A 280,142-nucleotide genomic window follows, 5' to 3' on the forward strand; every position below is an offset into this window, starting at 1 on the left:
AGATGTGCCCATGTCTCTGGAATTGGTGCTACAGATAGTGTTCAAGCCAGCTCTAGCTGATGGAAGAACACAAACCCTGACCCTGGAACTAGCACTGGAGCTGAAGCTGGAGCTGGCTATATCTCAGGAGTTGACGTGGGTGTTGGAGCTGGGATCGGCTCTAGCTGTGGAGTTGGCTTGAACTCTGGTGCTAGAGCTGTTGGTAGAGCTGATGTTGGAGCTGGCTCTGGTTATAGAGCCAATGCTGGCTCTAGTTCTGTAGCTGATAATAGAACTGGCTCCAGCAGTGGATCGGGTGCTGAAGCTGGTGCTGAAATTGGCTCTGACTCTGGAGCTGGCTTCAGAGATCATTCAAGCTCTTGAGGTGGTGCTGAAGCTGATGATGGAGATAGCCTTAGCATTTGACCTTTGCTGGAGTTGGCTCTAGATCTTGAGCTGGCACTGGAGATTTCTCTAGCTTTGGAGCTGGTGCTTCAGGTAGTTCTGGCACTGACACTATCTCCACAGATGGCTCTAACTGTAGAGTTGCATGTAGGTTTATTGTGTTGCCAGAGCTGGTGCTGGAGCAGGCTTTAGTTCAGTTCCTATCATTATCTGTTACTCTGGAATTTGTGTTGTGTCTGATTCAAACTCTAGAGCTGGTGCTAGAGCTGGTGCTGGAGCTGCCAAATAAGTTGATGACAGAGCTGCCTCTGTCTCTGCAGTTGGCGATAGAGCTGGTGTTGAAGCTGGTTCTAGCCCTGAAGCTGGTGCTAGAGCTAGTTCTGGAGCTGGTGTAGTTCTAGGGCTGATGTCGGAACTAGTTCTAGCTCTAGAGTTGATACTAGATCTAGTGATAGAGCTGGCTCTAATTCTGCAACTGGCACTGGCTCTAAATCTGGAAGTGGCACTGGAGCTGCCAGCTCTGGAACTGTTGCAAGATCTGGAACTGAAGTTAGCCCTAGCTCTTGGCTGGTACTACATCTAGCTCTTGGGCTTGTGTCAGATATGCATCTCATTCCAGATTTGGTATAGACTGGTGCGAGGTCTGGCACTGAAGGTGGTGTTAGCTTGGAGTTGGAGGTCGACCTGGCACTGGAGCTGGCACTAGCTCTGGAGCTGGCACTGGTGCTGCAAGAGGCAAAAGTTCACCAACATGACTGCCTTTCCATGTGCCTTTCCAAAGATAGAAAACACTCCACTCCCTTGCAGAGAAGCCTCAACCCAAGAACCCCACTGCAGGAAGTCTTCCAAGACTGCAGACTGTGTATGTATATCGAACAAATTTCTTTTCTTCTCTTTCTTATCTTCTTGTCATATAAAATAACATATAAAATAAGATGTGTCAATAATAGTTAACTTCACATTGTACTATTTAAATTACAGTATGTATATCAAGGAAAAGAGTGAACATCACCCAAGAACTTTGCATCCTCCTTGGGAGAGTATTCGTATGTTCTGAGTTGTACACAGGATAGCTGTACCATGTTAGGAAGAATAATGACTTTCTTCTGTCTTTATTTGGAGATTAAATACAGCTAAAGGAGATGTGAGTGGGCGCCAAGTTGAGGGAGCATGGGCTGTGATGGTTAGTCTTACATGTGAACCTGACCAGGCCATAGTATGCAGTTATTTAATCAAACTGGATATTTAATCACATGTTGCTGTGAAGGTATTTTGTAAATGTGGTTAACACATACAATTAGTTGACTTTAAGTAAAGGAGATTACTGTCAACCATGTGGGTGGGCCTCATGAGTCGAAGGCCTTAAGAGCAAAAACTGAGTTTTCCCAAAGAAGAAAATCCGCCTCAAGACTACAGCATCTAGACACCTGCCTGAGTTTCTAGTCTGCAAGCCTGGCCTACAGATTTGGAACTTGCCAGCCCACAAGATCATACGAGCAATATATTAAAATCAATCTTTCTCTGCACATACAAATACACACATCTGTGTGTGTGTATGTGCATGCGCACGCACGCGCAGGTGTATGTATCCTATTGGTTGCTTTCTGGAGAATCCCGATGAACACAATGCTAATACCTTTGTTCTTTCCATTTTCACTTTAGAATCACTGTTATTTAAGGGCCTTAGGAACTCAGTGCCATAGATAGTTTGCAGATGAAGTGTCCGTCCAATCTAGACCTCATACTGCATGTTGGGCTCTGCCGGCACTGCCCAGGAATTCTGAGAAAAGCCTAGCTGACACTTTCCTGGCTGCAGACACACAAATGACCCCAAAGGCCTCTTACCTGTAACAGCCCGAGATGTGGAACAGAATGCTCACCCTCGTGAGGCCGGCTGACAACATGGTCAGCACCCAGACTCCTGGAAGAGAAAAGCAATACACGAGGCCTCAGAAAATTAACCAGAAACAGTATTTCCAGAATGTGGACTTCCACACCAGGAAGGTCTGTACAGAGTATGTCATATTTCCTTTAACACTTTTCTTGGGTAAGTCAAATTTTTGCCTATTTATTGTTACCTTTTAGCACACACACTTGATATATGCTCTTTCCTGCACAATCCTCTCCCTTAATGCTAAATGTTTTCACTCTACAGTCAGTAAAGGGAAGGGAATATGATGGCATGTGCATGTCAGAGGGAGCCACCACCCTTGGAAATCATCATTAATATGTGAATTTCTGTCATTACTTGTTTGGAGTGGGGCCCACCCCCAGTTACACAGCAGCCAGGGCAAGGGTAACTGGGATCAAGAGGTCTAGACTATTCATTCAACGATCTTTCAGCAAGTATTTAATATCCGGATTCTATTTGCTTGCAGAGAGGTTCTGTGTGTTTGTGTGAGGGAGAAAGACAGAGGAAGAGGGAAAGGAAGATGATTCTACGGTTTAAAAGCAGCTGTAAAAGCTGATTCCCACTAAGTGCAGAAAAATCATTTGGCAAAATCTAACACCATTTCATGAAACTCAAGAAAGTAGAACCAGAAGAGAACTCCCTGAGCCTGGTAAAGGGCATTTGTGAACAATCCACAGCTCACATATGTCATACTTAATGGAGAAATACTGGAAGCTCTGCAATGGCCACTCTTGCCAATTCTATTCTACATTTTACTGGAGATTTTAGCCATGTCACTTAGGCAAGAAAATGAAATAAAAGGCATCTAGATTAGAGGATATGAAGTAAAACTATCTCTATTTGCAAATGACACGACCATGTATACAGGAAATCACAGAGAATACGTGGAAAAGCTATTGGAATTGAGAAACAAGATTAGCAAGGTTGCAGGATACAAGATAAATAAAAAAAAAAAATCAGTTGCATGCGAATATAAATTGGTGCAGCCACTATGGAAAGAAGTATGGAGGTTCCTCAAAAAATTAAAAATAGAACCAGCATATGATCCACCAACTCGACTTCTGAGTATTTACCCAAATGGAAACAAAAACACTAACACAAAAAGATACCTGCACCTCCCTGTTCATTGCAGCATTATTGACAACAGCAAAGACGTGGAAGCAACCTAAGTGTCCATTGATGGATGGATGGGGAAAGAAGATTTGGTATATATATATATAAAATGGAATATTATTCAGCCATAAAAAGAAGGAAATCCTGCCATTTGCAACAACATAGATGGACCTTGAGGACACTATGCTAAGTGAAATAAGTCAGACAGAAAAAGACAAAGACCATATGATCTCATTTAAATATGGAATCTAAAATTTAAAAAAATCTGAGCTCACAGATATAGAGAACAAATTGATGGTTGGGGAGGTGGAGGTTGGGCAAATGAATGAAGGGGGTCAAAAGGTACAAACTTCCAGTTATAAAATAAATAAGTCCCAAGAATGTAATGTACAGCATGCTGACTACAGTTAGCAATACCATATTGTATATTTGAGAGATGCTAAGAGAGTAGATTTTAAAAGTTCTTACGCAAGAAAAAAATTTTGTAACTATGTGAGGTGATGCATGTTAACTAGACTTATTGTGGTGATCTTTGGCAACATATACATATATAGAATCATTATGTTATACACCTTAAACTAATATAATATTATACACCAATTTAAAAATCAATTTTATTTCTATATACTAGCAATGAAAAATCTGACAATGAAAAATAAGTTAATTCACAATAGCATCCAAAACAATAAAATAATTAGGAATAAAGTTAGCATAAGAAGTACACGATTTGTACATGAAAGCTACAAAACATTATTGAAAGCAATTAATGAAGATCAAAATAAATGGAAAGACATCCCATATTCAGGGATCAGAAGACATTATACTATTAAGATGGCAACACTCCACAAATAGAACTACAGATTCAATGCAATCCCAAGCAAAATCCCAGCTGCCTTCTTTTGCAGAAACTGACAAGCCAATGCTAAAATTCATATGGAAATGCAAGGGAGCCAGAAGAGCCAAAACAATCTGAATTCAAAACTAAATTTCAAAACTTATTACTGATTATTACTTACTACCTGATTTCAAAACTTATTACAAAGCTACAATAATGAAGACAGTGTGGTACTGTTACAAAAAATAGACATACAGATCAATGGAATAGAATTGAGAGTCCAGAAACAAACCTACACATTTACAGTCAATTGATTTTTGATGAGTGACAAGACAATTCAATGGGGAAAGAATAGTGTTGTCAACAAATGGTATTGAGATGACTGGATATTCACATGCAAAGAAAGAAGTTGGACTCCTTCCTCACAGCACTTACAAAAATGAACTCAAAATAGATCCAACAGCTAAATATGAGATAAAACTATTAAACTCTTAAAATAAAATATATAGGAATGAAACTTTTGACTTTGAGTTGGGCAATGGTTTCATAAATAAATTGGACTTCATCTTCATCAACATTAAAAATATGTGCGTATCAAAAAACAGTACTAAGAAAGTGAGAAGAACATCTGCTGAACGGGACAAAATACCAGCTCTTCATATATATAATAAGAGACTTGCATGTAGAATGAATATTGAATGTTTACAACTCAATAATAAGGAAACTAATAACCCACTTCAAAAAATTGGACATTTTTTAATGAGCAGACATTTCTCCAAATAAGATATACAAGTGGCCAATAAACACATGAAAAATGCTCAACATCATTATTTAGGAAGAAAATGCAATCAAAACCACAATCAATGAGATATCACTTCCCATCCACTAGGATAATCGTAATTAAAAGGATAGATATTAAGATGTGTTGGCAAGGATACGGAGAAATTAGAATGCTCATACATTGCTGGCAGAAATAAAAAACGGAAAATAGTCTGGCAATTCTTCAAAATTTAGACATAGAGTTTTCATATGATCTAGCAATTCCACTCCAGGTGTGTACCCAATAGAAATGAAAACATGAAAGCTTGTACATGAATGATCATAGCATCATTATTCATAATACCCAAAGGTGGAAACAACTCAAATATCCTTCAACTGATGAATGGATAAATAAAATATGGTATTTCTATACAATAGAAAATTATTTGGCATAAAACGGAATGAATTACTGATACACTACAAACAAGGATGAACCTTGAAAACATGATATATTAAAGGAGTTGTCACAAAAGAACACATATTGTATTATTCTGTGTATATGAAAGGTCCAAAATAGGCAAATAGAGAGAGATAAAAAGTAGATGAGTGGTTGTTTAGGGCTGTGGAGATAGGGCGAGTGGCGAGGGACTGCTAATGGGTCCACGGTTTCATTCTGAGGCGATGAAAATGTTCTACTATTGTGGTGATGGTTGCACAACTCTGTGAATATACTACAAACCATTGAACTGTATACTTTAAATGGGTGGATTACATGGCATGAGAGCCATATCACAATAAATCTGTTTTAAAAAATAAAAAGGACGGCAATTTGTTTCCTTTCAACTTTGAGATGTGTCTTTGTCCCAGGAGAAGCAGGACTAGGCACTTGCTATAGCCCCAAGCCCCAACCAACCCGAAGGATATAGGTCACAACCCCACAAATCGCACCCCAACAAAACCCACCCCCAGCGAAATGGGGGAAGACGACCTCGGAAGGAAAGGATGGGGGATGCCAGCCACAGGAAGAGGGGGTGCAGAGTTGCTCCAGCCAGCAGCATGGGCGTGAGCAACCCTAACCTTAATCTTCACACTGATGAAATTTTACCTTGAATTTACGCCTTGATCTTCCCAAGGTGAAGCACGTGCAGCTTAGAGTGTCTCTCTTGGCAGGAGGGTAGCTGGCAGAGGACAGAGTGGAAGGTTTATCTTTTGATTTTCAAAGCAGCTATTCCATGTGCGAAATACATCAAAGGGGAGAAAACATGAGTGTACACGGGGATATCTTCACCACAATTCAATCGGACCAAGACACTGAGATTTGCTTAGAAAACTTGCCCAGAACAGGGCAGGATTTTAAAAAACAGGACTTGGAATTAGTGAGCATTATTGAGAGTGACTCATTGGGTACGATATTCAGGGACTCATCAGGTTGAACACAAATCCTCCTGAAAGACCAATGAAAAGTGTTCAAGGTCAACGATGAACTCTGGTGATACAGAAGGAGCAGGACCTGCGCAGGGAGCACGGAAAGGGGAACTTTTCATGACACACAGGTGTGAAAGAGTTTCACTCAAATCATTCATCTTAGAGTTGGGTCCCTCTAGTTTTTATATTTACTAGCTTATGACTCTTCAGGGAAAAAACTATTTGCATCACCTGTTTCATGGCTTCAGGAACATTTTTAAGTTAAAGCTATCAGCTGTCAGAACTGCAAGAATTTCTGGAGACCATTTAGGTCCACCATCCTAGCCCCATTTTACAGATGAAGTAACTGAGGCCCAGACAGGGAGCCTGACTGGTCCAAGCACACACTGGAAGTTTCTCTGACATCTGGTCCAGGGCTCTTTCTCATCGGGGAACCGTGAAAAACTCTCCTCCCTATACCAAAAATGGGCTGATCATTAGAATAAGACACTTTCAAAGAAAGCTGCCTTTTATACTATGCAGTGACCCTCAAACAAAATTTGAAGGATATCAATAACTTTTTATATCACTTTAAAGAAAAGCCAAGGTTTGCTGTTTTCTTTTTCCCAAAGGGTAAAATATAGGATCATTTTAGTTCTTTCCCCATCACAGAAACAAAATAGGCTACCAGACATGAGAAAACTCTAGGGCAAGTTGCCATTTTCAGGTCATTCCCACATAGATTTGAACAAAATGATTTAAGTCCTGACCCCTTCATCCTTATAGTCAACCCAGAATAAATGCATCAACTCACCCTACATGAGGCATAAATGAGCCAAAACACTTCTGTCTCCTTGGCCAGGCAGCATCAACCTTCACTACAGCTGTGCTCCTGTGAAGACAGCGGGCGGGCACAGTGGTGCTGAGATGGTGCTGCCTTTGGAGACAGGGATGGGCTCCCTCACCTGCAGGCTGACTGGGGTCAGGGTTCCGCCTCTTTCACGGAAGGAGCTCGTCCCTCCATACAAGAACAAGAACAAGCAGACCTCCGCAACAAAGGACTGGGACGCAGAGCAAAGGGTTCTCCTTCCCCTGAGTCCAGCCCAGAGGGAGAACGAAAGGCGCGTCTCTCTCGGGCTCATAGGCCAGTCTCTCCTGGCTCTGGAACCTCTTCTGAAACTGCCTCTGGGCACTGGCTGCACCGAGATGCAGGGGCTGGGAGTTCTGGGGAGACGGGAATCTCCCACACTCTGTTTTCCACCCCACAGCGCGCACCACCAGGCCGCACACCTCAGGATACAGGGATTCTTCCAACGCCCAGCCAACGTCGGGGTCACGGAGCAGTTGGCGAGGACAGGGCCCTTGCGACCAGCCCAGCCGTAGCTGTTGGGGTTGCGCATGCGCGCGGCGCGGCGGATCACACGCACGCGCTGTCCGCGGTCCTCGTGTGCGTAACCGGCCGCGGACCCAAGGCCCGGCCGCCCCGCGCCTCCACCCGCGTACGCCCGTTGGAGGGAGACTCGTGCACCCCCGAGAGCGTCCTTGCCAGACTCACGTCTGGGGGAGAGCCCAGGCCTCATCCTGCCTGAGCTAGGATCATGCAGTTCCAGACCAGCCTCTCAGGGGACAGGTGGCAAACTGAAGCCGGGAGAGACAGGAACCTGCCCCGGGGCCCACAACATGGGCAGAGTCCAGAGAAGAAATAAAGGCTCTTCCTGTTTGGATCCCGGCTTAAGTGTTTTCATTCACTCATTCATTCACCCACTCATTCATTCATTCCTCCATTCACTCATTCCTTCACTCATTCAATTTTTCACTCACTCATTAATTCACTCATTTGCTCATACCTTCACTCACTCACCTATTCAATCACTTACTCATTCCTTCACTCATTCACTGATTCACTCATTCCTTCCCTCATTCACTCACTCATTAATTCATCACTCTTTCATTCACTTACTAGTTTATTCAACGTTCAGACAATAGCCTCTGGTCTCTGCTCTGTGCCCAACGCTGTGACTTCACTGGTGAGCACTGCAGGACATGGTCGCTGCCCACTTGGGGCTCACGTCCATTGTGTGGTGTGAAAGAGGGTGGTCCCTGGGGTTAGCAGGGGCAATGAGCACCAGGAATCCACTTCTGAAAATAGAGACCAGTCATGCAAAGAAAACAATGGAGAAAACCCATGCTTGGCACTTCATCTGGAAAAATAAAATAATTAAAAGGTATGAAAAATAAATATATCCTATATTTAACAAAATGTGGGTTATAATTATAAGTAAGGGCTGATTCCTAGAACCAACAAGGCATAAATCCAGAGTGGACTGGGTATTTGTGACACAATTTTTCTGACCAATAATAGCACTTCAGCAAACACCTTGCAGGGCCTCACAATTTTCCTAAGGCCTCTTTGATCCTCCAACACTTGAATCTTTCTCCTTGCAAGCCTCTCTCCTGTCCCCCTTATTGTCTAATTTCTCTTCTTTGACTGTTCAGGGCCGACCTGCGCCAGGGCCACACTTGTCAGTGACTTTCCATGTTGTTTGGACAGGCTGCCCGCATTCCTCCCTCAGCCCTGTGAACTCCTGTTTCTTTGGCAAGGTTGGCATTTTCACTTGGCAATCGCTTGGCATCTTTCTCTGCAGTGGTTTGCATCTTCACGTACTGTGTCTCCTCTGATGACTCCATGAAGGCAAACTTTTGTCCCCATCTTACCGGTGAGTAAGCTCAAGTCCAGAAGATTGGATGACCTGCTTAAAGTCACAGCCAGTATGGAGCCTCAGCAGAGTTTGCGTCCCCAGAGCAGACGAGGACTTTGGGACAAGTCTAACAGTAAGAGTCTGCGGTGTTTTTGCCCAGGGCAGCTCAGTGAGATGCCTGTATGAAGGGGGAGCAAGTCTGAAGGGGGTGGCTTCACTGTCAGAGGCTTCCTACTTGACTTCTGCACAAGTGGGAAAACTCTAGCCCCCAAGCATTTCTGAAAACAGTAGCCATCTTGGTGGCAAGCTGACGTGGAAGGTCAACTACGCAGCTGCCTGAGATGGATCAAGCAACAGAGCAGCGAACTAGCCAGAAACATGAGAGGAAGCCCCATGTAAGGAGACAAACATAGCGGTCTTGATGGGCTCCCACAAATCTCTGGGAGACTAGAAGGTTGTGTGCATGTGCAGGCCTGTGCCCACTCAGGAAAGACTAGGCAGGGTGGGGATTGCAGGGAGGCTTAGAGACCTGCCACCAGCCCACGCCCTGTCCCCAGGGGTTGCTGCCTCCCAGGAGGTCCCAGCTGAATGAGGGGGCAATGCCCAGCGCTGTGTGAGGTCTATGTCCACTCTCGGGCTCCCAAAGAGTGAGGCCTTCCACCTGGAAACTTCTCTTCAGGTCTTCTACAGAGGGTTAACTGGGGTGCTCTCAGAGCAGAGAAGACGGTGAGCAGTGAGGAGAGGCTCCTGAGGACTTGGCCCTCCTGGGGAAGGAAGAGAATGAACTGGAAGAGTAGAGTGGGACCCTGCTTGCTCTGGACTCAGTCCATTTCGGTGTACTTCTCTCCCCTGGATAAGAAAGGAACCCAAGAAACCCGAAAGGGCACACCTGGGCCCCGATGAGCAACACTCCCAGGGAGGAGGATCTGAGCTCAACCCAGGTAGGAAGTGAGCCTTTCACGCCCAGGACACTCGAGTCAAGGTCAGCGTGCCCCTGCAGGGATGATCTCACTGCCTGTTCTACACGTCCCTGTGGACCACTAAGTGCTTAGGGACTGGCTTCTGACCAGCAGACCCAGCACAAGTGCCAGCACATCCCTTCCCAGATTCCATCACTGAGGCTGTCGGTCCCTCTTACTCGCTCTCTTGTGTTCCCTCCTCTTCTCTCTCCCCTTGTTTCTCTCTCTCTCAGTCTATCTTACCCCTGGACCTGTGGACCACGCATGGATATCCTGAGCTCCCCCACGTAGAGGCCCACACGAGACAGAACCGAGGGAGTGCCCTGATCAACAGATAGAAAGGAGCTCTGGATGTGGAGAGAAGGGAACTCTCATACACTGCTGGTGGGAATGCAAACTGGTGCAGCCACTATGGAAAACAGTATGGAGATTTCTCAAAAAATCAAGGATAGAACTACCGTATGATCCAGCTATTCCACTGTTGGGTATTTATCCAAAGAACTTGAAAACACCAATTTGCAAAGGTACATGCACCCCTGTGTTCATTGCAGCGTTATTCACAATAGCCAAGACTTGGAAGCAACCTAAGTGCCCGTCAAGGGACGAATGGATAAAGAAGATGTGGTATATATACACAATGGAATACTACTCAGCCATAAGAAACCATGAAATCCAACTATTTGTGACAACATGGATGGACATTGAGGGTATAATGCAAAGTGAAATAAGTCAGAGGGAGAAGGTCAAATACCGTATGATTTCCTCCATTAAGTAGTAGATAATAACAACAATAAACAAACACATAGAGACAGAGATTGGATTGGTGGTTACCAGAGGGGAAGGGGGGAGGGAGGAGGGTGAAAGGGATAATTCGGTACATGTGTGTGGTGATGGGTTGTAATTAGTATTTTGGTGGTGAACATGATGTAATCTATGCAGAAATAGAAGTACAATGATGTACACCTGAAATTTTTACAATGTTATAAACCAATGTTACTGCAATAAACAAAAAATTAAAAAAAAAAAAAAAAAGAAAGGAGCTCTGCTCTCAGGCAAGCTGATCCTGACCACACCCACTGGAGTGACCTTGACAGCACACCTCACCCTGGTGCAGCCTCAGTCGAGGCCACAGCCCCAACCTGGAAGATGCCATGAGCAGAGGCTCCAGCTCAGTCGTGCAGGATTCCTGGTCCACAGAGATGGTGAGATATCAAATATTTGTAGTTTAAAGGTGCAGGGCCGGGAGAAATGCTGTCAGAGAGGAGCAGATACCTCACACTATCTCCAGGCCCCGTGTCTAGCCTTCCCCCTCCCTCCTCTGTCCTCCAGGCTCTCTGCAGCCACAGTGCCCACCTTTCTAACCTCCTCTGGCCCAACTCACTTCTGCCTGCTTGTCTCCGCACCAGCAGTGCCCTCTCCCTGGTACGCTGACTACAGAGCTGGCTCCTCCTGTCATTCTCATCACAGCAAATATCACCTCAGTGAGGCCTTTCAGACCCTCCTGCCCAGTGAGACCCCAGCCCCCCCTGCAGGACACTCTTTATTTTCATTCCAGTTCATGCTCTTCTCTTTCACGTCTCTGATTTTGTGCTTTTGTCCATTTCCCTCCAGACTGAGCTTCTGGTGGGCAGGGGCCATTGGGTAGATATCAGCACCACCCTTGGGCCCACTAGGGCTCCTGGCCCTAGGTGAGGGCTTGGCACATAGCTGCTGAATGAATAAATAGGGGGATCTTTGATCCCTCCTTCCCGATTTTGACCTGCTCAGATGGCGGAGATCAACACTAGTAATAGGAGGTGCAAGTGGATTCTGAGGCAGTGGGATGGTCAGCATGACTTCCACACGACTCCTCCTTTCTCCAGTTGCTCCAGCAAAGCTCAGCGGGCACCACTGACACAGGAGGCTGCCACCTGATGGCCAGCACAGGAACTGCTGGCCGTACCAGCCGCAACACCAGACAGGCATATATTGTCTCTGGAGAAATGCCTATCCAAATGCATTGCCCATTTTTAATTGGGCTATTGGTATTTTTATCGTTGAGAGGTAAGAGTATATGATATATTCTCAATAGTAGACCCTTATCAGATATGTAAAGATTTGCAAATATATTCTCCCCTTTTGTGAGTTGTCTTTTCACTTTCTTGATAGCGTCTTTCGATGCAGTCAAGTTTTACTTTTGATGAAGTTTAATTGATCTATTTTCTCTTTGGTTTCTTATACTTTGGGTGCCATATGTAAGAAACCATTGCCTAATCCAAGGCCGTGTTTTCTTCTAAGAGTTTTATAGTTTTAGGTCTTACATTTACATCTTTGATTGAAAGAAGACGTAACATTTTTGCATATGGTGTGAGGTAGGGGTTCACCTTTACTCCTTCACATGTGGATATCCAGTTGTCCCAGAACTGTTTCTTGAAAAGATTATTCTCTCCTCATTGTCTTGGCATCATAACTAATTCTAGAATCTGTGGTTGCTGGGGGTGGTTTGACTTACAATTCCTTGGAATTTTTCTTTATATGCAAGCTGTTTTTTCTGGCCTTGTGGACTTTCACCCACTGTATATGTAGACTGGTCATTAGTGAAACAATCATTTCACATATTTTAACTAGTTTTTTCTTTGTTTGTGGTGGGTATGTAAGTCCACACCCTGTTACACCCTCGTGGCTGGGTAGACCACATTGCACCATTGTTCTGGCCTGGGTTATTGCAATATCCTTCTTTTTTTTTTCCTCTGCCTCTATATTTGTCCCCCCCCCCCCGCCGCAATGTATCCTCAATGCAACAATTGGAGTGACCCTTTAAAACCAGAAGTCATACCCTGACATTGTAAAATCTCTCCAGGGGCTCTCCATTTCTCTCAGGGTGAAAGTGGAAGTCCTTATGATGGACTATAAGCCCAACACAGCTGGTCCCAGCCTCTCTCTGACATCATCTTTGCCGAGTCTTCCCCTGTATCATTTGCTCCAGTCCCTCTGGCCTCCATTATCCTCCTGGGACATGCCAGGCACTCACCCATCTGAAGACTTGTGCTGTGTGTTCCTTCCACTTGGAATCCTCTTCCACCTGATGATTTCATGCCTCATTTTCTTCACTATCTTTAATTCTGTGTTCAAATGTCATCTTGGTGATGCTGTATCGACCACGTCATTTAAAATACAAATTGTCCCCTTGTCCTGACACTCCCTATCCAACTTGTTCCACTTTGATTTTTCCCCTTAGCACTTACCACCTTATAAAATAATATATAATCATGTGAATCAGTGTTCAATCAGGACACAGAAATGAATCAATAGATTGAGTAGGGGTAGTTTATATAATGAACAATTAACTATAAATGTTTAAAGAGAACTATAGAGAATAGCCTAGAATTACAGTAGAGTAGCTAAGAAAGAAATAAATTTGGGAGAGGACCCCCTTGCCAAGGCTGCCTTCAGGCCTTGTTGGAGAAGGAATGATTGCAGCTCAGGGATGATGGAGAAGACTGTCATGTTTCCCAGGGCCAGTACAGGTCCCTGGTCAGGGCAGAGGTCAGCAGGTAGGGAACAGCACGCTGAGACTGGCAAACAAGAAAGCCCTGTCTTCTCCCAGCGGCTGGTGGGTTGAGGCTGGGATGCCTACTGGATTCACTGGGATTCAACTTGTAGGGGTGACACTGAATGTCCCTACTAAGCCATCCAAGGGGATCCACTGAATCCACTGTGGATTACCCACTGTGGGTGAGTCCCTATGGACATCCTTGAATTGTGCCACTACTGCTTGTACTGCAGGAAATAGAAAAAGAAAAAACTGGAAGCACCCTGAAGTTAGGAAGGAAGGCCCTTTGTCCTAAACTTTCTCTAAGTAAGCTTAACCCCTGCCAGGTGCAAAAGAGAAATGCCTACTGAGTCCAGCTCCATTATTGCAGAACAGAAAATGAAAAGCTACACACTGATGCTGTTATACAGAGGCAATCCATTGATAACTGGCACCATAATTCACTTATTATTTTGTTTACTTTATGGTTTCCATGCTTTTACTTCCAACTTGCCTCTATTGTTGTATTTGAAGTAAGATTTTGAAGATAGCATATGGTTGTATCAAGGTTTCTAATCTACTCTGCCAATTCCTGTCTTCTAAGTTGTATATTTAGTCAATTTGTATTTGATATAATTATTAATATGTTAGGGCTTGTGTGCATTCCTAGGGCTGCTGTAACAAAGTGCCACAAACAAGGTGACTAAAACACAGATATTCATTCTCCCACAGTTCTAGAAGCAGAAGACTGAGATCAAGTGAGATGGGGAAGGCAGAATACCCAATAAAGCATATGTTAATGAGAAGGTCACCATCAGGGCAACTGAGACTCAGTCTTCCTGAAGACCATCCATTAAATAGGGTGGAACCATCTCAGAGTGTCCCGTGGAGAACAAAGAGCCTAGGACATTTATCCCATCAGTTACCATCTCCACTAACTTGATATGTAAATTCATCTGCACATCTGGTTTCACCACGTGTGTCAGGGGAAGCAGAGAAGAACAGAGGCTGCAGGCACTGAGGTAGGATGCTGTGAACCTGTCAGTGTGCAGGAACTGCAGCTGCAGTTTGGCTGAGGGGGTGGGTCATCAGCTCTGTCAACCACAGCCCACCCCTTGCATTGCATTGATGCATTCATATTCCAAATCAAAGCCGTTCTGGCAAATTCTGGAACTGAGGTTTCAGGGTGGTAGCTGACCACAATCTCTAGCATAATGAAATTAAACAGTTAGTGGAACAAGCTACAGTCCCCAATTTCCAGCCGGGCTTGGGGCCTTAATTGATATTCATCTTGCCTCCTCTCCTACGCCTTCTACATGCCCCTCAGTCCCAGCCAGCATGCCTTCTGGTCCTGGTGTTTGTTTGGTGGTGCCATAAAGACCATCTTGTCCCCAAATGCCAAGGAAAGCCCAGACTTTGTCCCTTTTAGTGAGGCACTTGGGAAGTAGCAGCATTGAAAGCCAAATACTGTATGATTTCACACATATGTGGAAGATAAATAACACCACCAAACAAACCTATAGATATAGAGAATAGATGGGTGGCTACCAGAGAAGTGGGGTGTGGGGGGAGGATAAAAGGGGTAAAAGGGCACATTTGTACAGTGACGGGGGTGAAGCTTTGGATGGTGAACATGATGTAGTTTATAAAGTAGTCAAAATATAATGATGTACACCGGAAATTTATATAATGAATAAAGAAAAAAAAAGATTCTCCACATCATATGTCATCAGGATAATGCAAATCAAAACATCAATGAGATACCACTACACACTTATTATAATAGCCAAAATCTGGAACACAGAACGTCAAATGCTGGTGAGGATGTGAATCGACAGGAACTCTCATGCATTGCAGGTGGGAATGCAAAATGGTACAGCCATTTTGGAAGACACCTTGGTGGTTTCTTACAAAAGTGAAAACTCATATGTATGATCCAGCAATTGTGTTCCTTGGTATTTATCCAAAGGAGTTGACAACTTACGTTAACACAAAAACCTGCACACAGATGTTTATAGAAGCTTTATTCATAATTGCCAACACTCAGAAGCAACCAAGATGTCATTCAGGAGGTGAATGGATTAAAAAAACTATGGAATATACAGACAATGGGAATATTTTGCAGCACTAAACTGTGGTATATACAGACAATAGAGTATTTTTCAGCACTAAAAAGAAATGAGCCATAAAGCATGGAGGAATCTCAAATGCATATTACTAAGTGAAAGAAGCTTATCTGAAAAGGCTGCATACCACATGATTCCAATTCTATGACATTCTGGAAAAGGCAAAACTATGGAGACAGTAAAAAGATTAGTGGTTGCCAAGGCCTTAGAGGGGCAGGAAGAGGGATGAATATGTGTAGTACAAGATTTTTAGGGCATTAAAAATACTGTGTATGATACCTCAATGATGGTTACATCTCATACCTTTGTGGAAACTCTTGGAAAGAATACCCCGAAGAGAGAACTCTAAGGTAAACTATGAACTTGGGGTGATTATGATGTGTTAATATAGGTTTATCAATAATGACAAATTTACCACTCTGGTGGGAAATGTTGAAAATGGGAAGGGGGGCTATGCACATGTCGGGGAGGGAACATATGAGTAATTTTTATACTTTCCTCTCAATTTTGCTATGAACTTCAAACCGCTCTAAACAAAGTCTTAATTTTTAAAAAGTGTACAATTCAGTAGTTTTTAATATGTTCACAAGGTTGTGCAATCATCAACACTATCTTATTTCAGAATTGTTTCACTATCCTGAACAGGTTCCTCACACTCGTTAGCAGTCATTCCTCATAACTCCCTCCCCCAGCCCCTGGCATTCATTATTCTCCTTTCTGTCTCTGTGGATTTGCCTATAATGGACATTTTCTATAAATAGAATCATACAATATGTGGTATTTTGTGTCTGGCTTCTTTCACTTTGCATGTTTTCAACGTTCATCCATGTTGTAGCATGTATTAATACTTCATACCATTTTATGGCTGAACAATATTCCATTGCATGGATATACCACTTTTGTGGACTCATTCATCAATAAACTGCCAAACTATTTTCCTGAGCAACTGCACCCTTTCATATTCCCAACAGCAAGCAGTGAATGAGTGACGGTTCCAATTTCTCTATACCCTTACCAAAACTTGGTACTGTCTGACTTTTTCATTATAGTCATGCTGGTGTGTGTGAAGCGATATCTCATTGGGTTTTGATTTGCCTTACCCTAATGACTGATGATCTGAAGCATCTTTTCATGTACTTATAGGACATTTGTGTATCTCCTTTGGATAAATGCCTATCCAAATGTATTGCCCAATTTAATTGGGCTATTTGTATTTTTACAGTTGAGTTGTAAGAGTATTTTATACATTCTCAATAGTAGACCCTTATCAGATATGTAAAGATTTGCAAATATGTTCTCCCCTTCTGTGGGTTGTATTTTCACTTCCTTGATCATGAACAAAAGTTTTACTTTTGATGAAGTTTAATTGATCTATTTCCTCTTTGGTTGCTTGTACTTTGGGTGTCATATGTAAGAAACTATTGCCTAATCCAAAGCCATGTAGATCTAGTCCTGTTTTCTCCTAAGAGGTTGATAGTTTCAGGCCTTACATTTACTTCTTTGATCCATTTGACTTAATTTTTGTATATGGTGTGAGGTGGAGATTTAACTTCATTATTCCACAGGTGGATATCCAGTTGTCCCAGTACTACTTGTTGAAAAGACTGTTCCTTCACCATTGCCTTGGCATCTCAACTAATTCTAGAATCTGTGTTTGTTGGGTGTGGTTTGACTTAGAGTTCCTTGGAATTGTTCTTCATCCCAAGAGTGTTTTTTTCTGGGCTTGTGGACTTTCATCCACTGCATATGTAGACTGATCATTAGTGAAACAATCATTTCACAAATTTTGAACAGTTTTCTCTTTGTTTGCTGTGAGTATGTAAGTCTGTACCTTGTTACTCTCCAATGGCTAGATAAATGTCATTGCACTATCATTCTGCCTGGATTATTGCAGTATTTTTCTAACTTGTTTCTCTGCCTCTATATTTGCCCCCCAAAATCTATCCTCAACACTGGATATGACCCTTTAAAACCATAAGTCACACCCTGACTTTGTAAAATCTCTCCAGGGGATCTCCATTTCTCTCAGAGTAAAAGTCAAAGTCCTCATGATGGCCTATAAGCTGAAAACAATCGATCCCACCCTCTATCTGACCTCCTCTTTGGCCAGTCTTCCCCTGTATCATTTGCTCCAGTCCCTCTGCCCTCCATTATGTTCCTGGTACATGCCAGACATTCTCCCACCTGAAGACTTTCAATGTATGTTCCTTCCACCTGGAATCCTTTTCTGTCTGATGATTTCATGGCTAATTTCTTTATTATCTTTAATTCTGTTCTCAAAGTCATCTTGGTGAGGCTGTCTTAACCATGCCATTTATAATAGAAACTATCCCATTATCCCAACACTCCCTATCCAACTTGTTTCAATTTGATTTTTCTCCTTAGCACTTATCATCTTTTAAAAAATATATAATTATTTGAATCAGTGTTCAACGAGGACACAGAAACCATACAATAGATTGAGCAGGAATAGTTTATATAATGAACAATTAACTATAAAAGTGTAAAGGGAACTATAAAGAATAGCCAAAAATTAGATTAGAATAGCTAAGGAAGAAACAAATTTGGGAGGGGACCCCTTCACAAGGGTAGGTTCAGACCTTGTTGGAGTAGGTGTGGTTGCAGCCCAGGGATGGCGGAGAAGTTTCCCAGGTTGCTCAGGGCCAAAGCTGGTCCCCGATCAGGGCAGAAGTTAGCAAATAGGGAAAAGCAGGCTGAGACTGGCAAGTAGGAAAGCTCTGTTCCCTCTCAGCGGCAGGTGGGCTGAGGCTGGGACAACTACAGGATTCACTGGGATTCTACTTGTGGAGGTGCCACTGAGTCTCCCTAGGAAGCCATCCAGGGGGATCCACTGAGTCCACTGGGGGTCATTGCCTATAGACATTCCCAACATATGCCACTGCTAGTTGTACAGCAGGAGACAGAAAAAGAAAAAAATGGAAGCACCCTGGAACCAGGAAGGAAGCCCCTTTGTCCTAAACCTTCTCTAACAAAGCTTAACTCATGCCAGGTGCAAAAGAGAAATGCCTACTGGGTGCAGTTCCATTATTGCAGAACGATGAAGGGCAATACGTTGATGTTGTGTTACAGAGGCAATCCATTGATAACTGGCACCATAATTCACTTATTTATTTTGTTTATTTTATGTTTTCCATGGTTTTACTTCCAGCTTGCCTCTATTGTTGTATTTGAAGTAAGATTTTGAAGACAGCATATTGTTGTATCATGGTTTCTAATCCACTCTGCCAATCTGTTTCTGATTTGTATATTTAATCCATTTAAGTCTGATATAATTATTAGAAAACCCTAAAGAATCCACCAAAAAACTTTTAGAGATAATAAATGAATATGGCAGAGTTGCAGGTTACAAAATCAACATACAAAAATCAGTTGTGTTTCTATACACTAACAAGGAAGTAGCAGAAAGAGAAATTAAGAATACAATCCCATTTACAATTGCAACAAAAAGAATAAAATACCTGGGAATAAACCTAACCAAAGAGGTGAAAGATCTTTACACTGAAAACTATAAAACATTGTTGAAAGAAGTTGAAGAAGACAAAAAGAAATGGAAAGATATTCCATACACTTGGATTGGAAGAATTAACATAGTTAAAATGTCCATAATTCCTAAAGCAGTCTATAGATTCATTGCAATCCCTATCAAAGTCCCAAGAACATTTTTCACAGAAATAGAACAAATAATCCTAAAATTTATATGGAATAACAAAAGACCCGGAATAGCCAAAGGAATCTTGAGAAAAAAGAATGAAGTTGGAAGTATCACACTCCCTGATTTCAAAATATACTACAAAGCTATAGTAACCAAAACAGCATGGTCCAGGCACAAAAACAGACACACAGATCAACGCAACAGAATCGATAGCCCAGAAATAAACCCACACATCTAAGGACAGCTAATTTTTGACAAGGGAGCCAAGAACATACTATGGAGGAAGGAAAGTCTCTTCAACAAACGGTGTTGGGAAAACTGGACAGCTACTTGCAAAAGAATGAAAGTAGACCATTATCTTACCCCATACACAAAAATTAACTCAAAATGGATTAAAGACGAAGGTAAGACCTGAAACCATGAAACTTCTAGAAGAAAACATAGGCAGTGCGCTCTTCAACATCAGTCTCAGCAATATATTTTCAGCACCACATCTGACCAGGCAAGGGAAACAATAGAAAAAATAAGCAAATGGGACTACATCAAACTAAAAAGCTTCTGCACAGCAAAGGAAGCCATCAACAAAATGAAAAGATAACCTAACTATTGGGAGAAGATATTTGCAAACCATATATCTGATAAGGAGTTAATCTCCAAAATATATAAAGAACTCATACATCTCAACCTCAAAAAAACTAATAACCCAATTAAAAAATGGGCAAAAGATCTGAACAGGCATTTCTCCAAGGAAGATATACAGATGGCCAACAGGCACATGGAAAGATGTTCAATATCATTAACTGTCAGGGAAATGCAAATCAAAACTACAATGAGATATCACCTCATGCCCATCAGAATGGCTATAATTAACAAGACAGGAAACAACAATTGTTGGAGAGGATGCGGAGATAAGGGAACTCTCATACACTGCTGGTGGGAGTGCAAACTGGTGCAGCCACTATGGAAAACAGTATGGAGATTCCTCAAAAAATTAAGGATAGAACTACCATACGATCCAGCTATTCCACTGCTGGGTATTTATCCAAAGAACGTGAAAACACCAATGTGTAAAGATACATGCACCCCTGTGTTCATTGCAGCGTTATTCACAATAGCCAAGACTTGGAAGCAACCTAAGTGCCCATCAAGGGACGAATGGATAAAGAAGATGTGGTATATATACACAATGGAATACTACTCAGCCATAAGAAACGATGAAATCCAGCCATTTGTGACAACGTGGATGGACATTGAGGGTATTATACAAAGTGAAATAAGTCAGCGGAAGAAGGTCAAATACCGTATGATCTCACTCATTAAGTAGTAGATAATAACAACAACAAACAAACACATAGAGACAGAGATTGGATTGGTGATCACCAGAGGGGAAGGGGGGAGGGATGAGGGCGAAAGGGATAATTCAGCACATGTGTGTGGTGATGGATTGTAATTAGTATTTGGGTGGTGAACATCAGAACATGATGCAATCCATGCAGAGATAGAAGTATAATGATGTACACCTGAAATTTATACAATGTTATAAATCAATGTTACCGCAATAAACAAAAAATAAAAAAATAAAAAATAAAAAAAAACCCTAAATAAACGATGTAATGGAAAAGCAAAAAAAAAAAGGAAATGGTAATTATGTGACAGGAAGAAAGTTTGGTAGCTAATGCTATGTTGATAATCATTTTGCAGTTTATATATGTATCATATCAACACAGTGTACACTTTCAACTTACATAATTATGTCAATTATATCTCAATAAATCTGGAAAAAAAGATAGAATAAACTGTATCTGTTTCCTCCTAAAATTGAGAACAAAGTTGTGATGCCCCTTTCATCGCTTTTACTCAACATTGTACTAGAAATCCTAGTCAATTAAAGAATGCAATGAAATAAAATAAAATACGTAAAATTTGGAAAAGAAGTAAACTGTTTTGATTCAGAGATTATATGATCACATACCTAGGAAATCCAAATAAATCTACAAAAAAGCTATTACAACTTATTAGTGAATTTAACAAGTTTTGGAAAGGTTACACAATACAAGATCAATGTACAAAAATTATTGTAATGTGTATTACTAGCAATGATCAAGTGGAAACTGAAATTTTTAAAAAATATAATTTACATTATATCAAATAAATAAATAATCCAGCAAATAAAAAGACCAAGGAAAACCAAAGTATACTTATAAGTCCTTAGTAGCTCTGACTTATTAAAACTTTCTGTGCTACATAAATCTGGAAACTCTGTTTTACATAAAAATGGATCTGAAAGAGAAAGAACAATTTTATTTTTATAGTTAAAAGCTACATGGGAAACAAACACTATTTTATAAAACAATTATGTAAAGAGCAAATGTATATCTTGTACTACTATATCATAACTTGTTCTTTACCTTTGCAAAAGGAATTAAAAAAAACCACCCATTTAGGGTGAATTCTTCTGATCTCTAAAAGAAACTATGGACTGTCACATTATTACCTAAAAATTCTGTTCTCAAATGCCACAGAGTGATAATTTTTACAATATTAATGTTATTGTTTTTTATATATATAACAACATTGGTGACTCCAACTTTAATAACATAGGATTATGGTGTAAGAATGAGAAGATCAATTTTCTTAGCAGTAAAATTCACCAGCGTATTTAAAATAAGTGATAAGTTACATTGTTTATCTTCTGAAGTCAATGATCTAGATTAAACTATCCATGCATGTAATATAGCTAATATACTATTATTGTGTTCATTTATTCAATGAACAATTGTCACTATGGGGTAGGCACTGTTCTAGGCCTAGGAATGGATACACAAGTGAACAAATCAAAGATCCTGGTCCTTTTAGAGTTTTCATCAAAAGTTCATATTGTAAACGTCTTTCTTCCCCCAAATAATAAAATCTGTGAGGTGATTTAATAATATATATAAAAATTATTGTGAATGTACCTCCCTTTCCCCGTATTTTTCAAATAAACGTTTTCAAAAAGTAAAGGTATTATGAGCAGAGATTGTATTTTCACCAATATTTTGAGGCTAAATTATAATATCCTGGTATCCTGAAAAAATGCTGCCTTTGAAATGAATGCAGTGATAAAATTACAACAGAAGAAAACATTTTTTTAAGGAGCATGAGAAAAACTCCATGCACTATGCCACATGTAGTTGGACTAAACATATAAAGATCCTCAAATGTAGCATTTGTGTGTGTGTGTGTGAGGAAGATTAGCCTTGAGCTAACATCTGTTGCCAATCCTCCTCTTTTTTGCTGAGGAAGATTGGCCCTGGGCTAACAACAGTGCCCATCTTCCTCTACTTTATATGTGGGACACCTGCCACAGCATGGCTTGATAAGCAGTGCGTAGCTCTATGCCCGGGATCCTAACCTGTGAACTCTGGGCCGCCGAAGCAGAGTGCGTGAACTTAACCACTAAGCCACCAGGCCGGCCCCCAAATGTAGCATTTTAATAGAGTGAGTCATGGTGAAGGTCAGCCACACAAATAGGTGAACTGACATTAGAAACACAGAAAATTCAGGATATATAGTCAGAAGGAAATTTTTGAAATGACAAAAAAATCCACCTTATTTTCTAAGACTTTCATAACTTTAGTTTTAACATATACCCAAAATAGGCATAATATTATCATCCAAATGTTCCTCATGGTTTCCCACTGTTCTCTGGTTCTCTCTAACTTCTGAAGGTTTTATTCTAATATTAGTTTTACAAAGTCTAACATCAAAGCACAGGAGTTCTAATTAAAAAATCAGTCTTTTATTGTAATAAAAACTATCAAGGATCATTATCAGTAGAATTTGGAAAGGAAAATGAGCCTAAGGATTAGGTTTTTATAACATAACATTTTACACCTATGAGTCCCCAAGAAATCTACTTCTATTTAGACACGAAAAAAAATCATACTTGTGCACTGGAGCCACCGGCAGGGCTATGATAGAAGAATTCCCATAGCTAACCAACACTTTTTACACTGTGCTACATATTTTTTGACTTTTTTTCACTTTAGTAAATATTTATTGATTGCCAAATCTGTGCTGGTCTTTGTTCTAAACACTGAAGATACAGCACCCAACAACATGGTCAAGGTACCTACTCTCAAGGAGCTCACACTCTAGTTGGGGAAAATATACAATAAGCAAACAAATTTTAAAAATTAGTAAAACATCAATCAGAGTTAAGTTCTGTGAAGACAATCTCACAGGAAGATAGGATTGAGAGTGATAGGGCACTACAACATAAAGAATGATAAGAGAGGACTATTTCTTACGATCTTTGTCTTTCTTTATATTGGTGCACACCTGAGTCTGTAATGTTTCAGAGGCAGCTTTCATTTTATAAAAATCTATTATTTCCTCTTCCAATTGTCTTCTCTCCTCCTCAAGTTTCATTGTCTCCTCTTGTTGGACTCTTTTAAGATGCTCAAACTTGTCCTGTAGCTGTGAAACAAATGTGAAGTTGTGACTCAAAGCACACTATGGTGGCACATCCCCAGGATCACGCTTGTCTTTTTTTCTGATTATCAAACATACCCTAATTATCAGAGTAGAGCTTGATCTTAATAACAGTCTCAAAAAATTGTTTTTAAATTAAAAATTCAGATATGAAACTTCTTTCTTGATTTTAATTTTAAATATGTCCTCACTGAAATAAATATAATAAAACCTACAGCTATGAATAACACTCAATTTTTACTTTTTTTAATGAGGTGTATTTTCTCACTCTACATTTCCCCACACAAATCTCTTCAAATAAAATTTGATAGATCCATGCTCACTGAAAATGCATACATTAAAATATAGCAGGGATTATGAAACATTTCTTGAGATTTTAATTGATAAAGACTTTTTGAAAGAAAGGCTGATAATTTCCTTGTTAAGTGAAATTAGCATAATGATAGAAAGAAATGAAAAACTTTAAGGACCTCATTCAGTTACATTTTATTTACTTGTGGGGTTTTATTTAATCTGCTTGACTTAAACCAGGTTAGCCATATGAAGGAATGATATGACCTTGGATTCCATTAGAGATAGGCCTGAATCTTTGATGTGAATTTATTCAACAACATAAAGATTGCTTGTATGCATCAGAGGAGGTATGATTTTTAAAGCTATGGCTTGTATGGCATAAAACTATGAAGGACAGGCTTATTTGCAGTTTAACTTTTTGAAGGGGCTTCCACTGCCACAATATTAAGCATCTGGCTTATATGCCTGTGAAGAACACAAGCACAGTGTTAATACCAGTGGTTCTCAACCCTAGATGTCCATTAGAATTACTCAGTGAGCTTGTAAATCTCCAAGTGCTCAGGCTGCACACAGATCAATCACATCACACTAACACTGAAACCCAGGCATCAGTGCTTGTAAAAATTCCCCAAGTGATTTCAGTGTGCAGCAAATGTTGAGATCCATGATTGTAAATAAAGATTACTTTTCCCTCTGCTGGAGTCAGATATGTCTTGGAATTACATTTCCTGCCCTGAGAAGCAAATGAGCATCTAGATACAATGGCAAGAATGATTGGAAAGGCTGGGGTTGTGGGAGTGTGGTGTCTATAAATGATGGCAAAAATCAATGAGAAAATGTTTTACTTACAGATGGGAGGGTGAGGGTAGAAATCAGAGAAAGATAAACTTCATCTTAACATGTAAACATTTCAAAAATTAACCATTTTGGTGAGAAACGAATTTTTTTCCCACAACAGGTACAAGGCAAGGATGTCCCCTCTTACCACTCCTTTTCAATATTGTACTAGAAGTCTGCTAATTTAATAAGGCAAGAGAAGGAAATAAAAGGTATACAGATTGGGAAGGAAGACATAAAACTATCTTTATTCACAGATAACATGATCATCTATATTGAAAACCCAAAAGAATTGACAAAAAACTACTAGAATTAACTAGAGATTATAGCAAGTTTGCAGGATACAAGTTTAATATACAAAAGCTAATTGTTTTCCTATATACCAGAAATGAACAAGTGGAACCTAAAATGAATAACACAATGCCAACTACATTAGCACCCCCAAAAACGAAATACTTAGGTATAAATCTAACAAAATATATACAAGATCCATACGAGAAAAACTACAAAACCCTAAAGAAAAAAATTGGAGAAGAACTAAACAAAAGGAGAGATATTCCATGATCATGGATAGAAAGACTCAACATTGTCAAGACGTCAATTCTTCCTGACCTTATCTAGAGATTCAGTGCCATCCCAATCAAAATGCCAGCAAGTTATTTTATAGATATCAAAAAATTTATTCTAAAGTTTATATGGCAAAACAGAAGACTCAGAAGAGTGAACACAATATTGAAGGAGAAAAACAAAGTTGGAGGACTGATGCTATCCAACTTTAAGATTGACTATAGTAATCTGACTAAAGCTACAGTAATCAAAACAGTATGATATTGGTGAAAGAATAGAAAAAAATATGAATGCAACAAAATAGAGAGCCTAGAAATAGATGAACATATAGTCCATTGATCTTTGGCAAAGGATCAAAGGCAACATAATGGAGGGAAGATAGTCTTTTCAAAAAGTGGTGCTGGAACAACTGCACATCCACGTGCAAAAAAATGAATCTAGACATAGACCTTACACTCTTCACAAAAATTAGCTAAATTGGATCATAGACTGAAAAGTAAAATAAAAAACTATAAAACTCCTAGAAGATAACATAGGAGAAAACCTAGATGACCTTGGGTATGGTGACATCTTTTTTATGGTGATGTCTTTAGATATAACACTGAAGACACAGTTCATGGAGGAAATAATTGATAAGCTGGGCTTTATTAAAATTAAAAACTTTTGCTCTGCTAAAGAAAAAGTCAAGAAAATTAGAAGACGAGTCACAACTGGGAGAAAATATTTACAGATCTGACATTGGAATGTTATCCAAAATATGCAAAGAACTCTTAAAATTTGGTAATAAGAAAAAAAAAACCAACCTGAGTAAAAAATGGACCAAATACCTTAACAGACACCTCACCAAAGAAGATATACAGATGGCAAATAAGTATATAAAACTCTGCTCCATGTCATATGTCATCAGGGAAATGCAAATTAAAACAACAATGAGATGCCACTACACATCTTTTGGAATGGCCAAAATCCAGAACACTGACAATACCAAATGCTGGTGAGGATGCAGAGCAACAGGAACTCACATACATTGCTGGTAGGAATGCAATATAGTACAGACACTTTGGTGTTTTCTTACAAAACTAAAAATGCTCCTACCATGTGATCTAGCAACTGTGCTCCTTGGTAATTACCCAGAGGAGTTGGAACTTATGTCCACACAAAAATATGCACATGGATGTCGCTTTCATTGCCGAAACTTGGAAGCAGCCAAGGTGTCCTTCAGTAAATGAATGGATAAATAAACTGTAGTACATTCAGAGAATGGAATAATATTCAGTGTTAAAAAGAAATGAACTATCAAGCCATGAAAAGACATGGAGGGATCTTAAATACATGTTACTAAGTGAAAGAAGTCAATCTGAAAAGGCTACATACTGTATGACTGTAACTATGACATTCCAGAAAAGGCAAAACTTTGGAAATAATAAAAAGATCTGTGGTTGCCAGGAATTGGGAAGAAGGGGTAAATAGGCAGAGTACAGAGAATTATTAGGCCAGCGAAACGTTCAATATGATATACTAATGGATATATGTCACTACACATTTGTTCAAACCTATAGAATGTACACCAAGAGTGTACACCAAGGTAAACTATGGACTTTGGGTGATTATGATGTGTCAATATAGGTTCATTCTTGGTAAAAAAAAATGTGCCATTCTGGTGAGTCTTATAGATAATGGCGTAAGCTATGCATGCATAGGAGCAGGAAGTATACGGGAAATCTCGGTTACTTCCTCTCAATTTTGTTAGGAACATAAAATTGTTCTAACTATATAATTTTTAAATTTGTTAAATGGTATATTTTAAATATGTGCAGTTATTTCAATTAGCTTTCAATAATGCTGTTTTTTATTTATTTTTTTTTTTTTAAAGATTTATTTATTTATTTTCACCCCAAAGCCCCAGTAGACAGTTGTATGCCATAGTTGCACATCCTTCTAGTTGCTGCATGTGGGACACGGCCTCAGCGTGGCCGGAGAAGCGGTGCGTCGGTGTGCGCCCGGGATCCGAACCCGGGCCGCCAGCATCAGAGAGCACGCACTTAACCGCCAAGCCACAGGGCCGGCCCGTATAATGCTGTTTTTAAAAAATATTAAATTGAGACTTTCTCATAAGTAAGAGGATTCAGCAGTATGTTATTAATGTGATTTATGATATTTACATATTAAAAGAGAAAATTATCATCTTAGTAGATATAAAATGTCGGTTTATACTGAGAATAGGATAAAAAATATCTTAATATGGGAAAAACATCCACCAGACTACATCATACTTTATGGTGAAATATTAAAAATATTTCTAATAAGTCAGCAAAAAACCCCAGCCTGGGCTCTATTCTCCTTGAAGTCACAACCTATGCAATAGAATAAGAAAAATAAATAAGCAATATAAATATTGGTTACAAAAACATAGAAGTGTCACTAATTTGTGAATAATATGATTATGTAAATAAATAACAAAATAATTGAAAACTGTTAGGACTAATAAAAATAAAAAACTTTCCTGCTCTCTTGAAATAATCAATTTCAATATAAAAAAGAAAAGCCTGTTCCGTTTGTAATAGCAAGGATAACTTTAAAGATGCTAAGAATAACCTTAACAAAATATGAGAAAGACCTATATACATTCTAAATAATTTTTCTGAGGAACATGAAAGTGTATCCTAAATAAATAGAGATGAATATAGTATCCCTGTGGTAAGTCACAATATTGGTAAAGATGTTATTCTATGGAAATTAGCCTATCAAGTCAGTGCAATCTCAATCAAAATCCAACAGGATCTTTTAAGGAACTTGATAATAGACCTAAAATCTGAAAAACATAATATGCAAGGATAGCCAAGAAAATTTGGCAACACTGGAAGATGAGAGGAGAGACTTGCCTTAATAGGTAGCAAAACAAACTTGTAAAGCTGTGATAATTAAAATTCAGTTGCACTAAAACAGAATAAAAAATATATATCCATGAAACAGAAAAGAGGGTCCAGAAATAAACCACCTATAGAAATTTAATGCTATACTATGATATGTAGCATTTCAAATCCACTAGAGAGGATGGACTACTCAAACGATACTTGTATGATTGGCTACCAATCTGTAAGAAAAAATACAAAACTAAATCCCAAATGTAAAAAACAAATCTATAAAAATATTAGAAGAAAACATAAGAATATACATTTTTACCCTTCAAGTAAGTAAAGCCTTCTTAGGCAATAGAAAAAATGCAAAGGTTATAAATGACAAGACTAGTACATTTTGACCATATCGAGGTATAAAATTTCTATTGAACAAAGGACATTGTAAATAAAGCTGAAAGACAGGAGACATTAAGAGAAATATTGCAAATATTTATAAAACGAGCACTCTCTACAATATATAAAGAATTATAGATTAATAGGAGAAAGACTAATGGAAACACTATAAACAGACTGGCGATTCTCTGAAAAAATACAAGCAATAGATTAAAATATAAAAAGATACCAAACTCTCTAACAGTGTGGGATACATACAAACTTAACAGTTTTTAAGTATTTGAAAATTTTAAAGATGTAAGTTTGAATTTTGGCTAATCCATCTGCTAGGTGTGATTAGAAAGTTTACTTTAACCTCTGTGATCCTCCACTTTCCTTGTCAGTTAATCAGAATTATTGTTTACTTATCACATTTTAAATAATTAAGTTGTTCCTTTTCAGAACACGCCAGATGGCCTGTTTCCCTGTCACTTTGTTCTGTATCGATGCCTTTAGAATCTTGGTTGTTTTATTTCTACCAGAAATTCATTCACTTCTTTTCACAGGCATTATTAAACCCTGTTATGAAACTCTGCTACTCCCAACTTTGCACAAGCAATTTTAGGCTGTGGTTGGTTCTCCCTGAGAGGACATATGATTGAGGAATGGGAGAAAAACTGATCTCCAGAGAGCAAAATTAAAGCAGATGTACAGAAATAAGTATCATAACTAAGGGGAATGAGGTAGGGGAGAAATGGAAAATTTAAATGGTTGATTTGGTTTCTGGTCACTTCCTACTCTGGGTTGAAGTCCTCAAGAGATCCAGCTATGTTTTCTGATCTTGGATGCCATGACATACCCTTGAATACTTCCAAAATACCTTCCTTTATACCTAAGCTAAAGAAATTTCTATTACTTATTGTTCAGTTGTCCCTGACTGAGACATCTGGTTCACAGCACCTAGTCATTATATTTTTTCTATGGAAAAGGACGTTTATGTTCCAATTTACCTGCTAAAACTAAATGTTCTTAAGTTGAAACCAGATGCACTTGAGAGAAAGATATTTATGATTGCAAATATATTCCTTTGTCAAAAATGTATTGTGGCAAATAATCAAAACTATATTGGTAGCCTCTTTTTCCATTTCTTTGGAAACAGATTGGAATGAAATAAAAAAGGCAGCCACATAAGTCACCAACTAAAAGTTCTGTAATTACTCAAGGCTTGCACTAGTCAATATTTACCTGCTTATTTATAAAAGTGAAGAAAATTTTCCAATGCAGTGGTAGCGTTAGAAATTCCACGACTCTTTACAGAAGTCAATAGCTTAAACTTGTTATAAATTAAACTTTATGCATAAAAACTCAAATTATAAATAAAATAAAGGTTAAAAAGTTAAAAAAAATTATTTTAAGGGTTATTTAAAAAAAATTCTCCAAATTCTTTATAAAAAATAAAATTACAGATTTTTTTAAAGGTTGTATTCAAAGCCTATATGGTAAATAGCTATTTTTTGAAGAATACCATCAACTAAACCCTTGAGATTAAAATCCTCAGATCAATAGGACATCTAAAAATGAATACAGATTATATTAAACTAGCAGTACTTGCCTCTTTTTCAGCTTCTTTGAATGTTGTTTCTTTCTCCTTTACTCGCTGCATAAACTTCTGTTTCAACTCTTCTTCTTCCCTCTGACATTGATCAGAGAACTCCTGTCTTTTGGCTTCATAGATTTCTTGAAAACTAAAAAGTAATTTTTATTACTGTCATATTACAATTTTAATATAAATAAACATGTAAAAATGTATATTGTACGTTACGTCCCATATAAAGACATTTTCCAATATTCTTTCTATGTCATTAGATGTAAAAAAGTGAGGTACAATATTAAGTATGAGTATATAGAAAATATATAAAAAGAATACTAGAATTTTGAAACACTTACATTAGTGGTTTCTCATCGCCACCACTTATCACGTCTTCACATCTTTTGACAATAAAATTTGGGGAAACTTCTAAATTGTAAAGTTCTCAAAATACTTAAAATAAAGCCAGGCATCTTTCAAAACATGATTTATTTAAGACAGCCAGTTCAATGTTGGTTGTCTTCCAAGTACCATAACTGATATAACTGGATTATACTACACTGTCATACTTTTGCAGCACAAATCCTATTCCTTTCCAATATAGCTAAATACACCCACCCTAAAACTATTTTCAGCTGACTTCCATGTCTTCTCTTTCCTCAATCCAATCCTCCATCCAGTCCTCACTATCTTTTGCCATCCTTCTCAATATCCTTTGCCGTCATTTGTCAATCTTTGCTAATATTTGCAAACCTCCTTCCTGAGCTTCTGTTTCATATAAAACACAAAAATAGAAACAATGTTTTTCTTTTGGATACACATTTCAGCATATACACACATTTCAGCATATAAATGAGCCCTTGCATTATGTTGCTCCTACTAACTCTCTCCATCTAAGTCTGAAGATGATTAAAAAACATAAAATTCAGGATGGCCCAGGATGTGAAAAGTAGTGATTCTCATTTCCAAATTATTGTATCTCGTTGTAGGGGATTTCTAAATCACACATTACCGTTTTCTAGCAAGATCTCCACTCACCTAACTGGCTGGTTGTCTGGGCCCACATCGGTAAAGCCCATTTTCTGCAGTTTGCAGCACCTATAATGTTCATAGTGCCAAGTGTGGGTTTGTTCTTTCAGGTCTTCCATATTTGTATTAAGAAGAATATCCCGGAGCTTAACAAAGTCGGAGTGATTTTCATTTTCCACTAGGCAAAAAAATAATAAAGCCACAACACTCATTATCAACCCCTGGCGCTCAATAAGTATTCTTGAATGCATGCATGCATAAAAAACACATTTAAAATAACAGCTAAGAGATCATTCTGGTTAATAGTTATAATTTTTTTTAATCATGGGACTATGGTTGTACATACCAATTATAGGCACAATGTATTTATAGACCAGGAAATTTGCTTTAAATTTATTAGCCAAAGAATAAATATGAAACAGTGAAATAACATTATATTATATTAATATGTGGTGTAGGTTTTCATTAATAATTATCGTAAAATAATTATTATTATTTCATTTTATATTTAATACTATGTTAAATACATTTAATAATATATTATTTCATTAACAAATAATTTTAAAATTAGCATTTTACAAACTACTCTCAAGGTATTTCACAGAGTGTTAGTAGAGAATGTAATAGTTTTACTAAAGTAAATAATTTCATTAAACTAAATCCTGCTAACATGAAGGCCTTAACAATTGTGCATGCTTTTATTATCAAATTTTATTTATACACCATGAGACTTAAATAGTCAATATTCAAAATCAATCAATAAATTCACATGGCTCTCTCCTATGTTTGTCATATCCAGAAAACTGAGCACAATATATTGTTTATTGTGTAAGATACTGTAACCAAATTTTAATATTCATTAAAATATGTTTTTAATTTGGTTCATAAATTTAAGAATTTCTAATATATCAGTTAAAAAAACAACTTTTAGAAACTAGTATGGGTAGAGATAATCCAATTCCCAATAATTAGTATCACAAGTATATGAACCAGACGATAAATGACTGCCTACTACAATATTCCAACTGATTAGGATACTAGATAATTAATTTAAGTGTCTAGGTATAATTTATCCAAAGGTAAATTATATTTCTTTATTTTAAAAATAGTTTACCATCCCTTTTCCTAGGGACTATTTAAAAATGCTTTATAAATTAGGTAGTAGTTAATTTATGTAACATATTTTAAACACTAGTATTTATGCTTCAGTGTTGTTCAAAGTTCTTTTGTTCAAAGCACTTTCCAACATTCTGAATGTGATGGTGTATGTATACAGAAATAATATGCATACGGTAGATTAGGGTAAATGAAGAAGTTCTGCTCAGCCTCTGTGGATTTTTGCCTAAAGCACCATCCAGCAAATTCCTATGAGAATGAATCATAGTCAAAGTAAGCATTAACTTAAGTGCAACAGAATATGTGCTTCTTATTAGTAACTGTTAATTTAATGTTTGGTGAGAGTTACCAATATTGGCTCAAGTTAAAATGATATTTTGAGACTACGAGACTATATATATATAAAATTATTCCAGAGCAAGCCTGCTCACTTTCATCATATTTACCTTGTAAAACTCCCCAAGGGTACTGACGGCCTCTGACCATCCTTTTTCCAACTTTCACTTCATCCGTACTCCCTACTACAGCAAAAGGTAAGTGTCCCTAGAAAGTAAGAATAATTTTAATCATGTTCCCTTAAACGAATATGGCTTACTTTGTTGCTCTTCTGTTATGAAAATAACAGAGACAAAAATATCATAATAAATTTATTCAAGCAAAGGATATACCCTGCCTCAGATTTTATGACTTGGCAATAAATGGATTTATGCAACCATCTGTGTCAGGCCATGCACACAATTAAAAATTATCTACTGAGTAGAGCCAAAGCAAAGCATTCTGCTGTAGGGAATACAAAGAAAAAAGATTTTTAGTAGACATGTTTTTCTCATGTTCTCTTTACCCTAAAACACAAAGATAATGTCAAAGAAATGATATGCAAGTAACTTTTAACTCCAATATAAAAGTTAAAAGACAAAAGTATTGAGAATAATTATAACTATAGTAACTATAGTTACTATAGTACTAATAAATAGTACTACAAATGTCAATAAATTCTAAATATAATTAAAATTTCACTCTGGGTGGTGAGAGTCAGGGGCAGTCTGAAAAATGGAGTGCAACCCAAGAAAGACTTGGGAAGATGATAAGCAAAGTAGGAAGGGCAATCATAGGTAAGGATAAGGTTTTAAACAGGATACAGAAGCAGAAATATGCAAGATAGATTCATTATTTGTCAGAAGTTATATAGATTTTCTATCTGAATAGAAGCATTAATATACAGGAAATATCTGGGGTAAATATTATGTTAAATATTTAATAATTAACAGTATTTAGTCTATTAACTGGTTTTTATAAAAAATTATTCTATACGAGTTCCTAAAAGTACAGTTAGATAGGAGGGGCCAAAATCTTTAAGACAATATCTAAAGAAAATATAACACAGAAGAATAAATAAAAATTTTACATTAGTCAGCTTTTCAATTCAGACGTCTATTTAGTTTTTGATATCATAAATGGGATATGAAAAATAAGAAAAGAGAAATGAAAGAAATGGAATTAATATTTATCGATTGTGTGTTACATTCTAGACCCTATGTGTCAGGCACTTCACAAAGATTCTGGCATTTATACCTCAAAAGAGGTATCAGTGATCCCATAGTGTAGATAAGTTAACAGCCTCAGAGAGGATAGGAATTGTACAGGATCTTATGGTTTTAAGTAGAGAAGCTAGGATTGAAATCTAAGTCTATCTAACTACCAAGTTTATCTTTCAAAGCATAATATGATATTTTAGATATTTATTAGCATGAAGGAATTTATTAGCAGAAAAGAAATTTATAAAGAATTTAGTCATCCAGTGTTGCCTCATACCACAATAAGAGAAAGACAGTAAAGCATTTCTCGTTCGGTTCCCATCTATTTGTCCCTGAGACTAAGTTTCTGGCAGGTGCAGTTGAGAGAAAAGTCTCCCTTTTACCTCTCAAGCCCCATTTGTGTAATAGAGTCTCTACCTTGGGTACAGCACATGGAGAAGACTGGGGCCTTGATCATCCTTGCCCCCACATGTGAGGCAGTGGCTCCATTCCTGGTGGTGGAAGAACCTCAAGCTGCTGCCTCTCCCCACTGAGCACTCAGTTATTAGAGTGGGCTGACACTCAGAAAAAAACCTTTCCAATGTCCCCAGCTCCAATTCCAAAGCCCTACCTCAGAGATGTTTCCTGGAGGGAGAAGCAGGCCATAAGACAGAGAGCATCTAATATCTTCCCAGAAGAGCTAACTTAATTTGCAACAGAGGGTAGAGAAAAAGAAGACTAAGGGCACTCTGAAAAACAGTGGAGCAGACCTCTGGTTTCTTTCTGGCATGCAAAGAGCTTGGAAGTTATCATTCCTGTCCAAACACTAAGAAAAAGGCTGAACAAAATGAAATCAACTAGAAATCAATAGCAGAAGGAAAAATAGAAAAACTACAAATATGTGGAAACTAAATAACATAGTCTTTTTTTGTGTGTGTGAGGAAGATCAGCCCTGAGCTAACATCCATGCTAATCCTCCTCTTTTTGCTGAGGAAGACCAGCTCTGAGCTAACATCTATTGCCAATCCTCCTCCTTTTTTTCCCCCAAAGCCCCAGTAGATAGTTGTATGTCATAGCTGCACAACCTTCTAGTTGCTGTATGTGGGACGCAGCCTCAGCATGGCCAGAGAAGTGGTGCGTTGGTGCGCACCAGGGATACGAACCCGGGCCGCCAGTAGCGGAGCACACACACTTAACCACTAAGCCATGGGGCCAGCCCCAATAATGTAGTCTTAAACAACCAATGGGTGAAAGAAAAAAAACACAAAATAAATTAGAAAATATACTCAGACAAACAAAAAGGAAAACACAACATACCAAAACTTATGAGATACAGTCAAAGCACTATTAAGAGAGAAGTGTATAGCTTTAAATGCATTAAAAAGAAAAAAGATCTCAAATCAACAACCTAAGTTTACGACTCAAGAAACTAGAAAAACAACAAACAAAACCTAAAACTAGCACAAGGAATGAAGTAATAAACATTAGAACAGAGATATAGAAAATAGAAAAAATCAACAAAAGTTCGTTTTTGAAAAGATCAATGAAATTGACTAGTCCTTAGCAAGATTAAGAAAAAAAGAAAAAGAATGAAGACTCAAACAAAATCTGTAATGAAAAGAGGGACATTAAAACTGATGTCACAGGAAAAAAATGATTATAATACAAAGTGGATAATCTACAAGACATGGACAAATTCCTAGAAACACATAACCTACCAAGATGAGATCATGAAGAAATACAAAAAGTGAACAGACCTAAAATAAGTAGGAAGATTGAATCAGTAATCAAAACCTATCAGAAAAGAAAAGCTCAGGACCAGATGGCTTTACTAAAGAATTCTATCACACATTTACAGAAGAATTAACTCCACTGTCTACAATTCTCCTGAAACTCTTGCTAAAATACTGAAGAGGAAGAAACACTTCCAAACTTCCAAATGCTTGCCTGAGGCAAGCATTGACTTAATTCCAAAGCCAGACAAAGTCACTAAAAGGAAAGAAAGCTACAGACTAAAATCTCTGATGGATATTGATGCAAAAATCATAAACAAAATACTGGCACTCTGAATTCAATGGTATATTAAGGTATTATACACAATTATATCAAACACTATTGTGTATGCCATAATTGTGTATAATACAATAGGATTAATTCCTGGAATGCAAGAATGGTTCATCATATGAAAATCAATTAATGTAATACACCACATTGACAAAATGAAGGACAGAAACCACATGCATAAAAACATTTGACAAAATTCAACACTCTTATAACAAGAAAACTCAACAAACCAGGAATAGATGGAAATTACTTCAACATAACAAAGTTCATTTATGAAAAACCCACAACATCAAACTCAACAGCGCAAAGCTGAAAGTTTTCTCTCTAATATCCAGAACAAGACAGGGATGCCCACTCTCACCTCTCCTACTCAACCTAGTACTGGAAGTGCTAGCCAGAGAAATTAGGCAAAAAAATGAAAAAATAAAAATACAAGGCATACAAATCAGAAATAAACAAGTAAAGCTATCTCTGTTCTCAGATGACATGATCTTTTTAAATATATTTTTAATTGAGATATAATTGACACATAACATTATATTAGTTTCAGGTGTACAACATGACTTGATATTTGAATATATTGTGAAATAATCACCATTATTCTTCACATTAGTCTTCACAATATGGTGAAATAAGTCGAGTTAACATCCATCACCACACATAGTTACAATTTTTTTCTTGTGATGAGATCTTTTAAGATCTTCTCTCTTAGCAACTTTCAAATACACAATACAGTATTATTAACTATAGTCACCATGCTGTACATCACATCCCTAGGACTTACTTATTTTATAACTAGAAGTTTGTACTGTTTGACCACTTTCACCTATTTTGCCCACTCCCACCTCACCTCTGGCGACCACCAATCTATTCTCTGTACCTAAGAGTTCAGGGGTTTTTTGTTTGTTTGTCTTTTGGATCCCACATATAAGTGAGATCATATGTCGTTTGTCTTTCTCTGGTCTGACTTATTACATTTAGTATAATGCCCTCAAGGCCCATCAGTGTTGTCACAAATGGCAAGCTTTTATTCTTTTTGTGGATGAATAATATTCCATTATGTGTATATGTATATATATGCCACGTTTTCTTTATCCATTTACCCATCGTTGGACACTTAGATTGCTTCCATGTCTTGGCTACTGTAAAAAAAAAAGCTGCAGTGAAAGGTAGGTGCAGATATCTTTAGGAATTAATGTTTTCATTTTCTTCTGGTAAATACCCAGACGTGGAATGGCTAGATTATATGGCAGTTCTAGTTTTAATTTTTTGAGAAAACTTCATAATGTTTTCCATAGTGGCAAAAAGAATTTCCATTTCCACCAACAGTGCACAAGGTTCCCTTTTCACCACATTCTCACCGACACTTGTTATTTCTTGTCTTTTTGATAACAGCCATTCTAACAGGTATGAGGTGATAGCTCATGGTGGTTTGATGTGTATTTCCATGATGATTGGTGATGTTGAGCACCTTTTCATGTACCTGTTGTCTTCTTTGGAAAAATGTCTATTCAGGTACTTTTCCCATTATTTAATTGGATTATTTTCTTTCTATTGAGTTGTATGAGTTCTTTCTATATTTTGGGTATTAACTCTTGATCAGATATATCATTTGCAAATATTTTCTCCCATTCAGTAGGTTGCCTTATCATTTTGTTGATGGTTTGCTTTACTGTGCAGAACCTCTTCAGTTTGATGTAGTCCCACTTGTTTATCTGTGCTTTTGATGTCAAATCCAAAAGATCATCATGAAGATGAATGTCAAAGAACTTACTACTTATGTTTTCTTCCAGGAGTTTTATGGTTTCAGGTCTTATGTTCAAATCTTTAATCCATTTTGTGTTAATTTTTGTGTATGGTGTAAGATAGTGGTCCAATTTTAGTCTTCTGCATGTGGCTGTCCAGTTTTTCCAACACCATTTATTGAAGAGACTGTCCTTGCCCCATTGTATATTCTTGGCTCCTTTGTGTTGAGTTAATTGAGCATATATGCATGGATTTATTTCTGGGCTCTGTATGCTGTTCCATTTATCCCCATGTCTTTTTTTATGCCAATACTATATTGTTTTGATTACTATAACTTTGTAATGAGTTTGAACTCAGGAAGCATGATACCTTCAACTTTGTTCTTCTTTCTCAAGATTGCTTTGGCTATTCAAATTCTTTGTGGTTCCATATAAATTTTAGGATTGTTTGTTCTGTTACTGTTAAAACTGCCATAGGAATTTTTATAGGGTTAGCATTGAATCTGTAGATTGCTTTGGGTAGTATGGACATTTTAATACTATTAAGTCTTCCAATCCACGAGCACAGAATATCTTCCCATTTATTTGTGGGTTCTTCACTTTCTTTTATCAATGTCTTACAGTTTTTGGTGTGCAAGTCTTTCAACTACTTGGTTAAATTTATTCCTAAGTATTTTGTTATCTTAGATACAATTGCACATGGGATTGTTTCATTAATTTCTCTTTCTGATAGTTCATTATTAGTGTATAAGAACACAACTGATTTTTATATATTTATTTTTGTCCTGCAACTTTACTGAATTTGTTTTTTGGTTCTAACAGCATTTTGGTGGAGTCTTTAGGGTTTTCTATATATAAGATCATGTAACCTACAAATATTGACAGTTATACTTCTTCCTCTCTGAGTTGGATGTCTTTTATTTCCTTTTCTTGCATACTCGCTCTGGCTAGAACTTCTCTATACTATGTTGAATAAAAGGGGTAAGAGTGGGCATCCTTTTCTTCATCCTTATATGGAGGAAAAGCTTTCAGTTTTTCAACATTGAGTATGATGTTAGCTGTGGGCTTGTAATACATCGCCTTTATTATGTTGAGGTACATTCCCTTCATACCCATTTTGTTTTTGTGAGGAAGATCAGCCCTGAGCTAACATCCATGCTAATCCTCCTCTTTTTGCTGAGGAAGACCGGCTCTGAGCTAACATCTTTTGCCAATCCTACTCCTTTTTTTTCCCCCAAAGCCCCAGTAGATAGTTGTATGTCATAGTTTCACATCCTTCTAGTTGCTGTATGTGGGACCCAGCCTCAGCATGGCTGGAGAAGCTGTGCGTTGGTGTGCACCCGGGATCCGATCCTGGGCCGCCAGTAGTGGAGGGCACGCACTTAACTGCTAAGCCATGGGGCTGGCCCCCTCCATATCCATTTTACTGAGAGTTTTTATCATGAATAAATGTTGAACTTTTTCAAGTGCTTTTTCTGCATCTATTGAGATGATCATATGATTTTTATCCTTCATTTTGTTAATGTGGTGTGACATAGTCTTACATGTAGAAAACCTTAAATATTCCACAAAAAACTAATAAAACTAATAAATTAATTCAATAAAGTTGCAGAATACAAAATCCAAACTTAAAAATCAGTTGCATTTCTATACACTAATATGAACAATACAGAAAGGAAATTAAGAAAACAGTTCCATTTACAAGAGCATCAAAAAGAATAAAATACTTAGAAATGAACTTAACCAAAGAGGTGAAAGACTTGTACACTGAAAACAACAAACTGTTGCTAAAAGAGATTAAAGGATAAACACATGGAAAGGCATCCCATGTTCATGGATTGGAAGACTTAATATTGTTAAGATGTCCACACTGTCCAAAGTGATCTACAGATTCAATACAATCCCTATATAAATCCCAAATGGCATGTTTTGTCTTAACATAAAAAGTCAATCAAAAATTCATATGGAATCTTAACTGACTGAATAGCCAAAAAAATCTTGAAAAGGAAAAACAAGGTTGAAGTTTCATGCTTCCTGAATTCAAAACATATTACAAAGCAACAGTAATCAAAACAGATTGCTACTGGCATAAGGACAGACATATAGACCAATGGAATCATATAGAGAGCCCAGAATTAATCCTCATGTATTTGATCAAAAGAGCTTTGATAAAAGTGACAAAACAAATGCACTGGAAAAGGACAATCTCTTCAACATATGGTGCTGGGAAACTGATTTTCAACAGGCAAAAGAATAGAGTTGGCCTTATCTTACAACATATAAAAATTAACACAAAGTTAATTAAAGACCTAAATATAAGATCAAAAACTATAAAACTACTAGAAGAAAACATAGGAGATGGATTTGGCATCAACTTCTTGGATAAGGTGTGAAAAGCACAGGCAACAAAAGCAAAAAAGACAAATGGGACTACATCAAAGTTGAAAACTCTGTGCATCAAAGTACGTAATCAACAGAGTAAAAAAGTCAATCTATGTAATGGGCGATAATATTTTCAAACCAAATCAAACAAGGGGTTAATATCTATAATATATAAATAATCCCTACAACTCAACAAAAATTAGTAAACATATTCTTAAATGGGCAAAGAACTTAGACATTTCTCCAAAGATGAATACAAATGGTCAGTGAGCATATGAAAATTTTTTCAACATCACTAACAATTATAGAAATGCAAATCAAAACCCCAATGAGATATCCCTTCACATCCATTTAGATGGCTTCTATTAAAAAAAAAGACTATAACAAGTGTTGACAAAAATGTAGAAAAATTGAAGTCATTATGCATTGTTGGTGAGACTGTAAAATGATGCAACCGTTATAAAAATCAGCATGGTTGTTCCTCTAAAAATTAAAAATAGAATTATCATATGATCCAATAATCCTCATTCTGGGAATATATCTGAAAGAATTAAAAGCAGGGTCTCAGAGAGATATTTGCAAGTCATGTTAATTGCAGCATTATTCACAATAGCCAAGAGGTGGCTATTTGTAAATAGCCAAATGTCCATCAATGAATGGATAAACAAAATGTGGTATATACATACAATGGAATATTTTTTACTCTTAAAAAGGAAAGAAATTCTGTCAAATGCTGCAACATGGATGGACCTTGCGAACATTATGCTAAGTAAAATAAGCCAGTCACAGAAGACAAATAATATATGATTCCACTTATATGAGATGTCTAAAATAGTCAAATTCAGAAAACAGAAAGCAGGATGGTGATTGCCAGGGCCTGAGGCAAGAGGTAAATGAAGAATTGTTGGTAACGGATATGCGATATTAAAATGTCATGGAAATCTCATTGAACAACAATGAGATTGCACTTAACAGTAAAAAAAATTAAAAGAATAGAAATCATACCAAATACGCTCTCAGACCATAGTAGAATTAAGGTAGAAATCAATAACAAAGAAATAGCTGCAAAACTTGAAGATAAAGAAGATACTTTTATTTTATTTATGTTATTATTTATTTATTTTTTTATTTTTATTTTATTGCGGTCACATTGGTTTATAACATTGTATAAATTTCAGGTGTACATCATTATACTTCTATTTCTGCACAGATTACATCATGTTCACCACTCAAACGCTAAGTACAATCCATCACCACACACATGTGCCTAATCATCCCTTTTGCCCTCCTTCCACCCTCCTTCCTCTCTGGTAAACACCAATCCAATCTCTGTCTCTCTGTGTTAAGTAGATATTTTTAAATAACCCACGGATCAAGAGAAATTTTAAAGTATTTTGATCCAAATGAAAATAAAAATAAAAGTTAAGAAAATTTGTGTAGTGCAGTGAAACCAGCACTTACAGAGAAATTTATAATATTCAATGAATACATTAGAAAAGAAGAAAGACATAAATTAATAATCTAAACTTCTACTAGAAAAGAAGAAAAAAGGACAAATTACTTCAAAAGCAAGCTGAAGAAAATAAATAAAAATTAGAGCAGAAGTCAATGAAGTTGAAACAGGAAATCAATAGAGAAAATCAGCAAAACCAAAAGCTAGTTCTTTGAAAATATCAAAAAAAAATATATAAACCTCTACCTAGGTTAACCAAGAAAAAAAGAAAAGACACAAATTACTAATATCAGAAACAAAAATGGGGCCATCACTACTGATCCCATGTACATTAAAATGAAAATAATGGAATACATTGAACAATTTTATACCCACATATTTGATAACCTAGGTGAAACGAATCAATTCTTACAAATGTACACAAAGAGAAATAATCTGAATATGCCTTTATCTCTCAAAGAATTTGACTCAATGATTAATAAATTTCCAAAATTAGAAGCACCAGACAAAGACATGTTCACTAGTGAATTTTACTGTTCATTTAAAGAATAAATTATACTATTTTCTAAAATCTTTTCCAGTAAATAGAAGCAAAGAGAATACTTCCTCATTCTATGCGGCCAGCATTATCTTAATACCAAAACAAAACAAAGACATTAAAAGAAAGGGAAACTACAGACCAATAACCCTGATGAAAATAAATGCAAAAATCTTCAACAAAATATCAGTAGATTGAATCCAACAGTGTATAAAATGAATTATACTCCATGACCAGCTGGGATTTGTTCCACTTGGATTGGATCAACATTTAAAAATCAATTAATATATCCATTATATCAACAGATTAATATAGAAAAACATATAATCATATCAATAAATGCATTTGACAAAAAGCATTTGAAAAAATCCAAGAGCCATGCATGATAAAAACTTTCAGCCAACTAGGCATAGCAGGGAAATTTCTTAACTTGATAAAGAACATCTGAAAAAAGCTACAGCCATTATCACACTTAATGGTGAAAAACTAGATGCGTTTCCACTTAAATTTCTGGAACTAATAAGCAATAACGACAAGGTTGCAGGCTACAAGGTTAATATACAAAAGTCAATTGCTTTCTCATATACTAGCAGTAAACAATTGGAATTTGAAATTAAAAATACAATATCACTATATTCCAAAATTTATTTCAAAAGGCAAAGGCAAAAAAAAAAAAAAAAAAAAAGGCAAAGGACCCAGAACCGTCAACACAATGTTGAAGAAGCAAAAAGTTGGAGGACTGATGCTACTTGACATCAGGACTTGCTACAAAGATACAGTAATTGAGACAGTGTGGTAACAGCAAAAGAATAGACAAGTAGATAATGGAACAGAATAAAGAGCCCAGAAATTTTCCCACACAAATATAGTGAACTGATTTTTAATAAAGAAGCAAAGGCAATTCAATAGAGAAAAGATAGTCTTTTCAACAAGTGCGCTGGAAGAACTGGACATCCACATGCAAAAAAAGAATCTATAAACAGACATTATATATCTCACAAAAATTAATTCAAATTAGATCATAGATCTATGGAATGTAGAACAAAAAAATGAATACTAATGTATGCTAGGTACTTTAGTTAATAATGTATAAATATTGACACATCAATTGTAACAAATGTACCACACTAATGCATGATGTTAATAATAGGGACAATCTCGGGGGGATGTGTCTTAAGAAGGTATATGGGAATGCTCTGTACTTTCTGCTCAATTTTTCTGTAAACCTTAAACTACTCAAAAAATAAAGTCTTTTAAATAATTTTTTAAAGGACAGAAAAGGTTGCACTGAAAGGCACTTGTGAGGTGAGATTTTAATAAAGGTTAAACTGTTTGACAGCTACTTTGCAGAGAAGAACTAAGTAATAAGACAGCTGGGAGAGACTCTCCTGGGCTTAGAACAAATATCAAATACTCATCTCAGAAACTATCCCTTAAAGGAACCACAATTTGGAGTGACATGAACAAGATGGTGAAATAGGAGTTCTGTGCCATAATCTCCCCACAGAAGCATAAATTTTGACAACCACTCAGGGACAAGAGTGCTTTTGTAGGAATCCAGGTGTCCAGTGGAGAAGTTCCAACACAGCATTGGAGCTGTGAATACATACTGAATAAATACTTAGAAGAAGGTAGGAACAATTTCACTTTACTCACATTGCCTCTTGCCTATGGTGGCCCAGGGCAGGACCAAGTGACCCATGGGGCCCATGGTTTCTCTCATGGGGAAAGCAAGAGTGTAACGAGTGAGTGCCCAACTTCCTAAGCCATGTGGGTACTATCCAAAAGGACCACTTGCGTCTGGCCCCTCTCAGAACACTGAGGTGAGTATCATGGCTGAGTGATTGGGGGAAGCTGAGAGTGAGAAGAAAAGAATAGGAATGACTGTGTAAAGGGCATGGAACTCAATATAAGGCCATGGATCCTCCTAGCCACTTTGTGGAATTCCATCAGGAGGCTGGCCCATGAGTCATTTGGGATACCTTGCCTGTGGACCCCATCAACTGGCCCATGGGCATGCCAGCACTCAAGATACCTCAGTCACAAGGCCAGTTACCAGGAGTGCCCCCGCAGAGAGCAAGTGCAAGACTTTGCAGACAGCTCATGAGCATGCACAGAAAGCTGACTCAACTCAGCAGGATTGGGAGAAGGCACAGAAATGTGAGATTTCAGGGCACCACCCTAGGGAAACAAACAGGAGGCTCTCAGAACATGACTGGCGTGGTGGGAGTAAAAGAAGGTATACAATCTTAAGAACTCCCCCCAGAGGGAACAAGAGATGTGGAGCATGAACATCCATAAAAAAATATATGAGAAAGCCTCAGAAATCCTAGCTTAGATGACTGGCAAAGGTGTTTATATCCAGAAGGCAGTTAGTAAAGACTAGAGGAGGTGTCCCCTTAAAATGAAAAGAAAAAAAAAAAAAACCAGGACTTTAAGGAACAAGAAAAATCAAAGACATATGACACCACCAAAGGAACAGAATAACTTTTGAGTAACCAATCTCAAAGAAATGAAGATCTATAAAGTGCAGGACAAAGAATTCAAAGTAATTGTCTTAATGGAGTTCAGCAAGCTGCAAATGGACAAAGATATACAACTCTATGAAATCTGGAAACAATACATGAACAAAAAGAGACTTTCAACAAAGAGATGGAAATCATAAAAATAATCAAACAGAAAATTGGAACTGATGAATAAAATAAAATAAAATAATGCAATAAGAGCATTAATATCAGAGTTGATGAAGCAGAAGAATCAGTGAACTGGAAGACAAGTCATTTGAAATTATCCCATTGGAGAAGAAAAAGAAAAAAAGAACAAAAAGAAATGAAGGAAGAATATGGGATATATAGCACATCATAAGAAAATCCATATATGCATTATGGAAGTCACAGAAGAAGGGGAGAAAGAAAAACGAACAGAAATATTATTAAAGAAATAATGGCTGAAAATTTCCCAAATCTAAGGAAAGATTTGGACATCGAGGCACATAAAACTTAACAACTCCAAACAGATTGAACCCAAAAAGAGACTACACCAAGGCAGCACTTTATAATAACATCCTTCAAAAATCAAAGAAAAAGAATTTTGAAAGCAGCAAGAGAAATCAAATTGTCACATACAAGGACACCCCAATAAGGGTATCAGAAAATTTCTCAGCAGAAACTTTGTAGGCCAGAACAGAGTGGATGATATATTCAAAGTGCTGAAGGGAAAAAAAGCCAACTAAGAATACTTTAACCATGTTCACCACCCAAATACTAATTACAACCCATCACCACACACATGTGCCGAATTATCCCTTTCGCCATCCTCCCTCCCCACTTCCCCGCTGTAATCTATGCAGAAATAGAAGTATAATGATGTACACCTGAAATTTATACAATGTTATAAACCAATGTTACTGCAATAAACAAAAAATTTAAAAAAAAAAAGAATACTTTAACCAGAAAAGCTATCCTTCAGAAATGAAGGAGAGATAAAGACTTCTCCAGACAAACAAGAGCAGAGGATTTTATCACTACTAGACCTGTCTTACATAAAATGATAAAGGGAGTTCTTCAAGCTGAGACAAAAGGATGTTAATTAATAAAATGAAAATATATAAAGGATAAATTTCACTGGAAAATGTAAGTATCAAATTCAGATAGGAACATAAGTCAAATTCAGATAATCTAGTAATGTAAATAGTCAAATGTAAATCCCTTTAAACTCTAGTATACAAGTTAAAAGAACACAAGTAAAAAAACCTATAACTACAATAATTTGTTAATGGATACACAATATAAAATGATGTAAACTGTGACATCAAAAACAAAATGTTCGTGAGCAGTAAAAATGTAGAGTTTTGCATGATATAAGAGTTAAGTTGTTATCAGCTTAAAACAGACTGTTATAACAATAAGATGTTTTATGTAACCCTTATGACAACTACAAAAAACTATAGGATATACAAAAAAGATAAAGAAAAAGGAATCAAAGCATATTTCTATAGAAAATCATCAAATCAAAACAGAAACAAAAAGAGAGGAAGAAAGAAACAAAAGATCCACAAAACCCAAAAAGCAATTAACAAAATGGCAATAGAAGCCCTTACCTAGCAAAAAATACTTTAAATGTAAATTATTAGATTCTCTAACCAAAAGATATAGAGTGGTTGAATGGATTAAAAAAAAAAAAGACCCATTGAAATGCTGCCTACAAGTACCCTCTTCAGCCTGAAGGACACACATAAGCTCAAAGTGAGGAAAATTGTTCCATGTAAATGGAAACCAAAAGACAGCAAAGGTGGAATACTTATATCAGACAAACTATACTTTAATTCAAAATATACAATAAGGACTAAGAAGGTCATTATATAATTACAAAAGGGGTCAATTCATCAAAAGGGTATTACAATTGTAAATCATCACAGCACCTAAATATATAAAGCAAATATTAATAGATCTAAAGGGAGAAATAGACAGCAACACAATAATAGTAGGGGACTTCAATACTACACTTTCAACAAGGAATAAATCATCTACACAGAAAATCAATGAGAAACAGTGGACGTGAACTACAATTTAGACAAAATGGACCTAACAAATATATACAGAACATTCCATCCAACAGCAGTGAAATAGGCAGGAAGTTAGATATGAGCTGGGAGCAAGGTCACTCCACCAGGTGCAGCTTCCTCATTACTGGGCAGCAGCTCTTCGGATGTGCAACACTCCCCCTGACCACAAGGTCACTCCACCAGGTGCAGCGTCCTCATTACCAGGCAGTGGCTCTTCAGACGTGCAATGCTCCCCCCGACCCTGACCGAGAGTAGCCCCAAGCCTCATTTGCATTGTAGTTTTGATCCCCTCCTGTAGGGATCACCACCATGACAGTTCCAGAGATGCCTATGTAAGGGAAAATTCTCCCCCTCCCGACATGGAGGTGGAGACAATGCCCCAATTGACATACGTTCCAATACGCTCACCTGCCCCTGAGACCCGACATTCCAAAGCCACTGACCACCACAACTTCAGTGCAGTTGCTCCCCTCCAGCCTTCCTGCCCCTCCATTTGGGGGTATACTTTCACTTTGCTAATAAATCCTCCTCTGTTAAAACTTCTTCTGTGTCCACTCTCAAATTCCTTTGTGTCTGTGGATCGAGAACCTGGGACCTCACCACACCCATCTGACTGGTGCTGGTGACAGCAGTAGCTTAGAAATTCTTCTCAAGCACCAAGCAGCATTCTCCAGTGAGCTGATACGTTAGGTCACAAACAAGTCTTAAAATTTTTAAGAAGATTGAAATCATATCAAATATCTTTTCTAACCACATTGGTATAAAACTAAAAATTAATAATAGGAAGAAAATTGAAATCTTCACAAATGTGTGGAAATTAAAGAACACACTCTTGAACAACCAATGGTCAAAGAATAAATCAGAAGGGAAATCAAAAAATATCTGGAAACATCAAAATATATGTGATACAGGAAAAGTAGTTCTAAGAGGGAAGTATATAGCAATAAATGTCTACATTAAGAAAAAAGTTTCTGATTAATGATGTCAGTATAGGAGGCTCCTGAACTCACCTCCTGCCACAGACATATAGAATCTACAGCTACATATGGAAAACTTTCCTGTGAAAGAATTACAGAGACCAGCTGAGCAACTCTTGCGCATGAAGTAAATGAGAAAAAAACCCACAGTGAAAGAGAGGCTGAGACACAATCTCACCAAAAACCCACTTCCCGTGTGGCAACACAAAGCCATGAGGAAATTCACAACTCACAGATTCTCCCTGATGAGTAAAGGATTTGGATCCCACATCTGGCATGTCAACTTTTAAGACATCTATCTGAGAGACAGGTCTCAAAAAATCTAGCTCTAAAAGGCAATGGAGCTTGCTTCCAAGAGACTCACAAGGCTATAGAAAAATAAGAAACAGTTCTTACAGAGTTCATGAGGACTCACTATCACTATAGCCCTGGCTATCCCCCCAGGGCCCAGCACAGAGGCAGTAGACGACTGAATCCAGTCTTTCCGTGAAGGAGACCTATTTGCTTATCTTAAAAGCTGTGGTGTGAGGGGCAGACTTCTAATTGAGCACACACCTAGGGTCTGACTTCAGTACTCCCCAGAGATGAGGGAGACTGGTGGGTACCATCTTTGTGTTCTCCCTATATCTTCTTTCAGTTCACTGGTATTCCCTGGTAAGAAGCTTGTACATAGGTCTGGCATCTTGGCTTTTGTGGATGCTTCCCAGGGGACACATACCTTGATCACCTGACTGTGGTGGTCAGTGGAGCATTTGCAGTTTCCATAGGACTGTAACAAACAGAGAAACAGTTCTTAATAAGCTGTCTCCCAAGGGCCCAGCACAGAGGCAGAAGACTGAAAGAAGTCTTTCTAAGAAATAAGACTGTTTTCTTATCTTAAAATTTGTGGCCTGACAAGAGGCTTCTAATTTAACACACATCTAGGAGCTGATTGCATTACTCTCCAGAGACCGGGGAGGCTGGCCGGTGCCATCTTCATGTTCTCTTTCTGCCTCACTAGAGGAGGCCGTTATCTCACAAAAAGGAGCTTGTGCTCACATCTAGCACCCTGGCTTTTATGGTTGACACCCAGTGGGTGCACCCATTGATTGTTTGGTTCTGGTAGCCAGAATGGATTACATTTGAGGGTTCCACAGGACTTTAACAAACAGAGAAAAAGTTCTTAGCCAGCTATCCTGCCAGGGCACAGTGCAGAAGCAGCAGACTGAAATGCCTGGTCTTTCTGGGAAAGAGGCCTATATGAAGATCAGGCTTCTAATTTAATACTAGGGGCTGAATTCAATACTCTCCAGAGGAAAGGGGGGCCAGCAAACTCCGTCTTCATGCTTTCCACATGCCATACCACAGGTCATCAGTGTCACCGTAAAAGGAGCTTCTGTGCACATGTAGTGCCCTGATTTTGTGGCTGCCACCCACAGAACACATCCATTAGCCTGGATCTGATGGCCAGGAGGACTTGTGTAAACAAGTTAGACAAGATGGTAGAAAAAAAGAAACATTTTTTTAACTGGCTATCCCCCAGGGCTCAATGTGGAGAAAACAGAAAGAAATATTCATCTTCTAGTCTTTCCCTGAAAAAGATTTATTTACATACTTTAAAAACTGCTGACTGAAGTCCCACTTTCCAATCAGCCTGCATCCAAGTGCTGACTGAGATATTCTCCTTTGGAACAATGACAGGTCTTAGCACACCCTCAACAAATGAGAACCAATAAGAACAAAAAAGCCAATTGGACAATCACAAAGATTTGAGAGAAAACCAAGAGCTAGGGCAAGGTTGAATCATATGATTAATCTCCTACCCAAGTCCACCCCAACAAGACTGGGAGTAGTGGCTGTTTTATCTAGTGCACAGAAATCAACATGGAGAGTAAAGGAAAATAAAGAATCAGAGGAATATGTTCCAAGCAAAAGAACTAGATAAAACCCTAGAAAAAAACCTTTAATGAAATGGAAATAAGTGATTTATCTGGTACAGATTTCAAAGTAATGGTCATAAAGATGCTTACTGAGATCAAAGTAAAAATGGATGAACAGTTGATAATTTCAACGAAGAGAGAAAAAGTACCAAACAGAAATCACGGAGCAGAAGAATACAATAACAACACTAAATAATCAATATAGGGTTCAACAGCAGACTAGATCAAATGGAGAAAAGGTGCAGTGAACTAAAAGACAGGGTAGTGGAATTCACCCAATCACAGAAGCAAAATAAAAAAGAATGAAAAAGAGTGAAGATAGCTTAAGAAACTTATGAAACAACATCAAGTTGACCAATATTTACATTATAAGGGTCCCAGACAGAGAAGAAGAGAGAAAGGGACAGAAAGATTTTTTGAAGAAATAGTGGCTGAAAACTTCCCTAATCTGAGGAAGGAAACAAACATCCAGATCCAGGAAGCCCAGAGAGTTACAAATAAGTGGAATCCAAAGAGATCCACATCAAAACATATTAAAATTAAATTGCCAAAAGTTAAAGACAATGAGAGAATTTTAAAAGCAGCAAGAAAAAACAACTTGTTTATTCAATGGATCCCCATAAGACCATCACTGGATTTTTCTGCAGCGACTTTACAGGCTAGAAGGGAGTGACACAATATATTCAAAGTGGTGAAAGAAATAAAACTGCCAACCAATAATACTCCACCAAGCAAAGTTGTCCTTCAGAATTGGATGAAAGATAGAGTTTTACAAACAAGCAAAACCTGAAGGAGTTCATCATCACCAGACCAGCCTTACAAGAGATGTTAAAGAGAATTCTATAAGCTGAAACCAAAGGGAGAAATAGATACAATAATAGTTGGGGACTTTAATATTCCACTTTCACCAATGGATGTATCATCCAGACAAAAAAATATCACTACAGAAACATTGGACTAAAGTGACACATTAGGCCAGATGGACATAATACATATTTATGTACATTCATCCAAAAGAAGCAGAATACACATGCTTCTCTAGTGCACATGAAGTATTCTCCAGAATAGATTATATATGGTCCACAAAGCATCTTTATAAATTTAAGAAGATTGAAACTGTATCCAGCATCTTTTCCAACCACAATGTTATGAAACTATAAATTAATTACAAGAAGAAAATGGAAAATTCAGAAATATGTAAGAAATTAAAAACATGGTACTGAACAACTTATGGGTCAGAAAGAAATAAAAAAATATCTTGAGACAAATAGAAATGAAAACACAACATACCAAAACTTATGAAATACAACATAAGCAGTTCTAAAAGGAAAGTTCATAGCGATAAACACCTACATCAAGAAACAAGAGAGATTTCACATAAACAACTTAAATTTAGCCTCAATAAAAAAAATAACAAATGAAGTTCAGGGTCAATAGAAGGAAGAAAATAACAAAGATCAGAGCAGTAATAAATGAAATAGAAACAATAGAAAAGATCAATGAAACTAAGAACTACATTTTTGAAGAGATAAACAAAATAGACAAAGCTTTAAGTAGACTTACCAAGAAAAAAGATGATGACTCAATAAATAAAATTAGAAATAAAAAGTAGATGTTACAAATACCACAGAAATACAAAGGATCATAAGTGACTACTATGAATAATTAAGCTCCAACAAATTGGACAACCTAGAAGAAATAGGCAAATTCCTAGAAACATACAATCTGCCAAGAGTGAATAATGAAGAAATAAAAAATCTGAACAGACCAATTACTTGAGAAGAGATTGAATTGGTCACCAAGAACCTGCCAACAAACAAAAGTCCAAGATCACATGGCTTCCCAGGTGAATTCTACACATTTATGGAAGAATTAATACCAATCCTTCTCAAAGTCTTCCAAAAAATAGAATAGGACATTATACTTCCAAACTCATTTTATTTTATTTATTTATTTATTTTTATTTTTTGGTGAGGAAGACTGGCCCTAAGCTAACACTTGTTGCCAATTTTCCTTTTTTTTGCTTGAGGAAGATTGTCCCTGAGCTAACATCCATGCCAATCTTCCTCTATTTTGTATGCAGGCTGACACCACAGCATGGCTTGATGAGTGGTGTGTAGGTCCACACCCAGGATCTGAACCCATGAACCCCAGGCTGCTGAAGCAGAGCACACAAACTTAATCACTATGCCACCAGGCTGGCCCCCAAACTCATTTTAGAAAGCCATCACTACCTAATACCAAAACCAGTCAAGGACACTATAATAAAAGAATATTACAGACCAATATTTCTAGTGAACATAGTGGCAAAAATCCTCAACAAAGTATTAGCAAACCAAATTCAATAATACGTTAAAGGAATCAAACACCATGATCAAGTGGGATTTATTCCATGGATATAATGATGGTTTAACATTCACAAATCAATGTGATATGCCGCATTAACAAAATGAAGGAAAAAAAATCATATGATCATCTCAATAGATGCAGAAAAACATTTGACAAAATTCAACATTCATTTATGATAACTCTCAACAAAGTGGGTATAGATGAAATGTACCTCAACATAATAAATGTCATATGTGACAATCCCACAGTTAATGTCATACCCAATGATGAAAAGTTGAAACATTTTCATCTAAGATCAGGAACAAGGATGCCCACTCTCACCACTTGCATCAACATAGTATTGGAAGTCCCAGACAGAGAAATTAGGCAACAAAAGGCATACAAATTGGAAAGGAAGAAGTAAAACTGTCTCTCTTTGCAGATGACACGATTTTATGTACAGAAAACCCTAAACTCCACCAAAACACTGTTATAACTAATAAATGAATTCAGTGAAGTTGCAGGATAAAAAGAAAATATAAAAAATTTAGTTGTATTTCTATACATTAATAACAAGCTATCAGAAAGAGAAATTAAGAAGATAAACCCATTTAAAATTGCAACAAAAAGGATAAAATTTTAGGAATAAATTTAATCAAGGTGGTGAAAGATAAGTACCTTGAAAATTATAAGACTTTGCTAAAAGGAAACTGAAGAACACACAAACAAATGGAAAGATGTTCCATGTTCATGAATTGGAAGTCTTAAGGCTAAAATGTCCATACTAACCAAGGCAATCTACAGATTCAATGCAATCCCCTTCAAGTTTCCAATAACATTTTTTACAGAAATAGAGCAAAAAATCTTAAAATTTGTATGGCTCCTCAAAAGACCCCCAAAGCCCAAACAATTTTGAGAAAGAACAAAGCTGGAGGTATCACATTTCTGATTTCAAACTATATTACAAATCTGTACTAACCAAAACAGTATGAAATTGGCATAAAAAGAGACACATAGATCAATGGAATAGAATATAGAGCCCAGACGTATACCCATTCATATATATTCAATTAATTTAACACAAAGGAGCCAAGAATATACAATGCAGAAAGGATAGTCTCTTCAATAAATTGTGTTGGGAAAAATAGCTACATGTGAAGAATTAAACTGGATCACTATTTTACATCATCCACAAAAATCAACTCAAAATGGATTAAATATTTGAGCATAAGACCTAAAACCGTAAGACTCCTCAAAAAAACAGGGATTAAGCTCCTTGACATCAGTGTACCAAGGTTTTTTTGGATTTAACACCAAAAACAAAGGGACATAAGAAGAAAAAAGCAACAAATGGCACTACATCAAACTAAAAAGCTTCTGTACAGCAAAGGAGACTATCAACAAAATGAAAAGAAAACCTACAGAATGGAATAAAATATTCACAAATCATATTTCTGATAAGAAGTTAATATCCAAAATGTATAAAAAACTCAATAGCGAAAAACCAAATAATCTCATTTTAAAATGGGCAGAGGAACTGAACAGACATTTTTCCAATGAAAACATACAAACGGACAACAGGTACACAAAAACGTGCTCAACATCACTATTAATAAGGGAAATTCAAATGAAAACTATAATGAGATTTCACCACAGACCTGTTAGAATGGCAATTATCAAAGAGATAACAAGTGCTGGTGCAGTGCAGAATAAAGGGACTCTTTGTGCGTTGTTGGGGAAATGTAAATTGGTACAGCCACCTGGAAAACACTATGGGTGTTACTCAAAAAATTAAAAATAGAACTACCATATGATACAGTAATTCCTCTTCTAGGTATTTATCTGAAGAAAATGAAATCACTATATTGCAGCATCCCACGTTTATTGCAGTATTATTTACAATATTTACAATATTGTAAATTTACATTATTTACAATAGCCAAGCCATGGAAACAACTTAAGTGTTCATCAACAGAGGAATGGATAGAGAAAATGTGGTATTTATAAACAAATGAATAATATTCAGACATATAAAAGACAGAAATCCCATTATTTGCAATGACATGGATGGATCCTGGGGGCATTATGCTAAATGAAATAGGTAAGACAAAGAAAGACAATTACTGCATGATCTCACTTATATGTAGAATCTAAAAAAAAAAAAGTCAAACTCATAGAAAGAGATCAGATTGGTGGTAGCCGGAGGCTGAGGGTGAGGGATGAACAAGATGGGTGAAGGTGGTCAAAATGTACAAACTTCCAGTTATAAGATAAATAAGTCCTGGAGATGTAATGTACAGTATGGTGACTATACTTAACAGTACTAAATTGTATATTGGTATTTTCTAAGAAAGTAGATCTCATCACAAGAAATAAAATATGTGACTATGTGTGGTGATGGATGTTAAATAAAGTTACTATGGTAATCGTTTTGCAATATATACATATATCAAATCATTATGTGATACACGTAAAACTAATACAATGTTATATGTCAATTATATACCAATTAAAGAAGAAAAGAAAAATCTCGATAAACAACTTAACTTTATACATCTAGAAACTAGAAACACATTAAGAACTAGAAATAGAATAATCAACTAAACCGAAAGGTAGCAGAATGAAGGAAAAAACAAAGATCATAGCAGAAATAAGTGATGTGGAGACTGTAAAAAATTAGAAAAGATCAAGGAAACTAAGCCATAGTTTTTGAAATGGTAAAGAAAATTAACAAACTTTTGCCTAGAAAAAAAAAGAAGACTCAAATAAATAAAACTATAAATGAAAGAGGAGACATTACAATTGATACCCCAGGAATAGTAATGCTCCATAAGAGATTACTATCACCATTTATACACCAATTGAATAACCTAAATGAAATGGATAAAAACCTAAAAACATACAACCTATCAAGACTGAATCACGAAGAAAGGGAAAATCTGAAAGCACCAAAACTGGGTAAGGAGATTGGATCAGTAGTCAAAAACCTCCCAACAAAGAAATGTTTAAGACAAGATTACCTCACTAGTGAATTCTACCAAACATTTAAAGGTTTAATACCAATCCTTCTAAAACTCTTCAAAAAATTGTAGAGGAAGGAGCACTTCCAAATTCATTATACATTTCCCTGATACAAAAGCCAGAAAAGGACACTATGGGAAAAAATTACAGGTCAAGATCCCAGATGAACATAGATGCAAAAATCCTTAAGAATACCAACAAATTGAATTCAACAGTTCATTAAAAGGTTTATACAATATGATCAATTAGGATTTATTTGCAAGAAAGATGCAAGAATGGTTCACTATTTGCAAATCAATCATTGTGATATACAACATTAACAAAATGAAGGATAAAATTGTATGATTAATATAATTATCATTGTAATTATATATGATTACATATGTAATTGATTATCATATATAATATAATCAAATATATGATTATAATTATATATCTTACTACAATTAATCTGATTATAGTTAGTAAGGTACTGTGTACCTGAAATTTGCCTAGAGAGTAGATATCAAGTGTTCTCAACAAAAAAAGGCAACTCTGTGAGGTGATAAATATACTAATTAGCTTGATTGTGGTAATCATTTCACTATACATACTGATATGAAAACATCATGTAATACACCTAAAATATTTACAATTTTTATTTGTCAATCAAATATTAATAAAGCTGCTTACAAAAGAAACAACTGCTAAGGACAGAGCTTTCACTGAGAAGGGATGGCAGTCTTGCCTGGGAAGCTTTGTCCTGTCAGCAGGGTTAGTGTCCGCACAGAAAGCTCACTAAAAGACAGAAATTAAGCAAATAGTTAAAGAAGCCTATGTAGGCAGAACAAAGAGAAGATTAACACAGCCAGTGAATCTGAAGCCCAGCCCTTGATATGGGCTGAATAATTTCCCCCTCAAAATTCACATGTTGAAGCCCTAAACCCCAATATCTCAGAATATAACTATATTTGGAAATAGGATCTCTACAGAGGTGATTAAGTTAAAAATGAGGACATTAGTCTGGGCCCTAACACAATGTGACTGGTGTCCTTATAAGAAGAGGTAATTTGGACACATAGAGATGTCAGTGGTACTTGTGCACAGAGGAAAAACCATGTGAGGACACAGCAAGAGAGGGGCCAGATGAAAGGAAAGAGGCCTCAGAAGAAACCAAATCTGCCAACTCCAAGAGTTTGAGACAATAAATTTCTCTTGATTAAGCAAAAAAAAAGGAGCCATAATTTGATTTGATCAATTTTAGAGCAATTTATATCATAGAGCAACATTGAAAACAATTTAGCAATCAGTTGGCAATTAGTTGAGTTTACCATCTGAGTACAATCAAGAGAAGAGATGAAAAGAGCCATACCAAAACCAATGTCATTCCAGAGTGACTGCTGCCATTACCAAAAGCTGTGCCTCTCTAAAGAGCAACATCAGAGGCTTAACACTGTAGGAGAAAAAGTAGATTTCACTAAAATAATTTGGCTGTACAAATAACAATAACAAGCCCTATGCCAAAAGCGAGGACTACTACTCAGTGTTGATACAATATATACATAAAATGTTTCATTTCCAACAAAATATTATGAAGAGTGCAAAGAAACAGGAAAATACGACTTGTATATCAGAAAAAAAGCAGGTAACGGAAACTGTCTGTGAGACTGACCAGAAGTCAGATTTATCAGAAATAATGATTTCAAAATAACCATCATAACCATGTTCTTAGAACTAAAGAAAATCTAGATTAAAGAAGTAAAGGAGAGAGTGATGTCAACATCATGACAGAGTGAGTTGTTCCCTTTGTCTCTCCCCTCTAAGTTACAAAGGATATTCATTAACCAAGAGAGGATTCCCTACACAGCACAACCGGACACCTGAGATCCACGTAGTCATACATCTGAAGATGGGTGGACTGCATCCTCAGGAAGCAGTGGAACTAGGTGATTGGAACCCTCCCCCTTCCTGGTGGCAGCAATTCAGGTCATGCATCCTCACACAGCAGCTGGCATAACTGTAAGTTGAGGCAGGGGCAGCCCGGCCCATGTGTGAGTGCTTTAGGAGTGGTAGCCTGGCCTGCACAGGAGCACCCACCTTGCTGCAGTGACCCCACCCATGGGAATGCTCCCCACTGAGTGGCAGTGGCTCAGCCCCTACAATGGTGCCCTTCCTACCTAATGCAGCAGCTCAGCCAGTCTCCTGCTGAGCACAGAGGCTTTGCCTGCATGTGCATGACCCACTGAAGCACAGAAGCCCAGCCTGCATGTGTGTGACCTACCCAAGGAGAAGAGACCCTGCCTGCATGTGCACAACCAGCCCACTGAGTGCAGAGACCCCATCCACATAAGTGCAACCAGCCAAGCAGCTGCAGCCAGCCTTTGCAAATGCAGAGTGGCCCTACCAGAACAACTACCAGAAGTCGGGGCAGGATTAGAAAACACGGCTCCTTGTGGCAGTGTCCCACATACAAAATAGAGGAAGATTGGCACAGATGTTAGCTTAGGGACAATCTTCCTCAAGCAAAAAGAGGAAGATTGACAACAGATGTTAGCTCAGGGCCAATCTTCCTCACACACAAAAAAAGGAAAGCAAGAAAATACATCTCCTTCCTCCCCCAGCAGTGGAAGGTGGAATCTATGACCTGATACTACCACAAATGTGCTGGCAGAGGATCATTTCATCAAACAACATGAAGAGCTACAGTAACACTTCAGAGTAGAAGGAAAATGAGAAGTCTCCAGAAAGCAATCCTGAAGTCACAGAAGTTTACAATCTAAATGATGGAGAATTAAAACTAATTGTCATAGAGAAACTCAATGAATTACAAGAAAACTCAGAGATAGTTCAATGAGCTCAGAAATAAAATTAATGACCAGAAAGAATACTTCACCGAAGAGATTAAAGCCCTTAAAAAAAAAAGTACAGAAATTCTGGATATGAAGATCACAATTAATGAGATAAAAAATAATCTAGAAAACATAAAAAATAGAGCTGACCTGATGGAAGACAGAATTAGTGACTTAGAAGATAGAAATATAGAAATGTTTCCAGTGGAGGAGGAGAAAGAACTAAGATTTTAAAAAATGAAGAAATTTTTTCCAACTCAAATAGGAAAATTAACATAAGGATTATAGGTATTCCAGAGAGAGAAAGGAGCAGAGAGTTTATTCAAAGAAATAATAGCCGAGAACTTCCCAAACCTGGGGAAGGAACTGGACTTACAAGTACATAAAGCAAATAGAATTCCTAATTACATAAATGCAAAAAGACCTTCTCCAAAAGCCATATAATAATAAAAGTGGAAAAGTCAATGGCAAAGAAAAAATATTAAGGGCTGCAAGGCAGAAGAAAATAACATACAAAGGAACTCCCATCAGGCTTTCAGCAGATTTCTCAGCAGAAACCTCATAGGCTAGGAAAGAATGGAATGATATATTCAAAACACTGAAAGACAAAACTTTTCAGCCAAAACTACTTTATCCAGCAAAGCTATCCTTCACATATGATGGAGAAATACAAGTTTTCCCAGATAAACAAAAGATGAGGGAGTTCATCTCCACTAGACTTGCCTTACAAGACATGATGAAGGAAGCCCTCACACCAGAAAAAAAAGGGCAAAGGTTTACAAAGCTTTGAGCAAGGAGTCTGTCTATTTAAGACAAACAAAATCAGAAAATTGGAGTTCTCTATCAGAAGAGGTTAGCAAACACATAAGCATACCATATAAGATAAAAGGAAGGAAAGCATAAAAAACAACTATAAACACTTGAACTGTCAAAAACTCATGACACAAAAAAGAATAATTTGTGACAACAATAACTCAGAAGGGGAAGAGGAAAAAGATGGAACCTGCTTAGGCTAATGGAAACAAGAGGTTATCAGAAATTGGACTATCTCATCCATGAGATCTTTTCTACAAACCTCATGGTAACCACTAAAAAAATCAGAGCAGAGCCATAATTCATAAGTATAGAGAAAACTGAGAAAATCATCATAGGAAACCACCAAACAGAAATGGCAGACAGAAATAAAAGGCAAAAGAAACCATGGAAATATAGAACAACTGGAAAACAAGACATAAAATGGAGTATTAAGCACTTATATATCAATAATCTCTCTAAATGTAAATGGATCAAATTCTTCAATCAAAAAACACAGAGTGGCTGGATGGCTTAAAAAACAAGACCCAACAATATGCTGCCTCCAGGAAACACATCTCAGGTCTAAAGACAAACATAGGCTCAGTGTGCAGGGATGGAGGGTGATACTCCAAGCAAATGGCAAGCAAAACAAAGCAGGTGTTCCCATACTTATATCAGACAAAGCAGACTCCAAGATAAAAGAGACAATGAGACACTAAGAGGGGCAGTATATAATGATGAAAAGGACATTCCACAAAGAGGACATTACAGTTATGAATATATATGCACCTAACACAGGAGCACCAAAGTATATAAAACAACTATTAACAGACCTAAAGGGAGAAATTGACAGCAACACAATAATAGTAGGGGACCTCAATAACCCATTTCCATCAATGGATACATGATCATACAGAAAATCAACAAGGAAACAGTGGACTTAAATGAAACACTGGTCCAGATGGACTTACTAGATATATATAGAACATTCCATCCAAAAATAGCAGAATAGGGCCGGCCCTGTGGCTTGGTGGTTAAGTGCGCGTGCTGCGATGCTGGTGGCCCCGGTTCGGATCCCGGGTGCGCATCGAGGCACCACTTCTCCGTTCATCCTGGGGCCGAGTCCCGCATACAGCAACTAGAAGGATGTGCAGCTACAACATACAACTATCCACTGGGGCTTTGGGGGGAAAAAAATAAAATAAATAAAATCTTTAAAAAAAAAAAAATAGCAGAATACACATTCTTCCCAAGTGCATGTGGAACATTCTCAAAGATAGACCTTATGCTGGGAAACAAGGCAAGCCTCAGTAAATTTAAGAAAATTGAAATCATTTTGAGAATCTTTTCCAACCACAATGCTATGAAACTAGAAATCAGCGACAAGAAAAAAGCTGGGAAATTCACAAATATGGGGAGACTACACAACATGCTACTGAACAACCATTGGCTCAATGAAGAAATCAAAGGAGAAATTAAAAAATACCTGGAGACAAATGAAAATGAAAACACAACATACCAACTCATGGGATGTAGCAAAACCATAGCAATGCAGGCCTACCTCAACAAACAAGAAAAATCTCAAATAAGTAATCTTAAACTACACCTAACAGAACTAGAAAAAGAAGAGCAAAGTGTCAAATCAGCAGAAGAAGGGAAATAATAAAAATAAGACCAGAAATAAATGAGATAGAGACTGAAAAAAAAAAAAAAGAAAGAAAGAAAGGATCAATGAAACAAAGAGCTGGTTCTTTGAAAAGAAAAAGAAAATTGACAACCCTTAGCCCAACTAACTAAGAAAAAAAGAGAGAAGGCTCAAGTAAATAAAATTAGAAATGAAAGATGAGAAATTACAATGAATACTTCAGAAATACAAAGGATTATAGGATAATGCTGTGAAAAACTATATGCACACAAATTGGATAACCTAGAAAAAATAGATAAATTCTTAGACTTATAAAACTTCCCAAAACTGAATCAAGAAGAAATAGAGAATCTGAATAGACCAATCACAAGTAAAAAGATTTAAAAAGTAATAAAAGAATTTCTAAAAAACAAAATTCCAGGACCAGATGGCTTTTCTGTAGAATTCTATCAAACATTCTACCAAAGAAGATTTAATACTTATCCTTCTCAAACTATTCCAAAAAATTGAAGAAGACAGAACACTTCCTAACTCATTCTGGGAGACCAACATTACCCTGATAACAAAACCAGACAAGAACAACACAAAGAAGGAAAATTACAAGTGAATGTTGCTGATAAACATAGATGCAAATATCCTCAACAAAATATTGGTAAATAGAATACAACAATACATCAAAAGGACCATACACCATGATCAAATGGGATTTATACCATGGATGCAGGGGTGGTTCAACATCTGCAAATCAATCAATGGGATATACCACACTAACAAAATGAGGAATAAAAATCACATGATGATCTCAATAGATCAGGGAAAGGATTCAACAAGATACCAAAGCCATTTATGATAAAAACTCTCAACAAAACGGGGATAGAAGGAAAATACGTCAACATAATAAAGGCCACATATGACAAATCCCCAGCCAACGTTGCATTCCATGGTGAAAAGCTGAAAGCTATTCTACTGAGAACAGGAACAAGACAAGGCTGCCTACTCTCACCACTCCTACTCAACATAGTACTGGAGGTTAGGCCAGAGGAATTAGGCAAGAAAAAATATAAAAGGAATCCAAATTGAAAAAGAAGAAGTGAAACTCTCATTGTTTCTGGGTGACATGATTCTACATATAGAAACCCTAAAGAATCCATCGGAAAGGTATTAGAAATAATCAACAACTACAGCACAGTTTCAGGGTAAAAAATCAACTTATAAAAATCAGATACATTTCTATACACTAATAACGAACTAGAAGAAAGAGAAGTCAAGAATACAATCTTATTTACAATTGCAAAGGAAAAATAAAATATCTAGGAATAAATTTAACCAAGGAGGTAAAAAACCTATACACTGACAACCATAAGACATTATTGAAAGAAATCGAAGAAGACATAAAGAAATGGAAAGATACTCCATGCTCATGGGTTGGAAGAATAAACATAATTAATATGTCCATATTACCTAAAGCAGTCTACAGATTCAATGCAATCCCAATCAGAATCCCAATGACATTCTTCACAGAAATAGAACAAAGAATCTTAAAATTTATATGGAACAACAAAAGACCCCGAATAGCCAAAGCAATCCTGAGAAAAAAGAACAAAGCTGGAGGCATCAAAATCCTTGACTTCAAAATATACTACAAAGCTATAGTAGTCAAAACAGCATGATACTGGCACAAAAATAGACACACAGATCAATGGAACAGAATTGAAAGCCCAGAAATAAAACCACACATCCATGGACAGCTATTTTTCGACAAAGGAGCCAAGAACATACAATGGGGAAAGGAAAGTCTCTTCAATAGATGGTATTGGGAAAACTGGACAGCCACATGCAAAAGATTGAAAGTAGACCATTATCTTACCCCATACACAAAAACTAACTCAAAATGGATTAAAGGCTTGAGTGTAAGACCTGAAACCATAAAACTCCTAGAAGAAAATATAGGCAATACACTCGTTCACATTGGTCTTAGCAGCGTCTTTCAAATATCATGTCTACTCAGGTAAGGGAAACAAAAGAAAAAGCTAGCAAATGGGATGACATCAAAGTAACAAGCTTCTGCAAGGAAAAGAAAACCATGAACAAAACGAAAAGACAACCCACCAACTGGGAGAAAATATTTGCAAATCATATATCCAACAAGGGTTAATTTCCAAAATATATAAAGAATTCATACAACTCAACACCAAAAAACAAACAACCTGATCAAAAAATGGGTAGAATATATGAACAGACACTTTTCCAAAGAAGATACACAGATGGCCAACAGGCACATGAAAAGATGTTCAACATCACTAATTATTAAGGGAAATGCAAATCAAAACTACAATGAGATATCACCTTACACCCATCGGAATGGCTATAATTAACGAGACAAAAGATAATAACAAATGTTGGAGAGGATGTGGAAAAATGTGACCCTCATATACTGCTGGTGGGAATGCAAACTGGTGCAACCACTTTGGAAGACAGTATGGAGCTTTCTTAAAAAGTTAAAAATAGAAATACCATACAATCCAGCTATCCCAATACTGAGTATTTATCCAAAGAACATGAAATCAGCAAGATAAAGAGATTTATGCACCCCTATGTTCATTGCAGCACTATTCACAATAGCCAGACCTGGAAGCAATCCCAGTGCCCATCAACTGATAAATGGATAAAGAAGATGTGGTATATATATATATATATATATATATATATATATATATATATATATATATACAAGGAATACTACTGAGCCATAAAAAAAGACAAATTGTCCCATTTGCACCAACATGGATGGACCTTGAGGGTATTATGTTAAGCAAAATAAACCAGACAGAGAAAGACAAACACTGTATGATTTCATTCATATGTGGAAGATAAACACATGGATAAGGAGAACAGATTAGTGGTCATCAGAGAGGAAGTGTTGTGGGGTGTGCAAAATGGGTAAGGGGCACATATATAGGGTAATGGATAAAAACTAGACTATTGGTGATGAGCATGATGGCATCTATACAGAAACTGATATATAATAATGTACACCTGAAATTACACAATGTTGTAAACCAATATGACCTCAATAAAATTTTAAAAAAAAGTAAAGGAGAGTGACTTCAGCAAGATTGTGGAAGAGAAATACACATCCCCCCACAGAAACATTGATTTGGCAACCATCCACAGAAAAAATTTGCTTTGTGCGAACCTCAGGATGCAGGTGGTGTTTGCAACATCCTGGTGGAGGCCAAGAATGAAGAAAGATACTTTGAGGAAACTGGCCTGGCTCCCAGCAGCAGGTCTGCTTACTATAAACCTGGCTGCAGACTTGGAAGCAACCATATCTCTCTGTGAAATTAGCTCCAGCCCTGTTCATCTGCAGTGTTGCCATAGGCAGTAAACATGCCAACCTGTGACCTTGGTAACAGGCCGACCCAACTAAAGATCCTACTGAACCAAGAAACAACCCATGACCCAGCTCCAACCCCTCTCAACCATGGTCCTAAAGGCAATCCCATCTGTCCAGGGACCTGGGAGGAGCCATGTCCACTCATGTCTATGGGAGTAGCCCTGTGGACAACTGACTGTGGACCTGGAAGCAATCCCATCACCTGGCTCCAATCTCACTCAACTATGGTTCCATAGGCAGTACTGTCTGCTGGAGGACTTAGAAGAAGTCATGCCCACTACACCCCCAGTAACTGGCCCACTGACTACAACCCAACTGTGGACAAGGAAGGGGCCTCATAACTCAGCTCCAGCCCTGTTCATCTGTGGTACCAGAAGCAGTCATGTCAGTTAGGGGACCCAGCAGGAGAAAGACTCTATCTGCCAAAACCAGTCTGTGAAGACTGAAAGTAGTGATTGTTCTTTCAAATCCAGAGACACCAATGCAAGGCTACAAGGATCTCAAAGAATAAGGCAAATGTGACACCACCCATGGAAAGTAATAAAGCTCTAGTAACCAGCCCTATCAAAATAGAGATCCTTTTGCTTGGCAAAGAATTTAAAATAACTTTCTTAAAGAAGCTGAATGAGGCACAAGAAAACACAGATACACAGTTAAACAAAATCAGGAAAACAATATGTGAACAAAATGAGAAGTTCAATAAAGAATAGAAACCATATATAACATACAAACAGAAATCCTGGACAGGAGAAATATGACTGAACTGAAAATTAAAATAGAGCTTTTTAACAGCAGATTTAGTCAAGCAGAAGAATCAGTAAAGTCAAAGACATTTTGAAATCATTCAGTTAGAAGAACAAAAGCAAAAAGGATAAAAAGTGAAGAAAAAGTCTTCAAGATTATTTGACACCATCATGCAATCAATATACACATTATGGGAGTCCCAGAAGGAGGAGAGAGAGAGAAAGAGGCAGAAAACTTATTTAAAGAAATAATGGCAGAAAGCTTCCCAAATCTAGGGCAAAAAATGGACATTTAGATTCATGAAGCCTGAAATCATAAAAATAGAATCTAAGGGGGCCGGCCCCGTGGCTTAGAAGTTAAGTGTGTGTGCTCCGCTACTGGCGGCCCCAGTTCGGATCCCAGGCATGCACTGACGCACCGCTTCTTTGGCCATGCTGAGGCCGCGTCCCACATACAGCAACTAGAAGGATGTGCAACTATGACATACAACTATCTACTGGGGCTTTGGGGGAAAAAAGGAGGAGGATTGGCAATAGATGTTAGCTCAGAGCTGGTCTTCCTCTGCAAAAAGAGGAGGATTGGCATGGATGTTAGCTCAGGGCTGATCTTCCTCACACACACACACACAAAAATAGAACCTAAGGAGTTCTGTAAGAAGATACATTTTAATTAAATTGTCAAAGAAAAAAATTTTGTGGGAGTTTTGGGAGGTATGATTTTGTCTTTTTTTACTCTGTATTTTTTAAATTTTTCTATCTTTTTGAAGTATAATTAACAACGACAAATTGTATATATTTAAAATGTACAATATGATATTTGGATATGTGTATGCATTGTGAAATAATTGTCATAATCAAGCTAATTAACATATCCAACACATCATATAGTTACCATTTCTCTTTTTTTGTGATAAGAACACTTAAAGTCAACCCTCCTAACAAATTTTAAGTGTAAAATACAGTACTATTAACTATATTCAAATTGCTGTACAATACATCTCCAGAACTTTTTCATCTGGTATAATTAAAACTTCGTAATCCCTGATCAACATCAGAAAGAATTTTGAAAGCAGCAAGAGAAAAACAACTTGTCACATAAAGGGGATCCCTCTTAAGATTCAGTAGATTTCTCAGCAGAAACTTGCTGGCCAGAACAGTGGGATGATATATTCAAGTGTTGGGAAAAAAAAAAACCTCCAACCAAGATTACATTTCCTGGAAAAACTGTACTTTAAGAATGAAGGTGAGATAAAGACTTTTTCAGACAAAGAGAAACTGAGAGTTTGTTATCACTACATTTACCTTACTAAAAGTGCTATTGGAGTTCTTCAAGTTGAAACAAAAAGATGATAAATAACTTTGGAAGCACATGAAAGTAGAAATCTCACCACTAAGGGTAAATATAAAAACAAACAAAATTTTACAATGGTGGCACATAAATCACTTTTAACATTTGTATATAAATTAAGAGACAAAAGTAGTAAGAATAACTTTAACCACAGAAATTTGTTAATGCAAATACAATATAGAAGTAAAATCTGACATCAGTTACATAAAATGGAGGGATGTACATTGCAGATTTACTGTATGTGATTGAGGTTAGGTTGTTATCAGCATAAAACAGACTACTATAAATATAAAATGTTCAATGTAATCCCCCATTGTAATGACAACCTTTAAAAGTACAGTAGATAAATAAAAGATAAACAAAAAATAATCAAAGTACACCATCATAAAAGTCAAGCCACAAATAAAGACAAGAGAAGAGAAAGGAACAAGAGAACTACAAAATAGACGGAAAATTTTTAAAAATTGCAAGAGTAAGAAGAATAAGTTATTACCTATGAATAAATTAAGTGTAAAATAACTAAACTCTCAAATCAAAAGACATAGAGAGGCTGAGTAGATAAAAAATAAGACCCAACTAATGGTTGACTACCAGAAACTAAATTTAGATTTAAGGACACACACAGGCTGAAAGTGTAAGGTGGAGGAAGATATTCAATGCAAATAGTAACCAAAGAAAGCAGAAGGGGCTATACATTTATCAGACAAAATACATGTTAAGTCAAAACTGTCATGAGAAAAAGAAGGTTGATATATAATAATAAAAGTGTCAAATCAACACAAATATATGTTATAAATATATTTATCACCAACATCAAAGCACCCAAATATAAAAAGCAATCATTGATAGGCCTGAAGGGAGAAATAGACAAAAATGGAATCGTCAATATCCCACTTTCAAAAATGGCTAGAACACTCAGACATAAAATCAATAAGAAAACAGCAGAACAGAACAGATAATGCTATAGACCAAATGGGCATAAAAGATATATACAGTACATTCCCCCCAACAGCATCATATTACCCATTCTTCTCAAGTGTACATGGAACATTCTCCAGTATAAATTATATATTAGGTCACAAAATAGATCATAACAAATTTAAGAAGATTCAAATCATTACAAGTATCTTTTCTGATCTAAATGGAATGAAACTAGAAATCAATAATAGAAATAGGAAAATTTACAAATACACAGAAATCAAACAACACACTCTTAAAGAATTATTTGGTCAAAGAAGAAATCAAAGAGAAAATTAAAATATATCTTGAGACAAGGAACACAAAAACATAACATATCAAAACTTATTGATGCAACAAAAACAGTACCTAACAGAGAAGTTTATAACAATAAATTCCTACGTTAAAAAAGAAGAAAAATCTCAAACAAGCTAACTTTACAATTCAAGGAACTAGGGGGGAAAATCCCAAACTAAAATTAGCAGATGAAGTAAAAATGATGATAGCAGAAATAAATTGTAGAGAATAGAAAAACAACTTTATAAACCTAGAGGTTTTTTTTTGGAAAAGATAATCAAATTCAACAAAACCTTAGATAAAGTTATGAGGAAAAAACAGAGAAGACTCAAGTAAATAAAATCAGAAATTTAAGAGAATACACTACAACGGGTCACACACACATTAAAAGCACCATAATGGACAATTATGAACAATTATACTCCAACAAATTGGATAACCTAGAATAAAAGGAGAAATTCCTAGAAACATACAACCTACCAAAATTGAATCAAGAAGAAATAGAAAGCTTGAGAAGACTAATAATAAAAAAGGAGATTGAAGAAGTAATTTTGTAAAATTTCCAACACAAAATAGCCCAGGACCACATGGCGTCACAAATAAATTCTACCAAACATTTAAAGAAGAACTAATACCAATCTTTCCTAAACTTTTCCAAAAAAATAGAAGGAACCATTCCAAACTCAGCCTATAAAGCCAGCATCACCCTGATACCAAAGCCAGACAAGAACATACAAGAAAAGAAAATTACAAGCCAATAACCCTGATGAACATAGATGCAAAAGTCTTCAACAAAATATTAACCAACCAAATACAACAGCACATTAAAAGAATCATATGCCATGACCAATTAGTATTTATCCCTGGGATGCAATGATATTTCAATGTACAGAAATCAATCAAAGTGATATACCACATTAACAGAATAAAAGATAAAAGCCATGTGATCATCTTAATAGATGCAGAAAAAGTATTTGACAAAATTCAATACCCTTGGGCCGGCCCCGTGGCTTGGTGGTTAAGTGAGCGCGCTCCACTGCTGGCGACCTGGGTTCGGATCCCGGGCGCGCACCGACGCACTGCTTCTCCGGCCATGCTGAGGCCGCGTCCCACATACAGCAACTAGAAGGATGTGCAGCTATGACACACAACTATCTACTGGGGCTTTGGGGAAAAAATAATAAATAAAATCTTTAAAAAAAAAAAATTCAATACCCTTTCATATAAAACTCTTAACAAATTAGATATAGAAGAAAATTACCAAGAGTAATAATAGTCATTTATGAAAAGCCTACAACTAACATCACACTCAATGATTAAAAGCTAAAAGATTTCCCTCTAAGATCCAGAACAAGGCAAACATGTCCACTTTCATCTGTCCTATTCAACAAAATACTGGAAGTCCTAGCCAGAATTTGGCAAGAGAAAGAGAAGAAAGTCATGAAAATAAGAAAGGAAGAAATAAAACTATCTCTGTTTACAGGTGACATGACATTTTATGTAGAAAAGCTTAAAGACTCCACAGAAAACTAAATAAGGAAATAGAGTAGAGTCACAGGATACAAAATTGACATACAAAAACTAGTTGCATTTCTATACACTCACAATGACCTAGCTGAAAAGGTAATTAAGGAAGCAATCCCATTTACAATTGCACCAAAAAAAATAAAATACTTAGGAATAAACATAACCAAGAAAATGAAAGACATAGAAGGAAACTAGAAAACATTGAGGAGAAAAAATTTTAAAGACACAAACAAATAGAAGCACACCCCATGTTCATAGATTAGAATAATTAATATTATTAAAATGTCTATGCCTCCCAAAGTTTTCTATGGATTTGATGCAATCCCTATCAAAATTCCAAAGGCATTTTTCACAGAGATATAAAAAAGTCCTAAAATTTATTAGGAACCACAAAAGACACTGCATACCCAAAGCAATATTGAGAAAGAAAAAAGTCAGAGGTATCACATTTCCTGAATTAAAAATCTATTACAAAGTTAAAGTAATCAAAACAGTATGGTATTGGCATAAAAACAGAAATAGACCAATGATACAGAATAGAGAACCCAGAAATGACTGTACATGTACAGTCAGCTAATCTTCAGCAGAGTGTCAAGAATACACAATGGGAAAAAGATAGACACTTCAATAAATGGTGTTGGGTAAGTTGGATATCCACATATGAAACAATGAATTTGGACTCTTATATCACACCATATACAAAAAGCAACTCAAAATGCATTAAAGACAAATGTAAAAACTGAAATAAAATTCTTAGAAGAAAACAGAAAAAGATGCTTGGCATTGGACTGGGGAATTATTTCTTGGATACGACACCAAAGACATAGGCAACCAAAGCAAAAATAGACAACTGGGATTACACCAAACTAAAAAGCTTTTGTATAGCAAAGGAAACAATCAACAAACTGTAAAAGCAGCCTACATATTGGGAATAAATATTTGTAGACTACATATTTGATAGAGGATTAATATCCAAAATATGTAAGGAATTCCCACAACTCAATAACAAGAAAACAAATAACCTGAAATTAAAATGGGCTAAGGATCTGAATAGACATCTCTCCAAAGATGACATACAAATGGCCAACAGGTACATGAAAAGGTGCTCAACATTACTAACCACCAGGGAAATGCAAATCAAAACCATAATGAGATATCACCTTACATGTGTTAAGATGGCTATTATCAAAAAAACAAAGAACAATAATTGGTAGCAAATCTGTGGAGAAAAGAAAGCTTTTGTGTACTGTTGATTAGAATGTAAATTGGTGCAGCCACTATGGAAAACAGTCTGAAGTTTCCTCAAAAATCAAAAATAGAATTACCATTTGATCCAGCAATCCCACTTCTGGGTATTCAAGGGAATTGATTTCTAGAACTCAAAGACATATCTGCACTCCTGTGTCCATTGCAGCATTATTCACAATAGCCAAGGTATGGAAACAACCTAAATGTCCATCTATGGATGAATGGATAAAGAGAATATGGTATACACATACAATGTAATACTATTCAGTCTTTAAAAAAGAATAAAATCCTGCCATTAGTGACATCATAGGTGGACCCAGAGGACATTATGCTAAGTGAAATAAGCCAGACACAGAAAGACAAATACTACATGATCACACTTATATGTGGAATCTAAAATCATCATACACATAGAAGCAGAGAGTTGAATGGTGGTTATCATAGGCTGGAGGGAGGGTGAAATGGGGGGATGTGGATCAAAAGAACTATAACAAAGTTTCAGTTTTGCAAAATAAATAGTTCTGGATATCTACTGTACAACATAGTTCTTATGATTAATAATATTGTATTGTATAGTTAAAAATTCAATTAGCAACTAGATCATATATTAAGTGCTCTTACCACATAGGAAAAAAACAAGGATAGTAGGAAAAAAACTTTTGGAGATGTTGGATAAGTTTATGTTATTCATAATTTTGATGGTTTCACAGATATACATGTATCTCCAAACACCTCAAGTTGTAAACACTAAATATCTACAGCTTTTTATATGTCGAAAAAAGAAAGGAAAAGTTGAATGAATAATATAATGAATACATGTATACCATACACCTAGAGATAAAAAAGTAAAGTATGATTACAATGTTGTATATAACAGAAAATATTAATAAAGACATAAAAAAGAACCAAATTGGAGATTTGAATTTGAAAAGTACAATAACTGAAAACAAAAAGTTTGGTAGAGTGTCTCCAAAGTTGATTCGAGCTGGCAGAGGAAAGAAAAAGTAAGCACAATGATAGATAAATAGAGATTATGCAAGTTAAAGGAAAGAAAAAAGAATGAAGAAAATTGAAGAGAGACGTAGAGAAATATAAGGCACCATTAAGTACACCAACATGTGTGTAATGGGAATACCAGAAGGAGAAGAGAGGAAAAAAAGCAGAAAAAATACTCTAAGAAATAAATGCTGAAAACTTCAAAATTTTTGAGAAACAATAAACTACATATCCAAGAATCTCAACAGAGACTGAATAAGATTAATGCGAAGAGATTCACAAGCAGGCACATCATAGTAAAAATGCAGACTCTCAACAAGAGAAAAAAACTCATTTCTTACTAGGGAACCCCAATAAGATTAACATCTGACGTTTCAGCAGAAAGATGGAGGCCAGAAAGCAGTGGGATAACATATTCAAAGTACTCAAGAAAAAAAAAAAGTCAGCCAAAAATTCTCTCCAGAAAAGCAATCTTTCAAATTGAAGATAAAATAAAGATTTTCCCAGATCTAAAAAAAAAACCCTGAAATTATTACTAGCAGATCTGCCTTACAAGAAATACTAAAGTGTTCTTCAGGCTGAAAATATGTAACTTCTTTAGGTAACTTGAATCCACATAAAAAAACAAAGAACAATGGTAAATGTAATTATGAAATTATTATAAGACAGTTCAAATGTATGTATTTCTCTTTTCTTAACTGATTAAAAAAACTAATCATATCAAATAATGTGCATATAAAATATTTTTGTGCCTGTAACATATAGAAATGTAATGTATGTAATAGATTTTCTAAAATGACACAAAGGAGGTGGGCAGGAGAGTTAAGAAAATGAATACAGATGGTTAAGTAATAACTATAACAACGTATTTTGGGGTTTTAACATTAATATAATATGTATAACAATAATACCATGAAAAGGAAGAAAAAGGAATAGAGCTATATAAGAATAAATTTTTAAGAAGAGGATTGGCAGATGTTAGCTCAGGGCCGATCTTCCTCACACACACACAAAAAAAGAATAAATTTTTATATATCACTGGAATGAAGCTACTAGAAATCTGAAGTTGATTCTGATAAGTTAGAATGTATATGATAAACTCTGAGAAATCACTAAAAATAAACTCACAAAATATAATTTAAAAATCATTAATTAAAAGACTAATTCATAAAACACTCATTTAGTGGGAAAAAAACAGTAAAAGGAGAATAAATGAAAAAAATACACGAGACATAGGGAAAACAAAAAGTAAAATGGCAAACATAAATCTAAATAAATAATAACATTATGTGTGAATGGATTAAAGAATCTAATCAAAAGACAGAGATTGTTAAATGATCCAGCTGTATCCTATCCATAGGAGACACACTTTAGATTCAAAGATATATATAGTTTGAAATTAAAAGGATGGAAAAAGATACATTATGCAAAGACACAGCAACTACAAAAAAGCTAGAGTGATTATACTAACATCAGATAAAAAAGACTTTAACACAAAAAATGTTGTTAGAGATAATGAGGAACATTTTATAATAACATGGGTCAATCAATCAGAAAGCTATAAAAATTATAAACATGATATGAACCTAATAACTGAGCACCAATATACATAAAGCAAAAACAGCAATGAAGAGAGACACTATTTAAAATAGCCAAGACATAGAAACAAGCTAAATTTCCATCAATGGGTGAATGGATAAAGAAGCTGTGGTGTATATATATACATATATACATACACACACACACACACACACACACACAAGCACAATGGAATATTATTCAGCCATAAAAAAACCTAGGAAAACCTGCCATTTACGACAAGATGCATGGACCTTGAAGGCATAATGCTATGTGAAATAAATCAGACAGAGAAAGACAAATACTATATGATCTCACTTACATGCAAAATCTAATTTTTTAATAAAACCCATCAAACACAAAGAAAAAGAGATCATATTTGTGGTTATCAGAAGTGATGGATGAGGGGAGATGGAATTGGAGGAAGGCGGTCAAAGGTCAAACTTCCAGTTATAAGACAAATAAGTACAAGGAATGTAATGTACAACATGATGACTATAGCTAACACTGGTGTATAATACATAGGAAGGTTGTTAAGAGAGTGGATCCTAAGAGTTCTCATCACAAGGAGAATGTTTTTCTTTTCTTTTTCTTGTATTTATATGAGATGACAGATGTTAACTAAACCTATTGTGGTAATCATCTCGCTATATATTTAAATCAAACCATCATTCTGTACACCTTAAATTTAAACAGTGATGTATGTCACATTTCTCAATAAAACCGGAAAAAAAGAAATGAAGGGAGAAATAGATAATTCTACAATAATATTTGCAGGCTTCAATACCCCATTATAAAAAAATTAATAGAATAAAGAGAAGATCAACAAGAAAAGAGACTTGGACAACACCATAAACTAACTAGACAACAAGTGCTTATAACACTCTACCCAAAAATAGAATACACATTCTTCTTCTTGCTTGGGTTTAAGACTCTGAGGTGAAAGAACATTGCCATACATAGGATAGTTTTCTAAATATTCAGTTGTGGGGCAAGACATGCCAGAATTTTTATAAATCCTTGTGGTTCTTCGTGGACAAGGATGTAGCCTTTGCAAACATAAATAAACTGAAAGATCATTTTCACCTTCAGAAAAAGAAAAAAGAATATACTTTTCAAGTGCATATGAAACATCCTCTGGGGTGGGGGGAAATGGTAAGCCATAAAACTAAATTCAATAAATATAAAAGAATACAAAATATACAAAATATGGCCTTCAATCGTAGTGAAATGAAAATGTAAATCAATAGCAGTGGAAAATTTGGGAAACTCAAAAATATGCAGAAAATAAACCACCACAGTCTTAAATAACCAGAGTCGAAATCAAAATCAAAAGGCAAATCAGAAGATATTCTGAGACAAATGAAAATGAAGACACAACATATCAAAATTTAAGTGATGCAGTCAAAACAATGCTTAGAATGAAATTTATAGAAATAAATACCTATAAAGAAAAAAGAAAGTTCTCAAATCAATAACCTAACCATCCATCTTAAGACACTGAAAAAAGAAGAGCAAACTAAACCTAAAGCAAACAGAAGGATGGAAATAATAAAGATTAGAGAATATTAATGAAATAGAGAACAAAAAAATCAAAGAAACCAAAATCTGGTTCTTCAAAAAAACAAACAAAATTGACAAACCTTTAGCTAGATCAACTAAGGTAAAAAGAGGAGATTCAAATCACTAGAATCAGAAATGAAAGGAACATTACTACCAACCTTACAGAAATAAAAATTATTATAAAGGAATACTATAAACCACTGTACACCAACAAAGATGAAATGGACTTATAGACATTTCTCCAAAGAGGATATACAAATGGCCAATATGTATATGAAAAGATGCTCAATATCACTAATCCTTGAGGAAATACAAATCAAAACCAGAATGAGATACCACCTCACATCTATTAAGAGAAGCTAATATAAAAAAAAAACCCAGAAAATATGTATTGATGAGGATGTGGAGAAAATGGAATCTTTGCACACTGTTAGTGGGAATGTAAAATAGTGCAGCCACTAAGGAAAACAGTTATGGCAATTCCTCAAAAAATCAAACATAGAATTACCATACAATCCAGTAATTCCACTTCTTGGCATATACCCAAAGGAACTGAAAAAAGAAACTCAAAGAAATATTTGTACAGACTAAAAGAATAAGTATTGTATGATTCCATTTATAGGAAGTAACTTGAGTAGTCAAATTTATAAGACAGAAAGTACAACGGTGGTTGCCAGAGGCCGAGGGGAGGGGTAATGAGGAGTTATTGTTTATTAGATACAGAGTTTCAGTTTTGCAAGATGAAAAGTGTTCTGTGGACGGATGGTGGTGATGGTAGCTGCTTTGAGAGGTTCGGTGGATTCAATCGGAAACATAAAAAGAAACTTTCCAACCCAGACAAATGGACTGAATGTATATTTTATTATATAGAGGAGCATAAAGGTGCTAGTCCACACACAGATCCAAATAGGTCAAATAACAAGAGGGAAATGACACAAATCAATTGGAAAGGGAAACACCAGATCCACCGAGATAGAAGCAGATCCGAATAGGTCAAATAATAAGAGGGAAAACCATCAGGTCAATCGGAAAGGGAAACGCCAGATCGACTGAAGGGAAATGATACAAATCAACCGGAAAGAGAGACACCAGGTCGACTGAGAGAGAAACATCATATCGGTTACTCACAACATCCACGCCCTTGCGCCCGGGAGAGTCCCTTCAATTGACACAGCTAGGTGGGAGTCCGATTGTCAGAGGTCCTGGGCAAGGCGTCCCCTCCACAGGTGAGACTCTCACCAGCCCTCAGTTTCCAGCAGTTTATACAGCATCAGTAATCTCCAGAGTAAGCATTTGCAGAGCTTGCAGAGTAAGTATTTGGTGTTCTCATGCACAAATGGTTATCAGTTGTGTATGTGCATTGAGCCCCTTGGCTATTGTCCCGGCCCGGCACAGATGGCCAGTCCGTCCCTGGCTACAATGCCCAAAGAGTCTTGTAATCTTACAAATTGCAACCGTCTCTGTAGGAGAAAGGCCAGTTCCCACCACATAGAAAGCTGCTTTATATTTCTTTGTGTGCTGGTGGCTGTAGGTTCATGGAATGGCCAAACATGGCTGTACTTATGTCAAGACAGTAGCATAACAATGTAAATGTATAATGCCAATCAACTGTGCACTTTAAAATGTTTAAGATGGTAAATTTCATGTTATGTGTATTTTATTACCGGTAAAAAAAAAAACTCAGAAGAAAACATATAAGTGAACCTTTATTACCTTGGATTTGGCAAAATATTCTTAGATACGACACCAAAAGCACAAGCAACAACAACAAAAATAGATAAATTGGACCTCATCAAAATTTAAAAATTTGTGTTTCAAAGGACACCAAAAAGGAAGTGAAAAGATGGCCAGCAGATTGGGAGAAAATACTTGCAAATCATATATCTCATAAGGAACCTGTATCCAAAATATAGAAAGAACTCTTACAACTCAATAATAAAAAGACAAAGCTTAATTTAAAAATGGGCAAAGGATATGAATAAATTTTTCTTCTGAAAAGATATACTAATATCCACAAGCACATGAAAAGACTAAACATTATATGATTCCATTCATATATGTTCAGAACAGAGAAACCTACAGAGAAATTTGATTAGCGGTTGTCTAGGATTGGTAGAGAGGAGGGCTGACAGGTAGTGGGGGAGAAGAGCTAAAGGGTATCTGTTTTCTTTTTGAGATTATAAAAATGTTCTAAACTTGATTTTAGTGATGGGCACACACATCTGTAAATAGACCAAAAATTATTGAATTGTATACTTTAATGGGTGAATCATATGGTATGTGAACTATATCTTAATAAAGCCGTTGAAAAAAAGAATTGATTCTCAGCAAACATTTTTCAAAATCAAGAAAACAAAACATTTTTCCACACTGGGTTTTGGAAAAAATACCTTATTATACTCTTTTTATCAGATATAAGTGACAATGTATTACTAATATTGTTACTTATAAACTATATTTTAACTCACATGTAAAATAGAATTGATATTCAATAGTTCAAAGCTTACATTCATTGAGGAGTTCACTTGAGCAGTAGTTTCATCATCTGTTGGAAACTGGTATATCTGGATGCCATTACTAACCAATTCACTCATTATCTTACACTTAAATTTCTGTAAGTCATTTTTTGAAATTGTATCTGCCTTGGCAATCAGTGGTATAATGTTCACCTATTAAGAATGAAGCAAAGAAAATCTCATCAATGACTATTTTTTATTAATCCTGGAATTTTTACAGTCAAAACCTCACAATCTCTGACAACAAATGTTTGTAGCTAGATAATCACTGGCTATCATGCCTTCCTTCCTTATAAATTTTTTTCCCAAAATTATCAGTATTTTTGAAGATTAATCTTTTATTAGAATTTAAGTTCTGAAGTCTTAATTTTCTTCCTGTTAGTAAACTTTCCTATACTTCCAACAAATCTGGAATTAGTAAAATGTAAGTAGTAGGATGAAGTAGTCTATTTACTTCATTATCAATTTGATTTCTTATTAAATTGAGTGCTAAAAATTCAGTAGAATTCATCAAAATTGTAGAACAGATTAACTTTGTCCTTCTACCTATAATTTATTTGATCACCTTCTCCATAAATCCATCTTAATCAATGTCCCGTTTTCACAAATCGTTGTTCTACCTCGATGCCTTTGAAGATAGATTTGCTTGTGTTTTCCAAAGATCACCTAAAAATAATATATTTTTCTTACCATACTTAAAGGTTGAATGTGTGTATGTGTGCATAGCATCTTGCTAACAAATATGTTCATTCGTAATTTGTAAAAAGGAATTATTGTATATTTGAGGTTGAAATTTTATTCATAAACTTTTCTTCATAGTTCTACAATATGATCATTCCTGTCTCCATGCACTTACATCTCAATAATTAAACTTTGTATAAAATAACAATATGCAAAATTCTAAAACATATTTTATTACTGTTAAAATAAGATATCTTATTAAATCATTGCTACATGATATCAAGTTCTGTGATATAGTAGGGATGCATAAAAAAGCAATTTAGGTACATTGCTTTTGCTTTAGATTCCTCAAAGAATATTTTTAAAAAATCCTTGTGCAAAACTAGGGCCTCCGTATTATAACACAGATGTTCAAAATTTTGTCTAATTTTGAAATCTTAAATAATAGCTTCCACAGTAAAAATCAGACACTGCTAAGGTAGATTCAAGACTAACATAAATGTCTTGGGTTTTATTGGTGGGAAAGCTAGGAAAAGATATCCTCCAGTAAATCATTAACACATAAGAAATGGAAACTTTCCATGTCAATAATTCCTCAGGTGATCAGATTTAAGGAACAAAAGTCACTTATTGCAAGGAGAGCTCAGCAAACTGGAAGAGAAGACAACAGACACGTGCACTACCTTGCCCACTCCTTTATTGTAATGGCCTTTGGGAAAAAACCCAATTTCCTGTATCTGGAAATGGCTTGATGATTACGGATGCCCATAATTAAAAATAAAACTGTGTGTCCCTGACTACTGAATATACTACTAATCAAGAAATTGAGACAGCTCAATTTTAACTACAAATCTACTTTCAACTTCTTGGTAATATGTGAGATTAAGTACAAAGCTACTTTTCAGTTTGAACAATACATAACAAATTCAGGCCTTCTTTGATAAACAGGACCTAATTTTAGAAATTTTCCTCTCTTCTGCTGAATAAAGTTGAAGGTAGCATGTTTTATAAGGGCTGAGTGCAGGAAAGAATCTCACGACATAACAGTTTCTTTCATGTGTACATTAATCCTCTGTTGAAAATATGTATATTGCATTCTGAAACCTCTCTGATAGAACCAGTAGCCAGGATCATGAAAGCTTCACATTTCACACCATCCCTGGTATCAGATAAATGTTAATGGGATTATTTTATAGTACTATACAGTAAATTTAGTTTCAAAAATATGGGCAAATGACCATGATCTAAAGTATCATTTAATCACCAAAAAACCCCCTAAATTTTTATTTTAATGTTTTTTTACCTGCATCTCATTTTCCTAACTGATGCATTTTCTAATTAAATTTCTCTGGAAAGCAAGCTAAGTTTGAAATTTATCAAATGCTCTTATGGGCTAAATGTGTCTCCATGTCCCATGCATATGTTGAAGCCCTAACGCCCAGTATCTCAGACTGTGACTACATTGGGGGATAGACCCTTTAAAGAGGTGATTAAATTAAAATAAGACCATTAGGAATCCAATCTGACTGGTGTCCTTATAAGAAGGGGAAACTTGAACACAAAAAACTATCAGATGTGTGCATAGTGGAAAGATCATGTGAGGACACACTGAGAAGGTGGCCATTTGCCACCAAAGGAGAGAGGTTTCAGAGGAAACAAAACTTGGTGACACCTTGATGTTGGACTTCTAGCCTCAAGAACTGTGAGAAAATAAACTTCTGTTGTTTATACCACTAAGTTTGTAGTACTTTGTAATGGTATCCCTAGAAAGCTAATACAAATGTTTTAAAGATTAACAGAAAAAAATTATGATCACTACACATAATACAAAATAACAAGTTCTTGTATGCAAAAGCTTTTGAGATACATACTATCTCAAAATAAATATCAAATCTTGATAGGCTGATGGATTTACCAAACACACCTTACTGTCAATGTTCTTCATGGTTAATAGATCAAGGGACTTCAGAGAATGTCCTGTAGGTGAAATGAAGTAAAGGCACACATGTATACGAGAATCATGGTAGTCATTGAAGGAACGTTTAATTTTCAATTCTTCTTGAAGATAGGCCTCAAATTGAGCATCTATGTAGTCAACTATTGGTTGGTAGCTGAAAAAAGAAATTATTTAAACATTTAGCATAACAGATTAATAACATCTGAAGTCTGCATTTTCATCATTTAATAAATAGTTAATATGTGTACTTAATGTATGAGTACACATATTAATAAATTAATATGTGCCTATATATATTGCCAAAATGATAAAAAAAATGCATTGCATGTCCTTACATAGATAACAATTACAAACCAATAAAAAGGCCCATGCTTTACACTGTTTATAGAAATGGCAGAATGATCTATCAATTCGATGCAATCCCAAACAGAAACCAAATTTTTTAGTTGTATATATATTTAGAAGTGCAAAGGACCAAGAATGCTCAAGACATACTGAAGAAAAACAAGAAGATATATTCTTCAGGTATCAGATCTTATTATAAAACTAAAATAATTAATAAGGTATAGCATCAGCACAAGGATAGATAGACTAAAGCACAAGACAATATTTGGATGTGGTAGAACTGTTCTATAGCACAACTGAGATGGATATACAACTCTATGCATTCTTAAAAACCCATAGAAATATACACTATAAAAAATGAGTCTTATTGTATGTAAAATTTAAAAAGAGTGGCATTAGCATCATGGCAGTGAATACATCCCTCCTTTTTGTCTCTCTTATTAAAACTAAAAATTATATCCATCCACAAATAAAAGTACCTCTGTGGGAGTTGTGGAATGGAGCACAATATGTCAGGGGACCACGAATAGTCTTGCCCAACTGTGCCTCTAGTAATAGGCAGACAGATCTTTGCACAGGCTGTGGAACCAGCAGGAGCCAGCAAACCTGCCCCAACCCCTCTTGCATGCAGTTGGGGAAAAACTGGAGAGTGCTGACTTGGGCATGCACCCACAGAGGAGAGAAACTTGTAGAAGTTCAGCAATCCAGACAGCACATTCCAGCACTCCACTGGAGCAAAAATAAAACCAAATTTGGATGCATTGGAAAGAGTAAGAGAAACTTTGCCAACGTCTAACCTACACCAAGGAAACACAGCATGGGGCTGAAATAACAAGTGGTGACCTCTCCCACAGGGGAAAGGGAGAGCTATGAATGAGTACCTAGCTACCCCAGTTGTGCAGGATGCTGCTAGAAAAATAGGTTATTCTCCAGAAGCACCCAGAATACTGATGCAGGAACTCCCTGACAAGGGGGAGGGAGAAGGTTGTGAAAGAGGCAGATAAGAATATCAAAAGACATTAAAGGGACATGGTCTCTGCTTCAGCAGGAAGCCTGCCCATGAGCCTCTGGGAGAACCTCACCTGATGATCCCCCCACTGGGCCCACAGCACTCTCAATGCCCTGAGTGCTAAACTGTCACCTCCTCCAACTCTGCAGCTGGTTCTGTGTGCACAGTACTCAGTGTGGTGGCAAGAGCAAGATCTGGTAAATATAACGTGCTCAGAAAAATAAGACTAAGCTCTATGAGCAAGGAAGAAACCACTTTCTGTAAAATTTGAGCTGTATCACCACTTTCTGAAAAAAAAGAGAATTTTCCAGCAGTCAGCCAGGTGAGTTTAAGATGAGTTGAAAATTCTTAAAAGCTTAAGAATTTTGCCACAAGAGGGAGCAAGAAGTATGGAGCTGGGGTATCCATACAAGGTCAGAGAAATTCGCAGATATAACTGGACCAATGAACAGTTTATCTCACCTAAATGCAACTAGTAAAGATTTGAGGAGGTGTCTGCTACTTCAAATGTGAAAGCAGCAAAGCAAAACTCCTAGGAACATGAAGAATCAAGAAAACATTTCATCACTGAAAGATAACAATAACCTTCCAATAACTGAATCAAAGACACAGAATTTTGTAGTCTATATGATAAAGACTTCAAAACAGTTGTTTTAATGAAACTCAGTGATATATAAGGAAATACAGAAAGACAATTCAACAAAATCAGGAAAACAATACACGAGCAAAATGAGAAATCTAACAAGGAAATAGAAATCATAAAAAAGATCCAAACAGAAATTCTGGAGCTGAAGAATTCAATTAATGAAATGGAAAAATGCAATAGCGAGCATCTACAGCAGAGTAGACCAAATGGAGGATAGAATCAGTGAGCTAGAGAATAGAAAATTTGAAATAACCTAAACAGAACAAAGAAAAAAGAATAAAAGAGAGTGAAGAAAGTCTATGTGATCTATGAGACTCCATAAAACATACAAATATTAGCATAATTGGAGTTCCAGAAGGAGAAGAGAGGTTGAAGTGGGCAAAGAGTTTATTTAAAGAAATAATAGTTGAGAACTTCCCAAATCTGCAGGAAGACTTGGACATCCAAATTCACAAACCTAATAGATCATCATATATCTCAATGAAAAAGATCTTCTTGAAGACACACTATAATGAGACTGTGAAAAATGAAAGACAAAGAGAGAATGCTAAAAGCAGAAAGAGAGAAAAAAAAAAAAAAAAGACTGTGACCTGGAACCCCCATTAGGCTATCAGCAGATTTCTCATCAGAAACCCTACAAGCCAGGAGAGAGTGGAATGACATATTCAAAGTGTTCAAAGATAAAAACTGCCAGCCAAGAATTCTCTATTTGGCAAAATTATTCTTCAGAGATGAAAGAGAAATAAAGACTTTCCCAAACAAACAAACAAAAAAGCCGAGGAAGTTCATCAGCACTAGACCTTCTTTGCAAGAAAAGCTAAAAGAAGTTCAGGCAGAAATGAAAAGACACTAATTAGAACATAAAAATCTAGAAAAATATACAACACACTGGTAAAGGTAAATATACAGTAAGATTTAGAAAAATCTAATTCTGTGACAGTGTGTTAACTACTTAACTATAGTATAAAAGTTAAGGACAAAAATATTAATAATAACTATAGGTAGTATAATTTGTTAACAAATACACAATATAAAGAGAGGTAAATTGTGACGTCAAAGATATAAAAGGGAGGAGTAAAAGATGGGAGCTTTTTTATGCCATGGAAGTGAAGTACCTATCAGATATAATGGACTCTTTTATCTATAAGATGTTTTATGTAAGCCTTATGATACCAAAAAGCAAAAACCTGAACTAGGTTTACAAAAGATAAAGAAAGGGGAATCAGAATATACCAGCCTGGAAAGATACACAGAAACAGAGAAAAAAATAAATAACAGAACTACAAAACAGTCAGAACACAATTAATAAGATGGCATTAGTAAGTCCTTACATATTAATAATTACTTTAAATATAAATGGATTGAACTAACCAATCAAAGACACAGAGAGGCTGGATGGACCAAAAAAAAGAGAGACCCAAGTATATGCTGCCTATAAAAGACTCATTCAGCATTAAGGACACACATAGGCTTAAAGTAAAGGAATGAAAAAAAGATATACCATGCCAGTAGAAGTGAAAATAAAGCAGAGATGGCTATGTTTATGCCAGACAAAATAGACTTTAAGCCAGATGAGTAACAAGAGACAAAGAAGGTCATTATATAATGATAAATGGGCCAATTCATCAAGAGGATATAACAATCATAAATATAAGCACACTCACCATTGAAGTACCTAAATATATTAACCAAATGGTAACACGTCTGGAGGAGAAACAGACAACAATACCACAATAGTAAGAGACTTCAATACCCCACTTCAGCAATGGATAGATTATCCAGAGAGAAAATCAACAAGGAAATATTGAACTTTAACCATACTTTAGATTAAATGGACCTAACAGACAGCCAACAGCAGCAGAATACACATTCTTCTCAAGTGCACACAAAACATTGTCCAGGATAGATCATGTGATAGGCCACAAAACAAATCTTAGCAAATTTTTAAAAATTGAAATCATACCTAGTATCTCCTCTGACAATAGTATGAAACTAGAAATCAACAACAAGAGTAAAGCTAGAAAATTTACAAACACCTGGTAAATAAACAACACACTCCTGAACAATCATTGGGTCAAAGAAGAAATCAAAATGGAAAACAACAAAATATATCAAATTAATGAAAATGGGAACACAAAAAGCCAAAACCTACGAGATGCCACAAAAATTTCTTAGAGGAAATTTTATAGTAAAAAGTCATCTATTGGAGATTTGCATCCAGGGCAAGAAGTGCAAGAATGGATGCTGCTGCTGGGCACCTGAGAACTGCAAATTGCACTGTGCCCTGAAGGGTTTGGAGGCAAGTGCATGTCACACACAGAAAGAACTGAGGAGAGTGACGTCAGCATCATGGCAGAGTGAGCTCTTCCCTTAGTCTCTCCCCTCTGAGATACAACAAAAAGTACTTTCATAAGCCAACAGAAGACATTCACACAACACAATAGACATGTGAGAGATCCATGCAGCCATACGTTTGAAGGCGGAGGTGCTGGACCCCCCGGGGGGCAGTGGAAGGAGCTAAGGGTAACTCCTCTCCCTCTCCAAACAGCAGCGATCTAGGGTGTGGGACAATGCACAGTGGCTGGCACGTGACTGAGAGGAGACGGGGGAAAGGGCAGCCCTCTACAGGAATGCCTTCGCTCCTGGAGTTGCCTCCAAGCCCATGGAAATGCTCCACACTGAGGAGGCTAAGCAATCACAGGGGCATCTTCACCAAGTTGAGCAGCCCAGGAGGGCAGACAGTGAGTGCAGAGTGGGAGCACCGCCGGGATCACATCTGTGAAAGAAAGTGCCTCTACCCCCTCCCACCCGATGCACCAGCTCCACTGGGAGACCAGAGCAGGGGACCCCCACCAGAGCACCTGCCTACGTGTGTAAAGCAATGATGGCCATCAGGCAAACCATAGATTGGCCCTGATAGGCACAGCTTCCAAAGGACAGGCACAGCTGCCGGAGATTGCGATGGGCTCAGAATACACAGCTCCTGCCTCCCCCCCCAGTGGCGGCATTGGAAACTGCAACCAAATACTACCACTGCGTGATGGCCCAAGTTCACCCCATCAAATAGCATGTAGAGGTATACTAACACTCCAGACCAGAAGGAAAATGACAATCACCCAGGAATCAATCCTGAAGTCACAGAAATTTACAATCTAAATGACAGAGAATTCAAAATAGCTATAATAAAGAAACTCAAAAAGTTACAAGAAAACTCATAAAGACAGTTCAATGAAATCAGACATAAGATAGAGAGAATTCTTCACAAAAGAGATGGAAACTATTAAAAAATATTAAAAAATATCTTTATGCTTAATTTTACATCTCAAAGAACTAGAAATAAAAGAACAAACTAAGTCCAAATTTAGTAAAAGGAAAGAGATAACAATGATCAGAAAGAAAATAAATAAAATAGAGACTAGAAAAACATAGCAAGTATCAACAGAACTAAGTGCTGGTTTCTTGGAGAAGATAAAAAATTTGACAAAATTTTAGCAAGACTAAGAAAAAAGAGAATACTCAAACAAATAAAATCAGAAATGAAAGAGGATACATTGCAACTGATACTAACAGAAATATATAGGATCATAAGAAACTAATATGAACAATAATATGCCAACAAATTGGATAACATGGAAGAAATGGATAAATTCCTGTGAACATCCAACCTAACAAGACTGAATGATGAGGAAATAGGAAATCTGAACAGAACAATAACAAGTATGGAGATTTAATCAGTAATCAAAAACTTCCCAACACAAAAAAGCCCAGGACCAGGTGGCTTCACTGGCGAATTCTAACAAACATTTAAAAAAGAATTAATGCCAATCTTTACAAACTCTCAAAAAATCGAAGAGAAGGGAACACTCCCAAACTCATTTTATGAGGCCAGCATTACCCTAATACCAAAGCCATTGAAAGACAGTACAAAAAAAGTAAACAACAGAACAATATCCCTGATAAATATAGATGCAAAATTTCTCTACAAAATACTAACATATCTTCTCAATGATTAATTAAAAGGATCATACACCATGACCAAGTGGGTTTATCATTGGGATTCAAGGATGGTTCAACACACACAAATCAATAAATGTGATACACCACAATGAAACATAAAAATTATATTATTATCTCAATAGATGCAGAAAAAAGCATTTGGCAAAATACAAAATCCTTCCATGATAAAACCCTCAACAAATTGGGTATAGAGAGAACACATCTGAACATAATGAAAGTCACATATGAGAAACTCACAGCTAACATTATACTCGATGGTGAAAGGTTGAAAGCTTTTCCTCTAAGATCAGGAGCAAGATAAGGGTGCCCACTGTCCACACTCATTCAACATAGTACTGGAAGTCCTAGCTTGAGCAATCAGGCAAAACAAAGAAGTAAAAGCCATCAAAATTGTAAAGGAAAAATTAAAATATTATTTTTTGCAGATGATATGATAGTATATGTAAAAATCTTAAATACTCAAACAAAAGACTGTTGGAACTAATCAATGAATTCAGCAAAATCACAGGATATAAATCAATATACAAAGATCAGTGGCATTTCTATATACTAACAACAAAAATCTGAAAATGAAGTCGAGAAAACCATCCCATTCACAATAGTATCAAAAAGAATAAAACACTTCGAGTAAATTTAACCAAGAAAGTGAAAGATCTGTACAATGAAACCTACAGACTTTGATGAAAAAAATTTGTCACAGAAAAATGGAAGGGTATCTTATGTCATGGATCGTTAGAACTAATACTGTTAAAATGGTGGGCAGGCCCAGTGGCATAGTGATTAAGTTTGGCACACTCCACTTTGGCAGCCCAGGTTCAGAGGTTCAGATCCCAGGCATAGACCCGCACCTCTCATCAAGGCATGCTGTGGTGGTGACCCACATGCAAAATAGAGGAAAGATTGGCACAGATGTTAGCTCAGGGCCAATCTTCCTCACCAAAAAAAAAAAAAAAAAGTACGTACTACCCAAAGCCATCTAGAGATTCAATGTGATTGCTATCAAAATTTTTATGACATTTTTCTCACAGAAATATAAAAACTAATTCTAAAATTTGTATGGAGGGGCCAGCCCCATGGCTTAGCGGTTAAGTGCGTGTGCTCCGCTACTGGCGGCCCGGGTTCAGATCCCGGGCACACACTGACACACCGCTTCTCCGGCATGCTGAGGCGGCGTCCCACATACAGCAACTAGAAGGATGTGCAACTATGACATACAACTATCTACTGGGGCTTTGGGGAAAAATGGAGGAGGATTGGCAATAGATATTAGCTCAAAGCCAGTCTTCCTCAGCAAAAAGAGGAGGATTGGCATGGATGTTAGCTCAGGGCTGATCTTCCTCACAAAAAAAATTAAAAATTAAAAATAAATAAATAAATAAAATTTGTATGGAACCACAAAAAGCCCTAAATAGCCAAAGCAATCCTGAGGAAGAAGAACAAAGCTAGAGGCATCACACTTCCTGAATTGAAACTATACTACAAAACTACAGTAATCAAACTAGTATGGTATTGGCATAAAAATAGACACATAGGTCATGGAACAGAATAGAAAGCCCAGAAATAAACCTTTGCATATATGATCAAGTAACATTTGACAAGAGGTCCAAGAACACTCAATGGGGAAAAGATTGTCTCTTCGATAAATGGTGTCAGGAAAACTGAATAACCACATGCAGAAAAATGAAATTGGTCCCCTATTTTTCACCACTTACAAAAATGAACTCTAAATAGATTAAAGACTTAAACATAAGATCTGATACCATAAAACTCCTAGAAGAAAACATAGGGAAGAAGCTCTTGACATTGGTCTTGGCAATGAGTTTTTTGGTATTGACACCAAAAGCAAAGGCAGAAAAACAAAAATCAACAAGTGGGACTACATCAAAACAAAAAGCTTCTGCACAGCAAAAGAAAAAATCAACTAAATGTAAAGGTAACCTACGAAATTGAAGTAAATATTTGCAAACCATATATCAAATAAGAAGTTGGGGCCGGCCCCGTGGCTTAGCAGTTAAGTGCGCGCACTCTGCTACTGGCAGCCCGGAGTTCGGATCCCGGGCATGCACCGACTCACTGCTTGTCCGGCCATGCTGAGGCGGTGTCCCACATATAGTGACTAGCAGGATGTGCAACTACAACATACAACTATCTAATGGGGCTTTGGGGAGAAAAAGGGGAAAAAAAAGGAGGAGGATTGGCAATAGATGTTAGCTCAGGGCTGGTCTTCCTCAGCAAAAAGAGGAGGATTGGCGTGGATGTTAGCTCAGGGCTGATATTCCTCACAAACAAGCAAAACAAAGAAGTTAATATCTCAAATATATAAAGAACTTATACAATTCAATAAGAAAAATCAAACGATCCAAATAATGGGCAGTGGAACTGAATAAACGTTTTTCCAAAGAGACATTCCAATGGACAATAGGTACCTGAAGAGACACTCAACATCATTAATCATCAGGGAAATGCAAATCAAAACTACAATAAGATATCACCTTACACCTGTTAGAATGGCTACCATCAAGAAGACGAGATATGTGTTGGCGAGGCTGTGGAGAAAAGGGAACTCTTGTGCACTCTTGGTGGGAATGTAAAGTGGTTCAGCCACTGTGGAAAACACTATGGGTGTTACTCAAAAAATTAAAAACAGAACTACCATATGATCTAGCAATCCCTCTTCTAGGTATATATCCAAAAGTAATGAAAACAAGATATCAAAATGTTATCTTCACTCCCATGTTCATTGCAGCATCATTCACAATAGCCAAGATATGGAAACACCCCAAGTGTTCATCAATGGATGAATGAATAAAGAAGATGTATTGTATATATATATATATATATATATATATATATATATATACAATAAAATATTATTCAATCCTGAGAAAGAAGGAAGTCCTGCCTTTTACAACAACATGTATGGACCTTGAGGGCATTATGCTTAGTGAGACAAGCCAAGCAGTGAAAGACAGACACTATATAATCTCACTTATATGGGGAAAAAAATAAAGCCAAACTTGTAAAAATAGAGAGTAGAATGATTGTTACTATGAGCTAGGGGGTGGGGAATTTGGGGAGATGTTAAAGGGTAAAAACCTGCAGTTAAAAGATGAATAAGTTCTGCAGATATAATGCACAGCATAGTCATTATAGTCAATAATAGTGCATTATATACCTCAAAATTGCAAAGAAACTATATCTTAATAATCCCATCACAAAAAAGAAATAATAATTATGTGACCTAACAGAGATGTTAGCTAAAGCTACAGTGGTAATCTTACTGCAATATATAAATAATCAAATCAATATGTTGTACACTTTAACCTTATACACTGTTCTATGTCTCAATAAAAAAGTAAAGTAAAATTTAAGAATAACATAAATAAGAAAGAAAGAAGAGTAAGAAAGTTTTTGTGGCATTTTTATTTGCCTTTGCCCCACCACCTCCCTGGCACGGAGGTAGTCTTGGTGTTAAATGGTCAACAGCACAGTTTACACTTTCCTCTCTCAAACTTGGGGGAGCAGAGTAGCCCTTATTTGCAGATTATTGAGCACCTATGTTCTAACCAGTGTGGGGACTATCTGAAAGACTAATCAGAAAAGAAAGTAGAGATATTACTACTGATGACACAGAGATAAAAAGGATTATTAGAGAATACAATGAACAATAGTATACCAACAAATTGGATAACCTATATAAAATGGATAGATTTCTAGAAACATATAACTGATCAAAACTGATTCATGAAGAAATAGAAAATCTGAATATACCTATAACTGGTATGGAGATTAAATATGTAATCAAAAACCTCCAAACAAAAAAATTCCAGGCCTAGATGGTCTCACTGGTGAATTTTACCAAACATTTAAAGAATAATTTAGAACAAATTTCCAAAAATTGAAGAAAAAGGAATATGACCTGACTCATACTATGAAGCCAGCATTAATTTGACACTAGAGCCAGACTAAAACACTACAAGAAAAGAAAAATACATCTCAGTATCTATCATGAATATGGATGCAAAAATTACCTACAAAATATTAACAAAGCAAATTCAGCAGTACAGTAAGAGGATCATCACCAAAACCAAGTGGAATTTATTCCCAAAATGCAAGGATGGTTCAACATACAAATATCAATCAATGTAATATATCACATTAATAGAATAAGGGATAAAAACAGATGATCATCTCAATTGACACAGAAAACTATTTAACATAATTCAATATCCTTTCATGATGAAAGAAAACACTCAATAAACTAGGAATAAAAGTAAACTCCCTCAATATAATAAAGACCATATATGAAAAACCCACAGCTAACAATATACTCGATGGCAAAGGCTGAAAGCCTTTCCCTTAAGATGAGGAACAAGTCAAGGATGCCTACTTGTGGCACTTCTACTCAACATAGTATTGGAAGACCTAGTGAAAGCAATTAGGAAGAAAAAGAAACAAAAGAAATTCAAATTTTTAAGGAAAAAGTGAAATTATTTCTGTTCGAGATGACATAAAAACAATCTCATTTACAATAGCATCAAAAAGAATAAAATACCTAGGAATAAACTTAACCAAGGAGGCGAAAGACTTGTACATTAAAAACTACAAAACAATGATGAAAGAAACTAAAGAAGACACAAATAAATGGAAAGACATATGTTCATGGATTGGAAGATTTAATATTGCTATAATGTCCATACTACCCAAAGCAATCCACAGATTCAATGCTCTCCCTATCAAACTCCCAGTGACTTTTTTTATAGAAGTAGAAAAAACAATCCTAAAACTCACGTGGAAACACAAAATACCTGAATAGCCAAAGCACTCTTCAGAAAGAATAAAGCTGGAGGCATCACACTTCCTGATTTCAAAATATATTACAAAGCTTTAGTAATTAAAACAGTGTGGTCCTAGAATAAAGACAAATACATAGACCAATGAAACAGAATAGATTTCCCAGAAATAAATCCATGCATATGCAGTCAACTGATGTTTGAAAAGGGTGCCAAAAATACACAATAGGGGGAATGATGGCAGCAAGATGGCAGAATAGGAAGTTCAAACCCTCGTTCCCCCACAGAAACACAGATTTAACAAAAATATAACAAAATACACTTATGAGAAGTCCAGAATCCAGTTAAGAAGTTGCAGTACTCCAGACAAACACAAGATAAAGATCAACCACACAGAACAGGAAGTAACAGCAATTTTACTTTACCTGTGTCAGCCCTTCCCCCAAGCCATCATAGCTCAGCGGTGAGAGACACCATAACTTCTTCCTGGGGGTGAGAGAAAATGGGGGAATTGTCCAACATCTCCAGTATTTCAGTGAACTCCTCAAGGGGCTGGCTTCTCTCTCATCTCACATAGATAGACAGAATTGGCATTGTCCAGATGTCTGGAGTAGCTAAGGGGACAGGCACCTTCCTCTGGCCAACAATGCTCTGTGAGGCTTGAAGAAGGTGCAGAACTGAGGCCTCTCTCTCAGGAGAGAGGAAGAAGTGGAGTAAGCCTCCTACATCCCTGGCCTCTCAATGCATTCACCAAAAGGCTGGTTTCTGCCCCACATCACAGCACTGAAAAAACTGGCATAGTCCAGATGCCTGGGGAAGTTGCAGGCAGCACAACTCTGCAAGGTTGGGAAAAGGTGCATAACTGAGGCTTCTCCCCAAGATGGGAGAGGAAAGAGTGGAGCATGCTGTCAATATCTTGTCTTTAAGCACACTGCCCAAGAGGCCCATTTCTCTCTCACCTCACAGGAATCACTGATGGAACAAACATGGTCATATACCAGAGAAAGCAAGAGATTAAGGACTTCCCCCAGCACCCCCCAAAAAAGACTGGACTCCTGGGGCAGCTAGAAATAAAGATCTAGAATCTCTGGCCAAGCTGACTGGCAAATGTCTTTCACGGTCAAACCAGTTCATGAAGACTGGGTGAGGGGACTGTTTCTTCAAATGTGTAGACACCAATGCAGAGCTAAAAGGAACATGGAAAATCGGGAAAACATGACACGACTAAAAGAACAAAATAAATCTCCATTAACTGACCCCAAAGAAATGGAGATCTATGAATTGCTTAACAAAGAATTCAAAATAATCATCTTAAAGAAACACAGTGAAATACAAGAGAACACAGATAACTAAAAAAAATCAGGAAAATGATATGTGAACAAAATGAGAATTTGAACAGAGGTAGAAATGATAAAGAAGAAGGAAATAGAAATCATGGAGGTGAAAAATATAATAACTGAACTAAAAAATCACTAGAGGAATTCAACAGTTACTTGATGAAGCAGAAGAAAAATTAGCAAACTCAGAGACAGGTCATTTGAAATTATCCAGTCAGAGGAGCAAAAAGAAAAAAGAATAAAAAACGGTGAAGAAAGCATTGGGGGATTATGGCACTCTACCTAGCAAAACAATATACATATCAAGAGAGTCCTAGAAGAAGAAGAGAGAGGGAAATGGGCAGTAAGTTTATTTAAAAAAATAATGGCTGAAAACTTCCCCTATCCGGGGAGGAAAGTGGCTAGCAGATTCATAAAACTTGAAAGACCTCAAAATAAGATGAAGCCTAAGAAGTCTACACCAAGACACAATATATTCAAATTGTCCAAAATCAATGACAAAGAGTAAAATTTGAAAGCAGCAAGAGAAAAGCAACTCATCACACATAAGGAAGCTCCTGCCAGACTATCAACTAATTTCTCAGCATAAAAATTGCAGGCCAGAAGGGAGTGGGATGATATAGTCAAGCGATGAAAGGAAAAACCTGCCAACAAACAATACTATATGCAACAACACTACCCTTCAGAAACGAAGGAAAAATAAAGACTTTCTCAGACAAATAAAGACTAAGGAAGTCCATAACCACTAGATCTGCCTTAAAAGAAATGCTAAAAGGGATTCTTCAAGTTGAAAGCAAAGGACACTAAATAGTAACACAAAAGCACAGGAGAGTATAAAGCTCACAGGGAAAGATAAATATATAGACAAATAGAGACTACTGTAACACTGGAATAGAGGTATGGAAATCAACTTTACCTCTAGCATAAAAGTTAAAAGAAAAAGGTATTACAAATATGTATAAATACAAAAATCTGCTAATGGAAACAATATAAAAATATGTAAAGTTTGACATCAAAAACATAAAATGGAGAGAGAGGTAAAAGTGTAAAGTTTTTGCATGTGATTGAAGTTAAATTTTTATAGGCTTAAAATAGAGTGTTATAACTATAAGACGTTTTATGTAAGCCTCATGGTAGCCACAAAGAAAATACCTACAGAAGATACACAAAAGAAAAAGAGAAAGGAATCAAAATATATCACTACAAAAAGTCAACAAAATACAAAGAAATTAAAAAACAGAGAGGAAAAGAGGAACAAAAGAACTACAAGATAGAAAACATTTAACAAAATAACAATAGTAAGTCATTCTCTATCAATAATTATTTATATGTATTACATATTACATAGTATATACTATATATAATAATTACTTAAAGAGATTAAACTCTCCAATCAAAAGACATAAAGTGGCTGAATGGATAAAAAAGCAAAATCCAACTACATGCTGTCTACAATAGATGCACTTTAGAATCAAGACACTAATAGGCTGGAAAGGAAAGGATGAAAAACGATATTCCTTGAAAACGGTAACAACAAGGAAGTAAGGGTGGCTATACTTCTATTTGTCAAAATAGAAATTAAGTCAAAAATTGTCAGAAGAGACAAAAACAGTATTTTATAAGGATGAAAGGATCAAACCATTAGGAAAATATAACAATTATAAATATATATGCACCCAACATTAGAGTACCTAAATATAAAAAGCAAACATTCACAGAACTAAAGAGAATAATACACAGTGACACAATAGCTGTAAGAGACTTCAATATCCCACTTTCAACAGTTGATAGAACACCCAGACAGAAAATCAATAAGGAAACAGCAAAATTGAGCAACACAATAGAAGAAATGCACCTAATAGATATATGCAGAACATTGTACTCAACAGCAACAGAATACACATTCTTCTCAACAGCACACGTAACATTCTCCAGGATAGATCATATGTGAGCCCACAAACAAGTCTCAACAAATTTAAGAAGACCGAAATTATACCAAGTATCATTTGTGACTGCAATAAAATGAAACTAGAAATCAATAACAGAAGGAAAATTAGAAAAGTCACAAATGTAGAGAAATTTAAAAACACACTCATGAACAAACATTGGGTCAAAGAAACAGTCAAAACAGAAATTAGAAAATATCTTGACACAAACAAAAATATTACAACATACCAAAACTTCTGGGAACAGCAAAAGTGGTAATCAGAGGTAATTTTATAGTGATAAATGCCTACATTTAAAAACAAGAAATATCTCAATTTAATATCCTAACTTTAAACCTCAAGGAACTAGAAAAAGAAGAGCAAACTAAACCAAAATTTAGAGAAGGAAAGAAATAATTAAGATTAGAGCAGACATAGAGAATAAAAAACAGTAGAAAATATCAAAAAAACTAAGTTTTTTTTAAAAGATAAACAAAATTGGCAAACCCTTAGCTAGATGAAGAAAAAAAGAGAGATTACTCAAATATATAAAATTATAAATGAAGGAGGGAAAATGAAAACTGATGGCACAAAAATAAAAAGGACCATGAAAGACTATTGTATGCCAACAAATTAGATAATCTATAAGAAAGAAAGAAATCCCTACAAACATACAACCTACCAAGACTGACTCATGAAAAACTAGAAAACCCGAGTACACAAATAATAAATAAGGAGATTGAGTTAGTAATAAAAAATTTACCAACAAAGAAAAGCCCAGGACCAGACGTCTTCAGTATTCAATTCTAACAAACATTTAGAAAGGAATTAACACCAATACTTCTCAAACTTACAAAAAATTTAAGAAAAGGGAACTTTTCCAAAATCATTTTGAGTGGCTAGAATTATTCTGAAAACAAAGTGATACAAAGACACCACACACACACACACACACACACACACACAAAACTACAGGCCAGTATCCCTGATGAACACAGATGCAAAAATCTTCAACAAAATAGTGGCAAATTGGATTCCAGTACATCAAAAGGATCATACACCACACTAGGTGAGATTTAGCCCCCAGAATGCAAGGATGATTCAACATAAGCAAATCAATTAATGTGTACATCACATTAACAGATCAAAGGATAAAATCATATGACCATCTCAATAGATGCAGAAAAAGTGTTTCACAAAATTCAACAGCCTTTCATGATAAACTCTCAAAACTAGGTATAGAAGGAATTTATATCAACACAATTTAGTTCATATATGAAAAGTCCATAGCTAATATCTAAATTGCTGGATTTATGGGCATTGAATTGTTTGTAGTACTCTTCTTATTTTAATATTTGTAAGAGTAGTAATGATGTTTCCTCTTTTATTCTTGATATTGGTGATGTTTGCCTTCTCATTTCTTTCGCTTGTTCCATGTGGATAGAGGTTTTCAATTTTAATGGTTTTTTTCAAAGAACAAGATTTGGGTTTTATTGATTTTCTGACATTTCTTCAATTTTCATCAATTTCTACTCTACTATAATCTTTCTTTTCTTTTTCTTTATTTAGGGTTAGTTTGTTCTTATTTGTCTAGTTTCTTAACATGAAAACTTACATTACTGATTTAGATTGGTTTTTTTTCCCCTAATATGAGGATATCATGCTATAAATTTCCCTCTAAACAACACTTTTTCAGCATCTATAGATTTTTTAATTGTGATAAGAATACTTTACATGAGATCTACCCTCATAACAAATTTTTAAATGTTCAATAAAGTACTGTTAAATATAGGCACTATGTTGTACAGAAGACCTCTAACATTTATTCATCTTGCATTACTGAAACTTTATAACCATTGAACAGCAACTCCTCATTTCTCCTTCCCTGCAACTACTGGCAACTGACATTTTACTGTCTGCTTCCATGAGATTGACTAGAGGTTGTGATCAAAAAATGAAAATGCCCTTAAAAAATAAATAAATAAAAATTTTTTAAAAATGAAAATACCCAAGGCCTATGAGGAGCACGTCATAACTTGAATAGAAAGGTGTTTACATAGGATGCTTGTTTCAGAATTATCTATCAACTTGTCTATAAATGTTTCATGCATTTTTCTATTATACATGATATATGTTAAAGAAACTTACTCTGTATTATTTTAAAAGTATTTCAATTACTACAAAAATTCAATAAATGCATAGGACAAGGTCTGAGAGGACGCTTACTAAACTCATAATAGTGGTTATTTTGCAAAAAGAAATGGCGCAAAGTGCTTAAGTTTGGCTAAATGGGTTTTCATTTCATCTGGATTATTTAAACTTTTTACAGAAATATACTCATTTATGACTTGGATAATTGATAGAAAAAAGCAATACAAGTAAATAAATGAGAAAAATCAATTTAAAAAATATTTAAGAAACAACCCTATTATATAAAAGAGGTGTAGTGGGTTGAATGGTGATCCCCAAAAGTATATGTCTGCATTCTAATCCCTGGAACCAGTAAATTTGATCTTATTTGAAAAAAAACTTTGTAGATATAATTAAGAAACTCAATATGAGTTCATCCTGGATTATTTGGATACACCTTAAATCCAACCGTAAATATTCTTACAGGAGACCCATGGAGAGCAGAGGAGAAGGCGATATAAAGATGGAGGCAGAGATTGGCGTGATATAGCCAGAGGGAATGCCAACAGCCAATAGAAGTTGGAAAAAGCAAAGGATTCATCCCTAGAGCCTCCTGATGGAGCGTGGCCCTGCCAACACCTTGGTTTTGGATTTCTGGCCTCCAGAATTGTAAAAGAATAAGTTTCTGTTGTTTTAAGCCACTCAGTTTATGGTAATTTGTTATGGCAGACTCAGGAAATTAATATAAGAGGCACCGTCTATTGTGAATCTTATTCCACAATACAATGAAAGGCATACAATATATTAAGTATATTGACCCTAAGCTTAATCTTATATTTAAAAATATACTTTCAGAAGTATTGACTATTAGTAGTATGGTAATATTTATTTTCTAAATATTAAGAATTATTTAAAGCAATGTATCTTATGCCTTTGCTTCAGCCCCTTTTCTACTGTCTGTTCTTTTCATAAGTTTCACACAAATCATTTTCATATTTAAGTTAGAACTTGAGTATTTGTTTAAAAGACTTCTTTAACCAGTGGTGTGCTGGTAAATGTTTAAAATATGGCTCTCTGGAAGGAAAAATAGACGGATTTGTAGAATATGCTGATTTCTGTGGTGTGAATACTCCCACCTTGGCTGATTTCAAGCTACCCAAACGATGTCCTTGAATGTAGAATTGAGAAGTGATGAGTACAATCTGCTCTCTCAAGCTTGTATGAATAAGCTTTAGCACACCACTGCATCTAACTAACATAAATGACACAAAAAAGTCAACATATGAAAAATATTTTCACTCTAAAGCTAACTTTAACATATAATAATGTTAACATTATCTTTATCATATAATAAGAGTAACATATAATAATGAATATGCATCCATTTCAAAAAGGAGTAAGAATCTAAAGCTATTGCTATGTCACAATTTATTTCCCTCTTATACAGGAAGTTTAAATCTGATACAGGAACTTAAAAAATCCTCATAATATCAGAGAAGAAATAAGAAAAAAACTAAAACTAATAGAAACTACATCAACAAATTTTTGCTATCATTGGTTAATTCAAAAATCTTTTAAGGAAACCAGACAACTGAATATAAAAATATCAATTTAATAATAAGAAGGAAACATTACTTAATTAGGAAAGTTTAAAATCTGGGAGGAAAGATTTCAATTTCCTTAGAAGAATATTACAATTTAGTCCATGGAGAAAGAAGGTAAATTCCTTGAAATAAAAAAAAATCTTTTAAATTAAAATAAGAAAACACTAACCTGGCTTCTTTGTTTATTTGATCACCATATCCCACTGTTTTCACAACAGTTAATTTCAATTGAACATTGCTTTCCTGAAGTTCAAGTGTCTGAATTTTAAGTCCAACATTTGAGTAAAAATGTGAGGATTTTTTGTCTTTCAAATTAGTATTAAACAATGTGTCAATCAGAGTTGATTTTCCAATTCCAGTTTCCCCTGTAATAAACAAAGATACATCATCTAGGGACATAAGATGGCTGAGAATCCCTAGAGTGGTTTAAAGGGTCCCAAAAACTTCAAAGACGGGGATGTCCTTGGAGGTATACATGCTACTCCTGAATCCCTCAGTCATTAACATAATATAGAAAGGAAATATACACAAAGGTATATCAGATTTTGAAGAGCACTGAAACATTTAAAGAAAAAAAGTATAAGTAATATAGCTAAGAAGATGAAAACTAATACAAATATAAATACCTGGTCTTGAATTAACAGCACCAGTGTTATGCTGCTTAAGATAAGTTGAAATGATCGTTTGGGAAAACTAAGAAATAATTCAGATGAGGCATTTGGCACTTACCCACACAGAGAATATTAAAAGAGAATCCTTGTTGAATAGATCTATTCACTAACTGATGAGGCAAACATTCAAAACCAAAATGACCAAGCATAGTTAAGCAACGAATATTATCTTCTCTTTGCTTAAAGAAAAAACAAATAAAAAGATTTTAATTAGAATAGGAAATTATATCATTTGAAAATATAATAATATGTCAAAGAAATTAGAATTGACTATCATTTGATTACCATATCTCAGACAAGATGCAAATAAAGTAAATTTGTAAGAAAATAAGTCTTTGTCCAGACACATAGATTTTGCTATCATGTTTATACATAATCAATCTATCTCTGATCACACTCGGAGACTATTTCTAAATTTAAAAATAGGAAATTAAAAAAAATACTACAGGAAAGTCTAGTGTATTACTCTAAAATAATAAATTATTTTTCCAGGGGCCAGCCCTGTGGCTTAGCAGTTAAGTGCACACTCTCTGCTGCTGGCGGCCTGGGTTCAGATCCTAGGCGTGCACTGATGCACCACTTATCAGGGCATACTGTGGCAGCGTCCCACACAAAGTGGAGGAAGATAGACACAGATGTTATCCCAGGACCAGTCTTCCTCAGCAAAAAGAGGAGGATTGGCATGGATGTTAGCTCAGGGCCAATCTTCTTCACCAAAAAAAAAAAAAATTATTTTTCCATAAGAAAAAGGAAAAAATTAACATGCTTTCATTCTGCTTCAATGTGTTAATATATTTAGGAAGCCCAATATATGTTAATATATATAAGGAAACAAAAATTAATTTGAAATTTTTAAGAAAGTAACTAAAAACTTTGACTTCGAATTTGTCATAGACCCTTTGAGAACTTGTGCTATATCAAATTGTTAAAGGAATCCACTGCTAACAACACCAACCCAGAAATCCATCAATATTGTACATAAAGTGACCAATTAATTGTTTTTAAAAGGTGGAAAAAATAATTCAAAGAAAGCTTAACAATCTATATTAATCTCACTCCTGGAAATCTCTCCAAAACAACTAGAAAATTTTACAAATGCTTTATGCAGAAGTGTTCACAACAGCTCTCTATTTAACAACCAAATGTTTGACTCCCTGAGACAGGAGAATATCCAAATAAATTACAATATATTCATTCATACACATGCATTCTTAAGTTATTAAACATATTTATGGAGAATGTTTCAACAAATGGAAAATATTAAGTAAAAAAAGTAAGATACGGAATTGTATGTATATTTCTAGCTTATGGTGATATCAGATTTACTTATAGCATTTTATTTCTCCCCACCTAAACAATTAGAAACAACTGTTTGAAGGCACTGGAAGGGAAAGGAAAGCAGGCAGATACAGGAAGAAATCAAATTCTGGAAATAAGCGTAGCATAATAAGTGAAACCACATTTATTCACATATTCTCTTGAAGCTACTCCCCAGTAAATAAGGTGCTTGGGAAGTAGAGCACCAAGAGAGAATAATAATCTTGGGCTGGGAAGTCTAAGGTCAGAGATTGGGGCTGCCATCATGACAGAATATTGAGAAAGAAATCCTGGAAAAACAAGTCACAGAGGGGAAAGATTCAAATCTGCAAACTTTAGAATACTTGGCTGAGCCTAACTCTGCATGTGCAGGCATGATTACAAAGAGTTCAGTAGCAATTGAGAGAACAGTTGGTGTTCTGAAAGTGCTGAGCTGGTATTTCAGCAGTGGTCCTGGGAAGTCCTAAGAAGACAAAGTTTAGAGTTCAAGTTTATCCCAAGTTAGACAAGTTTCATAAACACTTTAGACTTTTTATTTAAACTCTTAAAAGACCTTGCTATAAGATTAAGGACTATGTTCTAAGTCAAAGGTTAGTCCCAGGTCAAAGAGAGTAACTAAAATAAACCCACTTTTACAAAGCATAGTACCACGACTCGACAGAGTCCAAATGATTTGTTATTAATATAACTGTCTGCTAAAAAAAATTTCAATACTCCTTAGAGAAATATAATAAAGAATCCAGATTTTCTACAATATACCATCCATAATGCTCAATGCATAATCAAAATTACAAGATATGAAGAAGCAGAAAAAAATGTGCCCCACAGCTGAGGAAGAACATAATCAATAGAAAGACCCACACAATGAGGACATTGGAATTGGCAGACAAATAATATAAAATAACAATCATGAATATGTTTAAGAATCTAATGAGAATGATGTATATAATAAATGAAGTGATGGATAATTTCAGAATAGATATGAAAATTCTAGAAACAAATGGAACTCATAGAATGGAAAAAATACAACATCTGAATTAAAATAATTCTTTGAATGAAGCAATTCCACTTCCAGCATCACAAATTAAGCATCTAATGGACCCAAACTTCTCATTTTCAATAACTGGAAACTGCACAAAATAAATACACAATGATCTGAGAAATTTGAGAGAGACAAAGGTGGGCAGATAGGGGAGCCAAGACTTGGAAGAAGAAATGGCATTATGAGTTTTCGTCTTGACAACTTTTAGCCTGAGTAAAGGCTAAAGTCGGTGCCACACATGACATCAAACATTCTAATAAAAATCCTCTAGCCTCTTTTGCATAAAGAACCAAAGGACAGGGTTCAAGAGAACCACAGCTACTGGAGAATGAGGGTAGAATCCCAGAAAGGAGCTAAGCAAAGAGAAGGGTCTCAAATTCTATGTATGTACTCTGTGCAAGCTTCTCGCTGAATCCTGAAGCAAAATGTGTGAGAACAATTACAAACAGCTCAGTTATATGTAAAAGAACTTAACTGAGATTTGAGCTACCACGTAAGAGATATATTTTCAGTTTGAGGCCATACAAGTTCATTGCCTGCTAAAACAGAAGCATCAACACTCTGGGAGAACATTACAAAATCCTAAAACCACAGTGTAATATTCATATATCCAGGATACATTCTAAAACGTCCTGAATCTCAGGACCTTCAATAGAAAATAACACCAAAATGACCTGGGTGTGAGATTTGCTGAGAGGTGTTTCAAAGCAACTGTTATAAGTGTGCTTAAGGACTTAAAGTATGCATGCGATGAATAAAGAGACAAAAATCTCAACAGAGAAATAAAAACTATAAATTAAGATAAAAGCAGAAATCAAAGAATTAGAAAGTAAACACGTATTTGAGAAAATTAAATAAGCCAAAATTAGCTGCTTTGAAAGATTGAGAAAATTGATAAACACTTAGCTAGACTAATAAAAAAACATAAAACACAAATTGCCCCTATCAGAAATGAAAGAAGGAATAGCACTACAGACCACACAGATATTAAAATAATAGTCAAACTCATAGAAGCAGAGAGGAGAATTTCAATTGACAGGGGCTAGATGGTGGGGGGAAATGCAGAGATGTTGGTCAAAGGGTACAAAGTCTCATTTAAGCAAAATAAATAAGCTCTGAAGATCTAATGGTGAATATAGTTAACAGCACTGCATTATATACTTTAAATTTTCTGAGAGTGTCTTAAGTGTTCTTACCACATACACACAAAATGGTAACTATGTGAGGTGATAGATATGTGAATTAGCTTGATTGTGCTAATTATTCCACAATGCTTACATATATCAAAACATAGTTGAACAGGTATACATAACTTTTATTTGTCAATTATACCTCAATAAAGCTAAATAAATAATAAATAATAATAATAATAATATAATACCGTAAACACCTTTTTGCCAACAAATTTGAAAATAGATAAATTCTTTAGAAAAAACATATTATAAAAATGACACAATGGGAAATAGAAAATCTGTATTGCCACATATCTATTAAAGAAAAATTGTAATCAAAAACCTTCCCACAGAGAAATCTCCAGGCTTAGCTGATTTCACTGTTGAATTCTGTCAAGGATTTAATGAAAAATTCACATAAACTTCACAAAATAGAAGAGGAAGACATTTTTTCCAACTCATGTTATGAGTAGAAATAATGTCAATATAAACACCTGAAAAAGACATTGCAAAAAAAGAAAATTTAACATCAATATCTTCCATGAGCATAATTGAAAATCTTTTTAAAATATTACCAAATAGAATCTACTAGTATATAAAAATCATAATAGATCTTGAGCAATTGGCATTTATTCTAGAAAGGCAAGGTTAGTTCAACACCCAAAAATCAATAAATGAATTTCACCATATTAATAGGATAAAAAAAGCACCATCTGACTGACGCAAGAGATGAACAAAAAGTACATTTGAGAAATTCAATACCTGTTTATGACTTTTAAAAAACCTATCAGTAAAGTAAGAATTAAAGAGAACTTCCTCAACCTAATAAATAAAATACTACCAAAAGAACTTAAATCTGACATTATAATTAATGGTAAACATCTGAATATTCCCCCCAAGACTGAAAACAAGGCAGAGATGCCAGCTTTGCCACTTCCACACAACATTGTACCAGAAGTCCTTACCAGTCAATAAGGGGGAAAAAGGGCATAAATATTAAAAAGAAATCTTTATTATATATTGTAAAAAGGTAGAAACTATGCAAGAATCTACTGAGCATCTACCAGAACTATTAAGAGAATGTATCAAGATTACAAGATACAAAGTCAGTATACAAAAATCAATTGTATCCTCCAATTTCTGCTCAGAGATGTAGAGAGCTGGAAAAAAGCATACATAAAATAATAAAATAATGGACTAACAGCAAGATCACAACTTTTCTTCAACTCATTCTGGGGCTGAAGTGACAGAACAACCAACTGTCCCAGAATCCAAGGAGAGACACAAGCCTACAGAGAAAGACAAGATGTAAATATTGACTAGCCTAGGCAAGACATAGACGTCAATAAGAGTTCATCTAAGGCAAGTGTCCAATTGCTACAGTGTGATTTGTCAAACAGTAAAAACCTCTAGGGGCCACAAATATTCAATAAATCTGCACCTTGCACGCTTTTTCTTCTCAAACACAAGTGGACATTCAGTGAAAGATCGGTAGAGCTCTGAAAAATCTCTCTCAAGGCACAGAACTGGAAGAAGGCAGAGCAGACATGCAGGAGGGGCAAGAAACTTCATTCAGACCATTTTCTCCTTTCTCCTCTATAGAAAAGCTTGAATCTTTGGGGGAATGGACAATAAACACTTGCCCTTAGGACACTAACACAAAAACAGCCTCAACCCCTAGAGGAGGTACAGAAATCCATGATGAATTCAGAACTGTACCAGAAGAGGGCAATAGAAGGCCACACCCCTGGACCCAGAGACAGAGTGCTTGCCTAAAATTGACACTTAATCAGATTAAAAAAGGATTCTCACCCACCCCACACCCCCCATCACCAAGCTAACTACTGTAAAGTAACAATAATTTGCAAGAGGCATACTCTTTCTGAGGCACAGCAAAAAAGGAAGACTTAAGATTGAGGGTGGAGCACTCACCAGAAAAACATTCTCTGGCAAGCCAATCCCCACTATAAACACAAGGTATTATGAGAGGCATTTGAAGCAAGCTTAGAATAACCATAGCAATTTCAAAGTTCAACCCAGCCCAACTCTTAACTAAATATAAATCTCTGTACTAAAGACCTAACAAGAGGAAAAATGTGTTAATTTCCAAGTGTAAAATCTATTTATCTCAGTATCTATGATCTTATACAAGATGTCTAGTTTTCAGCCCCCATATTACAAGACTTAAAGACTTAAAAGGGAAAAAAAAGAAATTTTGAGAGACAAAGCAATTGTCATACCAGACTTAAATATGACATGGATGTTGCAATTATCTGACAGGGAATTTAAAATAACTATGATTAACACGTTAAAAACTCTAATAGAAAATGTGTGCAATGTGCAAGATAAGATGAGCAATTTCAGCAGAGATGAAAACTATAAGAAAATCAAATGAAAATATTAGAAATGAAATATAGTGTCAGCAATAAAGCATGCTTTTGATGGGCTCATCAGTATATTCAACTATGTCAAGATTGCTTCAGTAAACTCTAAGTCTACAGAAATTAGAAAAATTGAAACACCAGAGAGAAAAAGAGTGAGAAGAAAAGATATAAAAAAAGATATGTCAATCAAAAATGCTGAGATAGGGGCTGGCCCGGTGGTGTAGTGGTTAAGTTCACATGCTCTGCATTGGCGGTCCAGGGTTCGCAGGTTCACGTCCTGGGAGCGGACCTATGCACTGCTTATCAAGCCATGCTGTGGCAGTGTCACAGATAAAGTAGAGGAAGATGGGCATGGATGTTAGCCCAGGGCCTATCTTCCTCAGCAAAACGAGGAGGATTGGCAGATGCTAGCTCAGGGCTAATCTTACACACACACACACACACACACACACACAAATGCTTAGATAAGCATTATTGGATTCCCAGAGAAAGAAGAGAGAACAAAGAAGAAGAAATATTTCAAGAAATAATGGTTAAGAATGTTGAGATGGTTGGGGCACTGATGCAGGAGGGCACGCAGGGCCATGGGGCATGCACAGGAAAGGGCTTGTGGGAAAGTGGAGAATGCAGAGGCCAAGTGAGACTCACTGTGGGAGCCTCATGTGAGCACACTGGGGTTGCCTGCCATGGGTCCCCCTGCACTTCAATCTCAGGTGATACTGGGGCCTTCTCTACGATTCTGCTTCTTCCCCTCAGGCTCAGCTCCCTCTGGCAATGTGGTGGGCAGGAGCACAGCATCCAGCCCTTCCATCTTGTCCCATCCAGTTTCAGAAGTGATGTCTTCAAGATGGTGACATAGTTTATGCCTGACTTCAGTCCCCCTCACAAGAAGACCAAGCCAGCTATCCTAGCTAGGAGCTATCCAGAGAAAAGAAACCATTGTGAAAATTCCAGAACATGGGGGTTAGAAACAAGCATACTTCTGGACCACAGAGATTGAGAAGAACCACATTAGAAGCGTAAGAGAAACAGCTACACTCTGACTGCATCACCCCTCAGCACATAGCCACACTTAGAGAGCCCCACTGGGCCTATAGTTTCTCTAGTGGGGAAAAAGGGAGCCCAAAGTGAACACTCAGCTCCCTCAGCATTGTGGAATGCTTCCCAGTAATCCTACTTTAGTCTCAGCTCACAGGACTGAGCTGAGAACTACTTCAAACAAATGGAACTACTTCAAACTAAAAATCTTATGTATGGCAAAGAAAAGCATCAACAAAATGAAAAGGAAGCCTACTGAATGGGAAAAAATACTTGCAGATTATATATCTGATAAGGTTTTGATATCCAAAATATGTAAAGAACACATAAAACTCAACAGCAAAAAAACCAATCTGATTAAAAAATGGACAGATGATGTGAATAGATAGTTTTTCCAGAGAAGATACACAGATGGCCAACAGGCACATGAAAAGATGCTCAAAATCACTAATTATTAGGGAAATGCAAATTGAAACCACTATGAGATATTATCTCACACCTGTCAGAATGGCTATTATTAAAAAGACAAGAAGGGGCCAGCCCAGTTGCGCAAGTGGTTAAGTGCGCATTCTCCGCTGCAGCAGCCTGGGGTTCGCTGGTTTGGATCCCAGGCGTGCACCAATGCACCACTTGTCAAGCCATGCTGTGGCAGCGTCCCATATAAAGTGGAGGAAGATGGGCACGGATGTTAGCCCAGGGCCAGTCTTCCTCAGCAAAAAGAGGAGGATTGGCAGATGTTAGCTCAGGGCCAATCTCCCTCACAAGAAAAAAGAAAGACAAGAAATAACAAGTGTTGGAAAGGATGTAAAGAAAAGAGAACCATCGTACACTGCTGGTGGGAATATAAATTGGTACAGCCACTATTAAAAGGCAGTATGGAGATTCCTCAAAAATTTAAGAATAGAACTACCATATGATCCAGCCATTCCACTTCTGGGTATTTATCTAAAGGACATGAAAACACTAATTCAAAAAGATATTTGCACTCTTATGTTTATTGCAGCATTATTCACAATAACCAAGACTTGGAAACAGACTAACTGCCCATCAACGGGTGAATGGATAAAGAAGATGTGGTATGTATACACAATGGAATACTACTCAACCATAAAAAAGATGAAATCTTGCCATCTGTGACAACATGGATAGACTTTGAGGGTATTATGCTAAGTGAAATAAGTCAGATGGAGGAAGACAAGTACCGTATGATTTCACTCACATGTGGAAGATAAACAAACACATAGATACACAGAACAAATTGGTGATTACCAGAGGGGAAAGGGGTGAGAGGAGGGTGAAAGTAGTAAAGGGGTACTTTTGTACAGTGACAGGTGGCAGTTAGACTCTTAGTGGGGAACAGGATGTAGTTTATATAGAAGGTGAAATACAATGATGCACACCTGAAATTTATACAACGTTATAAATTAATGTTACCTCAATAAAAAAAGAAATGGGGATCTATAAACTGTCTGACAAAAAACTTAGAATAATCCTCTTAAAGGAGTTAAAAGAACTACAAGAACATACGATAGACTATTTAAAAAATTAGGAAAACAATGCATGAACAAAATGAGAAGTTCAACAAAGAAATAAAAATTACAAAAAAATAGAAATCCTGGAGCTGATGAATACAACAACTGTATTGAAAAATTCAATAGTGAGCTATAACAAAAGACTTGATCAATCAGAAGAAAAACTCTGTAAACTAGAAATAAATCATTTGAAATTATTCAGTCAGAGAAATAAAAAGAAAAAAGTATGAAAAAGGTTGAAGAAAGCCTATGAGATGTATGGGATACTACCCAGATAACAGTACATGCCTTTTGAGAATCCCAGAAGAAGAAGAAAAAGAGAAATGGACAAGAAGTCTATTTAAAGCAGTAATGGGAAAATTCATATCTGGGAAACAATGGACATCCAGATTTATCCAGATTTATGAAGTCCAACGTAACCCAAATATGTTGATCTGAAAAAAGTCTGCACCAAGACACATTATATTTAAATTGTCAGAAGTAAAAGACAAAGAAATAAGTTTGAAAGCAGCAAGAGAAAAGTGACTTGTCACATATAAGGGAACCCCATAAGACTATAGGTGGATTTCTCAACAGAAATTTTACAAGCTAGGAGAGAGTAAGATGATATATTCAAAATACTGAAAGAAAAAACTGTCAGACAAGAATCCTATATCCAGCAAAGTTGTCTTTCAGAAATGAAAGAGAAATAAAGACTTACTCATACAAACAAAATCTGAGGGAGTTCATTACCATTTGACATGTCTTATAAGAAATACTAAAGGGCTTCTTCAAGCAGAAATAAAAAGATGCTAATTAACATTGTTAAAAATATATGAATGCTGGTGTAAAACTCAATAATAAATACATAGTCAAAGTCAGATTCTCTAATATTGTAATGGTGGTGCATAATTCACTTACAGCTCTAGTTCAAAAGTTTAAAAATAACCATAACTACAGTAATATTTTATCAGATGCACAATAAAATAATACATAAATTTTAACATCAACCTAAAACTTACAGGGGGAGAAATAAACACATAAACTTTCTGTATGCTATAAAAGTTAAATTGTAACTATTAGTAAGATGTTATAAATATAAGATATGTAAGCCTCATGGTAACCACAAAGAAAAAACCTATAGTAGATACACAAAGTATTATAATAAAAGAGTGAAAGCATACTACTACAAAACTCATCAAATCACAAAGGAATAGAGAAAGATAAGGAGCAAAGAACAAAGGATCTACAAGCAGTCAGAAACAATTAACAAAATGGCAATAGTAAGTACTTATCTATTATTCTACTTAAAGGTGCTTTAACCTTTAAATAATTCTCCAATAAAAAGACATAGCAGGCTGAATGAATTTTTAAAAAGTTCAAATGATATACTGTCTACAAGAGACTAACTTTAGCTTTAAGGACACAGTAGACTGAGAGTGAAGGGATGAAAAGATACATTTCAAGCAAATAGTACCCAAAAGAAAGCAGGGGTAGCTATACTTATATAAGACAAAATAGACTATAAGCTATAATGATAAAGAGGCCAATCCATCAAGATGATGTATCAATTATAAATATGTACTCAACATTAGAGCAACTAAATATATAAAGAAAATACTATCAGAACTGAAAGGAGAAAGAAATAGCAATACAATAGTAGTTGGGGACTTGAATACCCACTCTCAACAACAGATAGATCATACAGATGGAGAATCAATAAGGAAACAGCAGATTTGAACAACACAACAGACCAAATGGGCCTAACAGTCATATACAGAGCATTCCATCCAACAGCTGCAGAACACATTCTTCTCAGGTGCACATAGAACATTTTCTAGGATAGATCAGATATTAGGCCACAAAACAAGCCTCAATAAATTCAAAATCATAGAAATAATATCAAGTATCTTTTCTAATCATAACGGTATGAAATTAAAAATCAAGAACTGAAGGAAAGCTAGAAAAATCACAAATACATGAAAATTAAGCAACACACTCCTCAACAACAAATGGATAAAGGAAGAAATCAAAGGAAAATTTAAAAAAAATATATTGAGACAAATGAAAATGGAAATATACCAAAACTTATGAAATGCAGCAAAAGCAATTCTAAGAAGAAAGTTTATAGCAGTAAATGCATACATCAAGAAAATAAGATCTCAAATAAACACACTAATTTCACTCCTCAAGGAACTAGAAAAATATGAACAAACTAAGCCCAAAGTTAGCAGAGGGAAGGAAATAATGAAGATAGAACAGAAATAAATAAAATAGAGAACTAGAACACAAAAGAAAAGATTAACAAAACTAAGAGATTATTCTTTGAAAAAATAAAAAATTAACAAACTTTTAGTTTTGTTAACGAAGAAAAACGGAAAGAACTCAAATAAATAAAAATATACATGAAAAAGAAGACATTACCATTGATACCAAAGAAATATAAAGGATCATAAGAGACTACTATGAACAACTATATGCCAACAATTAGACAGCCTAGAAGAACTGGACAAAATCATAGAAACATGCAACCTACCAAGACTGAATCACGAAGAAAGAGAAAATCTGAATAGATCAGTAATGAGTGAGAGATTTAATCAGTAATCAAAAACCTCTCAACAAAAAAAGCCCAGAACCACGTGGCTTCACTGGTGAATTTTACCAAGCATTTGAAGAAGAATTAGTGCCAATCCTTCTCACTCTTCCTAAAAATAGAAAAGGAAAGAACAGTTCCAAAAAACGTTAATGAAGCCAGCAATACCCTATCCCAGAGCCAGAAAAGGAAACCAAAAGAAAAGAAAACTACAGGCCAATATCCCTGATGAATCTAAATGCAAAAATTCTCAATAAAGTACTAGCAAAATAAATTCAGTAGTACACTAAAGGATCATACACCATGATCAAATGGGTTTATCCCTGGGACACAAGATGGTTCAATATATGTAAATCAATAAACATGATATATCAAATTAATAGAATGAAGGATAACTATCATAAGATCATCTCAATAAATGCTGAAAAACCATCATCATCGATTCATGATAAAAATTCTCAACATATTGGATATAGAAGGAATGTACCTCAACATAATAAAGGCAATATATGACAAGCCCACAGCTAACATCATACTCAATAGTGAAAAGTTGAAAGCTTTTCATCTAAGAACAAGAACAAGACAAGGGTCCCCACTCTCACCTCTCCTATTCAACATGGTACTGGACATTCTAGCCAGAGCAATCAGGTAAGGAAAAGAAATAAAAGACGTCTGAATCATAAAGGAAGAAGTAAAATTGTTTCTGTTTGCAGATGACTTGATTTTATATATAGAAAATCCTAAAGACTCCACCAAAAATCTATTAGAATTGTTAAACCAATTCAGTAAATTTGAAGAATACAACATAGAAAAATCATTTCAATTTTTATACACCAACAACAAACTATCTGAAAAAGAAATTAAGAGAACCATCCCATCTACAATAGCATCAAAACTAATAAAATACTTAGGAATAAATTTAACCAAGAAGGGGATAGATCTGTACACTGAAGTCTATAAGACATTGACCAAATATATTGAAGAAGACACAAATAGAAAGATATCCCATGTTCATTGATTAGAAGTATTAATATTGTCAAAATGTCCATACTACCCAAAGCCATCTACAGATTTATTTTAATCCCTTTTAAGTTTCCAATGGTATTTTTTACAGAAATAGAAAAAAAAATCCTGAAATTTGTATGGAACCACAAATAACCAAAGCAATCTTGAGAACGAAGAACAAAGCTGAAGGTCTCAAACTTCCTGATTTCAAACTATATTACAAAGCTATTTTAGTCAAAACAGTATGTCACTGGCATAAAAATAGACACATGGACCAATGAAACAGAATTGAGAACCCAGAAATAAATCCATGCATATATAGTCAGCTCATATTTGACAGGAAAGACAAGAATTCTCAATGAGAAAGGACATTACCATTAATAAATGGTGCTGGGAAAACTGGAGATTAATACGCAAATGAATAAAACTAGATCTCCATTTTACATTTCTCACAAAAATTAACTCAAAATGAGGCTTCAATATAAGACTGAACCTGTAAAATTCCTAGAAGAAAACATAGAGAAAAGCTCCTTAACATTGGTCTTGGCAATAATCTTTTGGATGTGACACCTAAAGCAAAACCAATAAAAGCAAAAATAAACTAGTGGGACTACACCAAACTAAACAGCTTCTGCAGAGCAGAAGAAACAATCAACAAAATGAAAAGATAACCTACAGAATGGGAGAAAATATTTGTAAATCATTTATCTGATGAGGGGTTAATATCCAAAACACATACAAAACACTTACAACTCAGCAATAATCCAATTAAATCATGCAAAGGACCTGAACAGACATTTTTCCAAAGACAGTCAAATGGCCAATAGGTGTACATGAAAAGTTGCTTAACATTACTAATCATCAGGGAAATGCAAATCAAAACCAAAATGAGATATCACCTCACATCTGTTAGAATGTTAGAATTACCAAAAACAAAAAACAAAAAACACAAGAGATAACAATTGCTGGTGAAGACGTAGAGAAAAGGGAACATTTGCACACTGTTGGTGAGAATGCAAATTTTTACAGTCAATATGAAAAACAGTATTGAGGTTTCTCAAAAAAATAAAAACTGAACTGTAATATGATTCAGCAATTCCACTTCTGTGTATATATCCAAAGGAAATGAAATCACTGTCTGAAAGAGATATCTATACTACCATGTTCATTGCATCACTGTTTATAATACTCAAGACATGGAAACAATCTAAGCATTCATCAGTAGATGAATGTTAAACGAAATTATATATATATATTTATATATACAGTGGAATATTATGCAACCATAAAAAGGAGGAAAGCCTGCCATTTGCAACAACATGGACGAAACTTGAAATCATTATGCTAAGTGAAATAAGTCAGGTGGAGAAAGACAAATACTGTAAATCTCACTTCCATGTGTAGTCTAAAGTCTAAACTCATAGAAACAGAGAACTTATTGATGGTTGCCTGATCCAGGGAGTGGAAATGGGGTAATGCGAGATGGTGGTCAAAAGGTACAAACTTCCAGGTGTAAAATAAATAAATTTTGGTAATGTACAGCATAGTGACTACAATTAGCAATACTGTAAAGTATATTCGAAAGTTGTTAAGAGAGTAGATCTCAAAAGTTCTCAATATAAAAAAATATTGTAACTATGAGGTGATGGATGTGTTTACTAAACCCACTGTGGTAATTATTTTACAATATATACATATATCAAATTACTATGATTTGACATATGTATATACATGTACATTGTTAAACTTATACACTGTTACATGTCAATGATATCTCAGTAAATCTGGGGAAAATAAGAATTTTGAAAGATTAATAATAAATACATAGCCATGGATACAAGAAGTTCAGAGAACACCACTCAGGATAATTAACAACAACAACAAAGTGACCTCGACATATTATATTCAAACTGCTAAAAGAGAAAGTCAAAGAGAACATTTTGAAACCAACCAGAGAAAAAGATACATTACATAGAGAGGAATAAAAATAATAATGACAGTGACCTTCTGTTTAGAAACCATTCAAACTAGAAGAGAATTGAGTGACATATTTAAATTGCTGAAAAAAAAATTACCGTGCCTTACCAGAATTATACACCCAATGAAAATATCAGGGCACACACACAAGGCAAGACTATGTTGACAGTGTGTATGGCCTGTGGGTGCTGGGGCTTGTCAGGTGCAGAAGACTTGTGCTTCTCAAACAGGCACGAAGGGGATCAGCCACACCTTCTAAAGCCTGAAACAACTGGGTGCTCCTGTGCCTGGAGCCAGCCCCACTCAGCTGCAATCTTGAGAGAGCTAACAATAGTCTTGTAGGCTGAAACGTTACAGCAATTGTAAGCCCTTGAGCCCAGCAACCAGCAATACTGGGGGCCTACTCAACAGATAAACTGCAACAGAAATGTGCTGTTAGACCTTGCAGCCAACTGTGCTGGGGCTCCCCAATCCTGAGTCCATAGCAGCCACATGAAGCTGAGCATTACAACCAACTGGCCAGAATGACAGCCCAGCCTCCCTGGGCACCTGCAGCAAGAGCAACCCTGCCACAACAGAAGGACACATGTTGCCCACACAAGGATCACTCCCGGAATACTTGGAACTGGTGACAAGAGGGAAGCACACTGCTGGGCCTCATAAGTAATCTCTTACATCTCCAAGATCAGGAGATGTATCTGACCTACCTAATACATAGATATAAGCACAGAGAAAGAGGCAAAATGAGGAGACAAAGGAATACATTCCAAATAAGGAAGGAGGACAAAACTCCAGAAAAAGAACTAAACAAAACAGAAATGAGCAATCTACCTGACAAATAGTTCAAACAAAATGTCATAAGGATGCTCACGGATCTTGGGAGAAGAATGGATGAACTCAGTGATAACATCAACAAAGAATTGGAAAAATATACAGAAGAACCGATCAGAAGTGAAGAATACAATAGTGGAAATGAAAAATTCACCAGAGGGACTCAAACGCAGAGTAGATGAAACAGAAGAACGGATCAGTGAACTGAATAAAAGACTAGAAGAAGGCACCCAAGCTGAACAGATAAAAGAGAAAATAATTAAAAAGAATGAGGATAGTCTAAGGGACCTGTGGGACAACATCAAGCACACTAGCATCCATGGTACAGGTGTCCCAGAAGAAGAAGAGAGAGACAAAGGGACAGAGAATCTATTTGAAGAAATAATAGCTGAAAATTTTCCTAACCTAAGGAAGGAAACTGACGTCCAGGTACAGGAAGCACAGAGAGCACCAAACAAGATAAACCCAAAGAGGCCCACACCAAGACACATTATAATTAAAATGTCTAGAATTAAAGATAAAGAGATAATCCTAAAAGCTGCAAGAGAAAGGCAACAAGTTACATACGAAGGAAACCCATAAGGCTATCAGCTGACTTCCCAGCAGAAACCTTATAGGCTAGAAGGGAGTGTCATGATATATTTAAAGTCTTGAAAGGAAAAAACCTACAGCCAGGAATACTCTACCTGGCAAGATTATCATTCAGATTGGAAGGAGAGATGAAGAGTTTCCCAGACAAGAAAAATTAAAGGAGTTTATCACCAAGAAACTAGTCTTACAAGAAATGCCAAAGGGACTTATTTAATGGTGAAAGAGAAGACCACAAATAAGAATAAGAAAATTATCAAAAAAAAAAAAGGAATAAAATCACTGGCAAAGGCAAAAATACAGTAAAGGTAGCAGATCAACCACCTATGAAGATAATATGAAGGTCAAAAGACAAAAGTACTAAAATTACTTATTTCCATGATAAAAGGGTAATGGATAAACACACACAATAAAAGAGTTAGATATGAGACCAAAAATGTAAAATGTGGGAGGAGGGAGCTATTAGGGAGAGCTTTTAGAAAGAGGTCAAACTAAAGAGACCATCAACTTAATATAGATTGCTATTTACATAGCTGGTTATATACGAACATCTTGGTAATCACAAACCAGAACCCTGTAATAAATACACAAAAAAATAAGAGAAAGGAACGCAAACATAACAGTAAAGAAAGCCATCAAACCACAAGGGAAGAAAGAAAGAGAAGAAGAAAGGAATAGAGAAGGACTACTAAAACACCCCCCAAAAAATTTAAAATGGCAGTACGTACATACTTATCAATAGCTACTCTAAATGTCAATGTATTAAATGCTCCAATCAAAAAGCATAGGGTGGCTGATTGGACAAAAAAACAAGACCCATATATATGCTGTATACAAGAGACACACTTCAGACCTAACGACACCCACAAACTGAAATTGAAGGGATGGAAAAAGATACTCCACGCAAATGGCAATGAAAAGAAAGCTGGGGTAGCAATACTTATATCAGACAAAATAGACTTTAAAACAAAAACTGTAACAAGAGACAAAGAAGGGCACTACATAATGATCGATGGAACAATCCAACAAGAGGATATAGCTCTTGTAAATATCCATTCACCTAACATAGGAGCACCTAAATACATAAAGCAATTATTAACAGACATATAAGGAGAAATAGACAATGGCACAGTGGTGGGGGACTTTAACACTCCACTTACACCAATGGATAGATCATCCAAAGAGAAGATCAATAAGGAAACATTGGCCTTAAATGATACATTAGAATCAGAACATTGAATCCAAAAACTGAAGAATATACATTCTTTTCAAATGCACATGGAACATTCTCCAGGACCTATCTCATAAGAGGCCACAAAACAAGTCTCAATAAGTTTAAGAAGACTGAAATAATACCAAGCATCTTTTCTGATCACAACAGTATAAAACTGGAAATCAACTACAGGAAAAAAATCAGAAAAGCCACAAATATGTGGAGATTAAACAAAATGCTACTGAACAATTATTGGGTCAATAAAGAAATCAAAGGAGGAATCAAAAAATACCTGGAAACAAGTGAAAATCAAAATACGACATGCCAAAATTTATGGGATACAGCAAAAGCAGTTCTAAGAGGGAAATTTATAGCCATACAAGCCTACCTCAACAAACAAGAAAAATCTCAAATAAACAATCTAACAGTGCACCTAAGGAACTAGAAAAGGAGGACAAAGCCCAAACTCAGTAGAAGGAAGGAAATAATAAATATCAGAGCAGAAATAAGTGAAATAGAGACTAAAAACACAACGGAAAAAAATCAATGAAACTGAGAGCTGGTTCTTTGAAAAGATAGACAAAATTGATAAACCTTTAGCTAGATTCACCAAGAAAAAAAGAGAGAAGTTTCAAATAAACAAAATCAGTAATGAAAGAGGAGAAATTACAATGGACACCTCAGAAATACAAAAGATTACAAGAGAATACTACAAAAAGTGATATGCCAACAAATTGGATAATCTAGAAGAAATTGGTAAATTCTTAGACTCATACAACCTTACAAAACTGAATCAAGAAGAAATAGAGAATTTGAATAGAACAATCCCCAGTAAGGAGATTGGAACTGTAAAGAAAAACCTCCCTAAAGATAAAAGTCCAGGACAGAGAGCTTCCCTGGTGAATTCTACCAAACATTCAAAGAAGACTTAATACCTATCCTTCTCAACTCTTTGAAAAATTGAAGAGGAGGGGCAGCTTCCTAACTCATCCTACAAGGCCAAGATTACTTTGATACCAAAACCAGACAAGGACAACACAAAAAAGGAAAATTACAGGCCAATATCAGTGATGAACACTGACGCAAAAATCCTCAACAAAGTACTAGCAAATAGAATACAAAAATACATTAGAAAGATCATACACTATGGTGAAGTGAGATTTATTCCAGGGATACAGGGATGGTACAACATACACAAATCAATCAACATGATACACCTCATTAACAAAATGAAGAATAAAAATCATATGATCATCTCAATAGATGCAGAGAAAGCATTTGACAAGATACAGCATCCATTTATGATAAAAAAAAAACTCTGGATAAAATGGGTATAGAAGGAAAGCACCTTAATGTAATACAGCCCATATATAACAAACCCACAGCTAATATCATTCTCAATGGAGAAAAACTGAAAGTTATCCCTCTAAGAACAGGAACCAGACAAGGATGCCCACTTTCACCACTCTTATTTAACATAGTATTTGAAGTTCCAGCCAGAGCGATCAGGCAAGAAAAAGAAATAAAAGGTATCCAAATTGGAAAGGACGAAGTGAAACTGTCGCTATTTGCAGATGACGTGATTTTGTATATAGGAAACCCTAAAGAATTCCCCAAAATCTTTTAGAAATAATAAATGAATATACTAAATGTTCAGGATACAAAATGAACGTACAAAAATCAGTTGTGTTTCTATACACCAATGATGAAGTAGCAGAAAGAGAAATTAAGAACACAATTCCATTTACAATGGCAACAAAAAAAAATAAAATACCTAGGAATAAACTTAACCAAAGAAGTAAAAGATCTATACACTGAAAACTATAAAACATTGTTGAAAGAAATTGAAGAAGATGCAAAGAAATGGAAAGATATTCTGTGCTCTTGGATTGGAAGAATTAACATAGTTTAAAAGTCCATACTTCCTAAAGCAATCTGTAGATTCAATGCAATCCCTATCAAAGCCCCAACAACCTTTTTCACAGAAATAGAATGAATAATCCTAAAATTTATATGGAACCACAAAAGACCCTGAATAGCCAAAGGAATCCTGAGAAAAAAAAACAAAGCTGGAGGTATCACACTCCCTAATTTCAAAATAGACTACAAAGCTATAGCAATCTAAACATCCTGGTACTGTCACAAAAACAGACACACAGATCAATGGAACAAAACTGAGAGCCAGGGCCGGCCCCGTGACTTGGCGGTTAAGTGCGTGTGCTCCGCTGCTGGCGGCCCGGGTTCGGATCCCGGGCGTGCACCGAGGCACCACTTCTCCGGCCATGCTGAGGCCGTGTCCCACATACAGCAACTAGAAGGATGTGCAGCTATGACATACAACTATCTACGGGGGCTTTGGGGGAAAAGTAAATAAAATTATAAAAAAAAAAACTGAGAGCCAGAAATAAACTCGCACATCTATGGAGAGCTAATTTTTGACAAGAGAGCCAAGAACATACAATGGAGAAAGGAAAGTCTCTGCAATTAAAGGTGTTATGAAAACTGTACAGCCACGTGCAAAAGAATGAAAGTAGACCATTATCTTACACCATACACAAAAATTAACTCAAAATAGATTAGAGACTTGAAGGTAAGACCTGAAACCATGAAACTTCTAGAAGAAAACATAGGCAGTACTCTCTTAGACATTGATCTTAGCAGCATATTTTCAAGTACCATGTCTTACCAGGCAAGGGAAACAATAGAAAAAAAAAACAAATAAGACTACATCAAACTAAAAGTCTTCTGCACAGCAAAGGAACCCATCAACAAAACTAAAAGAGAACCTAACAATTGGGAGAAGATATTTGCAAACCATATATCTGATAAGGAGTTAATCTCCAAAATATATAAAGAACTCATACATCTCAACAACAAAAAAACTAACAACCCAACTAAAAAATGGTCAAAAAATGAACATTTCTCCAAAGATGATATACAGATGGCCAACAGGCACATGAAAAGATGTTCAACATCATTAACTATCAGGGAAATGCAAATCAAAACTACAACAGATATCACCTCACTCCCATCAGAATGGCTATAATTAACAAGACAGGAAACAACAAGGGTTGGAGAGGATGTGGAGAGAAGGCAACTCTCATACACTGCTGGTGGGAGTGCAAACTGGTGCAACCACTGTGGAAAACAGTATGGAGATTCCTCAAAAAATTAAGACTAGAACTACCATAGGATCCAGCTATTCCACTGCTGGGTATTTATCCAAAGAACATGAAAACACGAATGGGTCAAGACACATGCACCCCTATGTTTATTGCAGCATTATTCACAATAGCCAAGACTTGGAAGCAACCTAGGTACCCATCCAGGGATGAATGGATAAAGAAGATGTAGTATATATACACGATGTAATACTACTCAGCCATAAGAAATGATGACATCCAGCCATTTGTGACAACATGGGTGGAACTTGAGCGCATAGTACTAAGCAAAATAAATAAGAGATAGAAAGTCAAATACTGTATGATCTCACTACTAAGTAGAAGATAAAAACAACAATCACATGGAGACAGAGATTGGATTGGTGGTTTCCAGAGGGGAATGGGGGAGGGAGGAGGGCGAAAGAGATGGTTAGGCACATGTGTGTGGTGATAGATTGTAATTAGTCTTTGGGTGGTGAACATGATGTAATCTATACAGAAGTCAAAATACAATGATGTACACTTGAAATTTATATAATGTTATAAACCAATGTTACCACAATAAAAAATAAAATTAAATAAACATAAAAAAATAAAGACAGTATATTTAGCAATACTAAACTGAGAATACAATCAAATAAGAAATAAGAAAAAATACTCAATTCCTCACTATTTCTGCTCTTAGAAGACAGGATTTAATATATATGGAAAATTCTGAGTTCTTATCTACTTATGAAGAGAACATTTTGATTCATATAATCTGAAGATAATTTTAATGTAACAATAATAGATTTGGACACTCCACTGTCCTCTCTGCCCTAGACTCTCTTGTGACAGGCTTCTCTCACTTTAAAACTGTAGCCCAGGGAGGTACCAGATCAAAGTGCCTTTTGTGTCCATGGAACAAAATATAGCCCATTGTCTTATCAGGAAAGGACCAGAAACATTTGTCTCATTAGCACCAAGGTCTCAACCACAAAGCAAATAGAGCAAGCAGGAGTTTCCATAGTATCATTACTATTTCTTTCTTTTTTCTTTTTCTTTCTCAGGTTTTGCCCTGAGCTAACATCTGTTACCAATCTTCCCCTTTTTGTCCTTTTATGTGGGCCACCACCACAGCACAGCTACTAACAGATGAGTGGTGTAGGTCCACACTGGTGAACCGAACCCAGGCTGCCAAAGTGGAGCATGATAAACTTAACAACTAGGCCACTGAGGGTGGCTGTCATCACTATTTCTTAACAAATGTCTTCTAATGAGGCAAAAGTTCTTTCTTATAGTATTTGTTTTTATAAAATGCCCATATCTATGTAGAAAACTTAAATGTTTCAGATTCTACTAATTTGAAATTTCTGATCATTTAAATCTTTTTCTTGAATTCACCTTTGCACATCCATAAATAAAACAAATTAAGAAGTAAACAAAATAGGTATATAAAAATATAAGATTTAACCTACTATTTAAAGCATTATTTTATATACATTTACATGACATGGAAGTGCTAATCATAGATTATTTTAATTCTTCATGATAGTAAGTACACATGGACTACATCTAGCAAATGGGAAAATGTACTATAAATTATAAAAGACTCTACAAGCTCTGACAAGCCCTGATGTTTAACCTGTACTCACTGAACTCTGTTTTCCAGTGGCACTGGTGACAGTTAACTGAATAAGAAAAGTTGATACCAGCTCAAGACAAGGTTGACATAAGGGAAGCCATATTGTAGAAAAGAAAACCTGTTGTAACTTTGAATGACCTCTGACTAACTAACCCAGCTGGATATGCACCCTCCAGGAGATCTACTTGCTCTGTAGATTTTACAACCCCTGTTTGTGCATGTACCTCCCAGCTTCAGTAAGATGATATCTTTGTTCTTTTGAGTTCCCTAGGAATGGATGACCCCTGAACAGAGAGTCTATGCTGATAGCCATCATCAATGAAAACTGAAAGATCTGGTGTGGCGACTCCCAATCTGTAACCCCAGAGGGTCAACCTTCCTAACCCCTCCCCTATAACCCACCAGCCTGTACAACTGCTGTAAGATTTTTTATCCCTTTCAGATGGTTCTTTTGGACATTAGTCGGCCATCTTCCCTCTTGCTAGCAAGCTGTAATAAAAAGTCCTTTCTCTCCTATCACCTTGCCTCTTGACTATTGGAATGTCTTGTGGCAGGCAGATGAACTCCCTTTTTGGGTGGTAACATTATCTCTACTGGTCAAATCTTTGTTGGAAATTTATCTTCAACTTTAGGAAGGACACTAGAACACTGTACATCATTCCACATTTTGCATAGTTCCTGGTACAGTGTCAGTGCTCATTCAATAGCCTGGGAAAAAAGGGGCAAGAGAGAGAGGAAAAAAAGATGAAAGGAGAATGACAGGAGGAGAGGGAGAGAGAGAAAGAGAGAGGGAGAAATTAAGGAAAGAACCCAAAGGAGAGTGACTAGGCTAATAACAGAGCTTAAGTTAAAACATTATGTGAGAAGAGTGTAGATCTTCCAAGTTCTAATCACAAAATACAAAATTCTAACTCCGTGTGGTGATGGATGTTAACTTATTTTGGTAATCATTTTGCAATATACACATTTATCAAATTATTATGTTGTACACCTAAAACTAATACAATGTTATATGTCAGTTATATCTCAATTTAAAAAAAAATGTGAGAAAACTGGATATTTGAAGTGTGAGCAAAAGAGGCATTTTAGAGGAATAGATCTGAAAACACGTCAAGACTGTCATATGGAAAAGGGATTACATTTATTCTGTGGCACTCAAGAGAATGGTGAAAGGAGGGTAAGTTCCAAGGAGCTGATGTCATACAATATACGAGAAGGATTTTCTCATAATTAAAGTTATACAAAAATTAAATGGGTCTACTTCAGCCTTGAATTCCAATATAGGAGAATGATAAAAAACAAAGCATTCTCACATATTGATGAATTATACATTGGGATAATATCTTTATAGAGTGATTTGGTAATTACTATCAAATTTTAAATTGCATATACTTTCTGATTCAACAATTCTATTTCTAGAAAAATATTCCAACATGTCCATGAAAAGGTATGTAGGAGGATATTCAGTGCAGCATTGTATAAAATAGCAAAAAACAAAAACAAAAAATCCCAGAAATTACCTTATAGCTACCAAGAGGGGACTGGTTATTGAAGAAAAGTACATTCATAACAGCAAAAGTACAGAGCTATTAAGAATAAGGTTGATCTGTATGTGCTGATATGAAAAGTGGTCTGAAAATTAGTAATTGCTGATTAAAAAAAAACTAGGTTCAGAGGAGTGTTTTCTCTTTTCCATTGTTTGAAATTATCTTTTAATAATGCAAGAACATTGTTTGTAATATTTAACAGAGAAAATAAACTAAGTTGCCAGTTATAGAAGGGTTCAAAAACGGGTTGGAAGATTATGTGCTAAATTGTTTATAGGAAGCATTTATATATCAGGTTAAAGTTTGATTAATTGGCTTTTGGGATTCCTTCTAATTCTAAAATTTTATGATTTTAATGTTACATAAACAAAGGAGCATTCACCATGACTTAACTGCAGAAAAGGGGTCAAAGATAATATAGAATGGGCAAAACCCAGTGATTTAGTCACTGAGACATGACTTGGACAGTACTTTCACAAAAGCAATGAAGATGAAAGATGGATCAAGTGTGATTTTAAAAGTGTGGCTGATAGAAAAGTGAAGGTGGAATAAGCCATTCGCTCCAGAGGAGTAACAGGGAGAAAGAGAAGAGAAAAAATGTGATAGTTTGTTGGTTCAAACTGAGACATAGAAAAACATGCATGTTTGATGGAAGAGGAAAACACCAAGAAGAGAGCCGTTAGTTATTAAGACATAAACAAACGCTATTTAACATAGCTCAATACTCATGTATATATTTGACATTTTGGTCAAAAAGAATTCTAAAACCCAGTTTTCACCCATTCATACATTCTACTCTCTCTTTTAGCGTAATTTTTTAAGTGAATTACTATATGTTTTCCCTAGCACAGAGGCTCATCTTAAAATGGAGCTTAATTCAATCTCCCATTCAGAAAAGTAATAAAGCAGCAGCTACCCAACCACTTCCTAAAATAACCTTCATTTAAAAGTTATTTATAAACAGTACATAAAGTTCCACAAACATATGGATCAAAATAGTGCTATTCTTCTCATCTAATTGGAGGTTCTGACGTTTTAATTCGTTATTCCTTGGTGTTAAATAGAAATAGTCTTTTGCACTACTAAAAAGGCCTTTCAGACTCAAGATATATGCAACAAATATCTAAACTATCATTGATATTTAACTTCAATGAATATAAAAGTTAATTCACGTCCAAACATAAGCCTTTATCATCTAGGTCTATACCAGTTTTCTGAGTCAATATTTTGAAACTACACCATCTTGAAGTACAGAATGGAGAGTTCTATTTGAAAGATATACTCAACTATATCTTCATCATCAGGTATTTGTGTGGGCATACTCATTGGTTTTTCTGCCATGCCGGACTGAAAGAGCTGAAAATGAAGAAACAAAACTTTTTACAAATTACTTTAAAAGGCTATATTTCTACAATATAATTTAAATCAATAAGAAAGTCTAATATAGACACTATCTCAGGTTTTGGCTTTTAGTACACGCTACTGACCTGTTTTAAATTGTGGCTGTTTTGCTAGACAGGCTTTTATACAATAAATAATATATAATACTCAATGTATAAGCTACAGTAATGCATTTAACCATAAACACACAAAAAGCATCCAAAGAAAGATAAACTCCATTTTGAAAGCAAGAGGACAAAGAGTATTCTTCTTTAAAGGACTCCCTGTGTATGAGAAAGGGAAATATGGTATTTTGCTTTAAAAAGTGCCAAAAGAACCAGGAAGACATTTATAATTACTTACCTTTCCAGAGTAGCTTACCAGGGAAGGCTGGACTGTTACAGTGTACTTATAGAAAGAGAATTGGAAAAGCAGAGCTTATAAAATCTAAATAAGTCCCTTAGACCCTGAGCTAAATTAATGATAGTTGTCATTTATGAAGCACTTATTACACACCTAGCGTTGTGCTGAGTGCTTATGTGCTTTACTTCCTTTAGTAAGAGATATATATATTTTCAACGCCACATGCCAAATGAGAGAATTAGGATTCAGAAAAGTTAAGGAACTTACTTGCCCAAGATTTCAGCTATGCAGCAGACACAAGTCTGAACTAACTCCAAAGCTGATGTTGTTTCCACTGTCCCCAGTTATGGACCAAATATTCACTGTGTTTGCAACAGTTTGGAACAAGGGAGGAGAGGTACAAGAGAGCATGTTGTGCTGATTTCTAAGCAGAACTGCCTGATAAGGACATGCTACCCTACTTTTGAATACAGCACAAAGATACTGATAATATGAGGCATGTTTTAAAAGGAAATATATATTGGTATAGCAAGGAGAAAAAGCAAACAGAATCAAAGAATGGCTCTGTACCATGGTCTCTTCATTTGATATATCTGGAGGATTATTCCACTTTAGTATATAGATTTACCTCATTTTTTCCCTAATGGCAAATAGTGTTCTCTAACACAGATAGTGTTCTGTTCCATGGTATGGTTTACTCTAGTCTAGTACATATGAAAGTTCTATATTATTTAGCAGAACATTAATAGTGGATATTGCACCATATGATCCAGCTATTCCACTGCTGGGTATTTATCCAAAGAACTTGAAAACACCAATGCGTAAAGATACATGCACCCCTGTGTTCATTGCAGCGTTATTCACAATAGCCAAGACTTGGAAGCAACCTAAGTGCCCATCAAGGGACGAATGGATAAAGAAGCTGTGGTATATATACACAATGGAATACTACTCAGCCATAAGAAACAATGAAATCCAGCCATTTGTGACAACATGGATGGACATTGAGGGTATTATGCAAAGTGAAATAAGTCAGAGGGAGAAGGTCAAATACCGTATGATTTCCTTCATTAAGTAGTAGATAATAACGACAATAAACAAACACATACAGACAGAGATTGGATTGGGGGTTACCAGAGGGGAAGGGGGGAGGAAGGAGGGCGAAAGAGATAATTCGGCACATGTGTGTGGTGATGGGTTGTAATTAGTATTTTGGTGGTGAACATGATGTAATCTATGCAGAAATAGAAGTATAATGATGTACACCTGAAATTTATACAATGTTATAAACCAATGTTACTGCAATAAACAAAACATTAAAAAAAATAGTCGGTATTGCAGTGATTTCAAGCCTTTAATTACAATAAAAAATAAGCATTTAAACCATGGAAAAAGGGTTGCTTCTTAACTTCTTATACCTATCGTCTCTCAAAATTTGAAGTAAGTTACTATAAATTCGAGTCTCAACTTTCAGTTATGCAGATAAAAGAGTTCTGGAGAGCTAATGTAAGCATGATGACTATAGTTCATAATACTGTGTTGAATACTTGAAATTTGCTAAAAGAGTGCTCTTACCCCCCACATACACAAAAATGGTAATTATGTAAGGTGATGGATATGTTAATTAGCTTGATTTTGGTAATCATTTCACAATATATATGTATTTCAAAACATCACAATATATCCCTTAAATATATACAATTTTTATTTGTCAATTTATTTCAATAAAGCTGGAAAAAGAGAAAAGTATATATATATTTTAAAAGTATCTCTGTATAACTGCTGACTTTTTGGCAAGTCTGCAGAAGATGGTTTGAAAACTATAGATGCAAATTGTCCTATATTTAAAAACCTAATTAATGGTGACTTAACCAAATAGGGGCTTATCTCAACTAAATCTAGAGCAGAAGTTCTGAAAGCACGATCCTTGGGCCCCTGGAGATCCCTGAGACTCTTTCAGGGAGTCTATAAGGTCAAAATTTTTTTCTAATAATAATAAGATAATTTACATTTTCCACTGTGTTGACATTTTCACCGATGGTTCAAAAGCAATGGTGGGTAAATCTGCTACAACTTTAATCAAGGCAGTGACACCAAATTGTATTATTAGTCATTGTTAGTCATTTCACATATTCATGGCAAAAAGAAAAAGAAGGTGGGTACCCATAAAGCTTTTATGCTGTATACAAATGTGATGGCTGCCTTGAGTAAAACAAGTTACGTTATTGGGAGAAATAGTAACTCTTTTTTTCATGGAACACCAATTTCAATTGCAAAAACACCTGACAAACAGTAGTTTTTCAGGCTTGGTTATTTCTAAGATAGTTTCTTGAAAATGAATGAAGTGTGCTTTGTAACATGAAGAAAAATAACTGAAATGTCAACAAATAAGAGGCATAAACTGCAAGAGAAGCAAAAAGTTCATTTGGGGTCTCAAGAATTGCAATTCAGGGAGCACAGATTCAGGAAGAAACACAAATAGTGTCCCCCTAGGAAGTAAAATTCAGGGGCTTTTAAAGGAATTATTATTACAGTATTAATAAGAATATTTATTAGAAATAATTTTAATTGGAGTTGGAGGCAGAGAGCTAATCTTGGCTAAACATTGATTGACCATTGATTCTATTTCCAGAAAGTCCTCAGTCTTTGTGATCAGGTTGTCCATTCTCCTGCTGACTTAAAACAATTGCTTGTAAAACAATTGCCATTTTGGCCAGTTCAAAGGTTTGACCCAGCCCAAGGTTCAAGAAAGTAACGCAGTTTCTCTGGAAAGGCAGCTCTGACTCCATTTAAAATGGCTCCACTATAGTCAATTTTGACAGAAAATATATGTTGTAAATGATAAAATTTGAGCTTATAGTTTTTGGAAAAGTTGAATTCACCATCATGATCTTCACAGCTTCCTAATACTTACAAACTTTCCCAAAAAGATTGGTAAAGATATTAACAAATATAAATTTTTGATTTTGTATAATGAAATATGTCAGCATAAAATAAACTAGGGTTTCCCAACCTAGCACTATTGACATTTGGGGCTGCAAAATTCTTTGCTGTGGAGGGCTTTTCTGTGCATTGTAAGGTGTTTAGCAGCTTCTCTGGCCTCTACTCAGTCAGTAGCAACCCCCAAGTGTGACAACCAAACCTGTTCCCAGACATTGCGAAATATTTCTTGGAGAGTTAAATCACCCTCTGCTAAGAACCACTGGGCTAGATAAGTCAGTAAACAGGTATTTTCCAAATGACCAATGCATGACATTACAAAGTCATACATGAGTCAAGATCCATTTCAAGAGTGAGATAGACCAACAGATTTTATTTTAATAAAACAAAAAATGTATGAATATGATTTCAATTTCTACAGTGCAACTAATCTTGTCAAGTTTTGGTGGAGTATCAAAGGATATTCACAACTATGTGAGAAGACTATTAAAGGATTCCCTTTTCAAACTACATATCTATACGAAGCCAGATTTTCTTCAGAAACATCAACCAAAAGAACATATATCAAGAGGTTGGATGTAGAAACAGATATGAGAATTCAGTTGTCTTTTTTCTTTTTACTTTTTTTATTGTATTAAAAGATACATAACACAAAATTTACTATTTTAAGTTTGGCAGCATTCAATACAGTCACGTTGTTGTGTGACCATCACAACCATCCATCTCCAGAACTCTTTTCATTTTCTCAAACTGACACACTATATTCATTAAACAGTAACTGGCTATCCTCCCCACCACCCATAGCCCCTGGCAACCATCGTACTTTCTATTAACGTCGTAATTTGACTACTCCAGGTATCTTATGTAAGCGGAATCATACAATATTTGTCCTTTTGTGACTGAATTATTTTACTTAGCATAATGTGTTCAAGCTTCATCCATGTTGCAGCATGTGTCAGAAATTCCTTCCTTTTGAAGGTTGAATGATAGTCCATAGTATGTATATACTACATTTTGCTTATCATCCGTCTGTTAATGGACACTGGGTGTCTTCCACTTTTTTTGCTATTGTGAATAATGCTGCAATAAACATGAAAATACAAATTTCTCTTCAAGCCCTGCTTTCAATTCTTTTGGGTTTATAACTAGAAGTGGAATCACTGAAACATATTGTAATTTTATGTTTAATTTTTTGAGAAACTGCCAAACTGTTTTCCACAGCAGCTGTACCATTTTACGTTCCCACCAGTGATGCATGAGGGTTCCAATTTCTCCACATCATTGTCAACACTTGTACTTTCTTTTTTTTGAATAGTAGCCATCCTAGTGGAAGTGAAGTGGTATCTCATTGTGGTTTTGATTTGCATTTCCCTAATTATTAGTGATGTTAAACATCTTTTCATGTGTTTATTGGCCATTTATATACCTTGTTTGAAGAAATGTTTATTCAAGTCCTTTGCCCATTTTTAATCTGATTGTTTATTTGTTGTTGACTTGTAGAAGTTTTTATATATTCTGAATATTAACCCCTTACCAGATACATGATTTGAAAATATTTTCTCCCATTTTTTGGATTATCTCTTCACTCTATTACTAGTGTTTTTTGATGTACAAAAATGTTAAATATTGATGAAGTCCAATTTATCTATTTTTTCTTTTGTTGCCTGTGCTTTTGATGTTGTATACAAGATATTATTTTCCAGAATAATGTCATGAAGTTTTACTCCTGTTTTCTTCTAAGAGTTTTATAATTTTACCTCTCACTTTTAAGTCTTTAATCCATTTTGACTTAATTTTTGTTTATGGTGTAATTTTGTATATGGTGTAAATAATAATCTTCATTCTTTTGCACGTGAATATCCTGTTTTACCAATATAGTTTGTTGAAAAATCTGTTCTTTCCCCATTGAATCTTGGCACCCTAGTTGAAAATCATTTGATTATATATATGAGGGTTTATTTCTGAGCTTCCTATTCTATTTCATTGGTCTGTATGTCTATCTTTATGCCAGTGCCACACTGTTTTGATGACTCTAGCTTTGTAGTAAGTTTTGATATCAGGATATGTGAGACCTCCATCATTTTTCTTTTTTTTTTCCAAGACTGTTTTGGTTCTTCAGGATCCCTTGAGATTCCATATGAATTTTAGGACTGATTTTTCTATTTCTGAAAAAATGTTGTTGGGATTTTGATAGGGATGATATTAAATCTGTAGATCACTTTGCATAGTATTTACATCTTAACAATATTGTCTTCCAATTCATGAACACAGAGTGTCTATTTATTTGTGTCTTCATTAATTTCTTTCTCCAGCTTTCTTTTTTAAGCCAAACATTTAAAAGATTTTTAAAAATATAATTCTTCTAACCAAATTTCCTTTAAGAAAATATAGTTATTCTTCATAAAACTAGATTATATTCACATTGATAAGTAATGAGTTTATTATTATTATGTTAAAATGACATATTTTTAAAATTTGTATTCTAATATCTAACAATGAAAATGTTCATAGATATAACACATATAAAGAATCTCTTTGTGGTACTGCCTGGAGTTGGGTGAGACAGGTTAAAGACACAGTTCAGTTTAGACCAGCCTGTCAACAAATGGTCTTGACACAACTGAACATACATAAGTATAAAAGTAAACCTCAACCTAAATCTCACACCTTATATGAAAATTACTCAGAATGGATCGCTGCAATGTGTTGGGCCATACTTCATAGGTTAAGGGTATAGTCCTCCTCAAGACTGCTCTCACATCAGACACCAGCTATAAGTTCAAGAGTCCTCAGGACACTCTCACTTCTGACCACCTGGCTGCAAACTCAGGGGTTCCCATGGCACTCTCAGGTTTAATAATTCACTAGGATGATTCACATAACTCACTGAATCCTATTATACTCACAGTGATGTTCATTATGGGCAAATAATACATATTAGAAGAGACACATAAGGTGACATCTGAGCGGGTTCCAAATGCATATGCATCTTCAGGGATGCATTACTCTCTTCATGACTGCGATGTGTGACGATACTTAAAGAGTATGGCCAACCAGTATAGGTCACCTGACCTTTTTGTGTCCAGAGTTTTTACTAGGGCTCAATTACATACTGCTTACATGTCTGACCTTTAGTCTCCAGCCCCTCATGTAGGGACAGGCTAATACCTTTAGTCTCTAGTTCTTCCATAGGTTGGAATTGTTAGGGCATGTTCCAAAAACCCTGCCTTAAATTACATTGTTAGGCTGTCCAATGCCCAAAGCCCCAGGCAAAGATACTCCTATCAAGGAAGACATCCTAGGGGCTTAGAGATCACTACCCAGTAGCTGAGGGCAAAGGCCAGACCTCTAATTGGTTGAAATTAATTCTTCACTATATAAGTACTCAATCATTTCTAATTGTGTAAAGGTTCTCAAACCTAAAAATTTAACCCACTTGTCTAGAGCTAAACAGTTGATAATGTTGGTTCAATTACATAACAGTGTCATCAAAGACATATTCTTTAACTTTTCATTTCTTTTTTTTTTTTCCCCATGCTGTACATGGCTGTAATATGGCTGACAGCCACCTAGTAGCAGACTGATTAAATTAGCCCCTTTCCATCATGGAGGGAAAGATTTATCCTCAATGAAATAGATACATATCTGGATATGGATTTGTCTTCATTGCTTATAGTGCCTCTGCCAGCACCACCATCATGGACTCACAGAATGCCTTGTCCATTGTCACGCCAGTCAGGACACCTAACCTGAGCTGCAGTGCCCACAGTTTTTATTAGAGTTTCTTTATACAGTCGTGTGCCACATAATGATGTTTTGGTCAATGACAGGCCACATATATGATAGTAGTTTCATAAGATTAGTACCATGTAGCCTAGGAGTGTAGTAGGCTATACCATCTAGGTTTATGTAAGTACACTCTCTAATGTTTGCACAATGATGAAATTGCCTAATGATGCATTTCTCAGAATGCATCCCTAGCATTAAGCAATGTATGACTGTATAAGCGTGATCGATCAAATCATCAACCATGTGGTTGAACTTCATCTCCAGTTCCCTTTTCTCTCCAGAGGCTGATATCTTGTGGCTCAAAGCCCCAATCCTCCAATCACATGATTGGTCTTTCTGGTGTGGCCAGTATCCATCTTGAGTTATCTCATGAACATAAACTATCTAGAGGTCCACCCTGAGGCACCTTGTTAGCATAAACTAGCAAGTGTGGTCCACAGGCCAAAGAAAAAGGGACCAAAGACACTCCAGTCACTCAGGAAATTCCAAAGATTTAGAGGTTATCTCCCATGAACCGGGGACAAAGGCCAGCCAAATTATTTATTACACAATCATAAACAAATATAGAATGTAAAACTATAAAACTTCTAGGAAAAATAGAAGAAACTTTTAAAGACCTAAGGTTAGTGAAAAATCCTTAGACTTGACAATAAAAGTACAATACATAAAGGGAAAAATTGACAAATTGAACATTATCAAAATTGAAAATGTTTTCTCTGTAAAAAACTCTGTGTAAAGAATGAAAAGACAAGCTACAGACTGGGGGAAAAGATTTGCGAAGCACATATTTGACAATGAACTTTAATCTAGAATACATAAAGAACTTTTCAAACCGAACACCAAAAAATAAACAATCCAGTCAGAAATTGGGCAAAAGACATGAACAGACATTTCACAGAAGAGGATATACAGATGGCAAACAAACACATAAAAATGTGTTCAATATCATTAGCCATCAGGGAAATGCAAATTAAAATCACAATGAGATATCACTGTATACCTATCAGAATGGCTTTAAAAAATAGTGATAGTATCAAATGCTGGGGAGAATGTGGGGAAACTGGTTCACTGATACATTGTTGGTAGGGGTGTAGCAGCCACTCTGGAAAAGAGTATGGCAACTTCTTATAACAGTAAACATGTGCTTACCATATGACCCAGCAATTACACTTTTGGCATTTATCTCAGAGAAATTAAAACTTATATTCAAATCTGTACATGAATATTCCTAGGAGGTGTATTTGTAAGAGCCAAAACCTGGAAATAACCCAAATACCTTTTAGCAAGTGAATTGTTAAACAAATTGTGATACATCCATACCATGGTATTACAGTAGTTTCCTCTTATCCATGGGGAATACATTCCTAGACTCCCAGTGGATGTCTGAAACCTTGGATAGTACCAAATCCTATACCGAACCCAAAACTGTCAGAGTTGATCTGATGACCAAGAAGGCTGCTAGGTAACTAATGAGCAGGTAGTATATACAGCATGGATATGTTGGACAAAGGGACAACTCATGTCTTGGGTGGGATGAAGTGGGAGAGCACAAGATTTTATCATGCTACTCAGGATGGGCAGGTAATTTAAAACTTATGAATTGCTTATTTTTGGAATTTTCCATTTAATATTTTCGGACCATGGTTGATCTGATCTCAGGTAACTGAAACTGCAGAAAACAAAACCTTAGATAAGGGGGGCCTACCATAGTACTACTTAGTGATAAAAAGGAAGGGACTATCTGCAACGACTTGAATGGATGATGAGGCAAGTATAGTGAGTGAAAAAAGCCAATCTCAAAAGGTTTTACCTACTGTATATTTCCATTTGTATAATGTTCTTGAAATGAAAATTTTATAGAGATGGAGACCAGATTAGTGGTTGCTAGACTTTTCAGGTGGGGAAGGAGGGAAATGACTGTGGCTATAAAAGGACAGCACAAGAGATTCTTGCAATGGAACTTTTCTGTATCTTCGCTGTGGTAGTAATCACGCAATCTACACATCATAAAATTGCATAAAACTAATTATACACGCAGACATACACACACACTGGTGTGTAAAACTGGTGAAATCTGAATAAAGTCAGTGGATTCTATTAATTTCAATTTCCTACTTGTGTTATTTTACTGTAGTCATGCAAGATATTATCATTGGGGAAATCTACAGGAAGGGTACATGGACTCTTTCTGTATTATTTCTTTCTCTCTGTTTTTGGTGAGAAAGATTGGCCCTGAGCAAACATCTGTTGCCAATCCTCCTACTTTTGTGGAGGAAGATTGTCACTAAGCTAACATCTGTGCCAATCTTCCTCTATTTTGTAAGTGGGACACAGCCACAGCATGGCTTGATGAGTGGTGTGTAGGTTCACACCCAGGATCCAAACCAACAAACCCAGGCTTCCGAAGCCAAGCGAGCAAAATTAACCACTATGGCCACAGGCCAGCCTCTCTTTCTGTATTATTTCCTACAACTGCATGCGAATCTTCAATTATCTCAAAAAGTTTTTTAAAAATACAGGACACCCAATTTTTCAGATATGTCCTACTTATACTACAAAATTATTCACTTCATTATTTATCTAAAAGTCAAATTTAAATAGGCATGCTGTATTCTATCTACTCCCAGGAAAGGACCATTTTTAATTTTTTGAGAAACTTGGACGCTGTTTTCCATAGTGGCTGCACAAATTTCTATTCCTACCAACAGTGCACAAGGGTTCCTGTTTCTCAATATCATCACCAACAATTGATAATAGCCATTCCAACAGGTGTGAGATGATGTCTAACTGTGGTTTGCATTTGCATTTCTCTGAATATTAGTGATGTAGAGCATCTTTTACATACTTGGCCATTTGTACATCATCTTTGGAAAAATGTCTATTTAACTTCTTTGCCCATTTTTTAGCCCCGTTATTTGATTTTTGGTCATTAAGTTGTAGTTCTCTATATACTCTGGTTATTAAGACCTTATCAATAAATGATTTGCAAGTATTTTCTCCCATTCCATAGGTAGTCTTTTCACTCTGTTAATTGTTTCCTTTGCTGTGCAGAAGGTTTTTAGTTCAATGTAGTCTCATTTGTTTATTTTGCCTATTGCCTATGCTTTTTTTTGGTCATAGCCAAGAAATAATTGCCAAATCCAATGTGATACAGATTTTCCTAAATATTTTATTCTATGAGTTTTATAGTTTAGGGTCTTATGGTTCTGCCTTTAATCCATTTTTAGTAAATTTCTGTATATAGCGTAAGATAAGAGTCCAACCTCATTCTTTTGCGTGTCCTCATCCAGTTTTCCAACATTATTTCTTGAACAGACTATCCTTTCTCTAATAAGTGGTCTTGGCATTCTTGTTAAAGATCATTTGACCATATATGCAAGGGTGTGTTTCCAGACTGTCTATTCTCTTTTATTCTTCTATATGTTTGTCTTTATGTCAATATTACATTGTTTTAATTATTGCAGCTTTGTAATATGTTTTGAAATTAGAACATGTGAATCCTCCAATCTTGTTTTTTCAGAATTGTTTTGTCTTTCTGGAGTCACTTAGATTCCATATGAATTTTAGGATGATTTTTTCCATTTCTACAAAAAATGCCATTGTGATTTTCATAGATATTGCATTGAATCTATAGATTGTCAACAATATTAAATTCTCAATCCATGAGATTACACGTCTTTGCATTTATTTATATCTTCTTTAATATCTTTCAGCAATGTTTTGTAGTTTTCAGTGTGCGTCTTGGTCATGTATATTCTGAAATATTTTATTTTTGATGCTATTGCACATAGGATGGTTTTTGACTCTTTTTTGAGTAGTTTTTGTTAATGTACATAAACACAACTAATTTTTGCATGTAGTTTTTTATCCTGCAACTTTGCTAAAAATGTTTATTAATTCTAACAGGCTTTTTGGTGAAATCTTCAGAGTTTTCTACATCTAAGATCATGTCATCGGTGAACAGAGATAATTTTTCTTCTTCCTTTCCAATACTTATGCTTCTTATTTCTTTTTCTTGCCTAATTTCTCTAGCTAGGACTTCCAATACTATGTTGAACATAAGTGGTAAGAACAGGCATCCTTGTCTTGTTCATGATCTTAAAGGAAAAACTTTCAGTCTTTCACCGTTGGGTATGATGTTAGTTGTAGGTTTTCATATATGGTCTTTATTATGTTGAAGTAGTTTCCTTCTATTTCAAATTTGAGTATTTTGTCATGAAAAGATTTTGAACCTTGTCAAATGCTTTTTCGGCATCTATTGTGTAATCATATGTTTTGGGTTCTTTATTAGTTAATGTGGTATATTAGTTTGATTTTTTTATATATTTAATCATCCTTGCATTCCAGGAATACAGGTGACTTGATCATAGTGTATAATCTTTTTTGTGTGTGTGTGTGAGGAAGATTGGCCCTGAGCTAACATCTGCCAATCCTCCTCTTTTTGCTGAGGAAGACTGGCCCTGGGCTAACATCCATGCCCATCTTCCTCCACTTTATGTGGGACGCCACCACAGCATGGCTTGCCAAGTGGTACGTTGGTGCGAGCCCGGGATCCCAACTGGCGGACCCCAGGCTGCCGCAGCAGAGCATGCGCACTTAACCGCTTGCGCCACCGGGCCGGCCCCTATAATCTTTTTAATGTGCTGTTGAAGTCAGTTTGCTATTTTGTTGAGGATTTTTAAGTCTATGTTCATCAGGGATATTAGCCTGTTGTTTTCTTTTCTTGTGATGTCTTTGTCTGCCTTTGCTACCAAAGGTAATGTTTGCCTCATAGAATGAGTTTGGAAGTGTTCCCTCCTCAATTTTTTGGAAGAGTTTGAGGAGAATTGGTGTTAATTTTTTTTAAATGTTTGGTAGAATTCTCCATTAAAATCTTCTGGTCCTGGTTTTTCTTTGTTGGGAGGTGTTTGATTACCGATTCAATCTTCTTCTTCGTTATTGGTCTTACCAGATTTTTTATTTCTGCATGATTCAGTCTTGGTAGATTTTGTGTTTATAGGAATTTATCTGTTTCTTCCATGTTATCCAACTTATTGGTTTGCAGTTGTTCATATATTCTCTTATAATCCTTTTTATTTCTGTGGTATCAGTACTAACATTTCTACTTTCATTTCTCATTTTAGTTACTTGAAACTTCTCTATTTCTTAGTTAATCTGGCTAATGGCTTGTCAGTTTTCTTGATCCTTTCACAAAACCAACATAGTTTCATTCATTTTTTTCTATTGGTTTTGTAGTCTCTATTTCTTTAATCTCTGCTCTAATCTTTATTTTTTCCTTCCTTCTACTAATTTTAGATTTAATTTTTTCATTTTCTTTTACTTGTGGTATAAAGTTACATTGTTAATTTGAGAGTTGTCCTTTTTTAAATTACACATTTATAGCTATAAACTTCCTTCGTAGCACTATTTTCTCTTTATCTCATAAGTTTTTGTATGTTGTGTTGTCATTTTCATCTGCCTCAAGGTATTTTCTAATTTACCTTGTGACATCTTTGATCCATTGCTTATTTAAGAGTGTGTTGTTAATTTCCACATCGTTATGGATTTTCCTTCGCTATTTATTTCTAGTTTCATTCTTTTGTGATTCACTAAGATAAGTTCCAGAATTGCAATCCTTTTAAATTGGTGGAGATTTGTTTCGTGGACTAATGTATATTCTATCTTCGATAATATTTCAGGTGCACTTGAGAATAATATATATTCTGCTGTTGCTGTATGGGGTTTTTTGTATTTGTCTCTTAGGTCCACTTGGTCTATAGTGTTGTTCAAGTCCCCTATGTTTTTGTTTGTCTTTTATCTGGTTGTTCTATCCAGTATTAAAAAGTGAGATATTGCAATTGCCTACTGTTATAGTGTTTTTGTTATTTCTCCTTCAATTCTGTCAAAATTTGCTTCATATACTTAGGAGCTCTGCTATTTGGTGTATAAATATTTATAATTGTTATATACTATTGATGAATTGACCCTTTTATTCTTACATATCATTCTTTGTCTCTTGTGACAGTTTTTTTTTTTAAGGAGGAAGATCGGCCCTGAGCTAAAATCTGCCAATCCTCCTCTTTTTGCTGAGGAAGACTGGCCCTGGACTAACATCCATGCCCATCTTCCTCCACTTTATATGGGACGCCACACAACAGCATGGCTTGCCAAGTGGTGCGTCGGTGTGCGCCCGGGATCCGAACCAGTGAACCCCGGGCTGATGCAGTGAAGCGCGCGCACTTAACCACTTGCGCCACTGGGCCGGCCCCAGTTTTTGTTTTAAAGTCTGCTTTTTCTGAGAGTTGTGTAGCCACCTCTGTTCTCTTTTGGTTACTGTTAGCATGGAATTTTTTTTTCATCCTGCTTTTTCTGCCTATATGTGTCCCTACACCTAAAATGTGTTTTTGTATACAGCATATAGTTGGATGTTGGTTTTTTAAATCCATTTAACCAATCTTTGCTTTTCATTGGTCTGTTTAGTCCATTTACATTTAAATTAATTACTGAAATGAAGGAATTACTGTTGCTATGTTGTTTTCTGTATGCCTCATAGCTTTTTGTCTCTCCTTTCTTTTTTTTTTTTTTTAAAGATTTTATTTATTTATTTTTTTCCCTCAAAGCCCCAGTAGATAGTTGTATGTCATAGCTGCACATCCTTCCAGTTGCTGTATGTGGGACACGGCCTCAGCATGGCCGGAGAAGCGGTGCGCATCCGGGATCCGAACCCGGGCATCCAGCAGCGGAGCGCGAGTACTTAACCGCTAAGCCACAGGGCCGGCCCTCTTTTTTTTTTAATATTTTGTTTCTTGCAGTAACATTGGTTTATAACATTGTATAAATTTCAGGTGTACATCATTATACTTCTATTTCTGCATAGATTACTTCATGTTCACCACCCAAATACAAATTACAACCCATCACCACACACATGTGCCGAATTATCCCTTTCACCCTCCTCCCTCCCCCTTCCCCTCTGGTAACCACCAATCCAATCTCTGTCTCTACGTGTTTGTTTATTGTTGTTATTATCTACTACTTAATAACGGAAATCATGCGGTATTTGACCTTCTCCCTCTGACTTATTTCACTTTGCATTATACCCTCAATGTCCATCCATGTTGTCACAAATGGCTGGATTTCATTGTTTCTTATGGCTGAGTAGTATTCCATTGTGTATATACACCACATCTTCTTTATCCATTCATCCCTTGATGGGCACTTAGGTTGCTTCCAAGTCTTGGCTATTGTGAATAACGCTGCAATGAACACAGGGGTGCATGTACCTTTACAAATTGGTGTTTTCAAGTTCTTTGGATAAATACCCAGCAGTGGAATAGCTGGATCATATGGTAGTTCTATCCTTGATTTTTTGAGGAATCTCCATACTGTTTTCCATAGTGGCTGCACCAGTTTGCACTCCCACCAGCAGTGTGTGAGAGTTCCCTTCTCTCCACATCCTCTCCAACACATGTTGTTTCCTGTCTTGTTAATTATAGCCATTCTGACGGGCGTGAGGTGATATCTCATTGTAGTTTTGATTTGCATTTCCCTGATAGTTAATGATTTTGACATCTTTACATGTGTCTGTTGGCCATCTGTATATCTTCTTTGGAGAAATGTCTGTTCAGGTCTTTTGCTCATTTTTTGATTGGGTTGTTAGTTTTTTCTTGTTGAGATGCATCAGTTCTTCGTATATTTTGGAGATTAAGCCCTTATCAGATGTATGGTTTGCAAATATCTTCTCCCAGTTGTTAGGTTGTCTTTTCGTTTTGTTGATGGTTTCCTTTGCTGTGCAGAAGCTTTTTAGTTTGATGTAGTCCCATTTGTTTATTTTTTCTATTGTTTCTCTTGCCCGGTCAGACATGGTGCTTCAAAATATGTTGCTAAGACCGATGTCGAAGAGTGTACTGCCTATGTTTTCTTCTAGAAGTTTCATAGTTTCAGGTCTTACATTCAAGTCTTTAATCCATTTGGAATTAATTTTTGTGTATGGTGTAAGGTAAGGGTCTACTTTCATTTTTTTGCATGTGGCTGTCCAGTTTTCCAAACACCATTTGTTGAAGAGACTTTCTTTTCCCCATTGTATGTTCTTGGATCCTTTGTCAAAGATTAGCTGTCCATAGATGTGTGGGTTAACTTCTGGGCTTTCGATTCTATTCCATTGATCTGTGTGTCTGTTTTTTGTGCCAGTACCATGCTGTTTTGGTTACTATAGCTTTGTGGTATATTTTGAAATCAGGCAGTGTGATATCTCCAGCTTTGCTCCTTTTTCTCAGGATTCCTTTACTTATTCGGGGTCTTTTGTTGTTTCAAATAAATTTTAGGATTCTTTGTTCTATTTCTGTGAAAAATGTTGTTGGAACTTTGATAGGGATTGCATTGAATCTATAGATGGCTTTAGGAAGTATGGACATCTTAACTATGTTAATTCTTCCAATCCAAGAGCATGGAATATCTTTCCATTTCTTTGTGTCTTCTTCAATTTCTTTCAGCAATGTTTTATAGTTTACCATGTACAGCTCTTTCACCTCTTTGGTTAAGTTTGGTATTTTATTCTTTTTGTTGCAATTGTAAATGGGATGGTATTCTTAATTTCTCTTTCTGCTACTTCGTTGTTAATGTATAGAAATGCAATCGATTTTTGTATGTTGATTTTGTATCCTGCAACTTTACCATATTCGTTTATTACTTCTAAAAGTTTTCTGGTGGATTCTTTAGGGTTTTCTATATATAAAATCATGTCATCTGCAAATAGTGACAGTTTCACTTCTTCCTTTCCAATTTGGATCCCTTTTATTTCTTTCTCTTGCCTGATTGCTCTGGCTAGGGCTTCCAGTACTATGTTAAATAGGAGTGGTGACAAAGGGCAAAGGGCATCTTTGTCTGGTTCTTGTTCTTAGAGGGATAGCTTTCAGTTTTTCACCATTGAGGATGATATTAGCTGCGGGCTTCTCATATATGGTCTTTATTATGTTGAGGTACTTCCCTTTTATATGCATTTTATTCAGAGTTTTTTTCATAAATGGATGCTGTATCTTGTCAAATGCTTTCTCTGCATCTATTGAGATGATCATGTGATTTTTATTTTCATTTTATTAATGTGGTGTATCACGTTGATTGATTTGTGAATGTTAAACCATCCCTGCATACGTGGAATAAATCCCACTTGATAATGGTGAATAATCTTTTTAACGTATTGTTGTATGCAATTTGCTAGTATTTTGTTGAGGATTTTTGCGTCAATATTCATCAGCGGTATTGGCCTGTACTTTTCTTTTTTAGTGCTGTTCTTGTCTGGTTTTGGTATCAGGGTAATGTCGGCTTCATAGAATGATTTAGGGAGCTTCCCCCCTTCCTCAATTTTTGGAAGAGTTTGAGAAGGATAGGTATTAAGTCTTCTTTGAATGTTTGGTAGAATTCACCAGGGAAGCCGTCTGGTCCTGGACTTTTATTTTTGGGGAGGTTTTTGATTACTGTTTCGATCCTCTTACTGGTGATTTGTCTATTCAAATTCTCTACTTCTTCTTGATCCAGTTTTTGAAGGTTGTGTGATTCTAAGAATTTATCCATTTCTTCCATATTGTCGAAGTGGTTGGCATATAGCTTTTCATAGTAGTCTCTTATAAACTTTTGTATTTCTGAGGTGTCTGTTGTAATTTCTCCTCTTTCATTTCTGATTTTACTTATTTGTGCCTTCTCTCTTTTTTTCTTGGTGAGTCTAGCTAAAAGTTTGTCAATTTTGTATATCTTTTCAAAGAAATAGCTCTTAGTTTTATTAATTTTTCTCTTGTTTTTTTGGTGTCTATTTCATTTATTTCTGCTCTGACTTTTATTATTTCCCTTCCTCTACTGATTTTGGACTTGGTTTGTTCTTCTTTTTCCAGTTCTTTTAGGTGCATTATTAGATTGTTTATTTGAGATTTTTCTTGTTTGTTGTGATAGGCCTGTATTGCTATAAACTTCCCTCTTAGAACCGCTTTTGCTGTGTCCCATAAATTCTGGCATGTCATATTTTCATTTGCATTTGTCTCCAGGCATTTTTTGATTTCCTCTTTGATTTCTTCATTGACCCACTCGTTGTTCAGTAGCATTTTGTTTAATCTCCACATATTTGTGGCTTTTCTGATTTTCTTCCTATAGTTGATTTCTAGTTTCATACCGTTGTGGTCAGAAAAGATGCTTGGTATTATTTCAATCTTCTTAAATTTATGGAGACTTGTTTTGTGGCCTAATATGTGATCAATCCTGGAGAATGTTCCATGTGCATTTGAAAAGAACGTGTATTCTTCGGTTTTTGGATGGAATGCTCTGTATATATCTACTAGGTCCATCTGTTCTAGTGTATCATTTAAGGCCAATGTTTCCTTATTAATCTTCTGTTTGGATGATCTATCCGTTGGTGTAAGTGGAGTCTTAAAGTCCCCTACTATTATTGTGTTATTGTCTATTTCTGTTTTTATATCTGTTAATAGTTGCTTTATATATTTAGGTGCACCTACATTGGGTGCGTAGATATTTACAAGTGTTATATCCTCTTGCTGGATTGTTCCCTTGATCATTATGTAATGCCCCTCTTTGTCTCTTTTGTTTTAAAGTCTATTTTGTCTGATATGAGTACTGCTACCCCAGCTTTCTTTTCATTGCCATTTGCATGGAGTATTTTTTCCATCCCTTCACTTTCAGTTTGTGAGTGTCTTTAGGTCTGAAGTTTGTCTCTTGTATGCAGCATATATATGGGTCTTGTTTTTTTATCCAATCCACCACCCTATGCCTTTTAATTGGATCATTTAGTCCATTGACACTTAAAGTAGCTATTGATAAGTATGTACTTACTGCCATTTTTTAACTTTTGTTTTTCTCAGTGTTTTAGTAGTCCTTGTCTGTTCCTTTCTTCTTCTATACAGAATTGATGGTCTCTTTAGTTTGACCCCTGTATGAAAGATCTACTCTTTAACTCCCCTCCTCCCTCATTTTATGTTTTTGATATCATATCTAACCTCTTTTTTGTGCATTTGTATCCATTACTCTCTTATCATGGAAATAGATAATTTTTCCTATTTGTGGTCTTCTCTTTTCACCTTAAATCAGTCCCTTTAACATTTCTTGTAGCACTGGTTTCTTGGTGACAAACTCCTTTAATTTGTGCTTGTCTGGGAAATTTTTGATCTCTCCTTCCATTTTGAATGATAACCTTGCTGGGTAGAGTATTCTCGGCTGTAAGTTTTTTCCTTTTAGCACTTTAAATATATCGTGCCATTCTCTTCTAGCCTGTAAGGTTTCTGCTGAGAAGTCAGCTGATAGCGTTATGGGGTTTCCTTTGTATGTAACTGGACTTTCTCTTGTGGCTTTTAGGATTCTCTCTTTATCTTTAATTCTGGACATTTTGATTATGAGGTGTCGTGGTGTTGGCCTCTTTGGGTTTATCTTGTTTGGGGCTCTCTGTGCTTCCTGTACCTGGATGTCTGTTTCCTTCCTTAGGTTAGGGAAGTTTTCAGCTATTATTTCTTGAAATAGATTCTCTGCCCCTTTGTCTCGCTCTTCTCCTTCCGGGACACCTATAACATGGATGTTAGTGCACTTGATGTTGTCCCAGAGGTCCCTTAGACTGTCATCACCCTTTTTAATTCTTTTCTCTTTTACCTATTCAGCTTGGGTAATTTCTTCTAGTCTTTCGTCCAGCTCGCAGATCCATTCTTCTGTAACTTCTACCCTGCTTTTGAGTCCCTCTAGTGAATTTTTCATTTCCAGTATTGTATTCTTCATTTCTGATTGGTTCTTTTTTATATCTTCCATTCCTTTGTTGACATTCTCACTGAGTTCATCTATTCTTCTCCTCACATCAGTGAGCATCCTTAACACTCTTAGTTTCAACTCTGTCGAGTAGGTTGCTCATTTCCGTTTCACTTAGTTCCTTTTCTGGGGTTTTGTCCTGTTCCCTTACTTGGAATGTATTCCTTTGCCTCCTCATTTCACTTCTTTCCCTGTGCTTGTGACTACGTAGTAGGTAGGTCAGCTACGTCTCCTGGTCTTGGATAGGTGCCCTTATACAAGTGATGGCTTAGGAGGCCTGCAGTGTGCTTTCCTCAGTTCTCAATGTTCCAGGGGTGACCCCTATGTGGGCTACATGTGTCCTTCTCTTGTGGCTTGTTTGCTCTCCCTGTAGGTGCCCAGGTTGGCCGAGTTATGCTCCTAGCCAGCTGTTGTAATGCTCAGCTGCTTGTAGTTGTTGTGGGCCCTTCAGTCTCTTTATCAAGTGTGGGGAGCCCCAGCACAGTTGGCTGCAAGTTCTAATACCACATTTGTGTTGCAGTATTTCTTTTAAGTGAGTAGGCCCCCAGCATGGCAGGTTGTTAGCCTCAGGGGCTTACAATTGCTATAAGCCTCCAGCCTTTAGGTCTCTTGTCAGCTCTCTGAGGATTGCAGCTGCGTGGGGCTGGCCTCAGGCACAGGAGCACCCAATTGTTTCAGGCTTTGGAAGGTGGGGCAAACCCCCTATGTGGGTCTCTGAGAAGTACAAGTCTTCTGCAGCTGAGAAGCCTTGCTGCCCACAGGTCCACACACACAGTCAACACAGTCCTGCCCCGTGTGTGCGCCCCGACCTCCCAAATCGGACCCAGTCTCTCGACGGCGGGAGCCCCACACACTCCACCACCGCCCCACACTCTCCACCCGCTCCTTGTGCACGCCCTGCCACACCGAGGTCGGCTCAGTTGCCAGGCTGCAGAGAATCCCGTCACCAATCTATGCAGGCCCACAAGTTGCCCGAGGGCTTGTTGTTGGGTGGGGCCAGTCTCTAGGGTGGGCTGCCTGCCCTGGCTGAGCTGAATTAAATTGGTGCTCTAGCGGGTGGGGCAGACCCTGGGCTAGCAGGCCCCAGGGAGAACTCCAATGGCGTCTGTGTCAGCACGCCCACACCGGGCCACAACAATGGCCGCCGCCAATGTCCCAGTCGCTGGAGAGGTCTCACCTCTCACCGAGTTGCACACAGGGCCTATTAGGTGAGTCTCTTTTCACCAAAGCACTGTGCACCTTTCTTTCTGGTGATTTTAGGTTGCTTTCTGAAATGGGTGAGCCTGCACGTGGGCCCTTCAAGAACCGGTTTTAATTCCTTTGTGAACCAGCTTTTCTGGGGGTATTCCCCAATGTTTTAGTAGCAGGCAAAGTCAGATATTCTGCCACTTGTCTCGATTGTGCTGGGTCCACAAAATGCCCATAGCGCGGGTGTTCCCCGGCTCAGGGCCCCATGCCTCCAGGGAGGCTGCGTACCTGTGGGCTGCTCCCGGGCGGCCGTGAGGCTCTGCAGCCTGTGAAGGTGGCATTTCTCCTCTCCAGAAGGGAGTTTCTGCCTCTTCCACCTCAGTTAGGATTGTCCTTTGTTGCAGGAGCTCCTCGCATCCAGTTTTCAGTTCTGTCTCAGGGGCAATCCTCCCACGAGTAGTTGCAAACTGGCTGCCTCTGCGAGAGGAGGCGAGCCCAGAGTCTGCCTATGCCGCCATCTTGACTTCCTCCTGTCTCTCCTTTCTTATTACTTCCTTCCTTTCTGTTTCACTCATTTTTTTTGTAATGACATGCTTTGATTCCTTTTTCATTTCCTCGTGCACATTCTATAGACTTTTTTGTGTAGTCACCATTGCAATTACATAAAATGTCTTAAAGTTATAACATTTTATTTTAAACTGATAAAAACTTAATTTCTATAGCATATTAAAACTACTCCTATACAGCCTTACCCCCCACTTTATGTTATTGATGTGACAAATTACATCTTTATATATTGTATACCCATTAACATAGATTTAGTTGTTTTATATTGTTGCCACTTAATTTTTAGGCAAAAATTAAAAGTGAATTTATGCACCAAAATTAGATTAATGCAGGCTATTATATTTGCATGTGTATTTACCTTAGACAAATAACTTTATATTTTTTATGTGGCTTTGTGTTACTGTCTAGCATCCTTTTCTTTCACCTTTAAGAACTCTCTTTAGCTTTTATTGCAGGGCAGGTCTAGTGGTACTGAACTCCTTCAGCTTTTCTCTGGGAGTCTTAATTCCTCCTTTGTTTTTGAGGGGCATTTTTGCCAGACATAGTATTCTTGGTTAACAGATCTTTTTTTCAGCAATTTGAACATATCATCCCATGATGAGTCACTTTTCTCCTGCTGCCTTCAAGATTCTCTTTGCTTCTGACAGTTGATTATAATGTATCTCAATGTGGGTCTCTTTGGATTATCCTGGTTGAAGTTCTTTGAGCTTTTTAAATTATTTTTATTTCTTTTCTCATATTTGAGGAGGTTTTGGACATTATTTCTATAAATAAGCTCTCTCTTCTCCTTCTGGGACTTCCATATGCATATATTGGTCCTTGTTAGTCTCATAATTCCCTTAGACTATCTACTTTTCTTCATTCATTTTTATATTCCTCCTGATTTGGTGATTTCAAATGACCTGTCTTCCTTTCACTGACTCTTTCTTCTTCCTGACCAGATTGCTGTTAACCCCCTCTAATAATTTTTTTTCAGTCTAGTTTCTGTATTTTCAGTTGTTGAATTTCTGGGGTTTTTTAATAGTTACCATCTCTAACATTCTTTTGTTCATGCGTCATTTTCCTGATTTTGTTTAGTTGTCTATCTGTGCTCTCTTTGTTTCATTAAACATCTTTATGACAGTTATTTTAAATTTTTCAGGCAGTTCATGGATTTGTGTTTCTTTAGGGTTGGTTTCTGGAGCTTTATTTTGTTCTTTCAATTGGGCTATGTTTTTCTGTTTTTTGTATACCTTGTGATTTTTTTGTTGAGACTTGGGCATTTGAAAAAATAGTCACCTCTCCTAATGTTTCTGTACTGGCTTTGTGTGGAGGAAGACCTTACCAATCAGCCCAGCTAGAGATTCTAGGACCTCTCAAACCGTTTTTGAGAAGGTGTCTTATCTGAGCTTGTGGATGTGCTTTTAATCTCCTCAAATATTCTAAGCAACTTGTCCCTGCTTCTTCTCAGAGTCTCATAGTATCTTACCTGCCCTGGCATCTGCTGTGGAACTGCAGCTCTAATGCACCATGATAATCATGTTTGTTTTCACTGGCTTTCAAACAAGGCCACCAGTCCCATCAGATCTCTAAGTCAGTCAAGAAAGATATCAGTCTCTCAGGCAGCCCTCAGACTAAGCAAAATATTGGATGCACAATCTACTCTTTTGTTTCTGTCCCAAGTGAGGATCACCAGTGTGGGAGGTTTCCTCCAAGTTGTGCTGCACTAGGTCGAATGGAGGAGGGACATAGCCAGGCACACAGTATGCTGCTCACTGGAATTTCTTCTTGGTTTTATGTTGATCTGTGCACTTTAGCCTCTCAAGTGGTATCTAGAATTCTCTCAAAGGCGTCTGGTGCATTGTTGTTGTTAAGTTGGTCTCTCTGTGGGAGAACAAGGGCAGAAATCTTCCTAGTCCACCATCTTGCTGACATCTTGCTGAATTTCATTTTTGGAAACTAGTTTTGTTGTGTATAGAATTTTTGGTTGACTATTTTTTCCTTTAGCTCTTTGGATATGTTATACCACTGCCTTTGGCCTGCATTTTTTCTAATTAGCAGTTAGCTGTTGACCTTATAGTGGTTCTGTTTATGTGATGAGTTATTTTCTTGTTGCCTTCAAGATTTTCTCTTTCCCTTTGCCTTTAAATAGTTTGACTTCCATATATCTAAATGTTTATCTCTGTGTTTATCTTACATGGAATTTATTCAGCTTTCTAGATGTGTACTTTAATTTTTTTCCTCAAAATTGGAACATATTCAGCCACTATTTCTTTGGATTTTTTTCTGCCTTCTTCTGGTATAAGCATATGTTGCTATGCTAGATGGTTCTCCACGTCTGAGATTTTGTTCATTTTGTTTATTCTTTTCCTCTCTCTTCAGATTAGATCATCTGTATTGATCTGTATTCAAGTTTACTGATCCTTTCTTCTGTCAACTTACATCTACTGTTGAGGCTTTCTAGTAAATTTTTCATTTTAGTTATTGTACTTCTCAACTTCAGAATTTTCATTTGGTCCTTTTTAAAAGCTCTGTCTCTAATGATAGTCTCTGTTTGATGAGTCATTGTCTTCATATTCTTTAAATATGCTTTTCTTTAGTTCTTTGCACATATGTATAACAGCTTCTTTGAAGTCTTTATCTATTAAGCCCAATATCTGGGCCCCTCAAAGGCAGTTTCTATTAACGTTTTTTACTTGTGTATAGGTTACACTTTCCTGTTTCTTTGCATGTCTCATAATTTTTGTTGAAAACTGGACATTTTAAATGACACATCATAGTAACTCTGGATTCTGATCTCCCCAGGTCTTGCTGATTTTATTTATTGATTGATTGATTTTTCTGAAATTTTCTTCACAATTTGGAATTCTAAATTGGAAACTATTTTCTCTCGGAATTTTCATGGTATTGTTCCATTATATTCTAGTTTCCAATATTGCTCTGGAAGAGCCTAAAGCCTTCTGATTTCTTATCCTTTGCATTTGACTTTTTCATTCTCTCAAGAGCAAACAGAAAATTCAGTGTTGTACTATGGTATAGAGCCTTTTATCATACATTGTGCTGGGCATTGTATCAATCAGAATTTTATGTTTTTCATTGGTGGGAAATATTGTTAAATTGTTATTGGTATATTGTTATTGAATATTGTTAATTTTATAATTTGTAATTTTCTTCTCTCCATTGTCTCTCTTTTCTCTTTCTGGAACTCTTGTTTTTCAGACATTGCACTTTCTGGATCTCTAAATGTTTCTATTTTTTAATTCTGTTTTCTAACATTTTTGGGGCTGTGTGTTCCACTTTCTGCCAGATTTCCTAAATTTTACCTTTTCCATTCTCCTATTATTTGTTTCTTTTTTTCATTTATGCAATTGCATTTTATTTTACAAGAATTCTTCTCTCTATTCTGTTACTTTTTTATTTCTAGTTTACCACACATTCTTTCATTTTGCTCAGGATAATAATTTTTTTGTGTGTGAGGAAGATCAGCCCTGAGCTAACATCCATGCTAATCCTCCTCTTTTTGCTGAAGAAGACCAGCTCTGAGTTAACATCTATTGCCAATCCTCCTCCTTTTTTTCCCCCAAAGCCCCAGTAGATAGTTGTATGTCATAGTTGCACATCCTTCTAGTTGCTGTATGTGGGATGCAGCCTCAGCATGGCCAGACAAGTGGTGCATAGGTGCGCGCCTGGGATCCGAACTCGGGCCGCCAGTAGCAGAGTGCACCCACTTAACTGCTAAGCCATGGATATACATATATATCTGGCCCTCAGGATAATAATTTTATACATGGTTCTTAAGCTTTCTTGTCCCCGCATTTGTTTTTTTCTTACACATTTTTTTTACATTTGTGGTTTTGATCTCTATCTTTCATGTTAAGAGTCTTCTTCAAATAGACTCATATTAGGAGAAATACAAAGCCAAAAGGTCGCTATGATTGAGTAGTCAGGGTTTGTACATTGGTGGAATTCACAATAGGATTAAAATAATATTGTTTTATTTATTTCCATTATTTCCTCTTAAGCTGGTCAGTTCTCACCAGAGAGGTTTCTTCCAGTTTTCTCATGTGAGAGAGTCTCTAAACTGGCCAAATTCTCACAGTCAAGTTGAGAAGGGGGCTACAGATTTTGTAGATCAATGTATAGACTTTTCTTAAATTTTCCTGTTTTTACTGTCATGCCTCCATTCTCAACTCTGTCTCATGTTCCTGGGTCCAGATTCTCTTTGGTTTAACTCATCAGAGAGTAAACGTGATTTTATTCTTTGAAGAGAGACTCTGTCTTCTGTGTGGTTGACGGAGGTGCATCACCTAAGATTGGCATAAGATCTGTGGGTCTTTTCATTTATACGTTCAGCTGATTACTTTATCTTAGTCTCCATTCAATATTCTGGGTATATAGCAGTAATAAAACAATAACAATAAAAGAAAGATCCTATTGACATGGATCTTATATTCTAGTAGATGAGAAAAGATATTAAACAAATATATAACATATCAGGTAATAGTAGGCATCAGGAAGAAAATAAAGCAGGACAAGGAGGACACAAAGGGACTGGGAAGATATTTCATACAGAGTAGTAAAGGAATGAGTCTATTGGTTTCCTATATGGACTTGCAACCAATCTTCTTCTTCTTTTTTTTTTTTTTTTTTTTGTCCAAGGAAGATTTGCCCTGAGCTAACTTCTGTTGCCAATCATCCTATTTTTGCTGAAGAAGAGTCACCCTGAGCTAACATCTGTTGCCAATCTTCTCTATTTTGCATGTGAGCCACCATCACAGCATGGCCACTGGTAGATGACTGGTGTAGGTCCACACCCAGAAACCGAACCCAGGCCACCAAAGTGGAGCACACCGAACTTAACCACTAGGCCACTGGGATAGACCCAATCTTCTCATTTTTTTTAGCCTTGCTTTTATCCACATCTTACAGATCTCTGTAAGATCCCTGTTCCTGAGAACTTATGGTTTTCTGTAGTTTAAACAGCTTGTTTCTCCACTTCTACTCCCAACTTGAATATCAGCCTTTTTTGTCAATTTCTAGACTTCCTACCATTTGTGTCCCTTCTTTTCCATTTTCAAAAAGTTTGTTAATGCAATTATCACTCCTGTTATACAAACTTATCTTTGTGAGTTTAGACCCATTTTAACTTTTTCACCTCCTTTAAGTTGATTTCTGGAGGTTACCATTGTGAATGCTTAGATTTGTTTGGTCCTTCATATTAACTCAAGTTTTTAAGTATTTCTTTTATGTGCTATCTCTGAAACATGCTTTTAAGAATTATATAAAGGAGATTCAGATTCAGCAAATCTGTGATTGGGTTATGGCATGTATAATATAGAAAAAGCTTTTAAAGAGACTTTGACAGTTCTGAGTTTAGTATAAAATAAGGCATAAAAACTCCATGAGCAAAGGGTAGAGTAGATAATGACTACTTGGTTTATAGGCTCCAACTAATTCTATAGCCTAATGAGAGCCAAAGTTATTTATTGTTGATGTATGAAAGGCAAGCAAGGCTTTACTGTGAATCTGATTATGTGAATTCTTTTTCAATTATTGTATTGAGATCATAATGTTTTATAACATTGTGTAATTTCAAGTGTACATTATTATTTCTCAATTTCTCTATAGACTGCTTCATGCTCACCACCAGTAGCCTAACATTTATCTCTCATGATACATATGTGCCCCTTTACCCCTTTTGCCCACCCCCTATCCCCTTTCCCTCTGGTAACCACTAATCTGTTCTCTTTATCAATATGTTAATTTTCCAAATATGAGTGAAATCATACAGTATTTGTCTTTCTCTGTCTTGCTTATTTTTCTTAACATTATACCCTCAAGGTCCATCACATTATTGCAAATGGGATGATTTTGTCTTTTTTATGGCTGAGTAGTATTCCATTGAATATATATACCAAATCTTCTTTATTCATTCATCTGTAGAATGGCACCTGGGTTGCTATTCATGTCTTGGCTATTGTGAATAATGCTGCAATGAATACAGGGGTGCATAAATCTCTTTGGATTGTTCATTTCAAGTTCTTGGGACAAATACCCAGCAGTGGGATAGCTGGATCATACAGTATTTCTATTTTTAATTTTTTGAGAAATCTCCATACTGTTTTCCATAGTGGCTGCACTAGTTTGCATTCCCTCCAGCAGTGTATGAGGTTCTCCACATCCTCTCCAACCTTTGCTATTTTTTAAATTTATTTATTTATTTATTTTATTGGTGTCATAACAGTTTATAACATTGTGAAATTTCAGTTGTACATTATTATTTGTCAATCACCCTATATATGTGCCCTTTTACTCTTTATGCCCATTCCCCAACCCCCTTCACCTCTGGTAACCACTAATCTGTTTTCTTTGTGCATATATTTGTTTATCTTCCACATATGAGTGAAATAATACAGGGTTTGTCTTTGTCTGGCTTATCTCACTTAACATAATACCCTCAAGTTCCATCCATGTTGTTGCAAATGGGACAATTTTGTCTTTTTTAATGACTGAGTAGTATTCCATTGTATATATATACCACATCTTCTTTATCTATTCATCAGTTGATGGGAACTTGGGTTGCTTCCACATCTTGGCTATTGTGAATAATGCTGCAATGAACCTACGGGTGCATAAATCTCTTTGGATTGTTGATTTCAAGTTCTTTGGATAAATACACAGTAGTGATATAGCTGGGTCATATGGTATTTCAACTTTTAGTTTTTTAAGAAATCTCCATACTGTTTTCCATAGTTACTGTACAAGTTTGCATTCCCATCAACAGTGTATGAGGGTTCCTTTTGCTCCACATCCTCTCCAACATTTGTTGGTTTTTGTCCTGGTAATTATAGCCATTATAATAGGTGTAAGGTGATATCTCATTGTAGTTTTGATTTGCATTTCCTTGATGATTAGTGATGTTCAACATCTTTTCATGTGCCTGTTGGTCTTCCATATATCTTTCTTTGGAGAAGTGTCTGTTCATATCCTCTTCCCATTTTTTGATCAGGTTGTTTGTTTTCTTGTTGTTGAATTGTATGAGTTCTTTATATATTTTGGAGATTAACCCCTTGTCAGATATATGATTTGAAAATATTTTCTCCCAGTTGGTGGGTTGTTTTTTCGTTTTGTTCATAGTTTCCTTTGACTTGCAGAAGCTCTTTAATCTGTTGAAGTCCCATTTGTGTATTTTTTCTTTTGTTTCCCTTGCCTGAGTAGATATAGCATTTGAAAAGATCCTTCTAAGACCGATGTCAAAGAGTTTACTGCCTATATTTTCTTCTAGGAGTTTTATGGTTTCACATCTTACCTTCAAATCTTTAATCCATTTTGAGTTAATTTTTATGTATGATGAAAGATAATGGCGTACCTTGATTCTTTTGCATGAGGCTGTCCAGTTTCCCCAGCACCATTTGTTGAAGAGACTTTCCTTTCTCCATTGTATGTTCTTAGCAACTTTGTTGAAGATTAGCTGTCCATATATGTGTGGTTTTGTTTCTGGGTTTTCGATTCTGTCCCGTTGATCTATGTATCTGTTTTTGTACCAGTACTATACTGTTTTGATTACTATAACTTTGTAGTATATTTTGAGGTCAGGGATTGTGATACCTCCAGCTTTGTTCTTTTTCTCAGGATTGCTTTAGCTCTTCTGAGTCTTTTGTTGCCCCATACGAATTTTAGGATTCTTTGTTCTATGTCTGTGAAAAACATCATTGGGATTCTGTTTGAGATTGCATTGAATCTGTAGATTGCTTTAGGTAATATGCACATTTTAATTATGTTTATTCTTCCAATCCATGTTCACGGAATGTCTTTCCATTACTTTATGTCATCACTGATTTCTTTCAATAATGTCTTATACTTTTCATTGTATATGTATTTCACCTCCTTGGATAACTTATTCCTACATATTTTATTCTTTTTGTTGTGATTGTAACTGGGATTGTATTCTTGATTTTTCTTTCTGTTAGTCGTTATTCGAGTATAGAAATGCAACTGATTTTTGTAAGTTGATTTTGTACCCTGCAACTTTGCTGCAACTGTTGATTATTTCTAATAGTTTTCTGATGGATTCTTTAGGGTTGTCTATGTATAAAATCATATCATCTGCAAACAGGGAGACTTTCACTTCCTCCTTGCCTATTTGGATACATTTCATTTATTTTTCTTGAGTAATTGCTCTGGCCAAAACCTCCAGTACTATGTTGAATAAGAGTAGTGAGAGTGAGCTTCTTTGTCTTGTTCCTGAATGAAGAGGGATGGCTTTCAGTTTTTCTTTGTTGAGTATGACGTTTGCTGTGAGTTTGACATATATGGCCTTTATTACGTTGAGGTACTTTCCTTCTATACCCATGTTATGGAGAGGTTTTGTTGTAAATGAATGTTGGATCTTGTCAAATTCTTTTTCAGCATCTCTTGAGATGATCATGTGGTTTTTATTCCTCATTTTGTTAATGTGGGGTATCACATTGCTTGATTTGTGGATGTCGAACCATCCCTATGCCCCTAGTATTAATCTCACTTAATCGTGGTGTATTATCCTTTTGATGTATTGCTCTATTCGATTTGCCAATATTTTGTTGAGGATTTTTGCATCTATGTTCATCGTGATATTGGCCTGTAGTTTTCCTTCTTTGAGTTGTCTTTGTCTGGCTTTGGGATCAGGGTGATGTTGGCCTCATAAAACGTGTTAGAAAGTGTTCTGTCTTCTTCAATTTTTCGGAATAGTTTGAGGAGGATAGGTACTAAATCTTCTTTGAATGTTTGGTAGAATTCTCCAGAGAAGCCATCTGGTCCTGGACTTTCATTTTTGGGGAGGTTTTTCATTACTGTTTCAATCTTTTTACTTGTGCTTGGTCTAATCAGATTCTCTATTTCTTCTTGGTTCAGTTTTTGGAGGTTTTATGAATATTTGTTATCTTTTTGTCTTGTTATTTATTATTGTTATTTATCCTGACAAGTGTAAGGTTATATCTCATTGTAGTTTTGATTTACATTTCCCTAATAATTAGTGATGTTGAATATCTTTTCGTGTGTCTGTTGATCATCAGTATTTCTTCTTTGGAAAACAGTCTGTTCGTATCCTCTGCCCATTTTTTGATTGAGTCATTTGTTCTTTTGATGTTGAGTTGCATGAGTTCTTTATATATTTTGGAAATTAACCCCTTGTCAGATACATGATTTGCAAATATTTTCTCCCAGTTAGTGGGGTGTCTTTTCATTTTGTTCACGGTTTCCTTTGTCTTACAGAAGCTTTTTAGTCTGATGTATTACCATTTGTTAATTTTTTCTTTTGTTTCCCATGCCTGAGTAGACGTGGTATTTGAAAATAAGCTGCTAAGACTGATGTCAAAAGATTATACCGCCTATATTTTCTTCTAGGAGTTTTATGGTTTCAGGTATTACATTAAAGTCTTTATCCACTTTGAGTTAATTTTTGTGTATGGTGCAAGACAATGGTCTACTTTCATTCTTTTGCAAGTGGCTGTCCAGTTTTCCCAACACCATTTATTGAAGAGATTTTCCTTTCTCCATTGTATGTTCTTGGATGCTCTGTCAAAGATTAACTGTCCATAGATGCGTGGCTTTATTTCTGGGCCTTTAATTCTGTTCCATTGATCTGTGTGTCTGTTTTTGTGCCAGTACCATGCTGTTTTGATTACTATACCTTTGCAGTATTTTTTGAAGTCAGAGATTGTGCTGCTTCCAGCTTTGTTCTTTTTTCTCAAGATTGCTTTGGCTATTCAAGGTCTTTTTTGTTCAGTATAAATTTTAGGATTCTTTGTTCTATGTCTGTGAAGAATGTCAATGGGATTCTGATTGGGATCGCATTGAATCTGTAGATTGCTTTAGGTAGTATGGACATTTTAATTATGTTTATTCTTCTTCTGTTTACTCAGATCAAGTAAGAATTTAGTAGGCTTCCTATTTTATTACTGTCTATCTATTTCATGATCATCCTGCCATTCTGATTGCTGCTTTGACTCTACTGTCCATTTCTGAAAGCATGCCCACCTTGCCTTTGGAAGTTGAGTGCCACCACTTGGCCCTTGCCACCTGAGGATCCAATTACTCCCATTGCATTTAGGTTTCCCAATTCAGTCACTGAAGTTCCTATTGTGAAGTGTGGCCTACAGAAAGAGTGATCACAGAGCTCTTCAAGGATGTTGAGGCTCCTTTTACAAATATATTTCTGACAGTATTGATAAAGGATATGCCTTATGGACCCTCCCAGTGTGGATGAGTTAGTCTTAAAAAACAAATCCACTCTAACATTCCAATCTCTCTAAGCCTTTGAATTCATTCCTCTACATTGTACCAAGGTAGGTCCCATATTTCCAATGCTCTTAATATGTCTGGTATTTCCAGTTCTCTCACTGTGAGTTTCCTTGGTGCATGTTTCAGCCAGACAAACAAACTCTTAGATCCCTTTCTATCTCCCCAAGCTGTAACATTAAAAGCAGAATCTCCTTAGAGAGCACGTATCAATAAATTTGGCCTTGTACAACTTTATGTCCATTCCACCATTATCCTCCACCCTTGGGATCCATTCCCACACATGTTCCCCAGATTACTGTCAGTATAAATTAGAAAACTCAAGTAGTTCTTTTGGAATGTAGCGCACCTCCTCATGGGTCAAATTTTGTACCTCACCTTTAGGGGCTTGCTGGTACGTGAGTCTAATTAAAGGACTAGAAGGAAAGAGAGATGGTAGGAGGGGTACTGAAGTGAATCAGCATTGTCTTGCATGGCAACTGCCTTAAGCGAGGTAATTAAATTTTCCTCAGGCAATGTAGGTTTAGTACTCTCAGACTGGGGTCAAGGGACCAATATCAATGCAAATATGGAGGCCACTCTCACTGGAGTTGGGTGGCTGCTTCTGCCGGGTCTAGGGAGGCTTCTTCCACTGGCAAAGAAGACTAATCAGAATTTATGGGCTCAATATCTCCAGCCTCATCAGGGTCTTCTCACATGACCTCACATCAACTTACAGGATTGCATTCTTTCCCAACCAATGCCCCCACTTTTGCAATAAACACCCTGAGAGGATGCGAGTTCAAGTTGCATGGTGATTCAGCCAGTTGCAGCATGAGTTTCTGTGTTTGGTTTTTAGCAAACTTGGCCTTGCTGCTACAAGATATTTGAATCTTTTTCAGGGTACACAAAGAAGCCATTAAGTCATTTATGCAGTGCTTGAGAGGGGTTACAAATCTCTGTGCTCATCTTTTTCTTGCAACACTTTGTCCATCGATATTAAGAGCAACAAGCCAACCTCATTATATTTGTTAGTTTTCCAAATATATTTGAAAGTATAATGTACATCATCCAGTTCCTTTCTTTTTATACATGGTTGATTAGGAGTATCCAATGCACATATTTTGAGTATCTCTGTTGCCAGATCACATCGTGGACTATCAGTGCTCTCTTTACTACTGAATATAGAGTTATTACCTTCTTAAACCAAATCATATTAGAGGGTCAATTCCAGAAACCCTGGAAGCAATTCAAAAACTCATCCTTAAAATTCTGTATTAGCCAGGGTTCTCCAGAAAAACAGAATGTGTGTGTGTATATGTAGATGTAAATAAAAATATATAAATTAAATAAATAAAAAATATGAAGATATTTATCATGAGGAACTGTCTTATGTGATTATGGAGGCTGAGAATTTCCATGACCTGCCATCTGCAAGCTGGAAATCCATGAATGCTGTAGTGTAGTTCAGCATGAGACTGAAGAATCAGGGAAGCTGATGACCTAAGTCTCAGTCTAATTGGAGGAGAAGACCTATATCCCAGCTCATGCAATCAAACAGAGAGAACAAATTTATTCTTCTTCTGCTTTTTCCTTTTATTCAGGCCCTCAGTAGATTGGATGATGCTCATCCACCTTGTTTGTGGAGGGCAAACTGCTTTCCTAAGTTTACTGTATCAAATGTGAATCTCATTCAGAAACACTCTCTCAAACAGCCCCAGAAATAATATTTAGCCAAAAATCTGGGAACCCCATGATCCAGTCAAGTTTATACATAAAATTAACCATCACAAAATCTCTAGTAAATTTTTCGTTTTAGTTATTGTACTTTTTAGCTCCAGAAATTTTGTTTGCTGCCTTTCAATATTTTTTCTCTTTGTTGATATTCTTGTTCATACATTGTTTTTCTAATTTCCTTTAGTTCTTTGTGTTTTTCTAGAACAATTTTTTAAGCGGCACAACTTCGTTGGATTGGGAGAAGGTGCATCACCTTCAAGACTTCAGAGCATTGTCCCAGAGAAAATAAATAGGAGGCTCTCAACAACCAGCCTTTCTTTCTGGGATCAAGAGAAAGCATAAAATCCTAAGACTTCCTTTCCAAGAGAGAAAGGAGGAGGGGAGTGTGTGCATCTGTAGCAAAGGTCTGACAGACACCCAGAATCTCTAGATAGACTGACTAGTGAAGGTCTTTCCGTTCTGAAGTCATCTGGCCCTGAGCTTTATGTTGTTGGGAGATTTTGATTACTAATTTAATCTGCTTACTAGTTATTGGTTTATTCAGATTTTCTATTTCTTTATGATTCTGTCTTGCTGGGCTGTATGCTTCTAGGAATTTATCCATTTCTTCCTTCTTATCCTATTTTTTTGCCCCGATATTGTTAGTAATATTCTCTTATGATCCTTTGCATTTCTGTGCTATCTTTTGTAATCTTTCTTTTTTTTTTTTTTGAGAACAAATAATGTAAATTTAATATAAATATGTGTTTATTGGCTTAGGGAGCCAAAGTTTTTTTCTTGTCTGTATGATTTATTTATTTATTTTTTAATTTTTTGTTTATTGCAGTAACATTGGTTTATAACATTGTAAAAATTTCAGGTGTACATCATTGTACTTCTATTTCTGCATAGATTACATTATGTTCACCACCAAAATACTAATTACAACCCATCACCACACACATGTACCGAATTATCCCTTTCACCCTCCTCCCTCGCCCCTTCCCCCCTGGTAACCACCATTCCAATCTCTGTCCCTATGTGTTTGTTTATTGTTGCTATTATCTACTACTTAATGAAGGAAATCATATGGTATTTGACCTTCTCCCTCTGACTTATTTCACTTTGCATTATACCCTCAATGTCCATCCATGTTGTCACAAATGGCTGGATATCATCATTTCTTATGGCTGAGTAGTATTCCATTGTGCATATATACCACATCTTCTTTATCCATTCGTCCCTTGATGGGCACTTAGGTTGCTTCCAAGTCTTGGCAATTGTGAATAACGCTGCAATGAACACAGGGGTGCATGTACCTTTACAAATTGGTGTTTTCAAGTTCTTTGGATAAATACCCAGCAGTGGAATAGCTGGATCATATGGTAGTTCTATCCTTGATTTTTTGAGGAATCTCCATACTGTTTTCCATAGTGGCTGCACCAGTTTGCACTCCCACCAGCAGTGTGTGAGAGTTCCCTTCTCTCCACATCCTCTCCAACACATGTTGTTTCCTGTCTTGTTAATTATAGCCATTCTGACGGGCGTGAGGTGATATCGCATTGTAGTTTTGGTTTGCATTTCCCTGATAGTTAGTGATTTTGAACATCTTTTCATGTGTCTGTTGGCCATCTGTATATCTTCTTTGGAGAAATGTCTGTTCAGGTCTTTTGCCCATTTTTTAATTGGGTTGTTAGTTTTTTTGTTGTTGAGATGCATGAGTTCTTTATCTATTTTGGAGATTAAGCCCTTATCAGATGTATGGTTTGCAAATATCTTCTCCCAGTTGTTAGGTTGTCTTTTCGTTTTGTTGATGGTTTCCTTTGCTGTGCAGAAGCTTTTTAGTTTGATGTAGTCCCATTTGTTTATTTTTTCTATTGTTTCTCTTGCCCGGTCAGACATGGTGCTTCAAAATATGTTGCTAAGACCGATGTCGAAGAGTGTACTGCCTATGTTTTCTTCTAGAAGTTTCATAGTTTCAGGTCTTACATTCAAGTCTTTAATCCATTTGGAATTAATTTTTGTGTATGGTGTAAGGTAAGGGTCTACTTTCATTTTTTTGCATGTGGCTGTCCAGTTTTCCAAACACCATTTGTTGAAGAGACTTTCTTTTCCCCATTGTATGTTCTTGGATCCTTTGTCAAAGATTAGCTGTCCATAGATGTGTGGGTTTATTTCTGGGCTTTCGATTCTGTTCCATTGATCTGTGTGTCTGTTTTTGTGCCAGTACCATGCTGTTTTGGTTACTATAGCTTTGTAGTATATTTTGAAATCAGGGAGTGTGATACCTCCAGCTTTGTTCTTTTTTCTCAGGATTCCTTTAGCTATTCGGGGTCTTTTGTTGTTCCATATAAATTTTAGGATTCTTTGTTCTATTTCTGTGAAAAATGTTGTTGGAACTTTGATAGGGATTGCATTGAATCTATAGATGGCTTTAGGAAGTATGGACATCTTAACTATGTTAATTCTTCCAATCCAAGAGCATGGAATATCGTTCCATTTCTTTGTGTCTTCTTCAATTTCTTTCAGAAATGTTTTATAGTTTTCAGTGTACAGCTCTTTCACCTCTTTGGTTAAGTTTATTCCTAGGTATTTTATTCTTTTTGTTGCAATTGTAAATGGGATGGTATTCTTAATTTCTCTTTCTGCTACTTCGTTGTTAGTGTACAGAAATGCAACTGATTTTTGTATGTTGATTTTGTATCCTGCAACTTTACCATATTCGTTTATTACTTCTAAAAGTTTTCTGGTGGATTCTTTAGGGTTTTCTATATATAAAATCATGTCATCTGCAAATAGTGACAGTTTCACTTCTTCCTTTCCAATTTGGATCCCTTTTATTTCTTTCTCTTGCCTGATTGCCCTTTTATTCTTAAGTAATATTTTTCTTTGTCTCATCACAATTTTTGACATAAACTCTATTTTGTCTTGTATAAGTATATCCACCTCTGCTCTCTTTTCGTTACCATTTGCATAGAATATCTTTTTCCTTTACTTCACTTTCAACCTATGTGTGTCCTTAAATCTAAAATGAATTTCTTGTAGACAGCATATATTTGGGTCTCTTTTTTTAATTTGTTCATCCACTCTATGTCTTTTGATTGGGGGGTTTAATCCATTTACCTTTAAGTAATTGTTGATCCAGAAGGATTTATTATTGCCATTTTGTTAATTGTTTGCTATTATTCTTTTACTTGTTTTGTTACTCGTTCTTCTCTTCCTGTCTCCTTTGTGCTTTTTAAATTTTTTGTATTGACATAATTTGATGTCTTTCTCTCGTTCTTTTGTGGAATTTCTCCAAGTATCTTTTTGTAATTACCATGGGGCTTACATTAAATATTTTGTAGTTATAACAAATCTTTATTTCCAGTTTTATTGAGAAATAATTAACATACATCATTGTATAAGTTTAAGTCATACAGCATGATGGTTTAATTTATGTATATGGTGAAACAGTTACCACAACAGGTTCAGTTAACATCCATCCTCTCATTTAGATACAATAAAAAGAAAAAAAAAAGAAAAGAATAAAGGAATAAATTTTCTTTTTGTGATGAGAACTCTTAGGCTTTTCTCTCTTAACAATTTTCGTATATATCATACAGCAGTGTTAGCTATAGCCATTATGTTGTACATTACATCCCTAATACTCATGTATCTTATAACTGGAAGTTCATACCTTTTGACCACCTTCTTCCAATTCCCCTTCCCCTCAAACCTCTGCCTCTGGTAACCACAAGTCTGATCTCTTTTTTTATGACTTTCGGTTTTTTAATTTTAATTATTTTTAGATTTCACGTATAAGTGAGATTGAACAGTATTTCTATTTCTCTGTCTGACTTATTTCACTTGGCATAATGCTTTCAAGGTCCATTCATATTGTCACAAGCGGTAGGATTACCTCACTTTTTATGCCTGAAAAATATTCCATTGTATATATATACCACAACTTCTTTATCCCTTCATCACTGATAGACACTTAGGTTGTTTCCATGTCTTAGCTATTGTAAATAATGCTGCTAGGAATATGGGGGTGAAGGTATCTTTTTGAGTTAGTGTTTTTGTTACCTTTGGATATATTCGTAGAAGTGGACTTGTTGGCTCATATGTTAGTTCTGTTTTTAATTTTTTGAGAATCCTCCATACTGTTTCCCCTAGTGGCTCTACCAATTTACAATCCCACCAACAGTGCACAAGGGATCCCTTTTCTTCACAGCCACACCAGTACTTATCATTTTCTTTTTGATGATGGCCATTCCTACAGGCATGGGGAGATGACTCATCATGGTTTTAATTTGATTTTCCCTAAAGACTAGTCATGTTGAGCATCTTATACCTGTTGGCCTTTCATATATCTTCTTGGAAAAATGTCCCTTCAGGTCCTTTGCCTATTTTTTAAGTGGGTTATTTGGTGTTTTTGCTATTGAGTCGTATGAATTCTCTATGTGTTTTGGATATTAACTCATTATCAGATATATGGTTTGCAAATATATTTTTCCATTCTGTAGGTTGTCTTCTTCACTTTGTTGATGGTTTCTTTTGCTGTGCAGAGGTTTTTAGTTTGATGTAGCCCCACTTGTTTATTTTTGGTTTGTTGCTCGTGCTTTAGGTGTCATATCCAAAAAATTATTACCAAGACTCATGTCAAGGAGTTTTGTTCCTATGTTTTCTTCTATGGTTTCATGGTTTCAGGTCTTACATTCAAGGCTTTAATCCATTTCAAGTTAATTTTTGTGAATGGAGTAAAATATGGGTCCAGTTTTATTTTTTTACATATGAACACCCAGTTATTCCAGCACCATTTATTGAAGAGGCTGTCTTTTTTCCATTGAGTTTCTTGGATCCCTTGTCAAACATTAGTAGCAGTTATATGCTTGGGTTTATTTCTGGGCTCTTGAATGTATTCCATTGGTCTACTTGTCTCTTTTTAGGCCAGTACCATACTGTTTTGATGGCTATAGTTTTATAGTATAGCTTGAAACCCAGATGTGTGATACCTCCTGCTTTGTTCTTCTTTCTCAGGATTTCTTTACCTATTCAGGGTCTTTTGTGGCTCCATATAAATTTTACGAGTATTTTTTCTACTTCTGTAAAAAATGCCCTTGGAATCTTGATAGATATTGCACTGAATCTATAGGTGGCTTTCGGTAGTATTGACATTTTAACAATATTAATTCTTCTAATCCATAAGCACAGAATATCTTTCCATTCATTTGTGTATTCCTTGATTTCTTTCATCAATGTCTTGTAATTTTTAGTGTAGAGATCTTTCACCTCTTTGGTTAAATTTATTCCAAAGTGTTTTATTGTTTTTGATGCTATTGTAAATAGGATCAATTTCTTTATTTCTTTTTCAGAAACTTTGTTGTTAGTGTATAACTATGGATTTTTGTATGCTAATTTCGTATTTTGCAACTTCACTAAATTCATTGATTAGATCAAACAGTTTTTGGTTGAGTCTTTAGCATTTTCTGTATATAAAATGATGTCAGCTGCAAATAGAGAAAATTTTACTTCCTCCTTTTCAATTCTGATACTTTTTATTTATTTTTCATGTCTGATGGCTCTAGCTAGGATTTCCAGTACTATGTTGAATAGGAACGGTGGGAGTGGGCACCCTTGTCTTGCTCCTGACTTAGAGGAAAAGCTTTCAGCCTTTCACTATTGAGTATGATGTTACCTGTGGGCTTGTCATACATGACCTTTATTATGTTGAAGTATGTTCCTTCTATGTCTAATTTGTTAAGAGTTTTTATCATGAATGGATGTTTAATTTTGACAAATGCTTTTCTGCATCTATTGAGATGAATATATGATTCTTTGCTTTCATTTTATTAACGTGATGTATCACATTGATTTACATATGTTGAACCCTCCTTGCATCCCAGGGATAAATCCCATTTGATCATGATGAATAATCTTTTTAATTTGCTACTGAATTTGGTTCGTTAGTATTTTATTGTGAATTTCTGCATCTATATTCATCAGAGATATTGGCTTTTAGGTTTCTTTTCTAGTGTGCCCTTTTCTGGATTTGATATCAGGGTAATACTGGCCTCATAAAACGAGTTTGGGAGTGTTTCCTCTTCTTCATTTTTGGGAAAGGTTTGAGAGGGATTGTTGTTAATCTTTCCTTAAATGTTTTATAAAATTCACCACTGAAGCCATTTGGTCCTGGGCTTTTCCTTGTTGGGAGATTTTTTATTACTGACTAAATTAATTTTATTACTAACTAACTTAACTAATTATCTCCTAACTATTAATTGGTCTGTTCAGATTTTCTGTTTCTTCCAGATTCAATCTTAGTAAGTTGTGTATTTCTAAGAATTTTTCCATTTCTTATAGGTTGTCCAGTTTGTTGGTGCATAGGTGCTTATGGTAACCTCTTATGATCCTTTGAATTTCTGTGGTATCAGTTTTAATGTCTCCCTTTCGTTTATAATTTTATGGATTTGGATCCTTTCTCTTTTTACCTTGGTTAGTCTAGCTAAGTGTTTGTCAATTCTGTTTATCTTTTCAAAGAACTGACTCTTAGTTTAGTTAATCTTTTCTATTGTTTTTCTGTTCTCTATATCATTTATTTCTTCTCTGGTCTTTATTATTTCCCTTCTTCTGTGAACTGTGGGCTCAGTTTGTGCTTCTTTTTGTAGTTCCTTAAGGCATAGATTTAGATTGTTTATTTGGGATCTTTTTCCTTCTTAATGTAGATGAGTATTCCTATGAACTTCCCTCTTAGAACTGCCTTAGCTCCATCCCATAAATTCTGATATGTTGTGTTTCTACTTTCTTTTGTCTCAAGAAACTTCTTTATTTCCCCTTTAATTTCTTCTTTGATCCGTTGGTTGTTCAGGAGAGTGTTGTTTAATTTCCACGTGTTTGAATTTTTTAGTTTTTCTCTTGTTACTGGTTTCTAACTTCATGCCATTGTGGTCAAAGAAGACACTTGGTGTGATTTCAATCTTCTTGAATTTGCTAAGACTTGTTTTGTGGTCTAAGATATGGTCTATTCATGTTCATGTGCACTTGAGAAGAATGTGTATACTGCTGTTGTTGAATAGAATGTTCTTTATATGGCTGTTAGGTCCATTTGGTCTAGAGTGTTGATTTCAACAACTGCTTCATTATTGATTCTCTTTCTGGATGATCTATCCATTGTTGAGAGTGGTGTATTAAAATCCCCAACTATTACTGTATTACTGTTTATTTCCCCTTTTTGCTTTGTTATTTTTTGCTTTGTATGTTTAGGTGCTCCAATGTTGAGTGCATAAATATTTACAATTGTTATATCTTCTTGATGTATTGACCGCTTTATCATTATATAGTGCCATTCTTTGTCTCTTTTTCTGATTTTTACTTAAAGTCAATTTTCTCTGATAAAAGTATAGCTACTCCTGCCTTTTTTTTTTTTTTTGGTTACCATTTGCTTGAAATGTCGTTTTCCATCCCTTCACACTGTCTATGTGTGTCTTGAAGGCTAAAGTGAGTTTCTTGTAGGCAGATATTGTTTTTTTTAACCCATATAGCCATTCTATGTCTTTTGATAGGAGAATTTAATACATTTACATTTAAAGTAATTATTGATAGGTAAGGACTTACTATTGCCATTTTGTTCATTGTTTTCTGGTTCTTTTTTAAATCCATTGTTTCTTGTTTCTTATCCTGCTGTCTTTTGGGGGGTTTTGCTGTCTTTTGGTACCAGTATGCTTTGACTTCTTTATTGTGTTCTTTCGCATAATTGCTCCAAGATTTCTCCTTGTAGTCACCATAAGGCTTACATAAAATATGTTAAACTGTAACACCTCATTTTCATCTTATAACAACTTAACTTCAAAGAATTGAGGTACTTTACAATTTTCTTTGTTCTCCTCCTCACATTTTAGGTTTGGCTGTTACAATTTACATGTTTTCTATATTGTGTAACTAATAACAGATTATTGCTTTTGTGGTTATTTTGCTGTTTTTGTTTTAACTTTTAAACTAGAGTTGTATGTGAGTTATGCACCACTATTACCATATTGCAGAATCTACGACTATATATTTTCCATTGTCAATGAGATTTATGCCTCCTTTTTGTGCTTTCATGATGTTAATTAGTGTTCTTTTACTTATACTCAAAGAATTCACTCTAGTATTTCTTGTAAGACAGGTCTGGTGGTAATGAACTCTCTCAACTTTTGTTTCTTTAGGAAAGTCTTTATCCTTCCTTTGTCTCTGAAGGACAACTTCACCGGGTATAAAATTCTTGGTTGACAGTTATTTTCTTTCAATATTTTGAATACATCATTCCATTCTTTCCTGGCCTGAAAACTTTCTGTTGAAAAATCTGCTGATAGTCTTGTGGGAGTTCCCTTGTATGTAACTCCTCTCTTTTCTCTTGCTATTCTTGAATTTTCTTCTTTGTCTTTGAGTTTGACAATTTAATTATAATGTGTCTCAGTATAGCCCTGTTTTGATTCTACCTATTTGGGGTTCCTTTGGGTCTCATGGATCCAGATGTCCATTTTTCTCCCCACTTTTGGGAAGTTTCTAGCCATTATTGCTTTAAATATACTTTCTGCTCTTTTCTCTTTTTCTTCTGCTTCTGGAATTCACAAAATGCAAATATTATTTCTTTTTATTTTGTCCCAGTATTCTTGTAGTCTTTCTTTACTTTAAAATTGTTTTTTTGTTGTTGTTGTTTTTTTTTTTTTTTGCTCCTCTGACTCAATAATTTCCAATATCCTATCCTCCAGGTCACTAATTCTTTCTTCTGCATGGTCAAGTCAAATTTTGAAACTCTCTATTGAATTCTTTAGTTCAGTTGTTGTATTTTTCAACTCTAGGATATCTGTTTGGTATTTTGGTGGTTGCAGTTTCTTTGTCAAACCTCTCATTTTGCTCATGCATTGCTTTCCTAATTTTGTTTAGTTGTCTGTTTTTCTTATAGTTCACTAAACTTTCTTAAGAGGATTATTCTGAATTCTTTTTCTAACAGTTCACAGATCTCCATTTCTTTAGGGTCAGTTATTGAGCTTTATTAGTTTTCTTTGGTGGTATCATATTTATCTGATTTTTCATGATCCTTGATTTCTTTTTTTAGTATCTCCACATTTGAGCAATGAGGCTCCTCTTCTAGACTTAACAGGTTTCCTTTGGCAGAGACAGTTCTGCATGGGTCAGCTTAGTTTGGATTTCTTGGTGTGTCTACTGGTAATGTCTTTGCAAGTTATGACCTGCTATCATAGTCTATTTTTGGTTGAGGCAACTGTTTGAGCTCTGAGGATGGGGATGGGGGGATGTGCCACCGGCTGAGAACAGCTGCATAGGACTGCTGGCTTTGTTCCCTACCCAAGTACGACTAGGATGGGCTCCATGATTGCCTGAATTCTCTGGTCATGCTTCCTAGATGGTCAGGACTGGGTACTATATTTAGAAGTAAATGAAATTAAGAATTAGCTTCCCTGCCATGACAAGGCAGCAGGCCAGGGCCCAGGGCCTATATGACTTGTTTGGGGGCTCAAATCAGGCTGAGTGTGCACTGATTTCCATGGTCAGGTGAGGCCACTTGTTTTGGTCTGCAGATGGGGGAAGCCACAGGCTGTGCTCTCTGTTCAAGTGCCACTGTATGTAGAGCTGTTGAATGGACTACATAGATTCTCATGTGCTCTGGTTATGTTTCCTGGTCAGACATTGCTGTATTCAGCAATGAGTGGGGTTACAGATTGGATCCTCTGTCTGGGCACAGCAAGAGAAGCAGCTCTAAGACTGGTAAAGCTCTTTGTTGTCTTAACCTCAGTTGACCTGCACTCCAAGTTCCCTGGCCAAACAGGCCCACTGGCCGTGCACTGCAAAATATCAGCATTGTTTGTCATTCTCTTGGCCTGAGTGCCACTGGGTCACACAGCTTTCAGTTGCTTTTGCCAGCCCTTCTGGTCAAAATTGGCTGGAAAACACTGTTCACAGTGGGTGGGGGTATGCTTTGGTCCCTTGCTTGGGTGGGAGGGGGAGGCACAGATCCAGGCTACTCTCAATTTCCCAAACAGGTTTTCTGGTTGAGAGGGACCAGGAGGTAGTCTCAGCATTGGCTATGAATTAATCCCTCTTCCTGTGCATAGCATGGGAAGCCTCCATGCCTGGTACTGACTTTGCTTTAGGGGTGATCAGCTCTGCCCAACTGCCTCTCGGCTTGAGCACCACTCAGCTTCACAGCTTCTAGGAGTTGTCACCACAGATGGGGTAGGAAGGCACTCTGCACAGTGGGTGGGGCTGTGACACAGCATCTTCCTTGGATGTTGGCAAACTAGGCTCTAGGGCCAGCAAAACTCCTTGTTTGAGGATATAAATTAGGCAGATCTGCATCCCACCAATCTCCCTGGTCAGAGTGCACCCCTGATTTAGTTCTGCAGATGAACAAAGCTGCTGGTTTGGATTAATATTTGGGCACTGCATGTATGAACTCAGTCTGCCAAGATCTTTGTGCTGGTTGTTGCAAGCCCATAACACCTTCTCCATAACAGTCAGATTCCTAGTAGCTGGGCCCCTCAGATTCCCCTGCAATCCCATGTGTAAGAGTAAAGTAGGGGTTCCCACAAAGCAGCCCACAATGCTGGGGGGTTGGTTGTCCCCCCAGGTTCTCTTCTCCCACTGAAGGACTTGAAGGCTCAGAGGAGACCTCTCCAAGTGGTGCTACACTGTCCTAGGGGAGGGGCAATGTGGTCAATGTGTAGCTGCTTGTCTTACCCTTCTAATACAGACTATCTTGATCTCTGAGGTGCAAGGGGGTGCTTCAGACTCACCCTCGTGCTCTAGGATTCTCTCAGCTGTGTCTTGTTCTTGGATAGATGTTAATTGTTCTTCTTGTGAGAGAGAGTGAAGTCGGGAATGACCTATGTCACCATCTTGGTAATGTCACTCTCCTATGACAGTCTATTTTAAGCTCATTAACATGTAAGTTTAATTGCATACAAAACTCTGCACTTTAACTTCTCCTCTCCTCACATTTTATGTTATTGTTGTCACAATTTACATCTATTTATGTTGTGTATATTTAAACATACATTTTTAGTTATGGTTATTTTTAACACTTTTTTCTTTTAATGATTTTACTAGAATTAAAATTGATTTACCATCCACCATTACAGTAATACAATAGTCTTTATTGGTCTATATATTTACCTTTTCAACCAAGCTTCATAATTTTATGCTATTGTTTTGCTGTTTAGCATCCTTTCATTTCAACTTGAAGAACTCCCCTTAGCATTTCTTGGAAGGCGTGTCTTATGGTGTTGAACCCCCTCATATTTTCTTTGTCAAGGAAAGTCCTTTTCTCTCCTTCATTTTTGAAGGACAGTTTTGCCTGGTATATTATTCTTGGTACTTTTTTTTTCTTATTTCAGAATTTTGAATGTATTATCCCATTGTCTTTTGGCCTGCAAGGTTTATGCTGAAAAATCCATTGAAGTTCTTATGAGGGTTCTCTTCCACATGATAAGTCACTTTTCTTTTGCTGATTTCAAAATTCCCTCTTGGTCTTTGACTTTTGACAATTTGTGAAATTTTCTTTATTGTGGTAACACTAGTTTATAACATTATATAAATTTGTGTACATCATTATACTTCTATTTCTGCATAGATTTCATCATGTTTACCACCCAAAGACTAATTACAATCCATCACCACACACATGTACCTAATCATCCCTTTCAACCCCCTCCCTCCCCCTTTCCCCTCTGGTAACCACCAATCCAATCTGTCTCTATGTGTTTTTTGTTGTTGCTTTTATCTTCTACTCATGAGTCAGATCATATGGTATTTGACCTTCTCCCTCTGACTTATTTTGCTTAGCATAATACCCTCAATGTCCATCCATGTTGTCAAAAATGGCTGGATTTCATCATTTCTTATGGCTGAGTAGTATTCTATTGTGTATATATACTGCATCTTCTTTATCCTTTCATCCCTTGATGGGCACTTAAGTTGCTTCCAAGTCTTTGCTATTGTGAATAATGCTGTAATGAACACAGAAATGCATGTATCTTTATGCATGCATGCTTTCATGTTCTTTGGATAAACACCCAGCAGTGGAATAGCCAGTCCCAAACATAATACTAAAGAAAGCCATCAAAGCACAAAGTAAGAGAGAAAGAGAAGAGGAAAGGAATAGAGAAGAACTACTAAATCACCCATAAAAATGTAACAAAATGGCAAAAAGTACATTCTTTTTGGTTGTTTTTGTGTGTGTGTGTGAGGAAGAACAGCCCTGAGCTAACATCCATGCCAATCCTCCTCTTTTTTTTTTTGCTGAGGAAGACTGGCCCTGAGCTAACATCTATTGCCAACCGTCCTCATTTTCGTTTTTCCCTTTTTCTCCCCAAAGTCCCAGTATATAGTTGTATGTCATAGTTGCACATCCTTCTAGTTGCTGTATGTGGGATGCCGCCACAGCATGGCTGGACAAGCGGTGCATTGGTGTGTGCCCAGGATCCGAACCCAGGCCGCCAGTAGTGGAGCATGTGCACTTAACTGCTAAGCCATGGGGCCGGCCCCCCAAAAGTACATTCTTATCAATGCCTACTTTAAATGCCAATGGACTAACTCTTCCAATCAAAAGGCATAGGGTGGCCAATTGGATAAAAAAACAAGACCCATATATATGCTGCACACAAGAGACACACTTTAGACTTAAAGACACAAACTGAAAGTGAAGGGATGGAAAAAGATACTCCATGCAGATGACAATGAAAAGAAAGCTGAGGTAGCAATACTCATATCAGACAAATAGACTTTAAAACAAAAGCTGTAACAAGAGACAAAGAAGGGCACTACATAATGATAAAGGGAACAATCCAAAAAGAGGATATAACACTTGTAAATATCTATGCACTCAACATAGGAGAACCTAAATATATAAAGCAATTATTAACAGACATAAAAGGAGAAATAGACAGCAACACAATAATAGTAGGGGACTTTAACACTCCACTTACACCAATGGATAGATCATCCAAACAGAAGATCAATAAGGAAACATTGGCCTTAAATGACACATTAGACCAAGTGGACTTATAGATATATACAGATAGTCCATCCAAAAACTGCAGAAAACATATTGTTTTCAAGTGTACATGGAACATTCTCCAGGAGAGATCACATATTGTGCCACAAAACAAGTCTCCATAAATTTAAGAAGATTGAAATAATAGCAAGCATCTTTTGTGACCACAACGGTATGAAACTAGAAATCAAATACATGAAGAAAATCGGAAAAGCCACAAATACCTGGAGATTAAACAAAATGCTACTGGACAAATGATTGGGTCAATGAGGAAAGCAAAGGAGAAATCAGAAAACACTGGAGACAAATGAAAATGAAAATATAACATGCCTAAATTTATGGGATACAGCAAAAGTGGTTCTAAGAGGGAAGTTTATAGCAAAATAGGACTACTTCAACAGACAAGAAAAATCTCAAATAGACAATCTAACAGGGCACCTAAAGGAACTGGAAAAAGAAGAACAAACAAAGCCCAAAATCATTAGAAGGAAGGAAATAGTAAAACTCACAGCAGAAATAAATGAAAAAGAGACTAAAAAATAGAAAAAATCAATGAAACAAAGAGCTGGCTCTTTGAATGGAAAAACAAAATTGACGAGCCTTTAGCTAGACTCACTAAGAAAAAAAGAGAGAAGGCTCAAATAAAATCAGAAACGAAAGAGAAGAAATTACAATGGACACCTCAGAAATACAAAAGACTATAAGACAATACTGTGAAAAGCAATATGCCAATAAATTGGGTAATCTAGAAGAAATGGATAAATTCTTAGAATTATACAATCTTCCAAAGCTGAATCAAGAAGAAATAGACAATTTGAGTAGACCATCACCAGCAAGGAGATAGAAATAGTAATCAAAACCTCCCAAAAAATAAAAGTCCAGGACTAGACGGACTCCCTGGTGAATTCTATCAAACATTCAAAGAAGTTTTAATACCTATCTTTCTCAAACTCTTCCAAAAAATTGAAAAGGAGGGGAAGCTTCCTAACTCATTCTACAAAGCCAACATTACCCTGATACAAAAACCAGACAAGGACAACACAAGAAAAGAAAATTACAGACCAGTGATAGTACTGATGAAGATTGATGCAAAAATCCTCAACAATATACTAGCAAATCAAATACTACACTACATTAAAAAGATCATACACCATGGTCAAGTGGGATTTATTCCATGGGTGCAGGGATGGTTCAACATTCACTAATCAATCAACGTGATACACCACATTAACAAAATGAAGAATAAAAATCGCATTCAGAGAAAGCATTTGACAAGATACAATATCCATTTATGACAAAAACTCTGAATAAAATGGGTATAAGGAAAGTACCTCAACATAATAAAGGCCAAGTATGAGAAACCCACAGCTAATATCATTCTCACTGGTGAAAAACTGAAAGCTATCCCTCCAAGAACAGGAACCAGACAAGGATGCCCACTTTCACCACTCTTATTTAACATAGTATTGGAAGTCCCACCCAGAGCAATGAGGAAAGTAAAAGAAATAAAACGTATCCAAATTGGAAAGGAGGAAGTGAAACTGTCACTATTTGCAGATGACATGATTTTACATATAGAAAACCATGAAGAATCCACCAAAAAACTTTTAGAAATAATAAATTAATATGGTAAAGTTGCAGGATACAAAATCAACACACAAAAATCAGTTGCATTTCTGAACACTAATGACGAAGTAGAAGAAAGAGAAATTGAGAATACAATCCCATTTACAATCGCAACAGAAAGCATAAACTACCTAGGAATAAACTTAACCAAAGAGGTGAAAGACCTGTACACTGAAAACTATAAAACATTGTGGGAAGAAATTGAAGAAGACACAAAGAAATGGAAAGATATTCCATGGTCTTGGATTGGAAGAATTAATGTGGTTGAAATGTCCAGACTACCTAAAGCAATCTACAGATTCAATGCAATCCCTATCAAAATCCCAACATTTTTCACAGAAATAGAACATCTTTAGGATTCTTATCCCAAAATTTATATGGAACAACAAAAGGCCCTGAATAGCCAAAGGAATCCTTAGAAAAAAGAACAAATCTGGAGGTATCATACTCCCTGACTTCAAAATATACTACAAAGCTACAGTAACCAAAACAGCATTGTACTAGCACAAAAACAGACGCACAGATCAATGGAACAGAATCAAGGGCCCAGAAATAAACCCACACACCTATGGACAGCTAATTTTCAACAAGGGAGCCAAGAACTGACAGTGGAGAAAGGAAAGTCTCTTCAATAAATGGTGTTGGGAAAACTGGACAGCCACATGCAAAAGAATGAAAGTAGACCATTATCTTACTCCATACACAAAAACTAACTCAAAATGGATTAAAGACCTGAATGTAAGACCTGAAACCATAAAACTTCTAGAAAGAAACATAGTCAGTACGCTCTTTGACATTGGTCTGAGCGGCATATTTTCAAGTACTATGTCTGACCAGGCAAGGGAAACAATAGAAAAAATAAACAAATTGGGACTACATCAACCTAAAAGATTTTGCACAGCAAAGGAAACCACCAACAAAACAAAAAGAAAACCTAATAATTGGGGCAAGATATTTGCAAACCATATATCTGATAACAGGTTAATATACAAAGTACATAAAAAAAAAACTCATACATCTCAACAACAATAAAACTAACAGCTCAATTAAAAATAGATGAAAGATCTGAACAGACATTTCTCCAAAGAAGATATGAAGATGGCCAACAGGCACATGACAAGATGTTCATCACCACCAATTATCAGGGAAATGCAAATCAAAACTTCAATGAGATAGCACCTCACTCCCATCAGAATGGCTATAATTAACAAGACAGAAAATAATAAGTGTTGGAGAGGATGTGGAGAGAAGGGAACTCTCATACACTGCTGGTGGGAGTGCAAACTGGTGCAGCTACTATGGAAAAAAGTATGGAGATTCCTCAAAAAATTAAGAATAAAACTACCATACAATCTAGGTATTCCACTGCTGGGTATTTATCCAAAGAACATGAAAACACAAATGTGTAAAGATACGTTCACCCCTGTGTTCATTGCAGCATTATTCACAATAGCCAAGACTTGGAAGCAACCTAGGTGCCCATCAAGGGATAGATGGATAAAGAAGATGTGGTATATATACACAATGGAATACTACTCAGCCATAAAAAAGGGTGAAATCTTGCATTTGTAACAACATGGATGGCCCTTGAGGGTATTATGCTAAGCAAAATAAGTAAGAGGGAGAAAGTCAAATACCGTATGAGCTCGCCCACAAATAGAAGATAAAAACAACAATCACATAGAGACACAGATTGGATTGGTGGTTACCAGAGGGGCAGAGGGGAGGGAGGAGGTTGAAAGGGGTGATTAGGTACATGTGTACGGTAATTAATCTTTGGGTGGTGAACATGATGTAATCTACACAGAAATCAAAATATAATGATGTATACCTGAAGTTTATATAATGTTATAAACCAATGTTACCACAATGGAAAAATAAAAATAAATAAATAAATAAGTTTTTTAAAAAGTAAATGGTGGAAAAAGAAAAATGCAAGTGTTTTCAAATGAGAAATAAAGTAAAATTATGTTTAATAATAAAAATCAAACAAAATAAATCTCATCTGGTTAAAGATAAGAAAGGGGGGGAGGAGAGAGATAGGGAACAGCTTACTCCACCAAGTTGCTGATGTCACTCTCTATGCCAAGTTTTGATGATCAGGATTTTGTCTTCTATTAACTAGCTTATGTGTTCAGAAGATTTGACAATTTTTACATTGGACATGGGTGGATCATGGTAGCATGAATAAGGTATTACCAAAGGGATTTATGATCAAGAAAGATAAATGTTAATAAAGGACTGTATCCAGGCAAAGAATTAGATTGATTCATGTCCCCAGAACTGTGAGAGCCAAGATGTTAGGCAAGACATTAACAGCCAGTGCTGCACTCAGCTGGTGTCCATGAGAAGCAGGCAGACTTAAGTTGTAGAGAAAAGGAGGAGACAGGAAAGCTCTCATGTTCAGGAACTGGTAAAATGAGGTGGCAGCATTATCAGCCATTCAGAACATAGCAGAAATGCATAACTCAAATCCAAGTTGCCTTAACCTTCAGCCTAATTTCTTTTCTTCAAATAAACTCTTTAAAGGAAAAATGAGGAACTGAACACTTGAGCTTTATTTTTTCATTTGCCCCTTAAAACACTTCTATGCAGTAGATACTGTACTATTTTTATCCACAGTCAGAAATAAGGACACTGAAGTGTTCTGAGGCCACATAACTTGCCCAAGGACTTGGGCCCCACTTGCTTTTATCCAGAGACAGGATTGAAACAGAGGTCTGCTCAGACCAGAGATCCACAATTGGAATCACTTCATCTCATGATTAATGTATGAATTCCCTAAGGATCTGCAACATTTCCCAGAGCAATTCTGCCTGCCTTGCAAGTTTCTCAAAAAGTCGTTTTTCAAAGCAATCAGAAACTGTAGTGTATGTAAGAATTCTATCAGTATTCCATTGTACACTAAAATGTAGATTCTAAGGCCCATTCCAAGCATGTCTGATATAAATAATTTAAATGGATTTTTGATATAATTGATCTAAGGACCATGTTTTGTACATGGCTTACATTCAGCTGTATTTACCTATGGCTCCAAGTAGTAATAACATTGGAATTTATTTAATCCTTGGCTTATCATTCCGTCTTAACTCATTTACCCTATAGCAAGGATAGGTAAACCTAGGGCTTTACTTTCTGATAGATTCTTGCCAATGCATGTATAGTCCAAGGACCAGCAGATTCAGTATCACCTGGGAGTTTGTTAGAAAAGCAAATTCCTGAGCCTCACCTATACCTGCTGAATCATAATCTCTAGAGACAAAGCCCAGAAAGCTGTTTTAACAAGTCTTCCAAGTGATTCTGATCTAGACCAACATTTGAGAACCACTGTATAGTGGGCTTAAAAGGCTGTATAAAATAAATGGCTTTCTGCATTCTATTGTCATGTATCTTTGTACAAAGGTTTGATGTAAGCTGTATAATTTAATCTATGGACCTCACAGTCCTGCAGTCTTCACTGAGGAGGAGATAAGAAGCTATAATTTTTTTCTGCCTCTTGAAAGGCACAATGTAAGGAGACATGGGGTAGAGATGATTAGCCAAGGAATATTATATAGTTGTTTCAAAAGTAAAATAAGAAAGCATCTGAGAAGGATAGAAATGATACACTGCACCCAGTCCTCTAGTTTCACAGCATTCTCTGAAGATAGATCCAAGTATTTCCCAGAACTTCAAAACCTAAAAATTGCATGGGCAAACTGATCTTCAGCTAACATCTGAAGATTTGGCTAGAAATGTCATCCTGAAAAGTGGCTTACTTCAAAGAGTACAAACGTTGGCAGTAAAAATATACATATATATTATATATCAAGCTAATTTCAGCTACATATATGTGTTCTTATTTTCTAGGACCATGAGAAATGACTCACCACTAAAAGTTGGAAACTTCTTATAGGAACATTCCTCTAAATTTATCTGATAATAATAATAAATTCTTATATACTACTTACTATATCTTCAAGTCACCGTCATAAATACTTTACCCATGTCAACTCATCTAATATTTATAACCACCTATAAAGTCAATAATATTACTATCCCCATTTAACAGATGAGAAAACTGAGGTGTAGAGAAGTTAAGCACATTCTCCAAGTTCTCCTGCTAGTAAGTTGTAAGACTATAATTTGAATGCAGGTAACAGATTTCTGAGTACATACTCTTAAGTGTTACTCTATATCAATTTAAGAAAATCTTATTTTGTTATGTAGAAATAATAGGAAAGAGACATTAGGCTTTCCGTTAGCCACTGCTCACCTGTCCTAGATGGGCTTCTCCATTATATATGCATCTCCCTCAACCATGAATTAGCCACCTTTCCAACTTCTTTTGCATCCAGATCACGGTTCCCTGTGACTATTATCACTTTCTTTCACTAGTTTGCAAGGTCATATTTTTTAAAGAATAAAGTGACTTATATAAATTTTCTGATATTGTTTCCACTAGAGAGTGGTTTTTACCCTCAAAGCTCTGAGGTTTCTTTCAGACAAGAGACGAGGCCCAAAACCAAAGTTTCATTGTTATAATAGGATATTGCAAAGAAATTTTGTTCCATTATATAAAGTCAATTAGATTTGTAGACTTTAGCAGTTACAGAAAATTTTCTTTGGTATAGCATCAATATGTGCATTCTGAGGAGGCCAATAGACTTCTTTGCGCAAGTAGCAATTCCAAGTATAGTTTGAAACAGGTCAGGGTTATACATTTTACACAAACATTCACAGCAGGAAGGGGAATTAGTTTGAAACCTTTGTGAATATTTTTATTTCACAATTTTATCAACTAACTTTATGATGTAGAATAGTGACTCATTTTCCCTAGTTGTAGCTGAAGAAGGATTAGCCCCTCCCACTTATTAGATGAGATTTTTTTTGATCAGCAGGTGTAGGTCCATAGTTCTCAAAGCCAAATACTGGTATTCCATGCTTAGAACAAGAAGAAGAAAGCAATCCTTAGGTGAGCTCAAAACATATACTGTAGAAAGAGACAAGAGGAATAGCATTACTTAAACGGAATATAGGACATTTTATGTTTTGCATCTATAATACAGAAAATATTTATAATGTATGCTTCATTGTGTTTGTTTCTAGGAGTCTAGCAAAATGATAGCCAGATTGAAAGGCAACAGGAAAACCAGACAGAATACTTAAGGCAATTAGATTAATCAACCAGAAAACAGTAAATAAGAATATAGGCCATGAATGTAAAGAACTTAGAAAAATATCTAACCATAACACAGATTTTCTTTCTTCAATTCAAATACCTCATGAGTGATGTAATCATAACGGTGTCATGAGACAATCCCTTAGTTTTTCCCCTTTAATCTACAGTGAGTAATCATCCATAACTCAACAAAAGCTACACTGTCCAACACACTAGGATACCAGAGAGATCCACATGTCAGTACATGTAAAGGTGGGTGGATTGGAGCACGTAGAGGAGGTGAACCAGGGTAACAGCAAAGGTCGTGCACAGGATCCTGGCAACCTGGCCACAGCAGCTGAGCCAGCTTCCCCAAGCCCCAGAGACCTCAGGGGGCAGCAGTGGAGGCAGGCAAGCACCTGCAGCCGTGGGGAGTACAGCAGCAGCAAAGGCAGAGCACCGTAATCCTAGGCCCCTAACCAGGGCTCAGAGACTGGTAGCATCAGCAAAAGTACACACACAACCCTGGCCTCCCAACTGCAGTGGTGCCTGTAACCACAAGGAAATAGGCAACAACAGAGGCAGAGCCCTGCCTTCCTGAGCTCCCAGCCACAGCTCAGAGCCTGGTAGCAGCAGTGGTATGTGCATGACTCTAGCCTCCCAGCCACAGTGGAACCTACAGCCACAAGGAAACAGGAAACAGCAGAGGCAGGGTCCTGCAAACCCACCTCCCTCCCCACCCTACCCTTCCCCCTGCCACAACCGTGGTGCTTCCAACCCGGGTGATCCTGGACATGGTGGAGGCATCAGCCATCCCTGTGCCTCTGGAGGTGAAGGCAGCAACTGCAGTGACATTGGCAACAGCTACGCATCAGTGACCAGAGGCACGGGTAATGACAAAGAGATTACTGGTGACACCCTAAATACAGGCAGTGGAGGGTGGAACATGCAGATCCTAAAATATAGCTAGAAGCAGCTCAGGTAATACAAACCAAAGACTGATGCTATAGCGCCACCTACTGAAAAACAAAATAAAAGCCTCTAATCTTAAAACAGTTGAATAGTTAGAAGCAAAACAAAGCTATACCTACATAAGAAAAGCATTCACTACAACAAATGAGCCAGCAGAGGAATAACTCATCAAGCACCATGAAAAGCCATGGTAACATGGCATCACAAAAAAAAAAAAACACAATTCTCCAGAAACCAAACATAAAATTATGGAAAACTGTACTCTAACAGACAAAAAATTCAAAACAGCTCTCATGAAGAAATTCAACAAGCTACAAGAAAACTCAGAAGGCAGTTCAATTGAGTTCAAGAATAAAATTAATGAGTAAAGGAATACTTTACCAAAGAGATCAAAACTCTAAACAAAAAAAAGAGCAAAACATAAATTTTGGAACTGTAAAACCCAAGAAATGAAATGAAGAATACATTAGAAATCATTGGCAATAGAGCAGACCATATGGAAGAGAAAACTAGTAAGCTCAAAGATAGAAACTTAGAAATGATGGAGGTATAAGAGGGGAGAAAACTAAGATTTTTTTTAATGTAAAGATTCTATGAAAATTACCTGACTTCATTAGAAAGGGCAACATAAGGATCATGGATATCCCAAAAGGAGAAGAGACAGAGAAGGGAGCAGAGAGCTGATTTAAAGAAATAATAGCTGAGACCTGGGGGAAAAACTGGACATATAAATCCTTGAAGCTAGAACACCTAATTATCTCAACACAAAAAGATCTTTTCAAAGACACATGATAATAAAACTGTCAAAAGTCAATGGTAAAGAAAGAAGATTAAAGCCAGTCAGGGAAAAAAACCAATAACTACAAGTAAACCCTTATTAGGCTATCAGAAGATTTCTCAGCAGAACCTCTACCGGCCAGGAGACAGTGAAACAATATACTCAAAATATTGAAAGATAAAAACTGTCAGCCAAGAATACTCTATCCAGCAAAGTTATTCTTTAGATATGAAGGAGAAATAAAGGCTTTCCCAGACAAACAAAAGCTAAGGGAGTCCCTTGCCACTAGAGCTACCTTACAAGAAATATTTGAAGGCGCTCTCTTACCTGAAATAAAAAGGCAAAGTTGAGTGATGTCAGCAACACGGTGGAGTGAGCTGTTCCCTATATCTCTCCCCCTTTGAACTAAAACTAAATGGACATTCATTGACCAATGGAGGAAACCCACGTAGCACAACAGGTTGCCTGAGAGACCCACACAGCTATACATCTGAAGGTGGATTGACTGGCCCTCTGGAAAGTGGTGGAGATAGGTGAGCACTCCCTGCCCTTCCCTGGCAGCCCTGTGATGCACACGAATGCTTTCCAGCCTGGCACAAACACCCATAGTACCCTGCAACCCAAAAGTGGGAACGCACCCCAAGACAACTGTAGGAAGAGGTGGCAGCAGCCCTTAGCCCACTCATGATCACTTTCCCAGTGGTGGGGGAGCCCACCATGCCACTGCAGCCCCAAGGAGTGGCCCTGGCTCAGTCCCCAAGAGGAAGTCCCACCCACCAAGTATAGCAGCTGGTGCAACTGAAAGAAGGTGTGGCGGCTGACCTTCACACTGGGGTGAGTGCATTTCCTGCCCTGCACAAACACCCATACATCCGCTGTGCCCCGAAAGGGGTAATGTGCGCCAGGGCAAATGTAGGAAGAGGCGGTGGCAGCCCTTAGCCCATTGGTGATTGTTTTCCCAGTGGTAGGGGAGCCCACTGTACCACTGCAGCCCCAAGGAGTGGCCCTGCTCAGTTCCCATGAGGAAGCCCCACCCACCAAACACAGCAGCCAGTGCGACTGCAAGAAGAGACGGCGGCAGATCTATGCACAAGGGCGAGCACATTCCCAGCATGTGTGAGCACCCATAGAACCACTATGCCTTGAAAGTGGGAATGCACCTTGGGGAGATCGAAGGAAGAGGTGGCAGCAGGCCTTAGCCCACTCATGATTGCTTTCCCGGTGGTAGGACAGCCCACCATGCCACTGCAGCCCCAAGGAGTGGCCCAGGCTCTGACCCCAAAAGGAAGCCCCACACATGAAGCACAGTCCACATACACCCAAATGCTCTCTAGGCCAGCACAAGTGCCCGTGGTACTCCTACAAATTCCAGCAGATAGGGTGGGATCAGAACCTCATCTCCCACTTCCCCAGGGGTAGCAAGTGGAATCTGTGACCTAATGTTACCACAAATGTGCCAACAAAAGATTAGTTCATCAAACACCATGAGAAACTATAGCAACAATTCAGACCAGAAATAAAATGACAATCCTCCAGAAACCAACCTTGAAGGCACAGAAATTTACAATCTAAATGACAGAGAATTCAAAATAGTTGTCATAAAGAAACTCAACAAGTTACAAAAAGGCTCAGAAAGACAGTTCAATGAGCTCGGGAATAAAATTAATGAAAAGAAGGAATACTCCTCCAAAGAGATTGAAACTATAAAAAAAAAAAAGCAAAAATTCTGGAAATGAAGAACACAATTAATGAAATACAAAATAATCTAGAATCCTTAAAAAATAGAGCTAATGTTATGGAGGAAAGAATTTGTGACTTACAGGATAGAAATATAGAAATGCTACAGGTGGAGGAGGAGAGACAACTAAGATTTAAACAAAATGAAGGAATTCTTTGAGAAATATCTGACTCAATTACGAAAAGCAACATAAGGATTGTAGGTGTTCCAGTGGGAGAAGAGAGAGAAAGGAGAAGAGAGTTTGCTCAAAAAATAATAGCTGAGAACTTCCCAAACCTGGCAAGGAACTGGATTTACAAATACATGAAGCTAATAGAATGCCTAATTACATCAATGCTAAAAGACCTTCTCCAAGGCATATAATAGTAAAACTGGCAAAAGTCAATGACAAAGAAAAAATATTAAGGGAAGAAAGGCAGAAGAAAACAACCCACAAAGGAACCCCTATCAGGGTTTCAGTGGATTTACCAGCAGAAGCTTTACAGGCTAGGAGAGAATGGAATGATATATTCAAAATACTGAAAGACAAAATCTTTCAGCCAAGAATACTCTATCTAGTGAAACTTTCCTTCAGATATGATGGAGAAATAAGAGCGTTCCCAGATAAACAAAAGATGAGAGAGTTCATTGCCACTACACCTCCTCTATAAGAAATGGTTAAAGATGCTCTCACACTGGAAACAAAAAGGCAAATGTCTACAAATATTTGAGCAAGGAGATAAATAGACAGACAAAATCAGAAAACTGCAGCTCTCTGTCAGAATAGAGAAGGAAATACTCAATTACAACTTAAAAGATAAAGCGAAGGAAAGCATCAAAAGTAACTATAAACAGGGGCCGGCCCGGTGGCGCAAGCAGTTAAGTGCCCGTGCTCTGCTGCGGCGGCCCGGGGTTCGCTGGTTCGGATCCCGGGCGCACACCGACGCACTGCTTGGCAAGCCATGCTGTGGCGGCGTCCCATATAAAGTGGAGGAAGATGGGCACAGATGTTAGCCCAGGGCCGTCTTCCTCAGCAAAAAAAGAGGAGGATTGGCGGATGTTAGCACAGGGCTGATCTCCTCACAAAAAAAAAAAAAAAAAAAAAAAGTAACTATAAACACTTCAACTTAGTCACAAACTCACAACACAAAACAAATAATTTGTGACAATAATAACTCAGAGGAGGAAGATGAGAGGGATGGAACCTGCTTAGGCTAATGGAGATAAGAGGCTATCAGAAAATAGACTGTCTCATCTACAGGATCTTTTATACAAACCTCACAGTAACCACTAAACAAAAAAACAGAGCAGAGCCACAATGAATGAAAAGAAGAGAAAACTGAGAGAACCTCCACAGAAAACCACCAAAATGAAATGGAGGTCAGAAATACAAAGGAAGAGAAACAGTGGAAATATAGAGCAACTAGAAAACAAGAGATAAAATGGCAATATTAAGCCCTCCTATATCAATAATCACTCTAAATGTAAATGGATTGAATTCTCCAACCAAAAGTCACAGAGTAGCTGGATGGATTAAAAAATAAGACCCAACAATATGCTGCCTCCAGGAAACACATCTCAGATCTAAAGACAAACATAGACTCAGAGTGAAGGGATGGAAGATGATACTCCAAGCAATGGCAAACAAAAGAAAGCAGGTGTTGCCATGCTTATATCAGATAAAGCAGACTTCAAGATAAAAAAGACAATGAGAGACAAAGAGGGGAAGTATATAATGATAAAAGGGACATTCCACCAAGAGGACATAACACTTATGAATAGATATGCACCTAACACAGGAGCACCAAACTACATAAAGCAATTATTAACAGACCAAAGGGAGAAGTTAAGAGCAACACAATAATAGTAGGGGACCTCAACACTCCTCTTACATCAATGGATAGATCATCCGGACAGAAAGTCAACAAGGAAATAGTGGAATTACACAAAAAACTAGACCCGATGGAATTAATATATATATATAGAGAGAGAGAACATTCCATCCAAAAACAGCAGAATACACAATCGTTTCAAAGGCACATGGAACATTCTCAAAGGTAAACCATATGTTGGGAAACAAGGAAAGCTTCAATAAATTTAAGAAGATTGAAATCATATCAAGCATCTTATATGACCATAATGCTATGAAACTGGAAATCAACTACAAGAAAAAAACTGGTAAGTCACGAATATGTGGAGACAAAAAAAAATTCTACTGTACAACAGTTGGATCAATGAAAAAATCAAAGGAGAAATCAAAAAATATCTGGAGACAAATGAAAATAAAAATACATCATACCACCTCTTATGGGATACAGCAAAAGCAGTTCTAAAGGGAAATTCATAGCAATCCAAGCCCACCTCAACAAACAAGAAAAATCTCAAATAGGTAATCTTAAACTACACCTAACAAAACTAGAAAAGAAGAACAAAGCCTAAAGTCAGCAGAAAGAGGGAAATAATAAAAATTAGAGCAGAAATAAATGAAATAGAAACCAAAAAAATAGTAGAAAGGATCACTAAAACTAAGACCTTGTTCTTTGAGAGGATAAACAAAATTTGACAAACCCTTAGCCAGACTTACCAAGAAAAAAATAGAGAGGGCTCAAATAAATAAAATTAGAAATGAAAGAGGAGAAATTACAATGGATACCACAGAAATACAAAGGATTATAAGAGAACACTATGAAAAACTATATGCCAACAAATTGGATAACCTATAAGAAATGGATAAATTCTTAGAATCATACAATCTCTCAAAACTGAATCAAGAAGAAATAGAGAATCTGAATAGATCAATCACCAATCAGGAGATTGAAATAGTAATCAAAAACCTCCCAAAAATGAAAGTCCAGAACCAGATGGCTTCTCTGGAGAATTCTACCAACCATTCAAAGAAGATTTAATTCCTATCCTTCTCAAACAAGTCCAAAAAATTGAGGAAGACAGAATGCTTCCTAACTTATTCTATGAGGCCAACATCACCCTGGTCCCAAAACCAGACAAGGACAACACAAAGAAGGAAAATTACAGGCCAATATCACTGATGAACATAGATGCAAAAATCCTCAACAAAATATTGGCAAACCAAATACAACAATACATTAAAAGGATCATACACCATAATCAAGTGGGATTTATAACAGGGATGCAGGGATGGTTCAACAAATCAGTCAATGTGATAACCAGATTAACAAAATGAGGAATAAAAATCACATGGTCATCTCAATAGATGCAGAGAAAGCATTTGACAAGATCCAACATCTATTTATGATAATTCTCAATAAAATGGGTATAGAAGGAAAGTACCTCAACATAATAAAGGCCATATATGACAAACACACAGCCAACATCATACTTAATGGTGAAAAACTAAAAGCCATCCCTCTGAGAACAAGAACAAGACAAGGGGGCCTACTCTCACCACTCCTATTCAACACAGTACTGGAGGTTTTGGCCAGAGCAATTACGCAATAAAAAGAAATAAGAAGCATCCGAATTGGTAAGGAAGAATTGAAACTCTTGCTGTTTGCAGATGACATGATTCTATATATAGAAAACCCTAAAGAATCCATCGGGGGATGGCCGGGTGGCATAGTGGTTAAGTTTGCAAGCTCCGCTTCAGCAGTCTGGGGTTCACAGGTTCAGATCTCGGGCGTGGACCTATGCACCGCTCTTCAAGCCATGCTGTGGCTGGCGCCCCAAAGTAGAGGAAGATGGGCACAGATGTTAACCCAGGGCTAATCTTCCTCAGCAAAAAGAGGAGGATTGGCAACAGATGTTAGCTCAGAGCTAATCTTCCTCACCAAAAAAAAAAAAAAGAATCCATCAGAAAACTGTTAGAAACAATCAACAACTACAGCAAAGTTGCAGGTAACAAAATCAACGTACAAAAATCAATTGCATTTCTATACTCTAATATCAAACTAGCAGAGACAGAACTCAAGAATACAATCCAAGTTACAATCACAACAAAAAGAATAAAATATCTAGGAATAAATTTAACCAAGGAGGTGAAAAACCTATACACTGAAAACTATAAGGCTTATTGAAAGAAATTGAAGATAACATAAAGAAATGGAAAGATATTCCATGCACATGGATGGGAAGAATAAACATAGTTAAAATGTCCATATTACCTAAAGCAATCTATAGAATCAATGCAATCCCAATCAGAATCCCAACAACATTCTTCACACAAATAGAACAAAGAATACTAAAATTTATATGGAACAACAAAAGACCCTGAATAGCAAAAGGAATTCTGAGAAAAAACAACAAAGCTGAAGGCATCACAATCGCTCACTTCAAAATAAACTACAAAGATATAGTAATTTAAACAGCATGGTACTGGCACAAAAACAGACACAAAGATCAACAGAAGAGAATTGAAAGCCCAGAAATAAAACCACACATCTATGGACAGCTAATCTTTGACAAAAAAGCCAAGAACATACAATAGAGAAAGGAAAGTCTCTTCAATAAATGGTGTTGGGAAAACTGGACAGCCACATACAAAAGAATGAAAGTAGACCATTATCCTACTCCATACAGAAAAATTAACTCAAAATGGAATAAACACTTGAAGGTAAGACCTGAAACCATAAAACTCCTAGAAGAAAATATAGGCAGTACACTGTTTGACATTGGTTTTAGCAGCATCTTTTAGAATACCATGTCTGCTCAGGCATGGGAAACAAAAGAAAAAAATGACAAATGGGACTACATCAGACCAAAGAGCTTCTGCACAGCAAAGGAAACCATCAAGAAAATGAAAAGACAACCCACCAAATGGGAGAAAATATTTGCAAATCATATATCTGACAAGGGGTTAATTTCCAAAATATATAAAGAACTCACACAACCCAACAACAAAGACACAACCCAATCGAAAAATGGGCAGAGTATATGAACAGACATTTTTCCAAAGAAGATATACAGATGGCCAACAGGCACTTGAAAAGATGTTCAACGTCACTAATCATTAGGGAAATGTGAATCAAAACTACAATGAGATATCACCTTATACATGTTAGAATGGCTATAATTAACAAGACAAAAAATAACAAATGTTGGAGAGGATGTGGAGAAAAGGGAACCCTCATTCACTGCTGGTGGGAATACAAACTAATGCAGCCACTATGGAAAACAGTATGGATACTTCTCAAAAAATTAAAAATAGAAATACCATACAATCCAGCTATCTCGCTACTGGGTAATTATCCAAAGAACATGAAATCAACAATTCAAAGAGACTTATGCAACTCTATGTTCATTGAAATATTATTCACAATAGTCAAGACGTGGAAGCAACCCAAGTGCCCATCAACCGTTGAATAGATAAAGAAGATATGGTTTATATATACAATGGAATGAGACACAGCCATAAAAAAGACAAAATCTTCCCATTTTCAACAACACAGATGGACCTTGAGGGTATTATGTTAAGCAAATAATAAAGTCAGACAGAGAAAGACAAACACTGTATGATTTCACGCATATGTGGGAGAGAAACATGGATAAAGAGAACAGATTAGTGGTTACCAGAGGCGAAGGAGTTTGGAGATGGGCAAAAGGGGTAAAGGGGCACATATACATGGTGACAGATAAAAATTAGACTATTGTTGGTGAGCATGATGCAGTCTAAACAGAAACTGATAAATAAATAATGTGCACCTGAAATTTCACAATATTATAAACCATTATGACCCCAATAAAATAATTTTTTTTAAATCACAAAGGAATACACCAAGAGAGTAAAAAAGGCAAAATGAAATTACTAAATAGCCATAAAACAATTAACATAATGCAACAGTAAGTCTTTACTATCAATAATTACTTAAAATGTAAATAGATTAAATTTTCTGATAAAAGACACAGAGTGGCTGAATGGATGGAAAAAACAAGATCCAACTATATGCTGCCTACAAGAGGCTCACTTCAGCTTTAAGGAAACACATATGCTTAAAGTGAAGGGGTGGAAAAAGACAGTCCATGCAAATAAAAATCAAAAAGAGCAGGGATAGCTATAATTACGTCAGACAAAATAACATTAAATCAAAACTGTAAAAAGAGACAAAGAAGGCCATTGTATAATGACAGCTGTCAATTTAGCAAGAACATATAACAATTGTAATTATATATGCACCCAACATTTAAGCACCTAAATATATTAAGCAAATACTAACAAATCTCAAGGTAAATAGAGACAACAAAACAATACGAGTCGGGGTCTTGAATACTCTAGTTTCAAAAATGCACAGAAAATCAATAAGGAAACATTGGACTTGAACTATACTTTTGATCAAATAGACCTAATAGACATATACAGAACGTTCCATGTAACAGCAGCAGAATACACATACTTCTTAAGTGCACAAGGAACGTCCTCCAGGGTGGATCATTACATTAGGTCACAAAACAAGCCTTGGTAAATGTAAGAAGACTGAAATCACACCAAGTATCTTTTTCCAACACAATGGCTTGAAGCTGCAAATCAATCACAGGAGAAAAGTTAGAAAATTTACAAACATGTGGATATTAAAGACACTCTTGAACACCCAATAGGTCAAAGAAGAAATCAAAAGAAAAATAAAAAAAAATACCTTGAAACAATGAAAATGGAAGCACAACACACCAAAACTTATAGGATGCACCAAAAGCACCTCTTAGAGGGAAGTTTATAGCAAAAAGAAAACACCTACGTTAAGAAAAAAGAAAGATGTCAAATAAACAACCTAACTTTACACCTCAAAGAACTACAAAAAGAACAAACTAAACCCAAATTTAACAGAAGGAATAAAATAGCAAAGATCAGAACAGAAATAAATACAATAGAGACCAAAAACAATAGAAATGATCAATAAAAGTAAGAGCTGTTTTTTTTAAAAGATAAACAAAATTGACAAACCTGTAGCTTGACTAAGAAAAAAAGAGAGAAGACTCAAATAAAATCAGGAATGAAATAGGAGACATTACAACTGACACCACAGAAATACAAAGGATCATAAGAGACTACTATGAACAACTGTATGTCAAAAAATTGGACACTCTAGAAGAAATGGATAAATTTCTAGATACATACAACCTACCAAGAGTGAATCTTGAAGAAAAAGAAAATCTGAAGAGACCAATAACAAGTAAGGAAATTGAATCAGTAATCAAAAAACTCCCCAACACAGAAAAGCCCAGGAACTAATGGTTGCACTGATGAATTCTACCAGACGTTAAAGAAGAATTGACGCCAGTCCCTCTCAAACTCTTCCCAAAATTCGAAGAGAAGGGAACACTCCCAAACTCATTTTATGAGGCCAGCATTACTATGATACCAAAGCCAGAAAAGGACACTACAAGAAAAGAAAACTATAGGCCAATATCCCTAATGAATACAGATGCAAAAATTCTCCACAAAATACTAGCAAACTGAATTCAACAGCACATTTAAAGGATGACACAAGGAGGTGAGATGAAGGTTCCAGGTGGAGGGAAGAAAAGGTAGGAAAGCATGGAGGCAAGACAAGACCATGAGTCTTTCAGAGGCCCTGGAGTAGCTCAGTATGACTAGAGAGCTTAGAAAAGAAGGGACTCTGACAGAATGATTCCTGGGAAACACCCTGTTTCAATTTGTCCATCTAGACCTATGGCCCCAATACAGTAACCACAAGTCATATGTGGCTACTGAACACTCGAAATGTAACTAATCCGAATTGAAATATGCTGTAAATACAAAATGTACACTGATTTCAAAGGCTTAGTACATAAAAAAGTATAATATCTAATCAATAATTTTTACATTGATTATATGGTGAAGTGACAATATTTTCGATATATTGGGTTAAATAAAATATATTATCAAAATAAATTCCACCTGCTTCTTCTTATTTTTTTACTGTGGCCACTGGAGAACTTTAAATTACGTACATGGTTCACATTACATTTCTGTTGGACTAAGCTAATCTGGAGGATGCCAAGTACCTGTTTCTAAACACCTTGTGCCCTTTTTCTAAATCGATTTTCTAAAGGCTCCCTGCAAAATTGACGTGATACTTTTTGATAAAAGCCAAAGCGAATTGTATTTTGACTTCCATGGGATTTCACTCACTCAAGGAACTTCAAGCGTTCACTGTTCCTATTTCTTACTGGAGGACCTACTGGTCTGAATGATATGGAAGGGAGACTCATTTTGGATGTGTAGAAAGGAGCTTCTTGGGCCACCTCTGTACCTCACCTTAGGATTCATATGGAGTAACTTTAGAAACTATTCAGTTTCCTACCTGAATGACTATTTTAAAGATAGTTACTTGGTTGGGCCCAGGGACACAGTTTAATTTTAAGGGTCTTCCAGGTGATTTTATTAATTCATTGACTTCTCATGTCTGGAATAAACTTCAGAGGTTACTTTATTTAACCATCCTTCAGATGTTTGAACCCTCGTAGCAGCCATCACAGGTCTGCCCTGACTTGCTGGAACATCCTCAAAGATGGAGACTGGGAAGATTCCAGACATTCTTGACTGCTGGGTGTGAACTTGAAAACAGTGGAAATCTTAGAAATTCTCACGTCTGTCTAAAATTTCCTTCTATGAAGATCAAGTCTAAAAGACCTTTTCTTTCACCTGGGACAGGTGAGCCCCTGGGCTGTCCTTTTCAAAAAAGAACTCTCAAAATGTGTTCCTCAAAATGTTCTGGCTGCCGCTTTATTTAATATGATTCTGCTCTTCCCTATTCTGTCATGTCCTGTGCTCCCATATTAGTGAACTCAATACTTGTTTTCTGTTTTTAAATAGAAATAGCCTTATTGAGACATAATTCATATACCATACAATTCACCCATTTAAGGTGTACAAATCAAGATTTTTGTATATTCGTTTAATAACCACCACAATCAATTTTATTTATTTATTTATTTTTAAATTTTTATTTATTTTTTCCCCCAAAGCCCCAGTAGATAGTCGTATGTCATAGCTGCACGTCCTTCTAGTTGCTGTCTGTGGGACGCAGCCTCAGCATGGCCGGAGAAGCGGTGCGTCGGTGCGCGCCCGGGATCCAAACCCGGGCCGCCAGTAGTGGAGCGCCCGCACTTAACCGCTAAGCCACCAGGCCGGCCCTACGACAATCAATTTTAGAACACTTTCATCACGCCAAAAAGAAATCCTGTACCCATTAGCAGTCACTCCTCATTTCCCCCTCTCTCCAGACCCTGGTGACCACAAATCTGTCTCTATGGACTTGCCTACTCTGGACATTTCGTAGAAAAGGAATCCTACAACATGTGGCCTTTTGTGATTGGCTTCTTTCACCTAGCATAACTTTTCAAGGTTCCTTGTGGTAGCATGTATCAGTACTTTATTGTTTTTTATTGAAGAATAACATTCTATAGGATGGCGTCTCATCTTTTCAGATACCCACTCTCACAGTTTCCTTGTGCCAGTTGATGACACCAAGTTGTAACTATTTATTATTTTGGTTACTGGTTCTTGTTTTTGTTTTTTGCTTTTAAGACATTAGGACACTATATCCAGGACCTTAATAACTGCACCTTTTTTGATTCATTCCTTCTACAATCACCTACTGAGGCTGACTCCACTATTCCTGGCTCTGTAGGAGACATCAGTAACAAGGAACAGCCCCTGCCTCTAAAGAACTTGCACCTTAATAGAAATAAAACAAGAGACCCCAGGATTTCAGAATGAAAAATAACAAAACGTTTTAACTCTCGATTTTAAACCTCCCTACTCCCATTCACAATTTTTGTAGGTACTCACTGCTGCAAGTAACCTGCAGTCCATTCTTTCGTTCCTACTTTGGCATGAGACGTCTAATCAAAAAGCTGAGTCTCTACCCTATTGTCCTTTATAAACCATGAGTTGCCATGGTGTTTTCAAAACACCAGCACTACCTCAGTGAAATGCAGTAGAAGAGGCAGTAGAGAGATTCAAAGCATGAAAGGGACTCAACCTGCCATTGCTTGAGAGGAGCCCCATGGAAAGCAGGAGAAGGAATATGGGCAGCTTCTAGGAGCAAAGACTGGCTCCTGGTGACCAGCAGCCAGGAATGGGGGACCTCAGTCCTACAACCACAAGGAACTAACTCATTCAGCCAGCAACCTGAATGAGACTGAAATTGAAGTCATCCCCAGAGCCTCCAGAATGGAACATAGCTCTGCTGACATCTTAACTTTGGCCTTGCAAGACTCTAAACAGAGGACCCAGCTGAATGACACTATATCTGGATTTTTGTCTTACAGAACTACGAGTGTGTTCATTGTAACCTACAAGGAACCTGCCAAACCATTTACTCACTTCGGATACTACAAGCAAGCTGAATACAGGCCAGATATTACCAGGATAACTGTGTCAGAAAGCAACAGTCAGAAAAATTAGAAAATTCGAAACGGAATATCTCATCACACCAGAATTTCTTCACAAAGATAAAAAATGAAAATAAGGCTGTACCCAAAGTAAGTTTGCTTGGCTCTTGATGAGTCAACATATGTTACAGATACTGTTCAGTTGTTGTTTGTTTATTCAGGAGTCAATGCCAATTTTGAAGTGACTGAAGAATCAGGTTTTATGAATAGCCTGCACAGAACAACCTCATGACAGAATATTTTCAAAGAAGTTGAGAAAACCCCAAACAGTACAACCTCAAGTGGAATTTGCTAAGCAGGTACTTTGTGGAAAATATTTGAATCTAGAATCTACCATGGGTTATTGTACCAGTAGTGCCAACGATGAACTTTATTTGCTGTCATGGACTTAACCATTGTTAGTTTCATGAGTTTTTGTCAAAAATAGAAATTAAATATCCTGACTGGCCCTACCACACAGCAATTCGATGCCTTGAAAGTGGTAAAGTTTATTAAGATGTGACCCCAAGGCTGAGACTGAAATTTCTCTAAATGAGAATTGCCCTCAACCACTTATCAAACACTGAATGGCTTTGGAAATTAGCTTTTGCTGAAAACTTGATAATGTTTCTTAACGAGTCCAACCTAAAATTACAAGGCAAAACAGAGCTGATAATATATAACTTGTACTGCAGTAAAGTCATTTTGATGACAACCAACAGTATTTGAATCAGAAGTAATGTCAAGCTGCTTTATACACTTCCAGGGCTCTCAAAGGTCAAAACAAGAAGTGAGATCCCTGTCTCAACACAAAATTAGCAGTGGATATGCTTTCCAAGCTCGAACTATTGTTCCAGTAGCATTTTCAGACCTCTATGCAAGTGCAAAGGACATTTCCGTATTTCAACACCCATTTAACAGTGCAATTGAGGGGCTTCCACCTACCCTTCATTTAGAAGTGATTCATCTGCCACTTAATGACACGCTAAAAGGCGACTATCAAGAGAAGACTATAATAGAATTCTATAAACAACTTCAAAGCAATGAATATGCTCAATTTAAATCATATACTTGTGATTGGTGGTTACCAGAGGGGAAGGGGGGAGGAGGGCGAAAGGGATGATTAGGCACATGTGTGTGGTGATGGATTGTAATTAGTATTTGGGTGGTGAACATGATGTAATCTACGCAGAACTAGAAGTATAATGATGTACACCTGAAATTTATACAATGTTATAAACCAATGTGACCGCAATGAAATAAAAAAATATATATAATTTTAAAAATTTTTTTAAAGAAAATAAATAAATCATATACTTGTGGATATCAGTATTTGGCAGTACCTATCTATTTAAAAAGTTTTCGAAGACGACATATGTAAAATCTCATTATAAAGTAGCATTAAAATATGAACCTTTGCAATCGGTTTCGGTGATGAACACTATGAATCCCACTTAAGCAAAATACTATCCCCCTTAAAAGAATTCTATTCTTCTCAGCAGTAGACTTCTATTACCAAAAATGAAAAAAAAAAACTGGTATTCAATCATTATTATCATATTTTGAGGTACAGCAATATAAAATTGGGGGGGGTGCGGTGGAAGGCGTATTCCAGGACTGAAGAGAGTGATGGTTTGTGTTGTCGCATCAGCGACGGAGCAGCGTCACCGCGCGGGAGCCTGGCAGTCCAACGTTTCCGATTGGCAGGCGCTATGGCAGCGTCCTGGGCTCGGCCTCCTCGGCCCTCTCTTAACGCGAAATTCTGTGCGGGCCGCGGGGCGGGGCCGGGGGCTCCCGGGTTAGCGCGGCCCTGGTGAAAAGCAGACCTGAGGGCGCGGGTGCAAGTTCCCAACTCGGCGTGTGGGAAGCGGTCAGCCCAAGGCGCCCCCAGCGCATGCGTATTGGGCATCCGAAGCCACCGCAGCACGGTCGCCATTACGGGAAGGCTTTCGTCAGAGTCCGCCTGGCGGTGGCGGCTGGTCCAGCCCCAAGGGCTCAGTCGCTGGGCGTCATTGGCTCAGGCATCAGGGCCCTCTTCACCCTCTCCCGCTTCGGTCCGGACGGGCGGCTGTGGCGGCGTCAAGGGGCGGAGCCGTCCGAGCGGCCTTCGCCTGTGGAGGCTGGTGAGTGCCGCGCGCCGCGGGCCGGGCGGCAGGCGACGGGGAGGGCGGGCGGCGGCCGAGGGCGGCCGGGTCGCGGAAGCCGCGCTGCGCTCGACCTGCAGACTCCCAGCAGCGCCCTCCGCCCTCCCGGAGAGCCTCTGTCCCTTCTGGAGGGCCCCGTCTCCCAAGATGAGAAACGTATTTTCCTCTCGTATCTTCTGCACATTATTTTTATGTAGGCGTGAGTGGGTATCATTTTTTGGAAAGTTTTTCTCCATCTCAAGTTTATTAAAACATTAACCTTTATTTTCTTCTCATACTCTTAAAGGAGTTTAAAAATATCTTCTTTTTTATTTTTACATTTTTACCTGTATTTTATCGGGTGTTCATTTTGTAACGTGTTAGATAGGAATATGCCTTTTCCCCAGTTGTCTTGCCGTCGTGTATTGAATTATTTTCGCACGGAATTGAAGTGACACTTTTATTATATTCTGCAGGCGTGTGCATACGCCAGTCTGTTTCTAGACTGTTTCTTTCACTGCTCTGACAGTTTCTGCACTGATACCTTTTTGTTTTAATGTAAAATGTGTTTTAATATGTGGCAGAGCAAATCCATCTTAATTATGTCTTTTGACAAAATGATCTATTTCTTTTAACGTATTTTAAACTGTGAGAAATGTAAAAGCTTCAAAAATTATAATTTTCTAAGAGACAGATTTGATCATAGCACTTAGTAGATGTTCAGTAGATAGTTATTAAATAAGGAGTGTTTGTTGAAAATCATTCTATTGAAAACTTGTTACATGATTCCCTGTAGCCATCAAGATAATGTTCTAGTTTCTTAGCAGTGCTCTTGAAGCCCTTTATGATCTTAATATTGCATACTCCTTTGCCTTCCACCCATACACTTTATGCTCTAGCCATTCCAAACTACTCCAACAGGACACAAAACCCTCTGGGAAAAATTAATTAGAATATATCAAAATTTTAAATTTCTGGGTGTGAGAAGAACAAAGGCCTAAAAATAAGAGCCATGAAAATATTTGCACAATATTGCATGTGTAAGACATAAAAGATTAATGTGCATAATATGTGAAGAGCCTCTGCTAACCACAAAAAAGAAAAATGGGCAGAGGCTATGCACAGGAAATTTATAGAAGAAATACAGATAACCAGTTTAAAAAATGCTTAACCTCATAAGTAACCACAGAATGCAAACGAAGACGAAGATAGTTTTTACCCGTTAGACTGGCAAAATATAAAAATATTGATAATATAAAGTGTTGAAGAAAGTGAGGAAGGGCACTGGTTGTAAAATTGACCAGGAAGACATCTTGAGTGGCACTTTGACTATGCCTACCAAAATGTTTAATGAGCTCACTCTGTGGATCAGAAGTTCTATTCTAGTATCTGTCCTACAGAAATACTTGCTCAGGTATGGAGGGATGTATGTACAAAGATGTTTATTGCAGTATTGTTTGCAGTTGTGAGAAATGTGTACAGCTTAAATGTTCCCTAGGGATATGATTGAGTATACTATGGTAGATCCATACAGTGGAATACTGTGCTGCTATAAACTAGAATAAGGTAGTTTTTTATGAAGTTGAGACAGAGAAAGATCTCTTAAGACATTTAGTGAATAAAAGATGTTGCAGAACAATGCATGTAGTGTGATGTGCATTATGTTAAATATGTATGTGGTTACATTATATATGTTCATAAATGCACAGAAAAGGATACACACCAAGTGACTGTCAGTGAGTTACCTCGAGGGAGGGAAGTGGGGTAAAAGAGGCATTGAAGGGCACTCACATTTTTCTCTGTATACTCCTATGTTTTGTGTGCTCGTGTTTTTATGTAGAACTTGTCTAAAAAACTTAAGATGTATAACTTGTATAAGGAAAAAAAAACAAAACAAAACCCTTACACACACTTAGGACCCATGCAGGGGGAAGAAAACCCCAGATATTATAATGCAGAAAATTTTTTAATTAACTCTTTTTTTAAAGTAGCAAAAATCAAAGACAAATGATGAAATGGAGACTATATTTGTGTATTTATGTTATGACAAGGAATTTGCTAGTTACTATCTGTGTTCACAGGTCCCCAGGACCACCCTCAAGTTCAAAGATTTGCTAGAAGAACTTACAGAACTCAGCAAAAACTGCTATACTCACAGTAACATGAGTATTAACAGTGAAAGGATACAGATTAAAATCAGCAACAGAAATAAAAGCACCTAGGGCAGGATCTAGGAGAGACCAGGTACAAGCTTCCAGTTGTCCTCTCTAATGGAGTTGTGCAGGTAGTGCTTAATTCTCCCAGCAATGATGTGTGACAATATGTATGCAATATCCCCAACCAGGGAAGCTCATCCAAGCCTTGGTGTCCAGTTGTTATTGGAAGTTGGTCATGTAGGCATGACTGACCACCCAAGTTGCTGACCTTCAGTCTCCAGCCCCTCCATAGTTGGCAAGTTGATACTGTGGTCCAAGATTCCCACCATAAATCCCATTGTTAGCATAAATTTTCTGACCTGGCCCAAGGCCTCAGGTAAACAGAGACGCTCTTAAAAGGCAGGACATTCCAAGGGCTTATAGGTTATCTCCCAGTAGCCAGGCTAGGGTCAAACCTTTCCATGGAATGTGCAAAGTTTGGACCATCTAGACATGCTCAGTTAGTCCTTTACTGCACACTGTACTCAGTAATAGAAAACTCTTAGAGATCAATAAGAAAAAGACAATACAGTAGAAAAATGGGCAAATGATATGAAAGGGTAATTTATAACAAAAAGTATAAAAGCTAAAAATATAAAAAGTTCTGCCTCACGTGTTATCTAAGAATTGCATACTAAAGCAGCAAGTAAATACTTTCTCTGTATTAGATTTAAAAAGAATAATGCCTAACAGTGGCTAATGATCACTCTCATGTATTGTTGATGAATATGTAAATTGATACAACCTCCCTGAAGAGATTTTGCCTTCTCTTTGACCCAGCATTTCTACTTCTAGGAATTTATCCTAAGGAAATAATCAGACAGAATTATGCCAAAACTGTGCAGTGTTTGCTGTTGTCTGTAACAGCAAAAAAAAAAAAAGAAAGAAAACAACCTAAATATCTATTAATAATGAACTTGTTAAATAAATTTGAGGTATTGCATGTAATGGAATATACTATGAATCTTTTTTTTTTTTTTTTGTGAGGAAGATCAGCCCTGAGCTAACATCCGTGCTAATCCTCCTCTTTTTGCTGAGGAAGACCGGCTCTGAGCTAACATCTATTGCCAATCCTCCTCCTTTTTTTTCCCCAAAGCCCCAGTAGATAGTTGTATGTCATAGTTGCACGTCCTTCTAGTTGCTGTATGTGGGACGCAGCCTCAGCATGGCTGGAGAAGCAGTGCGTTGGTGCGAGCCCAGGATCAGAACCCAGGCCGCCAGTAGCAGAGCACGCGCACTTAACTGCTAAGCCACCAGGCCATCCCCTGAATCTGTTTTTTGAAGTGAATATTTAGATTTTTGTTTTCTGTCATGAAGTGATATACCCAATATTGTCAATAAAAATACACGTTTCAAAAAATAAAATTACGTATATAATAACGACATATGCCATGTTATTGTGTGTATGTATGCATAGGAAAGCCTGAAAGGATATATCCCCCAAAAAAGGAACTAGTTATCTCTGGGTAATGACATTATAAGTGACTTTCTTTATGCCTTTCTATATTTACTAAAATTTTTGTTTTAATATTTGTCAGAAAATAAAATGAAAGTGTCCACAGTGGAAAAGGGGTGTGGAGAAGGATCACTCTGGCTGCAGTGTGAAGAAAATATTGGACTAAAGTCAAGGACCAGTTAGACAGGCATGGCAGTAATCAACGTGAGAGATGATAGTGGCCTGACCCAAGTAGTGGAAGTGAAGATGAAACATTCACTAGATACTTAATGGGGTGAATTTACCAGGTTTTGACATTTGATTGGTTAGAGAGACTAAGGGAAAGAAAGAGGTCAGTGAGGGCATTCAGGTTTCAGGCTTGGTAGTGCTATTCATTGAGATGGAGAATATAATAGGAGAGTAAGAATAATATGTAACATATATAAATATTGCTAACTATGTGCTATTATGTTCTAAATATTTACAAATATTCACTTCCTTAATCCTCGCAACAAACCCATGAGGTAGGTGTAGGTACTACTCTCACAGATGAGGAAATTGAAGCATAGAGAAGTTGAGTAACTTACTCAGCCAAACTCACATGGTTAGTAAGTTGTAGAGCTGGGAATCAAACCCAGTCAGTTTGGCTATACAGCCAGTGTTCTGATATACTTTACTCAATGGCAAATGTATGGCAAGAGACTTAAGGGAAAATGAGTTTTGGACATGTTAGGCTTGAGAAATCTGAGAGACATCTACATGGAGTTGTCCAGTAAGGCGGTTGGGTATGTATCTGGTTATGTAGCTCAGAAAAGATGATCAGTGAAGCCATGGCAATGGGTGAAGCTACCTGAGAGTAAATAGAATAAAAATAGAAGAGAATGAATATAGACACTAACAAAGGGACCTAACTGTATTAAAATGAATGACATAACCACACTGAAGGAAGTGGCGAAGAAAAGAACTATCCTAAATAATTTTAGGAAACACTATCTTGACTGGATGCTATAAGGCTAAAGACAAAGAGAACTCTACATAAATGCTATAATCAAGTTAGTAAATGTGTTTCTCACAGGGGTGTGAGTTAGCAATTCTGAAACTACCCTATGTATACACCAAAATTGAACAAATAAGTAAATATGTTGTAGATAATGAGAGCCAATAATTTTTCACTGTTGAAGAAAGAAGTTACCAGTAAGGAAAGGGAGAAGATTAAAATGAACCCTGTGATATCGGATTGGGATCAGAGGTGTCAGTATGAACTCATGGTATTTAATACATAGACACAGTAGAAGTATGTATAGTCATGTGTCACTTAACAACAGGGATACATTCTGAGAAACACATCATTAGGCTATTTTGCTGTTGTGCAAACATCATAGAGTGTACTTACACAAACCTGGATGGTGTATCCTACTACACACCTAGGCTGCAAGGTACTAATCTTATGAGACCACCATCGTATATGCAGTCCATCACTGACCTACACATCGTTATGCAGCGCATGACTGTATATGTGTGGTTAATATGCATACATATGTATATTTCCTAGCTCTGTCGCTGAGAGGACCTAGAAGCAATGATACCCCAATAGCAGTTAGCACACCTAGCGCCCAGATCTTTATTTCTAAACACTTCTCCAATAAAAAGAACCAGGGTTCCTTGGAGAAGTGGTTGATTCCAGGGCTGGACAGGGAAAATACTAGAGCCTGGAGCATCTTATGTTGTCAGGAAGTGAGGAGGTACTCAAAATAGGATAGAGGCTAGTTGAAATAACACAGGAGCAGCCAATGGCCAAAGCTGGAACAATTTGTGCAATAAAATAATGATAGTGTTAGACTTTAACTTCTAGAGTAAAATAAATACCATGAGTCCATACAGATATAAGTAAATAAGCTAATAAATAAATGAATAAGAGATAAGGAGCAGCTTTTTGTTATAGAAAAGTTCCAATTAATAAATTATTAGGAAAGAGGGAAATAGAAAAATCACCATTGGACAAACACTATGTTAATAATTGCTGCAGGCAAGATACACTGATGGATGCTAAAATTAGTGAGTTTGAGAAGAATCAGGATATTTGCATAGTCTTGAAGTATCTCCCCCAAGATATTTATTAACTACAAAGAGAAAGATAATAACTTTACCGTGGAGAAACCTGGTAGACACCACCTTAACCAAGTGATAAAAGTTAATGTTACCATTAATAAGACATATTGACATCATAAGCCCATTAATCTGATGCACTAAGAAAGACACAAGATCACTTCTGAGGTATTCTTGCCAAAAATACTTAACTTTATTCCAATCGTGAGAAAACATCAGACAAACCCAAACTGAGGGGCAAAATTCTACAAAATAACTCATCACTACTCTTGAAAGCTCATGAATGCCAGAAAGCCTGAGGAACAGATTGGAGGAGACTAAGGAAAACAACAACTAAATGTAATGTGGGATCCTGGACCAGAAGAAGAACGTTAGTGGACAAACTGGTGAAATTTGAATAATTTGAGTTAATAGCATTGTACCAGTGTTAAATTCCTGGTTTTAATCATTGTATCATGGTTATGTAAAATGTTCCCATTAGGACAAGCAGGGTGAATGGTATATGGGAACTCGGTACTACTTTTGCAACTTTAAGTCTAAAATTGGGGGCTGGCCCCGTGGCTTGGTGGTTAAGTGAGCGCGCTCCGCTGCTGGCGACCCGAGTTCGGATCCCGGGCTCCCACCAGCACGCTGCTTCTCCGGCCATGCTGAGGCCGCGTCCCACATACAGCAACTGGAAGGATGTGCAGCTATGACACACAACTATCTACTGGGGCTTTGGGGGAAAAAATAAATAAATAAAATCTTTAAGTCTAAAATTGGTTCAAAATAAAAAGTTAAAAAATAGAAGAGCAAACACCAGAACACTTGAATTTACTCATTTAGCAAATATTTATTGAGTACCTACTATGAGCCACACACTGGGCCTTGAATATAGAATGGTAAACAAGACAGAACAGTTTCCTGCCTTCATGGAGGTTAATGTCACACAGGGGTGAGGTATGAATAAAAGTGGATGACACTACAAATAATTAAAACGACAAAAAGTGCTACCTAAAAAAGGAAGGTGTAAAGAGGGACCTCACTTGGTCTCTGATGTGAAAATCTTCCTTGATTTAAGCTGAGACCTGACGGAAAAGTAGGTATTGTCCGGGGAGAGGAGCGAGGTGGGTACAGTACCACACATGGCACATTTAAGCACCTAAAAGCAGGATAGTGTGGATGAAGCCTCAGAAGCAAACAGGAGAGTGGCTTAAGAGGTCAGGAAGCAGATCATAGGAGTCTCTATGGCTTTGTACTCCAGCCTAAGAGCAGTAGGAGGCCGCTGAAGAATTTCAAGTGAGGGACTGACATGATCAGGTTTGTATCTTTTTTTTCTTTCTTGTGAGGAAGATCAGCCCTGAGCTAACATCTGTTGCCAATCCTCCTCTTTTTGCAGGAAGATTGGCCCTGGGCTAACATCCGTGCCCATCTTCCTCTACTTTATATGGGACACCACCACAGCATGGCTTGACAAGTGGTGCATTGGTCCGGGCCCGGGATCCCAACTGTGAACCCCAGGCTGCCGAAGCAGAGCTCGCAAACTTAACCGCTACACCACCGGGCCTGCGCCACATTAAATTATTTTAAATGATGATAGGAAGGAGTCAAGAAAAGTGAAAGATAAAGAAATAGGAATGAGAAGATACATGCTACATTCAGGCCTGTAGGGATGCTGGGAAAAATGGACTGATTCCAAGGAGGAAACACCTTATAATGCAAATTCCAGGGCCAATAATACCCTAGAAGGTGCTATTTCACTAGGTCTGGGATAGGACTAGTGAATCTTCCTTTCAACAAGTACTGTGATTCAAGTGATCTTCAGACTACGCTTTGACAAACACTGCTCTTTTTTCTGTTTTCCCCCATCTACTAAGCCGCTCCTGTCTTCACCATCTTCCCCATCCAGTCTAGAACCTAGGCCTCCTGATTCACAGTCTAGTGTTTTGTAAGGTAAGAAAGGTTTCAGAAGTGGTGTGGCCCTTGAAGTGGGTGACAGAACTCGACTGATGGTGAAAATTATTGGGGTTAAGGAAATGAAAGGCTCTGATAGTTGTTCTGAACTCTTGCTTGCATCAGAAATCATTTGTGGGGCATCTAAAAAGTATATAGATGCCAGACTTAACCACAGCAGATTCTGATTTAGTAGCATTTTGGTGGAGCCTGGACATGCATGTATTTACATCTCTATATTTTAAAATCTGGGCTGTGTCTGATGCACAGCCCAGATTGAGAACCACTACATGGGTTTTCTACACGGTCAGTGAAGTTCACTCAGATTTTTGGAGGAACTTCAGGTAAACTGTTAAGCCCAGAGTCATTCTCCATCTGAGTTGATTGTAATTCTAGTATTCCTTAGGCAGTCAAAGGAATTGGTTACTTTCCAGGCCATCATAGTTACTTTTTTGAGAAAGACTGTGGCAGTCCCACAGATTTCTCTGGAAAGGTCTACGTGTGTATTGTATGAAGAATTACAGGTTTGGTGGTGGGGAGTGGCTTTCTTTTTGTGTTCTTTACAATATGGGAATTAAAAGGGAAATTGTAAGAAGAAAAGGATGAAATGAGACAAGGAAAAGGAAGAGAACAAGTTCTAAGAAGGACTTTAGAGTATACTAGAAGGAGCCCAGGACTGTGATTCAGGAGACCTAGGTTCTAGAACCAGCTCTTTCGCTTAGCTCTGTGATCTTCAGCTTCAGACTTCTTCATTAACCAAGGAACTGAGAACTAAATCAGTGTTTCCAAAGGTGTGTTCTGTGGAACCCTGGCGCCATCAGTTGCCATAAAAAAATTCTCAAATTAACACTATTTGGGGGCCTGCCCGGTGGCACTAGTGGTTAAGTGCACACGCTCCGCTTTGGTGGCCCGGGGTTCACAGGTTTAGATCCCAGGCGCACACCGACACACCGCTTGTCAAGTCATGCTGTGGCAGCGTTCCATATAAAGTAGAGGAAGGTGGGCGCGGGTGTTAGCTCAGGGCCAGTCTTCCTCAGCAGAAAAAAAAAAAAAGAGGATTATCGTCAGTGGTTAGCTCAGAGCTGATCTTCCTCACAAAAAAACAATATTTGGGAAACGTTGCATACAATATATAATAATTTGACTGCTCCTCATCCCTTTGGGGTTTTTCTGGGATTCACAATGTACATTACCATATGAAAGTCTCTGAGAAGACTGGCAACAAAGAAACCTTTTTAACTTTGTTGAAGCCAGCATTTTCCAAACTTGATTTGATCCCTTTTTGTGAGTAACAGACAGTAAGATGTTACTTAGCACACTTTAGGAAAACCTCAACTAGGTGATCTCTGGAGTCCCTTTCAGTTTGCACATATGAAGGAGAAACCCTGTTCTGCCTAACTTGGTAAATACGATTTTTGTTGTTGTGAATAAATATTGTTGAGGTGATTGGGTTTGAAACCTCAGAGCATTCTCACAGATTCTGACTGGCTCTTCAGACAGTAGGACCTTTTCAGAGCTTTAGCTTGGTGAGATAAGGACTTGGTTCTTAAAGTGCTTTTAAATTACTCCTGAGAGGTCTGCCTCTTAGTAAACTGGTTGTAAAATGTTGGATTTGTGCCATGTCGGGCAGTGAATGGCTTCCTTATCTAATAGGGCCATTCCACTGGACCTGCACTTTTCTCTCTTTAAAAAAAATTGCTTCTCAGAAATAGCTTTGTTCTTTATTTCCATCATTAGGTGTTTTGTTTTTTTTTTTTGGTGAGGAAGATTGCCCCTGAGCTAACATCTGTTGCCAGTCTTCCTCTTTTTGCTGAGGAAGATCGTCACTGAGCTAACACCTGTGCCAGCCTCTATTTTGTATATGAGATTCTGCCACAGCATGGCTTGACAAGCAGTGCATAGGTCCACGCCTGGGATCCGAACCTGCAAACCCTGGACTGCCAAAGTGGAGCATGCGAAGCCAACCACTGCGCCACCAGGCCAGCCCCTCCATCACTAGCTTTTGAGAGAAGTTTTGCAGGTCAACCTTTGTTAACAGAAAAACAATGTATTCTTTCATGATTGTGAGCAAATCAATACATTTCGGTCTCGTTGGTGCTGGTGAAAGGCCTGTTTTTCCTTCAGAAAGAGGAAAAGTCTTTCTGAAAGTCTTTCACTAGGCAAGGACCACGTGTTTTCTATTCTGAGAGGAGGGTGGGAAAGGACAGGGGCTAAGTTCGTTGTGGTTGATGCATCTGTATACGTCTCTGCTTTTTGTAATGTGTGAATCTAAAAAATTGTAAAAATGCTCTTTGATTGTTTTAAAAAATTGCACACCCTACTGTGCTCTATCTTTGTGAATGAATAGTTTGTATGTCTCTTTACAGACTCTGTAGGTCCCTAGGTAACTGAGACTGCTGGATTTCTTCTGCTGACTGGTGCATCTTATTACAGGTGCTCAACATGAAATTGTATCTTATAAAGATATCTGCCAGGAGACAGATTTGAATATCATAGTGAAGTCTGTACGTGAAGGTTTGATGCCTTTAGGGGGAAAAAAAAAAGTAATAGCCCCTTTCAGGAGCCCCCACGTCTCAACCCTGCATGAGCAAAGCAAGATTCTGAGAGTGTTTGTCTCTGGGAAGCAGAAATCATTCTTGCGGATATCCATTGGCTCTTGAGGCTCTCATCAGAGATGAGGCACCTTTAATACCTGGGAGTGGCTGTTCCCTATAAGGCACTGGAAAATTAGCTTTCAGGGACTGACAAGGACATTGGAGCTGTTAGTACTGCTGCATCTCCTGACTGTCACGCTAGAAGAGAACAAAGCTTTGATGACATTACAACTTAAGAACTGCGAAGAGGTGTAGTAATCATGGTGGAAAACTGAATTCAGGTACTCAAAAAGGAAGGTGAACATTCTGAAAAGTGAGAAGAATGAAATCTCCTTTGTATATCAGAAGGATCATCTTGGAGAGAGTAGAGGAGAGAAGACCTCTGGAGTTTGAGTTTGGGATGAATTTATCTCCTTAAAGAGTAAGAATAGGCCCTCAACGTATGTCCTCTGAATCACCTCATCTCAGTGGTTCTCATCTCCCACTTAAAATCACTTGGAGACTTTAGGATTTAAAATGCTGTTGCCCAGGCCCACACCAGACCAATTAAATCCAAATCTCTGGGATTTGGGGCTGAGCATTGGCATCTTTTTTAAATTCCCCAAATGTGTAGCTAAGGCTGAAAACCCCTGAGCTCTCTTGAGCTTCCCATATGCCACAAGTGGAGTTGTACCACAGAAGAAAGGCCTGCACTGAATTCCTCAGTGTATTAGAGGAACAAGAATGTCACAGTTAAGTCATCCAGCCTTTAAGCTTATATCTTAGAGGGATTCTCTATAAATTGTGTGCCATCCCAACACAAAGGAAAAGCTTTAAGGTTTACGTTCAGCCTTAATATCATGTATTGACAAGATGTTTCTTTTCTCTTTTTCCCATTTATGCCTTCTCAGAATGCTGTACTTTCCCAGGAGGGGAACATGGAGGAGAAGGAAATGAATGATAAATCACAGACAGTCAGGTCCCAGGTAAGTTCAGTTTTACTGTCTTCTGAAATGCTATTATAGTTTTCAGAATGCAGACACTTTTATTTCTCAATTCTCAGGAGTGCTAAGCCCCCAAAATCCAGAGCCCTTGAGACTCTTGTGACAGATGGTAATCTCTATAGGATGTTTCCCATTCACCTTATATACCCCTTTATAGTTCTTCTCTCTTTCTGGCAGATCATAGACTCATGTCTGTGCTAGATGTTATAAAGGAACAAAAGAAGCCTTGACTGTCTTTTAATCACTCTTCACCAGTGTTTAAACAACACTCACCATTCTCTCTGTAAACCGTGAATAATGCGCAGGTCACTATGACTGCTTGGAGCCAGTGGGATTATTAGTTATGCCTGAGGGCATCTGCTGCCACAAGTTAATGTTACCAAGAATCTGTTGTATCTCTTCAGAAACCTGTTTAATCCTGTTGTTACAATTCTGTGATTTGATTAGGTATTATATAAACTGATAAGGTTTAAGTGTGACAGGAGCTGTTTCTGTGAAAATTAGTTGAATGCTTAGAAAAGACTCAATGAATGCCAGTCACTTTTTAAAAACTGCCAGTCACTTTTTAAAAAATTGCTGTCAAGTTAGGTGTGAGCAAAACCATAAAACACTGAAGGAAAATCATAAAAATCTCAGAGGATTCTACACCTGTATTTCCCAAGTGTCATCTGCTTATTCCACTTGAATGAAACAGAAACTGATGCGTTGTGAGTATGGGCACTCAATTATTAAAATCACTCTCATAGAGAAGGCTTAACTTCGCATCAGAAATGAACAGATGGATATAAATTTATATATTTTAATTAAAATGTTTCAGATATTTTTTATGGATCTCCACTTTGACCAGCTCTTTTGCCTAACACACCAGACACCAGTCTCAATTGCTTCAGATTAGAGGACTTCTATTGTTCCAAATTGTATGAGAGAATCATTATCTCTAGGTAGCCAATAACCTCATAGGAAGAGACTCTTTTTTTTTTTGTGAGGAAGATCAGTCCTGTGCTAACATCTGCCAATCCTCCTTTTTTTTTTGCTGAGGAAGACTGGCCCTGGGCTAATATCCGTGCCCATCTTTCTCCACTTTATATGGGATGCCGCCACAGCATGGCTTGCCAAGCAGTGCATCAGTGCGCGCCCGGGATCCAAACCAGCGAACCCCGGGCCGCGGCAGCAGAGCGTGTGCACTTAACCACTTGCGCCACCGGGCCGGCCCCGGGAGGAGACTTTTTAAAGCCTACATCACACAATTGATATTCATGCAATTAATATTCAAAAAAGTATAATCTTGGATGCTGCTATGAATGCAAAAGACGACAAATACAACAGGTGCTCAGACAAGGGAGAAATCCAGTTGAGACTGGAGGGATGAGGGAAGACTTCAGGAAGAAAGTAAAGTTTGAATTGTGCTAATATCGAGTAGGGTTTGGAGATTAGAGAAGACAGGACCGTTGCAGACAGGAAATAAAACTTGAGCAAGAGCAGGGACGTTAAGGAGACTGTCAGCTGGAGCTGAGCATTTATTTTCTTTGGGATTTTTGGGTTGCAAGAAATAGATTCATTCAGTTTACTCTTAACTGTAAGGCTCCCCACAGGCAGGAATAGAAAGACATCAAGAATGCAGGTAGCATATCTGCTTCTTGGCATTCTAGCCAGAGGAGTTTCTTTTAATTTTCCAGAACAATTTATTATGTTGAGAAGGAAGGTGATTCATTTATTCAACAAATATTTTTTGACTAGCTACTGTGTGCCAAGAATTGTGCTTGGCATCAGCTATACATCAGTGTGCAAAATAGACATGGTCCTAAACCCAAGTTGCTTACAGTCTAGCAGTGACAGACATTGAGCAAATATACTAATAAGTTGCAAATTGAGATGTTTATTATACAAAATAAGAATAAGGTGCTGTGAATGCACATTAGGGAAGCAGGGAAGAACTCTCTAGGAAAGTGAAATTTAAGGTGAAATGTGAAGGGTATATATGAGTTATAAAAAGTAGGTATGAAAGAGCATTTTATTCACGTGCTAAACATCATGTGCAGAAACCATGGATATCTTTGAGAAACTTTTTAGTAAAACATCCATAACCCAACAAAGGCTACATCGTACAACACACCAGGACACTGGAAAGATCCACACAACAGTACATACAAAGATGAGTGAATTGGAGCACATAGAGGAGGCTAAACGGGGGAACAGCAGAGACAGAGCCCAGGATCCTGGATTCCCAGCTGCAGCGGCTGAGCCAGCCATCCCCAGCCCTCAAGAACTTGGCGAGCAGCAGCAGAGGCGCATGTGCCACTCCAGCCAGCCAGCCACAGCGACATCTGCGGCCATGGGAAGAAGAATAGCAGCAGAGGCAGAGTACCATCACAGAGCCCCATGATCCCAGCCCCCTGGCGGTGGCTCCGGAGCCTGGTAGCAGTGGCAAGAGGTGCACACAGGAATCCTACATCCCAATGGCAGGGGTGCCTGTGGCCACAAAGTAATAGATGACAGCTGAAATGGTGCCTCACATACCCGGCACCCTACCCACTCCCTCCACCACCACAGCAGGGGGAGCTTCCCACTCAGGTAATCTCTAAGGCAGCTGAGGCATCAGCCATCCCTGTGCCCCTGGTAGCAAAGCAAAGCCAGCAACCACAGCAACACCAGCAATAGCAATGCATCATTGACGCCCAGAAGTGCAGGCAGCCATGCTGAGAATGCAGGCAACGCCCAAAATAGAGGTGGTGGAGAGTGGAATGCTGCAGATCCTCAAATATAGCCAGAAGCAGCCCAGGAAAAGAGAAACCAAAACTAGTGCTATAGCGCCACCTACTGAAAAACAAAAGAAAGGCTTCTAATCTCCAAGCAATTGAAAAGTTTGAATCAAAACAAACCTATACTTAAATAAAAAATGTGTTTGTGACAAGAAATGTGCCAGCAGATATAGCTCAACAAGCAACACAAAAAGCCATGGTACCATGGCATTACAAAATGAAAACAACTCTCCAGAAACCAAACATAAAGTCTTAGAAGATTTGGATCTAACTGGTAAAGAGTTCAAAATAGTTGTCATGAAGAAATGACAGTGAGCTACAAGAAAACTCAGAAAGGTGGTTCAGTGAGCTCAGGAATAAAATCAATGAACAGAATGATCACTTTACCAAAGAGGTTCAAATTCCAAAAAAGAACTAAATAGAAATTCTGGAGCTAAAGAACTCAGTAAATAAGATGAAGAAATAATTAGAAAGCATTGGAAATAGAGCAGAGCAGATGGAAGAGAATTAGCAAGCCCAAAGATAGAAACCTAGAAATGATGCAGATAGAAGAGGAGAGAGAACTAAGACTTTAAAAAAATTAAATTCTGAGCCAGCCATGATGACCTAGCAGTTAAAGTTCCACGCGCTCCACTTCGGCGGCCCAGGTTCAGTTCCCGGGCACAGAACCACACCACCTGTCTGTCAGTAGCCATGCTGTGGCGGTGGTTCACATAGAAGAAATAGGAGAACCTACAACTATACACCACTATGTACTGGGGCTTTGAGGGGAAGAAAAAAGGAGGAAGATTGGCACAGATGTTAGCATAGGGCGAGTCTTCCCCTGCAAAAAAAAAAAATTTAAATTCTATGAAAATTATCCAATTCCATTAGAAAGGGCGATATAAGAGTAATGGGTATCCCAGAAGAAGAGAGAGAGAAGGGAGCAGAGGGCTTGTTTAAAGAAATGATAGTTGAGAATTTCCCAAAACTGGGGAAGGAACTAGATATACAACTCCATGAAGCTAATAGAACACTCAATTATCTCAACGCAAAAAGACCTTCTTCAAGGCACATGATAATAAAACTGTCAAAATACAATGACAAAGAAAGAATCTTAAAAGCAGCCAGCAAGAAAAAGAAAATAAATTTTAAGGGCATCCCCATTAGGCTATCAGCAGATTTCTCAACAGAAACCCTACAGGCCAGGAGAGGGTGGAAAGAAATATTCAAAATACTGAAAGATAAAAGCTGTCAGCCAAGAATACTCTATCCAGCAAAGTTATCTTTCAGATATGAACGATAAATAAAGGCTTTCCTGACATACAAAAGCTGGGGGAGTTCATCACCACTAGACCTGCCTTACAAGAAATGTTATAAGGAGCTCTCCTACCTGAAATGAAAAGGCAAAGGTATATAAAGCTTTGAGCAAGGTGATAGATAGACAGAATCAGAAAATTGAAAATCTGTATCAGAATAGGATAGTATACACTTAATTGTATATTAAAAATTAAAAGGAAAGGAAACATTAAAAATAACTATAACCAGTTCAATTTGGTAACAAACTCGCAATACCAAAAGGGATAATTTCTGACAACAAAAACATAGAAAGGGAAGGGGAAAAGGACAGAACCTGCATAGGCAAATGAAGGTAAGAGGCTGTCAGCAGAAAAAGGACTGTCTTATCTATGAGATCTTTTATACAAACCTCATGCTAATCACAAAACAAAAATTCACAGCAGATTTACAAGACGTAAATAGGAAACTGAAAACCACCAAACTGAAGTGGCAGACAGAGTACAAGGAAAAATAAACAATGGAAATATAGGACAACTGGAAAACACAAGATAAAATGGCAGTATTAAGTCCTGAAATATCAGTAATCACCCTAAATGTAAATGGATTGAATTCACCAATCAAAAGACACAGAGTGATTGGATGAATTACAAATCAAGACCCAACAATATGCTGCCTCCAGGAGACCCATCTCAGCTCTAAAGACAAACATAGGCTCAAAGAGAAGAGATGGAAGATGATACTTCAACCAAATGACAACAAAAAGAAAGCAGATGTAGCCATATTTATATCACACAATATAGACTTCAAGCCAAAGAAGATAACAGGAGACAAAAATGGATATTATATAGTGATAAAGAGGACAATCCATCAAGAAGACATAATATTTATTAATATATATGTACCTAACAAAGGAGCACTGAAATATATAAGGCATTATTAACAGATCTAAAGGGAGAAATTGACAGCAATACAATAATAGTAGGGGACTCTAATACCCCACTTACATCAATGGATAGATCATCTAGACAGAAAATCAACAAGAAAACATCTGCCTTAAATGAAACGTTAGACCAAGTGAACTTAATAGAGATATAGAGAACGTTCCATCCAAAAGCAACAGAATACACATTCTTAAGTACACACAGAACATTCTCAAAGATAGACCATGTTAGACAACAAAACAAGTCTCAATAAGTTTAAGAAGATTAAAATCATATCAAGCATCTTTTATGACCACAGTGGTATGAAACTAGAAATGAACTACAAGAAGAAAGCTGGAAAAGTCACAAATATGTTGAGACTAAACAACATGCCACTGAACAATTATTCGATCAGTGAAGAAATCAAAGAAGAAATCAAAAAATACCTGGAGATAAATGAAAAAACACAACACACTAAAACTTATGGGATGCAGCAAAAGTGGTACTAAGAGGGAAGTTTATAGCAATACAGGCCTACATCAAGAAACAAGAAAAATTTCAATCTAACATTATATCTAAACTAGAAAAAGAGGAACAAGTGAAGCCCAAAATCAGTAGAAGGAAGCTAAGAATAAAAATCAGACCAGAAATAAATGAAATAGAAACTAAAAGGAAATAGGATCAATGAAACTAAAAGCTGGTTCTTTGAAAACAAACAAAACTGATAAACATTACTTAGATTTGTTAAGAAAAAAAGAGAGAAGGCTCAAATAAATAAAATCAGAGATGAAAGAGGAGAAATTACAATGGATACCACAACATACAAAGGATTATAAGAGAATGCTATGAAAAGATATACATCAGTAAATTGGATAACTTAGAATAAAATGGATAGGGGCCGGCCCCGTAGCTCAGCGGTTAAGTGTGCGCGCTCCGCTACTGGCAGCCCGGGTTTGGATCCCGGGCGTGCACCGACACACCGCTTGTCTGGCCATGCTGAGGCGGTGTCCCACATACAGCAACTAGAAGGATGTGCAACTATGACATCCAACTATCTACTTTGGGGGAGGGAAAAAGGAGGAGGATTGGCAATAGATGTTAGCTTAGGGCTGGTCTTCCTCAGCAAAAAGAGGAGCATTGGCACTGATGTTAGCTCAAAAAAAAAAAAAGAGAATAAAATGGATAAATTCCTAGAATCATACAACCTTCCAAAACTGAATCAAGAAATAGAGAGTATAAATAGACTGATCACTAGTAAGGAGATCGAGACATAATTTAAAAACTCCCAAAAAACAAACATCCAGAACCAGACATCTTCCTTGATGAATTCTACCAAACATTCAAAGAAGATTTAATACCTAGACTTCTCAAACTCTTCCAAAAAATTGAAGAAGAGGGGACAATTTCTAACTCATTATATGAGGCCAACATTAACCCGATATCAAAACCAGATAAGGACAACACAGAAGAAGAAAACTACACGCCAATATTGCTGATGAACATAGCTGCAAAAATCCTCAACAGAATGTTAGCAAATTGAATACAATGCACTAAAAGATTCATACACCAAGATCAAGTGGGATTTATTCCAGGGATACAAGGATGGTTCGACATCCACAAATCAATCAACATGATACACCATATTAAGAAAATGAAGAATAAAAATCATGTGATCATCTCAATAGATGCAGAGAAAGCATTTGATAAGATCCAACATCCATTTATAATAAAAACTCTGAATAAAATGGGTATAGAAGGAAAATACCTCTACATAATAAGTCCATATGTAACAAACCTACAGCTAATATCATACTTAATGGTGAAAAAGTGAAAGCTATCCCTTTAAGAACAGGAATAAGAGAAGGATGCCCACTCTCACCACTCTTATTCAATGTAGTATTGGAAGTCCTAGTCAGAGAAAATTAAGCAAGAAAAAGAATGAAAGTTATCCAAATTGGAAAGGAAGAAGTAAAACTGTCACTATTTGCAAATGACTTGATTTTATATATAGAAAACCCTAAAGAATCCACCAAAAAACTATTAGACATGATAGACAAATACAGTAAAGTTGTAGGGTACAAAATAAACATACAAAAATCAGTTGCGTTTCTATACACTAACAACAGACTAGCAGAAAGAGAAATCATGAATACAGTCTCATTTACAATTGCAACAAAAAGAATAAAATACCTGGGAATAAACTTAACCAAGGAGGTGAAAAACCTGTATGCTGAAAACTATAAGACATTGTTGAAAGAAATTGAAGAAAACACAAAGAAATGGAAAGATATTCTGTGCTCATGGAGCAGAAGAATTAACATAGTTAAAACTTCCATATTATTTAAAGCAATCTACAAATTCAGTGCAATCCCTATCAACCCAATGACATTTTTCACTGAAATAGAGCAAAGATTACTAAAATTTATGTGGAACAACAAAAGACCCCGAATAGCACAAGTAATCCTGAGAAAAAAGAACAAAGCTGGAGGTATCACACTTTGTGCTTTCAAAACATACTACAAAGCTATAGTAATCAAAACACCATGGTGGGCCAGCCCCATGGCTTAGCGGTTGGGTGCGCGCACTACTGGCGGCGGGTTTGGATCCCGGGCGCGCACCGACGCACTGCTTCTCCGGCCATGCTGAGGCCACGTCCCACATGCAGCAGCTAGAAGGATGTGCAGCTATGACATACAACTATCTACTGGGGATTTGGGGGAAAAATAAATTAAAAAAAAAACCCACCATGTTATTGGCAGAAAAACAGACACAGATCAACAGAAGAGAATTGAAAGCCCAGAAATAAAGCCACACATTTATGGACAGCTAATTTTCAACAAAGGAGCCAAAAACATACAATGGAAAAAGGTAAGTCTCTTCAGTAAATGGCATTGGGAAAACTGGACAGCCACATGCAAAAGAATGAAACTAGACCACTGTCTTACACAAAAATTAACTCAAAATGGATTAAAGACTTGAAGGTAAGACTGAAACCATAAAACTCTTAGAAGAAAACTTAGGCCGTATGCTCTTTGCCATCTGTTTTGCAGTATCTTTTTGAATATATCTCCTTGGGCAAGGGAAACAAGAAAAAATAAATGGGACTACATCAAACTAAAAAGCTTCTGCAACAAAACAAAAAGTCAACCTGCGAATTGGGAGAAGATATTTGCAAAACATATATCCAATAAGGGGTTAATATCCAAACTATATAGATAACTCATACAACTCAACAACAATAAAAACAACCCAGGATCCGGCCCGGTGGCATAGTGGTTTAAGTTCGTGTACTCTGCGTCGGCAGCCTGGGGTTCACGGGTTCGGATCCGGGCCACAGACCTATGCACCACTTATCAAGCCATGCTGTGGCAGGTGAGCCACATATAAAGTAGAGGAAGATGGGCATGATCTTGAATTTTCTTTTATTATCAAGGACATTATTAGGACATTTAATGATATCTCAATAAATATGTATTTTAGACAACAGTATGCTATCAATGTTAATTTCCTGATTTTGATCATTGTCCTATTGTTATGTAAGAGAATTCCTTGTTTTTAGGAAATAAACACCAAATTTTTTAGGGGTTCAGGGTTATCATGTCTGCAATTTACTTTTAAAACGGGCCAGAAAATTTGTAGAGAGAGAGAAAGAGAGGAGAAGAGAAGGAAGAATTTTTTTATTATTCTTGCAACTTTAAGTCTGAAATGATGTCAGAAAATTTTTAAGTTTGATAAGGAAGCCCTCTATGTCCTATGTGTCTGACGTGGAAAGATTTCTAGCATTAATTGTTAAGTTAAAAACAGTGTATAAAATATGTTACCCTTGAGGTAAAAGAGAAAATGGGAGGAAATAAGAATTCCATGTTATTTGCATAAAGAAGAATTCTGGAAAAATACATGAAAAACTGTAAATAGTGATTATCTGTTGGGGAGTAGGAGCTGGATAGAGAAGAAAGAAGCATGGGAAAATACTTTTTTTTATGTTTTTGTTTCTAAACCATATTAATATATTAGCTACCCAAAAATAAAAGTCAACTAAGGACATGAAAAAAAGAAAACAAGAAACAGGTAACCAAGTGCAAGATCATCATTTAAAGGTATAGAAGGAAGGAGAAACTCTAGGCAAGGTACTGATTAAAACAGCCAAAAACAACTACAGACGTGGATATTAAAGAATTTAGACTATCATAGTTTTCTTCACCTTTACCGACATAGCACCACTGGTGCTGATGTCAAGAGCATGGAGAAAGTTGAGTGGAAATTAGAAATAAAAATTACAAGAGGGAAGATATTCATAGAAGCAGAAAAAACGTCTTTGTGGTATGATGGAAAGAGCATAGGCTTTGGAATAAGATCTAAGATAAAATCCTGTTTCTGCTATTTAATAGCTGTATGTCCTTGAATAAATTATTTAATTTCTTCTAGCCTCAGTGACTCATCTCTGAATTGCTTACGTCATTGAATTGAAATACATTTTAGAAAGATGTGTTATCAAAGCATGAAAATTAATTTAAATAAAATGCCAGTACTGTACTTAAATGCTGAATCCGAACTTAGGGGGAAAAGCTTTTATTTGGAACATGACACTCGACTCATTCCCAAGAATTGAGGAGTTGTATGCATGAAGTGGGTGGTACTTTGGGGAAGTGTTAGGTTGTAAGGGAGGTGAGGAAGGTATATATATTGGTTGTGTCTGTGTGACTGTGTCTCTTAGAGCAAAAGGGTTGTTTAAGAAGAATCACAGTGGAGGAAATTTAGATGTCACCCTTTTTGATTTGAAATCCCTACCTGTAATGAGAGTTTCTTTTACTGATCCCAAAATGTATCACGTGCCTTCTACTCTCAACCTGTTTGCCTGTGTTGTTTTTTCTTTTTTTTTAGCCCACGGAAAATCCTCTATCCTCTTCTGTCCAAAGCTTAAAAATCTGTTAAACATCTACACAAGATCTGCCAACTTGATACCTACTTTCACTATTTCAGCATGTCCTGAATTCTTTCATTTCTGAAATCTTATAGCATGAATTTCTCATATAGTTTTTTAATTGTTTAGATGATATGAGAGTCTCCCGCAACAAATGGTAAAAAGCTTAAAAGCAAACATTATTTCATATATCTTTTTATATCTGACTTGAAAGATGGTAGAGAGACAAGTACTAATTATTGTTTCAGAAATGTTGACCTAAATTACTCAGAGCCCTGAAGACTCTCAGCACAACAGCTTAGATTTCCCAGCTTTTGTCTACAGCTCACCTTTGCCCCTTCCCCTGAGGGGCCCTGTAAAAAATGGTTTCTGGCTCAGCAGGGATATGCTTGATGTTTCAGGAATCAGTGACCTTCCAGGACGTGGCTGTGGACTTCACCAGAGAGGAGTGGGACCAGCTGTATCCTGCTCAGAAGAACCTCTACCGAGACGTGATGCTGGAAAACTACAGGAATCTGGTCGCACTGGGTAAGGATGGTATCCCTATAAAACTGGAAACCATTCGAATGGGTTTATTTCCTTAAGTAGTGAAAACCTCCAAAGCTTTTGTGAATGTAGTTCTGGCCAGGACAGAAGAATGCTAGTCAGTTTTGGAGACAGAGACCTTTGTTTCCTGGTCTTTCTCCTCAGGTAAAGTTCTTGACTTTGTTGAGTTTGAGTTGGGTAGCTTTATTTTGCTGCCTCTGAAGTCTCCCCTTTCTGAATCCAGAGACCCTAAGGACTAAAAAGGTTGGAAATGAGTTCTGAGAGAGATTCTTGTTCCCAGTATAAACTCCTGAGACATACATTTTTCCCATGAATAGGGCATCAACTTTATAAGCCAGAGGTGATCACTCAGTTGGAGCAAGGGGAGCAGTGGATGATGGAAAGAAACAGCCCACTGGCCACTCATCCAGGTGAGAAGCAAGCATTTGGGTATTTGCTACTCAGTGAGGGGAAATAGTCACTTTTGAAATACTTAACTGAGTATGTTCCAAATATCTCCCTCTGGGATTGAAAGAATACTTAGGCCATTTTAAAAATTCAATTCATATTTGACTTTTTTCCAAGGTGGAAATGGCTTTCTTATTTTTTTCTGATTAAACAGATAATATGTACTTAATATCAAAAAAGATTTACACCACACAAAAGTTATTTTGAAGGTGTTAGTTTGAACACCCGTAGATACCTTGATGTTGCAAATCTCCACATAGCATTTTCTTTGTTTTCTATTCATACATCCTTTCTCGGTATTCTTTAAATCTTTCTTTTCCATATCAAGAATCTTCACCATTTTTACCTACTTTTCATTCTTTCTTTTTCCTCTTGTTATCAAACTCTTTAAACTTGTTTAAAATCCATAGCTTCAATTCTAATTCTCTTGTTCACGTTTGTGATATGACCCCTGTACTGTCCTACCTGTACTACTAAAATTGTTTTCTTGGAGATTACCACTAACTTCCTTCCAGTCAAATCCAGTGGCTAAAAAGACACCGTTACTGTCTCCTATGATTTTGTTGCATTTAGTGTATTGATTTTACCTTCTTGAAATTTTCTTCCACCCTGGCCTGTGGTACACACCATTCTTGTCTCCTCTAGCCTCTCTCCTGTATCTCTACCTGTTCCTTTACTGCCTTCTCTCCCTCCTTATTCTTCTTAAAGGCAGGCATTCCTAGGGACTTGGTGTTCCATCTGTAGTACAATGCTTTTAAATAGCCCTTCTCTGACATTTTCCCATTTCTACATTTCTAGCCTCAGTATTTCACCCACATTCTCTTCCCAGATTTTAGATTATATTTTCATTGATGAATGTCATGCTCTCATTTTAATTATTTCAAACCTTGGATCTGTTGACTTTATACTCTCCTCTTTAAAGCATCCCATTAAATATGACATTTCTTAACCAAAAAAACCCCTTAGCTCCCTATTGTTGGCATACCGCCTATAATGCTCTGCCTGGTTATTTTAGCAAATAGTTGACTGTTAACTGTATGCCAGATACTGATTTAGATATTTTCCGATGTGGCCCATTAAGCCAGGCTAACCCACCTCATCTCTAGTCACTACTCTGATTCTTTGCTCTGGCACCTGGTTTCATCATTTGGACTTGGTTTTCTGTCATTCAAACTTTAGCTTTTTCAAGTTGACCTTGACTTGACTGTCTTTCTTGCTTTTAGTGCTTTAGGTTATCTTTGGTAGGAAACCTTGTTCCTATTTCAGCCTCACTGAACCTGAATTTTGCCTGAGCAGTGTTGGCATTCCATGGGTAGACGCTGATAATTAAAACATTTTGTCAAGAACCCCTAGCACTTTTCCTGACAACAGTGGATGACGGTATTTCTACAAACCTCCACACCCCTGAACCTGGGGAGTAGGAAACTAAAGGAGGAAAATGAAAAACTCCCTTTTCGAGTCAGTTGCCATGGTAGGCACCTACAGCAGAAGGCAGAGCTATTCTTTCCCACAGGTACATATGCTGTCATGTGTAGGATCCACACTGTATTACATTATTTCCCTACCCATAAACCCCCAACTAGAGGAAATAATTGCTAACTTAAGAAAATTTCCAGACGTCATTATGCAGCTGTATATGGATGCCCAAGGCTCTCGGTTCACAGATAAGCTGGAACATGTGATTTTTTTCACATCCTCCTTGTCAGGGACACTCTCCTCCAAGGAGACTACTTGCATTTTTGCATTATCCTGTGAGACACAATCAATGGTACCTCATGAGGATGTGGTAAAACATTTCTGTTGATCCAGGGATTGGGATAGAATGATCTGGCTCGGGTGACCTAATTCTGGTGTGCCCTCTGGGGTATTATATGCCTCGTTGTTATTGACATCTGCTGGTGTCTATTTTTATAGAAATCTCTTCCTAGCTAAGATGAAACCTGGAAAACATCCAATGGATTTAGCAACAAAGAGGTTAGTAATTAATGAGAGAAATGACAGGGAAGTGATTAGAAGAACAATCAGTGTGTACATTGTTGAGTGAACAGGAAGTAAAAAAAAAGTAGAACTAGTAAATATAGAGTACTCTTACAAGAATCTAGAATGAGAAGAGGAAACAATAAAGAGGATATATGCTATAATACCAGATAGTGTCAAAAGAGAATTGTTCTCAGCAGGAATCATTTTAGCTTGCTTCTAATGCTAGAGGGATGGAGTCAGTAGAGAGGGTAAGCAGAAAATAGATACAAAAGATGGAGCAAGGTTCTAGAAGAGATGGAGTGGGATTGGAGAGAAGGAGATTAGGGTTACTTTGTATGTAAAGAAGTTTGTTGTCGGAAGATTTTGGGGAGTTCACACGTGGTGATTTCTATTTTCCTGGTAAATTAGGTGATAGGGTCTTCTGTTAACTGTAAAGGTATTGAGAGGACAGGTAGGGGATTTGAGGAGCACTTGCTATAGCTTACTAAGGTCAATGGACGCTGACTAAAGATGAGTAAAGGGATTACTGAGCAGCTTTGAGGGCCCAAATGAGATTTTGCCTGTACATCTGTGGTTTCTGATTTCTATGGCTGTGCCATTTCTTCTCTTATATTCAGCACTGGAAAGGGTTTGTAGAGCCCAGGTCAAGGGCCTGTTAAGACTGGTGGAACTAAAGGAGGAAATCTGGGAAAGAGAGTTAATTCAAGTGATTTGACATAGAGTCCCAGAAGTGACAAGAAGTGAAGTAAGGCCTGAAGAGGCCTGACAACTAGAAGACAACAGAAGAGTCAAAGAAATGGAGGTCTGGAGGAGGTCAGAAAGCAGGTAGAATGTGAATAAGGGCCAGAGTCCCCTCAGGGGCAAGAGAGTGTGACATTGAGATTTTTCATATGGAGCAAAGTTCAGAGTATAACTGTATAGCCAAGTAAGTAGACTGTTGAAGTAGAGTGAAGGTAAAGACACAAACTACTAGTTAGAAAATAAGAAGGAAGAGAAGAGCCCATTTAATAGCAACTAAAAAGGTAAAATGTCTAGAAATAAATTTTCAACAAGAAATGTGTAACATTTCTGCTTGAGGAAAACCTTAAAACACTTCTGACAGAGAAATAAATTTGAATAAATGGACATACCAAAATGTTAGTGTCCCTACCAAACGTGTGATATAATCCCATAAAAAGTGCCTGCAAGATTTTGGGAAGATCTAGATAAGCTCATTGTAAAGTTCCTATGGAAAAACCAAAACACAAAAATAATCAGGAAAACTCTGAAAGGAAAAACAATAAGGGGATTATCCCTACTAGTTAATATACAGTAAAATTTCATTAATTAAAACAAGACAGACTAACTGAACAGAGTGGAAAAAACAGAAATACACCCAGATACATGCAAGAGTTGAGTTTATAATAAAGGCATTATTTCAAATTAGGAGAGAAAAAGGCATCTTGTGGAGACAACTGGTATTAAAAAGGTAGATATTTTAATAAATAGTGGGTAGCCATCTGGAAAGAGATAAAATTGGATCCATAGCTTATCCCGTAAACCAAGATAAACTCCAAAGGGATCAGAGATTTGAAATGCAAAACATGAAACCATAAGAGACCTGAAAGGAAACATAGGAGAAATCTTTTATAACCTTGAAATGGGGAAGTCTTTTCTGACTATGATTCAAAATCTAGAACCCATAAAAGAAAAGATTCATGCATTCAACACACACAAATTCCCAAATTCTGCATGGTGTAGAATACTAATAAGCAAAATGAAAAGATAAATGGCAATGGGGAAAAATATTTGCAACTTATATCAAAGGGGTTAATCTCCCATTAATATATAAAAGGCTCCTCTAAATCAATAAGAGGCCAGCAGCCCAATAGAAAAATACACAAATATGAACAGTTCTTAGATAAAGGAGTACAAGAACCTTTAACATATGAAAAAATGTTCAGTCTCACTCATGATAAGAGAAGCACAGATATCAGTCATAAGAGAAACGCAGTTTCAATTTGCTACCTACCAGCAAATTACCTTTTCTCTCTTGTCAGATTAGCAAAAGTCCAAAAGTTTCACAGCACACACTGTTGATGAGTCCATGGAGAAGAAAGCGCTCTCATACTTTGCTGGTATAAGATGAACCACCACAGGGCCGGCCCGGTGGCTTGGCGGTTAAGTGCGCGTGCTCCGCTACTGGCGGCCCGGGTTCAGATCCCGGGCGCACACTGACGCACCGCTTGTCCAGCCATCCTGAGGCGGCATCCCACATACAGCAACTAGCAGGATGTGCAACTACGACATACAACTATCTACTGGGGGGCTTTGGGGAGAAAAAAGGGGAAAAAAAGGAGGAGGATTGGCAATAGATGTTAGCTCAGGGCCAGTCTTCCTCAGCAAAAAAGAGGAGGATTGGCATGGATATTAGCTCAGGGCTGATCTTCCTCACACACACACACAAAAAAACAGATGAACCACCACAGGGCAGGCCTGGTGGCATAGCGGTTAAATTCGGCGTTCTGCTTTGGTGGCCCAGGGTTCATTCACTGGTTTGGATCCTGGGCATGGACCTACACACCACTCATCAAGCCGTGCTGAGGTAGCGTCCCATATAGAAGAGCTACAATGCTACAACTATGATGCACAACTATTTAATGGGACTTTGGGGAGAAAAAAGGAAGAAGAGGAAGATTGGTAACAGATGTGGGCGCAGGGCCAGTCTTCCTCAAAAAAAACAAAAAACTGTAAACAGGTGAACCAGGGGGGAAGTCAAGATGGCGGCATAAGCAGACTCTGAACTCACCTCCTCCTGCGGACACAGCCAATTTACAACTACTCGTGGAAAAATTACCCCTGAGACAGAACTGAAAACTGGATAAGAGGAACTCCTGCAACAAAGGACAATCTTAATTGGGGTGCAAGAGGCAGAAACTCCCTTCTGGAGAGAAAAAACGCCACCTTCACAAGCTGCAGCGCCTCACCGCCACCCGGGAGCAGCCCACCTCTGGAGGAGCGGGGCCCTGAGCCAGGGAGCACTGCCACTGTGGGCATTTTGTGGACCCAGCACAATCGAGACGAGTGGCAGAATATCTGACTTTACCTGCTACTAAAACATTGGGGAGTACCCACAGAAAAGCTGGTTGACAAAGAAATTAAAACGGGCTATTAAAGGGCCCACACGCAAACTCACCTGTTTCAGAAAGCAACTGAAAATCACCAGAAAGAAAGGTGCGTAGTGCTTTGGTGAAAAGAGACTCACCTAATAGGCCCTGAGTGCATCTCGGTGAGAGTTGAGACCTCTCCAGGGACTGGGACATTGGCGGCGGCCATTGTTGTGGCCTGGTGTGGGCGTGCTGACACAGACGCCATTGGAGTGCTCACTGGGGCCTGCTAGCCCAGGTCTGACCACCCACTAGAGCACCAATTTAATCCAGCTCAGCCAGGGCAGGCAGCGCACCCTAGAGACTGGCCCCACCCAAAAACAAGCCCTCAGGCAATTTGTGGGCCTGCATAGATTGGTGACTGGGTTCTCTGCAGCCTGGCAACTGAGCCGACTTCGGTGTGGCAGGGCGTGCACAAGGAGCGGGTGGAGAGTGTGGGGCGGTGGTGGAGTGTGTGGGGCTCCCGCCGTCGAGAGACTGGGTCCACTTCAGGAGATCGGGGCGCGCACATGGGGCAGGACTGTGTTGACTGTGTGTGTGGACCTGTGGGCGGCAAGCCTTCTCAGCTGCAGAAGACTTGTGCTTCTCAAAGACCCACATAGGGGGTTTGCCCCACCTTCCAAAGCCTGAAACAATTGGGTGCTCCTGTGCCTGAGGCAAGCCCCACGCAGCTGCAATCCTCAGAGAGCTGACAAGAGACCTAAAGGCTGGAGGCTTATAGCAATTGTAAGCCCCTGAGCCTAACAACCTGCCACGCTGGGGGCCTACTCACTTAAAAGAAATACTGCAACACAAATGTGGTATTAGAACTTGCAGCCAACTATGCTGAAGCTCCCCACAGCTGATAAGGAGACTGAAGGGCCCACAACAACTACAAACAGCTGAGCATTACAACAGCTAACTAGGAGGATAACTCAGCCTCCCTGGGTGCCTACAGAGAGAGCAAACAGGCCACAACAGAAGGACACACGTAGCCCACATAGGGGTTACCCCTGGAACATTGAGAACTGAGGGAAGCACACTGCAGGCCACCTAAGCCATCACTTATATAAGGGCACCTATCCAAGAACAGGAGACGTAGCTGACCTACCTAACACGTAGACACAAGCACAGGGAAAGAAGTGAAATGAGGAGGCAAAGGAATACATTCCAAGTAAGAGAACAGGACAAAACCCCAGAAAAGGAACTAAGTGAAACGGAAATGAGCAACCTACCTGACAGAGAGTTCAAACTAAGAGTGTTAAGGATGATCACTGATCTGGGGAGAAGAATAGATGAACTCAGTGAGAATGTCAACAAAGAAATGGAAGATATAAAAAAGAACCAATCAGAAATGAAGAATACAATACTGGAAATGAAAAATTCACTAGAGGGACTCAAAAGCAGAGTAGAGGATACAGAAGACCAGATCTGCGAGCTGGATGAAAGACTAGAAGAAATTACCCAAGCTGACCAGGTAAAAGAGAAGAGAATTAAAAAGAGTGAGGACAGTCTAAGGGACCTCTGGGACAACATCAAGTGCACTAACATCCATGTTATAGGTGTCCTGGAAGGAGAAGAGCGAGACAAAGGGGCAGAGAATCTATTTCAAGAAATAATAGATGAAAACTTCCCTAACCTAAGGAAGGAAACAGACATCCAGGTACAGGAAGCACAGAGAGCCCCAAACAAGATAAACTCAAAGAGGCCCACACCACGACACCTCATAATCAAAATGTCCAGAATTAAAGAGAGAATCCTAAAAGCCGCAAGAGAAAGACAAGTTACATACAAAGGGAGCCCCATAAGGCTATCAGCTGACTTCTCAGCAGAAATCTTACAGGCTAGAAGAGAGTGGCATGATATATTTAAAGTGCTAAAAGGAAAAAACTTACAGCCAAGAATACTCTACCCAGCAAGGTTATCATTCAAAGTGGAAGGAGAGATCAAAAATTTCCCAGACAAGCAAAAATTAAAGGAGTGTGTCACCAAGAAACCAGTGCTACAAGAAATGTTAAAGGGACTGATTTAAGGGGAAAAGAGAAGACCACAAATAGGAAAAATTATCTATTTCCATGATAAGAGGGTAATGGATACAAATGCACAAAAAAGAGATTAGATATGATATCAAAAACATAAAATGAGGGAGGAGGAGAGTTAAAGAGTAGAGCTTTCATACAGGGGTCAAACTAAAGAGACCATCAATTCTGTATAGAAGAAGAAAGGAAGAGAGAAGAACTACTAAAACACTGAGAAAAAAAAGTTAAAAAATGGCAGTAAGTACATACTTATCAATAGCTATTTTAAACGTCAGTGGACTGAATGCTCCAAGTAAAAGGCATAGGGTGGCTGATTGGATAAAAAAACAAGACCCGTATATATGCTGCATACAAGAGACACACTTCAGACCTAAAGACACTCACAAACTGAAAGTGAAGGGATGGAAGAAGATACTCAACGCAAATGGCAATGAAAAGAAAGCTGGGGTAGCAGTACTCACATCAGACAAAATAGACTTTAAAACAAAAACTGTAACAAGAGACAAAGAAGGGCATTCCATAATGATCAAGAGAACAATCCAACAAGAGGATATAACACTTGTAAATATCTACGCACCCAATGTAGGTGCACCTAAATATATAAAGCAATTATTAACAGACATAAAAACAGAAATAGACAGTAACACAATAGTAGTAGGGGACTTTAACACTCCACTTACACCAACGGATAGATCATCTAAACAGAAGATCAATAAGGAAACATTGGCCTTAAATGATACACTAGAACAGGTGGACCTAGTAGATATATACAGAGCATTCCATCCAAAAACTGAACAATACATGTTCTTTTCAAATGCACATGGAACATTCTCCAGGATTGACCACATATTAGGCCACAAAACAAGTCTCCATAAATTTAAGAAGATCGAAATAATACCAAGCATCTTTTCTGACCACCACGGTATGAAACTAGAAATCAACTATAGGAAGAAAATCAGAAAAGCCACAAATACATGGAGATTAAACAAAATGCTACAGAACAACGAGTGGGTCAGCGAAGAAATCAAAGAAGAAATCAAAAAATACCTGGAGACAAATCAAAATGAAAATACGACAGGTCAGAATTTATGGGATACAACAAAAGCGGTTCTAAGAGGGAAGTTTATAGCAATACAGGCCTATCTCAACAAACAAGAAAAATCTCAAATAAATAATCTAACAATGCACCTAAAGGAACTGGAAAAAGAAGAACAAACAAAGCCCAAAATCAGTAGAAGAAGGGAAATAATAAAAATCAGAGCAGAAATAAATGAAATAGAGACCCAAAAAACAATAGAAAAAATTAATAAAGCCAAGAGCTGGTTCTTTGAAAAGATAAACAGAATTGACAAACCCTTAGCTAGACTCACCAAGAAAAAAAAAGAGAAGGCACAAATAAATAAAATCAGAAATGAAAGAGGAGAAATTACAACAGACACCTCAGAAATACAAAAGATTATAAGAGACTACTGTGAAAAGCTATGTGCCAACCACTTCGACAATCTGGAAGAAATAGATAAATTCTTAGAATCATACAACCTTCCAAAACTGGATCAAGAAGAAGTAGAGAATTTGAATAGACAAATCACCAGTAAGGAGATAGAAACAGTAATCAAAAACCTCCCCAAAAATAAAAGTCAAGGACCAGACGGCTTCCCTGGTGAATTCTACCAAACATTCAAAGAAGACTTAATACCTATCCTTCTCAAACTCGTCCAAAAAATTGAGGAGTGGGGTAAGCTCCCTAACTCATTCTACGAAGCCTACATTACCCTGATACCAAAACCAGACAAGGACAACACAAAAAAAGAAAATTACAGGCCAATATCACTGATGAACAGCGATGCAAAAATCCTCAACGAAATACTAGCAAATCGCATAGAACAATACGTTAAAAAGATTATACATGATGATCAAGTGGGATTTATTCCAGGTATGCAGGATGGTTTAACATTCGCAAATGAATCAATGTGATACACCACATTAGTAAAATGAAGAATAAAAATCACATGATCATCTCAATAGATACAGAGAAAGCATTTGACAAGATAGAGCATCCATTTATGATAAAAACTCTGAATAAAATGGGTATAGAAGGAAAGTACCTCAACATAATAAAGACCATATATGAGAAACCCACAGCTAATATCATCCTCAATGGTGAAAAACTGAAAGCTATCCCTGTTCCTAAGAACAGGAACCAGACAAGGATGCCCACTGTCACCACTCCTGTTTAACATAGTACTGGAAGTCCTAGCCAGAGCAATCAGGCAAGAGAAAGAAATAAAAGGGATCCAAATTGGAAAGGAACTAGTGAAACTGTCACTATTTGCATATGACATGATTTTATGTATAGAAAACCCTAAAATACCCACCAAAATACTTTTAGAGGTAATAAACGAATACGGTAAAGTTGCAGGATACAAAATCAACATACAAAAATCAGTTGCATTTCTATACACTAACAACGAAGTAGCAGAAAGAGAAATTAAGGATACCATCCCATTTACAATTGCAACAAAAAGAATAAAATACCTAGGAATAAACTTAACCTAAGAGGTGAAAGAGCTGTACACTGAAAACTATAAAACATTGCTGAAACAAATTGAAGAAGACACAAAGAAATGGAATGATATTCCATGCTCTTGGATTGGAAGAATTAACATAGTTAAGATGTCCATACTGCCTAAAGCAATCTATAGATTCAGTGCAGTCCCTATCAAAGTTCCAACAACATTTTTCACAGAAATAGAACAAATAATCCTAAAATTTATATGGAACAATAAAAGACCCCGAATAGCTAAAGGAATCCTGAGAAAAAAGAACAAAGCTCGAGGTATCACACTCCCTGATTTCAAAATATACTACAAAGCTGTAGTAACCAAAACAGCATGGTACTGGCACAAAAACAGATACACAGATCGATGGAATAGAATCAAAAGCCCAGAAATAAACCCACACATCTACGGACAGCTAATCTTTGACAAAGGATCCAAGAACATACAATGGAGAAAAGAAAGTCTCTTCAACAAATGGTGTTGGGAAAACTGAACAGCCACATGCAAAAAAATGAAAGTATACCCTTACCTTACACCATACACAAAAATTAACTCAAAATGGGTTAAAGACTTGAATGTAAGACCTGAAACTATGAAACTTCTAGAAGAAAACATAGGCAGTACACTCTTCGACATCAGTCTTAGCAACATATTTTCAAGCACCGTGTCTGACCGGGCAAGAGAAACAATAGAAAAAATAAACAAATGGGACTACATCAAACTAAAAAGCTTCTGCACAGCAAAGGAAACCATCAACAAAACAAAAAGACAACCTAACAATTGGGAGAAGATATTTGCAAACCATACATCTGATAAGGGCTTAATCTCCAAAATATATAAAGAACTCATGCATCTCAACAACAAAAAAACTACCAACCCAATTAAAAAATGGGCAAAAGACCTGAACAGACATTTCTCCAAAGAAAATATACAGATGGCCAACAGACATATGAAAAGATGTTCAAAATCATTAACTATCAGGGAAATGCAAATCAAAACTACAATGAGATATCACCTCACGCCCGTCAGAATGGCTATAATTAACAAGACAGGAAACAGCATGTGTTGGAGAGGATGTGGAGAGAAGGGAACTCTCATACACTGCTGGTGGGAGTGCAAACTGGTGCAGCCACTATGGAAAACAGTATGGAGATTCCTCTAAAAATCAAGGATAGAACTACCATATGATCCAGCTATTCCACTGCTGGGATTTATCCAAAGAACTTGAAAACACCAATGCATAAAGATACATGCACCCCTGTGTTCATTGCAGCATTATTCACAATAGCCAAGACTTGGAAGCAACCTAAGTGCCCATCAAGGGACAAATGGATAAAGAAGCTGTGGTATATATACACAATGGAATACTACTCAGCCATAAGAAACGATGAAATCCAGCCATTTGTGACAACATGGTTGGACATTGAGGGTATAATGCAAAGTGAAATACGTCAGAGGGAGGTCAAATACCGTATGATTTCCTTTGTTAAGTAGTAGATAATAACAACAATAAACAAACACATAGAGACAGAGATTGGATTGGTGGTTACCAGAGGGGAAGGGGGGAGGGAGGAGGGCGAAAGGGATAATTTGGCACATGTGTGTGGTGATGGGTTGTAATTAGTCTTTGGGTGGTGAACATGATGTAATCTATGCAGAAATAGAAGTATAATGATGTACACCTGAAATTTATACAATGTTATAAGCTAATGTTACTGCAATATACAAAAAATTTAAAAGAAAAAAAGAAAAATGTTCATTTCAAAAAAAAAATATATAGGAAGCAGGAAGAATCTGGCATGGTAGGCTCCAAACTATTAACAATGATTACCTCTAGGGAGTGGAATTCTTACTTTATTTCCACATTATTTGAGTATGTTAATATAATCAAGTATTAGTTTTATTATTTTAAACAAAAGATTGAAAATAGGAAGAAATACTTTTTAAATAAACAAGTAGCTGGTATTACAGTAATCCACAGATGAGGTTTATAAGATCTGGACTCAGGGCCTGTCTTCTCTAAGAACAGTCTTTCTTTCTAATATCTCCCACCTGTGAACACAGACTTTTCTCTGATATTTCTTATTCTCCTTTTCATTTCCTTTCAACCGTGGATGCTCCTAGATGATCTCTTTTTTTATGATTACTGCACATTTTAAAATTTCCCTTTGCTCACTGCTTCTTGTCATCCTTTTGTAGTCTTTCCCCTTGTTACATAGCCATATTTTAAAACTTTCAGTGCCACATATGCCTTGTCCGCATTACTGTCCGTTTTATTTGGTAATTCATTGTGCAACAATTTCTCTTTTAAAACATAGAGAATACTGCAAAGTATGTGTATTTTCTGAATTTCTTTTAGATGGAGAGAATACACCTGAAATCAAAAAATCAACTCCAAATCAGAATATTTCTGATGAAAATCAAACCCACGACATGATGATGGAGAGACTAACAGGAGACAGTTTCTGGTACTCCATCTTAGGAAGACTTTGGGATTTTGAGTACCAGTTAGAATTGAACCAAGAAAACCAAGAGAGATATTTAGAACAAGTATCTTTCACCCACAAAAAGATCACACAGGAGAGAAGCCTTGAATGTAATAGATTTGGGGAAAACTATAATCTGAACTCAAACCTTATTATGCATCAGAGAATTCCTTCAATTAAAATACCCCTTAATTCTGACACACAAGGAAATAGCATCAAATATAATTCAGACTTGGTTTACTATCAAGGAAACTATGTAAGAGAGAATCCTTATGAATATAATGAGTGTGGAAAAATCTTCAATCAACATATTCTTCTTACTAATCATATGCATACTGAAGAGAAACCCAGTGAATGTGGGAAGGCCTTCAGCCACAACTCGTCTCTTACTCAACCTCAGATAGTCCTTACAGGAGAGAAGCCCTACAAGTGTGATGAATGTGGGAAAAGATTCAGCCAGAGGATACATCTTATTCAACATCAGAGAATTCACACCGGAGAAAAACCTTTTATATGCAATGAATGTGGGAAAGCCTTCCGTCAACATTCGTCCTTTACTCAACATCTGAGAATTCATACTGGGGAGAAACCCTATAAATGTAGTCAGTGTGGGAAAGCCTTCAGCCGTATCACATCCCTTACTGAACATCATAGACTTCATACTGGAGAGAAACCTTATGAGTGTAGTTTTTGTGGGAAAGCTTTCAGCCAGAGGACACATCTTAATCAGCATGAGAGAACTCATACAGGAGAGAAACCCTATAAATGTAATGAATGTGAGAAAGCCTTTAGCCAGAGTGCACACCTTAATCAACATAGGAAAATCCATACTCGGGAGAAATTATGTGAATATAATAAATGTGAGGAAACCTTAAGCCACAGTCCTTCACTTACTCAGCACCACGTAATTCATGGGGAGGGAAATCGTGTGAATATATAAATGTAGGAAAATTTTTGGTCAGACCTTTTCATCCCATTCATACATCAAATTATTCATAGTGAAGAGAAAGTTTATAATAAACTTTTAATGCATAGAAACCAAATAAATTTAGACCTTAAATTAGTAGCATATTATATTCCCAGGAGAGGTTATAAATAGTGAAAATAATTTATTTTATGAACAAGATTATATAAGTCATGTTCCAAATCTGATATAAAACTTTTTTTTAATGACCAGAAATCCTATAGGAAATAACCTGCAATTATTCACCGGTAAGTTTTATGGTAAAGTTTTTAAATTATACAAATGTTGATTAATCAAGGCAATGATGTAGTGTAACCAGTCACATAAACTTGAAATAAACAGAAAAGAGCATTATTTCTCAAACTTCAGTCTTTTGTGTGCTTCCTCTACAGTTTTTACCATATTTAGTGTTTACTTAATATTTTTCTTTAAAGGGACTCAGAGTTTTTAGCCTTGTCCTAGGAAATATTATTTATGGAAATTATGAGTTTTATATGCTAATTATGTTTATTCTAACTTCCATGAAAATAAATATATAACTTTGAAATTTAAAATAATCCATCGGTGTACCACCTAATCTTCTGTACCATTATTTGAGAAACAATGTGATATGATATGGCAATATTCTATTATTATTTTTTCAGCAATCCTTGCATTATTCTCATCAAACAAGTCCTAGGATCACTTTAAGAAGAGTCTTGGAGGAGACTGAGGGTCATTTGATGAACTTTGAAAACTGATTCAGAGAAGTCTACTTTTCTATCCTGTTGTTCTAGTTTTAAATTTCCCTATAGCAAACAGATTTTTGAATTAAAATTATTTTTGCTATATTTGTGGGTTTGAATAGAGAGGAAGGTTGGTATTTTTTATATATATAATGACTAGGGGCTAAGAATTACTATACCTCGCTGCACCGCTGTGGAAGATGAGAAGTAGGGGAATGTACCAGAGCGTGAGCTGTGGTACCGTGTTGAGGCTAAGAATCAGGGAAGAGCCCTTACTGGCTTATATAAACAACTAAGGAAGTATTACTAATTGACTTAATAATTCATTTTATTTATTGAAATATATTTATGTAACACCTTTTTCCAAAAAGAATTTAAGGTGGTTTAATTTGATTTTTATGATTACTGCCTTGATTGACAGAAATCACATTTTGATGTTACAAAGTGTTATAAATGTAAACTATCATAAGCCATAAATAGGTGCAACTCTGGGGCTGCTTGAGTGTCTTGGCTTTCTGTTTTTCTTTCGGTCTTCTTAGGCATGGCTGAAGAAGCTGTGAGGCTAAGGTAAGAGAGTAGTCCCTTTGCTTTCTCATCTTTCTTCTAACATATCTTCTAGCTCAAGGCTTCCCTGGTTTTCTTCCCGGTGAAGGACTAGATTTTATAGGCCTTAAGTCAAAGCTGAAATTATTTAAAGATTTTAAAAAAGCAAAATACTAAAAACCAAGAAAGTAATAAAGTGAACTCATTTCATCACAGAAGTTAAATTTTTCAAAGTACGTTTATGTCCCATGCATCAGTGGATGTGAAATAGTTAATAAAACCCTGAGTTACTGTAGTCAAGGAGGATTTCTAATAGTATTTTGTGTTCAAATAACTGTATTGGAGATCCATTTTCAGGGCAGGTCAGTTCTGGAAGTGTCTGTTCACCAAAAGGAGCTACACTTAACATTCATTTGCCATAAGGAGGCAGAATATAGGGCACTCAGATTTTGGGAAGAGAGAGAATGAACCAAGGTGAAGTCTCAGACAGGAAGTAATGATTAATTGCAATTGGTAAAGGCTTTCGTTAAAGTTTAGTTTTGCAACCAGGAACAAAGAAAACCGAGTATTCCACAAAGAGTCCTAAAGGCTCCAATACAAGGCATTGTATCTCAGTACAGGTGAAAAACAAGAACGATAAGGGATTTTCAGAAGAGGATCAGCAGAATTTGGACAATCCCAGAAAGACGTGTCTGGACTGAACCAGACCACAGTTGGCCAAGGATTTTCACCAATTCTTCATAACTAGGAATTTAAATTACAAGCCTGTTATATATTCCTTGGGGTCATAAATGATTATGCTTATGTTAATTGTACAGTAAATTATGTCATTCTGATGTGAATTCATCCTCATGTTGTCCTTTGTTTTCTTCAAAATATTCCAAGTTAAGGCGTGAACCCTAAATATATTAATTACATCAAAATACTGGTGCTTGGAGTAGGGGAGCCAGAGAAATATTACTCAGTCAAAAACCTGTTTGTTACAACTTATTTCTGTCTAGGAGGGCAGGACATTACCCTTTCACATATATTTGGTCCATCCAACCAGGTGTTATTGCCCTTCTTTTATGAAAAGAGAGACTTAAGCTTAGACATAATAATAAATGGTTTATTACTCAGAGTTTCTCAGACTGAAATGTCACTAGAACATGCATCATCTTACTCCTAATCCAATGGATACAACAGTGTCTGGAACAGTGTTTGAGAACACTCTGAAAACATTTGATAAATATATTAAAATTAATCAAATGAAAGATTAATGCTCAGCATCAAAATCTGTGTGACTCATTTTCTCAGAATATCAGAATATTAAAGGATGATCGTGTTGACAGATTCTCTTATGTCCAAAGGGCTTGTGGGCTTGGATAAAAAATTATTATGCTTTGTATTTTAATTAATATTCAGTTTATTAATTAAGAAATCAACTAACATTGTTTAAACAGACAACAGTCCTCTAATTATTCACAGATGTGTGACTAGTAAATAAAAACTTAGGAATTTCTAAAATCAGATATTCCCACTCTTTTAAACACTGACTTCAAATTTAAACATATCTAAACATTTCATTAAAATCACAAACCTAAAATTTCAAATATTATTGAATGCTTTAAACATCTTAAGAAACAAGTAAGAGGTACCCAGAATATCAAAATAATTATACCAAAACTAGTCGTAAAAATGTTAACTCCATGGATTTAATTTTTTTCTTATCCTCATTTGGACACTTTCCCAGGGTTCCAATTTTTCATATTCCTAGGCTTAGGTTGTTGTACCATGTACTGTTTGTATACCTTCCTCAGGTTTTAGTAATCTTATCCAACCCAAAATAAGAATACCCTTATGTTTAATCAGTTAAGAATAAACTTAACATAGTTAAGGTGCTGGTACCCCTATGTTTATTCTTAACTGATTAAACAGGACCATAAATATACATGTATGTATATATGTACATACTTAGCAAGAAAAAGGAATGCTTATTTTTAAGATCAATAATGAAACATACTGTTATAGTCATTCTTTTATAACTACATTTTAACACACTTGATTATATTAACTTTGCTCTTGAGTATCATTTTGAACACTTGACCTCATATATTCAAGCAGGTCTAACTATTTTTAAAAATGCTCAAATTGTGACAACTTAGCCTGTGGAAGCTCCATTAACTCTTAGCACTGTATCTGTTATCCTTAAAAACGTTCTCATTCTTGGAAGTAAAATGTTCCAAGCCCATCCCGAATTTTTCCCTTCTCTCAGACATAAGATTAGCTTCCTCTCCCACCTCCTGCCCAAAGAGTTCTAGTTTCTTTTTGTGCAGAGTAGTAGTAAAGACCAAAATCTGCGCACTAGGGATGTACATGACCATTGAGAGTGAGCAAAAGTCCTGCTGCTGTTACAGCCACTGCTATCAGGTCACTTTTAGCAGTAAAAGCTGGATAGTATGTCTTTTAAGACAAGACCGTGGTTTCTCTCTGACTTTTCTAGTTTAGCGTATGTGGATGTACCCTATTATTTTCAACAAGATGGGGTTTCTTTATCACTGGCATGTTCACTTCCATTGACAGAAGTCATTTAAATAACTTCATTTAAAATTGATTGCAGGCTGCCTTTGAGTGGCCCTCAAATGTTTGTGTGAAAGCAAGCTCCTAACTTCCAGCAATATACAGCTTGCTGAAGAAAAAAAACCTCTTAGTATTGGTAACGTGACAGAAATGTAAAGTGCATGCTTTTAAAGAACCCCACATGTGGTAATAAAAGTTTAATTACTACTCAAAAATCAATTTTTAAAGAGATCAAAGATTCACCAAAAAAATTAGTAAAAGACATGAAGAGACAGTTCACAAAAAATGATACAAATAACCCTTAAATGAAAAGATGTTCAACTTCACTCATAAGAGAAATACAAATTAAAACAACTGAAATACCATTTCTCATCAGTCAAATTGGCAGAAATCCAAAATCTTGACAACAAACTGTCAGTGATACTGTCTGGAAACAGGCACTCCTATAAGACTGGTAGGAATGCAAAAGAGCACAACCCCTGTGGAAGCGAATTTGTCAATATCTAGCAAGATGTCATATGCACTTACCCTTGGGCCCAGCAAACCCAATCTAGAAATTTACCCTGAAGATACACCTCTAACAATAATAAAATACATGTGCACAGAGTTATTCATTAAAATACTGAGAAAAAACTAAATGTTCACACAAGAAAGATTGCTCAACAAACTACAATACATCCACACAGTAAAGTTCCGTGCATCTGAAAAAGAACAAGGAAGATTTCTAAGAACTGATATGGAGTGATTCTTTCAAGATATGTTAAATGAAAAAGGCAAATGCAGAAGAGTATATATAAAATGTTAGTTATTTGTAAGAAAGAAAGAATTTATATATATGATTATCCTTGCAAAGAGAAATACAGGAAAGACAAACTAGAAACCAATAAATTGGTTACCTACAAGAAACAAGAACAGGGTTAAAGGGATAGGAAGGGAATGAAACTTCCCTGAATATACCTTTTATAGTTTTGACTTTTGAACCATTTTAGTCATTTACACACATTAAAAAAATAAGATTAAATCCAAGAGGATAGGTTTCTCCCTATCCTTGAATACAAAATTGTTACAAACAGATACAAATGAACCTAATTGTATAGAATATTGATATAACCACACAGAAGAAAAAGAAGAATCCAAGAAAATTTTTAACAGTACTTTCATTGTACGCTCTAAGGGCAAAAAAAAATGAAAAAAGAAATCTCGAGTTATACTTAGTAACTCTGTTTTTAGTGGTAATATTGTTATGACAATTGCAAAGGTATTTGGTGTCTATGGTAGGATTTAGCAAGTTAGTTATTGATGTTGCTGGGGTGGGGACCAGGGTTCTCACTATGGAGAAAGGAGATACGAATAAAGAGGAGAGGAAGGAGAAGAAACTCATTAGTGTTTAGAGGTTTTTGTGTGTGCTTGTGTAGTTCAATATATAGATAGCTATGTCCCCTGAAATAGCCTGGAAGCAAGAAAATCTCAGTAGCAAGGTGCTCACATGGCACCCAGATCTTGGTTTCTAGTTACCATTCCCCACTGAAACTTCTCCTTGGAGAAACTGCTGATCCAACAGCTGAGGGGGGAGAAAGCACAGGTGAACCTGGATCATACTTTTGTATCAGAAAGTAAGGAGATTCACAAAAACTAATGGAGACAAGTCAAAAAGACAGGCATCAGCTTAAAGAGGCTCCCACTGGCCAATTTTGGAATAATTAGAACTTCGAAGTGAATGACAGGAATAAAACATTAAATTTAAAAAATCCATTAGTTCATACTAATAGAAAAAAAACAAAACTTTTAAAAAAGTGTGAGTGCAACAGAATGAATCTATCTTGGAAACGTTATGCTAAGTGAAAGAAGCCAGACTTAATAGATATCATGTGATTCCATTTTTATATGAAGTCCTAATAAGCAGTATTAATGTGTGGTGATAGTAATTAGTCTTTGGGTGGTGAACATGATGTAATCTATGCAGAAATAGAAGTATAATGATGTACACCTGAAATTTATACAATGTTATAAACCAATGTTACTGCAATAAATAAAAAATTTTTAAAAAATAAATTGATTACAAACCTGTAAAAAAAAAAAATTAGATCAGTGGTTGCTTCAGGAGGAGATGGATTGACTAGGAAGGGGCATAAGGGAATTTATGGAAATGTTCTATTTTCATATTGGTCTGAATTGTTTGTGTGCATTCATCAAAACTGATTGAATACTTAAGCTTTATATGCATTTCACCGTATATGGATTACCTCTCAATTAAAAATTATTTTTTACATGTGATGTGGGGAAAGGGGAAAGCTCTTCTTTACAAAAGAATGCCAACTAAAGGGACCGGCCTGGTGGTGTAGTGGTTAAGTTCACGTGCTCCACTTCTGCGGCCGGGGGTTCACTGCTTCGGATCCCAGGCGTGGACCTATACACCGCTCATCGAGGCATGCTGTGGAGGCGTCCCATATACAAAAAATAGAGGAATATGGGCACAGATGTTAGTTCAGGGCTAATCTTCCTCACCAAAAATAAAAAAAAAAGAATGCCAACTAAAAATGTACTAAGAATGATAGAAATAGAAAAATCACCACTTTATAACCACCACAGTAATAATTAATTGAGAATCATCAATGGATGCTAAAACCATTGGCTTAAAGTTTATTTGGAAAACAGGATATTCCACAGTATCAAAAGCATCTCCCCAGCAATTATCTATTAATTACAAAGGGAATTACAATGGAGAAATCTGGCAGACACTACCTCAATCAAAGATTAATACCAGAAAGGGGGCACACTGAATTTGCGACAACATGGATGGACCTGACTTATTATGCTGAGCGAAATAAGTCAGGCAGAGAAAGACAAATACTGTATGATTTCATTCATATGTGGAAGATAAACAAACACTTAGATAAGGAGAACAGATTGGAGGGGAAGGGGATTGAGGGAGGGTAAAAGAGTGATGGATAAAAACTAGACTCTTGGTGGTGAATACGATGCAGGCTACACAGAAACTGAAATATAATAATGTACACCTGAAATCTACATAATGTTATAAGCCAATATGACCTCAATAAAATAATTTTAAAAATTAGAAAAGGGGACACACTGAAATCATGTGACTCATGACAATAATGCTCTCTGAAAAGGACACATCACATGTAATATTCCTGCCAATAATATTAACCTGAATTCAAACATGAGGAACCTATGAAAGCCAAATTGAAAGACATTTGGCAAAACTAAGGTCTTGCACTCTTTTTAAATGTCAGTGTCATGAAAGAAAAACAAAAAAGAGACTGAGGGACTGTTCTAGAGTAAAGGAAAGTAAAGAGACATGACAACTAAATGCAATGCGTGATCCTTCATTAGATCCTGGATCAATTTTTGTAAAAGCTATAAAGGACATTATCGGGATGATTAAGAAATTGTAGCTATGGAGTAATAATATTATTATATCAATGTGAAATTTCCTGAATGTGACAGTTTTACTGTAGTGATATAGGAGAATGTCCTTATTCTTAGGAGATAGATACATGATAGATGTATTTATGGGTGAAGTGTCATGTCTGCAAGCAACTCACAGATGGTTTCAAAAAAATATACCACACACACACACATATATCACATATATATCAAGTGATTTGGTGTCTGTGTCTGCATTTATATATAAAATATATAACAGAGAGACAGCGTGGCAAAATGTTAACAATCAATGGATATCTGACTGAAGGGTTTATGGTTGCTTATTGTGCTGTTGCAATTTTTCTGTGGGTTTGAAATTTTTTTAAATAAAAAGTTGATTTTAAAAAGCAATATTCATTGAACCTTAAAAAGGGCCAAAATTTTAACTTTACAAAAAAGAGTTAGGAGATGAAAGGGGAAGTGGTAATCTGATGTAGAAAGAACATGATCATTTTACTGAACTGAGAATTCGTGAGTTACAGCAAAACCTCAAAAGAACACACCCTATGATAATGACGTTTTGAGTATAACATGATTGCCATGATTGGCTACCAGACCCCCTGACGCTCTTGAATACCACCCTTATCTCTTCTTCTACATCACAATAATGTGATACTGCATTTTACATAATTATATACAACTACCTATTTACATTTTACACTATTATAATGCTATAACTTATAGCATGATGCCATCTCAATAAGATGAAACCTAGAAAGTCCAGAAATAGAAATGTTTTGGTAACTTATCAGGGCCACACATGTTGAAATTGCCAAGAGATGAGAGACGGCTAGGTGGCATGGAAGGAGCTCAAATGACACGGAAGGACAGATGTGCAGGGCAGCAACAACTTGTCTCTGAGGCCCACATAGCCATTTGTAAAATGAGGTTTAAATATTCACTTAGACTCACAGCAGAGAAATTGAGCATTACCTAGGGGTAATAAACCTTAACAACTTTAATGACCTTACAAGTAAATCAAACTGAACAGCCTCCTCCTCATTCTCTCATCTCAAATACCAGTATGCCCAAAGGTCCTCCTAGTCACTCAAGCCAGATACCTGAGAGTTACCCTAGATTTCTCTCACCCTCCACCGCACATGCCATCAGCCATGAAGTCCTATAGATTCTGCCTCCCTGAAATCACTGTAGATGCAAATCCTTGACCATTGTTTCCAGTGGGACTGCTGAAACAGAACCACACATGCGTCCCTGTGGCACACAGTCACTTGTTCAACATATATAAGTGTGTTAATATTATTAGAACTTTCTCTGAGATATAGGGGCCTCCCTTGGATCATTGAGTAACAAAAAGGACAAAAGCCATCCTGGTCCACAGCTGTAGCAGACATTACTAGTCCATCGCCTAAGATCTGATTTCCCTTCCTTCTAATGGAGTAGAATCCTTGATTTTTAACTATGTTACTTTGCCTCTCAGAATAATAACTATATTTCTTAGCCTCTGTTGTGGCTGTGTATGGCCATGTGACTAAGTTCCGTCTAATGGGATATAAAGAGAATTGGTGACTAATTTCCTGGAAGAGTTCTTAAAGGAAAATATGCTCCTTTTCCCTTTCCCCCTTCCTACTGACTGGACTGTATATGTGCTAGCTGCAGCTGTGGCTAGGGCAGCTGTCTTGGATTATGCTATAGGAACTGTATGTTGAGAATGGAAAATCAGCAAGATGGTAAGAGGCAGAGTTCCTGATGATCATAAAGTTGCCGTACCAGCTTTGGACTGCATAAATTTACAGGAGAGAAGATAAATTTCTGTCTCCTTTAAGTCACTGCTATTTTAAGACTTCTGCATTCATAGACAAACTTAATTCTACCAAATACAACAGCACCTTCACATGTTTTATTGACCTCATGATCCCTGTGGGCATAAAGTGAGTAGACAATTTGATGACCTAAGTTAGATATCAGCAAACGTTTTCTCTAAAGGGACAGATGATATTTTGGGCTTTGTGTGACATACAGTTCTCTGTTGCAGTTACTCAGCTCTTCCACTGTAGCACTAAAGCAGCCATAGAACATATATAAATAAGTGGGCATGGCTGTATTCCAGTAAAATTTTATTCTCAACAACAGGCAGTAGGCCAGATCTAGCCTAAGGGCCATAATTTGCTGACCTGTAAACTAAGCTTAAAGGTGTATATTTGAAACTGCTTATGTATATCAAAATCTCCTCTGTTCACAATATTTCAAAATTTCACATATACCCCTGTATTAGTTTCCTAGGAGTGACATAACAAACTACAACAAACTAAGTGGCTTAAAACAACATAAATTTATTCTCTCACAGTTCTAGAGGCTAGAAGTCCAAAATCAAGGTGTCAGCAAGGCCACATTCCCTCTGAAGACTCTCAGGAAGTATCTTTCCCTGCCTCTTCCTAGTTTCTGGTGGCTCCCAGCAATCCTTGGCTTATAGCTGCATCACTTCAAAATCTCTGCCTCAGTCTTCACATGACCCTCTTCTGTGTGTCTCTGTGTCCTCTCTTCTTTTTCTAGAGACATTGGCTTTAGGGCCCACCCTAAATCCAGTAGGGTATCATCTCAGGATCCTTAACTAATTATATTTGCAAAGACTTTATTTCCAAATAAGGTCACATTCTGAGCTTCTGGGTAGACACGAATTTTGGGGGGACACTGTTCCACCCACTAACCCCCCCCATCACCATCACAACTGTAGCTGCACCCGTGACCAGAAGCCCCAGGAACTTCACTAACACCTGCGAATGGAGGCCCCAGGAGCCTAGGCAGCCCATGTTCCCAGAGGCTCCAGGAACCACTGCAGGGCCTGCAACTGGAGGCTCCAGGAGCTGTGACAGTACCTGTGACCAGCCCCCTACCCTTCTCCTGGAAGCAGTGCCTTCAACCCCAGCACTGCCAGCAGTGGGGGCTGCATCCAAGACCCCAGTACCCCCAGCAGCGACAGCAGTTCCCATGACCTGAGGTTCCAGGAACCATGCCAGCACCTGAGACCAGAGGCTTCAGGAATGCCGGCAGTGCTCAAAACCCAGGTACAACTCCCCTTGTGGTGATGGCAGTGTTGCCCACAGCCCTGGCCCACCCAGCAGCAATGGTGACACCGGCAAACCCAGCAACCCTAGCAGCAGTGGTGCCAGCACCCCCAGAAAACCTGGGAGCAAGACATGGCAGCAGCTCCCGAGCCCATGGAGAGCCTGTGCAGAGCCAGGTAACAGCAATAGCAGAGCCCATGACCCCAGTTCCCCCCAACTGCAGTAGTGCCTGCAACATTGGCACCCCTCACATGTAGCAGTGGCATCTGCAGACCCAGAAAACCTGGACATGGTGGAGGTGCCCATGACCCCAGCTCCCACCCTACTCTCCCCATCCCCCCACCACAGTGGGGCAACCTGTGACCTAGGCATCCACAGAAGCAGGAGAGGTGCTCAACAGCCTGGTACTCCAGTGGCAACACCCATGACAACAGTGACATCATAAGCAGCAAGGCACCAGCCACCTCAGAGTCACAAAAGCACAAGGGCACTGACAACTCCTCTGGCAGAGGCAGTGGAGATTGGAAAGTGTGGGCTCTCAAATATAACAAGAAGCCTCTCAGAATCAGGGTAAGCAAAGCCTTACCCAAATAAGAAAGGTGTTTGCTACCACATATGCACTGGCAGAGGAACAACTCATCAAGCACTGTGAAAAATTACAGTAACATAGTATCACAAAAAGAAAATGACAACACTCCAGAAACCAAACTTGAAGTCATGGAAGATTGTGGTCTATCTGACAGAGAATTCAAAATAGCTGTCATGAAGAAACTCAAGGAGTTACAAGAAAACTCTGAAGGACAGTTCAATGAGCTCAGGAATAAAAGTAATGAACATAAGGAGTACTTTAAAAGAGATTGAAACACTAAAAAAGAACCATACAGAAATTCTAAAGCTGAAGAAAAACAATAAATGAGATGAAGAATAAGGTAGAAAGCATTGAAAATAGAGCAGACCATATGGAAGAATTAGTGAGCTCGAAGATAGAAATCTAGAAATGATTCAGGTGGAAGAGCATAGAGAACTAAGATTTTTTAAAAATAGAGAATTCTACAAGAAATATCCAACTCAATTAGGAAAAGCAACGTAAGGATAATGGGTATCCCAGAAGGAGAAGAGAGAGTGAAGGAAGCTGAGAGCTTATTTAAAGAAATAATAGTTGAGAACTTCCCAAACCTGAGGAAGGAACTGGATATGCAAATCCATTAAGCTAATAGAACACCTAATTATCTCAATGCAAAAAGACTTTCTCCAAGGCACACTATATTAAAACTATCAAAAGTCAATGACAAAGAAAGGCTATTAAGGAAGCCAGAGAGAAGAAAACAATAAGCTACATAGAAACCCCCTCAGAAATCCTCCCTATATCAATAATCATCCTAAATATAAATGGATTGAATCACCAATCAAAAGACACAGAGTGGCTAGATGAATTAAAAAACAAGACCCAACAATATGCTGCCTCCAGGAGACCCATCTCAGTTCAGAAGAAAAACATAGGTTCAAAATGAAGGGATGGAAGGTGCTAATCCAACCAAATGGCAACCAAAACAAAGTGGGTGCACCCATACTTACATCAAACAAAATAGACTTCAAGCCAAAAAAGATAACAAGAGACAAAGAAGGACATTATATAACGATAAAGAGGACAATCCACCAAGAAGACATAACATTTATTAATGTATATGCACCAAAGTATATAAAGCAACTAGTAACAGAGCTAAAGGAAGAAATTGACAGCAGCACAATAATAGTAGGGGACTCTAATACCCCCGCTTACATCAATGGATAGATCATCCAGACAGAGAGTCAACAAGGAAACATTGACTTTACATGAAACACTAGACCAGATGGACTTAACAGATATATATAGAACATTCCATCCAAAAGCAACAGAATACACATTCTTCTGAAGTGCACATGGAACATTCTCAAAGATAGACCACATGTTGGGAAACAAAACAAGTCTCAATAAATTTAAGAAGATTAAAATCATATCAAGCATCTTTTCTGACTACAGTGGTATGAAACTGGAAATCAACTACAAGAAGAATGCTGGAAAAGTCACAAATTTGTGGAAATTAAACAACATGCTACTGAACAACTATTGGATCAATGAAGAAATCAAAAAATACCGGAGACAAATGAAAATGAAAACACAACATACCAAAACTTATGAGATGCAGCAAAAGTGGTACTAAGAGGGAAGTTTATAGCAATACAGGCCTACATCAAGAAACAAGAAAAATCTCAAACAAACAATCTAACACTACACCTAAAATAACTAGAAAAATAGGAACAAGTGAAGCCCAAAGTCTGTAGAAGGAAGGAAATAATAAAAATCTGAGCAGAAATAAGTGAAATAAAGACTAAAAGAACAATAGAAAAGATCAGTGAAACTAGGAGCTGGTTCTTTGAAAAGATAAACAAAATTGGCAAACCTTAGCTAGACTGACTAAGAAAAAAGAAAAGAAGATTCAAATAATAAAATCAGAAATGAAACAGGAGCAATTACAACAAATACCACAGAAATAATAAGGATTATAAGACAATACTATGAAAAGCTATACACCACTTAATTGGATAACCTAGAGGAAATGTATAAGTTCTTAGAATCATACAACCTCCCAAAACTGAATCTAGAAGAAATAGAGAATCTGAATAGACCAATCACTAGTAAAGAGATTTAAACAGTAATCAAAAATCTCCCAAAAAACAAAAGTCCAGGACCAGGCAGCTTCTATGGTGAATGCTACCAAACATTCAAAAAAGATTTAATACCTATCCTTCTCAAACTCCTCCAAAAAATTGAAGAGGATGAGATGCTTCCTAATTCATTTTACAAGACCAACGTTACCCTGATAGGAAAACCAGACAAGGAGACCACAGAAAAGGAAAACAATAGGCCTATCACTGATGAACATAGATGCAAAAATCCTTAATAAAATTTTGGCAAATTGGATACAACAACACATTAAATGGATTCATACACCACGATCAAGTGGGATTTATCCCAGGGATGCAGGATGGTTCAACGTCCACAAATAAATTATTGTGATACACCACATTAACAAAATGAAAAATAAAAATCACATGATCATCTCAATAGACACAGAGAAAGCATTTGACAAGATTCAACATCCATTTATGATAAAAACTCTGAATATAATTGGTATAGAAGGAAAGTACCTCAACATAATAAAGGCCATATATGACAAAACCACAACTAACACGAAACTCAACAGTGAGAAACTGAAAGCTATCCCTCTAACAGGAACAAGACAAGAATGCCCACTCTCACAACTCTTATTTAAGTAGTATTGGAAGTCCTAGCGAGAGCAATTAGGCAAGAAAAAGAAATAAAAGTTATCCAAATTGGAAAGGAGGAAGTAAAATTGTAACTAATTGTGAATGACATGATTTTAATACATAGAAAACCCAAAAGAATCCACTGAAAAAACTATTAGATATAATTAATGAATATGGTAAAGTTTCAGGATACAAAATCAACATAAAAAAAAATCAGTTGCATTTCTATACACTAACAACAAACTAGCAGAAAGGGAAACCAAGGGGACTCACCTGTAGCTTGCTACAGCATCACATCCCAAATTGCAATTCCTCTGCTATTCCTGAATAAACTCAATTTCTGTTAAAAAACAAAAAAACAAAAAAAACAAAACTGGGGCCAGCCCAATGGTGCAGCGGTTAAGTGCACGTGCTCCACTTCGGCAGCCTGGGGTTCAAGGGTTCAGACCCCGGGTGTGCACCAACACACCACTTGTCAAGCCATGCTGTGGCGGTGTCCCATATAAAATAGAGGAAGATGGGCAGGGATGTTAGCCCAGGGCCAATCTTCCTCAGCAAAAAAGAGGAGGATTGGCATCCGATGTTAGCTCAGGGCTGATCTTCCTCACAAAAAAAAAAAAAACAGAAATCAAGAACACAATCCCATTTATGATCACAACAAAAAGAATAAAATACCTAGGAATAAATTTAACCAAGAAAGTGAAAGACCTGTACACTGAAACCTGTAAGACATTGTTGAAAGAAATTGAAGAAGACATAAAGAAATAAAGATATTCTGTGCTTATGGATTGGAAGAATTAACATTGTAAAAATGTCCATATTACCTAAAGCAATCTACAGATTCAATGCAATCCCAAGCAGAATCCCAATGACATTTTTCACAAAGAATCCTAAAATTTATATGGAACAACGAAAGACCCTGAACAGCCAAAACAATCCTGAGGAAAAAGAATAAAGCTGGAGGTATCACTCTCCCTGACTTCAAAATATACTACAAAGCTATAGTAATCAAAACAGCATGGTACTGGCAGAAAAACAGACACACAGATCAATGGAACAGAATTGAAAGCCCAGAAATAAACCCACACATTTATGGAAAGCTAATTGTCAACTAAAAAGCCAAAAACAGACACTTTTCCAAAGGAGATATACAGATGGCGAAGAGGCAAACAAAAAGATGTTCAACATCACTAATTGTTAGAGAAATGCAAATCAAAACCACAATGAGATATCATCTCATGCCCATCAGAATGGCTATTGTTAAAAAGACAAGAAATAACAAGTGTTGGAGAGAATTTGAAGAAAAGGGAACCTTTGTACATTGCTGGTGGGAATGTAAATTTTTGCAGCCACTAAGAAAAACAGTATGGAGAGTCCTCAAAAAATTAAAAATAGAAGTACCATATGATCCAGCTATTCCACTTCTAGGCATTTATCCAAAGAACACAAAAACACTAATTCAAAAAGATATATATATACCCTTATGTTCATTGCAGCATTATTCACAACAGCCAAGATGTGGAAGCAACCCGAGTGCCCATCAACAGATGAATGGATAAAGATGTGGTATGTATATATACAATGGAATACTACCCAGCCATAAAAAAGATGAAATCTTGCCATTTGCAAAAATATGGATGGACTTTAAGGGTATTAATGCTAAGCAAAATAAGTCAGAAAGAGAAAGACAATTATCGTATGATTTCACTCATATATGGAAGATAGACAAAGAAACAAACACATAGATACAGCGAACAGATTGGTGGTTACCAGAGGACAAGGAGTTGAGGGGAGGTCGAAAGTGGTAAAGGAGCACATGTGTACAGTGACAGATGGCAACTAGACTTTTGGTGGTGAACATGAGTTAGTCTATACAGAAGTTGAAACATAATGATATACACCTGGAATTTATATGTTATAACCCAATTTTACCTCAATAAAATAAATAAATACAATTTTATTTGTCAATTATAACTCAGTAAATCTGCTGAGGAGGGGAAATGGCTCACCTGATTAGGTCAGGCTCACCTGGATAGTCTCCCTTTTGATTAACTCAAAGTCAACTGTAACCTAATCAAGGAAAGGGTTATGCCATCATATTCACAGATTCCTCCCACCCTCAAGGCTAAGGGATTATATAATGCATATACACCAGGGCACAGGAATCTTGGAGGTCATCTTAGAATTCTGCCTATCACAGGAGCTATTGAGGATTTAGGCAGGGGAGTAACATGATAAATTTTGTTTTTCAAAGAGATAAAAATCCCTGCCACCAAAGCTATGTCTGGCTGCCTACAGCTCCATCCCTATTCTGCATAAAATATTGGCTAATTGCCAAAGAAAAGTACAATAAACTCTTCTCATTTTATCAGGACTGGAAAAATTGGACAATATCTGACAAAAGCCATGTGAGCTACTGTCCTACCACCAAAAGTGGTTGATTGCAATCAAACTCTTTAAATCTAGCTTTACATTTAGTTCACTTTATAGAATAGAGGGCAAGAAATTGCAGAATGTACATCTTCTGTCTCATTAGGAGGTTCAGGAAATACCCAGGTGTATAGCTTCTCCACCCCTGCCAATGTAGGAGGTGTTCATAGCTGTTTGGGATGAGGTCAAGATGTGCATGGTTCATTTGGACACAAAGAAGCTGCTGCCTTGGTTTCTCACTGGTCTTTCATATCATTCCAGTCACACAGGCCCAAGGCCTGCACACTAACTCACAGCTCTCCCAATCCATGGGCAGGCTCACAGATCAGTGCTTTCACAGTAAACTCAACTAATTGCCAGCATTCCACAATTTATCTTATCTCAGTATGTTTCCAAGGAATAATAACTGCTATGAGAAGGTAGATCCAAGGTTATCCTCCTAGGCAAAGCAAGGTCTGTGGGAAGGGATCCAGATCTGATATTAACATTCTCTTTACATTACCAGTTAGGAAAAACTGGACTTCCATCCACAAGACTGAAGAAAGACTAATCACCAGACATGAAGACCATCCAGATGGGGACAAAACTGGGCTTTTAGAGCAAAGAGATCCCAGAAATACAGTTACAATTACAAACACAAGAAAGCTTAAAAACAAAACTTCTAATTTATATTCTTAGGGATATTTAAGAGAGAACGTTAATAAAATAAGGGGAGTGACTCATTAAAAAGGCAACCTGAAAATAAGAAACTTCTGAGAAATTAATTTACTTTTCTGCAATCTAAAAAGCAATGACAGCCAAAATAGAATTAGCTAAAGACATCTTCAGGAATTCTCTCAAAACTCAGAGGAAAAAATAAAAGAGACAGAAAGTATAAAATAGAAGATAAGAAATATGTTGGCTAGAGCCAAGAGAGTTAATATGCATCCATAAATGCTCTCTGAATAGCAGAACTACCTACTTAAAATCAAGTTAATCAAATCACTCCATAAGGCACAAAGTGAATGTTTGCAGATGCAGAAAATTTTGTACTAAAATATATACAAATTACTCTGGTGCACAGATGAATATCACAAGGCACAAGCGGAAGCAATGAAAAGCTACCAGTAAAGGTATTGTTTCCAATACCATAACGATTCTCTCCACATCCGTTGGTATTCGCTGTATTCTAATCAAAGTTAGAAAGTAGAGTGACAGCAAGAGCACAGAGTTTGTCCATAAAAGCAGGACTAGTAATTTGGAACAGAAAGTAAAAATATTAGAGAATTGGGAATAGGACTCTCTTCCTTTACTGTTAATTCAATTTGGTTGTTTCAGTGGTCAAATTATTTTGGAAGGATAGTGCATACACACAAAAATGCAAAAGATCCACAAGAATGGCTTAACAGGCAGACAACAATAAATGCTGGTGAGGAGGTGAAGCACCAGAACACTCATACTTTGCTAGTGAAACTGTGAACTGGTAGAACCATTTTGGAGAACTGTTTGGCAGTTTCTTATAAAGCTAAAATCTACCCACCCTATGACCCAGCAGTTTCACTCCTGGAGGTTTACCTGAGAGAAATGAAAGCATTTGTACGCAAAAATATTTGTACATAAATGTTCACAGAAATTTATTCATAATAGCCAAACCCAGAAAGAAGCTAAATGTCTATCAGCAGTGTAGAATATGACTCAGCAAGAAAAAGGAATGAACTGCTGATATAGCAACAATGAAGCTGAATCTCAAAAACATTTTTTGGAGTGAAATGAGCCAGATACAAAGAAATCCATACTGTATGATTCCATTTATAAAGTACAGGAACACGGAAAACGAATCCATAACAACAAAAGTCGGAAAGCGGTAGCTTGAGGTGGGGGGGATGGGAGGCTAGGAAATAAGGGAACTTTCTGAGGTGATGGAAATGTTCTATATCTTGTTTTAGTGATGGTTACATAGGTATATACAAATGTCAAGACTCATTTAACTGAACACTTTTGATCTGTACATTTTATTGTATGTAGAAAGAAAAGCATATGAAAGGACGTGTATTTTTTAAATTCACGTTGACAGAGAAGCAGCCCTCAGATGTAATAAATGAATTAGAAAATTTACTAATATTGTTGATACAGAATGCATTTTTTACATGTGTACCACTTAGTCTAGTGATAATTCAAGCAAAGTTTGTTTAGAGATAAAAAGGAAAAACTTCAGAGATATAAAGGAAAAGTAGAGTATGAAGGCAGAGGTTTTACTAGTCACAGTTAGTTTAATAGATTCAAAACTTGCAAACCATTTACATAATATAAAAATGAGTAATGGATCACTTAATAAAATAAAATCTATAAAAATGTGTGATAAGAAAACCTACATACAGAAGTGATTTAAAAATACTGAAAAGGTGTTATAACTGCACCAAAAATCTTTAACATAAATAATTCTGGATTGTTTTTGAAGAGGAAATACCAGATAGTACATAGATATCTAAAGAGAAAAAATAATGACATGTTGTAAAGCTGTAAGAAACAAAATGTACAAATATTTTATTTGCCAAGGGCTAATGAAATAGTAGGTTATAAATTACATTAATCATCTGAAAAATTCCTGTGCATTTCAAAGCCTTAAAAAGATGGAAATATATATATTTTCAACTTACGCAAAATTGAGTTCTTCAAGACCTTACAGAATGAAATAATTACAGAGAAAAGAGGAGAAACTATAAAGGAAAAAAGAAATGCAAGAAGAGAGGGAGAAAGAAAGGAGGGAGGGAGGGAGAAAATGAAGAAAGGTAGAGTAGAAAGGAATTTCTCTGTGCTAAAGGAAGACTAGAATCTCAGGACAAAAGGATTCACTAAACTTGGCTGGAACAGGAAACTAAGAGACAGGGTGGTTGAAGCAAAATGGCTAAAGGGGAGATTTACACAAAATGAGTTGGAGAAGTAAGCACAGATGTTATGGCAGCTACTTTGCAATACCTAACACAACCTCCATTCCCAACCCCCTTCTCCTTTGCCTCCCTCCAATACAGAGGTGGAGATGCTGTGTACGCATCTTCCCAGCCTTTCTTGAACCTGAGTCTTTAAGAGGTGGCCATGTGGCATAGTTCTGGCCAAGGAGACATAAGCAGAAGTGTTTGCTTCCTTGATAAAAAGACAGATAGGCTGATGCTCCCCTTCCATCTTCTTCTGCCATGACCTCAAATGTGCTGCCTGGTACCACTGCAGCCATTTTGCAACCATGAAGTGACAAGCCAAAATGCTAAGGTTGTCAGATAAAAGATAGAAAGCATGTGGCTCCTCGATGACATTGTTGAGCCCCTCATTAGCCTTGGACTGCCAGCCTCTAGGCATTCTGTTTCCTGAGACAAACTCCTAAGAACCTCTATTTATTTAACTGACTTGTCGACATACATTCTGCTTCATGCAGCAAAAGCACTCCTAACTGATACAACCTTGTAGGCCGTATTAAGGAGCTTGAAATTTATTCAAGTGCAGTGGGAAGCAATTAGGACTTTTAAGCAAGGAAATGGAATGATCCAATGTGCATATTCTGACTGCTGTGTGGAGAACAAGTTGGAGAGAAACAAGAATGGAAGCAAAAAGTCAAGTGAAGATACAATTGCATTAGTCTAGGTCAGAAAGGATGGTAGCTTGGGCTAGGATGGTGGTAGTGGAGATGGAGAGAGGTAGATGGACTCAATAAATATTTTGGAAGTAGAAATGGCAATACTTATGAAGGGAGAAAGAAGGGGAGTGTAATCCAGGATGTGCCTGACCAACCGAGTGCATGATGATGCCTTTGAGAAAAGTAGGAAAGACTGATGGGGGAGAAAGGTTAGGGGATGAAGAGCTCAGTTTTGGACATGTTAAGGTTGTGATGTCTGTGATAATATCCAAGCCAAGTAGGTATGTCAGTATATAAGTCTGGAGCTCAAAGGAGAGGTCTGGGCTGGACATATAAATTTGAGAATAATCAACATGGAGAAGGGATGATGTCACCTAGAGTAAGAGTGTTGAGAGAGAAGAGGGATCAGGACTAGGCCCTGGGGCACTGCCAAATTTAGAGATTGGGCAGAAACATAGTAGAACTGGTGGACAATATCCAGAACTAATTTGAGGTTTATAAGATAAACTTCCTGAAACCAGTCTGCCCATTGTGTGGGTTTTTCCCTCCAGCTGTGTTAAAGTACTTAAGAGTAGACAGGGAGAAAGTGAACAATGATTTTATCTCAAGTTGGAGTTTTACTAGTGTAACAGGATATTTGACTGGGACTCTTTCTGCCTTGGTTTTAACTAAGGAACAAATACAATAAATATCAAGATACCGAAGTGAGTATGAGATAGATTCTCCCCTTCAGCATCCCCTGTGTGAAATGAAAGAACAGCTGACAAGTGGAGAGGAGATGAACTGGAAAAGAATAGAAGGGAAAAAGAGCATGGCCACTCCCCACACTGCCAGATTCAAGCCCAAAAACAGATCTGAGCTGATAAAGTGAAGAAGAAAACAATCCTTATATGATTAAATTTGCCCAAGAGGACCTAATCTAATTTGTGCAGCCAGACTTCAGACTATTAAGTTTTTGCAGACATTACTTATCACATGTTTTTGAGGTCTAGGTTTTATCAAACAGTATTAATAAACTAAAGTATCAAGGACAAAATCAGGTTAGTAGGCCTTTGTGGTTTTAAAATCCCACCTCTCAGAGAATAGTGATGGAGAAGAAGAAAAGGGGCTTCTGAGCTGCTGGAAATGTTCTATTTCTTGATCTGGATGCTGAGTACCTGGGTGTGTTCAGTTTCTGAAAATTCAGTGAGATGTAAACTTATGATATGTACACTTTTCTATATATATGTTATGATTGAGTGAAACATTTTTAAAAAGTGATTAAAATCTCAGCCTCACTCCTGTCTGTTCCCATTCTTCCTTGAGAGGTATTTGGCAAAAATATGGAGAGCCTTACCAACAGGCAGAATCTCTAACCTTGGGCCTTTCTGGAAATGTGTCCAAAGGGAATTACCAGATGCTTGAGGAAAGATTCACATGTAGTGATATGTTTGCTGGGAAATACTCTAAATGCCCAACAATGGGGAATCAAAAAATAAATTATGGGCTTCTAGTTTCCAATCCAGCATATAGAAGCTTAGAAGTCATCACTCCTGCCCTCACAACAAGAAAAAAGCTGAACAAACTAAAAATCAACAATTCTTCTTAGGTCCATCAGAGAATTGAGGTCATAGGGCAAACTACTGCCCCAAAGATTGGAGAGAGAAACAAGTGGATACAGAGAATCACAACTTACCAGAGCAGAAGCCCAAGAGCAGAGATCTACAAGTTCCAAGTTCCGTTTACACAGTCCATCTTTCAGCAAGAAATTACAAAGCATAGTAAATGCACACGCGCGCACGCGCACACACACACACACACACAGAGTTTGAAGAGACAGAGCAAGCATTAGAACCAGACTCTAACATGGCAGATATGTCAGGATTATCAGACAAGTAATTTAAAACAACTGTTTAATATGCGAAGGGTTCTAATTGAAAAAGTGGACAACATACAAGAACAGAAGGGTAATATGAGCAGAGAGAAGGAAACTCTAAGAAAGAATCAAAAGGAAATGCTAGAAATTTAAAACATTGTAACAGAAATGAAGAATGCCTTTGATGGGCTCATCAATACACTGGACACAGCTTGAATAAATGTCAATAGAAATTTCCAAAACTGAAATATAAAGACAAGAAAGAATGAAAAAGACAGAACAGAGTATCCAAAAATTGTGGGACAATTATAAAAGGTATAACGTGTGTAATGGGAATAAGCAAGAATAGAGTGGGATAAAATATTTAAATGTTGAAAGAAAAAAGCACAAACATAGAATTCTATATACAGCAAAAGTATCCTTCCAAAGTGAAGGTGAAATAAAGACTTTCTCAAACAAACAAAAATTGAGGGAATTTGTTGCTAGTAGACCTGGCTTGCAAGAAATGTTAAAAGAAATACTTCAAAAAGAAGGAAAATGATATAGGTTAGAAACTCAGATGTACATAAAGAAAGGAAAGCATTAGAGAAGGAATAAATGAAGGTAAAAGAAAATATTTTATTTTTCTTATACTTAATTGATCTAACAGATAACAGTTTGTTCACGTGATTATAGCTTATAGATAAGTTAAATGAATGACAACAATTTTAGGAACCAGAGGGAGAAATCTGGAATTCCTGAGCATCAAAATACATAAGGGAAAAACTGATAGAACTGCAAGGAGAAATAGATGAATCCATTATTATGGTTGGAGACTTCAACCCCCCTCTATCAGCAATTGACGGATCCAGCCAGGCAGAAAATCATTAAAGACATAGTTGAACTGAACAGCATCATCAACTGGTGGATCAAATTGACATCTATAGAATACTTCATCCAACAACAGCAGAATACATATTCTTCTTAAGCTCACATGGAAATTCACCAAGATTGACCATATTCTCATCCATAAAATATACCTTAACAAATTTAAAAGAATAGAAATCATAAAAAGCATGCTTTCACACCACGATGGAATTACACTTAAAAATCAATAACAGAAAGATCACTAGAAAACTCAAATACTTGGAGATTAAACATCACACTTCTAAATAACAGACTAAAGAAGTCTCAAGATAAATTAAACATTTTGAACTGAATGAAAATATAACTTATCAAAATCTGTGGGATGCAGCAAAAGCTGTGCTTAAAGGGAATTTTCAGCATTGAATGCACACCTTAGGAAAGAAGAAAAATCTAAAATTAATAATCTAAGCTTCCACCTTAGGAAACTGGAAAAAGAAGAGCAAATTAAATCAAAAGTAAGCAGAAGAAAAGAAATAATAAAAATTAGAGCAGAAATCAATGAAATTGAAACCAGGAAGTCAATAGAGAAAACCAACAAAACCAAAACTTGTTCGTTGAAAAGATCAATAAAATTGATAAACCTCTAGCCAAGTTAACTAAGGAAAAAAGAGAACACAAATTACTAGTATCAGAAATGAAAGAGGGGGGCCGGCTCCGTGGCTTAGCGGTTAAGTGCGCGCGCTCTGATGCTGGTGGCGCGGGTTCGGATCCCGGGCGCGCCCCGAGGCACCACTTCTCCGTCCAACGCAAGGCCGAGTCCCACATACAGCAACTAGAAGGATGTGAACCTATGACATACAACTATCTACTGCGGCTTTGGGGGGAAAAAAATGAATAAATAAAATCTTTAAAAAAAAAAAAAAAAAAGAAATGAAAGAGGGGCCATCACTACTTATCCTGTGGACATTAAGAGGATAATAAAGGAATATTATGAAGAATTCTATGCCCAGAAATTGGATAACCTAGATGAAATGGACCAATTTCTTAAGACACAATCTACTAAACTCACACAAGGAGAGTTAGGTCATCTGAATAGTACTATGTCTATTAAAGAAATTAAAGTAATAATTAATAACCTTCCCAAAAAAACCACTGGTCCAGATAAGTTCACTTGTGAATTCTACCAAACATTTAAGGAAGAAATTATACAAATTCTCTACAATCTCTTCTGGAAAATAGAAGCAAAGGAATACTTCTTAACTCATTCTATCAGGCCAGCATCATCCTAATCGCAAAACCAGATAAAGAAATGGAAAACTACAGATCAATATTTCTCATGAACATAGATGCAAAAGTCATCAACGAAATATTAGCAAATCAAATCCAACAATGTATAAAAAGAATTATACACCATGACCAAGTGAGATTTATTCTAGTTATGTAAGGATGGTTCAACAGAACCAGAAAAAGCAGTTGACAAAACCAACACTCATTTATGATAAAAACTCTCATCAAGCTAGGAAGAGAGGGGAACTTCCTCAACTTGTTAAAGAACATCTACAAAAAACCTACAGCCAACATCATACTTAATGGTGAGAAACTAGATGCTTTCATGATAAGATCAGGAACAAGACTCTCTCAGGAATGTCTGCTCTCATCATTCCTATTCAGCATCATGCTGGAAGTCCTGGATAATGCACTAATATCAGACCGGGAAATAAGAGATATACAGATTGGGAAAAAAGAAATAAAACTGTCTTTATCCACAGATGATAGGATTATCTATGTAGAAAGTCCCAAAGAATCAGCCAACAAACTCCTGGAACTAATAAGTGATTGTAACAAGGTTGCAAGAGACAAGGTTAATATACAACAGTCAATTGCTTTCTTATATACCAGCAATGAACAATTAGAATTTGAAGTTAAAAATGCAATACCATTCAGGAGAGTGAGAAGACAAGCCACAGACCAGGAGAAAATATTTGCAAAAGACATATCAGATAAAGGACTGGTATCCAAAACATACAAAGAACTCTTAAAACTCAACAGCAAAAAAGTAAACAACCCAATTTAAAAATGGGCCAAAGATCTTAACAGACACTCCACCAAAAAAGATATACAGATGGCAAAGAAACATATGAAAAGATGCCCCACAGCACATGTCACCAGGAAATGCAAATTACAACAATGAGATAGCACTATACACCTATTAGAATGGCCAAAATCCAGAACACTGACAACCCCAAGTGCTGGTGAAGATGTGGAGCAACAGAAACTCTCATTCATTGCTGGTAGAAATGCAAAATGGTACAGCCACTCTAGACAGTTTGGCAGTTTCTTCCAAAACTAAACATGCTCTTACCATATAATCCAGTAATCGTGCTCCTTGGTATTTACCAAAAGTCATTAAAAACTTATGTCCAACACAAAAACTTGCACACAGATGTTTATGGAAGTTCTACTTATAACTGCTAAAACTTGGAAGCAACCAAGCTGTCCTTCAGTAGGTGAATGGATAAACTGTGGTACATCCAGACACTGGAATATTATTCAGCAATGAAAAGAAAGGAACTATCAAGCCATGAAAAGACACAGAGGAACCTTAAATGCATATTGCTAAAGTGAAAGAAGCCAATCTGAAAAGGCTACATATTGTATGATTGCAACTGTGACATTCTGAAAAAGGCAAAACTATGAAGATAGTAAAATGATCAAAGCTGCCAGGGTTGGAGGGGAGGTTGCCAAGGTTCCCAGGAATAGGTGGATCACAGGGTACTTTTAGGACAATGAAACTATTCTGTATGATACTGTAATGATGGATACATGTCATTAGACATTTGTCAAAACCCATAAAATGTACAACAATGAGAGTAAACCCTAATGTAAATGTGGACTTTAGTTATTAATAATGTATCAATATTGGCTCATCATTGTAATAAATGTACCACACTAATTCAAGATGTTAATAATAGGGGAAGGGGGCAGGGAGAACATGGGTGAGGGGTATGTGGGAATTGTCCTTTACACTCAGTTTTTCTGTAAACCTAAAATTGCTCAAAAAAATAACACCTATTTATTTGTTTGAAAAGTTTACTTTAAAAAAATAGTGTTTAAGCCATACTGAAACCATGAAAGTATGAAGCCATGAAAAATCATATTGTAGAATATGTGATATGCTGGAAAATGCTTAAGATGGTGTAACCACAGGCCCATTTAGAGCCAGTTCGAACAGACCCCCATCTCTTATCAACAAAGTGATTAAGGATTGTCTTTCATAAAAACTGCAAAGTCACGTAGCCAGGGCATGTGCAAGGGAAGAAATCATGACCTGAAACGACCTCGGAACCAAAGATCTTCCTTCTACGGAACCCAAGGACCGGGCCATGACCGGAACTTGAAAGCCAGACTCTTATCAGAAGTGAGGGGTCCCTCATTCAGGAAGATCTGGTGTTGAAATTCCTTCCCAACTTCATCATAAATGTTTAGAACCTCATCATAAATGTTTAAAACCTTACCATAAATACCTGAATCCCACCAATCAAAACTTGTCCCACCAGCATTTCCGCGTGCCAACCTGTTCTCCCTAACCTCTTAAATACTGTCCCAAATCCTGAATTGGAGAGACAGATCTGAGGGCACACGCCCCCTGTCTCCCTGGAGGTCGATCTTGCAGAATAAAGCTGATTTCTGCCCTCAAAGGCTGGTGCCATAATTAATTGCCTCGTTTATGTGCATCGGGCAGAGAACCCCAGTTTTGTGGGGTAACAATGGAATTTTGTAAAGATACAAAATGAAATGGTATGATCTGAATTATCCAAAGAAATATAATGCAAAGGAAAAAAATACCTAAGGGTATGGGAGGTAAAGCTACCTGATATACTGCATTTTATGTCTTTAAAAAAAACATGGATAGGAGTGAGGGGTGGATATCTGTTACATTTTGTACTTTTTGGTGTGTTCAAAATATTTCTTAAAAACTGGAAGGAAATATTCTAAAATATTAATAGTGGCAGGTACCTTGGATGATGAGTCAAGTGCTGATTTTTTTTTGTTTTTTTATTCTTATGTTCTATCAGTTATGATTTACCAAACTCATTCTGTTTGCAAGGCCCTTGCTAAGCACTGTATTATTCCATGAGATTAACAGTTAATGGTGCAGGCTTTGCAGTCAGACAGCCTGTATTTCCATTTACCTCCATTATATTTTAGAGGCTTTTTATTTTGGGGAGATTACCTAACCTCTCTCAGCCTCAATTCCATAATCTGTAATCATAGATCTGTTAGGTAATCCTTGCAAAGTGCTCAACACATGGTAAGGGCTTAACTACTATGACGGTATAACGATGACACTCTATGAGGTAGATTCCATTATTATTCACATTTACAGTTGAAGAAATTGAGCTAGAGGCTTGGAGAGATTATGACTCACCCAGGTCACTCATCTAGGAATTTGCCCAGCAGGAATGTAAAGCAAGGCAATTTGAATACAAGAGGCATATTAAATTGTTATATTGTGACTCATAAATGGATAAATAAAATGTGGTATATCCATGTAATGGAATATTACTGGGCAATAAAAAGGAACAATGTACTGGTACATGCTACAACATGGACGCCCCTCAAAAATATTATGTAAGTGAAAGGAGCCAGTGACAAAGGACTACATATTAGGTGATTCCATTTATATGAAATGTCCACAATAGGCAAATTTATAGATAGGAAGTAGATTAGTGATTGCTTAGGGCTGAGGTTGGGAGCAGGAAAGAGGGGAAGTAACAGCTAATAGGTAGGAAATTTCTTTTAAGAGCGACGAAAATGTTCCAAAATTGATTGTGGTGATGTTTGCACAACCCTGTGAATATACTAAAAAACATTGAAATGGGTGAATCGTACACTTTAAATGGGCAAATTTATGGTATATGAATTATGTATTAGTCTGCTCAGGCTGCCATAACAAAATATCACAGGTTAGGTGGCTTGAACAATAGAAATTTATTTTCTCACAGTTCTAGAGGCTAAAAGTCCAAGATGGAGGTTCCATCAGGGTAGGTTTCCAGTGAGATCTCTCTTCCTGGCTTGCAGATGGCTGCCTTCTCCCTGTGTCCTCATATGGCCTTTCTTCTGTGCATGTCCATGCAGAGAGAGAGCTCTCTGGTGTCTCCTCCTCCTCCTATAAGGACACCAATCCCATGACATTAGGGCCCCACCCTCATGACCACATTTAAGCCTAATTACCTCCCAAAGGCTCCATCTCCAAATACCATCAAATTGAGGGTTAGGGCTTCAACATATGAATTTTGAGAGGACATACTTCAGTCCATAACAAACTGTATCACAATAAAGCTGTTTTTTAAAAGCATTAGAAAAAAAAATTTTAATGGCCAAGACATGTGAATAATAATAACAAGTTGGGGGCATTTTTACTACCAGATATCAAGACTTATTGTGTAGTTACAGTCAGTGGCAAAAGCAGATCATGTGCATCTCTTACCAACTTCACATTCAGTGATGTCACATTGGTAGATTAAAATTGGCCATAGTGGGTGTATTTACACTGCAGAAATTGGAAAATGCTGTAAATCAAGGCTTTGTTTTTCAGAGCTGGTTGTTAAACATTTAAAAGCATGCCACTGGTTACAGTAATTAAGACAGTATGGTATTGGCCAAGTATAGAAAATAGGCCAGTGAAATAGAATACAGAGCCAAGAAACAGACCCAGGTACTTATGAACACTTAATTTATGATAAAGAAAGCTCTACAAAGCAATGGGGAAAGGATGATCTTTTCAATAAATGATGCTGTAACAACTGGATATCCATATAGGAAAAAAAAATAATGTTTTTGGTTGGTGTGAAAACCCATTTCACATCATATACAAAAATCAGCTCCAGATGTATTATAGATCTAAATATGAAAGGCAAAACAACAAAACTTCTAGAAGATACTATAGGAGAATATCTTTATGACCTCAGAAAAGAAAAACACTTTTTAAAAAAGACCCAAAAAGTACTATGCAAAAGATTGACAAATTGGACTATAATAAAATTAAGAACTTTCTTCATCAAAAGACATTATCAAGAGACAGGTAACATAGTAGGAGATGATATTTGCAATATATAAAACTGATAAAGAAACATCAACGAGGCTGGCCCGGTGGCGCAAGCGATTAAGTGCGTGCGCTCCGCTGCGGAAGCCCAGGGTTCACTGGTTCGGATCCCAGGCGCACACCGATGCACTGCTTGTCAAGCCATGCTGTGGCTGTGTCCCATATAAAGTGGAGGAAGATGGGCACGGATGTTAGCCCAGGGCCAGTCTTCCTTGGCAAAAAAAGAGGAGGATTGGCAGGTTAGCTCAGGGCTGATCTTCCTCACAAAATAATTAATTAATTAATTAATTAATTAATTTTAAAAAAAAGAAACATCAATGAGAGAAAGACAAATAACCACTAGAAAAATGGGCAAGACACTTGAACAGGCACTTCACAAAAGAGAATATCCAAATGGCCAATCAGGAAAATGGAAATTAAAATCACAGTGAAATATTACACCACATCCAACAGAATGGTGGACAAAATGACAGAAAGTGACAGACTGACAGGTGTTAGTAAAGATGTGGAACTTTCATATATTGCTACAGGGAGTATAAATTAGTACAACAACTTCAAAAAACAGTTTATCATTGTCTAATAAAGTTGACTGTATGCATATCTGTGATTCAGCAATTCCATTTCCAGGTATATATCCAACAGATATGTATGCTCAAATACACCAAGAAATATATGCAATAATATTGACAGTAGCAGTAATTCTAATAACCAAAACTGTAACAATCCAAATGCTCGTTAGTAATAGAATGAATAAATCAATTCATACAATGGAATCCTATAGAACAATGAAATTCACGTAACTGCATGAATGTATCCACAAACCTAGTGTTGAGCAAAAGCAGTCAGACACAAAAGAATGTGTACTGCTTCATTCCATTTATGCATATTCAAAGGAACTGTAGTATTTAGAAATGTATGTTTAAGTGGTAAAATGAAGGAGAAAAGATAAGTTATTGCCATAAAAGTTAGGATGGTGATTACTTGGAATGGAGAAAGAGCACATAGTGATTGAGAGAAGGTAAGAGGAGTGGAGTGTTAGTGGTGCTCTATTTCGTGACCCAGATGGTTGTTAAACAGATCCTTGCTCGGTGATAACTCACTGAAGTGTACATTTCTATTTTGTGCATTTTCCTGTACATGTGTTATACCACAATTTAAAAGTTGTTTTAATCCCTTAAATCACCCACAAACACAGGAAATGCTCCTACTTTGAAGATAGGTAGAAACCAAGTTAGGGAGCCACAGATTCACATTTTATTCCTGCTCCTCTCAGGGCTTATTTTTTAGCAAGTGTAATGACAGTCAGAATTGTCCACACTGTTGAACTGGTAAGTTTCTTCCTCTTTCTATGAGTACTCGTGAATTCATGTTAATTTAAGTGTCAATATAGTGTAACTCAACTGCATGTAATCTCATTTACCTCCCCACTAGAAACCATTGAGATGAGTATTATGTCTATTTTTATAAATTAGAAGCCTGAGGTTCAGAGAAGTTAAGCAACTCAACACAACTCAAAGTTAGTGAATTTTGGAATAGAGATTCAAACACAGGAATTGTTGGATCAAGGCCTGGCACAGAGAAAGCCCTCAATTATTGGTATATTGTGTTTGTATGTGTGAAGATAAAAACAAACACTCACTAACGATAGAAACGTTTGCAGGCAGCATTTACTAGACGTAACCAGACCGCATCTAGAGATAAATGCACAGTCTTCAACGGTAGGATACCAGCGGACGGTATCCTCAAGCCAACCTGTTTGAGGAAAAAAATCTTCCTTTCCCCTACTCTCTTCCTGAAAGGCCCACTCCTGACGGTCCTGTGTTTTGGGTTGTTTATCCCTGCTGTAGAAGGATGTTCTCAGCCTCAGTCTTGTTTGGGTTGTGTGTCCTCAAACACGTAGGGAAAAGTTCTAACAATTCTCAATGACCTATGGCTGAGGTGTCTCCAACCAAGTCCACACTTCTCTAGTGGGAATCAGGAATTTCTTCTGTCCTAGCTGATATCAAACCTGAAGCAAGTTCACTCACTCATCATGCAGCAAGCCAATCTCTGACACAGGGTGTAGTGGAAGAAAGTAGGAGTTTTATTGCAAAGCGCTGAGCAAGGAAAACGGGCAGCTAACGCTATAATCCTGAACTCCCCAAAAAGCTACAAGCAAGGGTTTTTTAGTTGGGGTTTTAGGTAGAGGAGGGGGAGCATGTGGCCTTGGTGGCTGAAGCTCTAAGAGTCCTCCGCACAGGCGTGACTGTCTGTTCTGTGTGTTGCATGCGGTGGATTGTTAGTCTTGGACGTTTAAAGTTTATAATCAGTCATTTTAGCTTCTCAATGTTCTGCAAGACGCTTAGTCCGGCAGGGGGCTGTCAGCAAGTTCCTCTCTTATCAGCGGTCCTCCTGCTGTTGTGGTAGGCATGCTCAGAAACTTTGGTTACTTTGTTTCCCATGTTAACCTTTTGGGTACAAGGCACAGTTTCACCCTAATCCAGGTTTCATAGCCACTCCACAATCTACTTGTTGCTGAGATGCTCTAGCCACTGTTCTGGGAGACTTCAGGCAGTTGACTTCTACCAAGGTGGATTCCTACTTTCAGAGGATCCCTTCTCCACCTTCCCTCTCAGGAGCCTCACTTCTTTCTGGGGGCCTGGGCTGGTGATAATGTTAGCTTTTGTATACAGAACACCTACCATGCGCTGGGCCTAGAACCAGAAACCTGTATCAGAGACGTAACTTTTATCCCCCATTTTACAGATGAGAAAGGTGATCAGGCTATGTGTCTATTCAAAGTCACCGTTAACAAGCAGCTGAAGTGGAATTTGAAGTCAGCCTGTTGGGCACCTCAAATCTTGGCGCGCTCTCTCCTGCGGGGGCCTGAAATCACTGCCTAGCAGCCAGGAGTCCCTTCTGTTCGTCCCCCGGAGCCAGGCCCACCGAGAGAGCCTCCTCCCCACGACTGCGGGGCTTGAGAAGAGCCACAGTTTGCGGGAGCTGGGGCAGCGGTTTTGGGTTTCAAGGCTGGCCAATGGCGCCGGGGCTTCTCGGACACAGCAAAGAGAAGACCCTTCACTGCAACTCCCCGCAAGCGTAAGTTTCGCCTCAGTACGCCGAACACCCCATTTAATGGCCATCAGGGCAAATCCGCGCCAGGAACACCAAACTGCAATTCCCAGAGGACACCGGGTCCTGCGGGCTCCTCGAGGGACTGAAGGGGCACCCAGAGCATTCTGGGAGTTGTAGTTCAGAGGCGCTCCGGTCGGAAGCCGAGCCAGGCGGGCGGCCTTGGTGATGGTGACCCGCCCTGCGCTTCCTGCGCGTACACGGGGCTCGGCAGCGGGGAGGGCAAGCCCCGGAGAGAGAAGCACCAAGGGGCGATGAAACAGAGACCGGCTCTTATTTGTTATTTTGTCTCCAACACCTAATGCCCTTGGTCTTCGTTTTGGTGGATGAGAGAGAGACGGAGATTGAGATTCAGGCCCTGGAGTTATGTGTCTCCTTGTATTTGTATTTGTTAGACCTGGTAGCCCTACTCAGAGACTGCCGTGTGCAGCCCTGGGGCGAGTGGCGACTGGCCGTTTTATACCTCGGGGTGGGGGCGGGGGGGGGAGGCTGCTTTCTTAGCAGCCAAACTGTTGCTGTCTCTGAACGCATTTTGTGCTTTCCTGCTGCTAAGCATGTACCGAGCATTAGGTGGTCCCAACCCACTCCAGCCCATGGTGATCACCCCTTCTATGGCTTTATATAACGATTAGATTACCATCTGCATCCTACACTGGACTTTGGAAAGGCTTCTGGGGAGAGGGCCTATGGTCCCCAAATATTCCCACTTTCAGAGTCAGAGGGCTGGTTAGTGGGATCAAGTAACTTTTAGTTCAATGTGCTGATCCCCAAGAGATTCTTCCAGCTAGGCAACACACAGTCATACAGCACAGGTTAGCCTTGTTAGCACCAGGTCTGGGTGTCAGCATTATGCGCCCTCCTAGATTATCTTAGGAAAATTTACCCATGAGGGCCTTGGATGTTCCCATCTGTTCTGGTGAACTAGTACTTATAACAAACCACCCCCAAATTTCATGGATTAAAACCATAACAACCATTTATTTTGCTCATGAATCTGCAAACTGGACAGGACTCAGCTGGGACAACTCACCTCTTCTCCACACAGTATCATCGGAGGAGCCTGACTAGGGGCTAGATAGCTCACTTTCATAGCTGGTAAATTGGTGCTGGCTGTTGGCTGTGAGCTCAACCCGGGCTGTGGGCCAGAGGCCTCCTTTCCTTTCAGGCTTCCTTTCCTTTGTAAGTGGGCCTCTCCACAGGCTGTTTTGGCTTCCTCACATGGTGACTGGATTCTAAAAGTAAGCATTTCAAGAGAACAAGGCAGAACTGCATGATATTTTATGACATAGCCTCAAAAGTCAGAAAGCATGAGTTCCATCATATTTTATTAGTCCAGGCAGTCACAAAAGCCAGCCCAGGTTCAGGGGAGTGGGGGCAATAAGCCCTACCACTTGATGGGAAGGGTGTCAAGATCATATTATAAGAAGAGCATGTGGGATGGAGATAGGGAAAATACAGTCTTCTTCACCACCACACTTATGATGCCTGAGCCATTAGCACAGCCAGTTTTTCTTTCTTCCTGTTATGGCTTCCCCACCTCAGTAAGCCTGTGCTGTGTGCTTCTTTACTCCTTACCTATTTGTCTCTTCTTGATTAGGAATAAGTTTAAATATAATTCACACTTCCTCCTTAAACTGAAATCTCAATATCAGTATAGACATTCCACATCTCAAAATCCCTGTTAGTTCATAAACCATTCACACCATCCTCTAGTGCATGTTTCCTAATTCAGTTGATTGGATTACAAATATTGATTTTTTTCCCCACATTAGATTATGTCTATCCAATAGTCATTTCCCAAAAAATTAGAATGATTTTGGATTCATTTATTCTGCTATTCTCTTATTTTGTAATTCATTAATTTCTGCTTGCTTTCTTCTGTTTTTTCTTAAGATCACTTTTTGGTTTGTTTACAGATATTTGAAGTTGGCTGCTTAGGTTGAGTGTGTTATTAATGTGAACCCAAAGCTGTCAGATTTCAGTGCCTTGTACTATTTCAGACTGCCTCAACTCCATTCAACACTGCAGTTCAAAAATGCACACATCATGAAGAGAGTTCACAGTTTATAGAAAAATTTGTATGTAACCCATTCATTTATGCCCTAATATTTCTTGTGTATCCAGTCTGTGCAAAGTACTGGGATTGATGCTGATTGCAAATCAAAACAAATGGGCTCTGGGTCCTTCTTTCCCCAAAGAGTATACAGTCAGGACAAAACAGCATGGGATATAAGCCATAACAGGACAAAACAGTCAGCATGGGATATAAGCCATAACAACTGCAATTAAAGTATTGTTGGAGCATAAGGGAACTGTAATTTCTGGCTAGAAGTTTTGGAAAGGGTTTTCTGAAAGAAATGTTGTCTGAACTACTTCTTAAGGATGAGGATGTAATAGATAAAAGGCACTTCCAGGAATAGTGAGCAAAGATAGGGTGTAGTTTCCTACTGCTACTGTAACAAATTACCGCAAACTTAGTGAATTTCAACAACACAAATGTATTATCTTATAGTTCTGGAAGTCAAAAGTCCAAAATGAGTCTTACAGGGCTAAATTCAAGGTGTAAGCAAGGCTACATTCCATCTGGAGGCTCCAGGGGAGAATCTGTTTCCAGGCCTTTTCCAGCTTCTAGAGGCTGCCTTCATTCCTCGGCTCATGGCCCCTTCCTCCATTGTCAAACGGCATCCCTCCAACTTCTCCTTGAATCATCACATCTCCTTTTGCTGACTTTTGACCCTCTTGCCTTCCTCTTATAAGAACCCTTGGGATTACATTGGGGCCACTTGGAAAATCCAGCATAATCTCCCTATCTCAAGATCGTTAACTTAATCATACCTGCAAAGTCCCTTTTGCTATGGAAGGTAACATATTCACAGGTTCCAACATATATGTCTTAGGGGGCCCATTATTCTGTCTACCACGTAGGATTTCTTTGGAGGATGGCAAGTAGATTATGGAGGGTAGAAAGCATGGTGTAGTCTGCACGAGAGGCAGACATTGAAGTCCTTTAGGACCAGTAATGGAGGGGAATGCCTGGGAAAAATTTTGGGGTCCTCCAAGGATAAACACCTCAGGAATTACTATAGAATGAATAAAAGTCACTTCATGCCAGGTTTATCCAGAGTCCACTAATCTACAGCAACCTGTAGTTTCTTGCAGAAACTTGTAGTTTCTTGGTTTGAGTCAACTGTGAATTGTTAAGACTCTGTTGAACTTGATGAATTACATATTTGTAATGAAAATCTCTAGTTCCTGTCATTTCTGCAGCCTGATTGAATTCCTTTACAAGCACCATCCATAAGAAACTACAATTCCATAAGAAACTACAATTACCAGAAATTTGCATTTCTAGTATGTTATATTGCAAATTGCTTACATGAACAAGCTAAATTCTAGGAATAATTGTAAGAGCTGGAGATTTGTATTCTGGTATATTATTCAGAAAGCTAGTTAGATTCTCTTATGTATGCTAGATAAGCACAAAAAAAAATTAGAAGTTCTGTAGACTTGTATTTCTGGTATGTTTTTCAACCAGTTGAACAATTTCTTGCAAACACCTTCTTAGTTCCCAAAGAAAAATCAAAAACAAGAGATTTTTATTTCTAGTGTGTTATTTAGTAAGCCGAATGGAGTTTCCTACATTGCACAAGCTAATTTCCAGACGAACCTTTATTCTCTTTTTTCTCACTTCCTTCAGTGGCTTCCCTCTTCTCCGGGACAGTGGCCTGGATTAAGAGCCTTAGAATTCAGTAAAAGAGTGGACTGCTGATTGTCTAATGGGACATGTACTCCCCCCAGTAGTTCCATATTTTCCTGTCAGAGCCAGAAAGGACCATACTGGCCATACCACTTAATGGTGTTTCTTGTTTCTTCTGAAGGATCTAGGTCCTTCTCTCCTCTTTGGGTGGAAACTTTTTTAACAGCCTTTCCAGAAACTCCAAAGCAGGGCCATTCACTCAGGGCCCTTTTTTTCTTCCCCAGCTGGGTCCCCTTGGGACACTGTCCTTCAATACATGCAGGAAATGACCAAGTCTCCAGTGGGGAGTAATTTTCTTTGCCCCTTCTGAAATGCCATGTCATCTTTCAGATGACTGAAGTATCTTTTTCCCCCTTCATCTGTGTTTTCTGTGCCCAAGGAGGTCCTCTCTGCATCTTCTAGTTTATTTATAGGCATAAAAGTAAAGATGAGCTTTCCCGTATTTGTTCACATTCTCATACAATATTGTTGCTATTTAGAATACATTTACACCGAGGACACATTACTTTTTTTGTTTAAAGGTAAGTTTTCAAAGCCAGATTGTCGCTTCCGTAGCCCTGAAAACAGCTGCATTTTGACAGCTGCTCCAGGAAATAGGGCCTTTCCTAGTGGATGAAGGAAGGACTCCACAGAGCTCAGGGCCCACTTGCCTAGCTTCTCTCCCTGTCTCAGTGTCCCCAGATCCACTCAACATTCATCTATTTAACAAGCTAGCCACTAGGGGCTATTAACATGCTCTTGGGTAGTTCTTGGGTAGTTTGCTCTGGACTCAAAAACAAAAACAAAAAAATTCTCTAATCCTCTGCCCATTTTTTGATTGGGTTGTTCATTATTATTGTTGAGTTGTATGAGTTCTTTATATATTTTGGAAATTAATCCCTTGTGGGATATATGATTTGCAAATGTTTTCTCCCAGTTGGTGGGTTATCTTTTCATTTTGTTGGTGGTTTCCTTTGCTGTGCAGAGCTTTTTAGTCTGATGTAGTCTCACTTGTTTATTTTTTCTTTTATTTCCCTCCCGGAGTAGACACGGTATTCAAAAAGATCCTGCTAAGACCAATGTCAAAGATTGTACTGCCTATATTTTCTTCTAGGAATTTTGTGGTTTCAAGTCTTACATTCAAGTCTTTATTCTATTTTGAGTTAATGTTTGTGTGTGATGTAAGATAACGGTCTGTATTTTTCCGAAGAAGATATACAGATGGCCAACAGGCACATGAAAAGATATTCAATATCACTAATTATTAGGGAAATGCAAATCAAAACTACTATGAGATATCACCTCACACCCATCAGAATGGCAGTAATTAACAAAACAAGAAATAACAAGTGTTGGAGAGGATGTAGAGAAAAGGGAACCCTCATACACTGCTGGTGGGAATGCAAACTGGTGGAGCCACTATGGAAAACAGTAGGGAAATTTCTCAAAGAATTAAAAATAGAAATACCATATGATCCAGCTATTCCACTACTGGGTATTTATCCAAAGAACATGAAATCAACAATTCAAAAAGATATATGTACCCTATGTTCATTGCAGTGTTATTCAAAATAGCCAAGATGTGGAAGCAACCCAAGTGCCCATCAATGGATGAATGGATAAAGAAGTTGTGGTATGTATATACGATGGAATACTACTCAGCTATTAAAAAAGACAAAGTTGTGCCATTGCGACAGCATAATACCTTGACAGTACTATGCTGAGTGAAATAAGTCAGACAAAGACAAATACCATATGATTTCACCCATATGTGGAAGATAAATAAACACATAGATAAGGAGAACAGATTAGTGGTTACTAGAGGAGAAGGGGGTGGGGGGAGGGCGAAAGGGGTAAAAGGGCACATATGTATGGTGACAGGTAAAAACTGGACTGTTGGTGGTGAATGCAATGCAGTCTATACAGAAATGGAACTATAGTGGTATACACCTGAAATTTACAAAATGTTATAAGCCAATTTGACCTCAATAAAATAATTTTTAAAAAATTCTCTAAGACATAGCCTTTGCCATTAAGTAGCTTACTGTCTCTTTGGAAATTAATTTGTAGACACAAATAAAAATAACAATTGTTATTTTACACTCAAAAAATATTTAAGTAACACAAGGATATACAGAGTAAAAAAATGAGTGATGGAGGAAGGCTTACAGAGTCAAAGAATGCTTCCTGAGATTGGTGAGGTATGAGCTGGACCTGAAAGACAAGTAGAGTTTAAGCAATTAGAACAGCTAAGGGAAGGCATTCTCAGGAGAGAGAACGTCAGAAGGAAAGGCAGGGGTTGGAGTGGACATGGCATCCTTGGGTACCAGTGAAGAGGCCAATCTAGCTGGAATGGGGAGTCCAAAGTAGGGCACAGTGAGAGGCAAAAATGACTATGTGAGGTGAGACCAAACCAGGGGATCTTAAACGCCCAAAGCATTTGATTGAAACTTATCCTAGTGACAGCTGAGAGTCATAAAGTATATTTGAAAGTGAGTTTAATATCATGCAAGTAGGGTTTGGAAAGAAGTGGTGACTGGCTGAAAATAGAAAGAAGAACCAGAGATGACAAGGATGGTGTATAGTTTTTCTCTCTATTTCCAGACCTAATCATTTGATAAATTCATCTGCAAAAAGAATTTTGAGGCCTTGTCCAGATTTAATATGGAAGAATGCCATAATCAATTAGAGGTGTCTGCCATGGACAGGGAGTACTGAAGGCATACAAGCCACAAAGGAATGAAGATCAACTGATCCTTGTTGTAAAGATGATTATGGCTGAAGGCTTCAGACTAGCCTCACAGCATGTGAAGGGACATGAGAAGTCTTGATCTATGCCATAGATCTATGGATTCCTATGGTGACCTAAATTCTTTTTACAACGGTATTATTTGGGAAAGTGGGTTTGCTTGATCTGATCTATCCCAGCAACCTGAGGTTGCAGATTGGTGGCATTTTTTCAGCAAATTTGAGATTTAGACTTTCTTGGATAAGAAACTAAATACCAGGTTGGGAAAGGTGGGGGTATTATCTGACTCAGTGCTGTTTAATTCTAAACACATGAGTTTGTTGGCCTTAGTGCATCAAAGCGCAGAAGGTTCAAGGGTACTTGTCAAGTTCAGAGGCACTTAGGCCAAGATTTCCATTACTGCACCAAGTTTATAAAATCTTTATTCCTTAACAGGGACTCTAATTTGCAGAGGCTTTGGGAGAAAAGAGGCACTCCAACTCACTGGATTTCTTAAGATCTTATTAAATATTCTTATTTATAATTTATATTATCTAATAAAATCAAATTCAAACGGTAATCACAAAACCTGACTTCAGTAGGGATACTTTCAAGATTGTTTCAAGTGAGTTGAGGAGAAAAAAATGCCTTAAGATAATATATTTAGACTACTTTTTAAAGGTACAGAAAGCAAATTCCTAACAAGAATTCAAATTACTCAATTACTATCAACCAAAACACATTTATAACAGAAGAAACCTGTTCAAATATATGATCATGTTTAAGGGGAAGAATTTGCATTAAGACTAAAACCGTAATTCTTTAAGAATGAGACCATTTCAAAATTGGACCAGTGGAGTTAATTATTTTGGGGGGAATGTGTTCAATGCAAAGATTTTAAATTTAATCATCTATAGGTTTTTTTAATCAATTAATCAATCTACCAAATCGTAAATACCAGTTTCTAAGTTTATAACCTGGAATCTGGTCTATTAAAAAGTGTCTTCTCTGGATTCCAATTGTATACAGATTGTGTTGCCTGTTAAACAAGCCAGAATCTGATTCATTTCAGATTATGAGCAACTTTCTTCTACACTGCAGTGAATTCCAGCATATGGCCAAACTCTTTAATGCCATTGTACCTTAATCCTAAATAGGTTTGTGAGGTTGAAAGAAGAGCTAACATTTACTGAGAACTTTCTGGATACAACTGACTGACTAGGCACCTTCACATGTCCACACAGTCTCAACAACAACCTTTCAAGGTAAGTATATGATTGTCATTTTTTTAGTTTAGAAACAAAGGCACAGAGAGATTAGGTGACTTCCAGAGGTTCACATAATTCTTAAATTGTAGGTTCACATTAAAACTCAAGTCTGTGTCATTCCAAAGCTTCTGAGAAAATCTGGAATTGTACTGTAACACTTACGATTACATTTGATCCTTATAAAAATTTTTGAGAGGATGGGCAAGGATTATTCTTTCCCATTTTATAGATGAGAAACTCTTAAGTAATTTGCCCAAGATTACAAGGCTAGAAGTGTTGGAGTGAGGACCCCTGCCTCCTAGGCTGGGATTCTGGGTTTGTTACCTGATGTGTGGTCTTCACCTGGGAGTTTGTAAGAAAAGCACATTCTTGGGCTCCATCCTGGCCCTTCTGAATCAGAAGCATGAGGGAGAAGGGGGAGAGAGTGGGGATCAAGAGAGGATAGGAAGGGAAGTGGAGGAGGGGCTGGAATCCAGGTTTTAACAAGCCCTCCAGGTGGTTCTGAAGCTTGCTCAAGCATGAGAACCACTGGTCTAGTGCAGAGTGTCTCATTAGACTACAAAGGGCACTTCCAACAGAGATTTTATAGGTAAACCTGTCCCTTTATAAACTGAGGGCTGAGAAATTAGCAACTTACATTTTAAAATCAAAAATATAAAAAAAGAGGTTTCCAGACTTTAAAATAATCTAGACCATTTCTCTTTCCAATTTTACATTCTTAGATCACTTTTTAACTTATTTTTCTCTAATTTAACAGTTGCCTTTTTGTTTTCATGTGTGTGATTTGTAATTGTTCATTTTACCACGTTAGAGTTTTGCAGTAGTTTTGCCTTTAAAATGAGCTGTACCTAGCTTCAATCATGGCTCAGATGATCTCATCAGGCTGCTGTCTCACCCCCTTATGTGACTCTGCTTTTGTCTATGTTGCTTTTATTCTTAGAGAGGCTCTTTGCTTGTGGTGGCAATCTCATGGCTTAGCAGAAAGAGAGCTTCTCTTTCTCAACAGTTCCAGTAATAGTCCTAGAACTGCATCTCATTGACTTGACTTGCCTCACACTGGACTAGCCCTTTACAGAAAATAAATTTAATAATCCTCAACACACCCGGGGTGACATCAGCATCATGGTGGCATAAGACATCCCTCCTTTTTTTCTCCTCTTTTTAACAACTAATTAGGTATCCATCCATGAACACAAGTACCTCTTTGGGAGTTGTGGGATCCAGCACCATACACCAAGGGACCTTGGAGGAGTCTCACCCACCTGTGCATCCAGTAATAGGCAGACAGACCTCAGGAGAAGCTGCAGAACCAGCAAGAGCTTGTGAACCAGCCACAGCCCCTCTCAGCCAGGGTCAGGGAATACCAGAAGAGTGTTGACTTGGGAAGACACCTAGGGATGAGAGAGCCTTTCCAGCACTGTTGGAGCACAAAGAAATATGAGTTTGGACACATTGGACAGGGTAAGAGGAACTTGGCCAGTGCTACCCTTCCCCCAAACAGTACAATGCAGGGCTGAGCTAGCTGGCAGCAATCTCTCCCACAAGAGAAAGGAAGAGTGGTGAGTGAGTGCCTGGCTATCCCAGCTGTGCAGGATGCTGCAGGAGAAGCCTGTTTCTCTAGCACAGCTCCCAGAGTATTGAAGTAGGACCTCCATGACCGGGAGGAGGGAGAAGATGGGGAAAGAGACAGGTAAGAATATCAAAGGACATTAAAAGGACACGGTTCCAGCTGATTGCTTTCAGGACACCAGAAGGAAGCCAACCCACAAGCCACTAGGAGAACCTCACACAAGGATCCCCCCACTTGGCCTGCAGGCATCCCCAATACCCCAAGTGCTAAACCCACACCTTCCCCTACTCTGTGGCTAGCTCCCTGTGCATGCTCCCTAGTGCAGCAATGAGCTCCAGTAAACAGGGAGTCCCCTTGGACTCCAGGGTCTGTGGGCAAGGGAGAAACCACAAACGAGTTGTAGCACCACCTTCTGGAAAATAAAAGAGAGGTTTTTAGTGGCCAGCCTAGTGAGCTGTAAGAACCAGAGAAGACATACAAACTTAAGAATTCTGCCACAAGAGCCAGCAAGAAGTGTAGAGCAGGTGTTTCCATACAAGGCTGGAGAAAATCCCAGATATAAGCAGGACCACCAAAAAATATCTTCCACTTGAAGACAACAAGTAAAGATTAAGAAAGATATCCACTACTTCAAATGTGAAAAAGTAATGCAAAACTCCAAGGAACATGAAGACTCAAGGAAACATGTCATCAACAAAAGATGATAATCCTCCAATAACTGAATCAAAGACATGGAATTTTGCAATTTAGCTGATGAAGAATTCAAACTAGCTGTTTTGAGGAAACTCAATGACCTACAAGAAACACAGAAAGATAGTCCAGTGAAATGAGGAAAACAATTCACGAACAAAATGAGAAATTTAACAAAGAGATAAAAATCATTCAAAAGAATCAAGCAGAAATCCTGGAGCTGCAGAATTCAGTGAATGAAATGAAAAATGCAATAGAGAACATCTATGACGGAATAGACCAAACAGAAGATAGAATCAGTGAGCTAGAGGATAGGTACTTTGAAATAACCCAGTCAGAGGGGAATAAAGAAAAAAGAATTAAAAAGAGTAAAGAGCAAAGATGGTTCTCTATGAGACACCATCAAATGTACAAATACTAGAATAATTGGAGTTCCAGAAGAATGGGGAGAAGGGAGCAGAAAGTCTATTTAAAGAAATAATAGCTGAAAACTTCCTAAACTTGAGGAGAGACTAGGACATCCTAGTTCACAAACTAATAGATCATCCCATTATCTCAATGCAAAACGACCTTCTCCAAGACACATTATAATGAAACTCTCAAAAAACAAATACAAAGAGAGAATCCTAAAGGCAGCAAGAGAAAAAAATATTGTAACCTACAAAGGAACCCCCCATTACACTATCAGCGGACTTCTCAGGAGAAACCCCATAGGCCAGGAGAGAGTGGAACAATATACTCAAAGTGTTAAAAGAAAAAATTACCAGCCACGAATACTCTATCCAGTGAAGTTATCCTCCAGATATGAAGAAGAAATAAAGACTTTCTCAGACAAACAAAAGCTGAGGAAGTTCATCACCATTAGACCTACCTTGCAAGAAATGCTGAAAGGAGTTCTTTAAGGAGAAATGAAAAGACACTAATTAGTAACATGAAAACCTATGAAAATATGCAACACAATGGTAAAGGTAAATAGTCAGATTTAGAAAACTTTAATTCTGTAATATGATAGTGTGTTAACCACTTAACTGTAGTGTAAAGGTTAAAGGAAAGGAGCATTAAAACAACTACTATACTAAAATAGCTACTATGCTACTAAAATAGCTACTATAATTTGTTAATGAATACACAATATAAACAGAGGCAAACTGTGACAACAAAAATGTAAAAGGGGGGAGTAAAGGAGTAGAGCTTTTGTATGCAAAGTTAAGTTGCCGTCAGCTCAAAATGGACAAGTTTATCTGCAAGATGTTTTATGTAAGCCTCATAGTAACCAGAAAGCAAAAACCTATAGTAGACTCACAAAAGATAAAGAAAGGAGAATCAGAGAATACCACCACAGAAAATCACCAATTCACAAAGGTAGGCAGAAAAAGAAGAAAAAAGAAATAATGGAACAACAAAACAGCTAGAAAGCAATTAATAATGTGGCATTAGTAAGTCCTTACATACCAATAATTGCTCTAATTGTAAATGGATTTAATTCACCAATAAAAAGACAAGGAAGGCTGGCTGGATTAAAAAAAAAAAAAAAGAGCCAGCTATATGCTGCTTACAGGGCACTCACTTCAGCTTTAAGGACACAGGTAGGCTCAAAGTGAAGGGACAGAAAAAGATATTCCATGCAAGTGCAAACCAAAAGAAAGTGGGGGAAGTGTTGGGGGAAGAGGTGGAATCTCCCTCTGCCCTTTTCCTTAAGGTTCTTATGGCTGGCCAAATAATCAACAAGACAGGTTAGCAGGAGAAAATAATACCAAGTTTAATAACATGTATACATGGGAGAAAGCAGGGACACTGCGTTTGTCAACACAATAGCAGAAATTCTCATCTTAAATACCATGTTCAGCCAATGACAACGGAGGATGTTGGGGGTGGGGGGAGTCAGTTACAGGAGATTACCACTAAAGCACAGTAAACAAGAGTAAGGTTATTATGCAGATTTAAGGCCTCACCTTCCACATTGATAAGTCTCTAGAAATGAGGCCATCCCCCCCTCTTCCCAAAACAGAGAGGGAGATACCTTTACAAATGGAGATTTCCCTTATAAATGTAAATGATTGTCTGGCAACTCCTCCCAGGGCCATCCAGAGAATGTGGCCAGAGAGACAGAACTTCCGATAAGATGGGCTTGTTGGTGCCTTTCCTATTGTAACATTTATCCTACATTATCTTTACAGCCATCATGATAGATCTGTTCCAGGAAGGAGCCACCATGTCAAATTCTTTAGGCAGTTAGTGGGGGAGGTCAAATGTCCCTCAGAGAAAACAATCAAGGTAAAGAGATATATTTTAGGATGGCCAAATCTTGATCTCCCACAGAAGCTACTATACTTGTATAAGAAAAAGTAATCTTTAAGCCAAAAATGGTAACAAGAAACAAAGAAGGTTATTATATAATGATAAAGGGGTCAATTCATCAAGAAAATATAATCATCATAAACACATACACACCCAACATATATTAAGCAAATAATAACAGATCTGAAAGAAGATATAGGCAACAATTAATAGTAGGGGAATTCAATACCCCACTTTCAGCAATGGATAGATCATCCAGACAGAAAATCAACAAGGAAACATTGGATCAAACCATACATTAGATCAAATGGATCTAAGAGATATCTATAAAACATTCTACCCAAGAGCAGCAGAATACAAATTCTTCTCAAGTGCACATGAAACATTCTCCAGGATAGATCATATGATATGCCACAAAACAAATCTTAGCAAATTCAAGAAGGTTTAAATTATATCAAGAAATCAACAAGAGGAAAACGGGAAATTTTGCAAGCATGTGGAAACTAAAAACACACTCCAGAACAACCAATAGGTCAAAGAAGAAATCAAAAGGTAAATTTTTTTTTTAAGTCTCAAAACATATGAAAATGGAAACACAACACACAAAAACCTATGGGATGCAGCAAAAGCAGTGCTTAGAGGCAAGTTTATAGCAATAAATGAGTATATTAAGAAAATAGATCTCAAATAAACCTAACATTACACCTCAAGGAACTATGAAAAAAAAAATCCCAATGTTAGAAAAAGGAAGGAAATAAAAAAGATCAGAGTGAAACTAAATGAAAAAGAGGCCAGAAAAACAATAGAAAAATTCATTGAAACTCAGAACTGTTTTTTGAAAAGATAAACAAAATTGACATACCTTTAGCTAGACTAATAAAACAGAGAGAAGACTCAAGTAAAATCAGAAAAGAAAGAGACTACATTACAACTGAGACCACAGAAATACATAGGATCATAAGAAACTTCTATAAACAATTATATGCCAACAAATGGGATATCCTAGAAGAAATGGATAAGTTCCTAGAAACATACAACCTACAAAGACTGAATCATGAAGAAATAGAAAATCTGAACAGGCCAAGAACAAGTAAGAAGATATAATCAGTAATCAAAAACATCCCAACACAGAAAAGCCCAGGACCATATGGCTTTACTGGTGAATTCTACCGAACATTTTTAAAGAGAATTAATACCAATCCTTCTCAGACTCTTCCAAAAAATAGAAAAGGAGAGAACACTCCAAAATTCATTGAATGAGGCCAGCATTACTCTGAATGAAAGCCAGATAAGGACACTACAAGAAAAGAAAACTATAGACCAATATCCTTGTAGAATATAGAAGCAAAAATTCTCAACAAAATCTTAGCAAACTGAATTCAACAACATATTAAGAGGATCATACACCATGATCATGTGGGATTTATCCCTGTGATACAATGATGATTCAACCTACACAAATCAATAAATGTGATATACCCCATTAATAGAATGAAAGATAAAAATCATATGATCTTCTCAATAGATGTAGAAAAAGCATTTGACAAAAACAACATCCTTTCATGATAAAAATCCTCAGTATATTGGATATAGAATGAACACAACTCAACATAATAAAGGCTATATGACAAACCCACAGCTAACATCATACTCAATGGTGAAAGGTTGAAAGATTTTCCTCTAAGATCAGGAACAAGACAAGGATCTTATTCAACATAGTACTGGAAGTCCTAGCTGGAGCAATCAGGCAAGATAAAGAAATGAAAGGCATCCAAATCAGAAAGGAAAAAGTAAAATTGTCATTATTTGCAAATGATATGATCTTATATATAGAAAACCGTAAAGACTCAACCAAAAAACTGTTGGAACTAATCAACAAATTCAGTAAAGTTGCAGGATATAAAATCAACATACAGAAATCAGTTGCATTTCTATACACTAACAACAAAATATCTGAAAAGGAAATAAAAGTATCCCATTCACAATAGCATCTAAAATAATAAAATACTTAGGAGTAAATTTAACCAAGGAAGTGAAAGATCTGTGCAGTGAAAACTATAAGACTTTGATGAAAGAAATTGAAGAAGACACAAACAAATGGAAAGATATTCTGTGTTTATGGGTCAGAAGAATTTAATATTGTAAAAATGTTCATACTACCTAAAGCTACCTATAGATTCAATGCAATCTTCATCAAAATTTCAATGGCATTTTTCACAGAAATAGAAAAACAATCCTAAAATTTGTATGCAACCACAAAAGATCTCGAATAGCAAAAGCAATCCAAAGCTATCCAAAGCAATCCAAAGAAGAACAAAGCTGAAGGCTTCAGACTTCTTGATTTCAAAATATATTATGAAGCTATGGTGATTAAAACAGTATGGTACTGGGCATAAAAGTAGACACATAGACCAATGGAACAGAATAGAGAGTCCAGAAACAAACCTACACATATAGGGTCAACTATTTAATAAGAGAGCCAAGAACACTCAATGAGGAAAAGATAATCTCTTCAATAAATGGTGTTAGGAAAACTGTATAACCACATCCAGAAAAATGAAACTAGACCCCTATCTTACACTACTCAGAAAAAGTAACTCAAAGTGGATTAAAGACTTAAGCATATGAGCTGATGCCATAAAACTCCTTGAAGAAAAAATAGCGAAGAAGCTCCTTGACATTGATCTTGGCTATGATTATTTGGATATGACACCAAAAGCACAAGCAAAAAAAAGCAAAGATCAACAAGTGGGACTACATCAAACTAAAAAGCTTTTGCATAGCAAAAGAAATAATCAACAAAATGAAAAGGAAATCTACAGAATGGGAGAAAATATTTGCAAACCACATATGAGATAAGAGGTTAATATTCAAAATATGTACAGAACTCATACAACTCAATAACAAAAAAAAAATCCAATTAAAAAATTGGCAGAGTAACTAAATATACATTTTTCCAAAGAAGACATTCAAATGGCCAAAGAGTATGTGAAAAGATGTTCAACATCACTAATCATCAGGGAAATGTAATTCAAAATCACAATGAAATATCACATCACACCTGTTAGAATGCCTGTCATCAAGAAGACAAGAGATAAGTATTGGTGAGGATGTGGAGAAAAGGGTACCCTTATGCACTGTTGGTGGAATGTCAATTGGTGCAGCCACTATGGAAAGTATTATGGAGATTCCTCAAAAAATTAAAAATAGAACTGCCATATTATCCAGCAATTCCAATTATGAATATTTATCCAAAGTAAATGAAAACTCTAACCAAAAAGATATATGCATCCCATGTTCTTTGCATTAGTTACAATAGCCAAGACATGGAAGCAATGTAAGTGTCCATCAATGGATGAATGGATAAAGAAAATGTGGTATGCATATACAATGGAATATTATTCAGCCATAAAAAAGGAAATTTTGTCATTTGCAACAACATGGATGGACCTTGAGGGCATTACACTAAGAGAAATAAGCCAGACAGAGAAAGACAAATACTGTATTATCACACTTATATGTGGAATCTAAAAAAAAACAAACAAAGATACAGAGAACAGACTGGTGGTTGCCAGAGGTGGAGGATGGGGAATGGGCAAAATGGATGAAGGTATTCAAAAGTTTCAAACTTCCAGTTATAGAATAAATAAGTACTGTACATTATAATGTAATGTACAGCCTGGTGACTATAGTTAATAACACTGTATTGTATATTTGAAAGATGCTAAGAGAGTAGATTTTAAAAGTTCTCATCACAAGAAAAAAAATTTATAACTGTGTGGTGATAGATGTTAACTAGACTTATGGTGGTGATCATTTCGCAATATATATAAATATCGAATCATTATGTTGTACACCTGAAACTAATAATGTTTTATGCCAATTATATCTCCCAAAAAAGATCACAAAAAAAATTTTTTTTAATGGAACTACCATACGATTCTGCAATCCCATTTCTGGGCATATATCCAAAGGAAATGGAAACAAGATATCAAAAAGATATCTAAACTCCCACATTTATTGCACCATTATTCACAAAAGCCAAGATATGGAAACAACCTTAGTGTTTGTCCATGTATGAATGGATGAAAAAGATGTGAGATATATATATAATGGAATATTATTCAGCCATGAGGAAGAAGGAAATCCTGCAATTTGGGACAACATAATGGACCTTGAGGGCATTATGCTAAGTGAGATAAGTCAGACAGAGAAAGATAAATACTATATGATATTACTTATGTGTGGAATCTAAAAAAGTCAAACTCAGAGAAAGAGCAGAATGGTGCTTATTAGGGGTTGGGGGTGAGGGAATTGGGGAGATGTTGTTTAAGGGAACAAACTTGCAACTAGTAGATAAATAAGTTGTGCAGATCTAATGCACAGCACAGTGATTCTAGTCAACAGTAATGTATTATAAACTTCAAAGTTGCTAAGAGATTAGATCTTAATTGTTCTCACTACAAAAAAGAAATGATAATTATGTGAATGATAGAAGTGTTAGCTAAGGCTACAGTGGTAATCATATTGCAGTATATAAATGTATCACATCAACACATTGTACACCTTAAACTTACACAATTTATATGTCACTTATATTTCAATTAAAAAAAAATCCCCAACACATCCAATGAGCATTGGTTTAAGAGGGAAGCAACATTAGAAAGTGTCATTTGGAAAAGTAAAAGGAAAATGGAAAACAACATGCAGTTATTTGTGGTGTGAGACATGAATTAGATGCTTCTGGAAAGGAGTAACATCTCTCCACACTTAATGAGCTTCTTGGTCAGCCATCTAGTCCCTTAACTCATATACATATCATTCATCCTCATATTCAGTCTCTCTCTCTCTCTCTCTCTCTCTCTCATCTTTCTCCACCATTACTCTTCATGGTCACTGCTATGGTCTGAATGTTTATGTCCCTCCAAAATTCATATATTGAATCCTAACCCCCAAGGTGACAGTATTAGGAGGTGGGGCATTTGGGAAGTGGTGAGGTCAGGAGGGCAGAGCCCTCATGAATGGGATTAGTGCCCTTCTAAAAGGGCCCCAAGAAAGCTTCCTTGGTCCCTTCTACCATGTGAGGACACAGCAAGAAGCCACTGTCTGTGAACCAGGAAGTGGGCCCTCATCAGACACCAAATCTATCAGCACCTTGATTTTGGATTTCACAGCCTCCAGCACTGTGAGCAATAAAGTTCTGTTGTCTATAAGCCAGCCAGTCTATGGTATTTTGTTATATCAGCCCAAACAGACTAAGACAGCCACATCTGAGAACGGTGTTGGGGGAAATCTCCTTTCTGGACCTCTGCCTTAACTACTGTAGAAGGATTGCAGTTCTCCTGACTGTACAACTCTATTAGAAATGTAATAATCTTTCCATCTATTTGTATTCAGTCAACTGCATGACGTAATAAGCAGAGTCCAAGATGTTATTGATTCATGGACCTTTAATCTAGAACACAGCCTGGGTGTTAATGACTTAGCTATAGGCTACAGGGCTCTGCTCAACCTCCTTACATCAGCCTTCATCTCAGGGCAACATAAAAGCAAAATCCTGGAGAGAAAAGGCATTACCAATGTGTCCCTTACCCACAGATATCTCAAGGGATTGTTTAATTGTGGCTTTGTCTGGCCGGTAGCATATAGGTATAATTGCATGAGAGAAGCTGGGAATGAGGCACTTCTCCTAGGTCCCAATATTTTATCTCTCGTACTTCTCTCCCAGCCTTCCTCCCTTTACTCTCACAAAATTTTACTAGGCAAAGAAATAGGCTTTTCAAAACTGAAGACATAGGATTAGCTGACTTAACCATCTCAGATTGCTGCTCCCAGGCAAAAAGAGCTTCTCTTGACCAAACTGAATATTCTTTCCTCTCTTCTTTTTCAGATGAGCTAGCTTTGACAAAAGCTTGTCTGTTTCTTGCAACACCTTACTGAAAAGATGCAAGAAGTAGCCAACCACATGCCAATATCCTAATTTTTCTATCAAGTTTCCTAAAGCTCCAGTCTCAGGAGACACAGAGTCTGAGCCCCAAGATACTACAGGCAATTTATCAGCTTTTGGCCCTACATAACAAATATTGCCAAATGCCTAGCTGGAGGTATTTTCCTTGTCCTCCACCCTACCTCTACTCAGCCCTTCCCACATTTTAAGGTGCACCGTAACACTGAATTTCCAAGTGCGAGTTTCTTTATAGGTTAATTTCTGTAGGTGCAAGCAGCAGACATTGATTCTGGTTGGATAGTCTCTTCAGGACACCTCCATCAGGATGCAATAGCTCCAGCCACTTCCCATCCTCCAATCAGAACATTCAAGATTCATATTCTTGGAAGAGAATCTTATTTCTCCTGTTAGCTTGGTCATGTGCTAAAGGAAGACAGAGCAGTTTGATTGGCAGACCCATCAAGACTGCAGGCACAGGAAGAGGAATGGTTTCACAAAGGCAAATCAAGGTGTTTCTATCCCAGAAGACAGAAAAGACACTAAGGAGTGAGGAGGCCCACTCGGATCCACCAAAATAGTATAAAGGTTACTTAAAACTGAAGATATTTAAGATACAGCAGATGCAGAAAGAAGACTTTTCAGAGCTTCCCTTATCTGACTAGAGGCAGAGCCTTCTGAGAGTGAAACTGCCATTGAAACTGGGGGTCAACTTGCTTTAACTATACTCAGTTAGTTGTCTGTTTTCAAAAGTAGTTAGATAATGCATTAGTAAAGCCACTCTATAGATAACATCTCATGGTGACGCTTGGGTCACCATGGTAACAGGTGGGGTGCTTAAGTTTTTCAGGAACTGAGAGTCAACTCCTTGTGCAGTTCAGACTGGTTAAGACTACCGACTCATCAACTGGGCCTGGGTGGATGACCGATAGGTGACCCTTTGACGTCAAGGGGCCAAAAACTCCACCCAGACCGTGGTAATGCCACCATTTTGTGAACATGCATCCTTTGAAGAGCCATGAAGCTTGACTATGCTTGCACAGATCACCAATTACCTCACTTCTCCTCTCCTCCAATCATCTATTCCCACACTTCAGACCACCCTGCCCTTTTATCCCAGAAATATCCTTAATCCCCATTTTTCAGGGAGGCAGATTTGAGACTGGTTCTCCTATCTCCTCACTTGGCTGCCTTGTGAATTAAACTCTTTCTCTGCTGCAAACACATCATCTCAGTGATTGGCATAATCACGTGGTGGGCAAAATGAACCTGGTTTGGTAACACCATAAATCCCTCTCAGGGGAGATTCCAGCCAGGAAGGAGACCAACCAATCAATGGCACCAGGGTCAGAAATTTCATAAACAACTATTATCATAAACTGTTGTACTTTCCATTTGTTCTCATAAAATCCCATTTGCCTTTCTGTAGAGTCCATTTGTTTTCCAGTAGAGGCTCTTTCTTCCTCCTACTTTCCCCTAATAGGTTGATATATAAACCCCTATTTCTAGTTGTTCAGTGAGTCTCTTTATCTGAATGTTCCCACGTTCATGTATAGATAAACCTGGTTTTTATATATATATATATATATATATATATATATATATGCCTTATATATATATAAACCTTATATATATATATATAGATAGATAGATAGATAGATACCTTCCTCCTGTTAGCCCCAAGTTTTCCTCCCAAGAAGGGTTGAAAAAAAATCAATTGATGTTCATTATACCTTGATGGTATAAAATGATTTGATTTGCCTTTTTAAAAATCACTCTGGGTATGTCATGAGCAACAAAAGTTTTAAGCCTGACTATAAAAGAAAGAAATTTAAGGTCATAACTGGGAGGAAATATGATATCCTGAAAAAGTTTTTATGTGAAATAATGCATATAAAGTTTTTACCACTTTCATTGAAAATTAGCTCTCCTTTCTGAAATTTGAAACATCTCATACTCTCCCCACCACCATCTTTCCTTTTAAGTTTACTTTCTCAAGTGTGCCTTTGGCCTTAATTCTTTGAATCCACACTTTAAAGATAGCACCACTGGCCGGCCCCGTGGCATAGCAGTTAAGTGCGTGCGCTCCACTGCTGGTGGCCCAGGTTCAGATCCCGGGCGTGCACCGAAGCACCGCTTGTCAGGCCATGCTGTGGCAACGTCCCACATAAAGTGGAGGAAGATAAGCATGGATGTTAGCTCAGGGCCAGTCTTCCTTAGCAAAAAGAGGAAGATTGGCATGGATGTTAGCTCAGGGCTGATCTTCCTCACACAAAAAAAAGATAGCACCACTTTTTTTACTGTCCATTACCCTCCTCCTAGTCTTCCTTCCATCCTTGTCTGACCAGATGTTGTAATCATGGTTATAATCAACCTTTTGCAAATAACGTACTGACAATTTCCTTATCCCTCTCTCAAAAACCAACCCTGCATAAAGCCTAGTGCTTAACTTCTTCTGGCTGGTACTGAAGAGATGAATATTGCTAAAGGAAAATAACAACAGAGTTAACTGTTTACACTTTAAATACATGAACTAAAACCTCAGTTGACTCCCTATACTGTGCAGCAATGCTACTATGTGTCTCAAGAAGGTTCATCTCCTAACTATTCTTTCTGCCTCTAGTCTTGCCTCACAACCCATTCTCCATTAAAGTGACCTTAAAATGCTAACAGGATCAAGTTGCCCTACTATCAAAACTCATCAATAGCTTCCAAATGGACTTAGGATAAAAATCTACCTTCTTTACTGGGGCCTTTGGGGACCACCTATTGCGGCCCTGACTCTCTCCAGATTTGTTCTTTGCCATTCTCCCTTGGTTCACATTACTCAGGCTGCACGTCAATCAAGCCTCTGGTGATGTGGCATTCTTTGATGGTTCACATCCTACATGTTGCTAAAAGTCTGCTAGGATTCCCTTCTTCTGGGAAATCCTCCTTCCTTGAGTGCCCCTGCTTTGTTGATCTTCGCTTTCTCTAAATTTCCATTCCCTTTAAAGTCTATCCCTCACCATAACGAGCTTTGACTACTACTTATGTTGCTTTTTTATTATTTTTTTTCACACTTGGACTGTAATCTTATAGGAAAAAGATCTGTGTCTTTCAATCCTTTCTATGGTTCTGGCCACAAAATAGGCACTCAAACATTTGACTTATTATAACTACTAGGAGGCAGATGAAGGAGATAGCCTTCTCCTGTGATAGTGGTAGGTAGGTGCTATATCATGATGACTACAGACTCTATAGTCAGACTGCCTAAGTTCAAGTTCCATTTCTTTCATTTGCTGGCTATGGGACCTAGAGCAAGTTATTTAACCTCTCTCAGCATCAGTTTCCTCATCTGTAAAATGGGAACAATAATAGTACCTGCCTAATAAAATTGTAGTAATGATTAGAAGAGATAATATGAAAAAAATGTATCATACTGCCTAGCACATAGTAAGTATTCTATAAACATTATCTGTTACTATATACTCATTAATGAGGATTTATTAAATGTCTATTGGGAAACATTCAAATGATGTATGAGATACAAGACAATTAACATTTGTTGAGCACATAATCTGGGTCAGATATTATGCTGGGCACATTACAGATTTAGGGAAGTGAAATAATCCCTATCTTTCAGATGCAAACCTGAAGGCAGAGAAATTAAGTAATTTACCCCAAGATATGGCTATGGCTCAGTAACTCAGGTTCAATAAGATAATAATTATAGCAATCAAAATATAGAAGAGAATCTGGTCCTAGACCAAGATAGCTAGACTTAATTTTCCGGGGTATGGATCTTCTTGATTACTGGTATGTATATAAAAATTAATTGTAGCTAAATGTAAAGTAGGAGTACTGACTGTTTAAGGTGAGAGTGAAGGCAGAGCTGAAGCTACAGATTTATTACAAAAATGGGAAGATTAACTGGGTGGCAGTGTTTTGGATACATTTAAATCAAGAGCCTGAAACAGCAAGAACACTAATTAACAGTCTGCTATAGTGATCTAGGTAAAAGGCAGTAATTCCTTAATTTCGGAGGAGCAGGATCACAGACCTCTTTGAAAGTCTGACAGAAGCCATAGACTATCTCCTCCCAAAGACCTGTACAAAACACATCCAGTTTTACATATACAATTTGTGGAATTCAGAAGCCCCTTAAAACCCTTCCTACGCCAACCTCAGATTAAGAATCCCTAGAATCAGAGATGATGATCCAGACTTCAGAATCTGATCTCTCTTTTCAAAACCTAGTCCTCTGGTACTCAAGGACCATGACCTCTTTTTCCTTCAACTTTTTCTCCATCTAATACTCTGTTTAGGTGTCCCCTCTATGTTCACTTTGGATAACCAAAAGGCAAAATCATTTACAACCACTTTTGTCCTCTGCTCACTGATTCTTCCCTCTTTTACATTCTTTCCCGGGTTTCAGGGGCATGACTGGGCCATGTCAGGTTGAGAGTGCGGGGAACCACATATTCCTTGTAAAACTTATTGTCAGTCTTATCGTTCTTTTACCAAAGAACTTTTTGTTTCTCAAAATCTAGGGGACTAGACCTGAATCCAAAGAAATAAAACACCAAAGTTCAACACTGACCATGAAGAGTCATCTCACGGCATGATAATGCAAAGATTCAGCAGGGATAATCCACACTGGGAGAATTCTAGAATATGATGATTAATCCAGAGTCCAAAGAAAACCATGACAGATTCTGGGATCAAGTTGTCCAGATTCACAGAAAAACCTTCATTCATGGAAAGGAGCATGATTAGAATGAATCCAAATGACAATATAGTCTGAACACAAACCTTGTTATATAAGAGGGCGTCTTTAAGGGCCAAG

The 280,142-nt window shown here is 37.0% G+C and overlaps 2 protein-coding genes and 2 long non-coding RNA genes across 6 annotated transcripts; 1 reads left to right on the top strand and 3 right to left on the bottom strand.

Annotated features, from left to right (window-relative positions):
* Positions 1-2,235: 2,235 nt before the first annotated feature.
* LOC147913633 (uncharacterized) lies at positions 2,236-7,727 on the bottom strand. The gene is made up of 3 exons (XR_015556445.1): positions 7,222-7,727; positions 6,109-6,181; positions 2,236-2,305 (listed from the first exon to the last, which is right to left on the bottom strand). It is a non-coding gene; the product is annotated as an uncharacterized LOC147913633 (long non-coding RNA).
* Positions 7,728-22,935: 15,208 nt separating this feature from the next.
* Positions 22,936-121,926, bottom strand: LOC101409020 (septin-14). Its single transcript, XM_087449212.1, has 9 exons — positions 121,861-121,926; positions 97,629-97,749; positions 97,069-97,264; positions 79,061-79,247; positions 76,447-76,608; positions 32,959-33,055; positions 31,406-31,574; positions 30,392-30,524; positions 22,936-23,836 (listed from the first exon to the last, which is right to left on the bottom strand). The coding sequence occupies exons 1-9, from the start codon at positions 121,912-121,914 to the stop codon at positions 23,657-23,659; spliced, it is 1,299 nt and encodes a 432-aa protein (XP_087305338.1). The 5' UTR covers positions 121,915-121,926; the 3' UTR covers positions 22,936-23,656.
* A 68,043-nt stretch (positions 121,927-189,969) lies between these two features.
* Positions 189,970-227,636, top strand: ZNF713 (zinc finger protein 713). 3 transcript variants are annotated; one of them, XM_087417380.1, is made up of 5 exons: positions 189,970-190,254; positions 201,407-201,481; positions 211,779-211,905; positions 212,241-212,333; positions 224,432-227,636. In XM_087417380.1, the coding sequence occupies exons 2-5, from the start codon at positions 201,434-201,436 to the stop codon at positions 225,496-225,498; spliced, it is 1,335 nt and encodes a 444-aa protein (XP_087273506.1). In that variant the 5' UTR covers positions 189,970-190,254; positions 201,407-201,433; the 3' UTR covers positions 225,499-227,636. The 3 variants fall into 3 exon arrangements, 2 of the variants coding, with proteins under 2 accessions (XP_087273506.1, XP_004439592.2); XR_015548571.1 differs by lacking the exon at positions 189,970-190,254 and having other exon boundaries at positions 201,395-201,481; positions 224,432-225,770; positions 226,167-227,636; XM_004439535.3 differs by lacking the exon at positions 189,970-190,254 and having other exon boundaries at positions 201,395-201,481.
* A 25,182-nt stretch (positions 227,637-252,818) lies between these two features.
* Positions 252,819-266,305, bottom strand: LOC147913634 (uncharacterized). Its single transcript, XR_015548572.1, has 3 exons — positions 266,075-266,305; positions 262,986-263,030; positions 252,819-253,033 (listed from the first exon to the last, which is right to left on the bottom strand). It is a non-coding gene; the product is annotated as an uncharacterized LOC147913634 (long non-coding RNA).
* Positions 266,306-280,142: the final 13,837 nt, after the last annotated feature.

Source organism: Ceratotherium simum, chromosome 26 (assembly GCF_057802395.1).
Source record: "Ceratotherium simum simum isolate JZ-2026a chromosome 26, ASM5780239v1, whole genome shotgun sequence".
Classification (NCBI taxonomy): Eukaryota; Metazoa; Chordata; class Mammalia; order Perissodactyla; family Rhinocerotidae; genus Ceratotherium; species Ceratotherium simum.

Excerpts from the sequence above, each read along its gene's own strand:
- ZNF713 (XM_004439535.3), top strand. The coding sequence starts at position 201,395 with ATGCCTTCTCAGAATGCTGTACTTTCCCAGGAGGGGAACATGGAGGAG. Across the intron at positions 201,482-211,778 it reads CACAGACAGTCAGGTCCCAG|GAATCAGTGACCTTCCAGGA; the intron begins GTAAGTTCAGTT and ends TTGATGTTTCAG. Across the intron at positions 211,906-212,240 it reads CAGGAATCTGGTCGCACTGG|GGCATCAACTTTATAAGCCA; the intron begins GTAAGGATGGTA and ends TCCCATGAATAG.
- LOC101409020 (XM_087449212.1), bottom strand. The coding sequence starts at position 121,914 with ATGGCAGAAAAACCAATGAGTATGCCCACACAAATACCTGATGATGAA. Across the intron at positions 30,525-31,405 it reads CCAGACAACCAGCCAGTTAG|TTTTCAAGAAATCTATGAAG; the intron begins GTGAGTGGAGAT and ends ATTACTTTTTAG. Across the intron at positions 23,837-30,391 it reads TCAAAGAAGCTGAAAAAGAG|CTACAGGACAAGTTTGAGCA; the intron begins GCAAGTACTGCT and ends TTTGTTTCACAG.